Below are 243,793 nucleotides of genomic sequence, written 5' to 3' on the forward strand. Positions count from 1 at the left end.
AACAACCAATTCACAGATATGATTTCACAGAGGTGGGAAGTGCAGATCAACCTGCCACCAGGTTTCCTAAGCAGAGGTAAACAGAAAATAATCTGCAGATGCTGGGCTCAAAGCAACACTCACAACGAAGGGTTCCGGCCCGAAACGTCGACCAATCTTTTCCACAGATGCTGCCCGACCTGCTGAGTTCCTCCAGCATGTTGTGAGTGTTCCTAAGCAGAGGAGTGCCCCAAAGAATGAATGACAGTTAAATGTTAGAACCTCAAAGCCCTCCCCCCAGCTCCCCCCCCCACGCACAAGCAGCAGCAAGGCAATGACTCCCCACCCAACCCCACCAGCAAAAAAGCATCAGAACCCTCCACCGAGCACTCAAGTGTGCAACAAAGCGTCAGTAAAGACACAGACTTGCAGTACCCCAAAAACTACTCGTTCACCCAGTAGTTCGACATACCACAGGCTCTCTCTCTCGCGCTAATAATGGAAAAAGAGTGAGAGGAGGGACATAAACAACTCACTGACTTACGATGTTAAAAGTCTGTTGCATCACGTTTTCCAAGCTCTGTGCCCAGAGGGTAGACACCAGAAGGGTGCAACTCTCCGGAAACACAACCCCCGGCAGCTGACCCGCTGCTTCCGATGTTCCGCGTTCTCCCATGACACTTCAGTCAGGGGCACCAGCCTAGAATCAGCATATCCCCAGAGCCACGAAAATCTGGAACACAGAAGGCACACTCGCCTTCCAGGCTGTGTCCTTTGGATATTGAAAAGTGGCCGTGACAGCAGGTCCCATTCTCGCAAAGAACTGAAATAAGAGTGAAAAGGTCAGGGTTTTCAAAAGAACCTTGAAAAGGGAAAAAAAGAGATATTAAAGATAGAAATAGAGCTGTTTCCGAAAATGCAAGCAAAGGAACCGCCATTTAGCGCCATCTCGACTTCGCTCTGCCTTTCCGTCTTGAATTCAGTTTTGAAAAATATGTAAAGTTGTGTACCCAATCCTTATGTGAGATGGTTTATAAGTAATTTAAGATTCAGAGTAATATAGCTGATCCTCTGAATTGCCTAACAAGCCATTCAGGGCAACTTACAGCTGTCCTTAACCTTTTCATCCACTCTGCACAAATTAAAATCTTAAACTAATGTGTATTCCTTCCAAATAATCCGAAATAAATGGACATTGTGAGTCAGTCTACAATACTTTGAAAGCTTGTGTTAGCCTTCTCCCTTTGCACTGTTGTTGCTTAAATCAGGATTTCTCAGAATGCTGAAGATTGTGGAGAAAAAAGCACAACAGCGTCTCTTTCACCTCAGGCGGTTGAAGAAATTTGGTACGAGTACCCAAATCCTGAGGACTTTCTTCAGGGGCACAATTGATAGCATCATGACTGGCTGCATCACTGCCTGGTATGGGAACTGTACTTCCCTCAATTGCAGGACTCTGCAGAGAGTGGTGCGGACAGTCCAGCGCATCTGTAGATGTGAACTTCCCACTATTCAGGACAGTTGCATATAAAGGGCCCAAAGGATTACTGGGGACTCAAGTCACCCCAGCCACAAATGGTTCCAGCTGCTACCATCCAGGAAATGGTACACATCAGACTGATTAATTCACACTGATACAATTGTATTTCTGTCCTATATTGACTGTTGTACATACTATTCATTACAAATTACTATAAACTACACATTGCACGTTCAGACGAAGACATAATGTAAAGATTTTTATACCTCATGTATATCAAGGATGTAAGAAATAAAGTCAATTCAATTCAATTTAGTTCAGATTGAACAGGACCCGTTTGTTTAGTCTTTGTGAAGGTCTTCTGCACTATGCAGTAAGGACTCCATCTTGTGGTCCAAACAAATGTTCTCCTGAAATGTGTGGTCCTAACGAAGGGTCTCGGCCCGAAACATCGACTGTGCTTCTTCCTATGGATGCTGTCTGGCCTGCTGCGTTCACCAACATTTTGTGTGTGTTGCTTGAATTTCCAGCATCTGCAGATTTCCTTGTGTTTGCGTAAGAAGTTTTAATGTAGCTTTTAAAACAGGGGAATCAATAGCCACCCACTTCAACTCTGCTTCCCACTCCCATTCAGATATGTCCATACATGGCCTCCTCTACCACCATGATGAGGCTAAACTCAGGTTGGAGGAGCAACACCTCATATACCGTCTAGGTAGACTCCAGCCCCTTGGTATGAACATAGAATTCTCCAACTTCCGGTAACTCCCTCCCCCTTCCTTCCTCTATTCCTATGTCACTCTGCCCCCTCCCCCAGCTGCCTATCACCTCCCTCATGGTTCTGCCTCCTTCTACTACCCATTGTGTTTTTCCCTATTCCTTCTTCATCTTTCCTGCCTATCACCTCCCTGCTTCTCCTCCCCCACTCCTTTATCTTTCCCCTTACTGGTTTTTCACCTGCCACCTACCAGCCTTCTCCTTCCCACCCTCCCCCACCTTCTTTATAGGGCCTCTGCCCCTTCCCTCATCAGTCCTGATGAAGAGTTCCGGCCTGAAACGTCGACCGATCTTTTCCACGGATGCTGCCCGACCTGCTGAGTTCCTCCAGCGTGCTGTGAGTGTTGCTTTGACCCCAGCATCTGCAGAGTATTTTGTGTTGATGAGTAGAGGGACCTTAAGGTTCTAGCTCCCTGAAAGTGGCTACACAAGTTGATAGGGTGCTTAAGAAGGCTTTAGGAATGCTTGCCTTTATTAGTTGAAGCATTGAGTTTACAGGTCAGGAAAGTATGTGTCAGCTTTATAAAACTCTAGTGAGGCCACATCTGGAGTATTGCATACAGTTCCGGTTGCCTCATTGTAGGAGGAATGTCGAGGCTTTAGAGTGCAGGAGAGATGTGTGCTAAGACAAGAGATAGGACAAACCTGGGTTGTTTTCTCTGAAAGCTGAGGGGAGATCTGATAGAGATTTATAAGATTATGAGAGGCAGAGATAGAGTAGAGAGACAGTGTCTTTTTCCCAAGGTAGAAATCTCTAATAGCAGAGGGCATGCATTTAAGGTGAAAGGGAATAATTTCAAAGGAAATATGAGGGGCAAGTTTTATTTTATACACAGAGAGTGGTGGGAGCCTGGAATGTGCTGCCTCAGATAGTGGTAGAGGCAGAAACATTCAGGACTTTTAAAAGACATTTAGATAGACACATGAATGTAAGGAAAATGGAAGGGTATGGAAATTGTGTAGGCAGAAGAAATTAGTTTAATTGGATTGGCATAACATTGTGGGATGAAGGGCCTGTTCCTGTACTGTACTGTTCAATGTTCTGTGATCTATTAGCCATTGGTACAGTTCCAGAAGAGTGATTGATACTAATGTTGTTCTCTTGTGCAAGAAGGGTTAGCAAGGACAGGCCAGGAAACAACAGGCCTATGAGCCTGACTCCACTTGTAGGGAAGTTATTGGAGGGAATTCTGAAGGAGAAGATCTACCATCATTTGAATAGCAAGCTTGATCTTGTCCATACTGCACCAACCGCCGCCACTGGGCTATAAACATGCAGGAGCAATGTGTGATTAAGTGCCTTGCTCAAAGACACAACATGCTGCCTCAGCTGAGGCTCGAACTCGTGACCTTCAGATCACTAGTCCGACGCCTTAACCACTTGGCCACGTGCCACAGGAGTAGTCAACATGGCTTTATGTTTGGAAAGTCATGTCTGATGAAACCTTTGGAGTTTTTTGAAGTGGGTTAGATAAAGTGGGGCAATGGATGTTGTCTAAACGGACTTTGGTAAGGCCTATGACAATATCCTGCATGGCAGGCTGATCTGGAAGGTTAGGTTATATGAATTGGCTTGATGATAGGAAGCAGAAGGTGATGTTTGAAGGTCAGATCTCTGACTGGTGACCTATGATTAGTTGGGTGTCCTTGGCATCAATGTTGGGACCACTATTACCCATTATTTATATAAATGATATCAATGTGAATGTATATGGCATGAATAGCAAGTTGCAGTTGATACTATATTAGGGATCTTGTTGATAGTGAAGTAGGTTACAATATGTTATAAAGAAGTCCTGGATCATTTAAGGAGATAGGCTGAGAAATGGGAAATGGATTTCCATTTAGATAAGTGTGAGGTGATGTGTTTTGGACATTCAAACCATATAGGACCTATACAGTGAATTGCAGGGCACTGACAAGTGTTGTAGAACAGATGGACCTGGGAGAACAAGTGCACAGTTCATTGAAAATGGCTACACCAATAGCCAGGGTGATGAAGAAGGCATTTACAATGCTGAATTTCATCAGTCAGGGCACTGAGTTCAGGTGTAGGTACGTTATGTTATAGTTATAAGAGTTGTTGGTATTGTAGGTCTCATTGGAGTGGGGTGAAGGAACCATGGTTGACAAGAGAAGTGTACATCTAGTAAAGAGAAAGAAGGAAGCATACTTAACGTTTAGAAAAATCAGACAGTACTCTTAAGATGTATAAAATAACCAGGAAGGAGATTAGGAGTGGATTTAAGAGAGCTAGGAAGAGGCATGAGAAGACCTTTGTGAGTAGGATTAAGAAAAACCCAGAGATGTTCTTCACATACAGTACGTGAAGAAATGGAGGATGATTAGTATGAGCATAGGAACAAACAGAGATAAAGGAGGAAACATGCCTGAAATAGGGGTAGGAAGGGTGGACCTTAATGAATATTTTGCCTCAGTATTCACCAGGGAGAGGGACTTTGATGAATGTGAGGTCAGTGTGCAACACACTAATATACTGCAGCATGCTGAGGTTAAGAAAGAGGATATGTTCGAGCTTCTGAAAAAAAATTGAAATGGAATGTACTCCAGGTTACTATGGAAAGCGAGAGTAAAGATTGCTGGGGCATTGACGATGATCTTTGCATCCTCCCTGTATGAAGGATTAGTACTAGAGGACTGGAGGGTGGCAAACCTTGTTCTGTTGTTTAAGAAAGATAATAGGGATCATCCTGGGATATATAGACTGGTGTCAATTATGTCAATGGTTGGAAAACAAACAGAGAGGATTCTTAGGAGCTGAATTTATAAGCATTTGGAGAAGCATATTATTATTAGGGATAGTCAGCATGGCTTTGTGAGGGGCAGGTCGTGCCTCACAAGCTGGAATGTCTCTTTCAAGGAAGTGACAACATCTTGCTTGTCAGCAGCTTTGATGACAAAATTGGGATTGGTCCTTAGTGAATGGAATAGGTTAAAGTGGGAAAGGTTTGCAGAAAATTTGAGATGGTCAAAATGTTATTGATGGTTAGCATTGACTGGATATATAGAGGGTTCGACAACAGAGAGAGCACACTGCATTTAATGTTTGCAGTATGTTCTAATCTGCATTTGGGTACTTTAAATACGAACTGAGTGACTGCCTAGCAGTACCCCATAACTGATTCTGCAAATGTAACCCCAAGCTTTCAGTTGCTTGTCACTTTAATTCTTTAATTTAGACCTCTGTCTTTGGGCTTCATTGACCAGCAAGGCCCAATAAATATTCTAGGAACAGCACCTCATCTTCCTACTTTGTAGCCAACAGGTCTCAACACATGATTCGGCAACTTCAGATATCCATGTTTTCCTGTTTATGTCAGAGCTGGCCAGTTCTGATGCCGGGTCATCTACCTGAAATGTTAACAGCTTTTCTCTCTCCAGATGCTACCTGGTTTACTGATCATTTCCAGGATACTCTTCTTCAGGATTTCCATTGCTGATGAGTTCTGCAACTCACAGGCTCAGCATTGTTTTTTCTTTCTCTGCTGTCCTTCTTCATTGCCCATTTGCACTCCCCCACAAAGCTAAACTAGGAATTAACAACACCTACCACCTTCTCAGAGGGCGCAAACGACAAGAGTCTCACATAGACAATATTGGTCTCTGCCCATCACGGAGACTTCCTTTGTTCTCTACACCTGTTCCTCTCTTTGTGATTTATAATATGCTTGTTCTCTCAATTTTCTAATTTTGATGCAGTGTCTTTGATCTGAAAAGTCAATATGGTTTCTCTCTCCATGGATGTTGTCTGACCGGTAATTTCTGTTTTCATTCTGGGAAATATAATGCAGGTGTTCAACATTACAACAGGATTCACAAAGATAACTGCTCCTAGTGGCAATACGATTGATTAACAGGGGATGTAGATTTAAGATGAATTGCAAAAGAAGAGGAGAGATTCATTTTTTAAAAACACAAGCAAGATTTTGCCATCTGGAATGTACCACCTAAAAGGGCAATGGGAGCAGGTTCAGTTAGAATGATTGGCCAGATGTGGATAAACTTCTGAAGTGAAAACAGTCAAAGAAATGTGTGAAGGGAATGGGGTGGGTGCAGGACGGTGGTGGAGGGGAGGGGTGGAAGGAAAGTAATAGGAAATAAAAACAGAATATGCTGGAAATATCCAACAGGTCAGACCACATCCATGGGAAGAGAAACAGCTAATGCTTCGGGTTGAGAACCAACTGGAAACCCTCTCAAAGCATCAGAACAGGTGACATGTATTTGGAAGTCTCATTCTGTGGTGTAAAATTCCGTCCGAGGGAGTTGTAAGCAAAACATGGCAGAGTCCAAACAGAACTTTTGCAAAGTGATATCTCTGCAACCAATCCATGGATGGGTAAACTGCACTTTTATTTTGTGGCAGGTAATCTGGACACAGACTGGCGCAAGAACCGCTGTTAAGAGTTAAATGGGTAGGCAGACAGAAGTGTTGTTAGCAGATAGTGGGCGATTATCTACCAACCTGAGTTGGTAGTTTATTGTCCATTGAGGCATGTTACACTCCTTGGGACTTGACATTCAGTGACTTCAGATAACCTGTCTTTCTTATTCATATTAGATTTGACCAGTTCTGATGCAAGAGGCTGTGGCAGTGGGCGGGGGGGGGGGGTGGGTGGTAGTGAGCTCAGAAACAGCACAGAATGATTTTAGTTTAACTCACAGGTTACTGCCGTTAACCTACAATCATGGCAGGGCCTTCATCCAATGAGTCTTCCACCCATAGAGGGAAAACCACTTAGTACAGACACTTCTAATACTACAACCCACAGAACACAAGGACCTTTTTTTCTCCAGTTCTGCTGAAGGGTGTTGGCCTGAAATGTTGACTGTACTCTTTTCCATAGATGCTGCCTGGCCTGCTGAGTTCCTCCAGCATTTTCCATATGTTGCTTGGATTTTCAGCATCTGCAGATTTTCTCTTGTTTGCATTTGTATGCTCAATATTTTTCTTTCTGTAAGATGATAAAACATAAATTATAAACATTTCTTTGTTACCTCAATGGTAGCTTTGGTAGAAATGGTCACAGCACGGTTCTCGTGGAGATGAAATTGTGTCCAGATCCATCCGCCACAGTGTTGAGTACCAGTACAAGCCGACCAAGTAGGATAGATTCAGAGCAGGTCAATGAGACATTGCAGACAACCATAGCAGTGGAAACAAACAATATTTATAGTTTATAGTGCAAGGTTTTGTTTACCATACTGTCAAGCCAAGGGGTCAGCACTGGTGCACTGAGGAGTGCAGAAGAGCATGCTGGGAGCAGCACCAGGCATGTCTAACAATGGTTAGGTTTCAGCCTAGTGAAGCTGCAATACAAAACTTTGTGTGCTAAGCAACGATAAAGGAATCTGAGTCAGATTTATTATCACTGACATATGACGTGAAATTGGTTGTTTTGCAGCAGCTGTATGGTGCAAACATATAACAATCTCTAAATTACAAAACTAAACAGTGCAAGAGAAAGGAATGATGAGGTAGTGTTCATTGGTTCATGATCTGTTCAGAAATCTGATGGTAGAGGAGAAGAAATCATTCCTAAGTAGTTGAGAAGAGTGCATGTCCTCAATAGTGAGGATCCTTAATGATGGTTGTTGACTTCTTGAGGTAAAACCTTTTGACAATGTCCTCGATGGAGGAGAGAGTACTGCCTGTTGATGTAGCAGACTCAGTCTATAACCTCTGAAACCTCCTGTGCATTGGATGCTCCAAACCAGGCTGTTATGCAACCACTCCATCATACAGCTATAGAAACTTGTAAGAGTCTTTGGTGACTTCATAAACTCCTAACAAGGTAGAGCCACTGGTGTTGAACCCAATGAATTGGACTTGCACTCGTTTCTCAAATACCCTTTATTTACTTGTGCTCAAGGAGAACAGCCCAGCCCTGTCACCAAACTGCTCTGAAGTTTGAACAAAGTGGTGATATTTTTATACAGAAATTCACTACTTGCATATTGATTCAATCGAAATTTTATCCACTTCTGAATCCTGTCATTTGCATATTTAAGTACCAATTATAATGCATATTTCAGGTGTCAGTAATCAATCAAATCTATGTGCTGAAGGCCAATAATACTTGAAAATTAGTAAAATAGCTGTCAAAAATAAGTGTTGCCCTGGAATCCCTTGTTTGCATTTTTATCTTGTCTTGCTATGCTTAGTGACTTTGGTCCCCAGGCTTGAACAGAAAGGCTGTACAAGAAATAGGTTTTCAAGGGCCACGTTCAGCCTGGGTGCCTGCAGTATGTCTGCACACTGTCTCGGTCCGCTTATTGTCTTTACTTTGGCTGTAGTGGATTTTTACACATAGAAAGACGGTATAAAGTGTTTGAGTTCTGTTCTGTTAGCACACCATTTTAACCCTTGTTTTGCTGCAATTTCTGCACTAGTATGCTTCCTTTGTGATTGCATCAATATGTTGGGCCCAGGTTAGATCCACTGAGATACTGGCACCAGGAATTTGAAGCTACTCACCCTTTCCACCACTGATATGTTAATTTGAACTAGTGTGTGTCCTCCCGACTTCCCCTTCCTGAAGTCCACAGTCAGTTCCATGGTCCTAATGATGTGTGAGGTTGTTGTTGTGAAACTACTCAATCTATCTCACCCCTGTTAGCCTCCTCAACACCATCTGAAATGCTATAAACAATAATGGTGTTAACAATGAATTTACAGATGGTGTTTGAGTTGTGTCTAGTCACACAGTTGTGAGTGTAGTGAGAGTAGATCAGTGAGTGGGTTAAGCACACATCCTTGAGGTGCACCTGTGTTGATTATCGGTGAGGAGGAGATGTTATTACCAATCTACAGTGACTGTGGTCTCCCAATAAGGAAGTCAAGGATCCAGTTGCAAAGGGAGGTACAGACACCTAGATTTAGAAGCATGGTTATGAGTACTGAGGGAATTATGGTGGTGAATGCTGAAGTGAAATCAATAAACAGTAGCCTGACGTATGCCTTGTGATTGTCTAGGTGCTCCAAGGCAGAGTGGAGAGCCAGTGAGATTGTGTCCACTGTAGACTAGCTGTGACAGTAGATGAAATGCAGCAGATTCAGGTCCTTGCTCAGGCAGGAGTTAATTCTAGCCATAACCAACCAGTCAAAGCACTTCATTGTGGTAGATATGAGTGTACTGGGCGATAGTCATTGAGACAGCTCACCCTGCTCTTCTTCAGCACTGGTATGATTGCTCTCCCTTTGAAGCAGGTGGGAACCTCAGACCACAGCAGTGAGAGGTTCGAGCTCTCTTTGAATACTCCAGTCAGTTGATCAGCACGGGTTTTCAGTACATGGCCTGGTACACTGTTGAGGCCTGATGCCTTGCTAGGGTTCACCCTCTTGTAGAGTATTCAGACATCAACCACTGAGATGGAGATCACAGGATTACTATATATTCTGGGGTTTTGCAGAGTTGTAGTGTCACTTGAAGCTGTGAATGCTCATGTCGGTGTGTCATTAGGCTCCCTTTCAAAGCTTGCATAAATGGCATTGAGCCCACTCGGAAGTGACGCATCATTTTCACTAATGCTGACTGTTTTCACTTTAAAGGAAGTGGTAGCATACAAACCCTGCCACAACTCTCAAGCATCTGTCTGTGACTCCATTTTAATCTGGAATGATCTCTTTGCACTTTCAGCAGATTTCAGGAAGTCGTACCTCAACTTTTATGTCTGACTCTGGATCACCACTCTTAAATGCCACAGATCTAGCCTTAAGCTGATTAGGAATTTTATGATTAATCCTGGGCTTCTAGCTAGGGAAGATTTAGAATGCTTCCTGGATATGCACTCAACCACACAGTTCTTTGTGAAGTTGTTGACAACTTTGGCACATTCATTCTGGTTTGCTGACGAATCCTTGAACATGTTCCATTTCATTGAATCAAAGCAGTTCTGTATTCTCTCACCTGCTTCCCTTGAGCATCTCTTCCTCAACTTCACCTATTGTATGTTGCTGTGCTCTTCAGGGTCTGCCTGTGTGCAGGAAGAAAAAGCACAGCCCATTAGCTGTAGTGCAGAAAAAGGCCCTTCATCCCATCTGGTCAATACTGGCCAAGATGCCCACCCAAGCTAGTCCCAATTACCTGCACCTGATCTATAACTTCCTGAATGTTTCCGATCAATATATCTTCCCAACTTTCTTAGAAGTTGTTATTGTACCTGCCTCAGCCACTTCCACTGGAGGCTCAGTTCTCATTGATATACACTCTGTGAAAAGGTTGTCCCTCAACTTCCTGTTAAAATTTTTCACTCTCACCTTAAACCTGTTCCCTATAGTTTTTCATTCCCCAGCTCCATGCAGAGCCATTGATGTGCAATGTGCCTTCCTGAAGTCCACAATCATCTCTTTTGTCTCTTCCATGTAGAAACTCAGATTGTTGTCCTCACGTCATGTAACAAGCCTCTCTACCTTCTCTCTGTATGCTGACTCATCGTTATAGTTATGAGGCCAACCCTACTGTATCATCGGCAAACTTGATGATGCAGCTTAACCTGGATCTGGCACTGCAGTCATGAGTCAGCAGTGTGAACAGCAGTGGGCTGAGCACAAGTTATTTCACCTTTGATTGGAGCTGGAGAAACCACTGCGACAGTGCGTGCTGCCATCTTGTGATGTAATCTTGCAAAATTCCAAGATCAATCCCACATAACCCTCCATTTTTCTTTCATCCATGTGCCTATCTAAGTCTCTTAAATGTCCATAATGTATCTGCCTCTATCACCACCCTGGCAGTGCGTTCCACACACCCACCACTCTCTGTATAATAAATACCCCATATACTCTCCTCCAAACACATTAAAATTATGGAAAAAAGTACCATCCACAAACCCGTAAGGAATCTCAAGTTGCAGCTTCTGTGGGTCATTGATGACCTGGGGCTCTGGTTGGCTGGCATTTACAGGATTCCCTGTGAATGCGGGTAGCGTATATCGACCAGACAGGACGCACGGTGGAAACACGCATCAAGGAGCATAGCAGGTCTATCTGTTTGGTTACCCGGAGAGATCAGCAGAATCAGAGCACTGAATTCGCAATGGGCAGAGGATTGACTTCGACAGAACAAAACTACTGTGCCGTGCCAATGGATTTTGGGAACGCCTGGTGAAGGAAGCCATTGAAATAAAACTAGAGGAAAATAATTTTAACAAAGACAAAGGTCTTGCTGTAAGTAAGAACTGGAATTCGATTGTAAACAAGGTGGGAGAGCAGAAACCTGATTGGATGAGGACTAACCAATCAGGAGGGACAGATGACGGGGGTATCAATCCCACTGGAGTAGACATGCCTAGACATCATGCCTGAAGAAGATGGCAGAGCCTGGCATCGAAACATCAGTTATAATCGATATCTGTAGCCGGCTGGAAGCCTGAGATGAGTTTATTCGTCATATACTCTGGGAAAGCACTAGATCCTTTGTCTCTGGCTGTTCATTCTATTAATGCCTACTATCATGTTGTACTCCTCCATCAAGTCACTTCTCATCCTTCATCTCTCCAAAGGAAAAAGCCCAAGCTTGCTGAACCTATTATCACAAAATGTACTCTCCAATCCAGGCAGTATCCTGGTAAATCTCCTCTGCACCCTTTCTAAAGCTTCCACGTCCGTCCTATAAATGAGTCAACCAGAACTGAACACAATAACCTAAGTGTGTTCTAACCAGAGTTTTATGGAGCTGCAACATTGCCTTGTTGCTCTCGAACTCAATCCCCTGAAAATGAAGAGCAACACACCAAATTCCTTCTCAACCACCCCACACTGCAACTTTGAGCGGTGTATGGGCGTGAACCTTAAGATCTCTTGTTTCTCCACACTGTTAAGAATTCTGCCATTGATCTTATATTCTATCTTCACGTTCAACCTTCCAAAGTGAATATATTAGGACAGGTAAGTTCTGGCACTGGACGGGACATACTGAACGTTACTACAGAGACTGACAGAAGAGATTGCTGCATTATGCCAATGATCTTTGTGTCCTCACTGGCCGCAGGAGGATGGCAAATGGCACTGCGAAAAGCATCTGGTTAGTATTCAGCTTAAACAATGACACTTTTGCCAAAATGAAAACTACGTTTTTTTCTTGTATTCAGATTCAACAGCTGGAAAACTTAAAACTTAGTCTCAAGGTAAGACGATGATGAGGCAATTATTTTACTGCCTGCTGAAATGGAATAGTTACACCACCTGTAACATTTAACTTACTTAAATAAATGTCACTGTAGCAAAGTGAATAATTCATGATAGCTCTGTAATTAAATGCTAAACTAATTCAAGAAGAAATTGTGAGTGGGAAATTTTGAAGGTCAACAATATAACATTTATTACTTTAAATATATAATAACAAGTTTCACATATTAACTAAAATAGGGATTTTGAGTAGGGTAAATATAATTAGGATTAGACACTCACTCATTTTGCTACAAGATATTTGTTTTTAGCTGTGGATTCAACTGGAGTATTTAAAATGTTACAGATACTATTTATACATCCAATTCATCTTTTGGCAAGGTCTTCCTACATATCATGAGGTACAAATTCCATAAAGGTGCAAAAAATGAAAGTCTATCAATTTTAAAAGAGAAAAACCGAAATATTAAAACCATAAGACATAAGTGAAAAACTAGACCACTTGAGCCTCCAGGGTAGCAACCTCTGGATTGTTGACTGTGCCACGTGCCAGTGAGGGTAAGAATAGAATGATTTGGCAGGTGAATGCATGGCTGTGGAACTGGTGCAGGGGATAGGGGTTCAGATACATAAAATGTAAAATAGAGACGAGAGTGGATATCGGACTGCTGGAAAACGATGCTGGAGAGGTATTAATGGGGGACAAGGAAAAGGCGGATGAACTGAATAAGTATTTTGCATTAGTCTTCACTATGGGAGACACGAGCAGTATGGTGGAAGATCCAGGTGTCAGGGGTCATGAAGTGTGTGGTTACCATTACTAGGGAGAAGCTTCTTGGGAAACTGAAAGGTCTCAGGGTAGGTAAGTCACCCGGACCAGATGGTGTACACCCCAGGGTTCTGAAGGAGGTGGCTGGATAGATTGCGGAGGCATTAGTAAAGATTTGTCAAGACTCACTAGATTCTGAAATGGTTCCGGAAGACTGGAAAATTGCAAATGTCACTCCACTCTTCAGGAAGGGAAAGAGGTTGGGAAAATGTTGGAATCAATTGTTAAGGATGTGGTTTCAGGGTACTTGGAAGCACATGTTAAAATAAGCTATAGTCAGTATGATTTCCTTAAGGGAAAATCTTGCCTGACACATCTGTTGGAATTCTTTGAAGAAATTACAAGCAGGGTAAACAAAGGAGAATTGGTTGATGTTATGTACTTGGTTTTTCAGAAGGTCTTTGACAAGACTCCGCACATGAGGCTGCTTAACAAGTTACCAGCCCATGGTATTACATTCATTTCAAGAGGACTAGAATATAAAAGCAAGAATGTAATGTTGAGACTTTATAAAGCACTGTTGAGGCCTCACTTGGAGTACTGTGACTAGTTTTGGCCCCCTTTAACTTAGAAAGGATGTGCTGAAACTGGAGAAGGTCAAAGGAGGTTCATGAAAATGATTCCAGGTTTGAATGGCTTGTGATACGAAGAGCGTTTGATGGGTCTGTGGCTGCATTCACTGGAATTCAGAATGAGGGGTGACCTAATTGAAACCTAATGAATGGTGAAAGGCCTTGACAGAGTGAATGTGGAGAGGATGCTTCCTATAGTGGGAGAATCTATGCCCAGAAGATACAGCCTCAGAATAGAGGGGCAGCCTTTTAGAATGGAAATGAGGAGGAATTTCTTTACCCAGAGAATGGTGAATCTGTGGAATTCATTTCCACAGGCAGCTGTGGAGGCCAAGTCTGCATGTATATTTAAGCAAGAGGTTGATAAATTCTTGGTTGGTCAGGGCATGAAGGGGTATGGGGAGAAGGCAGGAGATTGGGACTGAGAGGAAAAATAGATCAGCATGATGAAATGGCAGAGCAGATTCGATGGGTCAAATGGCCTAATTCTGCTCCTACGTTTTATGGTCCATTAAGTCTGCTCCACCAGTACTTTCAAAATTTTGAGAGATTGGAAAATGTTGAGGTTTAAAGGGCCTAAATGTCCTTCAACATAATCTCTGAAAGGTAACAAGTCGGCGCAACAGGCACTTAAGAAGGCAAATGACATATTGGCCTTTATTGTCAAGACCAGAGGCAAGGGTCAGGCCAGCTTTGCTAACTGAGGCTGAGGCTGCAGGCCTTCTCTGGCTGGTCTGAGCTCCGTGCCTGAGGAGTCACTTTCTTTCGAAATGTGATTTGGTTACTTTTATTGTTTGCACAATTTGTTTTTTCTCTCACTCTGCACATTGGGTGTTTGTCGTTTTTTTATTGATTCTTTTGCGTTTCATGTTTTGTGGCTGCCTTAAGCAGATGAATCTCGAGGTTGTACAATGTATATGTACTTTGATAATAAATGTACTTTGAACTTTGACTTTGATTAAGATGTCTTACTATAGCTGCCAGGTCTGTGATCACACATGGTAAAAGTATATATGTAATATGGAGGCTATAGCAAAGGTTCACCAGACAAGTTTTCACTCATAAACCTAAGAACATTATTGAAAGACAGATGGCATGTTTTGAAGGTAATGAAAAGTATTCTGCAATTGGTAAACCAGCCATATCCGAATCTTCAGATTATTGATAAACGGAATACAGTTGACATTGAATTGGAGTGACACCTAAACTACCAAACACTTGATCATAATATGTTCTGGGGCAGAATATTCACTACTTCTGTTACTGACAAAAATAAAATACTGCAGATCTCAGAAATCTCTCTTTCAATATTTTTATTAGTTTCTACATAGAAGAGTACAGAGTACAAGAAAGTACATATAAAAGGTCAAAAAAACCTACCAATTACATTACATCTATTCGTAATAACAATCTCATTACCCTGTATTCATGTAGGTTAGTCAAAGTTATATTGAAATATACTAATTTATTACAAAAACAGAGTCTAACCCCTACCAAGACCAAAGCTGTTTATTAAGGAGAAAAAAGGTAAAGTACTTTCTCGTATAATAAAAGTTAATAATAGCCAGCATCTAAATTTAAACAACGAATTGAGGGTTTTGAAAGTTTTGAAAATAATTCAGAAAGGGTCCTGAATATGTTTGAACGTCTTGACGAGATTCAAAAATTGAACAATGAATCTTCTTTAAATCTAAGCATGACATAATGTTGCATAACCATTGAGCATGAGTAAGGGGAGAAACATTTTTCCATTTAAACAAAAGCGCCCTCCTAGCTATAAGAGAGATAAAGGCCAAAATATGTAAATCAGATGTCTTCAGCTTGATATCTTGTCCTGCAACAATACCGAATAGGGCCGTCAGAGGATTAGGCTTAAAATTGACTTTGAAAAGTAAAGAAAAAGTTTGAAAAACTTCCTTCCAATATTTTTCAAGACATGGACAAGTCCAAAACATATGAATTAATGAAGCTTCTCCATTATTACATCTGTCACAGTAGGGAGATGTATCCGAATAAAGATGAGATAGCTTATCTTTAGTCATAGGAGGAGGAGGAGAAGATGGCGGCGTGACGGCAGCATGCGCAGCCTTTCCGGTGATGAATATCTGTTATCTGTCAAGTAGGGTACCGTGCACAATCCTGATTTCATGGAGACAGACGTGAGAGTACGGAGGAACATCTGGAAAGCTTCTGAAATACCCGCTTTGCTGCCGCTGCTACTGTGTGGTAACTGGAAGCTCCAGAGCAGAAGGCCCTGAAATCCTCAGCTTTGCTTGTTTCAGCGGCCAGGGCGAGGTCGAAGGCGCTCGGCAGAGGATGGCACTCGGGAGGCTGTATTGGAGGGGCTGGTCGGAGGCTCGAAGTTTTCGGACGGATGGACTCAGTGTCGGCTGTGGTCGGCTGCTTCCAAGGCATCAGCAAGTTGACGGTGCCTGGAGGTTTATGGCAGGGAGTTTCTCCCTTTTGCCGCCATTATCAGGGACTCGGGAATCGACGCCTCGGGGACTTTTGAGAATTTTTTTACCGTCCCCATGGTTTGTTTTTCATCAAATTATGGTATTGCTTTGCACTGCTGTAACTATTATGTGGTTGCCAGTGTTAGTCTTTGGTTTGTCCTGTTTTCTGTGATATCACTCCAGAGAAACATTGTATCATTTCTTAATGCATGTATGCATTTCTAAATGACAATAAAGGAGGACTGAGTGTTTTCATAATCTAATCTAATCTAATATGGACTCAGAAACTTGAAAGAACATATAAAATAATCCAGAAACAAAATTCTGTGGGTACTGAAAATCTGAAATGAAAGTACATAATGCTGGAAATACTCTATGCACTTAGCAGCATCAATGCAGAAAGAAACAAAATCAATGCTTCAGGTTTCATCTTTTGTCATAGTTGGTAAAACAGTGATAAAAGAAGTTGCAAAGAAAGCAGTAACGTTGCTGGGGGGCAGGGTTGGGTGTTATCAAGAACAGAAAGAGTATATAGAATAGGTAGAAGACTAGATGTAATTGAATGACAGAGGAATTTGTCACTGCTGGCTGATAGAGGCCATAAGGGCTAGTGAAAGACAAAAGCCATGTATGCTAGAAGTGTAAGTAGGAAGGAAATCTGAATTACTCATTAAAAAAATTGTTATTGAATCCAGAAATCTGCAATGAGTCTATATAGAAGATGAGGTGTTGAAACTCAACAGAATAGGATTTTTTTTCTCAGTGGATTACTTCTTCCTCATAGGTGGCTGAAGCAGTATTTTGATAAGCAAGGCAGTGGAAGGGTTGCACATGTAGGAAGGAATATGTAGTTGAGGTTGCAACCACAACAGCTATGATCTTATTGAATGGTGAATCAGGCTTAAGGGCATGAGTACACCTGCCCAGAGAATTTTGATAAAACAGAAAAATATAGCATTCCAGCTTTATTTCTAGCTATTTACTTTTGCTTCCAGCCCTGGGTTACATCACCAATCTGGGAAACATAAAAGAAGAAAAGAAAGGCCATATGTTGTAGCACATAATGTAATGATTATTATCCTTTAAATTTGCCTGAGAGGAAGCCAAGTAGAGTTTCATTGTACTTATGTACAATGACAATAAAGATAATTCAATTCAATTCAATTCATTCAATTCAATTCAATTCAAAATTTAGTCCTGATCACTTACCTCTTAGAAATATTATTATCTGAAGTGAAGTTGAATTTCAGCTTGCAAAGTCAACCAATTAGAAGTCCCAATTACACAAAACTTTGGTAGTGGAGTTATTAGAACACCTTTCACATGATAAGAACAGAGCTTGTACCAGAGTGGAAGACATTTGTTTTTCTTCCATGAGTTGGCAATGGGCTTTTGATTTGCTGAGGAATGGTAGTTAATTTCATTCTGGGAGCTTTGCTCTCACTGGCTGTGAAGATCAGTCTCTACTGTAATTGGACCAATCACTATATGACAAAAATTGCACATTGGAAAAAGTTTAAAAGTCAACAAAATTGGTCACTGCTCATTGCAGGAGAAACCTAACCAGCACGTACCTCAAAATCCATGTAGTATGTAGCAAGTGGTAAGCTCAGCACAAACAGAATTGTGAACTGGTAAAAAGAATTTGTTAAGTTTAAATAAAGTAATGTTGAAGCTCATCCTCATTTGGAATATTCATTCCACTCATTAAAATCCAAACTTTAGACATGTTGAAGAAGTTATCACAGTCTAAGTATTGGGGCATTGGAGTTTGTAGTTCAATTCCGACATCATCTGTCAGGAGTTTGTGTGAACATGTGGATTTCCTTTGGGTGCTCCGGTTTCCTCCCACATTCCAAAGATGTACCGGTTAGTAGGTTAATTGGTCATTGTAATTTGTCCTGTGATTAGGCGAGGGTTAAATTGTGGGTTGCTGGGCGGTGCGGCTCATTGGGCCAGAAGAGCCTGTCCCACTCTATATGTCTAGATTTTTAAAAATATGAAGAAAATAATTGAATTGCGGAGGTGAGGTGAGACTGACTGCCTTGAGAAATAGCTTTTGACTAAGTATGCTAATAGGATTCAGGGCAAAAATCTCTCCACAGGTTGAAGTGATATCTCACACAAATAAAGAATGGTTGTGGTTGTTGGAAATCAATCACCTCAGTCCCAGGAATTCCTAGTCGTGACCATCTTAACATCATCAACTTTTAGAAGGCAATCTTAAGGATGGGAAATAAATGGTGACCTTGCGAGTGATGTCCAGATTCCATAAATGAATTTTTAACAAAGTGCTGTGGATTTTAATGGTTCAAAAACTTAACATAATGTAGAAATAATATGATGTTTGATGCCTCTTTAACAATGAATAAGCTTTGGGCTCCATATCCATAGGCTGATGTAGAGGAACTTCTGTTCCCTGGTGAAGAATGAGATAGCTTCATGAAGTAATAGTCTACACTTCAATAGCTAGTTGGCTGCACCATGATGATAAGATCTTCATTCACCTAAAACCTGCATGACATTGTCAATGGCCATTTGCACAAACGAGGGGCATGAATAAATCTTCTTCACTTGTCTGGATTAGACAAACCACTGCAAACATTACTATCTCCATCATCAGTGAACAATGAGAATTCAAAGAGCTTCAATGAGAATTTGTAAAGATATCTTTAACATTGATCATCTGAAAGGATGTAAGCATGTAATGAATGTACTGGGAACCCTACCATCTGCAAAGTCCCCTCCAAATTACACAACACCCTGATTCAGTAATACATTGTTGTATTTTCATTATTACTGAGTCAAAACTTGGTAATTCTGTATCTAAGAGGCACAGTAACGTGGTGGTTAGCACAACGCTTTATAGTCCAGGCAACCAGGGTTCAATTCCCACTGCTGCCTATGAGATTTTACATTCTCCCAGTGACTGCGTGAGTTTCCTCTGGGTGCTCCGGTTTCCTCCCACAGTCCAAAGGCAAGTTAATTAGTCATTGTAAATTGTCACATGACTACACTAGCATTAAATCAGGGAATTGCAGGACAGTGTGGCTCGAAGGGCTGGAAAGGGCCCATTCCGCGTTATATCCCATAAATAAATGAAGAGTAGCTCAGGAATACCTCAAATGCATGACTAAATTGCTCAAAGGAGACCGCTCACCAGCGCTTGTTAGAAGCAACTGCAGATGAGTCATAGAATAGGTCCATAGGACCATGAATAAACAAGGCACAATTGTAACAAAAACACAACGTTCTCATTTATAATACCATCAAGAATATTGAAAAAGTGGTGAATGCTCATTGATGCACTATCAATTACTCCAAAAAGACTGGAAGTAGAGTAAATACTGGAAGGCTTTTATTAACAGTAAATGGACCAACGTCCATGCTGCGTATCTGCCCCGGACTGAGGGAGGAGCAGTGACACAATCGCCTTTATTCAGGGGCCTGTGGGAGGAGCCACAAGAGTAGTCAGCAGAGGGGTGTGTCCAGACAGGTAACCCAGTTACAACATATATATATATGGTTTACCACAGCTCACAAAACCTGTGATCCTCCGGTCAGCAAGTCCTGGGTCAGGGGTCCATGTAGGTTGGAGGCACGAGGGCTGGTGACCCCTCCCCCGGTCAGCGAGTTCTGGGGTCAGAGGGCTGTGGGAGTCCGAAGGTGAAGTCCAAAGGTCAAACTCCCATGATTGGTGGGTCCGGGGTTGAGGCCCGAATGTCGAAGTCCCTGATAGGCGATCAAGAGGTAGTTGAAGGCCCAATGTTTGTGAGTCTGTGAGTTCAGGCCAGGGGCTGGAGGTTGGAGACCCTGTGTCTATGAGTCTGAGACCTGGGCTAAGGATTAGAGGCTCGAAGGCAATCTGTCCAGGGCTTGGAGGCTTGAAGGCGATTTACATAGGGCTTGGAGGCCCTAAGTCTGAGTCTGAGAGACCCGGGCCAAGGATTGGAGGCTTGAAGGTGTCCTGCCCGGGAACTGGAGGCTCTATGTCTATGAATCTGAGAGACCCAGGCCAAGGATTGGAGGCTCGAAGGCATTCTGTCCAGGGGTTGAAGGCCCTATGTCTATGAATCTGAGAGACCCAGGCCAAGAACTAGAAGTTTGAAGGTGTCCTTTCTCTGTGTTCATGAGTGGGGAGGTGGGTGGTAGGGTAGGAAAGCAGCTTGTTTCAGCTGTTGTTGTTTTATTTTGTATTGCTGTTATTGGCCTGCTGAACATTATGGGCATGTTATGTTGGCACTAGAATGTATGGCAACTCTTGCTGGGTGCTCTCAGCACATCCTTAGGTGTGTTGGTCGTTAATGCAAATGGCACATTTCACCATATGTTTTGATGTACTTGTGATAAATTAATAAATAAATAATCAAATTAATCAATTGTAAACAAGGGTTCTTTCATCCTGTACGTGTAATTGAACTTATTATAGAAAAAGACATACGACCATGGGAACAGCAGTAAGTTTTCAGTCCCTTGAACCCATTATACTAAATAATAAGATTACGTACCTTAACTGTAAAAACCAGTCAATGCTGGAAACACTCAGCAAGTCAACTATAAAAGCAGAAAAACTGATGACAGGCAGAAATGGCCAGTTTTCATACATAACCTTGGCAACTCAGTATTAGATGAAGGCTGCAATGTGCACCAATGGAAGATGAAGCTTTGTTCCTCGGTCTTTCATTGGATCTCATTGCAATAGTGCAGAAAGTCGCAGATAAAAATGTTACCATGGGAATTGAATAGTGAATTAATGGGGCAGCAGGAAGCTCTGTCATATCTGCTTGTTATCATTTTGGCTCAGGGATTGTTGTCTACTCTGCTTCACAGAGACATAGCTCACCCCCAACACTCCGGACACATATCTGCAGCCCAAGAGATTCATCTTCTACCACATGCACCAGAGAGTGGCATCAGATAAAGGCAGTGATGAACTCATTGATGTGTGTCGCTGTGGTGGTTCTGTCTCAGTCTTGCTTCCCCGACCTGAACTATCTGCTGGTTAAGTGTCATTCATTCTTTCTGTTGAGGGAGTTCTCTGCCATCATCCTGGCTGTAGTGTACATTCCACCATTGGCCAACGTCAGCCTGGCACTGGAGGATTTCAGCACCATGATCAATAGTCTCTAGACAGTGCAACCTGATGCCTTCTGGATGATTGTGGGGGACATTAACCAGGCCATTTCTGACAAACTACAACCAACATGTCACCTTTGGAACCAGAGGTGCCAACATACTTGATCACTGTTACACCACCATCAAGAACACTTACCGTGCCATCCTAAACCTACGATATGGCAATTCCAATTGTCTGGCTGTACCTCTACTCCCGGCAAATGGGCAGAGACTAAAGCCTGTAGCACCAGTTGTGAGGACCATGAAGATACGGTCAAGAAGGTGGAGGAGCATTGATAGGACTGCTTTGAATTGGCGTACTGGACATTTTCCAGGGATTCATCATCAGGTCTTGATGAACATGCTCCAGTCATCAACAACTTTATCAAGACCAGTGTGGATGAGAGTATGCCTTTGAGAATATACTGAACATACCCAAAGCATGGTATGAAACATGAGATTTGTAGTCTGCTGAAGGCTAGATCCGTGGCATTCAAAATTCACAACCTTACAAGAAATCCAGGTTTAACTCACAGAAGGCTATTGTCAGAGCAAAAAGGAAATTCCATGTGAATTTATAGGCACAATTGGATGAACAACAGCTGTAGTAGGGTTTACGTGCTATTACTTCCTACAAGCCAGAACTTAACACCATAAATGGTGGTGAAGCTTAACTCCCCAATGAACTCAACACCTCTTTACACCTTTTATATACACTTTGAAATGGAGAATATCATGACACCTGTGCAAGTCTCCATAGTATCTGGCAACCCTACTATCTCGTCTTAGAAGCTGATTTGAGAACATCCTTTTCCTTCAAGAGGTTGAACCCTCACAAAGCATCAAAGCATCAGGTGAGGGTACCTGGCAAGATACTGAAAATCTGTGCTCACCAACTGGCTGAAGTGTTCAAGGGCATTTTCAACCTTTCACTGCTGAGGGATTTGTCCTGGACCCAGCAATTTGATGCAATTTGATGCAATCACAAAGTTGACGCTTTACAGGCTATATTTCATTAGGAGTTTGAGGAGATTTGGTCTGTTACCAAAGACTCTAGCAAATTTCTACAGAGGTAGCATCAAGACCATTCTGACTGGTGGCAACATCACCAGATGTGGAGACTTCTATGTTCAGAAGCAAAAAAGGCTACAGACTTTGTAGTCTTAGCCAGCACCATTATGAACGGTGGGGACTCAGGAAGTGGCTCCTCAAGATGGTGGCATCCATCACGATGGACCCCAACCATCTGGGGTATGCTTTCTTCTCTTTACTACCATCGGGGAGGAGGTACAGGAGCTGAAGACCCACTCTCAATGTTTTAAGAACAGCATCTTCCCTTCTGCCATCAGATTTCTGAATGGTCCACGAACACTACCTCGGTATTCCTCTTTTGAGGAAAGAAGCAGGGGAGTTGGGCTGAGGAAGGAAAAAAAACAATCAGCCATGACTAAATGGCAGAGCAGACTCGATGAGTCAGATGGCGTAATTCTACCCTTATGTCTTATGGCCTTTTGACCATTTATTTATTGTAAATTATAGTAATATGTATGTCCGGCACTGTGATGCTACCACAAAACAACAAATTTCATGGTGTATATCATTAATAATAAAGCTGAAGCTGATTATGTTTATTCTTTATTTTTTATTTGTGTAGCCTGTCTTGCTGGACATGTTCCACAACTTTATCATTAGGAATGTTTTACAGTAAAAATTTCAAACTGTTACTTATGTTATTTGGTCACGCTGTTTCAGAGATATTCCCTCCACATCTTCTCTGTTATTGAAAACCAACTTGCTTTCTCTCTTTCCGCCAAAGAAATAGTTAGTGTTATTATACATATTACTCTAATTCCAAGGCTCTTGGACCTAAGACACTAATTTTTCCACAGAATTCTGCCTGGCCTGCTGAGTATTTCTAGCATTCTCTGTTTTTATTTCAGATTTCCAGCATCTACAATTTTTTTAATCTCACTGAGATTTATAACAATTAGAGAGGACCTTTGTCCTCTGTTGGCAAGTTCAGCAATTAGAACTTGGTTGTTCGGGGTGATATTAAAAAGCATTTCATCAAAAAGAGTGGCAATTGGCCACACTGTCCCCAAAAAATCAGTTGTGGTTAGGTAAATTGAAAATTTCAAAATTGGCATTGATATGGATATTTATTCACCAAAATAAGAACTGTAGAGTTGGGACATGCAGAGTGATGGAATCATACAGTTGGAAACAGGCCAAGAATACATATGTAACATAAAATAGTCACATGTTAAAGATTCCTATTATTTTGTCATCGAAACACAGTATTGGAAATTCATTGCATTGGGGCCAAGTATTTCAGGCCACCAGGCTGTGAGGTCTACAGCTCTCCTGCTAATTTTAAAATGAAAATAACCATAGCTAAATACATCAAGGTGCATTTGTGAAATATTTATCACTGTAAAATTTCCTGGCACACCACCTCATCACCAGAACTTTCAAACAAGCACCAAGACCACCACACAGTGGCTTTAAGGCAGCTATGGTGGGAATAAAACACTATCATTTGTCTCCTTCTGGGATGTCAGGGTATAAAGGAGAATTCGATGGTCTTTGCTGAGGTCTATCCCACACAGAACTGGTCTCTGTGAGTTGATCACAATGAAAGATGCTCTTTGTTTTGCCTAAAACTTGCATGTTTTCTAGTACTGGGTGAAGTTATCAACCAAATCTGGCACATTGACACATCACACAGAGTCAAACATCAGCTGCCACTCCATGGGAAAAAGAGAAAATTAGGGCCCTCCTGCCCTTGTACTTTGAATGGCTAAAACATAGGTAAATACTTATTGAAATTATCATAATGTGAAAGGAAATTGATGTTATCCTGATAGGTCATAAATCTTGTAATCAATTGGAATCTGTTCTTTAACATGATCGGTGAGATATCAACATCCTGCCGTGAATTTTACGAATTAAAGTATATTTTAGGATATTTTTCATCTAGATTCAACTGAAAATTACAGAAACACACTATAATTTACCAAATATTCGAGACCGTTCGCAAAACGTCGGAAATATTAGTTCTCTGCTGAGCGCAGGTCTATTTCAGTCGTCCTTCACATTTTCTAAAGATAACATTTTGCTTGGTTATGACAGGATTAAACAGACCCATAACACATTTCTACGTCGCAACTTCTTGTTTCTAAGTGGCTACTTTTAATCACAGTTTTGAGTTTTAACTGGTCTGGGAGCATGTTACACAGTTGTTGTGACCTTCCTCAGTCTATTAGCGCGCAGGAATCGATACTACCCGGTGAGGACTGTGGTGGAACACGGCCCCGAGCTTGAATTGTGTGGGCGTCACTCCCACTGTGCTCGGTCATGGCTGCGTATCCGGACGACTCCTTCCCTTATCAGGGTCTTTTACCGAAGAAAGAGACCGGCGCCGCGTCTTTCCTCTCCCGATACCCAGAATACGATGGAAGGGGTATTCTCATTGCTATCTTGGACACGGGAGTGGACCCTGGTGCACAGGGACTCCAGGTAAGGCCGTACCCTGGATTGGAGGCCTTGCGAAGCCTCGGGCTCTCATACTCAGCTGCTCAGAAAGGGACATCTCTCGCATTGAACCTTCCTCAAATGCAGCTACTCTGCCAAAGCCACGTAGCCTTCCATATTTACTCACAAATTGCATATTTTGAACGGACCGATCGTTTATTTCATTCATTTAGTTAAAGCAGCTTTTTACTATTGCATTTTGTCTATTTCAGATAGCATCTGACTATTAATCCATTGTTATTAATTATTGTAGTTTTGAAGTGGCTAACATTGTGATTCAGGCAGCTTTCGTTTTTTTTATTTTACTCTTCTCACTAATGACCGTGGTTGAGTAATTATATTTGCACTGTTAATAATGGACAGCAGCAGGATCCAGATTTAGTTACCTGACTTTGGTTACATGCTATTTTGTAATAACTTTCTGATTTCCCCACCAATTCCATTTACAATTAAAGTTAATTGTCTCAGATAGAAGCAGATTGTAGAAATTTCAATTACTTTGCCTTTTTCAGCAAAATAAAACTGGAAAATAAATTTATTTTTAAAACCCACTTTCAAGTGAAAGTCTACAAAGCTAATGAACGTCATTAACACAGAGATTCTGCAGATGCTGGAAATATTGAGCAACACAAAATGCTGGAGGATCTGAGCAAGCTAGGTAGTATTGATGGAGAGGAATAAACAGTCAATGTTACAGGCCTGGAACCTTCAGCAAGAGTGGAAAGATATGGGGCTGACTTCCCTCCTCCCGTAGTCTCATCTATAACCTGCTAGCTTGTGCTCCTTGCTTCCCCGCTGTCCCCCCCCCCCACCTTCTTTTGCTGGCTTCTGCCCCCTTCCTTTCTGGTTACGATGAAGTTTCTCAGCCCGAAATGTGGGCTGTTTATTCCCTTCTATAGATGCTGCCTGACCCGCTGAGTTCCTCCAGCATATTGTGTGTGTTGCTTACAGTTTCCAGCATCTGCAGAATCTATTGTGTTTATGAAAAATAAATGAATTTCAAGTAAAATCTTTGTGAGCATGTACTGTAAAACAATTTAATGTCTGCATCTGTGCTGACATTCAAGTACTGAACTAGCAGACGACATTTTGGAAAATAAATCTTATTATTTGGTTTACCAACACTTCATCTGGATAAATATAAAAATCGTATTTCCCTTTGTAGATAGGTGAAGAATGTTATGTAAGCAGAAGCAATTTGGAACTCACTGCTTGATCACATTTAAAAATGGTCTAAGAACACTGAGGCTGTCTACAAGAAGGGTCAGAGCCGTCTCTATTTCCTGAGGAGACTGAGGTCCTTTAACATCTGCTGGACGATGCTGAGGATGTTCTATGAGTCTGTGGTGGCCAGTGCTATCACGTTTGCTGTTGTGTGCTGGGGCAGCAGGCTGAGGGTAGCAGACACTAACAGAATCAACAAACTCATTCGTAGGGCCAGTGACGTTGTAGGAATGGAACTGGACTCTCTCACTGTGGTGTCTGAAAAAAGGATGCTGTCTAAGTTGCATGCCATCTTGGTCAATGTCTCCCATCCACTACATAATGTACTGGGTGGGCACAGGAGTACATTCAGCCAGAGACTCATTCCACCGAGATGCAGCACAGAGCGTCATAGGAAGTCATTCCTGCCTGTGGCCATCAAATTTTACAACTCCTCCCTTGGAGGGTCAGACACTCTGAGCCGATGGGCTGGCCCTGGATTTATTTCATAATTTACTGGCATAATTTACATATTACTATTTAACTATTTATGGTTCTATTACTATTATTTATGGTGCAACTGTAACGAAAACCAATTTCCCCTGGGATCAATAAAGTTTGACTACTATGACTACTACTACTAATACCTGGAAATGTATTCAAAGAACAAAAATCGCAGGGATGGAGAGCTGGAAAGCAGAAAACGAAACTTAGATCTTCTGTGACTGACGTAACCACATTAATTTGTTTTTCAGTACATGCTTACTATTTACAATTTTTTTTCACTTTTAACATTAGTTTTATTTTCAAGTGCGATTGTAAGCATTAATTATTCAGTTGTTTTTTTTCAGTTTCCTTTTCTATGAAATTCATATTTAAAAATACTGGATTGCACAGGGAGGTAAATCTGAAGATGGGCAAAATTCTTAACATTTTCAGTGTCACTTTTTAGTTAATGTTTTGCTCTACTTTAGCTTCAGTGATAAGAAATGACCTAGTAAACTTGTTTTCGTATGTTATTTTTGAAATCAAGTTTATGCTCAAATGATAATAACCTGTTCAGAAAAATAGCAGACATCCCACCTCTCCTGGAAGTTCCGGGAGTCTCCTGCATATTAATAGCAGCTCCCTCACACCGGCAAATTATATACAATATCCCGGAAATGAGAGGGAGCGGGAGCAAGAGTGGGAGCAAGAGCGAGCATCATGATTGGTCTCTCTTCGTGCTAAGTAGACCTATCAGTTTTCTCTGTGGGCGGGCTTTACCGTCAACCTCCATCTCTCCATCAGTTCAATTTCGTGCCCTGCACCGCCATGGCAAAGTGTTTCAAAAAAAAGAAAATATCAAACGCACTTCACCCCAGACTACACTAAAGTATACTCCTGCCTAATAGGGGTCAAAAATAATGACAGTGTTGCTCACTGCACTGTTTGCAACAGTGACTTTTTTGTTGCCCATGGTGAGTTAAGACTGTAAAAGACATGTTGTGGTGAGTTTAACAGGTGTCGTTCGTTCATTAGCATAGCTAACGTTATTTAAACTAGCTGGCTAGCTGCCAAGGAGCTACTCTATTGACGTCCTTCATGATGAGGCCCTGTAGACTTGCTTAAAGTTGTAATAGAATTAAAAAAACAACCCTATTATAAGTACATATTTTAATGTCACATTTTCTGCATATACCCAGTTTACAGATTACAGATTGGTTTACAGATTAGACAAAATCACTAAACAAAGTATCACATAAGATAATATAATAAGGATACACCTTAGGCTTTTATTTCTTTTAGGGACCACAACATATTAGGGAGGCTAATTGCAGGGAAGGCTGCTCAAGTATTTCACAGTTCTTTTCAGCAGAGCCACGTCACAGTACAAGGAAAGTTTGCAAAAGAAGTAGAAAAGCTATTTGCATTAGCATTGAGTTTGCCAACAAAATACTCAACAAGGAATATATATATATAAAAGTGTGTGTGTGTAAATAGTTTCAATATGTGTCAAATAAATTGTTGTGTTCCTTCATAATCAAATGTCCCGTATACATGCGCCTTTGGAGGTCGATGGGGGGGGGCGGGGGAGGGATATGGGGTTGCGGGGGGTCGGGGGTGCTCCTTCCCTGAAATAGTGGTGCTATTTCGCTGAAATTAGTTTTTGCAGGGTGGGATGTCTGAGAAAGAGAACTGATTTTTTTGTGTGTGATTTTCTGTTACATGCATTTAAATGGTAGGTGACGTATGCCATAAATTAAAACTGTTTCAAGCACTGAGGATATATAAACCTCATGGTCCTTTTCTGTGCAGGTATCTGTGCTTCTTCTATGCAGCTACAAAATGCTCAATCACTCTTCTTGGTAGCTGTAGTCTTGTGCAGAAAAGGGTCTGAATATCAAAAAATTTACTGAACTACTGGTGGTGTATCTGTTTCTTGGTGGATCTGTATAACCAGGGTCATTGGTACTGAGATTTGAAGTGGAAATGTTTGTGCTTGAAGAGTGAAACATGAGCACTTTATCTGTTGTTTGCTGCATGAGAAGGGAGGGCTTTGATCACTTAGGATTGCAAATTGCATGAGTCCTTGAAGAAGCATTGACATCAGATTTAGGCCCTTCATAACTCTGTATGCCTTAATTAATTCCCTGTATACTTTTCCTGTGCCGCCTTCAGGTGAAATCACATCTTTTCTGTCCTGGTGACCAACAATTTTTTTTACAATAGTCAAGCGTATTCGTCATAGCCTCCCTGCTTTTGAAATCTATTCCTTTAACATACAGTCCAGGTCTCCTCGCTTCTCCACACTTCTCCATATCCTCCTATTCCCTGGTCTTGTTGCACTTTTTATAATGCTATAGTTCACACTTTCTGTGTTAAATTCCACCCGTTCCTTACCTATACGACTGATCACTCCATCTATATCATCTTGCAGTCTAACACTTTCCATGCAATCAACCACATTGCTAATATATGAATCATCCACAAAATTCTTTCACATTTTCTCTACGTTTAAGTCTAAAGCATTAACATCCGGTGCTGATTGAGTGTTGAGTCCTGTGGAATCTACGAGTCACCTGTGGTCACAAAAGCACTTGTCAGCTGTATTAATCTTTGTTTCCTGCCAATGAGTCAACTTTGGATTCAGTGTGATTTCTTCTCATGGATTCTGTGGAATTTTACTTTTTTACCAGCTCACTAAAATCCATGGAAAATGCATGAAATAAATTGTTTTATTAACCTCTCTTGTTACTGTTTCAAAAACAAAAATCACTAGTCCTGATTTTCACTTAATAAATCCAGTTTGACTAATCTGTGCTTTTCTAAACAGAGGTTTATATTGTTATTCATTAGATTTGATTCCTATAATCTGCCCACTGTTGAATTTATGGATCTTAATTCAAAGTTCAAGGTACATTTATTATCAAAGTATGTATGTTATACAGCCTTGAGATTCATCTCCTAACAGGCAGCCACAAAACAAAGAAATGCAAAAGAACCCATTAAAAAAAAGACAACGCCCAATGTTCAGAGAAAAAATAAACATGCAGACAATAAATGCAAGCAAATAGTGTTCTGAACTGAAGTCCACAAAGAGAGTCCTTCCACCACCCCTTAGTTCAGTGTAGAGCGGAGCAGCAAGCCCATCCATACCTCCAGCCCCGACACCTGCCCTTTTCAATCTGGTCCGGCACCTAAATCATCCAGATATCGGGTTCAGTTACTTCTATATGCTCTTGAGCTTGGACCCCACAACCTCGATTCAACCTGGCACTTAAATTGTCATTGGGTTCAGTCACTTCAGCATGGTCTGGATCCCGGACTCCACCAACTCAATTCAACCGGTACCCAACCTTTCCAATTTGGCCTGGCGCTTAAATTGATTACACCTCAGGTCTTTCTCACTCGCAGTGATGGGCTCACTGCCTTGCCTTACTCCTGTTCTGCCACATCAAGTTGCCTCCCAAGTCCAAAGGAAAGTTGTAGGCAATTGTTTGAGATGAGAAGATGGCACAGGAAAAGAGGGATTAGCAAAGTATTTAGTTGTTTTCTTTGTTTCATTTGCCATCAGCCAGAAGTCGTCGAGATTTACCAAACTGGAAGTTTACTTAAATGATTGTATTTTCTCCCTTTTTAAAAGGCAGTACAACATCAGTATTCCTCCAGTACTCTGGGACTGCTCATGTAGCTGCGGAGGATCGAGAAATGATGGTTGATGCCTCTGCAATTTCATTACTCAGTTGTAACAGCCAGGCGTATGTAAAATGGACCTGACAGTCTATCCATATTTTTTCTACGTTTATTCCATCTAATATTTAGTCATCTTCTTTCTCAACTATGATGCCAGCTTTGTATCCTTTTATTCCGAAGACAAAAGCAAAGTGTCCATTGAGAACATTACCCACTTCTTCTGCCACCTAGTTTACCCTTGTGTCCCCTAATAATTCCTGCTCTTTCCTTCATAATATTCTTGTGTTTTTCAAACATATGTCTGTGCTGGTTGTGTAGTGGTATCTGCACGTGGACTTCAGACAAGAGGTCCCAAGTTCGAATCTGGCCAGCTACTTGCATGCTTTTGATCCGTACTGGGTTGAGTGTCGAGCTAGCAACTTGTCTTGTTAAATAGACAAGCTCTAAAGAATGGCAAGGTTGTCATCTGATGTGCCAGACAAGGTGCGGGGAAGAATATTTTTCAAACATATAAATTACCTTGAATTTTTTTATTTCTCATGACCCTCTTTCGATACTGCATCAGAATTTCTGCTGCATCAAGTTCTCAGAGAAATATTTTTTAAGCTAATATTACCCTTAGTAAACCTTGTCATCCCCGAGCTCTTGCTTTTTCTGAACATACTTACTTTGAATTTCTCCTTTTGAAGGTCTTCTAATGCTCTAACAGTAATTTATCTTCAAATCGCTGCTCCCAATCAACTTGTTGCAACAATGCTCTTTAGCCTGGGAAACTGCAACCCCCTCTCTGCAATCTTATTTTTGTACTTTTTCTATCAAATCTAACCGTAGTTTTTAAGAGTTTGCACATTTGATTTTTAATCCTTGTTTGTGCTTTTGGTTAATAATTTCTTGTCAAAGCAACGTAAAACTGATTTCCATTAGAATTCTTTTAGAACTAATAATGGAATTACACTTTTTGACGTGACCTTGTTGCAAAAGCTATTAATATTTTTACAGGTTGATAGCATATTAAACCATTCTTGGTCCCTGAAGCTATTTGTTTCTTCTTTCTAGGAAGTTAGCAAGTGAAGAAATAGATACTGGCATCTAGCTATATTTTGTTGATGTGCATATTTTGTGGTGGTGCTACAGGGGAAGAAATTTTTGGAGCTGTGGCAGCAATTTTTGTGTTTTTCTTAGTTTCGGATAAAGTACCAGAGTACCAAAGAGTGGCTAATGTTTTGCCCTTATTTTAAAAAGTCCTATAAAGCCAATCCATGGTAGCTAGAAGCTGGCAAGCCTCACGTCAATGATAAGCACAATCCATGCTAGATAGAAGCTGGTGAGCCTCATGACAGTTACTGGAAGTGTTTTGGAGAGACCCAATTTACAGGCATTTGGAAAGGAAAGGGCAAATTGGATGCAACATGCCTCGGTGGAATTGTATTGGTGCTGGGTCCCCTACTGTCTGTCATAGAAATGATTTGGATGAAAATGCTGGTGGCATGATTGATCAGTTTACGGATGACACAAATGTTGGTGTGGTGGACGTTCGAGAAAGTTGTCCTATTACAGCAGGATCAAGATCAGCTAGGAATGTGGGTGAAGGAATGGCAAATGAAATTTAACTCAAATCAGTAGAAAGTGAAGCAATTTGGGAGGTTAAATCAGGGCAGGACCTGCGGAGTAAATGATCGGGCCCCAGGGTGCAGAACACACGGACCAAGGGGTACAAGTACATAGTTCCAGATAGTCACAACAAGGTGGTGTTGAAGATGCTTGGCTTGCATGTGTCTCTTGTAAAGAAGCTGGGAGGTGACCTTATAGAGGTTTGTAAAATCAAGCCGGCATTGATCAAGTGATTGGTCATAGTCTCTTTCTAGGATAGAAGAATCTAAAACTTGAAGCTTAAAACTTAAACGTTTAAGGTGTGAGAAGAGAGATTTAAAGGGGAGCTGAGGGGTAGTTTTTCACACAGATGATGGGTATATGGAAGTGGCACAGCCAAGTGCAAATCCAGTGGTTAGACATTTGCCAAATGCAGGCAAGTGGGAGTTGCTGAGGAAGGCATCTTGGTCGCGTGGATGAGTTAGGCCAAAGAGCCTGATTCTACACTGCATTGCTCTTTGACTATGACTCAAATTATAAAGAGCTTGAGCCTTTCAGTCAACTTGCCATTGTGGCATAAGATTGGTGATCAGAATTCAGTTCAAGCAGATTTATGATAAATACGGTAGGAGAGGGCAAACAGACAAAAAGGAAAAAATCTAATAAGGAATCACAATTAGACTAGATGAAATCATAAGACTTGGGACGAATATTAGGCCATTCAGCACATAGTCTGCTCAAGAAAAGTTGTATTTATTCATCAAGCTTTTCTGCAATTTATAAAATTGATTTCAGTAACAGAGCACTGCTCTTTCTCGAGATCTAGACTGTCACCGCTGGCTGCTCATAAAATTTGATATGTATCTGTCAGGACTGAAATAATCACAAGGTTGTGGTATGAACTGATGTGAATTAATTATGCATATGGTTTTGGCATGAATTTTCATATATTGTTCAATTTTGCCCCCTTATGTTTTACTGTTTCTTCTTCAGCGTGGCTAATCCCAATGAAATGAGCTGTGTAATTTTTCAAAGCATGTTAAGCTTAAGTGAGTGGGCCAAGGTCTGGCAGATGGAATACAACATTGGTAAATGCGAGATCGTTCACTTTGGAAGGAAGAATACAAGAGCAGATTATTTAAATGGTGAAAGATTGCAGCATGCTGTTGTACAGAGGGACTTGGGAGTTCTTGTGCATGAATTGCAAAAAGTTGGCTTGCAGGTAGAACAGATTATTAAGAAGGCAAATGGAATGTTGGCCTTCATTGCTAGAGGGATTGAATTCAAGAACAGGGAGGTCATGCTGCAACTATACAGGGTACTGGTGAGGCCGCACCTGGAGTACTGTATGCAGTTCTGGTCTCCATACTTGAGGAAGGATATACTGGCTTTGCAGTGCAGAGGAGGTTCACCAGGTTGATTCCAGAGATGAAGGGGTTTACCTATGAGGAGAGATTGAATTGCCTCGGACTATACTTTCTGGAATTCAGAACAACGAGAGGGGATCTTATAGAAACATACAAAATTTTGAAAGGGATAGATAAAATAGAAGAAGGAAAGTTGTTTCCATTGGTAGGTGAGACTAGAACTAGGGGACATTGCCTCAAGATTCAGGAAAGAAGATTTAGGACGGAGATGAGGAGAAACTGTTTTTCCCAGAGAGTATTAAATATGTGGAATTCACTGTCCAGGGAAGCAGTTGAGGCTTCCTCACTAAATATATTTAAGATACAGTTAGATAGATTTTTACATAGTAGGGGAATTAAGCGTTATGGGGAAAAGGCCGGTAGATGGAGCTGAGTTTACGGACAGATCAGCCATGATCTTATTGAATGGCGGGGCAGGCTCAATGGGCCGGCTGGCCAACTCCTGCTCCTATTTCTTATGTTCTTATGTTTCATTTTGCCTGAAAATAGATACAATAGTCAATAACGTGGCTTTCCTCAGGATTATAATTAGCTGTGGTGTTGGTAAAATGAATGTAAACTTCCTTTGCAGGTCACAAGTGATGGAAAGCCAAAAATAATTGACATTATAGATACTACAGGAAGTGGAGATGTGAACACATCAACCATCGTGGAGCCAAAAGATGGGAAAATTACTGGCTTTTCAGGAAAAACCCTTGAGGTAATTATAGACCATATTTTGAAAAGTTTGTAATTTATGTGCCATTTTTATTTACCATGAAAGTTCTGGACAAAGCTTTAGATTTTGCTGTTATATTTGTAGCATGAATCACATAGTTGGTCAAAACTAAACATAAGGTCATAGAATTTTAACTGTAAAGTGTGGCCAGCAATACAAAAAGGCATTACCTAGTTTAAAGAAAACGTTACTAGGAATTGCCACCATCAGTAAAGTTATCCACATTCTAATACTGATTTAATGACTGTTTGCTAATAACATCCACTATTTTGTCTTTGAGATGGCTTTTATATTTATGTATTTATGGATAGCATCTGTTAGTCTTGCGAGACCATGGATCTGCACCTGGAAAGGCTTGCTTCAGTCTATCCAGGGCACAGGCCAGGGCAAGGTTGTATGGAAGATCGGCAGCTGTCCATGCAGCAAGTCTCCTCTCTCCAGCCACCGATGTTGTCCAAGGGAAGGGCAAGGGCCGAGACAGTTTGGCACCAGTGACGTCGCAGGAGTTGCCAGGGTGAGGTTGAAAGCAACGTCAGACTGCCTTAGGGACTCCAGCTCCGGATTTGTCCTCTGGGTTTAATCCCGAAGCCTTTCCCATAAGTGGGCATGGCCGCAAGGTAGCGGAGGTTTGAAATCAGAGTTTTACCTCTCTTAGATGGACTGCCTTCCCAGACTGATGAGCTCCATCTACCCAAAGCACTGGTTTTAAGGCACCAGGACCCGCCTTCGCCCCTTCTCCTGTCAGTAGAAACAGTTCCGCCGGGCTTGGAGGCCAAGCCACACGAGAAGGCCAGGAGTTGGACCTGGTTGTCAGAGGCTATTTGAGGTGCATGCCGTGAGGAGCACTTTTAGGTAGTGGGAGCTTGTCCCCACTCTCACTGCTCGGCTTGACAACCTTTAGGACCTGTAATATTATAAAAGCATTCAAGTATAACTTTTGTCATTATTTAATGCCAGAATTTAACTGGCATAATTTTCTGTATATTGAGATCTTTCAATTGATTAGATTTTGGTTACCCACAGACTAGAAAGCGTAGTTAAAAATGTTCATTATTTATGATAAATCTCTTTTTCAACTATTCATAAATTCGTTAGGGTTAGCTAACTTGAACATTTATTAAAGCACTCATTTTTAAATTATCTTGTGTTGCAGATTTTCAGCTGCACTGGAAACTTCAATTAAGTAAAACTCAAACAGGTGCTATTGCACTTGACTAGCTGATTATGGACATACCTTTGTGTCTTGTGCTTGTTTCCCTGAGTTTTGCTTGGGTTCAGATGCCCAAAGCCATGGGAACCTTTTTTTCTGCTATTCATATCCTGGTTCCATTGATTATACCCATGCTTTTTTTATAGATCTCAAACTTGTTTAATCATTGTGCTTATCGGTTGTTAAGTATTCTGTACAGTACACTTTAAATAATTCTTTCCAGTGTATATTAATAAGTTTGGTAAATTCCAATGTAGTTGCACAAAAGCTTGCTATGTGCATAATATCAATTCATTTCAAAGAAAGTAATTTATTTGTCTGAAAATTCTTTATAATTTTGAGATTAAAGAATAATAATTCTAGTCAGTACTTGTTTCCTGATTTATCTGCTTATTTTCTTCCTTTTCATAACCAAGCATTTATTAACTGTTATTAAGGAAAGGACAGCAACCAATTTTCACAAAGAATTTTATTACTTTTGGATATGGTACAGATTTTGGCCAGGTTACTGTAGGAGCCCCTGTCATGGAATTCATTCAATGAGTGCTTTGATTTTGTTTTTGCATACACCATGAAGTATTATAACATATTAAATAAATAGCACCTAAAACTGCAATTCTGCATTGGAGTATCAACCTACTGCATACATCTATTCAACTTGATGGAGTGACCCACAGTCTTGTATTTTAGAAATTAGAGATCTTCCTTGTGCTATAAAGGCATCCATTAGTCTTGCGAGACCATGGATCTGCGCCTGGAAAATCTTCACTCTCCAGGGCATAGGGGGCATAGGCCTGAGCAAGGTTGTATGGAAGACCAGCAGTTTTCCCATGCTGCAAGTTTCCCCTCTCCACGACACCAATGTTGTCCAAGGGAAGGGCATTAGGACCCATACAGCTTGGCACCAGTGTCATCGCAGAGCAATGTGTGATTAAGTGCCTTGCTCAAGGACACAACACATTCCCTCGGCTGGGGCTCGAACTCATGACCTTCAGGTCGCTAGTCCAATGCCTTAACCACTTGGCCATGTGCCTTGTGCTATGGGTAGATATAGTACCTGACTTGTTTGTTGGTCATATAGTGTATTATGTAGTGCTATTTAATAGCTTCTGTTTTAGTAGATTAATTTGATTGCAGAATTTTGTTTTAGTGGGAAAAGAATAGAATTTCAATGCCAAAATAAGGGTATGCTTCAAAATAAAGGTAACAAAATTGTATGCTTCGCAATGACTCCAAATTATGTTTAATGAAGCTCTTGGCTTCATTAAGTGTATAAGTAGAATTTCAATTTTGCGCAGTGTACACAGTTTCTGATGCATTCAGTCGACTGCTCTGATGCTTTTTAAGGATCTCTTAATGAGTACACAGTACTATGTTTTAATGATTTTTACAAAATAATGGACAAATCTCAGCTTCATTAAAGTAAAAAATATGTTTTTAAATAATGTGTGCATTACAGATAAGTATCATAATTATAAATTTAAAATCTATTAATTTTGGCTAGATAGAAATTAGGACCAGAGAGAGGGTTGAAAAAATTTTTGGCCAATGTTCAGTTTTAACTATCATTTCATTTCCTGTTTCTGTTATTAGAAAAGGTATTACAAGTACACTTGTATATGTAAGGTTAGATGTGGGGCTGAAATAAACCAGACAGTTTTGGGTGGTGAACAGGACAGGTTAAGACCATCCATGTTCAAGTTAATGCTAGTTTAATTTTCAGAGACATACAATAAGTAAATATTGAAGGCATTATAATATGATTTTTACAAATTAATGGACAAATCTCAGCTTTATTAAAGTAAAAAATAAGTTTTAAACTAATGTATGTGTTATAGATAAGTATCATAATTCAGCCCCTTGGCATGAACATTGAATTCTCCAACTTCCGGTAATTCCCTCCCCCTCCCTTCCCCCATCCCAGTTTCACTCTGCCCCCCCCCCAGCTGCCTGTCACCTCCCTTGTGGTTCCGCCTCCTTCTACTACCCATTGTGGTTTCCCCTATTCCTTCTTCACCTTTCCTGCCTATCCCCTCCCTGCCTCCCTTCCCCCACCCCTTTATCTTTCCCCTTACTGGTTTTTCACCTGGCACCTACCAGCCTTCTCCTTCCCATCCTCCCCCCACCTTCTTTATAGGGCCTCTGCCCCTTCCCTCTTCAGTCCTGATGAAGGGTTCCGGCCCAAAATGTTGACTGATCATTTTCACAGATGCTGCCCGACCTACTGAGTTCCTCCAGTGTGTTGTGTGTGTTGCTTTGACCCCAGCATCTGCAGAGTATTTTGTGATTATAATATCACATCTGTGTTTAGCTGACTATTTGGAAAGGTCTATGCTCTTCGCAGCTCTTTCTCCAGAGATTTAATCTTCAAATCAACTATTTGCTTCCAGGAAGATTCTAAGCACTTTGTCACTTCATTAGGAGCACGTGGAGGCCAAGTACAAACAGCAGAAGGAGAGAGGAATAACCTTGCTAATCTATCCACTTGTTGCAGAGTCCCTCTCCTGGATCTATCACTTTTCTGCTTTACTCACATGAATCTTTCCTATAGTATATCTGGCCTCTTCCAGTCATTCCCGCTTTTCCTATTAAGTTCAATTAGATGAACTTAATATGAGAATAAGAAAGCTATCTCACTGTGCCTAATACCTCAAGATGCAGTAATATTATTCAGTCCATTTATATTTGCATTTTAGCTGCTTGTACTTATTTTCTACTTAATAACTCTTCATTGAGTGATTTCCAAAAAGCAAATTTTAAAAATTGGTGGTAAAATACTTAAGAATTAAATAAAGCACAAAAGAGCCAATACAATTTTTCTAATAAACCTTGCTACTGTGCAAATGATTACACCATTTCCCTACATTGTTTTAACCATATTCAGATTTAGTTCATTGGATTTTAGTGTGTAAAAAGCAATATTAAAGAGAAGAAGATAAGTAGAATCTTTCCTCATTCCTACTAAATATATATCTGATGATTTTAGTGTTGCATATTAAGCAATATTCATCTTCATGCATAATTTTCTTTTTAAAGATTCCTGAAAGTTGGATAAATCCATCAGGAAAATATCATGTTGGTCTCAAAAATGGGTATGATATTTTCCCTAAAGCACTTAGGGAAAGAATACAGGTAAGACTACGGTATGCATTATTAAAAATTGTTTAATATATATTTGATGCATTTTAACAGGTTATTTATTCTTTTTTCATTTAGTGAAAGGTGAAGGGTAATTGAAAAGAATGTACTCTGTACTGTAAACATAGAAAATCTACAGCACAATAAAGGCCCTACGGTCCACAAAGCTGTGCGGAATATGTCCTTACCTTAGAAATTACGTAGGGTTACCCATAGCCCTCTGTTTTTCTGAGCTCCAGGTACCTGTCCAGGAGTCTCTTAAAAGACCCTATCGTCTCCACCTCCACCACCGTCGCCAGCAGCCCATTCCACGCATTCACCACTCTCTGCGTAAAAGAGCTAATCTTTGTGTTTATTTATTATTTTTCTTTTGTACTTGCAGTTTGTTGTGTGCAGTTTTTCATTGTGTTTCTTAGATTTACTGTGTATGCCCACAGGAAAGTTAATCTCAGGATTTTATATGATGACATCAACTTTAATAATAAATTTACTTTGATCTTTGAAAAGGCAAAAGGAAAATAAAAAGTCACTTCAGGAAATGCTGCAGAGTCATCCAAAAATATCTTAAATGGTGAGCACAAACATCAATATGCATCATTACCTCAACCCAATCCAACAAATCACCAAATTGCATTTCTCTTCTTTCCACTTCTCCAATTTCATACTGTAACTCAAACATTTAAACAGCCCACTTAAATGTTTAATATCCTTCTAGAACTATCTATAATGCATTGACACAGCTGTACGGAGGTTATAGTTGGACAAATTTTATCCTGAGATTCCCTGAGACTAAGCTAATAAAATTTGTTTGCTATTTAATATATTTACAATATCGGAATTATCAATTCAGATTATGGATTGAAAATTTCAGAGGAAGTCAAATGAACAACCATCTTATAGAAACCGATTAAGTTTCTGTTAAATCCAATCTGCATGCAGATTAAAGAGTTGAAACCAATTCAACATTATTAATATATTTTAAACAAGGTGACAACTTAGTTATAGAAAGAGAAATAATGCCAAGTATTCAAATTCTAAAGAATGGAAGTAAAATCGAATTAAAATTACCAATATTAACAGTGAATCTGCTCAAGGAATATTGATTGGTATCCTTATAATTAGAGACAAAGGGTGTATTTCAATAAGAATACTCTGCCTGTAATACCAATTCGGATTTGGATATCCAGTCTGTGGACTACCAGCTGCAGAATGCCCAATTTTGTACATGTTTTAATTTTTTAAAATTTGAGATACAGCGTGGAATAGGCCTGTCTGGCCCTTTGAGCTGTGCCACCCAGAACCCCTGGCTTAACCCAAACCTAATCATGAGACAATTTACAATGACCATTAACCCACCCCAACTCGTACATCGTTGGATTGTGGGAGGAAACCCACGTGGTCACAGGGAGAATGTACAACTTCCTTACAGGCAGTGTAGGTTTGGAAATGGAACATTTATTAAGTACTGGGTAAATATTATTCATTCTGTACTTGCCAGTGAACCCAAGTATCAAAGAGATAAGTAGTCAGCTTTTAAGTGTTTTCCTTTTGGTTTGCCATACACATCGTATACCAACATTAACATGTCTAAGACTAACAAACCTGTTCAAAAATGCATTGCCAAAAGCATTAAGGTTCCAAAATGGTTTTTTCTTTTTGGATCCACCACAAAAGCATTTCCTGGAATCACACCTTCCACATCGCCATTCATTACAGCAATGAAACAGTCAGTTGTTGGTTCAGGCCCAATTCTCATTCCAGGGAAGTCTTGTTCCAGAAGGTATCTGATGAAGGTGGTCTAGTTTCATTTATCTAGTATTCATTCATTTAAAATTCTCATGCATATGAAAAAAACTTCCATAAATATTAATCAATTTCATAAATTTTTCTCAAAAATGTAAGTTTAATTGAACCTTGAAGGTTTCTTGTGCTGATCCTATCAGTCTACAGCAGAGCAGTCCACTCTCAGTCCCTTCTTTGCTTTAAAAGTTGGGTTGGTACCACTGTGTTTCAGAAACTGTGTATTTCTCCCATGTATGCACTATCTTGGATAAGAATATCCAAGTTGAGTGTTTTGAGATGTGTGGAAGGTTTTTAAGTTGATTTAAGTTTATACAAGATGGAGTTGTACACTTATTAGCAGCTATATTCTCTTTGAAGATTTGAAATTTAATGTGATAGTACATACATTTTTCATTTGATTTACCTGTACTATATTTTATAGTATTGCTGTTTAATCTTAAAATATAGAATTCCTAAGTAAAATAATGCTACTTAGAAGACCAAGGAGATGACATAGCTTGTCAATTTAGTTAAAGGCTTGCACACAGAATACCAGTATGTGATGTACAGTTATATTTGTTTACTGAACAATGCTCATGCAACATGCGGCAAGCAACCCCATTCCCAATGAATTCTGGATGGCTGAATAAGTACTGTATGCTCATTTTGCTTTGCAGAAGGAAAAACGTGAGAAACTGTGGGATCCAGTTCATCGTGTTTGTTTGGCAGAAGCTTGCAAAAAACTTGATGAGTTTGACAGTGCTCATACAAATTTGTCACAAGTTAGTACTTTTTCAGACTGGATTTATAGTATAATCTCTGAACTATGAGTAATAATTAAATTAAAATTGTTAAATAAAAAGTAATTGTTAAAATGAGCTTCTTAAATTAGAACCCTCATTGTCACTCATGAGAAATAATGCATTAGTATCTGATTTTAGTAAAATACTTAAAAGGAAAGTGACTGTTATCTTAGTAATAAATGACTGTGATCTTTATGCATTATTATTGTAGTTCATGCTATTTCATTCATTTGCAGTATACTTAAGCCATAAAGCTTGTTTTCACAATACCAGTTGTTCTTTCATGCAACAGTACTATATTTGATATTGAATTGACTTTATTACTTATGTCCTTCATATACATGAGGAGTAAAAATTTTTACATTACGTCTCCGTCAAATGTGTAATGAGCAATTTATAGTAATTTATAGTAAATAGTATGTACAACAGAAGAGTCAATATAACAAAGAACTACAAATGTATCAGTATGAATTAATCAGTCTGATGGCCTAGTGGAAGAAGCTGTCCTGGAGCCTGTTGGTCCTGGCTTTAATGCTGTGGTACCGTTTCCCGGATGGTAGTAGCTGGAACAGTTTGAGGTTGAGGTGACTCAGGTCCCCAATGATCCTTCGGGCCCTTTTTACACACCTGTCTCTGTAAAAGTCCTGAATAGTGGGAAGTTCACATCTACAGATGCACTGGGCTGTCCGCACCACTCTCTGCGGAGTCCTGCGATTGAGGGGAAGAAGAGCTCCCATACTAGGCAGTGATGTAGCCAGTCAGGACTAGTTTGTACTGTTATAGTGATCAGTGAGTGGTGTACGTGTGTAGTTATGCACTATATTGGAATGGCAAAGTATGCAGAGCAGGCATATCATGAATAGTTCTGCAATATTAACTTGGCAATGTTGCTTCGTAAATAGAGTTGAACATTCTAGCTAATGCCCTGTGTTAACCTTACACAAACGAACACAAGCTGAGCAGCAGCATGAGTTGTCTCCAGTCCCAACCTGCCCACTTCAGAAAGCAGTTGTGGACAAGTGTGGCTCTGCAGAATTATTTAGTCTTTCCCAACCAGAAGCCCTGGATGAAGCAAGAGATCCTCAATTTACTGAGGGCCAGATCAGTGGCGTTTATGACTGGCGACCAAGAATAATACAAGAGGTGCAAGTCTGACCTCTGGAAAGCTATCCCACGTGTGAAGTGGCAATTCCAGACCAAACTGGGATCACCGATGGCCAACTGTGGCAGGGCTTGAATACTATCATTTCTTACAAATTTAAACCAAGCAACACATGACAAGGTTTCTCTCCCAGATGAGCTCAATGTCTTTTATGCTCGCTTTGACTTCATGAACTTCCACAGTTCCTAATGACCCTGTGATTCCAGTCTCTGAGGCCGACGTGAGAGCATCCTACAGGAGGATGAACCCACAGATAGCATCTTGCACAGGTGGGGTGCTGATCAATTGGCTAGAATGTTCACTGATATCTTTTAACCCCTTGCTTTGGCAGTTTGAGTTGTCCACCTGCTTCAAGCAGGCTTCAGTTACACTGGTGTCCAAGAAGAAAGTTGTAATCTGCCTCAAAGACTATCGTCCAGTAGCACTTACATTTACTGTAATGGAGTGTTTTTAGAGGTTGGTGTTGAAACTTACCAATTCCTGCCTGAGGAGCAACTTGGATCCGCTCCAAATTGCTTACCATCACAGCAATCAACAGCAGATGCCATTTCATTGGCTCTTCACTTAGTATTGGAACATCTAGAGAACAGAGACATCAGGATGCTCTTTATCAACTGCAGCTCCGCATTCGTCCCTTCAAAACTAGTCAGTAAGCTCCAAGACTTGGGACTCAATATGTCCTTGTGCAACTGGATCCTCTCTTTCCTCACTTGAAGACCCCAGTCAGTTTGGATTAGCAACATCTCTTCCACAGTCTCTGTTTGCACAGGTGCACCACCGGGCTATGTGCTTAGCCTCCTGCTCTACTCAATTCATACTTATTACTATGAGGCTAAGCACAGCTCCAATGCCATACTTAAGTTGCTGACAACACCACTGTCCTTGACCAAATTAAACGTGGTGGCGAATCAGCGTTTCGGAGGGAGGTTGAAAATCTGGCTGAATGGTGCCACAACAATAACCTCTCTCTCAATGTCAGTGAAACCAAAGAACTGATTATTGACTACAGGAGGAGGGAGGCTGAGGTCCATGAGCCAGTCCTCATTAGGGGATCAGATGTGGAGGGGGTCAATATCTTAAATTCCTTGGCATTATCATTTCTAAAGGACCTGTTCTTGGTCCAGCATGTAAGTGCAGTGCAAAGAAGGCATTGCAGTGCCTCGCTTAGAAGATTGTGAAGATTCAGCAAGTCATCTAAAACTTTGACAAACTTCTATAGAAGCGCAGTGGAGAGTATACTGCTGGTTACATCACCACCTGGTCTGGAAACACCAATGCCCTTGAATGGAAAAACCTACAAAAACTAGTGGATACTGCCCAGTCCATCACAGGTAAAGTCCTTCCCACCACTGAGCATGTCTATTAGGAGCACTATCGCAGGAAAACAGCATCCATCATCAGGGACCCTCTCACCATCCAGACCATGCTCTCTTTTCTCTGCTGTCATCAGGAAGAAGGTACAGGAGTCTCAGGTGTAGGGTAGTGGTTGGTGGGACGCTATTACAGCTCAGGACATTCTGGAGTTTGGAGTACAGTTCAGGTGCTATTCTGTAAGGAGTCTCTATATGTTCTCCCCATGAAACAGAGAGTTTCCTTCCACAGTCCAAAGACATGCCGGATAGGTTAATTGGTCATTGTAAATTGTCCCATAGTTAGGTTAAGGTTAATTGGGTTGGTAGGGGTTTGCTTGGGCGGTGTAGCTCGAAGGGCCTAGAAGGGCTGACTTCTCGCAGTATCACTAAATTTAAAATCAAAGGGACCCACACCACCAGGTTCAGAAATAGTTTTTACCCCTCAATCATTAGGCTCTGAACCAGGGGGGATAACTTCACTCAACTTCACTCACCCCCGTCACTGAACTGCTCCCATAACCTATGGACTAATTTCAAGGGCTCTTCATCGTATGTTCTTGATATTTATTTATTGCTTATTTTGTTTAATTTTGGTTTCTTTTGTTTTTGTATTTGCCCAGTTTGTTGTCTTTCATCTGTCTTCTGTGCAGTTTTTCATTGATTCTATTGTGTTTCTTTGTGATTACTGTGAATGTCAGCAAGAAAATGAGTGAGTAGTTTTGGGTGACGTGTACTTCGATAACAAATTTTTCTTTGAAATTTGACTTGTGTTTACAAACATTATGACCCATTTAGAGCTTTGTTACTTTAGATTTTCTAGTGGCTGTTGTGACAATTCACTAGTGCTAGAGTTTCTGGAGTTCTTTCAGTTTGTTACAAGACCTTGTTTGCAATATGCTGTTGAACTAGATTTCAAGTTTTTCTATAAACTAGTTGTTTTTTGTAGTGAGTAGATATTTTCCTTCAGAGTGTAGTGGAATGGGAAAATAGCAGGGACAACCAGAGCAGGGAAGCTGGGGGATTGGGATGCAAAAGTGATTATGTCTTAGTAAGGATATCCTCACTGAAATAACCAGATTTCTCAGAGCAGGCTAAGGACCACCAAGTATTTGACAAGATAACTGAGCCAGTCAAATGAATTATGTTACTTCCAAAGTCAAGTTGGTGAAATTACCTACTCACTGTTTAACATCTATTGACTGTTTGAGTGAGATCCAGTGTTGTATTCAGCATTAGGTGAATAAATCCAGCCCTTCTGAAGATTGCATTATTCACTGCATATGTGTCTGCTGTATGACCACACACTACACATCATGTAGGTAATGTCTAGTTAATAATCATGTTACTACCCTCATGCTGAGATTGATGTACAATTTGGTTGCCATGATGAGCCTAAAGGAAGACACTGGATGAGAGTTGCCACTGAGAGCATGGTTCTGAACTGTTTGGAGCAATACTTTCATCTGTAAGAAACAAAAGTTACCGTGGCTTGTGTGTTTGTAACCAGTAAGTCAGGAATTTAATTATTTTGTCATTTATATCACTTGCTTAATAAAATCCAAGTTCATGTGAAGTGTTTTCTAAGCAGTTTAACTGCTCAATTACACTTGTAAGTGTTTGTGAACTGATGTCTGATGGAAACAGTGAGTGCAATAGCCCCATTGTCATTTTTTGTGAAGGCAGAAAAGATGGAACGTGAAGAACTCAACACTCAAGTAGAGATGCTGAACTCTATGGAAAAGAAATACTGTGATCTGGGTCCTTCTTACGATTGCCTGGTATGGCATGATGGTGAGACGTGGAGGTAACTAATGAAGCGACTTGTAAAGCTTTTATAGATATGTGAAAAGAAAAAGATTGGTTAAGACAAATGTAGGTCCCTTACAGTCAGAAACAGGTGAATTGATCATGGGGAATAAGGACATGGCAGACCAATTGAATAACTACTTTGGTTCTGTCTTCACTAAGGAGGACATAAATAATCTTCCGGAAATAGTAGGGGACTGAGGGTCTAGTGAGATGGAGGAACTGAGGGAAATACATGTTAGTAGGGAAGTGGTGTTAGGTAAATTGAAGGGATTGAAGGCAGATAAATCCCCAGGGCCAGATGATCTGCATCCCAGAGTGTTTAAGTAAGTTGTACGAGAAATAGTGGATGCATTAGTGATAATTTTTCAAAACTCTTTAGATTCTGGATTAGTTCCTGAGGATTGGAGGGTGGCTAATATAACCTCGCTTTTTAAAAAAGGAGGGAGAGAGAAAGCGGGGAATTATAGATCAGTAAGCCTGACATCGGTGGTGGGGAAAATGCGAGAGTGATAACAGCACATTTGGAAAGCGGTGAAATCATCAGACGAAGTCAGCATGGATTTGTGAAAGGAAAATCATGTCTGACGAATCTCATAGAATTTTTTGAGGATGTAACTAGTAGAGTGGATAGGGGAGAACCAGTGGATGTGGTATATTTGGATTTTCAAAAGGCTTTTGACAAGGTCTCACACAGGAGATTAGTGTGCAAACTTAAAGCACACGGTATTGGGGGTATGGTATTGATGTGGATAGAGAATTGGTTGGCAGACAGGAAGCAAAGAGTGGGAATAAACGGGACCTTTTCAGAATGGCAGGCAGTGACTAGTGGGGTACCACAAGGCTCAGTGCTGGGACCCCAGTTGTTTACAATATATATTAATGACTTAGACGAGGGAATTAAATGCAGCATCTCCAAGTTTGCGGATGACACGAAGCTGGGCGGCGGGGTTAGCTGTGAGGAGGATGCTAGGAGGATGCTAAGAGGATGCAGGGTGACTTGGATAGGTTAGGTGAGTGGGCAAATTCATGGCAGATGCAATTTAATGTGGATAAATGTGAGGTTATCCACTTTGGTGGCAAGAACAGGAAAACAGATTATTATCTGAATGGTGTCCGATTAGGAAAAGGGGAGGTGCAACGAGACCTGGGTGTCATTATACACCAGTCATTGAAAGTGGGCATGCAGGTACAGCAGGTGGTGAAAAAGGCGAATGGTATGCTGGCATTCATAGCAAGAGGATTCAAGTACAGGAGCAGGGAGGTTCTACTGCAGTTGTACAAGGCCTTGGTGAGACCACACCTAGACTATTGTGTGCAGTTTTGGTCCCCTAATCTGAGGAAAAACATTCTTGCCATAGGGGGAGTACAAAGAAGGTTCACCAGATTGATTCCTGGGATGGCAGGACTTTCATATGATGAAAGACTGGATCGGCTAGGCTTATACTCTCTGGAATTTAGAAGATTGAGGGGGGATCTTATTGAAACGTATAAAATTCTAAAGGGATTGGACAGGCTAGATGTAGGAAGATTGTTCCCGATGTTGGGGAAGTCCAGAACGAGGGGTGACAGTTTGAGGATAAAGGGGAAGCCTTTTAGGACCGAGATTAGGAAAAACTTCTTCACACAGAGAGTGGTGAATCTGTGGAATTCTCTGCCACAGGAAACAGTTGAGGCCAGTTGATTGGCTATAAGAGGGAGTTAGATATGGCCCTTGTGGCTAAAGGGATCAGGGAGTATGGAGAGAAGGCAGGTACAGGGTTCTGTGTTGGATGATCAACCATGATCATACTGAATGGCGGTGCAGGCTCGAAGGGCCGAATGGCTTACTCCTGCACCTATTTTCTATGTTTCTATGTTTCTAATTTAAAAGAATGCATGTATCAGAGATGTATATTATAGTTGTTTTAGACCTTTTCAATTGCTTTTAATTTTCTAGTTAGAATATGTTGATGTTTTAAATGTTTCCATGTGCACTGTAGTATCATGACAAAACAAAGCAATCAGTAGTTTAGATTTACTATTACTTTCAAATGTCTCTCCATGATTTATATTTTTATACAGAGCCTGTGTAGATACAAGTGACTGTGGGAATCTCAGTAGCTGCATTGTATTGAGAAACTACAATGAAGCTCAGGAATATGCATCATTTGGGTTATCTGAGATGCTGAACTACTCGGTCAATATTTATGATGAAGGAAATACTCTCTGTATTGTAACAAGTGGAGGTAAGACTTGATTTTGTGGGCATTTGCACATGTTCTGTTTGGGCAAATGAAGGATTGAAGTAAGGAAAAAGAAACAAACTGGTGTATGGAATTCTTAACTGTGAATTTTTGGCACTGTTGTATCAAACACTCATTCAACCAATAGAGAGAAACAATGGAGCTGTGATAAATCTGTCACGTGGTTTTGAAATTTTACTGCAACTTGAAAAGATCCTAAATTCTAATAAAACAGATTTAGCAGCTAATGGTTTTAAATAAATAAATGGATTTCTCAGTAATTTTGACATATTATTCGTACAGTCATGCCATTGCAGTGTGGAATTTGCTCATTTTCCTGACACGGTAAGCTCTATTACATAAATGCGATTCTATTAGGATTATTTATCAATTTTACATGGTAAAATCACGAGGGTCCTTTCCAGTGTGGTCGATGGTTATTTTCATATCATTCATGACATACATTATCCTTCTGCTTTGCAGTACTTCACATCCATTTGAATGAAATCTTCTCTGCTTTGTTCTGTCACTTAATATGTTTTATACAGCATATCTCAAAGGAGACTTAGTGTTGGATAAAACACAAGAGTCCCTCTGACTTTCAACATCATAGAAGAGGAGCACACAACTACGTTCTTGCTGCTCTACCTGTGCAATAACAAAGAAAGAGAGGGAGATACTAGATAGAAGCCTCACTCTAGTCTCTACCTCTTTTCACCAAAGACTTTTGAGCCAAGGCCTCAGTTCCCTACTCTAGTCCTGTCCACTCCCAACAATGGCTGCTCCACTTAAACCTAACTTGTTTTTATAGCCTTTGCCAATTTCCTCATTATCCAATTTACAATTGAATAGAAAGTCCTGATGGTCTCCACACTTTAGATCTCCCACTATCCACAGCAAGTAACGACTCCTACTCAAACCTGAACAGAAAATCCTGACCGGCTCCATTTTTTAAAATCTTTTGGATGAGGTGGGAAGTCAGAGAGATCTTTAGTGTCCCTGGTCAGTATACCTGCGAGAAGTGCATCTAGCTGCAGCTCCTTACAGACAGTGTTAGGGAACTGGAGCTGGACGGCCTACGGATCATTCAGGATAATGAGAGATTGATAGACAGGAGCTACAGGCAGCCAGACACATCCATATTGCAAGTAGATGGCAGGTAGTTAGATGATTGACAGGAGAGGGAAAGGGAGTAGGAAGATGGTGCAGACTACCCTGTGGTTGTTCCCCTCGATAACAAGTATACCACTTTGGTTACTGTTGAGAGGATGGCTTACCAGGATAAAGCTGCAGCGACCAGGTCTGTAGCACTGAGTCTGTCTCTGTGGCTCAGCAGGAAAGTGGGTGAAGAGAAGAGCAATGGTGATAATGGATTCTATAGTAAGGGAACAGACAGGAGATTCTGTAGATGTGAAAGAGACTCCTGGATGTTACGGTTGCCTCCCAGGTGCCTTGTCAGGGATATCTCAGATCGGGTCCACAACATTCTGAAGGGGAAGGGTGAGCAGCCAGAAGTTGTGGTACATATTGGTATTAATGACGTAGCTAGGAAAAAGGGTGAGGTCCTGAGAAGCGAATAAAGGGAGCTAAGAAGGAAGCTAAAAGGCAGACCTCAATGGTAGTAATCACTGGATTGTTGCTTGTTCCACATGCCAGTTTGGGGGTAGGGTAACAATAAAATGACACTGTAGATGAATGTGTTGCTGATGAATTTGTGCAGGGAGCAGGGTTTCAGATATGTAGATTATTGGGATCTCTTCTGGGGAAAATATGACCTCTACAAAAGGGACAGGTTATACCTGAATTTGAGGAGAACCATTGTCCTTACATGCAGGTTTACCAGAGTTGTTGGGAAGAGTTTAAACTAGGCTGGTGGGGATCAGAACCAGTGTAATAGGTCAGATGTTGGAGCAGTTGGTGGGTGATCGGGGGCTTAGATGTTTCAGAAGGGAAAGGGAAGGAGGTAACTGAAGGTAGGGGACTTGCATTACTAATCAAGGACTAATCACAGTTGCAGAAAGTGAGGATATTGTGGAGGGATTGTTTACTGCATCATGGGTGGAAGTCAGAAACAAATGGGGAGCAATCACTCTTTTGAGAGTGTTCTGTAGGGCCATCCAGTAGCAACAGGGACTGAGGAGAGAGCCGTTAAAAGACTTTGGAAAGGTGCAAAATTAACAGGGTTGTTGTCATAGGTAACTTCAGCTTCCCTAAACGTTAGTGCGAGAAGCTTAGGTGGGGTAGAATTTGTTAGGTGTGTCCAGGAATGATGTCTGACACTATATGGATAGGCTGACTAGAGGAGAGGCCAAGTTGGATCAAGTACTAGATAATGATCCTGTTTAGGAGAGAGATCTCTCGGTGTATGAGTATTTCAGAGGCAGTAACCCCACAACAGCTTTCAGGGTAGCCTTGAACAGGGATAGGAGTGGATGTTATAAGATATACTGAGTCTGCTCTGTCATTTGATTTGGCTGATTTATTAAACCTTTCAACTCCATTCTCCTGCTTTCCTGTAACCTTTGATACTTGTACTCATCAAGAACCTCTGCTTTAAATATAGCCAGTGACTTCATCTCCACAGCTGTCTGCAGCAATGAATTCCACAGATTCACCACCTGCTGGCTAAATGAAGTTCCTCCTCATTTCCTCTCTAAAGTGATATCCTTGTCTTCTGAGGCTGTGACCTCTGGTTGGAGACTCACCAACTATTGGAAATATCCTTTCCATGTCCAAGCTATTGAGGTTTTCAGTATTTGATAATTTTCAATGACATTCTCCCTCATTCTTTTAAATTCTAGAGAGTATAGGCCTAGAGCAATCAAACATTCAGCATACGTTAACCCTTTTAGTCCCAGGATCATTCCCATAAAACTTCTCTGGACCCTCTCCAATGCCAGTACATCCATTCTTAGATCAGAGACCCACATCTGCTCACAATACTCCAAATCTGGTCTGAACCATGTCTTATAAAGCTTCAGCATTACATCTTTGCTTTTATATTCTAGTTCTCTTGAAATGAATGCTAATATTGCATTTACCTTCCTTAATAATGACTCAACCTGCAAGTTAACCTTTAGGTCCCTTTGCACCTTCAATTTCTGAATTTGCTTTCCATTTAGTAAATAGTTTATGCCTTTATTCCTTCTATCAGAGTGCATAACCGTACACTTCCCTACACTGTATTCCATCCATCACTTTTTCTCTGTCCAAGTCATTCTGCAGTTTCCTGCTTCCTCAACACTGCTTGTCCTTCCAGCAATTTTTGTATTGTTACGTACCCCGTAACTGGGTTGCCAAACCAGCAGAAATGGATCACTCAGTTGGAGTCTGGAGTACTAGAACTAAGAAAGTTTTATTAAAGAAACAAGCAACACAGTAATCGAAAGGATAATAAATGCAACAGTTCAGTGATGATAAACACACATGTGCACAGAAGTAAGATAACAGCATCAATCAAGCTCTATCGTTGTCTAGGGGTAAATGACCAATTTCAAAATGACTCAAAGTTCAGTCCAGTTAGTAGTTCAGTTCGCAGTAATCGTTGCCATGGCGATGGACAAGGTGGGGGAAGAGAGACAGAGAGAACAGGAACAACTGATCATTCAGAACGGCTTCACTCACAGACCGGCAGGATGGCTCACAAGCAACTTTTGGGCGGGTCCTTGGTGATGTCACCTGAGGTCACCGACTGTGACCCCTCCTCCAGATGCGGTCGATCCTCTGCAGTGAACCCGGCACCCAGGCAAGGGCGGACACACACCGGGTTCCCGCTGATCGTACCTTTCCACCCTTGTCGTGGTCTGATGCTTCTCACCCACTCGTGAGAGGCGCACCGCTTCCAGGGTCTCGTTACCTCGGGTGGCGTGTGTCCCTGTCTTAGCGAACCTGTCCCTTTTTATCCCCCTGCTGGGGTATCGCCTGTCCATCACTTCAAACAGTTCAGGGTTCAAAGGGGGGAGCCGCTCCAGACAGCTCTCTCTCCCACATCCCTTCATTACACATCTCCAGACGCTGCTCCATTGTTCCTTATCTCTCCTTCCCCTGAGGGCAGGTGGCAGACCAACTGCTGATGCCACTGATGCTAGCCCAGGCCAGCAAACATCTTAATTTTATGTGTATTCTCGTAACACTTCCCCCCTTTAAGGATTTTTACCGGGAGGTAAAAATTACAAACATGACTACATTATCGGATACATACACAATATACATCTTTAACAGTTATTTAGCTAATACAGAGAATTTGAAGCTGTCAACACCTCGACAGAGAGTCATCACATTTTCTGTTCCTTTTACACGTGTTATTAATAATCCCTTAGACCAGGCTCCAACTCAGCAAACTTCATAGAGGCCAAAAACACTGATGAATTGCGACCAACGTAACCTCTCATTTGGTTTTGTCCCGGACCACAATAACAAGGGTCGTCCCATTCCAACTCAATTTTCTCTCGCAAGGGCTTAGTAGGAGGGGGACGGGTATTGACCGCAGAGTTATTGCAAAACTTCCTGCAGTACCCCACCATCTCCAAGAGCCTTCTGAGGGCCCTCTTGTCTGTCGGGGTTGGGAGGTCAGCGATAGCCTGCACTGCAGCTTGCATCACTGCCAGCTGCCCCTGTGTCACCACAATTCCCAGGTAGGTGACCCTCGTGTGGCTGAATTCATTTTTTTCAAGGTTCACTATCAAACTGGCTTCAGACAGCCGTATTAAATTGCCAATACACACCTCTGTGGTCATCAGCCCTTTAGTCACTGAATTACTCGAAAAATATGGATGTTGTTTACTTGGCTGCCCTATTGTAACCACAATCACCCAACGTCCCAGTTCTTTGCATTTCCTCGGGACAATCAAACACATAGGTGCGAGTCGTTTAATTACTCCTTCTAAAGATTCGCTTTGTTCGGGGATTAAGGGAGAGACCTTATCAGTAGACCTGGCCAAAACAATAGCCTTCTCCCATCTGACCGATCCCATCCTAATCTTTTCAAAATGGTTTTTTCCTCTTATCAGGGGGCCCCTAGCTTCATTGATTTCCACGCTAACACCGACTAGGTTTGTTAGCATATCAAAAGCCGGTGACCGTCTCAGTTCGCGTCGGTCATGATCAATAACATTCTTCCCCCTGGGCAGCCGGTAAATCTCTTTCATGATTCCACCAACTGTTTCCTCCAGCACCGCAAAATGTCCACCGGGGGGTACCTCGTGGGCCATGTTAAAAACCTCATCCCCATAACTCTTTTGCACCACCCCCCACTCCTCATCTGCGGATAATGTACTTGATTTCCCTTTCTTCCTTAGCACTTCCTCCTCCGCACAATAGCTTGTCAAGGCTGTGTCAGAGAGAGCGGTCTCGGCAAAACCCATCAGCCCCTCGCCTTGCTCCTGCGTCTGCACAAATTCTTTCCTGGCTACTGCTACGTCCGTCCCAGCTCCCTCACTACCTCTTATCTCACTACACCCTGTCTCATACAAGGTTGGCAGAAATGTTTCAGCCAAATTCACCATCGTGGGCGGGGCCTCCATGCTGGCAGGCTGACCCGTCAATCTCACAACTGGGAACACGATTCCTCCGGCGATGTCATTACCGAGCAAGACTTCCACGTCTTTCATCGGTAATTCGGACCTCACCCCGATCGTGACTAGTCCAGAGACCAGGTTGCTCTGTAAATGTATCTGGTGCAAAGGGACTGACTCTGTCCCTTCCCCAACACCTTTGACCTCTACCTCCCCAGTCTGGGTCTCTGAGCTAAACTCTAATACACTCTTCAGTATTAGTGACTGACACGCTCCCGTGTCTCTCCAGATCCGCACTGGAACTGGTTTTAACCTCTCCTTCACTGACACCAGTCCGGCCGAGATAAACCTCTCGCGCCCTTCCTGGACTTTTTCAGACCTGTCCTTCCCTAGCGGTTCGCTTAACAGCTCAATACAGCCATTCAAAATTTCCGCTTTTCCTTTCCCCGTCTCCTTCCTTGGGGCAAAGCACCTGGACGCAAAGTGTCCGACTTTCCCACAATTAAAACAGACGACCCCAGGAGACTTCCGACCAGACTGCTCCCGGTCTACCTTATCCTTTTCACTAGTCCCCGGCTTACTTTCTGACTTTTCCGGCGGACTCTCCCCGCCGTCCTGACTACCCTTCTGGTAGCCTTTACTCGGGGCAAACTTCATTTTATGCGTCAACGCATACTCATCCGCTAACTTAGCAGTTGCGGCTAACGTGGCTGCCTCTTTCTCATCGAGGTAGGGTCTCATACCCTCAGGGACACAACCTTTAAACTGCTCAATCAGAATCAGCTGCAGCAGTCTGTCATAATCCCCCTCTACCCCCTTCGAGGCGCACCAACGCTCACAATATGTTTGCATCTCGCGAGCAAACTCCAAATACGTGCGGTCCCACCGCTTCCTCGCATTCCGGAACCTCTGCCGGTATGCCTCCGGGACCAACTCATAAATCCTGAGGATGGCCTCCTTCACCACCTCATACTTCTGGGCATCTTCCGCGGATAAAGCGGAGTAAGCTTGTTGGGCCTTCCCTTTCAGTACACTCTGAAGTAAAACAACCCACTTATCCCTCGGCCATTCCTGACTTATAGCCACCTTTTCAAAGTGGCGAAAGTACCGATCCACGTCGGTATCGTCAAAAGGGGGAACCAGCCTTACCTCCTGGGTCACCCGGAACCCTCCACCTTGGTTCGGCACGAGCCCCTGCTCGGCCCTTATCTTTAACTTCTCCAGCTCAAATTCCCTTTCCCTCTGTTTCTCCTCTCTCTCCAACTGTCTTTCTCTCTCTTGCCTTTCTACCTCTTTCTCTCTCTCTTGCCTTTCTACCTCTTTCTCTCTCTCTTGCCTTTCTACCTCTTTCTCTCTCTCTTGCCTTTCTACCTCTTTCTCTCTCTCCTGCCTTTCTAACTCTTTCTCTCTCTCCCGCCTTTCTAACTCTCTCTCCTGCCTTTCTAACTGCTTCTCTTCGTGTTCTAACTGCCGTACCCGGAACTCGTGCTCGAGTCTCAGTTTTTCAAGCTGTACCTGTACCGCGTCTCCAGCAGGTTTTTCAATAGACACCATCCCCAGCTCACCTTGGGGAAACACACCTTTAGATACATAGTGCTCTACAATAGCTCTGTGTATCTCCTCTCTCCTCATTGTCGACTTCACCTTAGCAAGATTCACCCGTTTGGCCACAGCTATCAATTCCGATTTCCTGGCATCCTCTAATGCCTCCAAGGTCGGCGCCTTTATAAATTCCTCAACCTCCATTTCTGCTGTTTGTCTTTTCTTTCTTTCGGGAATTTTAACCCAATCAATTTACTCCGTCCCAAATTTAGCGTTCAAAATCGCGGACGGGAACCCCACTTATGTTACGTACCCCGTAACTGGGTTGCCAAACCAGCAGAAATGGATCACTCAGTTGGAGTCTGGAGTACTAGAACTAAGAAAGTTTTATTAAAGAAACAAGCAACACAGTAATCGAAAGGATAATAAATGCAACAGTTCAGTGATGATAAACACACATGTGCACAGAAGTAAGATAACAGCATCAATCAAGCTCTATCGTTGTCTAGGGGTAAATGACCAATTTCAAAATGACTCAAAGTTCAGTCCAGTTAGTAGTTCAGTTCGCAGTAATCGTTGCCATGGCGATGGACAAGGTGGGGGAAGAGAGACAGAGAGAACAGGAACAACTGATCATTCAGAACGGCTTCACTCACAGACCGGCAGGATGGCTCACAAGCAACTTTTGGGCGGGTCCTTGGTGATGTCACCTGAGGTCACCGACTGTGACCCCTCCTCCAGATGCGGTCGATCCTCTGCAGTGAACCCGGCACCCAGGCAAGGGCGGACACACACCGGGTTCCCGCTGATCGTACCTTTCCACCCTTGTCGTTGTCTGATGCTTCTCACCCACTCGTGAGAGGCGCACCGCTTCCAGGGTCTCGTTACCTCGGGTGGCGTGTGTCCCTGTCTTAGCGAACCTGTCCCTTTTTATCCCCCTGCTGGGGTATCGCCTGTCCATCACTTCAAACAGTTCAGGGTTCAAAGGGGGGAGCCGCTCCAGACAGCTCTCTCTCCCACATCCCTTCATTACACATCTCCAGATGCTGCTCCATTGTTCTTATCTCTCCTTCCCCTGAGGGCAGGTGGCAGACCAACTGCTGATGCCACTGATGCTAGCCCAGGCCAGCAAACATCTTAATTTTATGTGTATTCTCGTAACAGTATCGTCTGCAAACGTGGCCACAAAGCCATCAATTTCGTCATCTAGATCTCTGACATATAATGTGACAACAAGCAGTCCCAACACCCACCCATGTGGAAGACCTCTAGTCATCACCTGCCAACAAGAAAAAACCCACCTTTTCCCACTCTTACTCCTGCCAGTCAGCCAGTCTTCTATCCATGCTAGCATCTCTCCTGTAATACCATAGGCTCTTACCTTGTTTCGCAGCCTAATGTGCTATACTATGTTAAATGCCTTCTGAAATGCAAGTAAACAGCATCCACTGATTCTCCTTTGTCTATCTTCCATGTTATTTATAGTCATAGTCATACTTTATTGATCCCGGGGGAAACTGGTTTTCGTTACAGTTGCACCATAAATAATAGTAATAGAACCATAAGTAGTTAAATAGTAATACATAAATAATGCCAGTAAATTATGAAATAAGTCCAGGACCAGCCTATTGGCTCAGGGTGTCTGACCCTCCAAGGGAGGAGTTGTAAAGTTTGATGGCCACAGGCAGGAATGACTTCCTATGACGCTCTGTGCTACATCTTGGTGGAATGAGTCTCTGGCTGAATGTACTTCTGTGCCCACCCAGTACAATATGTGGTGGATGGGAGACATTATCCAAGATGGCATGCAATATAGACAGCATCCTCTTTTCAGACACCACCGCGAGAGAGTCCAGTTCCATCCCTACAACGTCGCTGGCCTTACGAATGAGTTTGTTGATTCTGTTGGTGTCTGCTACCCTCAGCCTGCTGCCCCAGCACACAACAGCAAGCATGATAGCACTGGCCACCACAGACTCGTAGAACATCTTCAGCATCGTCCAGCAGATGTTAAAGGACCTCAGTCTCCTCAGGATATAGAGACGGCTTTGACCCTTCTTGTAGACAGCCTCAGTGTTCTTTGACCAGTCCAGTTTATTGTCAGTTGGTATCCCCAGGTATTTGTAATCCTCCACCATGTCCACACTGACCCCTTGGATGGAAACAGGGGTCACCGGTACCCTAGCTGTCCTCAGGTCTACCACCAGCTCCTTGGTCTTTTTCACATTAAGCTGCAGATAATTCTGCTCATACCATGTGACAAAGTTTCCTACTGTATTTCCTCAAAGAGTTCCAACAGATTTGTCAAGCAACATTTCCCTTTTAGGAAACCATTCTGATTTTGGCCTTTTTTATCACATGCCTCCAAATACCCTGAAATCTCATCCTTAATCATGGACTCTGAACATCTTGCCAACTACTGAAGTCAGGCTAACTATGCTCTAATTTCCTATCTTTTTTCCTTCCAACCCTTCTTAAAAGAGTGGAATGACATTTTCAATTTCCCGGTCTGCTGGATTAATTTCAGAATCTAATGATTCTTGAAAGCTCACAGCTAATGCCTCCACAATCTTTTCAGCTAACTATTTCAGAATCCTGGTTGGGCAAACAATGATAAAGGATTCTGACCGTCAAGATTGATTCTTTGGTGAAGCATAGTTTGATTAGGGATAGTCAGCATGGCTTTTTGAGGGGTAGGCGTACCTCATGAACCTGATTAGTTTTTTTTTCAAGGTAATGACAAAATGCATTGATAGTGGGAAAGCAGCAAATGTGTATATGGATTTTAGTAAGGCATTTGTTTGAGGTTCCCCATAGAAGACTTATCTAGAAAGTCATGAGGAATGGGATCCAGAGAAACTTGGCTACGTGGAATTGGAATTGGCTTTCCCACAAAAAGCAGAGGATGGTCGTAGATGAAGCATATTCTGCCTGGAGGTATATAAGTAGTGTTCTACAAGGATCTGTTCTGGGATCCCTGCACTTTGTGATGTTTATAAATGATTTAGATGAGGAAGTGGAAGGGTGAATTAGTCAGTTCAAAGGTTCAAAGGTCCAATTTCATGTCAGAGAAATGTACACAATATACATCCTGAAATGCTTTTTCTTCACAAACATCCACGAAAACAGAGAAGTGCCCCAAAGAATGAGCGACAGTTAAACGTAAGAACCCCAAAGTTCTCCCCAGCTCCCCTCCCTCCCGCGTGTAAGTGGCAGCGAGCAACAATCCCCCCTCCCCCCACCGGCAAAAAAAAAGCATCAGCATCGGCACCATCACCGAGCACTCAGGCGTGAGCAAGGCAATAGCAAAGACACAGACTTGCAGTTACCCCAAAGACTTTGTGTTTCATCTGGCATACAACATACCACAGGTTCTCTCTCTCCCTAATAAGGGAGAAGAAGGTGTCTCCATTTTTCCAGCGAGTGGGGAGACATAACAAACAACTCGCTGGTTTACAATGTTACAACTCTGTGACATTTCGTTTTTTGAGCTCTGTGCCTGAAGGTCGCAAAGATCCTGGGTCTTCAGGCCCACAGCAGTAGATTTTCCGACTCCTGAGGTGACACACAGGTCTCCTGCCATGACACCGACCCTCGATCCGCCCGAGCCCCGAGATCTGAGGCTTCCAAATCCGAGCTGGACTCTTAGGCCGAATCCTTGGCGTGCCAAACAACGGCCAGTTCTGAAACCCCAAGATCGGGTTCCATTCCTGCAAAGAACCGAAGTCAGCGTGTAACCCCAGGTCAGGGTCTTGATGCAAAGAACCCTGAAAAGGAAAAATAAAGATATTAAAGATGGAAATAAGAGTTGTTTCTGAAGATGCAAGCAAAGGAGTCACCATTTAGCACCACCTTAACTTTGCTTCGCCTCCCTTTTGCCAGTTTGGAGATAATGTGAAGGTTGGTGTGTTGATGTTATGGTTGTTGCAGATTACAGTGGGCCACTGAGAGAAGAGCTGGGCTAAGAAATGGCAGATGGAGTTCAAACCATAAAAAAAAAGTTATAGAGTCAGCATAGAACAGTTCTTTTGACTCATCTAGTCCATGCCAAACTATTCATCTTGCCTAATCCCATCAACCTGCACTTGGACCATAACCGTCCACACCTCCATCCATGAACTTATCCAATTTTCTCCTAAGTGTTGAAATCACCACTTCCACTGGGAGCTTGTACCACACTCTCACCACCCTCTGGGTAAACAAGTTACCCCTCGTGTCCTCTTTAAACATTTCACCTTTCACCCTTAACCCCTGACTTCTAGATCTAGTAGTACCCAACCTCAGTGAAAAAAGCCTGCTTGCATTTACCCCTTCTATACCCTTCATAATTTTGTATATCTCTATCAAATCTCCCCTCATTCTCCTACACTCTAATCCTAACCTATTCAACCTTTCCTAATAACTCAGGTCCTCCAGTCCTGACAAAACCTTGTAAATTTTCTCTGCACTCTTTCAATGTTATTGATATCTTTCCTGTAGGTATGTGGGTGACTAAAGCTGCATACTTTATGCCAAATTAGGCCTCACGAATGTCTTGTATAGTTCCACATAACATCTTAACTCCTGTACTTTGATTAATGAAGGACCAGTGTGCCAAAAGCTCTCTTTACGAGCCTGTTTGTCTGTACCACCACTGTCAAGGAATTATGAATCTATATTCCCGGATCCCTTATTCCTACTGCACTCCTCAATTCCCTAGTGCTCACTGTGCAAGTCCTACCCTGGTTTGTCCTCCCAAAGTACAACACTTCGCACTTGTCTGCATTAAATTCCATCTGCCATTTTTCCAGCTGGTCCAGATCCTGTTGCAAACTTTGATAGCCTTTCTTGCTGTCTACTGCACCCCTAATCTTGGTGTCAAATGCAAATTTGCTGATCCAGTTAACCACGTTATCATCCAGATCATTGATGTAGATTACAAGCAGCAATGAACCCAGTGCTGAACCCTGCAGCACACCACTAGTCACAGGCCTCCATTCAGAGAGGCAACCATCCACTACCGCTCTCTGGCATCTCCAGTGTAATCCATTTTGCTACCTCATCCTGAATGCCAAGCAACTGAACCATCTTAACCAACCTCCTATGCGGGACCTTATCAAATGTCTTGCTTAGGTCCATGTGGGCAACATCCGCTGCCTTGCCTTCATCAGCTTTCCTGTAACTCCCTCAAAACCCTATAATATTGGTTTGACACGACCTACCACACACAAAACCATGTTGACTATTCCTAATTGGTTCTAATGTATTCCAAATACTTGTATATCTGTTCCCTTGGATTACCTTCCAGTAACTTACCCACTACTTGAAGTGTGTCAGGTTCTTCAGTCTGTAATTTCCTGACTTGTTCTTAGAGCCTTTCTTAAACCACGGAGCGATGTCAAATATCCTCTGGCACCTCACCCGTTGCTAAGGATTTTTAAATATTTCTGCTATAGAGCCTTTCTTAAACAACGGAACAATATCAGATATCCTCTGGCACTTCGTCCGTTACTAATGATTTTTAAATATTTCTGCTAATGCCCCTGCAATTTCTGCACTAGCCTGCCACCTTTTCGGACCTTGGGGGTTTATGCACCCTAGTTTGCCTCGACAGCAAACACCACCTCCTCTGTAATCTATGTATGGTTCATGACTTCAGTGCTGTTTTGCCTCACTTCTGTAGACTTTGTCCATCTCCCAAGTAAATACAGATGCAAAAAAATCCATTTAAGATCTCCCCCATCTTTATTGACTCCGTGAATAGATGAGCACTGTGATCTTTAAGAGAACCAGTTTTGTCCCTTGCTATCTTTTTGTTCTTAACATACCTGTGGAAGCCCTTAGGATTTTCCTTCATCTTATCTTCCAGGGCAATTTCATGCCTTTTAGTCCTCCTGGTTTCCTTCTCAAGTGTTCTCTTGCATTTCTTATACTCATCAAGTGCCTCATAACCAGGACCTCAATATCTCTCAAAAACCAAGGTTCCATTAACATGTTATCTTTGCCTTCTATTCTGAAGGAACATGCAAACTCAGTAGTCTCAAAATCTCATTGTTGAAGGCCTCCCAATTACCGGGTACACCTTTGCCAGAAAAATAACCTGTCCCAATACACACTTACCAGATCCTTTCTGATACCATCAAAATTGGCCCTTCTCAAATCTAGAATCTCATCTCGAGAACTAGACCTATCCTTCTCCATAATTACCTTGAAACTAACGGCATTATAATCACTAAATGCAAAGTGTTCTCTAACACACATTTCTGTCACCTGCCCTGTCTCATTCCCTAATAGGAGATCTAGTATGGCATTCTCCCTTGTTGGGACCTCTATGTAATGATTAAGGGAACTTTCCTGAACACTTTTGACAAACTCAATCCCATCCAGCCCTTTTACAGTATGGAAAATGTATGTGATACCCTTTGGAAGGTTGAGTTTGAAGGCAGTGTCCAGGGCTAATGGCAGGATTCTTAGCAGTGTGGAGGAATGGAGATGATCTTGGGGTCCACGTCCATAGATCCTTCAAAGTTGCTGCAAAAGTTGATAGGGCAGTTAAGAATGCGCATGGTATGTTGACCTTCATTAGTCAGGGGATTGAGTTCAAGAACTGAGGTAATGTTGCAGCTCTATAAAACTCTGGTTTGACCACACTTGTAGTATTGTGTTCAGTTTTGGTTGCCTTGTTATAGTAAGGATGTGGAAGCTTTAGAGAGTGCAGTGGAGACTTGCCAGGATGCTGCATGGACTAAAGAGCATCATAAGGGAAGTTTGAATGAGCTATGGCTTTTCTCTTTGGAGCAAAGGAGGATAAGAGGCAACTGGATCAAGGTGTATAAGATAAGTATGGATAGAGTGGACAGCCATTGCCTGTTTCCCATGGCGGCAATGGCTGATAATGTGAGGATATACTTTTAAGGTGACTGGAGGAAAGTGTAAGGGTGATGTCAGAGGTAGGTTTCTTTTGACAGAAGGAATAGTAAATGAACACTCTGCTGGGTGTGATCACAGAGATAGATGCATTAGGGGCATTTAAGAGACGCTTGGAGATGGTATGAAGGAAGAGTGGAGGGCTATGTGGGAGGGAAGGTTAATTTGATCTGCAGCAAGTTAAAAGGTCGGTTCAATGTCGTGGGCCAAAAGGCCTGTACTGTGTTGTACTGTTCTATTTTCTATATTCTAGCAGCTGCTTCCAAATGCTTACTGAAATCTTATATATTGTGTGTGTTTGTTACCCCTCACAATTACCCTGCATTAAGATAACAGGGTGAAAGTATTGCCTCTTAAATATTCCATTTAGCTTGTGTAATTGATTCAGTGTACCATCGACAGACTGTGGCAGTGAAATCACAGCGGTAACAGTTATCAAAGATCTGCTGCATTTCTATTGCTGGCATTCTTTCTCCACAGGGGCCCATGGGACACATGTAGCTAGCATAGCTGCAGGTTTCTTTCCGGATGATCCTGAACGGAATGGCATAGCACCTGGGGCTCAAATTCTTGCTGTGAAAATTGGTGACACAAGACTTAGCACCATGGAAACAGGCACAGGGTTGATCAGAGCTGTGAGTGTTTTGTTTGTGAATTAATTTTTGTATCAGCAGTAAAGTTATAATGTTTAACATTAATATTTACTTGAATTTTTCCGTTGAATTTTCCCCTATTTTATGTCTGATCTCATATTTTGAAATAGAGGAGATAAAATTTTGATTTGCATATTTTTTAAATCTTTGATTATTGCATGAATTTGAACATTCCATTTCTGTCAAATTAATGACCTTTCAAAAATCTAAGTTGAATAGCCCTAACTGAAAACTCAAGTTACATCACTGCAAGGAATTCCAATCTCAGCTGTTCTAATGCATAGAGAAATAATAAATAGAAAATTATCCAGGGTTATTTTAATGTGCCTCGAAACACCAGTCAGAAAAGTTGATCGTGTATTTCTTTATTTCTGAAACTTGAGATTCATTTCTAAAGCTCTTATCACCATTCAAACAGCTGAAATACTGGCCCTTCTGTCATGCTCAGTGTTCAGATATGAGGAGCACATTGGTTATTTTTGCTACAGTTTGATAGAGTACACAGCTTATGGTACTCAGATTCCAGCTGCAACTGACCTGAAATATGTCACTGAAACAGTACACTGAAATTAAATAATAGAAACCATAGAGAGACGTGTCTTCTCTGAAAATCAGTATTATGCTAAGATATCAGTTTGCATACTCTGGAGTATTTTGGAATTTTTTAATTTTAACACCATTTGTTAAAATGATCAATAATACATTCTGTAGAAATTATGAGGAGTTAATTTGATAGATTATTAGAACATTCATTTGGACTTTTTAATAAGTCTTACAGTGGCAAGAATATGTTAGATTATTCTCGATCCTTTTTGTGAACAAACACAGTAAATAAACCAGCTTTCATGTCTTTTTCACAATGACCAATTTCCATAAGACGAACTAAACTTCTGTTTATCACAGATGATTGAAGCAATAAAATATAAATGTGATCTTGTAAACTACAGCTATGGTGAAGCTACACATTGGCCTAATGCTGGGTGAGTACAACCGATGCTGTTTTTTTTTCAGAACTGTGTGTTCTACATCAATTGACAGAATGACTTGTTAAGTTATTATTGAAACAAATTTGACAGACCAAATTTGAATAGTGGCAAGAGAAATTAAATTGCTATTAATATGATCCCATAAGATATTTTGTCATTTTTGTAAGATAGTCGGGCACCAATGGTGTACCTGGTAGGGCACATAAAACCCATGCCAATTAACTGGCTGGAGTGTTCAAAGATATTTTCAATCTCTCACTGCTGCATTCTGAGGTTTCCACATGCTTTAAAAGGGTATCAATTCAAAAGATGCTGAGATTGGAATTTTAAAAAAATGTCAAGACTTCATTATACCCATGATTGAATCCATACTGGACTTTTTGTGGTGTGTAAGATGGATACAAACCTGATAGAAGGCAGTAACGTATTGAAAGACTGGAAGAGCAATATTACAAATGTTATGAGCCTTACAAAGAACTGGAAGGATAACAGTAATTCTCCTGCATCTGTACATACAGTTCATACACAAGAGCTTCTGAGGAGTTGCCTTTCTAGCAAAGTGACCATTAAAACTTCTGCCCAAATCCTGTACTGTCATTACAAACAGGCCTGAACCAGAATCAGGGCTCAGAACAGGTCCCAAGGCCAGCACTATTCTATATTCCACCTTGTACTCAAGTTGGCCTGTTAACTGGTCAGCAGCACTGTATGTAGTTGATTGCTCTGTTGCGTTGCTCTGCGGGCTTGGATTTGGGTTTGAACTTTGGACTTTTGGTCAAGCAACAACAGCATGCGTCCATCAACCCCTTCTTGTAAGGATTGCCATTCGGCTCATACTATGTACACTTCAATAAAATGGAAAATATATTTCCCACTGTCAGAATGTACAATACAGTGATTTCTTTTAACATGTCAATGTAAAGAATCTGTCAGTTTACAAGCCAGAGAATTAAAATTGTTTTGGTGTCTAATTTTTGAAAATCAACCTGATTCTGATTCTGATCTGACCTGACCTGTACCCAATACATATACTTGGATTGTGTTGGGTTTGTATTGAGTAGCCAGGCTCCATTTTGTATGCAGGCAGTCCCCAGGTTAAGAATGAGATCCGTTCCTAAGTCTGTCTTTAAGTCAAATTTGTAGGTAAGTGGGAACAGGTGCATACGGTTCTTATTTAGTTTCAGTTAGTCAAATGTTTGTCTTAGTATGTAATATATATTTTACCTTTCTATGCAGAGCTTTTCTTTTTCTCGTCATAAATGGCCTTGTAGCAGCTGAGGCCCTCGGTAACTGTACGGTAAACTTTGGTGAACCTCTCTGTATTAGGATCTTGCTCCTCTAACTTTGCCGTCCCTGCTTCAATGAGACGAAAGGCTTCTGCTAACTTTTTCATCAAAAACTTTTGGTTCTAGAGTTTTTAGGTCCCAGTCTTCTCCCTCAAATGCTATCATCACTTTATCCTTTAAAATTGTTCGGATCGTTGACCAACTGTCTCCCAATGCTTTTCAATGACCGATAGCGTTTCACCTCTTTCCGATTGCTTTATTATTTTCAATCATGATCATTTTCCTTTTCTTTGATGCATTACCAGCACTTGCATTGGATTTACACTTTGGAGGCATGGTTACAAGGGTAAATAAGAGAAAAATTTAAGCCAAATACAAAGCTACATACTCAGCACAGTGTTAACGGCAACGTGATCCGACTTAAAATGGCGGACAGCATTCTCCTTCCTCGAGCCGATGAACAGCTGAAGCTGCGCAATGTTTTCATGAGCATCACAAAGTAGTGCGTGCGGTCATTATTACAAACCATTGTACTTAACTCAAATTTGTAATATAATAGGCTTTATGGCAGTCCGTTCGTAAGTACGAGTTGTTCATAAGTCGGTTGTTCGTAACCCTGGGACTGCCTGTACTTCATTGCATATGTCAGGAAGATTTTTTTTTGTAATTAATTTTATTTCCACGTGGCATGCAATCCATTCTTTTTCATGCCTTGGGTCTTTATTCATGGATGCTGAACTGCTAGAGTGCCTGATTTACATTTACCACACATGTGTTTTGGCATACAGATAAATAATGGTCCTCTGTCCTCTCCTATCAGATTCCCCCCTTCTCCAGCCCTATATCTCTTTTGCCAATGAACTTCCCAGCTCTTTACTTTACTTCTCCCCCCCCACCCCTTTTCCTGGTTTCACCTATCACCTTGTGTTTCTTCCTTCCCCCCTGCCTCCCATCTTTTAATTCTGACTCCCCAACTTTTTTTCCTCCAGTCCTGATGAAGGGTCTCTTTTGCATAGATGCTGTCCGGTCTGCTGAGTTCCTCCAGTATTTTGTGTGGGTTGCTTGGATTTACAGCATCTGCAGATTTTCTCTTTTTGGAGATAAATAATGGTGTCTGCTACTTGTTTGGATGAATAATCATTCCTCCATTCTTGTTCAATTGGATTTACTGATCCAAATGATAGGTCAGATGAATCGCAATAGTTTGACCTACAAAAATGTTCGTGAGGGCTCTTCAAAATATGGGCATTTCAGGATGATGGATGAATATGTCTCATATATTTTGTTTGAAATTGAAAATAATGCATAATGTTGTCATAACCAGACTTGAAAGGTTTAATGAGAAAGGTACTAAATTATATAGTGTTGATTGATTGAGTTGGTGTAAAATTAGTTTGTATAGATTCAGGTGAATTCCATAACTTCATTAGATGACTGTAATATATGCAGTTACAAAAAAGTCTAATGTGATTTTTCAACATTTTTAGATGTATTTGTGAAGTAATTAATGAAGCGGTATTGAAACATAATGTGATCTACGTGTCAAGTGCAGGCAATAATGGACCGTGCCTTTCCACTGTAGGATGTCCAGGTGGAACTACTTCCAGTGTCATTGGTAGGAACTAGTTTTATTCAAGTCTCGTGAAACCATTTCTGTTTTACTGATGTTTTCCCCTTGAAGGTGTTGACAGTGGATTGAAGTGATCCAGTACATCTGTCAAGTCCCTGTTAGCATGTTTAATCTTAGATGATGGTTTTAAATCCATTGGATCACAATAAACTTCACTATTAAGCTATATTGTGTTATCAGCCACAGTACAGTTCCTTCAGTTACTTGTACCCTTGTTATACAGAGAAGTTGTAGAGGGTGTATGGAGTATGGGGGATGCCAGCGGTGGGCCATGTTATATCAGGGTGTCAGAGATATTGGTATAATTGTAGTACAGTGGAGTCTTTCTAGCTGAAATCAGCTCACCTGATTCATTCTGAATAGACAAGTGGTCAAACTTTGACTTAAAGAATACAGACTTTGCATGTATTTGAGCTATGGAGTTTTGACCAAAATACTAAATCAATAACAGTCCTTAAGTTTTAGGGAATGTTGGTTAATTTGCCAGTTATTTAGCCTGTGCAGTTTAAAACATTTGCATTATTATAGTATTACAGAATCATCCAGTATTTCCCCTACACCCAGATAGGCAATATAACAAACTACTGGAAGATATCGAAGAGCCATTTTAGGTCTTTTCGAACCTTGGTTAAAGAATATAAATTGATTAAACAGAAAACTTGCTGTTGGACAATTGCTAAAATGTTTGTTATTACCTAATTGTTTAATCAACCTTTATTAAAATTCTATCTTTAGTAAAAATTCATTTCAGTAAATGAATATTCCTGTTCGGCCAGATGTAGTCACTCTGCAAAATGTTGATGCTCTGGTTGTTTTCTTATTACGAAACTGCAATTTTCCATTTTAATAGGCAGAAAACTATAGGAGCCTTGAGATTCTAATTGGAAATTCTATGCAATTGAGTACACTTTGCATGGTACTATGGGAAACAACTGAAAAAAACTCTTAATTTTGTTGCCGTGAATGTCAAGCAGTCAAGGCTCAAAGCTAAATGGACTAAAATATTTGAAAACCAGTTTTGCAAATGCCTGCATTTACACTATTTTAGTTAAAATACCATGTCTTAACTTGCGTAGCTGTATGATGTTCTCACTCTGTATGATAATGTCAACATTCTGATATTAGTGTTTTCTTGCCATTCCTATATAATTCATGACCAAGTGGTTGGATAGTTTATAGTTTACGTTGTGGTTCTAGTTTATTTTAGTTTGCATCCCTTCTTTTTCTTGAGCTTGTGCTTGTGCATCATTCTAGCTGGATATTTAATGTAAAATTGTACCTAACCATTGATGCAGTACTTTGTACCACGTTTGCTGGTCTGCAACATGTAGTCAATTGCAATTTACTTTGCTTCAGTTTGGCTGCTGTTCAAAAATTTCATAAGCAGTTCGGTGGAGAGAATTATGTTGGTTTACTGGTTAACTTTTTCTTGTCCTATTTTACTTTGATGGAAGTTCTGTGATTTGGTCCTAAATATTGCATTTCAATGGCTGGCTTTCAGTTTTGGAATTCTTTGTAGATTATTGTCTGAAATATTTGGAATAATGTCTAGGATAGCCATGTACAAAAAGCTTCAAGACAAGTCACTTAATTTTATAAATGGTAAATATGATGAGAAGTTAGCTGTTGAAGAATATCACACTTTGTTCATGGCTGCTAAACTGTGGCTGAGTTGCACATTTAGTGTTAATGCATGGCTCTACAGTACTAGCAGTCACCGATCAGGGTTTAAGTCCCACCAGTGTATTGTATGGAGTTTGTATGTTCTCCTTGTAACCACGTGGGTGTCCTCCAGGTGCTGCAGTTTCCTCATGTTCTACAGGCGTGTAGTTCGCGTCAATGAGTTATGGGCATGCTATGTTGGAGCTAGAAGTATGACAACAATTGCAGGCTGCCCAAAGCACAATCCTCAAACTGTGTTGGTTCTTGAAGCAAAAACATTTCATTTCACTGAATGTTTCGAAGTACATGTGTGACAAATAATGCTAATCTAATCATTGTGTTATTAGAGCCCAATATATGTCTTGAAAGCTAGATAAGATCCAGGGAATGCTTCCCTCAATCTGTACATGGCACCTGCACTGTTCTACGTTGGTGCTCTGATGCTGAACTCGGTGCCTTCTGCTTTTATGTGAGTGACTTTCAGAAATAATACAGGTTTACAGGTTGTCAGTCTGGCCTTCCCTCAACAACAGTTGTGTATTCTGTGTGTTGCAAATGGGTCCTGGGTTTAATTATTGATATGGTAAAATTGGACCATACATTTGCAAATTATACGTATGTTTTTACACTACCACACAGCAAAATGAATAATGTATATGCAAACTAAAAGGATGTAGAGGAGGAATTAGTTACGCAAATCCTCCGGGAATATTGGTATGATACTTGCTGTAACAAACACTGATGGTAATCGCTAATGCCAGAATGTCAATAAATAATCTACTGTGTTGGTTGTTGATGCAAATGGTGTATTTCACTGTAAGTTTCGATGTGCATATGACAAATAAAGCTAATCTCTTTTATCTTTTATGTAGGAAAACCTAGCATTTATCAGCAGGTAGAACAGTTGCATTTGGAGAACATTGACGTTTAAATGGTCATGAGGGATTTCTGAAGGTTAATCTGGAATTACTTGAACCAACAACAATTACCATTGAGATATGATAGCTTTAATGGGAATCTATCTGTCTTTAGTATGAAAGAGTGACAGTGAATATATGGAAAATGGAGTGACATTCTAGGGGATGTGGAGAACCAAAGTAGTGAAGGTTGGTGAGCAACTGGTACTATTCAGACAACTTTTTTGTGAGCAATTCTCCGACATTGCCTCTACTTCTCTAAGGAGGTCCTTGTGCTGATCTGCAATTTACCACAGTTGCATGGGGTGGGAGGGGTGAGCATTTGCACAGGTTTGCCAGCAGTAGTTAAAGCAGTGACTGTGCAAATTTTTTTCAATATTCTTTCCAGACTGGTTCGAAAGACATCATGATATAAAGAAGATAGCAGATTGGATGTAGGCTTTTTGAGGAGAGGAATAATGCAAGGGTTAATTGAAACCCTCTGCATTGGGGGCACTACATCAGAAGCCAGAGTTGTTTCAGAACACAAAGGATATTACTTGCACATTGTATAGCTCAGCTTTGATCGTTAGCTGATGGTTGCCATATACAGTGGCATGCAAAAGTTTGGGCACCCTGGTCAAATTTTCTGTTACTGTGAATAGCTGAGCGAGTAAAAGATGACCTGATTTCCAAAAGGCATAACGTTAAAGATGACACATTTCTTTAATATTTTAAGTAAGCTTACTTTTTTATTTCCATCTTTTACAGTTTCAAAATAATCAAGAAGGAAAAGGGCCCTTTGGGCACCCTGCATGGTCAGTCTTAGTAACACCCCCTTTGGCAAGTATCACAGCTTGTAAACGCTTTCTGTAGCCAGCTAAGAGTCTTTCAATTCTTGTTTGGGGAATTTTCGCCCATTCTTCCTTGCAAAAGGCTTCTAGATTTGTGAGATTCTTGGGCCTTCTTGCATGCACTGCTCTTTTGAGGTCTATCCACAGATTTTCGATGATGATTAGGTCGGGGGACTGTGAGGGCCATGGCAAAACCTTCAGCTTGCACCTTTTGAGGTAGTCCATTGTGGGTTTTGAGGTAGTGTTTAGGATCATTATCCTGTTGTAGAAGCCATCCTCTTTTCATCTTCAGCTTTTTTACGCACGGTGTGATGTTTGCTTCCAGAATTTGCTGGTATTTAATTGAATTCATTCTTCCCTCTACTAGTAAATGTTCCCCATACCACTGGCTGCAACACAAGCCCAAAGCATGATCGATCCACCCCCACGCTTAACAGTTGGAGAGGTGTTCTTTTCATGAAATTCTGCACCTTTTTTTTCTCCAAGCATTGCTCATTGCGGCCAAAAAGTTCTATTTTAACTTCATCAGTCCACACGACTTGTTTCCAAAATGCATCAGGCTTGTTTAGGTGTTCCTTTGCAAACTTCTGACGCTGAATTTTGTGGTGAGGACGCAGGAAAGGTTTTCTTCTGATGACTCTTCCATGAAGGTCACAGTTGTGCAGGTGTCGCTGCACAGTAGAACAGTGCACCACCACTCCAGAGTCTGCTAAATCTTCCTAAAGGTCTTTTGCAGTCAAACAGGGGTTTTGATTTGCCTTTCTAGCAATCCTATGAGCAGTTCTCTGGGAAAGTTTTCTTGGTCTTCCAGACCTCAACTTGACCTCCACCGTTCTTGTTAACTGCCATTTCTTGAATACATTACGAACTGAGGAAACGGCTACCTGAAAACGCTTTGCTATCTTCTGATAGCCTTCTCCTGCTTTGTGGGCATCATTTATTTTAATTTTCAGAGTGCTAGGCAGCTGCTTAGAGGAGCCCATGGCTGCTGATTGTTGGGACAAGGTTTGAGGAGTCAGGGTATTTATAAAGCTTTGAAATTTGCATCACCTGGCCTTTCCTAACGATGATTCTGAACAAGCCATAGCCCTAACAAACTAATTAAGGTCTGAGACCTTGGTAAAAGTTATCTGAGAGCTCAAATATCTTGGGGTGCCCAAACTTTTGCATGGTGCTCCTTTCCTTTTTATTGCTCTAAAATTGTACAAAACAAAAATACACTAATCTTGCTTAAAATGTTGAATGTTTCATCTTTAACTCTATGACTTTTGGAGATCAGTTCATCTTCTACTCACTTAGCTATTCACAGTAACAGAAATTTTGACCAGGGGTGCCCAAACTTTTGCATGCCGCTGTAATACCTAGGAAGCTGCCTTGGTGCATTTATGATGGGGCAGTCCATTGTACCTGTTCTTTTACAGTTCAAGGTGTAAACCAAAGTGAATATTGAAAGTCAAAGAAACTGGAAATTTGAAATAAAAACTGCAAGTGCTGGAAGCTGTTAACAGGACAGGTAGCATCAGTGAAAGGGAAAAGGAGGTAACATTTCAGGTTAAAGTCTCTTTAACCTGCTGATTGTTCAGGGTAATGCAGAGAGGGAAGTGATACAACAAGTGTCATTTGTGAAATGACTGAAAAAATATTGTGGTCATTATGTGGGCTCAGCCTTTGACCAACCCACGGAGTGCAGAAAGACAAAGAAGTTAATGCAATATCTGGAGCAATTTCTACTGCTTGATTATGGAAAGGTGAAATGCATTTAAAATCACATGGTAATCACCTGGATAGCAAATACAATGGGTTATTTGCATGGCAGGTAACTTCCTGCTCTGGAAACTCTGTAGAAATGACTGTTTCCATTAAGAAAAGCTGTGAAAATCTCCCTTCAATGTGTTAACTCCCTTAGGCACACCGTTGACAATGTCATTGTGGACTTGCTGGTATCTTCGATTTATGAATCTATTTTCTACAATAATGCCATTCTCCACCCATATGAATACAGTGCACCAAGTAATCATAATGCACTTTGTGGATATGCAAAATTTTGCTCAGCTAATATCAAATAATGCTTGTACACCACCCTCATGCATAATGTTTTAACCTGACTTTTGTGTGTCTTTCCCAATTCTAGAATGCTCTTCAGCACCTGTGAACAAGCTTGTCAAAGGCTGTTATTTATTCTGGAGATTGTTTAGGCTGCCTAATTGACTTGACTTCAATCTGTTCCCACTTTTTGTGCATAAAATCAGTTTAGATTAATATGCCAATAAGCAACGATAAGGACTTGAGTACAGTAACAAGCATTAGTGGAATGGCAGTAGTGAGAACACGAATACTATGAGAGAGAACAATCGGTATGTTCTCCACAGAACCACTGCACTACCCTTTGGCAATATCTCCGTAAACCTAGCTTTCTGTTTCAGATGCATTGCTTGAAAGCTGTGACAGTTTAAAATCTACTCCAAGCAACCATGTTCAAAACCACAATGAATCGGAATCAGGTTTCATGTCACCGGCATATGTCGGGAAATTTGTTGTTTTGCAGAAAAATTGACCTAGGTAGAAGTTTTTGACTATGTTGGCTGCTTTCCCGAGGCAGCAGGAAGTGTAGACAGAAACATTGGTGGGCAGTAAGTTTTTTGTGACACACTGGGCTTTGTCTACATCTCTGCTTTTTTTTGTGGTCCTCGGTTAGAGCATTTGTCATGCAAGCTGTGATGCATCCAGTTAGGATTCTTTTTATGGTGCATGATATGAATGGTATTAACTTGATTACTCTTTGTTCTAGTTGGCTTTGATTTCATGGGATGACAGTTTAGAAGTAATTGCACTATAAAATGTTGATACCAGCAATTCAATTTGATTTTGAAATCCACAGGTGTTGGTGCATACGTTTCACCTGACATGATGGTTTCTGAATACTCCTTGCGAGAGAAGCTGCCTGCCAACCAGTACACCTGGTCTTCAAGGGGTCCATGGTAAATACTGTAACTTCTGTGTTGGTCAAGTTGCTGGTTAATTGAGGAAGATTTATAATGATGCATCATGGATTGTGCAATAACATTACTAAACCCTGAAAAGTATATCTGAAAAATTAAATTTTTATATAATTGTGACTATCCAAATCTATAATAACTAAACACTGGTAATTCTTCTCAGAACAGCTAGCCCCAATCAGCATAATTCACCTCAGTATAATAAACCGAAGTCCCTGTGTTACCTGGCATTTCCAACAAGCTCTTTGTTTCAGCATTCTGTCTCTATCTTCTCACCTAAGTTATGATTAATACGTGTAAATCACGCTCTCATAGATAACACCAACATCATTTATCACCTGGAACCAACCCGTTGCAAACATTGCCTTTGTTCTCTGAACCTTCTACTCCCCTCTGCAACATAAACTCTTGTTTGCTTACATACTTAGTTGAGATGAAAGGTGGTTGACGTCGGAGGATGTTCACATATGCTGTCTGAGCTGCTGGGTATTTCCAACATTTTCTGCTTTTATTTCAAGGCAGGCTGGTACTTTCTCCTTTAAAGAATCTTGTACAGCTGAAATGCAGAATTCATAATTGACTTAGAGTTGTGCTCCAAATTTAGGTTAAGAATTTTCAAAATAATAATTGGGTTATTTTTCTGAACAGAATTGAAGGGGAATCAGAAGTAATGGAATATTTCAAAAAGTATCTGAAACAATCTTTGAACCATAAAAGCTTTATGCTTAATGTTATAAAAATTGTATGGTTTTGCTACTTTAAACAACTGGAAGCCTACTCTTTATTTGTAAGAAAAAAACTTGAGGAACATGTGTTAGTACTGCTCTGGAGGTATCAAGTTTCCATTGTGGATAAATGTCACAGTGAATGTTGACTAACTTTTGGTTTTTCATTAGCGCAATGGCTAAAATTGCTACAGTCAGTGTTTGGGTCTGAGATGACATGTACTGTAGATGGAAATTACTGTTCTGTATTTTTTAAATTTCTAAATTACTTGTATTATTAGCACTCAAGTTTAATACTGTTTCATGAATTTTATAGTGTAGATTATTTAATGTTAAAATGTTTTTAAGTTCTGACGGAGCTCTCGGAGTGTGCATCAGTGCACCAGGAGGTGCTATAGCTTCTGTTCCAAACTGGACACTACGTGGAACACAGCTGATGAACGGTACCTCAATGTCTTCTCCAAATGCGTGTGGAGGCATTGCCCTGTTGCTTTCAGGTAACATACTGTATTTTTGTGAATGACTGATTGAAAACTGTGTAACAGAATAATGCTTTGCATGTGCCTATATAAGCCAACCTTCTTATTAAATAGACATGACATGTTATAGCATGTTTGTCAAGGGAATCACTCAGTTCCTGGTTGAATAACTGATTCCTTATTGGCTAGGAGTGATGTTTGCCTGTTGTAATTTTAAAAATAAGTAGTTTAAGTGTGGAAGAATTATCCTTCAAATCTAGTCAGCCTTATTTTGCATGGTCCATTATGTCATGTTGATCCTTAACCCTTATGCTACAGAATGTGTTTGCTATATAAGCTGGCAGTATACTCTGAGAGTTACTGATGCTGTGTGATTCATCCTATTATGAAATATTTAGATAAATGGCTTCCTCTATCACTTATTTCAAAACAGAAAATTGGTGATGTCAGAGCAAGGTTTATACGTCAAGGGTACTAAAAATTTAGAACAAGTCACTGGAGTACTACTAGAATTCATAGGAAACATAATTTGGACCAATAATTTTTTCTGATTATTAGTCTCTCTGTGTGTTCTTATATTTTATGCCACTGAGTAATGTTTGTTCTGGCAGCTACCTAAAAATAAATAAATAAATAAATAAATTGAGGTTAATTTGTGCCTCTTCTCTGCATTACTTCCAGAGGCTGATAGTTTTGTGTGTATTTTGCCAATCAATATTTCTGATTACAGCTTCTTGTGTCCCATGCTATATTGTGCTAAGTATGTAATTTAGTATTTGTACGTATTTTGATTTTAATACAACTTTTGCAGGCCTTAAAGCTAATGGTATTGGCTACAGTATTCATTTCATTCGGCGAGCACTTGAAAACACAGCCATGAAGATTGATGATATTGAAGTATTTGCACAGGGACATGGTGTAATTCAGGTACATTTGTAATCTTCCCTTATTCTTTAAATTTGGTTATGATGTTGGAGTGATTTGAAGAAATCAACTCTTGTTAGTGATGTATTAATTAATGTCTGGATATGGAATCATTGTTAAAATCTAACAATTTATTGTTAGATGCGAGATACTGTGGTTACATCTCTTTGAAAGCATTGTGATATAACACACACATTGCTGAATGGTGTGATGAGGCACATTTTGGCTTTTACCTGTATTGCAATTGGAACTTGTACGTAGTTTTATGAATTAAAATTATTTGCCTTATTCTATACTTTCAAAGAGATGGCTACAGAGATGGTGGACACCTTAGTTGTGGTCCTTCCAAAATTCTCTATTCACTGAAATGTTCTCAGCGCATTGAAAAACATTACAAGTATAACCCAAACAACAGGAATTCTGCAGATGCTGGAAATTCAAGCAACACACGTCAAAGTCCTGACGAAGGGTCTTGGCCTGAAACGACGACTGTACCTCTTCCTAGAGATGCAGCCTGGCCTGCTGCGTTCACCAGCAACTTTGATGTGTGTTACAAGTGTAACCCTCTTACTGGGCTTGTAACAAACTCAGCTCGTTAGCTAACTCCGTCTAGTGGCCACATGACTCTGCATCACATGGGTAACGGGGAGAAGGCCACCTTCAGAAAGCAACACGCATCTAGGGTCGGTATGATTCGGGTTCAACCAAACAGGAAAGTTGGAATGTTCTGATGAGGGAATGAAAATTGTGGTGAATGCTGTGTAAATACTGTCCCATGCAAAGCCATCCTTCACCAGGAAATAACAGATTGTACACTGGCATACAATTACAGTGTAAGTATATTTAGCAATATTCCAACTTAAACAGTTAACAGAAAAAGAAATAAAAGGTCCCTTTACAGTTAAACCAGTCTAAATGTGCACATAAACATTGGAGCTCATTTCTGTAGAATTTGGCTGTATCGCTTTAGTCGCGGCTCTGAACCCTCATTACCAGCCACAGAGCGAACTTCCCTCGAAGAACATCACAATCAAGCTGGCTAACTCAGAAGTATTGGCCCTTCCTCCTTGAAGCCATTCACCCGCACAAAGCATTCCTTGCAATAGAGTTTCCCCTTCGGGTGGGATTCTCCAAGCGTCTTCACTTGTGCTCTCCCCACACCTCCTCACAAAACAAAAACCCAAAACCAGACCCAGGAGAGAGATCAATTGGGTGGGACAAGCGGATAAGGGAGTCGCGTAGAGCAGGAAAGCAGGGGGTGGGGTGGGAAATGGCTTAGTGGTAAAATCCTGGCAGACATTATGGAGAAAAATATGCTGAATATAAAGGCTGATTAAGTGATAGGTTTTCCTTGTCCTTACCTATCCCTGTTATGATGGTGGGAAGATGGGTGAGAGTAGATGTGCCGGAAATGGAGGAGATCTGGTGAAAGCAGCTGAAATGTGGTGTGGAAGAGAAGCACCGTTCTTGCTAAAAGGAAGCTACTGTATCTCAGCTGTTCTAGAATGGAAAGCTTCAGCCTGAGAACAGGTGTGGTAGTTACTGAGAAACTGAAAGAATGGAATAGTGTGTTTGCAAGTCACAGTAAGAAGAGGTATAGTCAAAATAACTGAGAGACAATAGGTTTTTTAAAAAGGTTATCAGTAGACAGTCTGTCGCCAAAGATGGAGACAGATCAAGAACATAGAGAGCTGTCAGTAGTGGACCAAGTAAACTTGAAGACAATGACATTGCCATTCAAGAAAATAGGAAGAAAAAGGCCTCTGTCTGTTAGCTTGATATCATTTGGTAGAAACATACTAGAATCCGTTGTTAAGTGACATCAATATACATGGAAAAGATCCATTCAGGTTGCTCCAAAACTTAACACCAGTGTGAGAGTAATATTTTAGGATCAATAGTGGATTGGTTACTTGGAAAAAATGAGTAGGGATAAATGGATTATTTTCAGTTTAGTGAACTGTAACAAATGGGTATCTCAAGAATCTGTGTTCTCTTTAACTATGGTATGTACTAAGGCCAGCATTTAATGCCCTTTTCCTAACTGTTGTTGGGAAGGTGATGGTTGAGCCATCTTCTTGAATTGCAGCAGTCGTCCTGGTGCGACACTCCATAGTGCTGCTGGGGAGCGAGTTTCAGGATTTAGACCCAGTAGTGGTGTTACTCCTGTGTCTTTAATTGACTTGTTTTGGAGTAGAGTCTGAGTTTTGGATCACAAATTCAGTGTGTTTTGAGGATGGTAAACAATGCAGTCACTGTTTGGTGGTAGAGGAAAGAATGAATGTTGGTTGATGTGGTGCCTATCAAATGGCCTGCTTTTCCCTGAATTCTGTCAGGTGTCTTTAAAGTTGTTGGCACGACACTCGTCCTGGTATGTTCTGCAGTTTTATTATGGTATTCACCAGATACATTTACATGTATTAGGAATTTGCCAAGCTGTGTTGGTCAGAGCATCGCATGCACCAATAAACAAAAGCATTCAACGATTATAAAGAATTATATAAAATATAATGTTAGTGGTTAAAGTACAGATTTGGAATAAAATGTGCATTGTTTATTTTGTGGTGGTACTTGGATTTATTGCCTCTGGTCATCAGTCCAATGACAGTGGTGTCATTCGCAAACTTTATCAGATTAATTGATGGATCTCTGGCGACAGTGATTGGTATAAAGAGAAAATAGGAGAGGGGAGAGAATTTGTGAACCCTATAGAATCTTCTCCTTTTTTGCATAAATATGACCTAAAATGTGATCAGACTTCATGCAAATACTAAAGCTAGATAAAGAGAACCCAATTAAGTAAATAACACAAAAACATTATATTTGTTCATTTATTTATTGAGAAGAATGATCCAATATTACATATATTTGTTGGAAAAAGTATGTTAACCTCTGGGGTAATGTCTTCTATAAAAGCTATTTGGAGTCAGGTGTTCCATCAATGAGATAAGACTAGAGGTGTGGGTTGTTGAGGTGCCCTGCCCTATATACTAAAAAAACAGAGTCAAGTTACTGACAGAGCCTGTTCTTCTCAAGAAAGGTCTGTTAATGTGCACCATGTCTCAATCAGAGGACCTTGGAAGAAGAATTGTAGAGATGCATCAAGCTGGAAAAGGCTACAAAAGCTTTCGTGAAGACCTGGGTGTTCATCAGTCAGCAGTAAGAGAACTTGTCTACAAATGGAAGAAACTCAGTACTATTGCTGCTCTACTAGGAATGGGCATCCTGCAAAGATCACACAAAGGCCACAACGTGCAATGCTGAAGGAGGTGAAAAAGAACCCAAGGGTAGCAACAAAAGACCTGCAGAACTTGAAGTCTCTGATCTGTCCACTGTAAGAAAAACACTGAATGAGAATGGTGTTCATGGAAGGACACCACAGAGGAAACCACTGATCTCCAAAACGAACATTGCTGCACATCTCAAGTGTACAGCAGACCTCCTGGATGTTCTACAATGCTTCTGGGACAAATGTTCTATGGACAGATGAAACAAAAGTTTTAACTTTTTGGCAAGAATGCACAATTGCTGTGTTTGGAGGAAAAAGGGCACTGCACAGCAACATCAAAACCTTATCCCAGTTGTGAAGCATGGTGGAAGGAGCATCATGTTTTGGGGCTGCTTTGCTGCCTCACGGCCTGGACAACTTGCAATCGTTGAGATACCAATTAATTCAAAATTGTATCAAGACATTTTACAGGAGAATATCAGGGTAGCAGTCTGTCAGTTGAAGCTTAATAGAAGTTGGATAATGCAACAAGGCAATGATCTGAAAGACGAGTAAATCAACAACAGAATGGTTTAAAAAAGAGAAAATTTGTGTTTTGGAAAGGTGGTGTCAAAGTCCTGACCTTAATCCTATAGAAATGTTGTAGCAAGCAGTTCATGTAAAGAAGCCCACCAACACCCCAGAGCTGAAGCAGTTTTGTAAGGAAGAATGACCAAAAATTCTTCTAAGCCGATATACAGGGCTGATCAACCGTTACCAGAAACGTTTGGTTGAAGTTATTGCTGTACAAGGGGGTCACACCAGTTACTGAAAGCAAAGGTTCACATATGTTTTCCAACAAATACGTGTAATATTAGATAATTTTTCTCATAAATAAATGAACAAGTATAATGTTTTTGGTGTTTATTTAAAGGGGTTCTCCTTATCTAGCTTTAGGACTTGTGTGAAGATCAGATCACATTTTAGTTCATACTTAAGCAGAAACGGAGAAAATTCTGCAGGGTTCACAAACTTACTAGCACCATTGTACCTGTGATGTACCAGTGCAGAGTGAGCGGGATGTGGCGATCAGATTTCCTCTCGGCGTCCAGCATTCTGGGGAGAACAATCCAAGTTTGTCTAACCTGTCCTTACAGCCTGTATCCTCTAACCAGACAGCATCCTGGTAAACTACATCTGCACCTTTTCCACAATCTCCACATTCTTCTTGTAAGGGGACAACCAGTACCGCACACAAGTTTGCTTGGACTGAAGTTTTATAGAGCTGCAGCACAGCTTCTGTACTCTTATACTCAACACCCCTAAAAATGAAGGCAAGCATTTCACATGCCTTCTTTACCCCTTTATCCGCTTGTGTAGCCATTTTGAGTGAACAGTGGACCAGGACCGCTCTGTACCTCAATGCTATTAAGGGCCCTACCATTAACTATATAATTTTTCCTTTCCTTTAATCTCCCAAAGCGCAGAACCTCTCACTTGCTTGGATTAAACTCCATCTGCCAGTTCTTTGACTATATCTGTAACTGACCTATATTACATTGTTTTCTTCTTGTGTCAATATTGCTAATCCACTCAGCCACATCTTCATCCAAATCATTGATAGATCATTGCACACAAGAGGTCCCAGCACCTGTGGAACATCATTGATCACAGACCTCCAGCCTGAAAAACAGTTGTCTACCCCTACTTTCGGTCTTCTGAATCCACACTTGCAATTCACCTTGGATCCTATGCATCTTTTTCTTCCTACCACAAGAAACCTTGTCAAATGCCTTCCTAAACTCCTTGTAAATACCATCCACCACCTTAACCTCATTAAGTATTGTTGTTACCTCCTCAAAAAAACTCAGACAAGTGTATTGAACATGACCTGCTATGCAGATCATGCCTTTCCTGTGTCTCAGTATTCACTCTAATCATTTCCCTACCACTGACGTGAGGCTCATTGGCCTATCATTACCAGGATTATTTCTATTTCTCTTCTTGAACAAGGGCACAACATTCACTCTTCTCCAATCCTTCAGGACCTTACCTGTTGCAAGTGCGACACAAGCATCTTTGTCAAATCCCCAGCAATCTCCTTGCATGCTGTTTTCAATTTTCAGGGGTATATGCTTTACAGAAGGTCCAGCACTACCTCCTTCAGCATTGCACGTTGTGGTCTTTGTGTGATCTTTGCAGGATGCCCATTCCTAGTAGAGCAACAATGCATGTTAAATTGGTGGGACATTTTAAGATTAAGGTCTTAAAATGTCCCACCAATTTAACATGCATTGTTGTTTTCACTTTCTTTCTATTTCTTCAGTAAACACCAATGCAAAGTACTTATTTAGTACCTCAGCCACTTGTGCTGATTCCAAGAACAAATTCCCTCCCTTATCCTTGAGTAGAACTACCCTCTTAGTTACCTCTTTTTCTCTACATAGAAGTATAAAACACCTTTGGATTATCTTTGACTGTGTTCACCAAGAACATTCCATGGTCTCTTTTTACCTTTCTATTCACTTACTTGAACACATACCTCCTATCTTTGTATTCTTTAAAGGCCCATTCTGATTTTTTTTTTAGATTTATTGTCATTTAGAAATGCATACATGCATTAAGAAATGATGCAATGTTTCTCCGGAGTGATATCACAGAGAACAAGACAAACCAAAGACTAACACTGACAAAACCACATAATTATAACATATAGTTACAGCAGTGCAAAGCAATACCATAATTTGATAAAGAACAGACCATAGGCACAGTAAAAAAAAAAGTTCTCAAAGTCCCGAGTGGATCGACTCCCGAGTCCCTGATAGCAGGCGGCAAAAGGAAGGAACTCCCTGCCATAAACCTCCAGGCACCGTCAACTTGCCAATACCTTAGAAGCAGCCGACCCTGAGTCCATCCGTCCGAAAACTCCGAGCTTCCAAGCAGCCTCTCCAATACAGCCTCCCGAGCGCCTTCGACTTTTCCCCGGCCGCTGAAACACGCAAAGCTGAGGATTTCGGGGCCTTCAGCTCCGGAGATTCTGGTTACCACACAGTAGCAGCGGTAGCAAAGCAGTCATTTCGGAAGTTTTCCAGATGTTCCACTGTGCTTTCACGTCTATCTCCATCAAATCAGAATTGTGCACAGTCCTCTACTTGACAAATAACAGATATTCATCACCAAAGGGGCCGCGCGCGCTACCGTCGCGCTGCCATCTTCTCCCCCCTAAATCTTGTGTATGCCTGTTCTTTTTTCCTGACAAAATTTAAGACCTCTTGGGGCATCCAAGGTTTCATTGCCTTACCTACCTTGTCTTTTCTCCTCACTGGAAAATGCCAAGCCTGAACTCTCATCAACTGGTCTTTAAACAACTCTCACATGTTCAAATGTGGACTTGTCTGACAACATCTGCTCCCAGTTTATGCCCCTTAGCTTGCCTTATCCTGTTGTAATTTGCCCTTCTCAATTTAGTGTCTTCTCGCATAACCATCTTAAAACATGATGAGTTGTGGTGTTGATTCCCGAAGTGTTCACCCACTATCAGGTCTGTCACCTGACCTGGCCTATTTCCCAAAACCGTGTCCAGTATTTTCTCTCTTACTAGACTCTCCACATATTGTTTCAGGATCTGCTCTTCGATGTACTGAAGAAAGCCTGCCCCATCTTGCCCTCTTGTGTTAAAGAAATTCCAAATCAGTACTAGGGAAGTTCAAGTCCCATCATTATGATGACCCTGTTTTTTCTGCACCTTTCCATAGTCTGTCTAGGTATCTGTCCCTCCACCTCTGTATGGCTATAGGGAGGCCAGTAGTATACTTCATCTTTTTAACTAGACATATCCTATTTCTGCTGTGTACATACATCTATTGATGCTTCTGGACACATCTTCAGTGATGTTTCGGGTCTTTCAATATCATGCAACCTCCTCCAGGAGACCCAGCCAGGGCTGGTCAGACCCCAGCTTGTGTCCAGATGGCTAGCTACTTATGACTCCATGGCTCCCCTCTTTTGAGCCACAGCCAACTTGAGGCCTTCTCTGCTGCATCGGTGGTACTGCGGATGGCTCTCCTCTTCCTCTGTCCCTCGATGCCCAAAATGCTGAAGGCTGTAACTAAAGAACGGGCTACGATTCCCCTACAACCAATCTCCACTGAGAGACACCTCGCTCTCCATCCAGCCTGCTGACAGTTGCTGACCAGTCGTGCGTACTTGGAGAGCTTCCTTTCAAAGGCCTCTTCTAAGCTATCTTCCCATGGGACTGTCAGCTCCAGCAGTCTGAGTACTAGCGTAATACTCTCCTTTATCAGTTGTACAACTCCTTTTCACGCCCATCTCTATCATGTCTAATACTATGCAACCCAGGAACTTTGAGCAGCAGGTCTTGTCCCTTACACATCCCGGTATGAGTAACGACAGCAACACTGTAATTCCATTACTGATTTGGGCTCCAAGTTCATCGTTCTTGCCCATAATACTCTGAACACTGAAAAGAACAGATTATAGCCCATCAGACCCATCATGTTTATTAGCTTGGCCCTTACTCTCCTTCCTTTCAATCTTATTGCATGCCATGTTTCTTGTCCTCAACCTTACCACCTGCTGTGGTTCTCATCTCCCTTCCACTCTTGATTAAACTCTTCTACTCCCAGTGAGGATATCAGTTCCCCTCAGTCCAGATCCAAACCATCTTGTTTGTACAGGTCCCATCTACCCTGGAAGACAGCCCAATAATCCAGAATTCTGGAGCTCTGCTTCCTGTACCATTCAATAGTTCAATACACCTATTGATCTACAGTGTCTATCAATTTCTCAGCTCACTTGCTCACGGCACAGGTAGTAGTCCAGGATTATGACCCTGCTTTTTAACTTTCTACCTAACCCCTTAAATCCCGTTGCAGGACCTCATCCCTTCTCCTGACTATGTCATTGATACCTATGTGGACCACGCCCTCTGGCTCACTTCCCTGTCTCAGAATGCCTTGTACTCATTGTGAAACATCTTGACTCTAACACTAGGAAGGCAACACACCATCCTGGAGTCTCAATTGTAACCACAGAAATGCCCTTACTATCCGGTTCCCTGTCAGTATTTCTCTGCCTGACTTCAAATTAAATTTCTGAGTGATTTAAAGTATTGTCTCTTGATCATTAGTTATGCTTTTCGATTACCAGTGAAGAAATGAACAACTACTGTACCCTGTTTTCTAGATCCATTGGACAGAAGTGACTGTTTAATTGATTTACAGGGCTCCAAGTCTCTTGTTCTCAGCCAGAGAGATACAGCATGGAAATAGATCATGCTGGTCATCAACCACCCATTACACAAAATCTATATTCATTCCTTTTCCTTTATTCTCCCTTCATTCACATCAGCTGACTCTGGATTCTATCACTCACCTACACTGCAGGCCCACTTAAGTGGCCAACAAACTTACCAACCTGTATATCTTTGTAATCTTGGAGGAAACCAGAGCACATGATGGAAACCCAGGTGTCACAGGGAGAACGTGCAAACGCCACACAAACAGCACCCGAGGTTTGGATTGAACTCTGGTCTCTGGCAGCAAATCCACAAGCCATGTTCCTGGACCACCTTCATAATACAGAGCGACCCATTTTCAATCACAACGGTTCTTCCGGTGTGCTGCTAAACACTGTGCTTTATATTTTAGTTCCAGAGACCAGGAAGGAACAATGACATGTTTCCAAGACAGGGTTTGTAACTTGGAAACCTGCTGGTGATGGGATTCACAATCTCTGCCCTTCCCAGTGGTAGAGACCACAGGTTTGAGAGGTGATTAGGAGGAGTCTGCATGAAAAGTCATGCTTGACAAACCTTTTGGAGTTTCTTGAAGAGGTAATAAAAAAGATAGATGTGGGTAGTGCAGTGGATGTTCTGTCTTGGACTTCTGCAAGGCATTCAGCAGGGAAGGTGAAGGTCACATGGAATACAAGGAGGATCAGATAGCTGGATTTAAAATTGGCTTTGAAGTAGGAAGCAGAGCTGGTGGTTGGAGAATGGAAGCTAGTGACACCACCAGTGTAGTGCTGCTGAGGTTGCAGCCCTTGTTACTCATCATAATTTGAATGCAAATGCACAAGGCTTGATCATTGAATTTACAGAAGACATGAAATTAGGCCATGTTGATAGTGAAAGAGATTTTCTAGATTGCAAGCGTATCTGGATCAGACCACCCTATGATTTATACTATGAATGGTAGGGCACTGGGGTGTGTAGTGGAACTGCAACTGCATAGTTCATTGAAAGCAGTTTCATAGAAAGATGGGTGGTGAAAAAGAGTTTCACTGGCCTTCATCAGAAAGGGCACTGTGTATAGGAGTTGTGACACTGCGTGGCAGTTTATAAGTCATTGGTTGTACTTGGAATACTAAGTACCATTTTGGTCACCAGGAAAGAGTACAAAGAATATTAATGAGGATGTCCCCAGGACCAGAGAGCCTGAGCTATAGAGAGAGGTTGTCTAGGCTAGGTCCTTAGAGCTAGTAGAAGGAGGGGCAACTTTTTGCAAATGTTTACTGGGATGCATAGCTAAGGTAGATAGTGATAGTCTCATCTCCAGCAAAGGGGAGATCAAAACTAGAGGCATAGATTTCAGATGAGAGGGTAAGGGTTTAAAAGCATCCTGAGAGAAAGCTTTTCATGCAGAAGTTGGTGAATATATGGAATGAGCTGCTAGAAGAAGTGGTTGAGGCAGGGACAATAATATTTAAAGAAGCACTTGGATAGGTACATGGAGGAGCAGTACTTAAGCGGGTATGGGCTGAACACAGGAAATTATGACTATTTGGGTGGGCACCAGGGTTAGCATAGACTGGCTGGGACAAAGAGCTTGTATCTATGCTGTGTTATTCAGTGACAGTTCTGATGCTGCTTCTGGCCCTCAGTGTCTCAGGGATGCCTAATGCAGTTCTTAACCTATCCAATACAGCACAATGATTTGCCACATAATGTAATAGAGGGTATTGTTATTAGTCCTGATCTTCATGAGGAGCCTGCATTTGATCTCTTAGTGATGTGAGGATGAGGTTAAGGAAGTTTTCCTTGCTATTTGTTCTCACACCGCTTCTGACAGGCCTATCTTGCTGAGTGACAGTGAAATTCCCTCACATTCAAGGTGGGAAGAGACTTTGTGGGATCCTAAATCATTTTTAAGAAATCACAGTGTTATTTCCTCCCAGCTGCATTCCACTGGGCTATCATCCCTTTAGTGGTGGAACAAAACATTTTTAGGAACAATGAGAACAGGACCAGCTTATTCAATATAAAGTACACCTAGTTATCAGACAGTAGCAAATTTGGTAGAGATGTTAGTGAGGAAGACTTGTGGATTTGACACTAAATTTCTGACTTTGTCAAGTTTAGTGCTGTGACTGGGGTTGTGTAATCTGTCTGGTTTCATGATCATTAATACATTTCTGGTACCCCATGCCACATTCCAGATTCTGCAGTTGCTGAAGTGGAGTTAATCAGTTTCTTAGTAATACGACCACCTGGCTGTACTTCTACTCCCAGCAGATAGACAGAGACTAAAGCCCACAGCCCCGGTAGTGAGGACCAAGAAAATATGGTCAAGGGAGGCAAAGGAGCATTTGTAGGACTGCTTAGAGACATTATTCTGGACAATATTCAATAATACATCTTCAAATATGAATGAATTGCTGTGGATTTTCAGCTTCTGCAGTACCTCTTGTGTTTATGAATGCGCCATTTGTCACCGACTTCAAGACCTGTGTGGATGATCCAGGACTATACAAGAAGTCCATGTGCGCCCTATGGAAGGCTATTTTAAGAGCAAATAAACAAATCTGATTGATGTTAAAGACAGAATCAAATGTACATCAACTCTGGCAGGGTTACAGGCTATTACTTCCTACAAGGTGAAACCTAACGCTTCAGTCCCAGATGAGCTCAACGCCTTTTATGCATGCTTTAAAAGGAAGAAGGAAACTATACCTGTGTAAATTGCTGCAGCATTTGTGATCTCTGAATCAGAGGCCAATATCAGGACATCTTTCAAGAGGGTGAACGCTCGCGAAGTGTTAGGTCCCAATGGTGTACCTGTGCCAACCAACCGGCGGGTGTGTTCACGGACATCTTCAATCTCTCACTGCTGCAGATGGAGATTCCCACCTGTTTCAAAAGGGTGCCAATCATACCAGTGCCCAAGAAAAGCAGATGAGCTACCTCAATGACTATTACCCAGTTGCACTCACATTTACTGTGATGAACGAGGTGGTGTATGGGAGTGAGATAAATCAGCTGGTTGAGTGGTGTCGCAACAATAACCTTGCAGTCAACATCAGTAGTACCAAGGAACTAATTATGGGCTACAGGAAGAGGAAGTCAAGGGAACATGCACTAGTGCTCATCAGGAGACCAGAGAGAGAAGGGTGAGTACTTTCAATTTCCTGGCTGTCAACATCTCTGAGGATCTGTACTGGGTGGAACATATTGATGCAACTACAAATATGGCACGACAGCAGCTATATTTCATTAAGAGTTCGAGGAGACTTGGTATGTAACTTAAGACACTTGCAAATTTTTACCGATGCACTGTGGAGGGTGTTCTAGCTGGTTACATCACCGTCTGGTATGGAGGAGCCACTACACAGGATTGGAAAAGGCTGCAGAAAGTCGTAAACCGAGCTAGTTCCATCTGGGCACTCACCTCATCAGCATCAACGACAATTCAAAAGATGGTGCCTCAGGAAGGTAGCATTCATCGTTACTGACCCCCATGACCCAGGCTGTGCCTTCTTCAAATTGCTACCATCAGATGCAGGACCCTGAAGCCACACACTCAACTTTTCAGAAACAGCTTCTTCCCCTCCACCATCAGATTTCTAAATGGACATTGAACCGGCTTTCACATGCTCTTTGCCTTTTTATGCTACTTATTTAATTTTTATGTGTTTCTTATGGTAATTCATAGTTATTTAATATTATGTATTGCAATACACAGCTGCCAAAAACGACAAATTTCACAACATATGTCAGTGATACTAAATCTGATTTTGATGTGCTACTTTTATAAGTTTTTGAATTTGACATATGAAATTTATTTCTGCTCTCCTACTAGGTTGATAAAGCATATGATTACCTCATACAAAACTCATCCATGACCAGCAGTAATTTGGGGTTTAATGTTGTTGTCGGCAATCAACGGGGAATTTATCTCCGTGATCCACACCATGTAGCTGCACCTTCAGACCATGCAATATCGATAGAACCCGTCTTCCCTGAACATGCAGGTGAGAGCAGTTTGCTGATCACATGTTATTTCCAGTCAGTGTTTTACAATCATAGAGCATTAAGCTTAATAGTTGAAATTCTGTAAAGCATCAATATTGTGAAACACAACATGAAGTTAGTTCCACTAACTTTAAACTGCCTTACAACCAATGATATACTGTCATTTTTGGAAAGTAAGATAGATCATTGCACGTGGTGTTCTGTCCCCATGTGATTTCTAAATTTTCTTTCATGGTTGTGAAAGTTGAACAATAAAATGTCAGTTAGGACACTGAATGGAATTTCCCTACTCTTTGAGGATACTTTGCATCCAACTGTGAAGACAACAGGTCCTCCAATACAATTGTGATAGTCATTTCTTGACTATCAGTAAACCTATTGATCAATTTTTAAAATTGATTGTAAATTCCTAGCTACCTTTCTTGTCAAGTATTCATGATAATGTTTCTCATTGCTGCTTTAGACTGATATTGGGCAGCTGAAACTGTATATTTGTGTACGTGTTTATTTTTGTAACATACTTTCACATCCACCTTTATCTTTTTGCATTAAGCATTAACTTATTTACAAAGCTTGCCTTGTTATTCAACCAGCTCACAAGCAGTAATTATTTTCCCTATTTTTTGCTTCCTTATAACAAGTGTTTAGCTTTTGACACAGTCTTAAATAATCAACTGTGGTAATGCATTAAACAACCTTACAGATCTCTGACGGATAGCACATTGTCATTCCATGTAATGTTGCTGTTTCACACTTAAGACAAACTGGATTGGTTATGACTTGTGGTGTTATTTGTAACAAGTTTGTATGTTCTCCCTATAGTAACTGATAGCACAATGGTCTTCTTGGCCTCTGCCCTGTCATCATTCAACATATCTATCTCATCCACAAAATATCATTTTTATATTTGTTGAGCATAGTTTTACTTTCCAAAATCGGTGTCTTCTGCGAATCATCTTGTCTTCTAGATAAATGAACCTATTTTCCTTTTCATATATATCAAACTGACTAGTTTGTAATAGATCTGGTTACCTTTGTCTTTTTCGAAGATGAGTGACCATTTTTCAATGCTGGAGTACCTCATTGCTTGACCTCAGTGGTTCAATAAGACAGCTTACCATCTTGTGCATAAGCTACGTAAATAGAGCCTTGAAATATTGTTACAGCTGATTCTTCCTCTTCCTAATTCCCCTGAGTTCTTTTTTGGCTTCTTTATAATCCTCAAGTGTTCTGTTTGATTCTAGTTTCCTAAGCTTTAAATACTTTTCCATTTTCTTTGTGACTAAATTCATCATTTCTCTTGATATCCAAGGTTCTCTGACTATTATCACCCTTGTTTTTCCTTCTGACTGGAACATAGCTGTCCTGTGCTCTGTGCAGTTGGTCTTTAAAAACACTCCACATGTTGGTTGTGGACTTGCCCAATTAACTCTCCCTAGTTCTTGCCTAGTGCTCTGCTACACTCCCACGAGGTCCACACTTATCCTTATCTATAGCTATCTTAAAAGTAAAGGAGTTGTGGTCACTACTTTATAACTGCTCACCCACTGAAAGGTCAGTCAGCTGGCCAAGGTCATTACCCAACACCAGATCCAGTACAGCTCCTCCCTTTCTTGGACTGTCTTCCTGGATGCACCTAACAAATTCTGCTCCATCTCAACCTTTTTTACTGAGAAGGTCCCAGTTAACGTCCCCCCTGCCATTATTTTTACATCTTTCCTTAATCAGCCTGCATATTTGTTCCTCAGTGTCCTGGTGGCTACTGAGGGCGGGGGGAGGGGGTGGTTCTGTAGTACAATCCCACCAGAGTGATTGCATCCTTCCTATTTTTGAGTTATACACGTTTAGATTCAGTGGACCAGTCCTCCATTATGTCTCCTCTGTGTGCAGCTGTGATATTGTCCCTGATTAATAGTGAATTTCCCCCCTCTCTTTTACCTCCCTCTATCTTTTCTAGAACATCAGTACCCTGGAACATTAAGCACCCATTCCTGTCCTTCTCTCAGCCAAGTCTCTCTAATGGCCACAAGATTGTAGATCCATGTACTGATCCATGTTCGTAAGTCTATCACCTTTACCCATAATACTCTTAGCATTAAAATACACACACTTCAAAGTATCTGCTCTATTTTATCTATTACTTTGCTCCTGCCTATTTTTACTGTCCTTGACATCTGCCTTCTTCTCTATCCCTCCATTTTCTGACCTGGTGCTCTGGTTCCCATCTCCTCTGCTAAACTAGTTTAGACCTTGCCGAGTTGTACTAGAAAACCTCCTGGTTGGGATATTGGTTCCCCTCCTGTTCAGGTGCAAACCGTCCCTCTTGTCCAGGTCAACCCCGCTCCAGAAGAGGTTCCAATAAACCTGAAACCCATTCTCCTGCACCAGTTCCTTAGTCATTCATTCGTCTGTTCTGTTTACCTTTTCCTGCACTGACTAACGCGTGGCACCAGAAATAATTTGGAGGTCCTGCTCTTCAGCCTCTTTCCTTACTCCCTATACCTACTGTGCAGGACCTCTTCCCCTTTTCTACCTATGTCATTGGTGCCAGTATGAACCACAACCTCTGGCTGTTCATCCTCCCCCTTGAGAATATTCTGCAGCACTCTGAGACATCCTGGACCATAACACTTGGTGCCTTTCGCAGCCACAGAATCTCTGTTCGTCCCCTTAACTATCGAATCTCCTATCACTATCGCCCTGTCTGATTTTACCCTTCATTGCTGAGCCTCAGAGCTGTCCAAAGTGCCATTGGCCTGGCTACTGCTGTGCTCTGATAGGTGATTCCCTCAACCATCCCCTGCCCCGCCCAAGCTGTATCCAAAGGGGTATACTTGTTACTTGGGGGAGTTGGCTACAGGGGAACCTTGCACTGGCTGCTTAATGCCCTTACCTCCCCCGGTGATACCCACCTAGTATCTGTGTGACCACCTCAGGTAAAGCTTCATCTATGAGGTTTTCAGCCTCCTGGATGGCTCATGATGGTATTTAAAGTTCAAAGTAAATTTATTATCAAACTACGTGTATGTCACCAGATACAATCCTGAGATTCATTTTCTTGCGGGCATAGTCAATAAATTCATAATGGAATAATAACCATAATAGAATCAATGAAAGACCACACCAACTTGGGCTTCAATCAGTGTGCAAAAGACAACAAACTGCAATTTCAAAAAGAAAGAAATAATAATAAATAAGCAATAAATATCAATAACATGAGGAGAAGAAGAGTCCTTAAAAGTGACTCCATAGGTTGTGGCAAGATTTCAATGATGTGGTAAGTGAAGGTATCCCCTTTGGTTTAAGAGGCTGATGGTTGAGGGTGATAACTGTTTCTGAACCTGGTAGTATGAGTCCTGAGGCTCCTGTACCACTTTCCTGATGACAGCAGCGAGAAGGGAGCAAGAGCTGGACAGTGGGGGTCCCTGATGATGGATGCTGCCTTCCTGCAACAATGTTTTGTGCTGATGTGCTGCATGAGCTTTACCCATGGTGGATTGGGCCCTATCCACTACTTTTTATAGGATTTTCCATTCTATACCAGGCTGTAATGCAGCCAGTCAATATATTCTCCACCGCTCATATGTAGAAGTCTGTCAGAATTTTAGATGTCACACCGAATCTACACAAATTCCTATGGAAGTAGAGATGCTACCATGCTCTCTTCGTAATTGCACTTGCATGCTAGGTCCAGGACAGCTCCTCTGAAATAATAACACCGAGGAATTTAAAGTTGCTGACCCTCTCCAGATTGGCTCATGGACCTCTTGTTTCCTCCTCCTGAAGTCAATAATCAGCTCCTCGGTCTTGCTGATACGGAGTAAGAGGTTGTTGTTATAACACCACTCAGCCAAATTTTGAATCTCCTAGATAATTTGTCACCACCTTTGATTTGCCCTACAACAATGGTGGTGTCAGCAAACTTGAATAAGGTATTGGAGCTGTGCGTAACCACGCAGTTATAAGTGTAAAGCAAGTAGAGCAGGGGACTAAGCACACAGCCTTGTGGTGCACCTGTGCCGATGGAAATCATGGAGAAGATGTTGTTGCCAATCTGAACTGACAGGATGCAATTACACAAGGAGGTATTGAGGCCCAAGTATTGAAGCTTATTCATTAGTTTGTGAGGCGACGATGGTATTGTATAACCATCTGTAGTCGATAAAGACGATGGTCCCCAACCTTCGGTCTGCGGCCCGGAGGTTGGAGAGCATCCTGCTCTTTGTGCCACTTTGCGTTTCTTTATAAATGTGCTTTACATATCTATTTTTTTGACAGAAAACTCTGAGCGGATATCTCTGCAACTTCACTTAGCACTAACCTGTAATGCTTCTTGGATTCAATGCCCTAGTCACTTGGAGTTGATGAATCAATGTAGACATATAACTATACGAGTGAATCCCTCTGGCCTTCGACAAGGGGCGCACTTTACTGAGGTATCTTGTGCAAAATAAGTTTCTAATAAATTTACTCATTATATGCTTAAAATATGGTTTATATATGTTCCTTTTGATTTTGCAAAAGGAAAGCAGATTTACCTTAAAGAGAACCTTTATTTCTTGTATCACACACACAAAATGCTGGAGGAACTCAGCATGCCAGGCAGCTTCCATGGAAAAGAGTAAAGAGTTGGCATTTCAGGCAGAGACCTGTCCTGATAAAGGGTCCTGGTCTGAAATGTCAACTATTTACTCTTTTTCATAGATGCTGCCTGGCTTGCTGAGTTCTTCCGGCATTTTGTGTTTGTTATTTGGATTTCCAGCATCTACAAATTTTCTCGTCTGTATTTCTTGTATGTTTTTCATTCAATTATTTTTCATGTAATTGCCATGTTTAAATGATACTGCTGTGTCTTTCTGTCCCTCTTCGCTCACATTCATTTTCAATTCACTTCTTGTTACCAGTGTAATTTCACTTCTAATTGATTGTTTTGATACACCATTTGCTATAAGGGTTATGTCATTGCTTTGAGGATTTTTAAAGTTGTTTCAGTCTCCTGGGTATCTTAGCCATGTCACTTCGTGCTTTTGCCAAATAATTCGTTTTATGGTGTTAGTCCATTTTTACATTTGTACATGGTTTTCAGTATCATGCACACATGCTGTCTGTTGCAGACCATTGTTGGGTCTGTTTTTTTTTAATTTCTGGGGGCCTGGACAATTTAGCAAATAGAGTTTTCTGAAATTATTCAAAAGAATGTATCTCTGGTTGAAGGTTGTCATTATTATTGTCTACATCTAAATTTGTCCAAATTTCATTAGGCTGTATTAGATGAAAACTTCTGATGAAATGGTCTCAGATAGTTTATTATAAATCAAAAGTCTTGAATTTTAAAAATAAAATTCATTTTGCTGTTGTAAGTAATTGATTCATGTGTTATTAATTAATTCCCTTCAGTCAATAATAGTTATCACTGCAATGCATTTAGGAGCCTTGGGGAAAACTATTAACTAATGCAATACAAAGTATATGAAAGTGATAAGTCTTTTCAAGGTCCAATTATTAACCAATTTTGTATTGAGGACCTTCTATTCTGCAAAAATATGGAATATTTAAGTATTTGTCTTGTCCAAATACTACTGTACTTGTTTATTGTAAAACTCAGATTCCCATTTAATGAATTCTTAATCATAATAAAGCCCAACATTTTTCTGAGTCATTAACAGTAAGATTTGTTTTTAGTTAATTCACTGATTTCTGCATATTTTGTTGGAAAATGTTGTGTGTGTGTGTGTGTGTGTGCGCGCGCGCGCGGAGGGGGAGAGACTTGGCGTTATTCTCACTGCCAATTGGAGACTATATTTGTAACATTTTAAGGTACTCTATGTAACACTGCATTTTTTTTTTCACTAGCAAATGTAGTTATTTGTTCATTTCTTGCAGGTCAGTGCATATGATACCACAGCCCCTGATGCTGGGCCTTTGTTTAGAGTTCCAATAACAGTTATCGTGCCCTCACGGTTAGTAAACTTGTTTAATCAATTAATTAATTTTGTTGTTATGGATGTCTTGAATTCATACCCTTCTGATTCAGGCAGAATAATTGTTCTGATCTGTAACTCACTTGGAGACAAAATTAACTGAAAGTTTACAAACGAATTGAAGAACAAATTACAAACTATAAAAATCTTATCCTGTCAACTTTCAGCTATGTAAATATAATACTTGCCTTGAATAGACAAGCTGTTTTAATGACTGTTCCACCAAATCACCAGAATACATATACTGTTGTATTGCAATGTAGTCTTTCATTCAAATTTATATGGTGGGAAGTTAAACAAAATGTAATTCTAAATAAGTCAATGTGTCAGACCTCCAAGGTAGCTATAGGACTCGAGCACACTTATTTTTCGATAGTTAATTTAACCTATTCAATCAAGATTTCATAGTTAACAACAGCTGAAACCCATAAAATATTACTAGGTCCCATTTTCAGAATTTTGCATTATATTTATATAAATTGTTTTACACAAACTACATTTCATTCATCATACTTTTCAAGTAGAAGCCTTATGTATCCTCAGCTGAAATTTGAAAGATTTATAATTGTCATGTGAATCACCTGAACTGCTTACAACTGAAGTAAATACTGTGAAATCTGTAAATGCTGTAAATTTAGGGGCTCTTAAAGATCTTGGTGCAGGTGACCTTATTTTGAAAATAGTCAGCAAAGCTCCCATTTCTCTTTCAGGACACTTTTATAGCCTCTATTGCTTGGTGTTTTAACTCCATGACATCTGACCTGGATCTCATAATAGCTATGAATGCTAACAGATCAACCTTTTTGTTGCATTGTTCTAACGGACTTAGAGCCTTTTTTCTGGTTGCCTGCATTGTGCCAGGAAGTGCCTGTAAGATGGTGGGCTGTCCATTCCTTTCTACACCACTGTTGATTATCAAGTTCTGACTGCTATCTGTCAGTGTTAAAGTTACTTCTGATTAAAGCCTTTTAAAATTGAGTAGTCTATAAATTAATTGCTGTTTTTAGTTGCGTTCACGTGACCTCTCTGCCTGATCTTCCCACCAAATCTTTTATTTTCACTGCCTTTCTCTGAAATGTTCTTGCCCAAATTAATTTACTATAGCTGTTCAATTGCACCTGTGTTAGCTTGCTCCCAAAAGCTTTGCTTGCATCAAGTTGTTTCCTACTCCTTGTTCTGTTCCCTTCATTTGATCTTCAGCACCAACAATAAAAGCCCCACAAATATTTGGGATCAACATAAACAAAATGCTGAAGGATCTCAGCAGTCAGGCAGCAGGTATGGAGAGAAATGAATATCAGTGTTTTGGGCCAAGACCCTTCATCAGTACTGGAAGAGGAGAAGGCTGAAGCCAGAATACATGTGGGGCGGGGGAGGGGTAGGAGCACAAGCTGGTGGATGATGGGTAAATCCAGGCATGTGAGGAAAGGCTGGAGAGTGGGACAGAGGGTAAAACGGGAATGATGTGAAAGCTAGGAGGTGATAGCTGACAGGCAAAAGGCTGAAGGAGGAGGAATCTTATAGGGGACGTTATACCATGGAATAAAGAGAAGGGGGGGGCAGAGAGAGGAAAGTAATGGGCTGTTCATGAAAGGAGAGAGGGGAAAATGAAAGGGCAACAGGGCCCCGGGAAAAAGAAAAAATGGGGCTGAGCAATCAGAAGGGCGTGGGTCGGAGTTAAAAGCAGCAGGAGTCCTGGTCTGGAGACAGGCAGTGCTGAGATATTTTTGTTAATGTCTCACTTCCCTTTCCAGTAATGTCTTCTACCTATACTACCACCAGCCTTGACCTGTTTTCATTCCTTTATAGTGATGCATGCTTTCTCCCTTTTTATTCAGTTCATTTATTCAATCTTAAAGTTTTATTCTTGTAAAATTCTTATAAACTACCCTGCCTCTTCCTGGATTCTTGGTTGCAGATTACATGAAACCTCGGGTTATGATCTTGTGTACACAGATGTTCACTTTAAACCTGGCCAAATCAGACGGCACTTTATTGAAGTACCTTGGGGAGCTACTTGGACTGGTAAGGGCACTTTTGTTTTGAAAAGAGTTCCTTCTCAAAAACCAATGGGTTCTATCGTTTCTGCTTTTAAAGTACTTTCACCAGCTTGTAATTTTGGTGTATGACATGTGCTGACATTTGTATAAATGTAACACACACAAAATGCTGGTGGAACGCAGCAGGCCAGACAGCATCCATAGGAAGAAGCACAGTTGACGTTTCGGGCCAAGACCCTTCGGGAGTCCTGATGAAGGGTCTCGGCCTGAAACATTGACTGTGCTTCTTCCTATGGATGATGTCTGGCCTGCTGCGTTCCACCAGCATTTTATGTGTGTTGCTTGAATTTCCAGCTTCCGCAGATTTCCTCGTGTTTGCGTTTGTATAAATGTTCTTATTTGTTGACTGATGAGAATGGATAAACTTCTCATGTTTGTCAGTATACTCTCATCATTACCTAGGCCAGTTCACCATTATTTTCAGTAAAGTATTCACTAGTAAGACTTCGCAGTGAAAATTGATCTGTGGGCTTGGTGTTTAGTTCATCTTGTTCAACTGACCAGGGTTAGTGACTGAGCCTTAAAGAAGCTGGTATGGAATATTAGTAAAATAAAACTGACTAAAGATATTTTTTTCAATAAGACCATGCTGATTATAAATCTAAGTTGCTTTCACCCTTGGCAGGTAGATAATTAAACGGTTGGGAAGATACCCCAAACTTGTGCAACCCACATCATTTTGTGTGTAAGAATTGTGAAGGGGCAGGTACTGCCATCTTTGTTTAGAAAGCCTAAGAAACATGTACTCAGTGTTTTCAGTGGCACTGTGTCATAATTTTAATCTGCAAAATCAGAAGACCAACAATGCTTTGAAAAAGTGTTCAGCCCCACAACTATTTTCACATTTTACTGTCTCATTTTCTGAATTTAAAATATATTGAAGTAGGGTTATTTTGAGCTAATCTTCGAAACATTGTGCATCATGTCAAATCAAAAGAAAAAATTCCAAAACCTGTCAATAATTTAATAAAAATCAAAAATCACAATTGTGAGGCTAAAAAAGTATTCATCTCCTTTGTAATTACTACACCAACTTTCCTCCGGTGCAGTATACTGTATTACCCAACCAACTCACCCAGTTTGTTATTGTAGAAAATTGGAAGATCACCTATTTTCAATGAAAAATAAGTATCCCCTCTTTCTAAGGTCCAACAGTATGGTAGATTTTCAGCAGACCAAACCAAAATGTAAAAAAAAGAACATTCACAAGAAATCAGGGAAATGATAATAGAGAAGCACAAATCTGAGGAAGGGTGCAGCACTAAACATACTTTGGAGCTCAATACAGTCCATTGTGAAAAAGTGGAAAAACAATATATAAGTGAGGCTACTGTGATGCCAACAGTCATTCTGGTTGTGCTTCTGAAGTCAGTGGCTGCAATTGGTGATGAAGTTCATGGTTCCAAAATCTCTAAGGTCTTGCACAAAAAGGGTATCTATGGAAGAGTGCCAAGGAAGAAGCCTTGGCTATATTTATTTTAAAAAAACATAGCCTTGCCTGTAAAATCTTTGTAAAGCATCACTTAGAATATACTGTAAAGATGTGGAAGAAGGTCTCGCTGTCAGATGAGACTACAGTGGAACTTTTTAATCCCAACACTAAATGGTACGTGTGGCATAATTCTGATACTGAGCGTTAGCCAGGTAACACTATCCCTACTGTAAAGTATGGTGGAGGTAGCATCATTCTGTAGGGATGCGTTTCAGCAGCAGGGACTGGGAATCTGTTCCGGATTGATGGGAAAATGAGTGCTGCTAAATACAACAAGATCCTGGATTAAAAATCTGCTAGCCTCTGCCAGGAAGCATAAACTGGGGAGGAAGTTAGTCTTTCAGAAGGGCAATGACCCAAAGCACACTGCCGGAGCAACCATGGAGTGGCTTCAAATTAAGAAATTTGATGTCCTTGAGTGGCCCAGTCAGAGTCCTGACCTTAACCCGATCAAACATCTTTGGCAAGACCTCAAGATTGCTGTTCAGTGCTGCTCCCCAACTAATCTGGCACATCTTGAGCAATTTTGCAAGGAGAAATGAATTTTGCTCTATCATGTTGTGCAAAGCTAATAGAGACTTATCCAAAAATATTGGCTGTAATATCTGCGAAAGGTGATATAACTAAGTACTGAGCAAAGGGGGATGAGTTGGGAGCTAAGGGCCCAAGAAGAAGAAGAAAGGGAGAATAAATACTTTTGAACTGCTGACATTTCAGATTTGAATTTTTAGTTTTCATGTTTTACAATTTTTACCTTCTTTTTTGGGTTCGACTGTGAAGAAAAAAGCATGTGATTCACAAATAAAAAAACCTCAGTTAAATTGATCAGAATCTCTGATTGTAATATTCATTTATACGAACAAATGGTTGGGGCCAAATACTTTTTCAAGGCACTATATGTGATCTCTCAGGCCAGCCAGCATTGGCATCAGTACAGGAAAGATTCTGAAATTTTCATTGTCTTTTTTTATGCTTCCTCATTACCCACGTCGTTCTATTTCTCCAACCAGATTTGGTAATGACCACAGAGGCCGAGTGGTGTACCTGCAAGATACTGTAGATATGAAAAGAGTCTTTGTCAGTGCTCTCAACGTGCATTGCCACCATTTCAATAAAGAGTGTAGTGCCATAGCTTATTTCTATATTATTTTAATTTCTTCTTACAGAGGTTACTATTTCTTCACTTTCACCTGATGTGTCCTCAAAGTTTGTCCTTCATGCAGTGCAACTGGAAAAACAAAAAGCTTATCGTACTAATGAGTTCTATAAATTCACATCACTCTTAGAGAAAGGATCATGTTGTGAAGCATTTCCAGTTTTGGTGAGCATAAACCTAATGACATAAAAACATTTCAATAATTTTTGCTTTAAACTCTTGAAAATTAATCTTGAAACTTGACCTCTTTTTACTATTGTTAGAATGGTAAAACGCTAGAATTTTGCATTGCCCGTTGGTGGGCCAATCTTGGTGACGTCAATATCAACTATACCATTTCCTTCCATGGAATTCTTTGTACTCCCTCCCAGCTACACATTGTAAGTTCTTATTTTTCATTTTACGGTTGAATATTTCCGATTTCATTAACTGAACCCAATCCCTAGAGCTAAATTTTAATTAAAATTATATACAGTTTGAGGGCAGTTACAAAATTAAGCAATATGATGTATATTTTAATTACTTATAATGAATAATTTAAAACCCCAATTTTGAACCAAGTTCACTAACTTGTATCTTGTGTTATTTGTCTGATATGTATTTCTCTGATGATATAAGATAACCACATTGAAGGTTAAAGTGTTAGTGGGTTCTAATATTCATTTGTGCTTGTTTTTAAGTAAGATATTCAAGACAGTTGAACAATTTTCTTAGAGCAAGTCCATATTAGCCATCATATGTTAACAAATGAAAATGAAAGATTGCAGATGCTGTAAGTGGGAAGTAAAAATGAAACAAATATGCAAATACTTTTGGGTTAGTTTACATCTGTACAAAGTTGCTGTTTGGGATCAATGACTTTTCAACAGAACTGCTCTTATGAAAATTCATAAACCTGAAAATCAACTTTTTTTTCTGCACGGATGTTATTGAGCTGCTGAATATTTCCGGCATTCTCGCTTTTTTAACATTTCTGGTTAAAGGCTCTTCATTAGCTCTTTCATGCATTTCCTCCCAATCTGTTTTTATTCTATTTAGCTTCTGTCATCTTCAGTGTGTTATTGGTAGGATCATCATCTTTTTAAGTGAAGGTGTTCCAAAAGTAAACATTTAACGCTTTTACTGTATCCTCTGCTTACATTATTTTATGATCCCTACATTAACTATTCTTGTACAATTCAAACATTTTTTGTTTTCCGTTGATATTATTGCATATCAACTTTTTAATTTCTGTTTCCTCCCGTGAAAACTTGCTACAAAATTAGACCAAGTTCCATTACCTTGTAGAATACCTGAAGTAACATGCTGTATGTACTTTCTTTTCACAAATGCAACTGTAGTAATACAGGTTATTGGCAAGATTACTGCATATAGTATGATTTTCTTTCTTTATGGTAGAAATTCAGAGATTTACTAGACTAATAACTGGAATGGATAAGCATCTTGTGAAGGACTGGATTTAGGCCTGTAACTGCTAGAGTTTAGAAGAGCAAGAGGGACCTTGTTTGAAGCATACATGATTCTAGGGGTCTTAACGGTGGATATGAGTACACTGCTTTTCTTGTGTGGTAATATAAAACTAAGGGTCACCTTTGCAAAAAAATAGTGTTTCTTTAAGGTGGCAGGGATTTGTTTCTGCAAATCCTAAGTCTTTGGGACTTGGTTTCCTGCACCCTTTAAGAACAAAAGGGGGTGGGGTGGCTCTGTTGGTGAGGAATGAAATTCAGTCACTTGTGAGCGGGGACATAGAATCAGGAGATAGAAACATAGAAACATAGAAAATAGGTGCAGGAGTAGGCCATTCGGCCCTTCGAGCCTGCACCGCCATTTATTATGATCATGGCTGATTATCCAACTCAGAACCCCGCCCCAGCCTTCCCTCCATACCCCCTGATCCCCGTAGCCACAAGGGCCATATCTAACTCCCTCTTAAATATAGCCAATGAACTGGCCTCAACTGTTTCCTGTGGCAGAGAATTCCACAGATTCACCACTCTCTGTGTGAAGAAGTTTTTCCTAATCTCGGTCCTAAAAGGCTTCCCCTTTATCCTCAAACTGTGACCCCTTGTTCTGGACTTCCCCAACATCGGGAACAATCTTCCTGCATCTAGCCTGTCCAATCCCTTTAGGATTTTATACGTTTCAATCAGATCCCCCCCTCAATCTTCTAAATTCCAACGAGTACAAGCCCAGTTCATCCAGTCTTTCTTCATATGAAAGTCCTGCCATCCCAGGAATCAATCTGGTGAACCTTCTTTGTACTCCCTCTATGGCAAGAATGTCTTTCCTCAGATTAGGAGACCAAAACTGCACACAATACTCCAGGTGTGGTCTCACCAAGGCCTTGTACAACTGCAGTAGTACCTCCCTGCTCCTGTACTCGAATCCTCTCGCTATAAATGCCAGCATACCATTGGCCTTTTTCTTTTTTTTTTAATTTTATTTTTATTTGGATAAGGAATTCACAATTATCATGTACTTTTTTCACACATATAACCTTTTCCATTTTTTTATATGTATAAAACTACAATTATTTATACATTCTTAAGTACACATTGAGATGATATAAAAGGAAAATAAACATTTAAATAGATAATTATGTACTGTGGTAAATCTAACCTATTAGGCTAAGTAATGAAATTAGTTGTTAAGAAAAATGGTAATAATAGTTTCCATGCAACCCTTCTGGACCATTTCCACCGGTCCAAAATGTTGCATACAAGCCTATATACCAACCATTGTAGGTGTTTATATCCCAATTTGTTCGTGCTTGTTCCTGCCCGCAGACATAATTATCCAATCCCTCTGTACTTATTTACTTAATTTTTCATTTTTTTTATCCCTTTCCCAAATCTTTCCCTTTACTTGTGTTAATTCTCTATTTTCCAAAAAAAAACAAACATTTAGACTAGGGGTGCTTACGTTAGCAATATTACTGTGTTGATGAGAAGAGCAATATAAATCATTAGGAGAGTCATCTAAGGTCTGCTCACATTGGGGTTATATATTCAATCCATTTATTCCAGATTTGATAAAATGTTTCTTTTTGAGTTCTCAGGGAGTAAGTCAACTTTTCCATTTTAAATATTTCCAAGATAATTTCGTACCAATCTTCTAATGTAGGTGGTATTGGATTTAGCCATTTTCTAGTGATTGATTTCTTACTTGCCGCTAAGAGGGCCTGCAGCAACTTTATATCTTCCTTCTGTTCAAGGAACAATACATGCCCCAAATAGAGCGTCTCAAAGTTCAGAGGTATCTGGGACCTAAGTACCTTAACTAATGTTCTATGAATACCTTCCCAAAATAGACTTAATTTAGGGCAATCCCAGAAAATATGAAAATGATTTGCCTCCTTGGAACCGCACCTTCTCCAACACATCACATTTGTATCTTTATATTTTTCCTGATATGGAGTCTTGAAGTATCTTGTAATGTTTTTCCAACAATGTTCTCTCCAAGTCAAAGAATTAGTCGAGGACCATTGAAAGCTGCAGATTTTCCCCCAAGCCTCCTCTGAAAGTACCAACCCCGCTTCTTTCTCCCACTTCTCTTTAATATACAGTGTATTTACATTTTTAGCATAGGAGAGTGCATTATATAGGCGAGAAACTGATTTACTAGGTATTGAACTGCAAGCCGAATTCAGAATCTTGAAAAATTCTAATTCTACTGTTGATAGGTCTGTATATCTACAACTCTGGTTAACATAGTTTCGTATTTGAAGGTACCTAAAAAAGTCATTATGTTCTAGGCCATGTTTGTCCTGCCGGATTTGGAAACTTTGTAATACTCTTTTATCTATAAATGAGAGGTAGGTTGTAAGACCTTTCTTTATCCATAGCTCAAATCTTTTATCTCCTCTGTTGGGAAGGAATTCGGTATCATATGCACATCATCTAAAGAGTTTTAACATGTTATTAATTCCACATGAATTAACCACCTTCTGCCATACTTTTAATGTAAGATTTATCCAAGCATTATTAAATTTTTCCAACTGGGCCATCAATCCTTTGTCAGCTATTGAGGCCTGAAGAGGAAAACTGTCAACTAATCCAAATTCTATTTCCTTCCATCTAGCCTTATATTCCCTATTACACCAATATAACAGAGGGGTTATCTGTGAGGCATAAAAATAATTTCTCAGGCAAGGAAGAACCATACCTCCTCCTTCCTTCCCTAACTGTAAGGTGTTATATCGAATTCTAGGTTTCCTTCCTTGCCAAATGAAGCCGGAAATCCATTTGTCCCATTCCCTGAATTGATTATCATCCACCTCCACTGGTAAAGTACGGAAAAGATATAATAACCGAGGAAGAATATTCATTTTTATAGTATTTATCCTTGAATTTAAACTTAAAAGGGATTTCCATCTATGCATATCTGCTTTTATCTCCGAGATTAATGGCCCATAATTTACCTGTGACAGTGTTGAAAGATCCTTCGGCAGGGTTATTCCTAAATATTTTAATGATTTAGCTTCCCACTTAAGATCGTATGTATCCTGCAATTTTTTGGATGGTGTATAATTTAGGGACATAACCTGCGTTTTCTTTACATTTATTTTATAACCTGATATTTTCCCAAAGTCATCCAACAGTGTAAACAATCCTATAAATGATTTTTCTGGTTCACTCAGATAGACCAAAACATCATCTGCGAATAACGCCACTTTCTGTTCAATCCCTGCCACCTTGATACCTTTTACGATTTCGCTCTGTCTTATTAGTTGGGCAAGTGGTTCAATATATAGCGCAAAAAGCAGAGGAGAAATTGGGCATCCCTGTCTAGTGCCTCTCTCTAAAATGAAGGAGTCAGAGAGGTCCCCATTTATCTTAATTCGGGCTGTAGGGCTGTCATATAGAGTCTGAATTACTTTAATAAACCTTTCTTGAAAGCCGAATCTTCCTAACACTCTGTATAGGAATGCCCAACTAACCGAATCAAAAGCTTTCTCAGCGTCCAATCCTACTACCATTGTCTCTGTCTCGTTCTTATTAACCTGTTCTAATATGTGCAGAGTTCTCCTTATGTTGTCCTGTGTTTGTCTTTGTTGAATAAATCCAGTCTGGTCTAAATGGATTAGGCCAGGTAAAAGCTTTTCCAATCTGCGCGCTAATGTAGATGTAAATAGTTTGTAATCTAAATTAAGAACACTAATTGGCCGATAATTGCCACATTCTAGTTTATCTTTACCCTCTTTAGGAATAACTGAAATAATCGCTTCTCTCCAGGAAGGTGGAGTTTCTCCTCTCTGCAAGATCCAATTAAAGGTGTTAAGTAGTAATGGGGCTAACTGTGTCTTCAGGGACTTGTACCACTCTGAGGTAAACCCATCAGAACCCGGGGACTTTCCAGCCTTTAACCTAGAGATGGCCACGTTCAGTTCTTTGACAGTTACTGGTTCTAATAAACTTTCATTTTGTAAATCTGTAAGTTTAGGTAGATCTAAAAAATTCAATACACGGTCTATATAGGGCTCATTGGGGGCCTGGGGTTGGGAGTACAGCTCTCGATAATATGTTTCAAAACTCTCTTGAATTTTCCCTATTGTACTCTCCACAAGCTTTGTCTTTGGATTCTTTATTTTATGAATTGTATTGTCTGCTTGTTGTTTTCGTAATTTATATGCTAATAATCTAGCTGATTTACCTCCTACTTCATAATTCTTTTGTTTCAGGTAAAGAAAATTTCTTTGAGTTTCCAACGTATAAATATCATCAATTTCACTTTGCAATTTCCTAATTTCCTGTTTTCGATTTGAATTACTTTTGTTGCTATCTACAACTTGAAGTTGTTTTAATTTTCCTTGAAGGTCTGCTAATTTTCCATTCGCCTTTTTCACCGCCTGCTGTACCTGCATGCCCACTTTCAATGACTGGTGTATAATGACACCCAGGTCTCGTTGCACCTCCCCTTTTCCTAATCAGCCACCATTCAGATAATAATCTGTTTTCCTATTTTTGCCACCAAAGTGGATAACTTCACATTTATCCACATTGAATTGCATCTGCCATGAATTTGCCCACTCACCCAACCTATCCAAGTCACTCTGCATCCTCTTAGCATCCTCCTCACAGCTAACACTGCCACCCAGCTTCGTGTCATCCGCAAACTCGGAGATGCTGCATTTAATTCCCTCATCCAAGTCATTAATATATATTGTAAACAACTGGGGTCCCAGCACTGAGCCTTGCGGTACCCCACTAGTCACCGCCTGCCATTCTGAAAAGGTCCCGTTTATTCCCACTCTTTGCTTCCTGTCTGCTAACCAATTCTCCATCCACATCAATACCTTACCCCCAATACCGTGTGCTTTAAGTTTGCACACTAATCTCCTGTGTGGGACCTTGTCAAAAGCCTTTTGAAAATCCAAATATACCACATCTACTGGTTCTCCCCTATCCACTCTACTCGTTACATCCTCAAAAAATTCTATGAGATTCGTCAGACATGATTTTCCTTTCACAAATCCATGCTGACTTTGTCCGATGATTTCACCGCTTTCCAAATGTGCTGTTATCACATCTTTGATATTTGACTCCAGCAGTTTCCCCACCACCGATGTTAGGCTAACCGGTCTATAATTCCCCGGTTTCTCTCTCCCTCCTTTTTTAAAAAGTGGGGTTACATTAGCCACCCTAATGTAGAGTCAGTATGGATAGGACTGAGAAACTGTAAGGGCAAAAAGACCCTGATGGGAGTTATCTACAGGCCCCCAAACAGTAGCCTGGATATAGGGTGCAAGTTAAATAAGAGTTAAAATTGGCATGTCGCAAAGGTAATTCTACAGTTGTTATGGGGGATTTCAACATTCAGGTACTCTGGGAAAATCAGGTTGGTACTGGACCCCAAGAAAGGGAGTTTGTGGAATGCCTCAGAGATGGATTCTTAGAGCAGCTTGTATTAGAGCCTACCAGGGAGAAGGCAATTCTGGATTTAGTGTTGTGTAATGAACCAGATTTGATAAGGGAACTCGAGGCAAAGGAGCCATTAGGAGGTAGTGACCATAATATGGTAAGTTTTAATCTACAATTTGAGAGGGAGAAGGGAAGATCGGAAGTGTCAGTATTACAGATGAACAAAGGAGACTATGGACCCATGAGGGAGGAGCTGGCCAAAGGGATGACAGTGGAACAACAATGGCAGGTATTTCTAGGAATAATACAGAAGATGCAGGATCAGTTCATTCCAAAGAGGAAGAAAGATTCTAAGGGGAGTAAGGGGCGACTGTGGATGACAAGGGAAGTCAAGGACAGTATAAAAATAAAAGAGAGGAAGTATAACAGAGCAAGGATGAGTGGGAAGCCAGAGAATTGGGAGACTTTTAAGGAGCAACAGAAAATAACTAAAAAGGCAATACGGGGGGAAAAGATAAGGTACGAAGGTAAGCAAGCCAGGAATATAAAGGAGGATAGTAAAAGTTTCTTTAGGTATGTGAAGAGGAAAAAATTAATTAAGACCAAAGTTGGGCCCTTGAAGACAGAAACGGGTGAAATTATTATGGGGAATAAGGAAATGGCAGACAAGCTGAACAGGTACTTTGGATTTGCCTTCACTAGGGAAGACACAAGCAGTCTCCCAGATGTAATAGTGGCCAGAGGACCTAGGGTAACAGAGGAACTGAAGGAAATTCGTATCAGACAGAAAATGGTGTTGGATAAACTGATGGGACTGAAGGTTGATAAATCCCCAGGGCCTGATGGTCTGCATCTCAGGGTACTTAAGGAGGCGGCTCTAGAAATCGTGGATGCATTGGTAATCATTTTCCAATGTTCTATAGATTCAGGATCAGTTCCTGCGGATTGGAGGGTAGCTAATGTTATCCCACTTTTTAAGAAAGGAGGGAGAGAGAAAACAGGCAATTATGGACTAGTTAGTCTGACCTCAGTGGTGGGGAAGATGCTGGAATCAATTATAAAAGATGAAATAGCGGCATATTTGGATAGCAGTGGCAGGATAGGTCCAAGTCAGCATGGATTTACGAAGGGGAAATCATGCTTGACTAATCTTCCGGAAGTTTTTGAGAATGTAACTATGAAAATGGACATGGGAAAGCCAGTGGATGTAGTGTACCTGGACTTTCAGAAAGCCTTTGATGACGTCCCACATAGGAGGTTAGTGTGCAAAATTAGAGCAAATAGTAATGGGGGTAGGGTACTAACATGGATAGAAAATTGGTTGACAGACAGGAAACAAAGAGTAGGGATTAATGGGTCCTTTTCAGAATGGCAGGCAGTGACTAGTGGGGTACCGCAAGGCTTGGTGCTGGGACCGCAGCTATTTACAATATACATTAATGATTTAGATGAAGGGATTAAAAGTAACATTAGCAAATTTGCAGATGACACAAAGCTGGGTGTCAGTGTGAAATGTGAGGAGGATGTTATGAGAATGCAGGGTGACTTGGACAGGTTGGGTGAGTGGGCAGATGCATGGCAGATGCAGTTTAATGTGGATAAATCTGAGGTTATCCACTTTGGTGGCAAGAACAGGAAGGCAGATTACTATCTGAATGGTGTCAAGTTAGGAAAAGGGGAAGTACAACGAGATCTAGGTGTCCTTGTTCATCAGTCACTGAAAGTAAGCATGCAGGTACAGCAGGCAGTGAAGAAAGCTAATGGCATGTTGGCCTTCATAACAAGGGAAGTTGAGTAAAGGAGCAAAGAGGTCCTTCTGCAGTTGTACAGGGCCCTGGTGAGACCACACCTGGAGTATTGTGTACAGTTTTCGTCTCTAAATTTGAGGAAGGACATTCCAGCTACTGAGGGAGTGCAGCCTAGGTTCACAAGGTTAATTCCCGGGATGGTGGGACTGTCATATGTTGAAAGATTGGAGCGATTGGGGTTGTATACACTGGAATTTAGAAGGTTGAGAAGGGATCTGATTGAAACATACAAGATTATTAAGGGATTGGACACGCTAGAGGCAGGAAACATGTTCCCGATGTTGGGGGAGTCCAGATCCAGAGGCTACAGTTTATGAATAAGGGGTAGACAATTTAGAACGGAGTTGAGGAAAAACTTTTTCACCCAAAAAGTTGTGGTTCTGTGGAATGCTCTGCCTCAGAAGGCAGTGGAGGCCAATTCTCTGGATTCTTTCAGAAAGGAGTTAGATAGAGCTCTTAAAAATAGCGGAGTGAAGGGATATGGGGAGAAGTCAGGAAAAGGGTACTGATTGTGGATGATCAGCCATGATCACAGTGAATGGTGGTGCTGGCTCGAAGGGCTGAATGGCCTACTCCTGCACCTATTGTCTACTGAAAGCTTTTGGATAATTTAAGAAGTAGACAGCTCAAGAGGGTGAAAGGTTACCTATAAAGGTGGAAAAATATAGTTGATCTTCCAGTCAGATCAGTCGTGGTCTTACTGAATGATGGAGTAGGCCTGAGGGGCCAAGTTGATCAAAATTCAAATTTCATGTGTATGAAATCTCATGTTTAGTATTAGGTATTGTAGTTAAAAAAAACAAGTAAATCAAAACACATTTCAAAAGAGTTTTCATGAAATGTTTTGATTTCATGTACAGTGGATTCGAGTTAAGAGGGACACATTGAGACAAGGCAATTAAGTGGCTACTCCAATTAGCTGAAGTTTCATGGAAATATTTAAAAACATATAAAAAAGATAAACTACTGTTTAACTGAGCAAAAATTATGTATTTAAATGAAATACAGAACAAATTAAAACACTACTAATACTACTGATGGTTATCTGTCGTATCTGACAATGACGGGAAGCCTGTGTGGGTGAGTTTTTAAAGTGAAAAGGCTGTTACACTGGGGCAGTTCCACACACTCAACCTCAAAAGTATAAGTGGTCATCACAACTGGGGTCTTCCTTGTGCCCTTTGCTCTCTGTGGAGCATTTCAGAACTGCCTTCCTGGCCATTGGATCTCGCTGCAGATCTCATCCACGCTGTCTGCTGGAGCTGATTTCACATGCTAGGACAGGCATGTCCTGTCCCAAAAAATCAAAGAGAGTCCCAGTTGTTTTCTCGATTAGTTTTCGTTCTTTAAGAATTATCCCAATTAGTGGCTGCCCTGATTGACAGAAGGCCCAATTAACTGGAATCCACTGTATTTGATTTAAAAATGTATATTGCAATGATAAAATGCTAGAATTGAAAGAGCGCCTTCATGTAACAGGAGTGATAAATGAGTGTATTAAACTAAAAAAGAGAAATTGTTTAGCACAATAATAAGTAATATTATTATAAATAACCTTTGGCTAATATTATTTTACAAATTCCCCTCCCCAAAGAGTTAAATTCAATTAGCTAAATTTGAATGATTGTTTGGCTGATCCAAAGAAATCTAGTTACTTGAGTTTTAAATGTAAATGTATGTTTCTCTAAATATTTTGACCTAATGTTTGTACAATGTAGAATGCTTCAGATGGAATTACTCGTTTTGATGTAACATCCACAATGAAATATGAAGAAATTGCTCCCTGTATTAGTCTCAAATGTTGGATTCAATCCTTGAGGTAACTAATGACTCTTGTCAGATTATTATTATTCTCTTCTTGACATTGAGGCTGCATATCTTATTGAGGATAATACTTTCTCTTGTTGACTTGCTTCGTATGCGTAATTCTACTTCCTTGGAATACTCTTCTGGGATCACAGATATCTATGGAAATGTTGCTGCAAGTTGATTTACTTTAACTGTGTAATTAATCTTTAATTTCGATAAATTGGTAAAGGTAATAGTTGAAATGGTTAATGTTTCAAAATATGGTGATTAGATTGCTGGAAATTGACAAAGAAATCCTACTGTGACATGTTGCTGCATATGGCTTGATGTTCCATAAGTAATTGTTCACCATAAGGTCATAGGTGATGCTGTCATTTTTGAGTTAAGAGTTATAGTTCTGAGTTCTATAAAACAAACTCAAGCTATTGAGAGTGTTTTGTAGAGTTCAGTGTAATGCTGCATGAGTGAAATCTTTTCAGGAGTGGATGCCAAGCTCAACTTGTCATTCAAATGGCTGAGAAAAGCTTTCAAATCTCTTACTAGCTCTTCCTTCAGTTAGTCCTGACGAAGGGTCTCAGCCCGAAACGTCGACTGTACCTCTTTCAATAGATGCTGCCTGGCCTGCTGCGTTCACCAGCAACTTTGATGTGTGTTGCTTGAATTTCCAGCATCTGCAGAATTCCTCGTGTTTCCGTTTTGCCAACAGATCAGATGAGAGGTAGAGTTCATAAGTCAGGTTTCTTAATGAACTAAACTTTTTTTTTATATAGAATAAAGCTGTCACACTGAAGCAAGTTACCATCTTGCTGTGAAAAACATTTAGAATGAGAGAATCAGGTTTGCATTTTAAATTAACTGAAATAAAGTAACATTTTCTTAAATATTTAAATCTAAAATGTGTTGAAATATAAAACAAGAAAAAGCTATCTTTAATACCTAAGAAATTCCTCCCTGGGGAAGGAGAACAAATACATTTCCACAGTCACTTAGAAGAGATACAATCTCTTTTTCCTTTTGTTTTATTAAATATATAATTCAATTAAAATATTAAAGCACCAATTGCTGATGAATCACTTTTATCATTTGTTTTTAAATTTCAGACCACTTAGTGCAAAAACAAGGCCTTTGGGTCCACGGGATGCATTACCAAACAATCGGCAGTTCTATGAGATTATTTTGACATACAGTTTCCATCAAGTGAGTATTATAAAGTAACTCATAATTTCTTAGCAGTAAATGAGGAAGTCCTGACATACTCATTATTTTGTTGTACTGGACTTATGGAATTGATTGCTTTGTTGTACTGAAAATTATAAGAAAAATTCAGGGAAGCTGAAGCAAAAGACAAAAAAAAAAGCTTTGCATTTGACAAGTTACCATCACAAAAATTACGGGAGCTCTTTTTGAACCTTCTCAAATGTCTCCAACAATTATTCAAATTTTAGAAGAACATCTTGCACAAAGTGATTGCTTCAGTGATAGAGTAACACAGCGCAGAAAGAGACCCTTCAGCTCAATTGGTCCATTCCTACCACAGCATCCTCCCTGCTAGTTCCAGCTGCCTGCATTCAGCCTGTGACCCTCCAAGCCCCTCCCCTCCATTACCTATCCAAATGCCTCTTAAATGTTGGAATTGTACCTGCTTTGACCACTTCCAGGGGCAGCTTATTCCAGGTATTCAGTGCCCAATGTATAGTGAAGTTACCTCTCAGGTTTTTAAATCTTTCCTTTGTCTTGTATCTGTGTACTGTCTGGTTTTGGATTCACCAATCCTATGGAAAAAACTCTGACTGTCAACCTTGGCCATACTCCTCATGATTTTATAGACTTCTATAAGGTCGTCTGCCATGGTCCAACAAATAAAGAGCCAGTGTGGCCATCCTCTCCCTACAATTCAGGCTCTCTAGTCCAAGCGGCATCCTCGTACATCTCTCCTGCACCCTCTCCAGCTTGAAAATGTCTTCCTTATAACAGGGTGACCAAAGTTGTATTCAGTACTCCCAAGTGTGATCGCAACAGTGACTTGTATGACTGTAACATAATGCCCTGACTGATGAGCCCAAGAAATTACTGTGCATCTTTGATTTACATGCCCATACAAGAGAAAATGCCACTAAACCATCTATGTCAGTGTCATCGTCCTGCTTTTTTTTTAACGTTGTTGGAAATTTTTACTTCAAATTTCTTTGTTTTTCTCAGGTGGCTTTGACTAATGTTTGCGTATATTTCCACAGGCTCTTGATATGGTTCCAAAGTATACAGCTGCAAACTGTAATTCTGAATTGACTGTGTAACTTGCGGATATTTCAGATAGTTTGTCACTGTTTCCCCACCTACTATGCATATAAAAAAAAACCTTCATTTGTATTTTTAGCTGGTGATCCTTAAGTAATCAAACAGCAAGTATCTCCAAATGCTAGAATTTTTAAATAAAAACAGAGTGCTGATGATATTTGGTCCTCTCCTGTGAGAGAGACAGTTAATATTTTCATCCGGGTATTATTGAGTATTGGTCAGTTTGTATGTTGGGGTTGGATTAATTCTGAAAGGTCACTGCCATAATTTCACCAAGTAGTATAGTTTAGGAATTCTTAATTTGTATGGTCATCTGTACTATTTTGCATGAAGCATTTATCCACTGAACAATTAGAGGTGAAGTTTTTTCAAAATAATGTCAAGTTATGGGAAAAATATTTTTGAAATTGCTATTAGCACCATTGCCAGTTTGTGTTCCTTATGAGAATGTGATGTTACTACTTACGTCCACAGTCGATCTTAAATCCTCAAATGGAAATAGAAATTCAGATTGTTCTTTTTTTGCAACAGGTTAGCTACAGGAATATTTTACTTGTCTTGAGGCATGGATAGGAAGATGGATCTTTTTCTTGTGGAAGGGATATACAGAACTGAAGGCACAATTTAAGGTGGTGGGGGGGAGAAATTTAATGGAGATATGAAGGGTGAGCTTTTCACACACTGAGTGTTGAATATTGGGAACAAGCTGCCAGAGAAGGCAATGGAAACAGATACATTTTCAATGGTTAAAACTCCTTCGGACAAGTAGATTGGAATTTATAGAGGGATAAGGGCCTAATGCAGTTAAATCAGATTAGCATAGATAGGCATCACAGTTGGCGATAACAAAGTAGGCTGAATGGGCTAGTTTCTCTGCTGTACAGTTCTGTGATGAATAGAACAGCTGTTGATCAGAGAACAATCTAGTCGTAAAGATATGGTGTTTTAAAAGTTCTGTCTTCGGATTCACTTTAATTCTGTAATGTTCTGTGTGCATAATAACTATAGTTAATATGGTAAGCATGCTCTGAATGTTTTGCTATATTTTTTTCAAAGTTTTTCTGCAAGAGATTTATAATTCTCAGAAGGCAATTATATTAATTTTTTTCTGATTATAGACAAAGAATGGTGAAGCAACAATCAGCTGTCCTTTGCTTTGCGAACTACTGTATGAATCTGAATTTGATAGCCAGTTGTGGATGCTATATGATCAAAACAAAAGACTTGTGGGCTCAGGAGATGCTTACCCACACCAGGTAAGTAAAGTACAAATAATAATGAATGATTCTTGCAGAAACCACCTGCTGTCACCATTTTATAATGTTGCTATACTATGAATATCACAGCTTGGTTTTATAACTATATTTTTGATTTCGTATGTGGACGCTTATGCTCATAGGTTTTTGAAACAAGTTATTTTCAAAGTAGGCAGTGTTTCGTTTCAAAGGTTTGTTCTGCTCGTTGTTCTGTATATAAACTGTTAACATTTTAGGCAGTTCTCCCTCCAGTGCTGTTTTCATTGGACTGGATAAGGAAAAGAGTAAAGAAAAATCAAGGAACTAAAGTCTTATTGAATCATTGTTTTATTTTTTTTGTCCATCTGTGCTAAAATGCTAATTTCTTCTAGATAATTATGTTTTAATAAGAACATTCCAGTCTTTTTTTTAACCACTGTCCTATTTTGATTTTCCCCTTTTCGTCCTTATTGAATTCATCAGTTACTTAGAAATTAAATTAGGAAAGTGCTTTTTTCACAGTAAAGATGGCAAAGATCTTTTTTAATTTCAGGTTAGGTTGGCTACTTTCAACTCCATTACATTGCAGATACATTCCCAACTACATGGCTTTCTGTTGGCACTGGAACTGACTGCTAGTTCTCTTTTGCTGTGGACGAATATCCATACTATCATGAAAGCTTCCTAAACACCTCCATGACAAACTATTGCCCTCTGATTCATTTTACTGCAACTTTCCTTTGCTACTAAAACCCTGCCAGATAGAGACGGATTTTAATTCTTCATTTATGGGTGAAGGATGTTGCAGGCAAGATCAATATTTGTTGTCAGTATAAATTGCTCTTGAGAAGGTGACAACAGAACTATGACTGTGGATGATGGAAAGGCTAGATCGTCTCAAGTTGTGGGATTGGCTGCAGAATTGCCTTTTTGTACCTTCATAATATTTCCATGGGTGGTCTCAACTGAGATGACAGCAAACGCTGATGATAATGATCAGGAAGTTGATAATTAGTGGTTAGACTTTCTGTTTTTGGAGATGGTCATTGTCAAGTTCTCAATCAGCTTTTATACTACACACAAATTGAATTTGCTGTTGATGACTTAAAACATTGACCAAGTTCTCTGATGCAAACACCCGAACACTATTGCTCCTGACCTGGAGTGCAGCAGTGCAGAATTACCATTAAGTGTACAAGGAAACTATACTTGCTAGACTAAAGCTGAATTTAATTTCAGCTTTCTTGCATTGTGTTTGTGTATTGTTGAATGTGATCTCCATTTGCTGATCTTTTATCTTGTGCTAACCCAATTCTAAGCTTACCTGTTTACAGGTGTATTAATTATTTATTTGCCCTAATAACTAAAGATTTCACCTTAAGTAGCTGAGCTACTCACTGTGCAACAATTTATCATTCTTCTCCATGTTGCTCCTTCTGCAGCCATGACTGAATGTGTAGTATAACACCCTGTCTTTAATCTTACAGCATTCTCAAAATATTTGATTTGAATGGAGTGACTTGTCACATACACGTATTTTGGGGCCCTCAGAGAATATCTGTCAAATTAAAGACCAAATTATCCACCTTTTAATCACAAGCAACATAATGGGAAGAAACCAATAACATAACAAACAAAAACTAATTATGCTTAGCTTTCTGGATTGCTCTATTAAATTTTGGTAGTTGAAAAATGAATGATCATTTAATTGCAAAATTATGTTCTAGTCACTTCACTGGGCATTTCCACTGTGCATTGAAGTTGCTGATGCTGTTCTGAATGAGTACAGTAACCATCTTCATTCTATAAATATTACCTTTACATTTTATAGTAAATGGAAAAATAACATCAGATTCCTATTTCCAAGGTTAATTAAAATAATTTTGCAGCCTTTACTGTACTCATGTCATTTATTTGGAATATGAGTATTAATTGCTCCTTTACATCTTCAATTGAAGTTGCCTGCCCTAGGATTGGAGGCCTGTCTGAAGGGTTGGGTGAATAGGTGGGAGGGTGGGAAAGGGGCTTGTTTTGTTGCTTTTGCTGTTGCTTATGTTCTACTAAACATTGGAGCATGCTGTGTTAGCGCTGAAATGTGTGGTGACATTTGTGAGTTGCTCCCAGCGCATCTTTGGGTGTGTTGTTTGTTAACAAAGATGACCCATTTAACGGTATGTTTCATTGTACATGTGATAAATAAATCTTACAGAGTATTTTAATTGTTCATTTTTTTGTTTTGAATAACAGTATTCTCTGAAGTTGGAAAAAGGTGACTACACTATACGTCTCCAAGTGCGAAATGAACAACTTAGTGAGCTGGAGCGCCTTAAAGATCTTCCAGTTATTGTATCCCATAGAATCCCCAGTTCTCTTAACTTAGATGTTTATGACAATCACAGCAATGCATTAATAGGCAAAAAAAAAGCCAACAGTGTAATTTTACCACCAAGTTGCTCTCAGCCCTTCTTTGTTACTTCTCTTCCTGATGATAAGTAAGTCATTCTTCTTTTGGTATTTGCATTATAATTATAAATGACAACTTGTGTTCAGTGCTTTTAAAAATTAAAATAAACTCAAGGCATTTCATAAAAGCTTTACTGTACAAAATTTAAAGCTGTGCCATATAAAGAAAGTTTAGGACAGGCAATTGAAGCTTACTTTGAGAAATGTAATAAATGAGAGAGAGATGAAGTTTGAAAGAGTTTTAGGGAGGGAATTCCAAAGTTTAGGAACTTGGTTCCTGAATACACAGTGACCATACATTGAGCATAGAAAATTGGTGTTGTCCAAAGCCAAAATTGGTGCTTAAAAGTAAGGAATTGCAAAGCTGCACAGTGTTTTGAAACAAGAATTATAAAATTATGGCATAACTTGACTAAGCACCATTGTAATTCTTTAAAGCCTGTGACCAGTGGAGTATCTCAGGGATATCATTTGTCATCTTTATTAATAATTTGGATGAGGATGGAGTGGGTATGGTCTGTAAGTTTGTGGATGACACCAAAATTGCTGGTATTCTGGACCGTGCAGACTTGAATTACAGCAAATCTAGGCAAAGTGGGAAAATGTCAGTTTTATATGTTTATTGAGATACAGCACTGCTGCCCAGCAAACCCTAACTTAACCCTAGCCTAATCACAGGACAATTTACAATGACAAATTAACCTGCTAACTGGTATGTCTTTGGACTCTGGGAGGAAACCGGAGTACCCGGAGGAAACTCTCACAGTCACAACGAATACATACAAACTCCTTACAAGGCAGTGGTGCGAATTGCACTCAGTTTGCTGGTACTGTAAAACATTGTGTTAATTACTACACTACAGTGCCACCCCATGGATGGAACTTAATTCAGATAAACATTTAGTCAAGCAGTTTGTGAATTTAGACCAGGACACAGTGAATGGCAGGGCCCTGGATAATGTTATAGATAGACAGACTTGTCTACAAGTGCAAGTACATACTTACTTGAAAGTGGTGACATAGGTTGACATGGTGATGAAGAGGTGTTTGGCATACTTGGTTAGTGAGGATGCTGAATACAAGAGCTGGGACATCAATGTACGAATGGGTTGATGGTTATGTAGTAATGGGCCTCAAGTCATCACAGTGTGCATAAAGGTGAATGACATAATGCACATCCAGAATGTGCACTAGACATTATCTCAGAACACTCATGATCAAATACTGTGTGTCAAATATATTGACAGGATTAGGAGCTGTTAACTACACAGTGAAGCTATAACATTCCTATTTACAGCCGAATGTCCAGGCATTTGTGCTTACAAGAGAATATTGGTGTGCTACTAACATTTTCACCTCCAGCATGAAAGCTCATTCCCACTGTAAGACAAGGTTAGCAAGGAACATGATCAAGAAAATTCCTCCATTGGGGTATAATAAACACAAGAGATGTTGGAAATCCAGAGCAGCACACACAAAGTGCTGGAAGAACTCAGCAGGTCAGGTAACATCTATGGAAATGAATAAACGGTCAACATTTCAGGCTGAAACTCTTCATGAGGTTTGGAAAGGAAAGGGGAAGGTGCCAAAATAAGAACGTGGTGGGGAGGAGGGGAAGGAAGATAAGCTAGAAGCTGATAGGTGAAGCTAGGTGTGTCGGGGAGAGGGATTAATTAAGAAGCTGGGATGTGATAGGTGGAGAAGGCAAAGGACTGGAGAAGAAGGAATCTCATAGGAGAGGAGAGTGGACCATGGGAGAAAGGGAAGAAGGAGGCCACCAGGGGAAGGAGATAGGCAGGAGAGGAGAAGAGGCAAGTGGCCAGAGTGGGAATAGAAGAGGAGGGGAGGGGAGAAAGAAATTACCAGAAGTTAGAGAAATAAGTGTTCATGCCATCAGGTTGGAGGCTAACTAGACAGAACATGAAATGTTGTTCCTCCAACCTGAGAGTGGCCTCATCGTGGCTCATCATTGGGGTATAATCTAGAATGACTGAAATGTGAAATGGTGTTATATTTTTCTGTTTGCTAACACAAATCATGCCTGATTATTTCCAGGATTCCTAAAGGAGCAGGACCTGGTTGTTTCCTCTCAGGAACTTTAACATTGGCAAAGAGTGAACTGGGAAAGAAAGCAGTGAGTATATAGCTCTTCCAAACTGCTTGGAATGGCCTTTCTTAGGTCTGCAGCACTTTTTAAAAATATGATTTTTTTTTCCAAAACTGCGTAATATAATATTTTAGACCCGGCTTCTCGAAGTCTTCTACATTCTGTTCTGCTGCTTACTGGTCTCTGCTTTGCATGCAGCTTGAAACAGTTAAACTCAAGGATTATTTGGTTTTAAGGATGCATTATTAGGAGATAATTTATTACATGTAGGTATAAAGTTGTGAATACAATGTTAAGATTTTTGAAAACTACAGTTTATTAGTCTGTGGTAACATATCTTGCCCTTTGTATAGAAGCAACTTACAAATGAAACACAATATATTAGCAGCATGTCTTAAGTAAAATGCCCTCAAAAGAATAAAGTTGCAGACTTGGCCTGCAGTTACCAGCAGTGAATGATGTGAGTAAAAAAAAAATTAGCTATAAATTATTTAAATAATTTAAAAAATGTCAAAATACAGAATAGTCAGCAAATGTGGTATATTAATGTCTGGAAAATATATATTTCAAGGAGAAATAGTTCTTGATTTTATCTTTTCATTTGCTTCTATACCTACATTTCTGTCCATTTTGTAATTTCATAGCCCAGTTGCATCCAGCATATATTCCGTACTACAGTTTATCAGATTTGAATTTCAACTGTGAATTATCTTAACCATCAAAATAAAAATATTTGACAATTCTGGTTGTGAGGCAACATAAAATGTCATTTTAATGAGAGATTTTGAAATTATTGTACTGATTGGTATACAGATAATTTGATCTGAAGTTAATTCAAACTGTTGGGAATTCTTATAGACTTGAAGTAGATTTTTCCTTTTCAGAAAAGTTTGGGAACTGAACCTCAGTAAGATTAGTGAGGGTGTCCAAATTGTGCAGTGTCTGCATGTTTTCTTACAATTGTTATTCTGACTCCCAGGGGCAGGCTGCATCAAAACGTCAAGGAAAGTTTAAAAAGGTACTGCATTGTCATATATCACTATGTTACTTAATGTGATTCTATTGATATTTTACATTCCGGATGAAGTTTCTGAGGTCGTTTAATGAGATTGGGATTACATTCACGCATACCAAATCTGTTTTTCACATTATTTCCCTGAGTGCAGACATATGAATAGTAGTAAAAATATCTCAGATTTTGCCATCAAGCTGTTGCCTTTATGGGGAAGTAAAACCTAATGTTTGGAAGATATTGCAAAACTAAATTAGGAATTTGTGTGGAATTACTGATTTGATCCAATAATTAATTAGAAATCAGCATTTCCTGAGAAAATAAAGTGAACACTTGTAACTTCACTCTTGTCAGAAGTGCTGGAAGCACACACGAGGCTCTTTGACTGGAAATGCTAACGCTGTTTTACTTCTAACAGATGCTGTCTGACCTGAGTGTTTCCAGCATTTTCTGTTTTTGTATCTGATTTCCAGCAGCTGCAGTTTCTTTATTTTCTTTAGCATAACATCCTATATGTATATATGTGTGTGTATGTATGTGTGTATATATATATTCCTGAATGTTGTTATTAATGGTGTTCTGCATGGTTCTGTAGCTGAGATCAATTGATCTTTCACAAAAGTGTGTGTTTCCTTTCTTAACTGAAAATGATATCATTGCCCACCAATTCTCAATGTTTAATTTTATCTACAGTTCATTTAATGATAAGACTCTACAAGTTATATTGTCAGCAGTGGTTTCAGGGATATAGGGTTCTGCAACTTTCTGGCACTCTTGACATGTTGACTGCTTGAAAGTGTTCTGATAACAAACCGGATTGGCTTTGTAATTTAAAAAAAAGTCATTTTGGATTGCATGATGTTTGTAAACACGGTCTCTTTAAAGGTTTACTTAAAATATACTAAGTTACATATTGTGGAATTCAAAAATTTGTTCATGTAGGATGGAAATACTGATTTACATCAACCACTTTTTCCAGATATAGTTTTTTTTTAACCACTATTGTACTTCTTACATCCGTTCCACTGTGATACTCCACGAAGTCTGAAAGTGTTTGTACAAAGTCTGCTTTTTATTTGGAGCAGATGACATGTTTCTTCAAAATGTTTCACTTAATTGTTAATTTATTTTTTAATTCCGATTCCCAAGCAGTTCATTTTTGGAATAGAATGTGACTTTTTTATTCTATATATAAAAATTAGTATTTAAAATGGGAGTCTTTGCTGATATTATAATTTTCATTTGCAATACAAATCAGATATTAGCATCTTGATCCTATATTGGCACTAAGAAAGGACATAACTCCTTCGCTGTGGATTAAGGGTATGCCTTAATCTACAGTTTGAAATGTATAATTAGACAAAGTTAGAATTTTAAAAAGCTATTGCTATTGCCTACTGTACTGAAGTTATTTTACTTAGCTTCTCGATGCTTGCTCAGTAATAAGACTATAGGGCATAGGAGCAGATTCAGGCCATTCAAGCAAGTTAGTCTGCTCCATCATTTCATCAGGGCTCATTTATTAACCCACTCAACCTATTCTCCTGCCTTCTCCCCATAACCTTTGACACCCTTACTAATCAGAACAAACTAGTAATGATATCATATAGTGTGCTATTAATTCAGAAATTAATTGCACATAAGACCATACAACCCCAAAATAAATTATTAGCATGTTCTAACCTCTGTTATATTAACAACGCAAATGCATCTTTGTGCTAGAAGTCATCTTATTCTTCAGCTCTCCTTGAGATTAAAAATGATTTACTTCTCTTCTGGTTCTGGGAATTCCCAGATTGCTAACCAGGCCGGTGTGGGAACTGTAGACTCTTCCATGGGTGGTGGCTCACTGGGTGAGTGGACTGATAGTTTGAAGTGGTCTGTTCCTTTCTGCACGCTTCTGATATCATAAGATACAGGTGCAGAATTGGGCCATTGAGTCTTCTCCGCCATATTTCATCATGGCTGATCCATTATTCCTCTCAGCCCCAGTCTCCTGACCTGTCCCCATAATTCATGCCTTGACCAGTCAAGAATATATCAACCTCTGCCTTAAATATTTGTGAAAACTTGGCTTCCACAGCTGCCAAGAATTCCACAGATTCACCACTCTCTGACTAAAGAAATTCGTCCTCATCTCCTTTCTAAAAGGACGCCCCTCTATTCTGAGGCTGTGTCTTCTGGTCTTCGACTCTCCCACCGTAGGAAACATCCTCTCCACATCTACACTATCAAGACCTTTCGCCATTCAATAGATTCCAATTAGGTCACCCTCGTTCTTCTGAATTCCAGTGAATACAGGCCCAGAGCCATCAAACACTCTTCATATGACAAGCCATTACATACTGGAATCATTTTTGTGAACCACCTTTGAACTTTTTCCAGTATCAGCATATCCTTTCTAAGATAAGGGGCCTAAAGTCAGGTCTCACCAGTGCTTGATAAAGCCTCAACATTACATCCTTGCTTTTATATTCTAGTCCTATTGAAATGAATACTAACATTACGTTTACTTTCCTCACCATAGACTTAACCTGCAAATTAACCTTTAGGGAATCCTGCACACTAGGACTCCTGTGACTTTTGCACCTCAGAGTTTTGAACTTTCTCTCCATTTTGAAAATAGTCTACCCTGTTATTTCTTCTACAAAGTGCATGACCGTACACTTCCTGACACTGGATTCATGCTAGATTCTTTACTATAACACCATGGGCTCTTAACTTGTTAAGCAGCCTTATGTGTGGCACCTTGTCAAAGGCCTTCTGAAAATCCAAGTACACAACATCAACTGATTCTCCTTCATCTACCCTGCTTGTTATTCTTTCAAAGAATTCCAACAGAGTTGTCAGGCAAGATTTTCCCTTGAGGAAACCATGCTCACTACGGTCTATTTTATCATGTGCCTCCAAGTACCTCAACTGCATCCTTAACAAGCCTTTCCAACATCTTCCCAACCAATGAGGTCAAATTAACTGGCCTATAATTTTGTTTCTTCTCCCTCTTCTTCTTGAAGAGTGAAGTGACATTTGCAATTTTTTACTCTTCCAGAACCATTCCAGAATCTAGTGATTCTTGAAAGATCATTACTAATATAGCCTCCACAATCTCTTTAGCCAACTTTTTCGGAACCCTGGGGTGTACACAATCTGGTTCTGGTGATTTATCTACCTTTGAACTTTTCAGTTTCCCAAGAACTTTCTCCCTAGTAATGGCAACTTCACACTCTTCTGACCCCTGACACACTAGAACTTCCACCATGCTGCTGGTGAAGATGGATGCAAAATACTTATTCAGTTCATCTGCTATTTCCTTGTCCCCCCATTACTACTTCTCCAGCATAGTTTTCCAGTGGTCCAATATCCACACTTGCCTCTCTTTTACACTTTATGTATCTGAAGGAACTTTAAAAAAAATATTATAGGCTAGCTTACTTTCGTATTCCATCCTTTCCTTAATGACTTCTTTAGTTGCCTTCTGTTGGTACTTAAATGCTTTCCAATCCTCTAAACCACTAATTTTTGCTCTAGTAAATGCCCTCATTTTGGCTTTTACGTGGCTTTGAATTTTCTTGTTGGCCACAGTTGTGTCATCTTGCCTTAAGAATATTTTTTCCTCTTCGGAATGTTTTAAGTACCGTGCCTTCCAAATTGCTTCCAGAAATTTCAGTCATTGCTGCTCTGGCGCCTTCCATGCCAGTGTTCTTTTCTAATCAATTTTGGCCAATTCCTCTCTCATGCCTCTGTAATTCCCTTTACTCCGCTGTAATACTGATACATCTGACCTTAGCTTCTATTTCTTAAATTTCAGGATGAATTCCATCATATTATGATCATTTTCTCCTAAGGGTTCTTTTACCTTTAGCTGGCTAATCAATTCTGGTTCATTGCACAACATCCAATCCAGAATAGCCAGTCCCATAGTGGGCTCAACCATGAGCTGCTCTAAAAACACATCTTGTAGGCATTCTAGAATTCCCCCTCTTGGGATCCAGCACCAATCTGATTTTTCCCAGTCTACCTGCATATTGAAGTCACCTATGAATATTGTAACATTGCCCTTTTGGCATGCATTTTCTATCTCCCGTTGTAATCTGTAGGCCATGTCCTTACTACTGTTTGGGGGTCTGTATACAACTCCCAGCAGGGTTTTTCACCCTTCCATTCCTTGGCTCTACTCACAACAATTCAACACCTTCTGACCCTGTGTCACCTCTTTCCAATGCTTTGATTTCTTTTTTTTACCAACTGAACCATGCCACCCCCTCTGCCTACCTGCCTGTCCTTTCGATACAATGTGTACCCTTGGACATTAAGCTTCCAGTTATATTCTTCTAACTTATTCCATATACTGCACACATTGATATATAACACCTTCAGTCCTGTATTCACCCTTTTTGATTTTGTCTGCCTTTTACATTGCAACTCATCCTGTTGACTGCAATTTTACCCTATCATCAGTGTCTAGGACTCTCACTATAAATTACCTTTGTTTGTAAACCATCTACCTCCTCCTCAGCTCTTTCACTCCGGTTCCCATCTCCCTGCCAAATTAGTTTAAATCCTCCTGAAAAACTCTTAACAAACCTGCCTGAAAGGATATTGGACCTTCCAGTTTAAGTGTAAGGTTGTACAGGTTCTACCTTCCTCAGAAGAATCCCGGTGATCCATTAATCTGAACCTCTGCACCAGCTCCTCAGCGATGCATTCACCTGCCAAATCATCCTATTCTTACACTCACTGGCACATAGCACAAGGAGCAGTCCAGAGATTACTACCCTGGTGGTCCTGTTTTTTTTCAGCTTTCTACCTAGCTCCCTAAAACTCCTCACCTTGCCTATGTATATCAATGGTGCCAATATGCACGATTACTGCTCACGCTCGCCCTTGAAAATGCCATGGACCCAGTCTGAGACATTCCTGACCGTGGCACCAGGGAGACAGTATAACAGCCAGGTGTCTCTATCACACCCACAGAACCTAGCCTCTTTTCTTCTGACTATGGAATCCCCTATCAATAGTGCAGCCCTCTTCACCTCTCTGCTCTTCTGAGCCATAGCACCAGACTCAGTGCCAGAGATCCCCTCATTAGTATCCAAATTGTGTACTTATTATTGAGGGGAATGGCCACAGGTGTACTCTGCACTGGCTGTGCATTTCCCTTCCTCCTTCTGACAGTCAGCCAGTTACTTGTCTCCTGCACCTAGGGGTGACGACTTCGCTGTAGGTCCTATCTGTCGCTGCCCCATTCTCAAATATGAGACGAAGGTTATCAAGCTGCAGCTCCAGGTCCTTAATATGTTGTCTCAGAAACTGCAGCTTAGTGCACCTGGTTTATTTGGGATACTGGACATCTCCCAGGCTTGTCATATCCCACACAGTAAAAACACTGCCACTGGGGACTCTCACTGTACTACTGTGCCCGAACAGATGAAGAATGAAGAAATAAAAACACAGAAACTTGCCAGATACTTTATCTTGCCTAAGCCTGATGAGTCAAAGCCATTCTAAAGACTGGCACACTCAAAAGAATGTCCACTCTGCTGGCACTTGCATTATTTTTATTCGCCTTTTCTTATGAATCCGTCTCTGTTGATTGAGTTGGACAGCGACCAGAGATACTGCCGCAAAGCTCTGCCTTTTAAATCTTGATCACGGACCTAATTGAAAAGGTCACTCTTTTTACGCACTCCTTCTCTGGTGATGGGTCGCTGCTCACCTCATGGCCATGAGGATCTCAACCCTCCTGTACTTTGGGTGGTCATGGGCTAAGGATTACCAAGAGGCAGCGAGGTGTTGCATTTTTTTGCAAGAAAGTTTTGAGCACATCCTTTAATCTTTTTATCTGTTTGCCAGTGACACACATCAAAACAGTGTGACGTTTCCTTGTAGGTGTTTGGTATCAAGCTACTAAAAGGAGTATGTGTGATTTGACCTGTCCATTGTTGTAGTCACTGAGTATAGTAACTCGGGCCTGAATGTTGCAGTGGCTTATTTAACCTTCTGGTGAATCTGAAGGAGAGCTTGTTTGTATTTTTCCAGTGCTTTGAGATGCCTGCTATAGTTATTCCTGGTCTCCGAAGCAAACAGGACGGCATGTACTGCTGCGCAGTACCCATGGGTTTTGTGCCTCTCTAAGGTGTTGACTTTCAAATACCTTTTACCTCAATTGACTGAAGGTTGTGTTGATGCATTGAAGTCTTCGGTGAATTTCATCATTGATGTCTGACTCCCTAGATATCGAAGTGGTGGATGTTTTCCAGAGACTTGCCATGAACCTCTAGTATAGTACAGCAGGGGCTCTCGTGTAGTACAGTAGAGGTTCTTTGTCGTATGGATGTTGTGTTGCAGATCCTTCCTCTCTTGCGTTTCAGTGCAAGTGTCAGTGATAGCTTGGGCATGGAGTTTCTAAAGATGCTGGAAACACACAAAATGCTGAAGTAACTCAGCAAGTCAGACAGCATCTGTGGAGGAAAACAAACTGCTGACATTTTGGGCCAAGACTTTCATCTGGACTGGAAAGGAAGAAGGCAAAAGCCAGGCTAAAAAAGTGGGGGAAGGGGATTACCAGCTGGCAGGTGATAAGTGAAACTAGATGAGGGGAAAGCTGGTGGTCTGGGTGGGGGATGAAGTAAGAAATTGGGAGGTGATAGGTAGAAGATGTAAAGAGCTGAAAGGGATCAGAAGCGGTGATGGACAGGTGAGGCGAAAGGAGGCTTAGAGGGTAACCGAAGTGGGAATGGGAAAAGAGAGTGAAGGGGGAGGGTGTAGTAATTACTGAAAGTTAAAATAGTAAACGTTCATGCCATCAGGTTGGAGGCTACCCAGACAGATAATGAGATGTTGCTCCACCAGCTTGAGTTTGGCCTCATCATTGCAGTAGAAGATGATTATTTGGGGCCCTGAATGGTGGTGAGAGAGGAAGGGTAGAGGTAAGTGTAGCCCTTGTCATGCTTGCAGGGATAAGTCAGTGGGGAGGGACAAGTGGACAAGAGAGTCATAGAGAGCATTCCCTCTGGAAAGCAGAGGGTGCAGTAGGGAAAGATGTGTAAAGATAGGATCTTATTGGAGATGGTGGAAGTTACGGAGAATGATGTGTCAGATGTGGAGTCTCATGAGATAAGGACAAGGAGAAACCTATCCCTGTCATTGCAGTGGGAGGGTGGGGCGAGGGCAAATGAGCATGAAATGGAGAAGACGCAGGTGAGGGCAGCGTCAATGGTGGTGGAAGGAAAAACCCATTCTTTGAGAAAGAGAATTTCTCAGATATTCTAGAATAGAAAGCAGATAGATGCAGAGAATAGATGCAGAAAGCTGAGAGTAGATGCAGTGGAAATGGAGAAACTGAGACAAGGGTATAGCTTTTTTATAGGTTACAGGGTGGGAAAAGGTATTGTCAAGATAGCTGTGAGAGTCTGTAGGTTTATAAAAATATATTAGGAGATGGTCTCTCCAGAGACAGAGGAAGAGGGATCAAGAAAGGGGAGAGAGGTGTTAGAGATGGACCCAAGTAAATTTGAGTGCAGGATGGAAGTTGGAGGCAAAGTTGATTAAATTGACGGGCTCATCATGGGTGTAGGAAGCAGCACCAATGCAGTTGTCAATAGGGTTGTGTTGGGTTACCAGTGAAGGCTTGGAACTTAGACTGTACCACGTAGTCAATAAAAATACATAGCAGAGGCCCATGTGGATACACCTTTGATTTAGAGAAAGTGGGAGGGTGCGAAATTGTTGAGGATGAGAACCAGTTCCGCCAGATGGAGGAGGAAGGTGGTGGAGGGGAATTGGTTAGGTTTGTTGTCCAGAAAGAAGTGGAGAGCTTTAAGGTTTTCTGATGGGGGATGGAGGTGTATAGAGACTGGCACGTCAATAGTGAAAATAAGATGAGAGCACGTGAAGTGTCGCTGATGTAGGTAAGGAAGGACTGAACCAAGGGGTACAAAACTGAGTTGAGGTATGTGGACACAAGTTCAGTAGGCAGGAGCAGGCAGAACCAGTTAGGTTTGTGGATCTTGGGTAGGATATAAACATAAGTAGATGCAGGGACCCCTTCTCTTCTTAACTGTTTATCAGCTCCCTCTGGTTCCTTTCCTCTTTCCCTTTCGTCCATGTTCCACTATCCCCTCCTTGGATTCCTTCAGCTCCTTACCTCTTTTATCTATCAACTGCCAGCGTGTACTCTTTCCCTCCCCCCCACGCCCCCCAAACTTCTTATTCAGGCATCTGCCCTCTTTCCAGTCCTGATGAAGGGTCTCAGCTCAAAATCATTAACTGTTTATTCCTCTCCACAGATGCTGCCTGATTTGCTGAGTTCTGCAAAATTTTGCGTGATGATAGTTTTAAGCTTGACCTTACTGAGCCTCCACAAACATAAACATCATCTTTTACCTCAAACCAGCTTGCTGGGATTTAGGTAACCTTGGTTCTGAAGGGTTTCAGCCTGAAAGGTTAACTGCCCTAGGTCTAATTGGATGATGTAGGCTGTTTGGGCCAGAAGGGCCTGCTGCTGTTTTGTATCTCTTAAGTTTTTGTTTAAAAAGTACGACATTGCGCACAGAGAGGTCCCACTGTGCAGAAGGGATGATGAGGCAAAATCACAAGAAACAGTTGTTGGCTGAAGGTGAAATGTAAATAGAGAAGAACTTGAACAATTGCATTTTTTAAATAATGTAATTTACAGCATAAAAGGAGTAAGGTTAAATTTGTGAAGTTAAGCACAAATTAGGTGAAATATTTTGCACTTGGAATTTTTGAGGTTGTGGAATGCAGTCACATCATTGATTGAAGCAGAAGACAGGTCAACATTTTAGACTTAAATATACAAACCCCATTTCCAGAAAAGTTGGGATATTTTCCAAAATGCAATAAAAACAAGAATCTGTGATATGTTAATTCACGTGAACCTTTATTTAACTGACAAAAGTACAAAGAAAAGACTTTCAATGGTTTTACTGACCAACTTAATTGTATTTTGTAAACATACACAAATTTAGAATTTGATGGCTGCAACACACTCAACAAAAGTTGGGACAGAGTTAAAATAAGATTGAAAAGTGCACAGAATATTCAAGTAACACCGGTTTGGAAGACTCCACATTAAGCAGGCTAATTGGTAGCAGGTGAGGTATCATGACTGGGTATAAAAGTGGCGTCCATCAAAGGCTCAGTCTTTGCAAGCAAGGATGGGTCGTGGCTCACCCCTTTGTGCCAAAATTCATGAGAGAATTGTTAGTCAGTTCAAAAGGAACATTTCTCAACGCAACATTGCAGAGAATTTAGGTCTTTCAACACCTACAGTACATAATATTGTGAAAAGATTCAGAGAATTCAGAGACATCACAGTGCGTAAAGGGCAAGGTCGGAAACCACTGTTGAATGCGCGTAATCTTCGAGCCCTCAGGCGGCACTGCCTAAGAAACCGTCATGCTATTGTGACAATTATAGCCACCTGGGCTCGGGAGTACTTCGGAGAACCATTGTCACTCAACACAGTCCGTCGCTGCGTCCAGAAATGCAACTTGAAACTGTATTACGCAAGGAGGAAGCTATACATCAACTCTATGCAGAAACGCCAGCGAGTTCTCTAGGCCCGAGCTCATCTAAGGTGGACCGAAAGACTGTGAAACCGTGTGCTGTGGTCAAATGAGTGTACATTTCAGATAGTTTTTGGAAAAAACGGGCGTCGAGTTCTCCGTGCCAAAGATGAAAATGACCATCCAGATTGATATCAATGAAAGGTGCAAAAGCCAGCATCCGTGATGGTATGGGGGTGCATCAGTGCCCATGGCATGGCTGAGTTGCATGTATGTGAAGGTACCATTGACTCTGAGGCGTATATTAGGATTTTAGAGAGACATATTTTGCCATCAAGGCGACGTCTCTTCCCGGGATCCATGCTTATTTCAACAGGACAATGCCAGACCACATTCTGCACGGGCTACAACAGCATGGCTTTGTAGACACAGAGTGTGTGTGCTTGATTGGCCTGCTGCCAGTCCAGGTCTGTCTCCTACTGAAAATGTATGGTGCATCGTGAAGAGGAGAATCACAGACAACAGAGACCACGGACTGTTGAGCAGCTGAAGTCTTATATCAAGCAAGAATGGACAAAATTTCCAATTGCAAATCTACTACAGTTAGTATCCTCAGTTCCAAAACGATTAAAAAGTGTTATTAAAAGGAAAGGTGATGTAACACAATGGTAAACATGCTTCTGTCCCAACTTTTGTTGAGTGTGTTGCAGCCATCAAATTCTAAATTTGTGTATGTTTACAAAATACAATTAAGTTGGTCAGTAAAACTATTGAAAATCTTTGCTTTGTACTTTTGTCAGATAAATAAAGGTTCACGTGAATTAACATATCACAGATTTTTGTTTTTATTGCATTTTGGAAAATATCCCAACTTTTCTGGAAATAGGGTTTGTACTTTATACTTTATTGTTGCCAAACAATTGATACTAGAACGTACAATCATCACAGTGATATTTGATTCTGCGCTTCCCGCTCCCTGGATTACAAATATTAAATATTAAAAATAGTAAAAATTAGTAAATATTAAAAATTTAAATTATGAATCATAAATAGAAAAATGGAAAGTAAGGTAGTGCAAAAAAGCCCAGAGGTAGGTCCGGATATTTGGAGGGTATGTAAATAGATAAATAATTGATTGAAGATAAATAGAAGGGTGAAGGATACGTGGGATTAGAATTTATGTTTATCTATTAGAAAAACACCATCAGTTAGACGGACCAAATATCTTGCTTCGTTGTATTTTTGTTTAATCTGGAATGTATTTACTTTATTAAAGCATGGCATTTCATAAATTTGTTATTTAGTACTTTAATGAAACAGGCTTCTGGTTGCATGAATAACATCTAGTTATCTCCTCTCTTCCTCTTGTTGCTAGGGCGTGCAGGTAGTGACATGTCATGTTTTTGTTTTGTCTTGTCTTGGTTTTGTCTTGTCTTGGTATTGTCTTTTTATTTGACCCCTCCTACCTTCCTGTGTTCTTGCCGTATATCAGCTCCCACTTCTAAGTATGTCCATCATCACCTTGGACAGCTTATGGTCTGAAATGGCCACCTGGAAGTTCACAGATATGAATATTGACCCAACAATTGTTACTACAGACAGATTATAGGTTGAGTGCTAAATGAATCAGATAATGTAGGAGACATTAATAGCAGAAAAAGTTCCCTGGAGAAGGCTTTTTCAAGTAGGAGTAGAAGTAACTGGTTGTGCTAAATCAGGACATGGAATCATGATTCACGTAAAATCTGGCCAGAACAAAAATTCCTAACCAAGTTGTAAAAACATTCAGGAACAGAGGGATTTTGTTGTACAAGTCCAATGATCCCAGGGTAACACCATAGGTAGATAAGGTGATGATGAAGGAATACGTGATACCACCTCTTATTAAACCTGGTGAGACGGAGCTGTGTACATTCTTGGTTGCCACACTATGCGAATGACATGATTGCTCTAGAATGGTTGGAAAGGTGATTCACCAGAGTAGACCATTTAAATTATGAAGTGAGATTGGATAGGCTGGGTTTGTTTTGATCGCGTGGGAGCCAGATGAGGGATGTTACACAATTATAAGGAGCCTGGTCTGTACAGATGGTAGAAAACTTCTACCCAAAGCCGAGGTACCTAAAATTAGACTAGATAGAGTGAGGGGTCCTGAGGCAATTTCTTTTCACTAAAAGGCTGGTAGAATCTGGAATATATTGCATGAGTGGAGGCAGGTGCTCATACAACATCTTAAAATGTATTAAGCCATACATGTAACTGTTGAAGATTATGGACCTGTGCTGTTAATGCCATATTAGTTTAGTAATGATTACAAATGCATAATGGGCTAAAAGGCCTGTTTCTTGTGCTGTATGACTCTGTAACTACACCATGAAATCTTCAGGCACATTTATAAATTCCTAGTAATAATCATTTGAGAAATATGTGTAATCCATGCCACTGTACAGATGATGTGCACTAGTGCTGTCAAATTTTCATGTAGATATACAGATTCACATTTTCTTAAAACTCCTTTTTTGAAATTTGACATTATTAAACGTTCTTATTTATGGAACTTATATAGTTACTAACAGACGCCAAGGCACCACTGTAACATTAAGTTGATGTTAAAATGTACTTGGCTGGATTAGGCAGTGCCAGATAGCAAGCTTTTTAGGAAAGTAAAATGGATTGTTGGGGCGTTAAGCACATATTGGTCTGGAATTCACAGTCAGCAACTGGTTGACACAAGTGCTCATTTAATGAAAATTTACAATATTACAGGGAAAAAAAGGATCCAATCTGGAGTCTGTGGCAAGTTCGTTGGCTGGGGCTCTGCTCTGGTGATAGTGAATTTGGAAACAGATGGAATAATTATGCAGTGATTACACATTTTCCTAGAAAAATTGGTAATTGGAATCAGAATAAGGTTTAACATCACTGATCTACACTCAGTGCCCATTTTATGAGGCACACCTGTACACCTGCTAATTAATGCAAATATCTAATCAGCCAATTATGTAGCAGCAACTCAGTGCATAAAAGCACGTAGACATGCTCAAGATGTTCCGTTGTTGTTCACACCAATCATCGGAATGGGAAAGAAATGTGATCTAAGGGACTTTGACCACGGAATGAATGTTGGTTTCAGACGTGGTGGTTTGAGTATCACAGAAACTGCTAATCTCTTGTGATTTTCATGCACTACAGTCCCTAGAGTTTACAGAGAATGGTGCGAGGGGAGAAAAGTCCAGTGAGTGGCAGTGCCATGGGTGAAAATGCCTTGTTGATGAGCGAGGTTAGAAGAGAATGGCCAGACTGGATCAACCTGACAGGAAGGCGACAGTAACTCAGATAATCACGCATTACAACAGTGGTGTGCAAAAGAGCATCTGTGAACACACAACCCGTCAAGCCTTGAAGTGGATGGGTCCCAGCAGCGGAAGACCATGGACGTACACTCAGTGGCCACTTTATGAGGCACAGGACGTACCTAATATAATGGCCACTGAGTGAATGTTGTGAAACCTGTTGTTTTCTGGCAGCAGTACAGTACAAGCCATAAAGTTACTACTCGGTTACAGAGCATAAATAAGTAAATACATAGCGTAACGAGGAACAGTGAGTTAGTGTCATGGACTATTCCGAAATCTGTTGGCGGAGGGGAAGAAACTCTCCTAAAAACATTGAGTGCGGATCTTTAGACTCCCATAGCTCCTTTCCAATGGTAGTAATGAAAATAGAATTAGAATCAGAATAAGGTTTATTATCACTATACACTCAGTGACTACTTTATTAGGTATACTTGGTCATTGGTGAGGATCCTTCATGATGGATGCCAGCTTCCTGAGCACTACCTTTTGAGGATGTCCTTCATAATGGAGAAGCTTGTGCCCATGATGGAGCTGGCTGACTCTGCACCTTTTTTCAGTCCTGTGCATTATTGCAGCCTCTATACCAGGCAGTGATGTAACCAGTCAGAATGCTCTCCACTGTGCATCTATTGGAAAATTGCTAGAGTCTTTGGTGACATACCAAATCTCCTCCAACTCCGAATGCAGTATAGCCATTGGGGTGCCTTCTTTGTAATTACATCAGGATAGATCATCTGAGAGATTTGTGCCTAGGAACTTGAAGCTACTTGCCTTTTCTACTGCTAAGTCCTCATTCAGCACTGATTAACATGCTGAGCCAGATTAAATTGGAAAGCAACCTGGTGTTCAGCTCACTCTTCCATTTCAGCCAAGATCCCCCACCTGAGATCATCCTGTCTGCCCATGCTTGACCCATCTTCCTCTCTTCTCACTCTTACCATCAGGTGGGAGATGCAGGAGTCCAGGTTCGGGAGCAGTTGTTACCCTGCAACCATTGGGCTTTTGCACCAACTTCACTTCCTCAGTGCTGAACTGATTCCGCAGCTGTGGCCTCCTTTTCGGGGACTTTGCAGCTCATGTTCTATGTGTTATTTGTTTACTTTCTATTATTTGCACCATTTGTTCTTTTTACGGACATCAGACACTTGTCTGTCTTTGTCACTTGTGGTTTGTCCTGGATTCTATTGTGTTTCTTTGTTTTGTTGGTGCTTGAAAGAAGTTGAATCTCGTGGTTGTATATGGTAAATATATTTTGATAATAAATTTGCTCTGAACTTTGAAGTGGTGCAAGAGCCAGTGAGATTTTGTCCACTGTAAACCTGTTATGGCAGTAGGCAAATTGCAGTGGATTCAGGTTCTCTCTCAGGCAAGAAATCCTTCTTTCAACATCAAACAAGAGAAAATCTGCAGATGCTGGAAATCCAAGCAACACACACAAAATGCTGGAGGAACTCAGCAGGCCAGGCAGCATCTATGGAAAAGAGTACAGTTGATGTTTCAGGCAGCGGCACTTCAGCAGTCCTGATGAAGGGTCCTGGCCCAAACCGTTGACTGTACTCTTTTCCATAGATGTTGCCTGTCCTGCTGAGTTCCCCCAGCAGTTTGTGTGCGTTGCTCCTTTCAACATAATGGCTTTAACCTTACTTCGTATGTTAAAACAATTCTCCTATACTTTTAGACAAATTTATATTCTGTTCATTTCATAAAGAAACCATCTCTTTGCGCAGTTGGGCTTATTCTATTCTGTTCTTTGCATGCAGTTTGGCGATGAATCCTTTCAATATTGACCTTTTAAGCATGTGTACAGTCTCTATCAATTCATTTTGCAGCTTTTCAACTAACGACCAAATTTCTGTGCCCAAATGAAATTTTCATCCACAAGTCACAGACTTATTTTTGCATATTACAGCTTGAGTCTGTGCAGACTAGTTTAATTTGATATATTTATTATATTAACGTTGTGAGACAAAATTCGGGGTTCTCAACCTGACGTCCATGAGCCTGTCAGTTAATGGCAAGAATCCATGACATAAAAAAGATTGGGAACTCCTGGTATTTATTGTTCCAGGTAAAAATCTTATTTCATCTACTTTTCAACACTAAAGTAGTTTAAGGAACCTCAGATATTCAAGACAGAAATAATTCAGTTTGAGCCAGAACATTAAAATTGAACTTCACATGGAAGTTATGTTTGATGGGTGGTGATAGGGGGTTGAGTTACAGCAAAAGATATTGCAGTGATGTTGAAATTTAAGGTGGTGATTATCCTCAGGCACTTGGCAACAATGAAAAAGATCCACAATTAATGTCAGTCACTTGCTTTAAGTTGTTGCAAAGAATGAGCGACTAACAAAATCATCTAGTTTCTTATCAATACATTCTTTAGCACAGAAACAAATCTTCCATTGGAGATCAATGCATCTGGTTATTGATTGGTTGAGACTTAGTTTAAAGATGAATGGTGGATCTTGATTATAGGTATTGAGTTCATTAATTCTCCTCTATTTATTTTATGGATTATTCATAGGGTTTTTCTTATGTCTAGTTTAAATTTTTTTAGTATTACTAGTCCAGAAATGGTGTTTAATGTACTAATTAGCACTTGAGATATTGTCTAATTGTATTGTAGAATGTTAAAACGCAAAAGGCGTCCATTGTCTGTCATGGCTGTGCCACCTATTCAGATTATCCATATTTACACTTGTGCTCTTGGTCTGTTACTCATTGCCGTCAATTTCTTTACAAAATTATAACAATGCATTTTCAGGTTTTTTTCAATACAGTCAGTATGGACAGTATATTGTGGCACTGAGACTCAAACCATATGTGAACAATTTGACACAAAGGGCCTTTTTCATCACTGGCCAACAAGCAAAGTCTTGCCACCTTGTCCCTTGTCCTATGTATGTGGTTACCTCAAGCTTTATATAGTCTGAGTACACAAATTTCAGAAGTTAAGGTTCGATCTGTACCTAGTGTTATGTAAGATAGCTGTACTCGTATGGCTGCTGTGTTGTACTACCTGTCCTTCAATGAACTCTTTATTTAGAAGAACACGTTGATGACAAAGCAGTTCAGCAGTTCTGCATAAAATGTCCAAAGCCCAGCAGACAAAGGAAATGGTATGTCCTCTTGGATGGTTCCTTGAGCAAGCTAACCAAGTTACTTGAAAGAATGATTCATTGCCAAAACTGTTAGACTCATTACTTTCAGTTATTTGAATTTGTTATTAAATCTGCTTCAGTCACCTTTTCAATCAGATGGGATTGCTGGCTACTTTTAACATTGACAGCTATTATAATTTACCAAAGCTGATGTGTTGGGATGATAGAAAACCATTACAAAGCTGCCTTTGGGATGGAACTTGACACAATGCTGCTAGTGATCTTTAAGGTTGTGTAGTGTCTGTTTGGTAGCTTTAGTATTAACTGAATCCAGTTTTTGTTACTTTGAAACAGAAATTTGAAGTTCTGTAAGAGTTTATAACTTTCCAAACAATAGTTATATGATGAGAATGTATTCCTGTGTTTTTATTTCTATTAAACTAAACAAAAGTAATTATTTTTATTTTAATTATTATTGTCAAGGAGGTGATACAGGAGCCTAAAGGCACACTCAACATTTCAGGAACAGGTTCTTGCCCTCTGCCATCAGATTTCTGATTGGATAATGAACCCATGAACACTACCCTTTTCCCTCTTTTTTTTTTTTTGCTTTGCTTTTTTAATATACTGTGTATACTTACTGTAATTTATAGTTTTTATTATTATGTATTACAATGTACTGCTGCTGCAAAACAACAAATTTCACTGTGTGCCAATGATATTAAACCTGACTCTAATTTTGATTCCTTTTCTAATAAGAAGAGAGGCACTCTCTCTTAATGATCATGTTTATTTGTGTAATACCTTCAATACCTACATCATTAAAAGCATCCCAATGTACTTCAGTTAATTACCTTTGTAATAACGCAAGGCCTCCTACTGTGGACTTTCTTGTTCTTCACTCCTGTCTTTCTATCTCTTCCTTTCAGTTATGGGCTTGAAATTCAATTGCCCTTAAAGCCATCACTACTATCGCAATTGCCATCATCCCTCCATTCTGGTGTCACGTTCTTAAGTCCTCTAAATACCATGGCTGATCTACCTTGGATTTCAGTTCCTCTTCTGTGCATAATCCCTATTGTTGTCCATCTCCCTATGCTCCAACAATTTATCTACCTCCACTTTGAATACTTCTAATACTGTAGATGCCACACCTCTCAAGGATAGAGAATTCCACAGATTTGCTACCCTCTCCAAGAAAAAAATTCTACATATCATGGTCTTAAATGTTCTCCCCATTACTTTGAAACTACCTTCCCTCATTTGGGTTGGAAAACTGCCATCAGAGAAATAAAGGGTTGTAGACGCGGAGGAAATAAGAATGTTTATGGATTTAAATATAATCTTAAATTTAGGTCATAACCCAGCAAAGAGACTCCACAAAGGAAAAGATGAATATGGCTACTTCGACTTTTCTTTAAACTGATCCCATCCTCAGTTTCTACTATTTTTCTTTGTGGTGTCTTATCTTGTTTACACTTTAAAAAATGGAAATTTTATTAACTTATCATTTGCTTTTTTTGTTTTGTAGGATATGGTGTCTGTGCAGTATCATCTTATACCATCTCCAAATAAACAGAAGAATGGAAGCAAGGATAAAGAAAAAGATGTAGACAAAGAGAAGGATGTGAAAGATGAGTTCACTGATGCTCTTAGAGACCTGAAGATACAGTGGATGGTCAAGTACGTGTTTGTTCCTCGGAAAGTGTGGGTAGATCAGTAAGAGCTATCTGGAAATTTGCCCATAAATTTTGATGTTGTGAGGCAGCGTCTGTAGAGAGAGTGAAACAGCTAACATTACAATGCTAGTCTGAAATTGTTGAATCCTGTCTCAGTCGCGGAGGCTACAATGTTTTTTTTGGAGCTGAGATGTTGTTCTTCAAACTTCTATTAGTCTTCATTAGAAGAGGGCAAAGACAGATCAGAGTGAAAATGGGATGGGGAATTGAAGTGACAGGCACCCATAAGATCTTTTGAAGTATAAGGAGTCACAGAGTTGGAAAAGTGAACCAGGGACTCTGTTAGGGGAAGACGGATCTGGAATCACATTAAAGGTGGAAATTAGGAAGATTAGTCAATTAAATGTGGAATATGTTTGGAATACTCAAAGGTAGCCTTTATTCAGAAAATTGGACTGGCAATTTAATTTTCCCAACGTGTCTCACATTTTTTTTGAAGCAGTTTTCCATTGGACTGGCTCCTCTATAATTGTGATCAGATCTTCAAGTACTAAACTGCAAATACTTTGGAGTTCTGTAGCTTGATTTTTATAGCAATTATTATTGAGTAGTCTAAGGAGAAAACAAACAAATTGTATATCTTATAAAATTTAAATTCAGTATTTTAAAATACCTGTGAAAGAATGGGTATTTTTTGATAGAAGTATCTATTTAGTACTGTAATGTTAGATGTGGTTGTCATTAGTTCATTTGTTTTTTTTTGTAATTTTTGTTATATTATTGAAATGGACAAAGCAATACATTTATGGCTCTTTGACTAAAGAAGAGAATTTAGAACTAATTTCAATGTTGAGACAACAGACACAAAGTAGACAAATATCACACATAGAAGATGTGTGATAATTTCCTGTCCAAAGGTGTATCACTGTTTCTTTTTATGCCATTTGTCATGAAGCAGTATCTCTTGATGTTACAAGATCTTTTTCTTCTCCATGGATAATCATTTGATGCCATTTTCAATATCAATGACTTTCTTTTTCTTTTTAAATCTTTTTATTGAGTAAGTATACAAAAAAGGTAAGCCATATAAACATTAATACAATGTTAAAGTATAATAAAATTCCAAAAGATAACAATACCAAAAAGAAAATACTACAAACAATGTAATTTAAGCATAAGAAACCAAGATAACATAATAGTATACTAGATTTTATATATATCAATGGAAAAAAAAGAAAAAAAAACCCCAAAAAAAAAACCCACCGTGCAACTAACTAAAAGCAAAGCAAAGCAATGGGCTAACTTGAAACCAAACAGAGTTAAACTTAAAATCACGTCCTCAATCCCGACCTCCATTAAAACAGTGAAGAAAAAACAAGAAGGGTAAATATTACATTAAATGAAAATATCGAATAAAAGGTCCCCAAATCTGTTCAAATTTAAATGAAGAATCATAAAGGTTACTTCTAATTTTCTCCAGATTCAAACATAAAATCGTCTGAGAAAACCAAAAAAAGGTAGTTGGAGCATTAAGTTCTTTCCAATGTTGTAAAATACATCTTTTCGCCATTAAAGTAAGAAATGCAATCATTCTACGGGCTGAAGGGGAAAGATTACTAGAAATTTTAGGTAGTCCAAAGATAGCAGTAATAGGGTGAGGAGAGATATCTATATTTAATACCTTAGAAATAATATTGAAAATATCTCTCCAAAAAGTTTCCAAAGTAGGGCAAGACCAAAACATATGAGTTAAAGAGGCTATCTGCCCCGAACATCTATCACAGAAAGGATTAATATGCGAGTAAAAACGCGCTAACTTATCTTTGGACATATGTGCTCTATGAACCACTTTAAATTGAATTAGGGAATGTTTAGCACAAATAGAGGAAGTATTAACTAATTGTAAAATCTGCCCCCAATCATCCACAGAAATGGTAAGCCCCAATTCCTGTTCCCAATCTACCCTAATCTTATCAAATGGAGCTTTCCTAAGTTTCATAATAATATTATAAATCATAGCCGATGCACCTTTCTGACATGGATTAAGGTTAATTATCGAATCTAAAATATATATAGGAGGAAGCATTGGAAAGGAAGAAAGTATAGTACTTAGGAAATTTCTAACTTGTAAATATCTAAAAAAATGTATTCTTGATAAGTTATATTTATTAGATAATTGTTCAAAAGACATAAGGGAACCATCTAAAAATAAATCCAAAAACCGTAAAATACCCTTAGTCTTCCAAGTTTGAAAAGCGCGATCCGTAAAAGAGGGAGGAAAAAATATGTTACCTAAAATAGGAATCGCTAACCCGAATTGATTAAGATCAAAAAATTTTCTGAATTGAAACCAAATGCGCAAAGCATATTTAACTATCGGGTTAGAGACCTGCTTAAGGCGTTTCGAATCAAAAGGAAGAGAGGAACCTAAAATAGAACCAAGTGTATAACCCTGAACAGATTGTAATTCCAATGCTACCCATTTAGGAATAGATAGTATGTCCCGGTCAAGTAACCAAAATTTCATATGTCGAATATTAATAGCCCAATAATAAAATCTAAAGTTAGGTAATGCTAAACCTCCATCTCTCTTAGCTTTCTGTAAATATATTTTACCCAGTCTCGGATTCTTATTCTGCCAAATAAATGAAGAAATTTTAGAGTCAACTTTATCAAAAAAAGATTTAGGAACGAAAATTGGTAATGCCTGAAACACATATAAAAATTTTGGCAAAAAAAACATCTTAACTGCATTAATACGACCAATCAAAGTTAAATATAAGGGAAACCATTTAGATGAAAGTTGAGTAATATGGTCTATTAATGGTAAAAAGTTAGTCTTAAATAAATCTTTATGTTTACAAGTAATTTTAATCCCAAGATATGAAAAGTAATTATTAATCAATTTAAATGGAAATTTATAATATAAGGGAAGATGTTTATTAATCGGAAAAAGTTCACTCTTACTAAGATTTAATTTATAACCTGAGAAAAGACCAAATTGTGCTAATAACTCTAAAACAGCAGGAATGGATCTCTCAGGATTAGAAATATATAAAAGTAAATCATCAGCATAGAGTGATAATTTATGGGACTTTAATCCCCGAGTTATCCCAGTAATATTTAAAGATTCTCGAATAGCAATTGCAAGAGGTTCTAATGCAATATCAAATAATAGGGGACTAAGAGGACAGCCTTGTCGAGTACCACGAAAGAGAGGAAAAAAAGGTGAGTTTAAGGAGTTAGTACGAACCGAGGCTACAGGGGAGTGATATAACAGTTTAATCCAGGATATAAATTTCAAGCTAAAATTAAACATTTCAAGCACCTTAAATAAATAAGGCCATTCTACTCTATCAAAAGCTTTCTCGGCATCTAAAGAAATAACACACTCAGGAACATTTTGTGAGGGAGTATAAACGATATTTAACAATGTACGAATATTATAAAAAGAGTAACGACCTTTAATAAAACCCGTTTGGTCTTCCGAAATAATAGAAGGAAGTACTTTTTCTAGTCTATTTGCTAATAACTTAGAAAAAACTTTAGAATCAACATTTAATAAAGATATTGGTCTATAAGATGCACATTGAGCAGGGTCTTTATCCTTCTTTAGTATTAAAGAAATTGATGCTCTATTAAAAGATTCCGGAAGTTTACCAAGTTTCAAAGAAGCCTCAAAAACCTTATAGAGCCAAGGAATCAATAAAGAAGCAAAACATTTATAAAATTCAACGGTAAACCCATCAGGGCCAGGAGCTTTCCCCAGATTCATAGAAAAAATAACATTCTTAATCTCATCCATTGTAATGGAAGTATCTAATAAAGAAGACATATCCTGTGAAATCTGAGGGAAGTCTAACTTATCTAAAAAATCATTCATATATTTAGAATCTCGAGGAGACTCTGATTGATATAAAGAAGAATAAAAATCACAAAAGGTTTGATTAATCCCCACATGATCCAATATCAATCGATCATTTTGGTTATAAATCTGATTAATTTGAGATTTAACATAATTAGATTTCAATTGATTAGCCAGCAGCTTGCCAATTTTATCACTGTGAACATAAAAATCACTTCTTGTTTTCTTTAATTGGTTTACAATCGAGGACGAGAGTAGTAAACTGTGTTCCATTTGAAGTTCAGTTCTTTGTTTGTATAGCTCCTCAGAAGGAGCCATAACATATTTCTTATCAATTTCTTTAATCTTGTCCACAATTGCCATCTCCTCCTGCTTCTGTTTCTTCCTCAAAGCAACGGAATACGAAATAATCTGACCCCGAATATAGGCTTTAAAAGTGTCCCAAAGAGTGTTAACCGAAATATCTTCTGTATGGTTAATTGTAAAAAAAAGCTCAATCTGTTCATTCATAAAATTAACAAAGTCCGAGTCCTGAAGCAACAGCGAATTAAAACGCCATTGTCTATTGTTTGGTATATTGGCCATAATTTTAATAGAAAGCTTAAGTGGAGCATGATCCGAAATGGTTATAGAATCATAATCACATTTAATCACTGAAGGAATGAGACGAGAATCAATGAAAAAATAATCAATTCTTGAATAGGAATGATGAACATGTGAAAAGAAGGAAAAATCTTTTTCCTGAGGATGCAGAAAACGCCAAATGTCCGTCGACCCAGAATCAGAAAGGAAAAAATTAATCAAATTTGCAGATTTATTAGGTAAAGTCCGTAAAGGAGCCGAACGGTCCAAAGCTGGAGATAAACAGGTATTAAGATCTCCGCCCCAAATCAATGAAAACTCGTTCAAATTCGGAAACTGATCAAACAATGATTTATAAAATTCCGGACAATCCATATTAGGAGCATAAACATTAACCAAAACTACTTTTTTATTAAATAATAAACCACTAACCAATAAAAATCTACCATTCGGATCAGAGATAATATCCTGTTGTATAAAAGTAACTGAGGAGTCTATAAAAATAGAGACGCCTCGAATCTTAGCATTGGAGTTCGAATGAAATTGTTGTCCCTTCCAGAATTTGAAAAAACGTAGTCTGTCCCCCCTCCGTACATGGGTCTCTTGTAAAAATAAAATTTGTGCTTTAAGTCTCCGGAACACTTTAAAAACTTTTTTCCTTTTAATAGGATGATTAAGACCATTAGTATTCCAGGAGACAAAATTAATAATAGACTCCATAAATCCTAAAGTCAACCCATAACAAGGAGGATTGACAATAGGCGCGACCCACAAACCCGGAGAGGAAACAGAACATACAAAAGATACCGGGGAAAAGGACGCAACCAATACTTCAATAATGTATATAGCCCAAAGAGAAACAAACTAAAACGTGAAGCCCCTCCCACCACCCCCCACCCCAGGACCCCAAGGCGAAATCTAAAGCAGACCCGCCAGAAAGAAGCAAGCGCTAAAACTACCCCCATGACTTCCGGTATACGCTCCCTAAAAAAAAGGTATAAATATGAAAAGGATCAGCTAATTGTAAAACAGTAAAAAAATAAGTAAAAAAAAGTTAGCTCAATTAAAATACACACAGAACAGAACAAAAGCCGGAAAGTATATATTAAAAAAAAACCACAATAAACCTCAAACTCATGAATAGACACAGCAACAAAAAAAATAGGATTATTAACATAAAATGATTATAAAAAGCAAAACAGAATAAAATTTAAAAAAAACTACAAAATTTAAGGCCGCACAGGAAATACGTAAGATGACAAAAGGGAAGTAACCACCCAGAATCCCCTGGGAAAAGAAAGAAATGACGCAGTTAAAAAGAAAGTTTAGCAGCCATATTAAGAAATCGAAAGTAAACTTTTCTGCCCAAATAGGGCACAGAAAAGTTAAAACCAACCAATTCACAGCCTCCGATCAACGGAGAAAATTAAAAAAAAGGCAATTAAGATGTTGAAGATGAAAGTTGATCCAGATAACTCTGGGCATCCGATGGAGAATCAAAAAAACGAAGGGCTCCATCTAACATGCGAATCCTTAGACGTGCAGGGTACAGCAGCGCTGGTCTTAAATCCATCTTATAGAATTCCGACATCACGGATCTGTAACGGACCCGTTGGTCCCAGATTGGTTTACTGAAATCTTCCACGAATCGGAACTTAAGATCCGAAAAATCAATGAAACCTTTAGATCGAGCGAATCGAAACAGTCTCTCCTTGTCTTGAAAGTAATGAAAACGTAAGATAACATGCCTAGGTCTATCTGACCTAGACGAGTATGATGGGATTCTGTGAACACGATCCAGTAGCGGTGGTTGGTCAGGAAATACAGTAGGGAATGCATCTTTTAAAAGTTGGGAGAAATATTTCATAGGGTTGTTAGCTTCCACGGCTTCCCTGACGCCAATCATTCGTAAATTCTGCCGTCGCATTCTAGATTCCAAGTCAGAGTTTTTAAAAGTCAAAAAGTCAAGTTTCTTCTTCATTACATTAATTGTTTCTTCGACTTTCCCCAACTTAAGCTCACTTTGTTGCGCGGATTTTTGAAGACCAGATATAGCCGACTGATGTTCCGCAATACATGTTTGCATCTTATCAATTAAATCGGCAATTTTCTGGAACTTAGTTGAGATTTCCGTATGAATCAGGTCTTTAACAGAGCCCATAATTTCTGTACGAATCATCTCCCTAACAGAGGTTGAAATTTCCCTCTGAATTAACTCCGATATAGCTTTCAAAGTCACCGGTGATTCAGTCGGAGGGAGATCCGTAGCTTTCGGTTTAACCGGAGGTTTACCATCCTTGCCGTCTTTCCTGTTCTTAGACATAGCCGATCTCAGTATCATCCAATTGTCAGAGAATTCAGTTTAATTCAAAGTATTGTAAAAATTGATGCCTTAATAGTTAATTAAAGTATAGCTGACCATAGAGAGAAAAAACTCAGAGGTAATGGAGCGAGTCAAGAACGCGACTTCACTCCATGAGCGCTACCGGAAGTCTGCAATGACTTAATTCAAAGATCAAATTAAATTTTATTATCAAAGTACAGCACATGTATGTGAGTAGGCTCTTTCCACTTAGATTAGGAGAGATAAATATGAGAGGACATGGCTTTAGGGTGAAGTGGGAAAGGTTTAGGGTAGGGGTCGCCAACCCGTCGATCGCGATCGACCGGTCGATCTTTGAGACTTTCCAGGTAGATCCCGAAGAAAAACCAAAAATAAATACACAAATACTGTTGTAATGTGAGCATTATAAAAGTAATTAGGATAATGGTAATATAGCAATATTTTCACTAAAAAGCTGTTTGTAAAGAGGGATTGTTTCCGGGTTGCGGGGGTTTAGTTCCGTTCTTTCTGCCCAGTGCGCATGTGTGTAGTTTCCTCGCCATGCATCACGTTTTCAGCGTAGCCTGCGCTGCATCAAAGTGACCAATCAGAGTAGATAAGAGTACAGACTGTCATCAATATACGGCAGTGTCCCCAACCTCCGGGCCGCAAAGCGCGCAGTGGTGCAGCGGTAGTCGGGATGCGTACAGCACATCATTAACAAAAAAAGCTGAAATAAACAAGCTAATTAATTAGGTGCTGCCTGGCACGTAAATGTCGGCTCAGATCAGAGGTGACGCAATCAGCAATTGCTCGTGATATCCTGATAGCGTGGCGGAGGCTCCACGAAAGAAGGCAAAAAGATACAAATTCCATCCAGAATGGGAAGAGGAATTTCTATTTACCTTGGTGAAAGACAAGTGTGTATGTATGTTGAGCCACCAAACACAAGCACTGACTAAAAGAGGGAATCTGGAGCAGCACCGTAACACCAAACACCAGAAATTTAAAGATACCTACCCCCCAAAGAGTACAATTCGTGCCTGGAAAGTTGAGCTGAAATCGGGGTTGAAGGCCCAGCAATCGTTTTCCACAAAACATACTGCTCAAAATAAGGCTGCTATTGAAGTCACCTTTTGGCTAAACACAGCAGGAAGCTTTTTACAGATGGCGATTTATTCAAGGAAGCAATGGTCATTACCACAGAGACTGTTTTTAATGTCATAGTCGTACTTTATTGATCCCAGGGGGGAATTGGTTTTCGTTACAGTTGCACCATAAATAATAAATAGTAATATGTAAATTATGCCAGTAAATTATGAAATAAGTCGAGGACCATCCTATCAGCACAGCGTGTCTGACCCTCCAAGGAAGGAGTTGTAAAGTTTGATGGCCATAGGCAGGAATGACTTCCTATGATGCTCTGTGCTGCATCTTGGAGGAATGAGTCTCTGGCTGAATGTACTCCTGTGCCCACCCAGTACATTATGTAGTGGATGGGAGACATTGACCAAGATGGCATGCAACTTAGACAGCATCCTCTTTTCAGACACCACCGTCAGAGAGTCCAGTTCCATCCCCACAACATCACTGGCCTTATGAATAAGTTTGTTGATTCTGTTGGTGTCTGCTACCGTCAGCCTGCTGCCCCAGCACGCAACAGCAAACATGATAGCACTGGCCACCGCAGACTCGTAGAACATCGTCCGGCAGATGTTAAAGGACCTCAGTCTCCTCAGGATATAGAGACAGTTCTGACCCTTCTTGTAGACAGCCTCAGTGTTCTTTGACCAGTCCAGTTTATTGTCAGTTCGTATCCCCAGGTATTTGTAATCCTCCACCATGTCCACACTGACCCCCTGGATGGAAACAGGGGTCACCGGTACCTTAGCTCTCCTCAGATCTACCACCAGCTCCTTAATGACTTTAAAAACAAAAACGGCATCACAACCGCAATACATAATACACTGCTTGGCCCTGCAACAGTGACAAGGAGGGTAGAGTCATTGTCGGAGGACGTGGATATTTTTCACTACAGCTTGATGAATCCCTGGATGTAATGCAAACAGCTCAGTATGTTGTATTTGTCAGAATGGCTTTCCAGGATTTTACAACAAAGGAGGACTTCCTCACTCTTTTGCAATTAAAAGGAAAGGAGAGGTGAGGATATTTACAATGAGTTTAAAAAAATATGTCCGTGAAAATGACATCCCCATTCATAAACTGGTGGCAATTACTACAGATGGAGCCGAGCACAGCGCGGTGCGCGCATTAGTTTTATACCACTAAAAGTCAGTGCCTACTTCGGGTCAACTTATCTATGTGAAATTGCATTTTCACAGATGAAACTTATTAAATCTAAGTACAGGAGCTGACTTACTGACAGACACCTCACTAGGGTTGCCAACTTTCTCACTTCCAAATAAGGGACAAGTGTAGCAGTCAAATCCCAGGACATTTGTGTTTACCCCGAGAAAGACTACCATGACCATGAAACCTTGCGCGGGCACCTGTGTGCGCATGCGCGTATGTGCCGATTTTTTTACTCCACGAATTGGCTTTGGCTTAATCGTCATTATTTCTACTTTATATAGGCTGTGTATTTATCATCTCATTCCTGCTTTTACTATATGTTAGTGTTATTTTAGGCTTTATGTGTTATTTGGTATGATTTGGTAGGTTTTTTTTGGGTCTGGGAACACTCAAAATTTTTTTCCATATAAATTAATGGTAATTTCTTCAGCGTAAAGCATTTCGGCATGAAAGGTTTCATAGGAACGCTCTACCTTAACGGGGGGAATACGGAACAGTTGGCAACCCTACACCTCACAGACTGTCTCAGACTGGCTGTCTGTAGTTATGAGCCAAGTTTCAGGGAACTAGCAGAAAGTATTCAGCCTCAGTCATCACACTGCGTACAACAGTCAATTTTTATTTATTTATTTATTTTTCGTGTTGAAATGAAATTAAATAATGAAACTTAGAATTAAAGGTGTGAAGTATTGTAATATTCTTAAAGAAAAACAGCTATGGCCTGTTTGATATGCTAGTTACAGTGTTTTCTTGTTTGAATTAATTTGAAAGTTTGACAAAAGTATTTTGTGTTATTCAAATACAATTCGCCCAAATAAAAGGCCTCAAATTGGAAGTACAATCTGAGCTGTTTTTTCTCTAAACAATTTAGTAGGTAGATCTTGCCTTTCACTGAGGTCGAGGTAGGTGATCTTGGGCTTAAAAAGCTTGGTGACCACTAGTTTAGGGGAACTTCTTCACTCGGAGAGTGGTGGAAGTGTGGAACGAGCTGCCATCTGATGTGGTAAATGCGGGCTCACTCTTAAGTTTTAAGAATAAATTGGATAGATACATGGATGGGAGAGGTCTGGAGGGCTGTGGACTGGGTGCAGGTCAATGGGACTAGTGGAATAAAGTTTCGGCACAAGACTAGAAGGGCCAAATGGCCTGTTTTCTGTGCTGTAGTGTTCTATGGTTCTTTGTTCTATGTATGTCACCATATACAACCCTGAGATTCATTTTCCTTGCCATTTTCATTGCTTTTCAGAGATTGTCCGGAACAGTACTTACTTGGGAATGTTGTTATTGCTATAAGATTGTGAGAAATTATCTCTGTTTCATCAAATGAAGAAGTTTATTTGTTTGCAGATTGGACAGGAATACATTTTATGAAGAATTGAAAGAGTCTTACCCTACCTATCTTCCTCTGCATGTTGCAAGACTACATCAGTTAGACAATGAAAAGGTGAGATGCAGCTGAATGTTTTTTATAGGCACAGATCATAGATTTAATCACAAATTCCAGTGCTACCTATGTAGAATTTGCGCATTCTCCCTTGACTGCATGTGGCTCCCCCCAAATACTCTGGCTTCTTTGAGACCATCAACCACCCGTTTTCACTAGGTCTACATTAATCCCGTTCTCCCTTCATTCTGTCAATTCTCCCCAGATTATACCATTCACTAACACACGTAGGACAACTTGCATTCGCCAGTTAATTTATTAACCTTACACAGATGACGTCTGTGTCCATCTTACATGGGAGGGAATAGGAGGAGCACCTGGAGGAAACCCAATCAGAGATTGTGTAAACTTACATATGCATCACCTAAGGTCAGGATTGAGCCGGCTTCTCTGGTTTTATGAGGTAATGGCTCTACCAGCTGTGCTATTATTGCCACTGATAATACTTCACATTAAAATGATGAACGCTGTACCACATCACCAAGAGATCATGAAGTATGGCCAGACTAGTTCCTGGATGATTTCCTCTGAAAAAAGTGCAGTTAGATATGTTATTGCTTGACGTACTGGACTAAAGTTTAAATAGTTTCAGTATGGTGGTGTGACAGGTGCTGAGGATCTATGTCTTAATTTTAATCACCTGCACAAGCCTGTTGAAAACCCAACCTTTGAGAGCTGAATATGACTGAGAGAGTGAAGAATCTGTGCAGAGCAGGACTAGGTGCTAGAACATGGACATTGTAGAGGAAAAGAATTCCTAAGAGGATGCATTGTGCAGAGCAAATTTAGGGTGCAGTTCAGGAAAGCCAGATGGTTGTGACTGCTTTTTTGAAGTCTGTAGATGAAAACACTCAACTGCTGAACTGATAACTGTGACATCAAAGTAGGGGAATGGTAGCTGCCAAGGTCATAGTGAACCTTTACAGTTTCAGATGCGTGTTTTCCCAGTTACATATTTTGAATTGGTTTATTACTGTCACCTATACTGAGATCCAGTGAAAATTCGCCTTGCATTCTGTTCATACAGATCACTGTGCATTGAGGTACCAGAAAGTAAATCAATAACAGATTGCAAAACAAAGTATAACACTACAGAGAGTTCAGTGCAGGTAGACAATAAAGTGAAAGATCATAACAGGGTAGGTTGTGAGGTTGTGTCCATCTTTCATGACAAGGTTGATGTGCAAAAAAAAATACTGCCCCTCTTGCCCCAACCGAATGCATTAAAAATTCTTGGATTTGTGTTCAAACCTTCCACAAGCCCACTTCATTCATATGCAGCTTCTTACTATTTTTTTTTATGTGTTTCTATGTGCTGTAGCTTTCTGCTGTGACCTTTTATGCTTTCCAGCTGTTCTATTGGTATCAAAGCTTTCAGATGTTCTGGTTCTGAAACTCTTCAAACTTTCCTACTTCCCTCTTAAAGATGATCTCCATGTCAGTCCTTTTAACTGAATTTACTAGTGGTAATCACCACTAACCCATCCATCTTTGTTGAGTTTCTGTTTTCTCTACCTCTTACCTTGTTCTCCATCTGCCATGTAATGAATGATAAGGGATTTCCTTCAGTCATGTGCTACTTGTTTTGGCATCAAATTTGCTATAAGATTCTAACTTTCATTTAGGAACTAATTAAAAGAATGGATGCAATAGTGGAAGCAGCAGACCATGTCATATCTCATATTGATCAGACTACATTAGCGATTCATCTAGCTATGAAGACTGATCCCAGACCTGAAGCAGCTACTGTCAAGAGGTGCGTAGTTAAATACTGTCTCTACTTTCATTGCTTAATGTACAGAAGAAATTAGAAATTAATTATCTGTGCAGCCTCGGTCATTTATTTCCCAGGCCAAATTTTGTATATTTATGATGTGCAATATATCCTTAAATTTTTCTCATAATGTTGTCGGGTTTTAAAACCGTATTTACTGATTTACTGCTACCGATTCATGACTTAAAACTTAAGAATAAATAATTTATGTTCCATTTAAGTTTTACATTCTATTAATGACAATGGGCTTGTAGAAATTAACTTTTGGAATATTTGTTTGACAGAGGTTTCCTGAAAAAATGGATTCAAAGCTATAGTAGTTATTAACTAAATAACCTGACAGCTTTGATATCTGAGTTGTTAAAGGATTTTTTTTTGCTGTACTTGTAAAATTGGGTATTCCAACAAAGAAAAATTCTTATCGCATGATGCTTGAATTAACCTTTTGAGAAATTATTCAAAATGTATGATTTCTTGCTAAGCTGAAATCCTTATGTCACTTTGTTATGGAGGTCATTCTGTTCTTGTGTTTAGTGACATGGAAAGACAGAAATCGTCACTGATCGATGCTTTATGCCGAAAGGGCTGTGCATTGGCTGATATGTTTCTTCAGTTCCATTCACAAGATGGTGCAGCATCAGAAGAAATAGACAGCACAGGAGATGATCCCAAAGGCACCTTCAAAAGCTTGTCTGAAACCTTTTGGGAGATACTTAAATGGACAGATCTTACTGATTCTAAGGTAAATTTATTTTTATTGAATAATATTATGATAGCAAACTGCACTCAGTGGCCACTTTATTAAGGTACACCTGCTCATTAATGCAAATATCTAATGAAATACCTGGCAGCATCTCCATGCAGAAAAGCATGCAGACATGGCCAAGAGGCTCAGTTGTTGTTCAAACCAAACATCAGAATGGGGAAGAAATATGACCTAAGTGACTGTGACTGTGGAATAATTTTTGGTGCCAAACACAGTGGTTTGAGTCTCTCAGAACCTGCTGATCTCCTGAGATTTTCACACACATCAGTCTCCAGAGTTTACAGAGAATGATACAGAAAACATCCAGTGAGTGACAGTTCTATGGGTGAAAACTGCCTTTGCTAATGAGAGAGGTCAGAGGAGAATGGCCAGACTGCATCAAGTTGTCATGACGGTGACAGTAACACAATAACCACGTGTTACAACAGTGGTGTACAGAAGAGCATCTTTGAACACAACACATCAAACCTTGAAGTGAAAGGGCTACAGCAGCAGAAAACTATGAATGTAAAAAAAATAACACTCGGTGACCACTTTATTAATTGCTTCTTGTACCTAATAAAGTGGCCACTGAGTGGAAAGCCTTTCCGGATAAAGTGTTTGATCACTGTCCATTATTTATTCCAAGTGCTTTTACCTGAGAGCGACAAGCTAAAACCTTGGAGATCCCTGTGTAAAACAAATCATGCTATAACTGGTTTACAAATTTAATCCTTTGGTTTTGACAATCCTGCTGGGCTATGCCTTGCTCTTGGTATCACCTTTCAATTCATTTTCTGTACTTGCCTGCAAGTGAATTTTCCTAAGTTTACAAATGTCTTTTCAAATCTTTACAAACAAATTATTCAGTGTTCCTAAGATCCAATGCAAGCTGTCCACCTATTGCTATATGATCTCAGTTCTCATTGGCTGGCGTCATATTCTAGGCCAATGAACTCTGTTTGAAATCTTCAGCCAGAAAGCTACTTTTCAACCCCAGTCTGCCAGTGAGGTTTGAACATACCTGCTTTCTCACTCCCTTGCAGCCCCTCACAGCACCGCCTTACTCCCTCATGCCTTCACGCCTTCACCTCTTCCTCCCTCATCCCACGGCCCCCTCTCACTCTCCTCACCCCACACTAACCCGACCCTTCACCTCCCCTCACATTCATAGATATAAAGTGAGTAGTGCTGGGGGCTAAGCACACAGCCTTGTGGTGCACCTGTGCAAATAGAGAGGAGATGTTGCCAACCTGAGCTGACTGGGGTCTGCAAATGAGAAAGTGCAAGTAGTTTGGCAGTTGGCATAACACTGTTGCAACGCAGGTTCAATCCTGCAGCACTCTGTAAGGAATTTATGCCTTTTGCCCATGACTGCAGGTTTCCTCCTACATTCCAAAGATGTATAGGTTAAAAGATTCAAAGTATATTTATTATCAAAGTATGTATGCAGTATACACCCCTGAGAGCAAAGAATCACCATGGAACCCACTCAGAGAAAACATCAAACACCCAACATGTGGGGGAAAAAAAAGAAGGAATTGCACAAACAGCAAAGACACAAGCGTGTAACACAAAGAATCTTAAACATCAAACCGCAGAGTTCTTGTAACAGTCTAGGAATGTTCAGTTTATTCAGTTCAGTTCAATTTAGGTTTTTGTGGATGGTTGGCTGCAGAGCCAGTCCGATCAAAATCGTGCAAAATAGCAATTTTAAAAAAAGAGTAACCAAAAACCAGAAACACATGTAACATGAACTATAGAGTCCTCTTAAAAAAACATGAGTCCAATACACAAGTTGCACCAATCAAACTTTGCCCAAGACCCAAGACTCTTGCACCTTCCTCTGGCAGCAGCAAGCGAGAGGGAGGGAGACCGGTCAAGTGAGCCAGACAGCACTGAACACTCACTGACCTTCTGCTCTCGTCCTTGTCAATTTCAATCTTGCTCGACAGCGAGTAATAGAGCTGATCGTGGGTTCGTGCTCCGCCATTAGGCTGCACACTCCATTCCCAGCCTCACTCTCAACCACTCCGAATTCCCTCGGAGACAGCAAGAGTGCCGGTTCGCTCAGTTAGCCCAAAAACAAGTTACCAAAAATGTGAATTGCAGGCTTCAATCACACTCAGATAGTAGTAGAAGTACATATAAAAGGAAGAGGAGGGGAAGTAGTAGTTTAGTGAACTGCCTGCAGGTTAATTAGTCATATGGACATAATTGGGCAGTGTAGGCTCATTGGGCCAGAAGGGCCTGTTACCTAACTGCACCCCCAAGTGAATAAATAAATTACTCAGAAGGGATTTAGGAAAGCCGGGGGAGTCCACGAAAAGTCCTTTGTCAAATTAGATTAAAGAGATTCCCAAGTCATTCTATACAAACATCAAGAGCAAGAGGATAATGGGGGGGGAGGGGGTAGAACCACTCGAATTGTCTAATTATGACAGGGCGAATCGGGACAAATACTAGAACTCATAATATTGAGGAACCCCAGCTTCCTAGACTTAATTGAATCCAATCAAAGAAATCCCAGATTGATGTATTTAAGCTGTTTCTTTACGTATATGATCAACCAAATCAGTTATGTCTTCAAACTCCTCAGGTATGCAAGTACAACACAACTCGCCTATAACTGCGAATGTTCCCTCCCTAACTGCTAGGAAAAGATCTAATGCCATTCAACTTTGAAAAACCATCTTGCGCATAGTGACTTCTTCTGAGTGTGTGATTTCTTTATTGACATGCCCAACAGCTGGAGGCATTAACAGTATCAGCAAATTCTTTCAATACCTGCAAGTATACGTTATGAGTCAACTCATTTGGCACATTTGGAGTAGGAAAAATTGGCAAAAATATGACAAATAATGATAGAATTAACATCATAATGTCCAGTAGCTATCAACTCTGTTTGAAGTCTCCTGGCTAGTTAGTCATTTGCTCACTGTAGCCCAGCAGCAAAGGCACTGAGTCAGAGGTTACCAGCACATTAGCCAGTGTTTGTTATCCTTGTTGGATACCACTTTAGCGCACTTGCAGTGACTAATGTGTATGCATTTACTTTTACCTTCTACTTTCACCACTGAGTTAATAAATAACAGCACTTGATAAGGACAGTCCCATTGAGCTCAATGGTTCCTTATGCAGTTTCTTAATCAGGACCCACTCATCAGGAAGCAGTGTGTTACTCCTCCTGTTGGGTCACTTCTCGCAGCAGAATCCTGTTGGGAAGCAGACTGTACAGTATGGGTTAATTTCACACAATACTAAACTGACTGCCAGCCTCTCTGAGATCAAGAGCTCCCAGTAGTGACATCTGTTACTACTTCGAATGGACTTAGTTTAGTTTTCCTGTTTGGGGTTCCTCTGATACTACAGAAGACCATATGAAGAACCATAGGCCATAGTACGTGTTCTTGATAATACTCAAGTCAGTTGTTGTTAGATTCTATTCATTTGTTTAACCTGTCCTGATGACTCTGGATGATGTGGACAATGAAAAGACCATACAATATTCATCAGTCGACATAATTCCTAGCAAGCATTCTCAGTAAAATGTGTATCTTGGTCAGAGTTGAATTGACATAGCAATCCCCATTGAGTAGTGGCTTCCCTTGCTAGAATTGCGTCCACCCATCTTGAAACCTTGTCCATTGTTACCAGTGCGTCTGATATCCTTGACACTTTGGCAAAGTAATGTCGTCCAATTGTATGTATAATGATGGATCGGGTGGGACAGGCATACTTAATTGTAGTAGCTTTTTTGCTGCACCAGGATTTGTTTCCTGGCATATCTTGCATCTTTCAAACATTTGTTGAGCTTGTGCCCTAAACTTTGGATTCCACCACCATTGTGAGAATCCATTAATCATCCTTTGCACTCCAATGTGCTGTGCCAAATACGAAAGCAATGTAGTTGGAGCTATTAGTCTATGGCTTGTGTCATGTCTGCATACTCCATCACTGTTTAACTTCCCACCATTCTCCTTCCAGAACCACTTTTCCTGGTTGCAGCATTGAGCTTACATCTCTTGAATATCTTATATGTTCGTCTGTGATACAATCCAACTTCATTTCCATAACTTCCGTTGCTGGGTTCACTGCATACATTCCCAGTACTCCTTTTAATTCTTTGTCTTTTTTTTTTACTACTTTTACTCCTTCCCATGCTGCCTTTTTCACAACTTCATCCGTGAATGCATTTCCGAGGCTTTCCATTGTAGCCAATTTGGAGTGGCTTTTACATTTTAATACAGCCATTTCTGGCATCCATTCTTGCTCAAGTTGGCCATTTTTGACTGGGGATCCTGCAGTCATAACAAATCCCCTTTGTCTCCATAAGTTTCAAAAAATTATGAGCCACTCCAAATGCATATTGAGAATCAGTGTAGGTATTAGCTCCTTTTCCTTTGCCACCCTACAGGCTTCAGTCAGGCCTTTCAGTTCTGTCTGTTGCACAGAGCTACCAGGAACCATGCTTGCTGATGTCAGCACTTCAGTTTCAGAAATAACAGCCCACCCAGCTATTCAAATTCCTTTCTCAATCATTGAGAAGCCATTGATGTACAGAATCAGATCTGGGTTCAATAGAGTAATAATTTCAGTCCTTGTATATTATTGTGCAGCACAGTCATGGTCATCATAGCCTTGCATGTCCAACAGTAACAGTGCAGCTGGATTGACTACAGTCACTTACTGAATGATGATATTAAGTGACTCAAGAACAGTAGACCATTTGGACCACCAGGTGGCTGTTACTTGAGAGGCCCTATTCATAGTTAGTGAAGTGTACACTTAGTGTTTACACCAAACATTGATCACTGCTAGAAACAACTATGACTGTCATATAAGTTGCCTCCACTGCTCATGGACATGGACCCAATACTAATGTTACATTAACTATTTGGCAGAGTAATAACCAACAGGATACTCTTGGTCTCTATGTTCTTGAGTTAAGACTGCCATCATGTAGCCATGTTTGTTGTTGACATACAGGGTATATGATTTACCCGTATCAGGGATTCCTGTGCAGGTGCAATACACAATGTCACCTTTAAAGTTTGAGACACTTGCAGTCGGTCTTCATTAAGAGCCACTAGGTCATCAGAGTGCTTACTGTCCTTCAGCAGATTGTTTAGTGTTTGAGCAATTTCAGCTTACGAATTGACCCTGTTATAGTTACACTATCCCAGAAATGATTGGAGCTGCTGGACTGCTGTAGGTGGTTTTGCTGACTTAATGGCTTTTGCACGACTCTCAGTGATTTCATATTTACCTTGGGAAATTTTCTGTCCCAAGTAAATTACTACTACTACTTGTTACAATTGTGCCTTGTCTAGATTTGCTTTGTGACCTTTGGAGGATAGATAATCGAGCAAATAAAGCACATCATGTTCATGCTGGTCTGCAGCTTCGGATGCAATCAGGACATCATCCACATATTGTATGGTGTCGAATCAATGGCTGGTAAGTTCCTCAGATGTTGTCTGAAAGCCATGTGATAGACAGTGAGACTGTTGTGGAGCTCTTGTGGTCACCTTGTCGCTGGTATATTGACCATCAACTGCGAAAGTCACGACAGTTGGCATTCAGGCGCCAGTGGTACTGACTAGAATCCATTGGCCATATCAATGACCGTAAACCACTTGTGTGATGTCTTCAGGGCATTGAAAATTGCTGATGGATTGGCCACTAAAGGGGTGAGCTTATCAATACATTGACTAGCAACCCTGTAATCCACTGTCTCCAGGTACCATTTCCTTTCTTAACAGGTCAGACTTGACCCTTTGACAGACTGAGTTTTAACAAGAGTCCCTTGCTCCTCCGGCTGGTTGACAATAGGTAAAATGCCTTTCATAGATGCTCTGCTCAGAGGGTACTGCTTAGTACAAGGTGGCATCTTACCCATAAATTAACAGGATTCATTTCCAGCAGGCCACAGTCTTTCAACCATGTGGGATAATTGGTTAATTCAGGTTTGGCCAACTGCATGAGATTCCACATGAATTTACCCTCCACAAGCTCAAGGACAGAGTTTAAAGTTAACAAGACTTCCATTCCAAGAAGAGGTTGGAAGATATTTCCTACCCAGGATTGTATGTCTCGTAGGTGAGGGCCAAGTTGTCCCTCAACTGGTTTGCTTTTGATTAGTGTAATTCTCTGTCTTCCTGCACCATGTGCACATTTACAGATATTAGTCAATGGTATTTTACACCTTTGGGCAATAGATCTAGCTCAGCTTCTGTGTCCAATAAGAATTCAGCACGTGTGTGTGTGATATATACAGTTGCAAACCCACCCAGCCTTGAGACAGCGGGCAAGGTCATTTGATTCCAAACAATTGTTTTATTGATCATTACAAAATGTCTCTCTGGTGCTTCCCACTCTCTCTCCTCTCCCTACCGTTTTTCCTAACCATGATTCCCCTCTCGCTGCCCCCTTCCCACTTTCAGTCCGTAATAGACACCCATATCAGAATCAGGTTTACCATCCCTCACTGTCATGAAAAATATATTTTTGCAGCACCAGTACTATGCATTACATAAGATTACTAAAGTACTGTATAATCTTAGGCTCCCTAGCTATATTCAGTGCAACCCCCTCCCCCCAGAATTTTTCATGTTTGTTGTTTTACAACATTGAATCACAGTGGATTTAATTTGGCTTTTTTGACATTGATCAGCAGAAAAAAAACTCTTTGGTGTCAAAGTGAAAACAGATCTCTACAAAGTGATCTAAATTAATTACAAATATAAAACACAAAATAACTGATTGTGGAAGTATTCACCCCCATTAATTTGACACACCAAATCATCACTGGTACAGCCAGTTGGTTTTAGAAGTCACAGAATTAGTTAAATGGATATCACCATGTGCAGTCAAGGCGTTTCAATTGATTGTAGTAAAACTACACCTGTATCTGGAAGGTACCTAAGACAACTCTGGAGGAGTTACAAGCTTCAGTGGCTGAGATGGGAAAGACTGCGCATACAACAACTGTTGCCCGGGTGCTTCACCAGTCACAGCTTTATGGGAGAAAGACAAAGAGAAAGCCTCTGTTGAAAAAACACTCAGGTGAAATCTCAGCGGGAGTTTGCCAGAAGGCATGTGGGAGATTCTGAAGTCAGTTGGAAGAGGGTTCTATGGTCTAATGAAACCAAAATTGAGCTTTTTGGCCATCAGTCTAAACACTATGTTTGGCATAAGCCAAACACTGCACATCATCAAAAACACACCATCTCTACCATGAAGCACAGTGGCGGCTGAATCATGTTGTGGGGATGCTTCACTGCAGCAGGCCCTGGAAGGCTTGTGAAGGTAGAGGATAAAATGAATGCAGCAAAATACAGGGAAATTCTGGAGGAAAACCTGATGCAGTCTGCGAGAGAACTGCGACTTGGGAGAAGCTTTGTTTTCCAGCAAGACAGTGACCCCAAGCATAAAGCCAAAGCTACACAGGAAGACTTAAAAACAGCAAAGTTAATGACCTCGAGTGGTCAAGTCAGAGTCCAGACCTCATTCCAATTGAGAGTTTGTGGCTGGACTTGGAAAAAGGCTGTTCACTCACGATCCCTGTACAATCTGACAGAGCTGGAGCTGTTTTGTAAAAAAGAATGGGGGAAAATTGTAGACTGATAGAGACCTATCCACACAGACTCAAGGCTGTACTTGCTGCCAAAGGTGCATCTACTAAAACTGAGTTGAAGGGGTGAATGTTTATGAAATCAATTATTTTATATTTGTAATTAATTTAGCTCATGTTGTAGAGGTCTGCTTTCACTTTGACACAAAAGAGTCTTTTTCTGTTGATCAGTGTTTTTTAAAAAAAGCCAAATTAGATCCACTGCGATTCAATGTTGTAAAACAATAAAACATGAAAACTGCCAAGAGGAGTGAATACTTTTTATAGCACTCTATAGGTGCCTAAGACTTTTGTACAGTATTGCATTGTGTGTGTCTATGCATGTGTATATATAGGTTGAGTACCCCTTATCCAAAAACCTCTGAAATCTGAAAATTTGTTTGAGTGCTGACATGACATCACAAACTGAAAATTCCACAAGGCACTGGGAAGGTCCCCAGGTGATGCGCAGGTCTCTGCATATCACAGACAGTTCTGAGAAGTGACCTCACATATGTAATGAACAGAAGTTACTGAAAAATAGAAAAATGCTGCACAAAGCGAAAATTTAAGATCTGACCTGTGTATTGAAAGAATGGATTCGTCAGTGATGGGGTGAACATATGCTGCTTAAAGGTATGCTGATCATGAAGCAAGCACAGGACTATCATGCGGAAATGAAAAATTGTATGTAATTGTGAATATTCAGCAGGCTGGTTGCAGAACTTCAAGAAAAGGCACAGCATTTTTTTTAAAGATTTGTGGTGATAAAGCATCTGCTGATCACAAAGCATCAGAGAAATTCATTGAGTTTGCCAAGGTAGTTGCTGATGAAAGGCTAACATGCTGAATAAGTATAAGGCAGATATATATCTGTTGTATCTAACACAGCTTGTTGAAATCATGTCATCAAACTAGAATCTCCTGACTTTTGCAAGGTAGGGGATTGAACTTGTTGAGCTTGTTTCTGTTGTCCAGCTTTTTTCCTATGCCAATAACTTCTAGCCTAATGCCCTTTCTTATCATAGAGGTGTGGCTCAGATTACTATGATACACATGCTGAATTCCAGTCCTACTTTTCCTGTAGGTTAGTGGGTATTGACTGTTGACTTGCCTGCAGCAACTGTGGCTGTTGACTAACAAGAAATGGCTGTTGTCCCATGGTCAGTGGCTATTGATCAACAGGTAACTGACCCACCTACAACGATCATATTCAGATGTTGATATCTCATTCTACTTACAGGTGTCCCCTGCTTTTTGAACGTTCGCTTTACGAAATCTCACTGTTACGAAAGACCTACATTAGTTCCCTGTTTTCGCTTTCAGAAGGTGTTTTCACTGTTACGAAAAAAAAGCAGCGCGATAAAAAATCAGCGCGCGATAAAAGGCAGCGCACGCCCCGAGCAGCCGCTCTCCCCCCAGATTCAGAACTGCATTCTAGCTGGCATTGCTTAAACACGTGCCTGTGAGCAGCCGTTCGCGAGATGAGTTCTATGGTATCAGAAAAGCCTAAAAGAGCTCATAAGGGTGTTACACTTAGCGTAAAACTAGACATAATTAAGCGTTTCGATCGTGGTGAACGAAGCAAGGACAAAGTGGGGCTTGTGGAAGCTGATGAAGATGATGTTGAAGAGGTTTTGGCATCCCATGACCAAGAACTGATAGATGAAGAGCTGATGCAATTGGAAGAAGAAAGGATAACAATCGAAACCGAATGCAGTAACAAACCGAACGTGAAGCAACTGCGTGAGATTTTCACTGCAATGATAAAGTACGACTTTAATTTTGAAAGGGTGCGTCGGTTTAGGGGATATTTGCAGGATGATTTGCGAGTTTACAAAGAACTGTATGATAGAAAAATGCGCGAGGCTCAGCAGTCAAGCAAGCCTTCCACATCAGCCACAGCAGACGACAAACCTCGACCTTCGATGTCGAGGCGGGCAGTCATAGGAGAAGATGAGCTGCCTGCTCTAATGGAAACAGCCGACAAGATGACACCCTGGTGTCCCACCACCCCAACACCCAGGCCGCGGACAGATACCAGTTCGTGGAGGAGGCAGCAGTAGCCGGGAGACACACAGCACATCTTTAGGAAAAAAGCCGAAATAAACATGCTAGTTAATTACGTGTCAGGCGGCACCTAATTAATTAGCATGTTTATTTCGCCTTTTTTCTTAAAGATGTGCTGTGTGCCTCTGGGCTACCGCTGCACCCCTGCATGCTTCGCGGCAATATATCAGTCGGCGGCCTGAAGGGTGGGGGCCACTGCACCACCCAAACCTGCGACGACTCAGTCTAACACACCATCATCAGTGTGCTCGGCGCTGAACCAATTCCGGTAAGTGATACTACACTGTACATACATTATTTCTACTTTATATAGGCTGTGTATTTTTACGTGTTATTTGGTATGGTTTGGCAGCTTCATAGCTTAAAGGTTACTGGAGAGTGCTTACACCGTGTTTTTGCCAACAGCGCTTGCGTGAGATTTTCTGCCGACGGCACTTGTGTGAGATTTTCGCTGGGGGAACAGTGCAGTAATGATTGTGGAAAAGTATTTCTACTTTATATAGGCTGTGTATTTATCATATCATTCCTGCTTTTACTATATGTTACTGTTATTTTAGGTTTTATGTGTTATTTGGCATGATTTGGTAGGTTATTTTTGGGTCTGCGAATGCTCACAAAATTTTCCCATATAAATAAATGGTAATTGCTTCTTCGCTTTATGACATTTCGACTTACGAACCGTTTCATAGGAATGCTCTACCTTCGGATGGCGGGGGAAACCTGTGTTTGGTGGCTTGCACTAGCTCACTGTATGAAACACCAACTTCACTCCAATTCTCTTTTTTTTGTCAGCTTCACTGTTTTAGCAACATCCAATTTCAAGGCATCCATAAGTGTTAATTTCAGGGGACCATATGTAGAGTCCTCTATGTTAGCTTCATTTATTGTCAGAACTCCTGATAAATGTAAACATGTTGCCCAGTAGCGCTACTGATATTCAGAAACACCCTCAGAAATATTTTGCTTGCAATCAGCCATCTTCCTCCAATCAGTCTGTATTGGGACCTGGTCTTCCAACCACATCTTAATAGCATTCCAACCACCTTGTATATTTTGTTTATAATCTCTCATATTGTCATCTCTACGATTTAACTGCCTAATTTGCTGAGAAGACAACATCGTAGCCAAAATTTGGATTCCTTCATGGGTGAAGTTTATATATGTTCTTAGTACATTAAAGCTCAGCCCAAGTCTTCAAACTTCCTTTTTTTGGACCATGTATCAATCTTTTCTGGTTCAGGTGGTTAACAGAAAGCCATCTATCTCCTTTCATAGGTTCTATATTCACTCCTGTGTGTCTCATGTCCTTGGTCTTTATTGGAGCAAAAACCGTGACATAGCTGCCAATCCTATTGTTTCATCACTGTCATCCTCACTTAATGCTCTAGAGGCTGCTGTAGAGTGCATTTGTCCATGCTGTAATTTCTCGGAGTTTGGAGGGTGCTGCTGTCTTGGAGGACTGCCCAACGGATGAGCTGTTTCCCAGGGAGAAGCGTCACTGGCAGGATCACTCACTTGAGGTCCCTGCAGGACTTTCTCATACTACTTCAGTTTGCTTCTTAGTCCCGTACAACATACTTCAATTGAATTACACTTACATTGTTTTTCACTCATCCAGTTAATACAAAAATTTGCATTTCGGACTTTTTTCTATCATACTATTTTTGTTGTTTATCACACATTTCACTTTTCTTTCCCAATTGATCAGTTAACTTCTTCGCTCACTCTGCCAAGTCATAATTGTTTTCCAACAGACCACGTGTTTGCTTAAACTCTCAGATATGACTTTCTAACTTGGTGCACTCGCACTTTATTAACTGCTAATGTCCAGGCAGTATTTTCTTTTCCAAAAGACATTCTTTGGATCTTATCACATACCTTCACTATTTTATTTAAGAATTGCATTTCATTAGGCTCAACATTGATGGTGCATATATTTCATCCTAATTGTTTCATTAATCTTATCAAATTGGAATGTTTATTCAGGTAAGAACTCAAGCCCTCAGTCATCTGATCACACACAAGACCATAAGACAAAGGAGCAGAAGTCGGCCATTCGGCCCATCGAGTCTGCTCCGCCATTTTATCATGAGTTGATCCATTCTCCCATTTAGTCCCACTCCTCCGCCTTTTCACCATAACCTTTGATGCCCTGGCTACTCAGATACCTATCAATCTCTGCCTTAAATGCACCCAATGACTTGGCCTCCACTGCTGTCCGTGGCAACAAATTCGATAGATTCACCACCCTCTGGCTAAAAAAATTTCTTCGCATTTCTGTTCTGAATGGGCGCCCTTCAATCCTGAAGTCATGCCCTCTCGTACTAGACTCCCCCATCATGGGAAACAACTTTGCCACATCCACTCTGTCCATGCCTTTCAACATTGGAAATGTTTCTATAAGGTCTCCCCTCATTCTTCTAAACTCCGAGGAACACCGTCCAAGAGCGGACAAATGTTCCTCATATGTTAACCCTCTCATTCCCGGAATCATTCTAGTAAATCTTCTCTGTACCCTCTCCAATGTCAGCACATCCTTTCTTAAATAAGGAGACCAAAACTGCCCACAGTACTCCAAGTGAGGTCTCACCAGTGCCTTATAGAGCTTCAACATCACATCCCTGCTCTTATACTCTATTCCTCTAGAAATGAATGCCAACATTGCATTCGCCTTCTTCACTACCGACTCAACCTGGAGGTTAACCTAAGGGTATCCTGTACAAGGACTCCCAAGTCCCATTGCATCTCAGAACTTTGAATTCTTTCCCCATTTAAATAATAGTCTGCCCATTTATTACTTCTGCCAAAGTGCATAACCATATACTTTCCAACATTGTATTTCATTTGCCACTTCTTTGCCCATTCTTCCAATTTATCCAAGTCTCTCTGCAGACTCTCTGTTTCCTCAGCACTACTGGCCCCTCCACCTATCTTCGTATCGTCAGCAAACTTAGCCACAAAGCCATCTATTCCATAATCCAAATCATTGATGTACAATCTAAAAAGAAGCGGCCCCAACACGGACTCCTGTGGAACACCACTGCTAACCAGCAGCCAACCAGAATAGGATCCCTTTATTGCCACTCTTTGTTTCCTGCCAATCAGCCAACGCTCTATCCACGTATGTAACTTTCCCGTAATTTCATGGGCTCTTATCTTGTTAAGTAGCCTCATGTGTGGCACCTTGTCAAAGGCCTTCTGAAAATCCAAATGTACAACATCCACTACATCTCCCTTGTCTAGCCTACTGGTAATTTCCTCAAAAAATTGTAATAGGTTTGTCAGGCAGGATTTTCCTTTAAGGAATCCATGCTGAGTTTTGCCTATCTTGTCATATGCCTGCAGGTACTCTGTAACCTCATCACTGGAGATTATGTAGCAGATTTCACAATTTTGACCATTGTCTCAATTCAGTCTTGTGTCAGGGGGAAGGAGAGAGACCCACCCCCTTGTGGCAGGGGAAAGAACAAAGGAAGGAGAACAACAAAGTGTCATGAACCAACAGCTGTGGTATTCATTACTGTTGAGAGGAGAAGCATCTTGTAAGAACACAACTCCAGTTATGATAAGGGATGTAATGGGGCAAAAGGGGTTTTTTTTTTAGAAAATTACTATTCTGGTAGCTTTAATAAACTCAACCTGTCCATAATACAGGGATCACCTGAGAGTTCTTCTGTTCTAAATAAGGATATACGTGGTAATTTGTTGTGGATACATCATCCTTTATCTCATTTGTCTCATCCTTTTCTATGATGCACTTTAATAGGTTTTAACTTTTGCATACAAGCATGCATTAGTGAACAAAATGTATGGTCGTGCTCTCAAATTTGCAATGAAACTTCTAGAAGATAAACCAAATAAGGAAAACTGGAAAAATTGTATTCAGGTAAGATGTAATTTATGTAATAAAAATCAAAAAAAACTTAAGATGTTTGAAATCTATAACAAAGCAGAAGCAGACTTATAATTTCAGCATTTCCTCTTCCTCGCTGCCTGACTTGTTGAGTGTTTCGAACTTTTTCTTACAACTTGTTGTTCTGTGGAATTAAAACATTATGTTGCAATGGGACACTAAAGTTTCTTCAACAGAAACAAAATTGAAAGAGCAGAGTAGTTAAAAGTAGAGTGGTGACTTTTCCAGTTATAACTCCACATTTAATTATTTAAGAAGGTTGAAATCCCTCCATTAAATATACTTTAATGGCTCATGTAAACCTCTTGAGATTAAAGAAGAGGCCATGATCTATCAGATTTTTAACGCAGATTTGAATTGCATTAAACTGCGTTAATGAACTATGAATATTTGTTTAATTACCAGTAGTTTAACTATTTACTTGAACTTGGGGATCAAGATTATTCAAGGAATTGTTACTGGTATAATGATGAGCCAATTCAGAATTTTGTGTGGCCATCAAGGTCTTGACACAATTGATCATTCTTTATCTGACAGCTCTGCTCGATTCCAGAATGCACAGAAGCATAACTTCACCACTGCCCCTCCTTGCCCCACCGTGCCCTCCCAATCCCCACACAGGTGCACACAAATGTCCTATATACAGAGTTTCACTATTACTTTCACTGTGGAGAAACAACTGTGTAAATGAGCTGGATTGTGCCTACACCCTTTGTTACCTTCCCCATCCCCTCACCGCACTGCCATTTTTGTGGTTGTATTTACTTTCTGTTTCCCTGTGGTTCCAAATGACTTCAAAGGCCCAAATCTGTAGACAACCTATCAAGTGGAGCAGGCTGTGAGATAAATAAACCTCAGCCTGTGCATCCTAAGGTCCTCTCCCTGAAAATCAGAGATGATTTTAAAAAAAATTAAAACAGTTAAAAAATGTTATTAAAAATATGTAAACTTTTAAAAAGTACATTAACACTGCAGATTTATTAAAATCTAAAAAATATTTAGACAAAAACACACCAATTAACCAATCAATGAGCATATCTTTGGACGTGTGAGGAAACCAAGCATTTGGGAGAAAACCTGCTGTCACAAGAATTGCACGTGTTCCATTTGACCACAGTGGAGGTCAGGAACAAACCAGGACCACTGGAACTGTGAGGTAGCAGCATTACCAGCTGTACCACTGTGCCACCACCAAATCTACTTATAATCTGAACTGATGGAATAAAACCAAGTTCTTGGTGGGAAAGTTATTGGAGTTGGATATCCCAGACATGGGTTTACTTACTAAAAGTGACTCTCTGACAATAACTTAAAGCGGTTGGCTCCCATCTAATATGCTGCTGAGCTCTGTGAATATGGCAATGAGGATACAATGTTGGACTTGACAATCAAATTCAGAATAAGCTAATCCACTTAATTTTTCCAATCAATCGATATCAACCTAACAATCATCATCATTATTATGTGACGTGTTGTATGATGTGGGCTATCATGGTCTTTAATCTGAGTTGTTCTATTAAGCTCTACAAAACTTTTGCCTGTCCATCCCTTGAAGTGTCTCATGAGTGTCCTGCGCTGTTGACCGAAAGTTTTTCTTCCATCAATTTTTCCTGTCACTGCAAGATGTTCAAGCTCCTCTTTCTCAGTACATGTCCCAGAAATCCCTAACAATAGATTCTTAAAAGAATTATTGGAGGAATCTGAGAAAAATTATTTTACATATTAATGTGAAGCCCTTGTCTTGTAAGTGTCTCTCGAGCTGGCTGGAAAAGATATTTGTAAATACACTTTTAATGTTATATTTAGTAATAATAGACAAAGCCATAGAGACATATGCTTGCTGAAAATTCATCACAGTTAATATCCCTGAGTAATTGTAACATTTGACTTTAAAAGTGTGTGTTAATGATTTAGCAATAGTCATTCAAATATGCAGTAACATTTGGTATTTTCTTTCACTTAGGTAATGAAGTTACTTAAATGGAGCCATTGTGCATCATTTGCAGAGAGTTCGCTTCCTGTAATGTTTCCGCCAGACTACGCCCCATTCTAGAATAAATGTTACAGACATCGAATTCAGTGAAGAAAATTAACAAATTTTATACTGTTGTCTTTTTCTAAAAAGGCAGTTATTTTAAGTTTGGACTTTTATACAGTTTGTTTTCATTCATTAATGAATGCAATTATTATATGACATGGCTGTTATTGTTTGCCATGATATCTACTCTATTTAAAAATTGTGTTCAATTTTCTATCAAAGCATGGATAAGTAAGGTTCTATACCGCATGATTTCAGGGTTCCTTAGTTTAGTTGCTACTGTTTTGAAGTACATCTGTATATTTTTATTTATTGAGTATATTTAGGTTTATTGCCTTTGCGTGTTTGGAAAGAGAAACATTTTTTTGCCCAGAAGTGGGCTTAATCTAATTATGATTTATGTATCTTAACTTTTATCTCAGAATTTCAGGAAAATGTTTATTTTTAATATAAATAAACTCATAGGCACTTTGTTTTCACAGCACAATTTTCCAGAAGGAAATTGAGTAATGTTGGAAATTGTGCTTCTTGCAAATTTCCATTTTATCATACCTGAGGAACTGAAAATACACTCATAATATGAAAGAGGCAAGTTCTAGATGCATTATCCTAAATATGTTTACTGAAAGAAATATATTTGACATTTGATTATTTTCTTAAGTAATTTGCCTATACCCGTATTCTTATACCATGAAAACATTTTTGAAAACCTTTAGTGCTTTTCTACTTTGTTTGTCTAATGAAACAAAGTACAGGTGCCTAGAAATTCAGTTGCACAATAGTGTTTTCTGGCAACTTGATGCAATTGAAGATTCATTTTCCTTTCCTGAGTGAAACACAATAATGACCAGACTCTGGTCAATCTGTATCACTCTGGAAATTCAACCTGGCACTTCATAAATGTGTCATCTTTGTATCCTGATGCCCAGCATAACATTATTCCCTTTCTTTTACTCCCACTTCCTTTGGAGCACTGTGGGAGAACTCAGACCACATTGTTGTGAGAGGAACCATTGGGCTAATCCTTGGAAAACCTGGTCTTCCAAATGCATTATTGGACTAGGACTTCTTCGAGTCCCTTATTTTCTTTCATACCCACCCCAAGATAGTGACCAACACTTTCCACACCTTCCCCACCCCCCCAATTAAATTCAGTTCCATATCCGCATTACTCCTAAATGTCCCAGTCCTGCAGTCCACTGAGTCCACTGGTGACATGAAATTCAGAAGCTTGCCTTCACCACTCGCTTAATTCCCAAGCCTGACGATGTAAAGCTTGGCTTGATCTTTGGCAGCTGCCTTTTCCACCCAGTATCCTTTCTGTAACTTTCAGATGAAGGCCCCCAAACTACCTGACTCATGGAACAATCCCTGATTCTTCCCTGCTCCCATCTCCCACTTACCACTGCAAAGGGCTTCAATGCCTCTCCCTTCCCACACTTATAAAGCTCCATTTTCTTTCTCCTCAATGCCTCACCATCAGTGTCTCCACTCATTTCAAATGTTCCTAGCCACAGCAGAAGTTGCACCCAGTCCTTTTAAGTTTGCATTGTGGGAGCCGATGGTCAAAGTGTCATCACCCCCTGTCGCAAACCCTGTCTGATGCACTGTTTTAGGTGCACTAAAACTTTAGGCCAGGTTTTTGATAAGAAATGTCATTCAAATCCTTCTCATTCTGATAACCTAAGTAATAAAATTATAGGTAATATATAAAGAAGACTAATTAATATTTAGAAAATTATGCTAACTAAGCCTAATTCCAATAGGAATGTTTTAGTTATTTTGGGTAGTTTGAAGTTCAACTCTACTAATCTTTGAGAACAGGTTTAAAAAAAAAATTGGTACATTGAAAGGGTTTGCTTGTTCAGCAGTGTAATAACCTAACCAAAAGTTTAACAAAGCAGAACTGTTAACAGTGCCAGTTGCATTGGATAAAATATTGTGGTACATTATAAGTTGAAATTTAAAATCCAATATGCTATCTTCAACTTGAACCTGGATCCCAATTTTTAAAATGCAATATGGGTTTTGATAGTTATAATGAAGGCCTATGAACTGCATCATTTAATGAGGTTAATGCTGATATGTGACCCTACATCATATAAGCAGTTTTAACCCCCCGCAACCCCCACTTCCATCAACATTTTTAGTTATCTAAGAACTGAAATTAACAATTGCTTTTCTTCTACTTCTCTGTGAAAACAAAGTCCACATTTCTTTCAGCATTTATGTGTAATGTTCCCAAGTATAACTCCTGAGAAGTATGACTCTGATTTAAAGACTGTCCAATTGCATACTGAGATTGTGACCCTTGAGCCCTCATCCAGGGCCATTAGCAATTCTTAATATCTCAAGAACTTTAAGTCACTCCTTAATTTTTTTTATTCCAGGCATTCTGTAATTATTCCTCAACTTTTAACTACTCAAACAATATATGGAGCTTCTGTTATGCTATATTTCTTCCAAGTGTAATAGGTCATTGTAAAGAAGAGTTCTGACTTGCACTATTTCTCTTGTAATCTGACAGGAGCTTTGAATACTCGGCTACTTAGGTCCTAAGTGAATGACTATATATTTGCCCACTTTGAAGTCTATTTGTTGTCATCTTGCTTTTATTCTTTAATATTCTATCCACCCTGGTTACAATACTGTCATCACTGGTAGACCTTGAATATGTGGCTTTACATTATCTGAATTTTTTAATGTTATATATTGAATAGTGGGGACCTCAGCATAGGTCCTCTTATCATCACTTCCTAATATGCTAACCAGGTCATTAATTTGTTTTCAGTTGCTTGAGGATCAATTTTAATAATCTCTTATCTGGGAATTCCTCAAATGCTGTCTAAATCTATACAAAAACACATAAGACTATATCTCAGGCCACTAACTAACTTTTGTAAAAGATTGGTTCGATTTGTCTCATGTGACCTTTCTTTTACAAGTCAATGATGACTGTCTCTGATCCACCAAAGTTAAGATGTTCTGTTTCTCCATCCTTAATTACAAGCTCTAGTAACCTCCTGACAACAGATGTTAGGTTAATCGGTCAGTATTGGTGGATGGGTGAGAGGAGGCGGGATTTAATGCCTACTTTGTTCTAGTTAAACAGATATCCATGCGAGTGATCAGGTTGAAAATGCCAGAATCAGTTCAGCTGTTATTGCGATACATGTGGTGTGGCATTTTGATGTTGGGAGACCATGGGAACATGATAACCAGTGCTGTTCCTGTGCTGGTGCCACCAACTTCAGCAATATGTAAGCGTGTACAACTAAAGAGTCCTTTTAATAAAATGCCAAACCATGATACATAAAATGTGGACTTGTGTGACTGAGGTCTGAATCGGAGAATGCTGGCAAAATCTATGTGTGGTGCTTTTTTATGACTTCATGAACAGGGTCTAATTTTAAGAGTGAATAACACCACTTAAAGTTAGTTGGTGTTGCTTAAAGCCAAGTGCTGCTGGAATGTCAGGAACTTTGTGCTCAAACTAACAATGAATGTCAGGCCATGGAACTTGCAGCTAGCTGCAAGTCACAACTGAATGTGAGCAAAATCAGGCATGCTGTTATTCAGATTCAGGTGCGGAACTAGCTGAATGAAAAGAACATCCTACCCACCAGCTTTCCAGTCATGCACACACAACAACTGGAAGGTGAAACCATGGGTTTCATTTCAAGAATTAGTCTCAGTTAGTTATTGAAGATTTCTATGCATGTCATTTACTGCATGTTGTTCAGTCCTCCAAAGCCAATGATTCACTACAAACTTTTTTTTGTCAGGGCATAAACATATCGCAAATTTGCTTCATTATGAGCATCAGAATCAGGTTGAATATCACTGGCATATGTTGTGAAATTTGTTGTTTTACAGCAGTTGCACATTGCAATACATAATAATAAACTATAAATTACAAAAAGAAATATATATATTTGTATACAAGATAAGTAGTGCTAAGTACTACTTTACTATTTATTGAGAGTAGATCTCTCTAGCCTATCCACCATTGAATAAGATCATCAGATCATGGCTGACCTAATCTCAGCCTCTACTCTAGATTTTCAAATTCATCGGATCTATTCAATTCCATTGGAGAGAAAGTACAGTATCTAATCAGAGTATACCATGTCAAGCACTTAAGGATGTTTCAATGAGTTTTTTGATTCTCTTTAGAAAAAAATTTCATTTATCAAAATTTCAATGAATAAAAGCCCAAACTCTACTGTAAGGCTCAAACTCTATTGTAAGAAAACCTTTTCATCTCAGAAATCAACTAGGTAAACCTCTGAACTTCTACCTTCACCACTGTAAGTGTAATACTTAAATATATTAATAAAATAGTATAATTAGATGACAATGGAGATGTAAATATGTTAAGAAAGTATTTCCAAGATGTTTCTTTCCACAGTGTGTTCTATGAAGCTAAGATTAATTTAAAGCCTCATGGTGAAGGTGTCCCAGGTCACTGTTTAAGGAAAGAGATGAATGAGTTCAAAATTGAACTTTAAAGTTAAAGAAGAGCTTGAAAGTAGAGCTTGCTAAAGTGAACTGGTAAATTAGGTTTAGATGCAGTAACAGACACTTAAGGCAATTTTTCAGAATAGATGCATTTGAACAAGAAGAAAAAATTCCATAGAGAAGATCCACCATCTGTGGTTAACTGAAACAAATCTACAGATACTATGGAACATAAGGTTTGCAAAGAAGGTGGCAGGTACAGCCTTCTACATAAAGTTATAGCCTAGAGGCTGGATCTGCACAAGGTGGTCTGCAGCCAGAACAGGACATTAAGTTCACCTTGCACAGTACTGTTGTAATTTTATGTATTGCACTGTCCTCTGCCACACAAAAAAACAAATTTCATGACGTGAGTGATGATAAACCTGATTCTGATATAGGTCTGTATTGTGGACAGAGTGAGAAGGGGGCGGGGACAGGGGAAAGAGGGGAATCATAACACTGTCAAACATTGGAAGAGAATTAGGCCATTCAGCCTATTGAGCCTGCTCTGCCATCTAATCCATTTCTCTCTCAACCCTATTCTCCTGCCTTCTCCCCATCAACTTTCATGCCCTGCCTGTCAAAAATCTATCGACCTCCGCCTGGCCTCCACAACTGTCTGTGGCAATGATTTCCACAGGTACACCATCCTCTGGCTCAAGAAATTCTTCCTCATCTCTGTTCTAAATGGACATCCCTCTACTCTGAGGCTGTGCCCTCTGGTCCTGGACTCCCCCACTAAAGGAAACATCTCTCCACATCCACTCTATCAAGGCCTTTCAATATTCGACAGATTTCAATGAGATTTATCCCGCCCCCCCCCCCCATCATCTAAATTCTTGGGAGTACAGTCTAGGAGCTGACAAATGCTCCTCATGTGATTAGCCTTTCACTCAAAAAATCATTTTCATGAAGCTCCTTTGAACTCTGTCTGATGTCAGCACATCCTTTCTTAGATAAGGGGCACAAAATTGCTCAGAGTTACAGAATACACGTGGACTAAGATGTTAACTGTCCTGTGCTATCACCAGTGGGATCATCAGTTGATCTGCCACCTGTCTTCAGGAGATTTGGCCCGCTTATGCTCAAGACTCCCTCGAGGTGGTGGGCCAGCAGTGCTAAAGCACCACCTCCCACTGGTGAGCTTAAAAACTTGGCATCTGCCTCTATCAGAGTTGTTGGTCGCTTCCATCCAACAGATAGTCTGCTCTTCAGATGTCTATGCAACTACTGAAGGGTTTGCAAAATATGTATACACTGTCTGACTATCTGCCCCTCTGGACATACTTGGTCCATACCCATGCTGATCCTTTCTCTGCTGCCTCAGCTACAGCCCTGCTGGTTGACTTGATCTCTCTTCCAGTGAAGCCAAGGTCACGCAGCCACCTCTGGAGAGTGAATGCAATAAACCCACGGCAGCCTACTTCGAATGGATAGCATGAGACCTTCCACCTTCTGTCTCTGCACTCTGATCTTAATTCTGCATACTTGGTTAACTTGCGCTCATGGGCTTCATCGATGTTGTCTTCCCAGGGGACTGTGAGTTCACCAATAACCACTTCTCCACTGGTGTCAGACCATACGATTATATCTGGACGCAATGTGGTGAAAACTATTTGCTCCAGGAAACTGCCTTTCCCATCCAGGTCAGCCTTGACACACCAATCATTGGCTGAAGAAAGTATGCTTGATCGTGAGCCTGTGCTGTACACCCTTGACTTGGAGCCTTCTTTCACAAATGATTTGCGATGTCCTGTGCAGCATGGGGCATGAGATAAGTTTGAAATTGTGAGAGAATATTCCCAAGTAAAGCCTCACCAGTCCCTTATAAATCCTCAACATTACGTTCTTGTTTTTCTATCCTAGTCCTCTTGCAATGAATGCTAACATTGCATTTGTCTTGCTCACCACTGACTCAACCTGCAAGTTCACCTTTAAGGAATCCTGCACAAGTATTCCTAAGTCCCTTTCACCTCGGATTTTTTAATTTTCTCTGTTTAGAAAACAGCCCACCTTTTTATTCCTTTTACCATAACACATGATCATGCTTCCCGACACTGCATTCAATCTGACAATGCTTTGCCCATTCTCCTAATCTGTCAAGGTCCTTCTGCAGCCTCCCTGCTTCCTCACCACCACCTTCCCCTCCACCTACTTTCATACTGTCTGCAAACTTACCTACAGAGACTTCCTGTACATTCCCAAACCAAAAGCCATGGTGAACCAGGAGGTATGTCAGCTGCTGAAGGCTAGATCTGTGGCATTCAAGTCTGGTGACCCAGGTCTGTACCAGAAAACCAGGTATGATTTGTGGAGGGCTATTTCAAGGGCAAAGAGACAATTTCAAACGAGGTTGGAGGCAACATCGGATGTACGACAACTCTGGCAGGGTCTACAAGACATTATTTCTTACAAAGCGAAACCCAATAGCATGAATGGCAGTGATGCTTCACTACCAGATGAACTCAATGCCTTCTATGCTTGCTTTGAAAGGAAGAATATAATTACAGCTGTGAAGGTATCTGCTGCACCTGATGACCCTGTGATCTCTGTCTCAGAGACTAATGTTAGTCTGTCTTTAAAGAGAGTGAACCTTCACAAGGTGGAAGGTCCCGGTGGAGGACCTGGTAAGGCTCTGAAAACCTATGCCAACCAACTGGCAGGAGTATTCAAGGACATTTTCAACCTCTCACTACTACGAGCGGAATTTCCCACTTGCTTCAAAAAGGCAACAATTATACCAGTGCCTAAGAAGAATAATGTGTGTTGCCTTAATGACTATTGCCCAGTAGCACTCACATCTACAGTGATGAAATGCTTTAAGAGGTTGGTCATGACCAGACTGAACTCCTGCCTCAGCAAGGACCTGGACCCATTGTAATTTGCTTATCGTCACAATATGTCAATGGCAGATGCAATCTCAATGGCTCTTCAAACAGCTTTAGACCATCTGGACAACACAAAAACCTATGTCAGGATGTTGTTCATTGACTATAGCTCAGCATTTAATACCATTGTTCCCACAATCCTGATTGAAAAGTTACAGAACCTGGGCCTCTGTACTTCCCATGGCAATTGGATCCTCAACTTCCTAACCATAAAATCACAATCTGTGCAGATTGATGATAACATCTCCTCCTCGCTGACGATCAACACTGGTACACCTCAGGGGTGTGTGCTTAGCCCACTGCTCTATTCCATCTATAACCATGACTGTGTGGCTAGGGATAGCTCAAATACCATTTATAAATTTGCTGATGATACAACCATTGTTGGTAGAATCTCAGATGGTGATGAGATATGCCAACTAGTGGAGTGGTGTCACAGCAACAATCTGGCGCTCAACATCAGTAAGATGAAAAAGCTGAATGTGGACTTCAGGAAGGGTAAAACGAAGGAACACATACCAATCCTCATAGGGGGATCTGAAGTGGAGAGAGTGAGCTGTTTCAAGTTCCTGGGTGTCAAGATCTCTGAGGATCTAATCTAGTCCCAACATATTGATGCAGTTATAAAGAAGGCAAGACAGTGACTATACTTTAGGAGTTTGAAGAGATTTTTTATATCAACAAATGCACTCAAAAATTTCTATAGATGTACGTTGGAGAGCATTCTGACAGACTGCATCACTGTCTGGTGTGGGGGTGGGGGGGAGGGGGAGCTACTGCACAGGACTAAAACAAGCTGCAGAGGGTTGTAAATTTAATCGGCTCCATCTTGGGTACTAGCCTACAAAGTACCTAGGACATCTTCAAGGAGCGGTGCCTCAGAAAGGCGGCGTCCATTATTAAGGACCTCCAGCACCCAGGGCATGCCCTTTTCTCACTGTTACCATCAGGTAGGAGGTACAGAAGCCTGAAGGCACACACTCAGCAGTTCAGGAACAGCTTCTTCCCCTCTGCTATATAATTCCTTAAATGGCCACTACCCCATGCTGACATCTTTCATGTAAAACCATGGGCTCTTGTTAAGCAGCCTCACATGGCACCTTGTCAAAGACTGTCTGGAAATCCAAGTACACAACATCCACCTAAATGATTGATTAGCTCCCTAATAATCATGGTTGAGAAAAGGGGGAAGGGAGAGGGGTAAGAGTAAGAAGCACCAGAGAGACATTCTGTAATGATTAATAAACAAATTGTTTGGAATCAAATTACCTTGCCTGCTGTCTCAGGGTGGGGTGTGTCTGCATCTGTGTCAACCCCGCCTCTGACAATCCTTCTCCGCCATCTGGTCCACACCCTTGCCATTCCCAAAACCCCTTTACAAACAAACCCACTCTCTCTCTCCCTCCCACCCCTATGTTGACAAATACGGTACTGTGGAAAAGTCTTTAGCACTCCAGCTATGAATATGTGCCTTGGACTTCTGCACACAACTATACACCAGATGGTGAAATTACCTACATGTCCCAATATGGTGTTTTGCGAAGAGGGCTTCAGATGGAGTTAGGTGTGGGAGAGAAGGATGAAGATTGTAACAGGGCTGGGAGATTATAGGCAGAGGCAATGGAGGGGTCAAGATCAGAATCAGGTTTATTACCACCGGCACGCGTCGTGAAATTTATTAACTTAGCAGCAGCAGTTCAATGCCATACATAATCTGGCAGAGAGAGAAAAAAATAATAAATAAATTACAATATGTGTACATTGAATCGTGAAAAGAAACAGAAATAATATATATTGAAAAAGTGAGGTAGTATTCAAGGATTCAATGTCCATTTAGGGATCGGATGGCAGAGGGGAAGAAGCTGTTCCTGAATTGCTGAGTATGTGCCTTTAGGCTTCTGTACCTCCTTCCTGATCATCATCATCATCATCATCATCAGGTGCCATGCCCAGTTTAAGCTTTGACTGCCATGGCCCACACACTTCTGTTTCGGGTCAAGTGGATCAATTCATTGGTATTCATTTCCAGTTCGCTGGCTGCTGTCTCCATCATCATTTCTCTTTGTCTTTGTGTTCCTCTTGCTTTCTTCCCTTCAATCTTTCCCAAAATTACCATGCACTCCTCTTTCTTAATCACATGTCCAATGAAGTTATGTTGCCTTTTCATGATCTCATACATTATTTCTCTTTTTGTGTTTGCTCTGTTCATGACATCCTCGTTAGATATTCGTTTTGTCCATGATATTCTTTGCATCCTCCTCAAAAACCACATCTCTGCTGCTATAATTCGTTTCCTCTTGTTACTAGATATTGTCCAACATTCTGAGCCATATGACATAACTGGATAAACGTAACATTTCAGTACTCTGAGGCGGGTTGTCATGCCTAGTTTAGTATTGGTCAGTATACTCTTCATTCTCGTAAAGGTGTCTTTTGCCATCCCTATTCTTCTTTTGATGTCCATGTCGCACCTGCCATCTGATGTCACCCAGCTTCCTAAGTAGCAAAAGTTCTGTACTTGTTTTATGTCTTCCCCATTTATTCTCAGCCTGCAGATAGGATTCTCTTCTTTTTGGATATCACCATACATTCTGTCTTTTTGCAATTTATAGATAGACCCATTTTTGCACTTTCTTCAACAATTATATCAATTAAGTTTTGTAGTTTTTCCTCTGTACTTGCAATTAACACAGTGTCATCTGCATATCTGAAATTATTGATGTTTTCACCGCCAATTTTGATTCCCAAGATCTCTTATTTTTTGTAATATTGTTTCACTGTACACATTAAAGAAATCAGGGGAGAAAACACACCCTTGTCTAACGCCTGTCTTGATTTTCGTAAACTGACTCACTTCTTCACCTATTCTTACAGCGGCAGTTTGTTCCCAGTACAGATTTCTGATTACTCGGAGGTCTTTCAAATCTAGATCTAGAGTTTTCTGTATATTTAAAATAACTTATTGTGCTTCACTTTATCAAATGCTTTTGTGTAGTCGATAAAACAAACAAATCTTTTTGCACTTGAATAGCTCGTTCTGATAGTATCCTTAACATCAATATTACGTTTCTTGTACCTTTGTCTTTCACAAAACCACATTGTTCTCTACCTATTTCAGCTTGTATCTTTTAGCTCTTGTCATCAAAATTCTTAGAAGTATCTTAGTGATATGACTCATTAAACTAATAGTCCTATGTAGTTCACATTCTATTGCTCCAGGTTTCTCAGGAAGTGTGATAAATACTGAGTTTTCCATCTCTTCTGGTATTATTCCAGTCTCATAAATGTCATTGATTAAATCAGTAACTTTTTCAATTCCATAATCTTCAAGGGTGATAATTTGTTCTATTACTAATTCATCAGGACCTGCTGCCTTTCCTTTCTTCATCTTATTTATTGTATTGCAAACTTCAGATGTTAAAATACTTGGACCTTCAATGTTTTTCTTAATTTCTGTTTTTTTGCCTCAATCATCTTCAAACAATTCCTGAATATACTCAGTCCACCTGTTCATAATCTCATCTTTTCCCATGATAATGGTACCATCCTTTGCTTTCAGACATCCACCTGAAGAACAGAGGAGCTTTTTACCAGTGATATTCTTGATTTGTTGATGTAACCTTTTTGGATCAGTAATAGGGATTCTTTCTATTTGCTCACTTTCCTGGTTTAACCATTCTTCTTTGGCTTTTTGACATAAGCTTTTAACTTTTGTATCTAAGGATTTATATTCTACAGGATTAGCTTTCTTCCGTCTCCTTTCTTCCATTAGATTTTTGATTTCATCTGTCATCCATTTATTCTTTGTGCTTTTTTCTTTTTTAGGAATCACTGACTTTGCTGATTATACCAAGGCATCCTTTAGAGAGTTAAATTTCATTTCTACATGATTGCTATCATCTTCAACAGATTCTATTTCTAGACTTTGAAATCTATCCTTACTTCAATTGTAAATTTTTGTCTTAAGTTTTCTTCTTTAATTAATTGCAAGTAGTCAAAGGATTGTTCAGGTTTTTGCTTCTTTAGTTTTTAAGTTTTACTTTTACATGACGTACCACTGGGTTATAGTCACTATTACGGTCTGCACCTGGATATGTTTTGCATTGAGTCACTGAGTTTCTAAATCTTTGGTTTATAGTAATAAAGTCAATTTGATTTCTAGTGTTATCACCTGGATTTTTCCAGGTCCACAGGTGTCTTGGATGGTTTTTAAAGTAGCTATTCATAATAACTTGATTATTCATCTTGCACCATTCTACCCATTTCTCACCTCTTTCATTTCTTTCCCCTTGTCCAAATTTTCCTATAATATTTCCATCAGGACCTTGTACTACTTGAGCATTTAGATCTCCCATGACAATAACAATTTCTTGAGATTTGCATCCATTCTTTGCTTGTTCAAGCTCTTCATAGAATTTATCTATATCCTCATTTGTTCCATCTGGTGTTGGTGCATATATCTGGATAATTGCTAAATCAAATGGTTGTCCTCTGAATCTAACAAGGAGCACTCTTTCTGATATTGCCCAATGTCCTAAAACACTTTTTACCATGTTTTCATCCATAAGAATTCCTACTCCACTAGTATGGGCATTCCACAAGAATAAATTAGCGTTCTATTTCTATTCTGACATGTTCCAGCACCTATCCAACGAACTTCGCTAATTCTCATGATGTTAATCTTTAGTCTTTCCATTTCATTTATCACATTGTCCAATATTCCTGCTTGATATGGGGTTCTTACATTCCAAGTCGCAATAATTTTCTTTTGTATTACTTGAATTTTATGAGCAGTAGCTTGATGACGGTCGGGGATCCCCTGCTGGCCAGAATCAACCCTACTGAGCGAAGCATCTTCAGAATTGTCCTGAAGATCCTCTCGACTGTTGTTGTGTGATACATTTTGTGAGTTTGACCATAGTTTTCTTAGCAAATAGATTCTAGGAAACCTAGTATAGAAACATAGAAAATAGGTGCAGGAGTAGGCCGTTCGGCCCTTCGAGCCTGCACCGCCATTCAGTATCTAGCAACGGTAGTTTGCTATTGCCTACCGTTGGGCGAACTAAAGAAATCGCCGTTTCTCTTCCCAAATGTTCATCCGCCTATACTATAGCCGTTGACATTTGAGGTCCTAGCTCATCCGCCTTCTCCGTCATAAGTTCAGTTACTGATCCTGCCGGATCTGCTGTTGGCCTTCGCTCGCATTCTGAGCAGGAACCCTTGCAGGTGCTACCGTTCCGGGTCAGAGCGGCCCTGGGAGCAATGAATGACTAAGGGGTAACTCCACTTTCCCCAGAGATCTGAAAGTCCTCAATTAGAGCCTCATCACCGGTTGCAGTTTAGAGTCATACCCAGGACAATACCTGATGGTAACAGTGAGAAAAGGACATGCCCTGGGTGCTGGAGGTCCTTAATAATGGACTCTGCCTTTTTGAGGCACCGCTCCTTGAAGATGCCTTGGGTACTTTGTAGGATAGTACCCAAGATGGAGCTGACTAGATTTACAACCCTCTGCAGCTTCTTTCGGTCCTGTGCAGTAACCCGCGCCCCCCACCGCCCAATACCAGACAGTGATGCAGCCTGTCGGAATGCTCTCCATGTACAGCTATATAAGTTTTTGAGTGTATTTGTTGATGTAACAAATTTCTCCCTGAAGTCCACGATCAGCTTTTTCATCTTACTGATGTTGAGTGCCAGGTTGTTGCTGCAACACCACTCCACTAGTTGGCATATCTCACTCCTATACACCCTCTCGTCACCACCTGAGATTCTACCAACAATAGTTATATCACCAGCAAAATTTATAGATGGTACTTGAGCTATGCCTAGCCACACAGTCATGGGTATAGAGAGAGTTGAGGGGTGGGCTAAGCACACACCCCTAGGTGTAACAGTGTTGATTGTCAGTGAGGAGAAGATGTTATCACCAATCCGCACAGATTGTGGTCTTCTGGTTAGAAAGTCGAGGATCCAATTGCAGATTATGGAATAAGATTTTTTTAAAAGGGAGGAAGAGCATGGAACCAAATATGGGAGGAATGGTGAGCAGTTAAGAACAATGGGAGGAGGGGATAGGGGACACAGATGTCTCACTCCATCTGCCAATCACCCTTCCTCACCTGGATCCACCTATCACTTGCCAGCTCCTACCTCACCTCTCTCCCACGCCTTCGTCTCTTTATGCTGGCTATCACCCCTTCACTCATTCAGTCCAAATGAAAGGTGTCAGCTGTTAATTTCCTTCCACTGATTCTGCCTGACCTGCTATGTTGCTCCAACAGCTAGTTTTTGCTCCAGATTCCAACATCTGCACTCTCTTGGATTTCAAATGCATACACGTCGAGTTCTGGATCATATGTGAATTAGGAGTTCTGTGCAATCTATTCTGAAGTGCTTCAGCTTTTCTTGGAGTGTTCCTTGGGGTCAAGGGTAACCTGTTTCCACCTATGTCTTTGGATTCTACTCTAACTGGGGAAGTCAATATGACCTTAAATGGTACTGAAGGGGGCAGGTGCAGGCGCAAGCTGGTTGTTTGGGATGGTATACAGTCCTTTTGCAAATGGCTTCCATCTGTAAAGGCTGGGTGGATTCTTGGACGTTTGAGCCAGAGATAGTTTTAACATTGTTGTCATATTTCTCACTATTTCTTGATTTCTTTCCACCTATCATCTGTTCTTGGGTTATGACTCCTATTGGACCTCAGCCTCCGTGCAGCTGTTGATGTATTTTTTCAGATAGATAGATACTTTATTGATCCCAAAGTAAATGTCAGTGTCACAGTAGCAATACAAGTGCACAGATATACAAATATTAGAAGAGAAGTAAGAAAGAATAAAAAATAGTTACCTTAAAAATAAGAGGTACAAGATTTACAAGTCAAAGACTACAAGATTTATAAGTTCACACTGATAAAATGGTAGGTCAAGATGTACCATAATATTATACAGTAATGGGTGCACATTCACATCATCCAGATAAGAAGTGATGGTAGTATTGCACGGGGTGTCTGCGATAGCTGGGTGTGGTAAACTGAACTTAAATAGAGCTCTGGTAAGCAAAGGTTAATAACAGTCTAGTAGGAGGGGGATCTTCACTTCCCCAGCTATAGGTTGACTCATTATAGAGCCGAATGGCTGAGGGTAAGAATGACCTCATATAGGGCTCTTTGGAGCAGCGCGGTTGTCTTAGTCTATTACTAAAAGTGCTCCTCTGTTCAGTCATGAGAAACATAGTCCAGTATTGCCAGGATTTTCTGGAGTGTCCTTTGTTCTACCACAACCTCCAGTGTGTCCAGTTTGCCCCCAATAACAGAGCCAGCCTTTCTAATCAGTTGCATCACCCGTGTTGTTGCCTTTGCCCCAGTGCACCACTGCATAGAAGATTGTACTGGCGACAACAGACGGGTAGAACATGTGAAGGAGAGGCCTGCGTACACCAAAGAAACCTCAGTCTCCTCAGAAAGTAGAGGTGACTCTTAACCCTCTTGTACACAGTCTCTGTGTTGGTGCTCTACTCATGTCTGTCGTCCAGGTGCCCCCCCAGGTACTTATAGGTTCTCATCACATCCACGTCCTCACCATCAATAGTAACAGGGAACAGTGTAGCCTTTGTCATCTTAAAGTCCATCACCATCTCCTTTGTCTTGCTGCTGTTGAGCTGCAGATGATTTAGCTTACATCATTCAACAAAGTCCTCCACCAGCACCCTGTATTCATCCTCCTGCCCTCCCTTTATACACCCAACTATTGCTGAGTCATCGGAGAATTTCTGAAGATGACAGGATTCAGTGTTGTATCTAAAGTCCAAGGTATACAGGGTAAACAGGAAGGGAGCCAATACCGTCCCCTGTGGGGCCCCAGTGTTGCTTACAGTCATGCCTGACAAACAGCTCTGAAGCCACACAAACTGCAGCCTGCCAGTTAGGTAGCCCAATATCCAAGATACAATGGAAGTGCCAGCCTGCATTGAATGGAGCTTTTCCCCCAACAATGGGGGGCTGTATGGTATTGAAAGCACTTAAGAAATCAAAAAACATGATTGTCACAGTACTGCCCCGCTTATCCAAATGAGAGTAGGCTGTGTTCGGCAGGCAGATGACAGCATCGTTGACTCCAGTGTGCTCCTTGTAGGCAAACAGCAGGGGATCGAGGGCTGATCTGGCCAGGGGTCAGAAGTGAGCCAGCACCAGCCTCTCTAACGTCTTCATGATGTGTGAGGTCAGGACCACTGGACAGTAGGCTGCTTTAGTCAGTCCAAGAACACCAGACTTTCTAAGTCTATCATGCCATTAAGACATAGAACCTAAGAGCAGAATTAGGCTACTTGGACCATCGAGTCTGCCATCTGATCATAGCTGATTTTCCCTATTCTCCTGCCTTCTTGTCATCTTTGATACTGTTACTAATAAAGAAAACCTATCAATTTATGCTTTAAATATACCCAATGACTTGGCCTCTATGAATGTCTTTGGCAATAAATTCTATGGATTCACCACCCTCTGACTATAGAAATTCCTCCTCCTCTTTGTTCTAAAGGGATGTCATTCTATTCTGAGGCTGTGGCCTTTAGTTGTAGACTCTGCCACTGTTGGAAACATCCTCTCTGCGTCCACTTTATCTGGGCCTTTAAATAGGTTTCATAGAGATGCCCCTCAGTCTTCTAAACTCCAGCAAGTAAAGGCCCAGATCCAAACTCCCCTGATTAGTCCTTAATCCCCCAACTAATGAAGTCCAATACAGTACACCATACGCTTTCTTAAGCACCCTATCAACTTGTGCGGCAACTTTGAGGATGTGGACCCCAAGATTCCTTTCTGTTCTTTCACACTGCTAAGAATCCTGCCATTAATCTTTACACTGCCTCCAATTTTGAACTTCCAAAGTGTATCCCTCCATACTTTACTAGATTGAATTCCATCTGCCACTTCTCAGCCCAGCTCTCTATCCTGTAAGTGCCCTATTCTAACCAACGACAACCTTCTACAATATCACCAACCTTTGTGCCATCTGCAAACTTACAAAGAACCCTTCCATTTTCTCGTCCAAATCATTTATAAAAATCACAGAGAACAGTGTCCCAGAACAGATCCCTACAGCATACCCCTGGGCACTAGCTTCCAGGCAGTATTTGCTCTATCTACTACCACCCACCACCTCCTATGGACAAGCCAATACCTAATGCACAAGCCCACCTGACCTTCTGTATCAGCCTACCATGGACATCTGTTCAAAATTTATGCTCCCAAGTCCTTGCCTAATAACGTCAGAATTCACCCTCCCCCAGGTAAATATGCTATCTAATGCAAGGCTATGGTAAATAGTCAGGGAGTTGTGGTCACTGTCCCTGACTCTCTCTGACAGAGGGATCTGACACCTGACCAGTTTCATTGCCTAGTACCGGATCCAGTATGGCTTCTCCTCTAGTCAGCATGTCTACATATTGGTCAGCAATCCTTCCTGGACACACCTAATAAATTTTGCCCCATCTAAACCTCTTGCACTAAGGAGGTGCCAATCAACATTAAGGAAGTTAAAGTCATCCACGACAATAACCCCATTAGTTTTGTATCTATTCTAAATCTTCCTCCCCCCCATCAATCTGCTCCTCCCTGCTGCTGTTGAGGGGTCTACAGAATACTTGCAATAGAGTGTTTGCTCCCTTCTGGTTTCTGACTTCCACCTACACCGACACACCAGATGATCCCTCCATGGCATCCAACTTTTCTGCAGCGGTGATAATGTCCCTGATCAGCAATACCACTCCCCACCTCTTTTACCTGCCTCACTGCCCCTTTTGAAACACCTAAACGTCAGATCATCCAGCAGCCATTCCTGGCCTTGTGACAGCAAGGTCTCTGTGATGTTCCATAGACTGACCCATGCTCTAAGTTCATCGCCCTTGTTCCTAATTAAAATAGGCACATTTCAACCCATCCAACTGACTGTATTTATGTTCTATCCACTGCCTGTCCATCATCGGTCTCTCTGCACATTGCATCTATACCCCAACTGGTCTATCCTCTGACCTATCAAGTTGATTCACATATCCCTGCTAAACAAGTTTAAACACTCCCCAACAAGAATATTGGTCCTCCTCAAGTTCAGGTGCAGGTCATACCTTTAATCCTTTCCTTAGCTATGTCTGTGTTAGCTGCACCAGCTTAATCGTTTCCCATTTTAGATGGCCATTGGATTTTTTTATTTGTATTCATTTACAGAATGTGGGCGTCGCCAGCTAAGCCAGCATTTACTGCCCATCCCTAGTTGCCCTTGAGAAGGTGGTGATGAGCTGCCTTGTTGAACCGCTGCAGTTCCTGAGATGTAGGTACACCCACAGTGCTGTTAAGGAGGGCAACCATGATTTTGACCCAGTGACAATGAAGGAACGGCGATATGTTTCCAAGTCAGGATGGTGAGTGACCTGGAGGGAGATTTCCAAGTGGTGGTGTTCTCAGGCATCTGTTGTTCTCGTCCTTCGAGATGATTATGGCAATGGGTCTGGAAGGTGCTGCCGTAGGAACTTCGGTGTGTTGTTGCAGTGCATCTTTGGATGTGTAATAACGTGCTGACTTGGAATCAGTGGGATCTATTGGCACAGATTTTTAAGGATGTGCAGTTTGTCATAGCCCCCATTTTATGGAATAGTTCAGGCTGCAGTCCTATCCCCAGCTATGATTAAAATTGACACCTGCATCTAATAAATATTTTAACAAACTTGAACTAATCCAATATCCACAACAAAGGTATTCATTTTAGTAAGTTTTAGTAGGTGAATTTCAATCAACTCACCACATCCTATGTTCCTGTAGCAATTTTTCCAAGTACTGAATGCAAAACTTATCCAGCATTCAAGCTTTACAACTTCATCTGTAGCTGAAGAGCACTTTGAGGACAGTTCTTGCCAATCACACACAACAATATCTTTGAGATGTCATGGTTTTGAAATACGTAGTGGGCAGCAGATTAAAACACTTAAAAGTCATTAAAGCCATTGTTCCAAAATTTGCAAAAAGGTAGAAATAAATGATAAATAGAGAAACACTGTACATAGAAAATAATATTTAATAGAAATGCATGCAAAATAAAAGCTTAGACTTAATTATGCATAAGAATATGAATGACTATATTTTGATAATATAGTAGAAATAGAGCCTTATAATATTGCAGATGGTTTGGTAATGCATAACAATTGTGAAAGAAATATATCTGACCCTAATAGAAATTATTATAGGATGAAATTTGCTTGTACTTTCCCTTAATTACATTATGTAAGTATTAAAGTTTTACTTTAGTAATTAAACATCAATTTTAATTAGCTTCTACAAATTGTGTAAATCTGATCCGAAAATTGGCTATATTTCTAATTAACTTCTTTTCTATTTAAACACATCGGATGTCACCATGCAAGCAATTCATAACCTGGAAATATATCCCAGATAGTTCAGTGTTACAATATAAACTGCTGTACAAGTTAAAGGTAATATCTCAAATAGAACTGAACAAAATGCTGAATTGGTACATTTCAAATTAAGTACATCTTCTAATTCAATGGATTTAATAAACTGCAATCTTTCCATTGTGAATGATTCTGTGAAATTTTGAAAGGAAATTTAAAACTTAATTTCACCAAGCTTCATTATCACACTTTCTTGTCCCTTTAATTATTATCATTTCAGAATTTGCATCATCTGCCAGAACTATTGTATCAAAAGTTAGCTTGAATTTTTCCAAAAAATCATAGTCTGATTTAAATCTAAGTTTGTTTGCCCACAATATTACACTGTCTGGTTGACAGAAGTAATCAAATGTAGCCAGTAGATCATCCAGATAGTCATGATGATAAACAACATCTGCTGCGAGGATGTAATCGTAATGAAATTCAGAGTGAGGGAAGTTTTTATCCATATCTATGTTCCAAGCCAACTCCTTAACCTGAGGTAGATGTCTGCTTCTGTTTCGTGTATTTCTCATAACATTACTTTGTAAATTACCCAATGAACAGGAGAGGTCAGTAGCAGTTACATAGGCACCTGAAAGGAAGGAAAATTGAGACATACTGGTTCACACTTCATTGCCTCTATCAATTTTCATATTATTAGAAATATAGAAAACCTACAACACAATACAGGGCTTTCGGCCCACAAAACTGTGCCGAACATGTCCTTACCTTAGAAATTACGTAGGGTTACCCATAGCCCTCTATTTTTCTGTGCTCCATGTACCTATCCAAAAGTCTCTTAAAAGGCCCTATCATATCCGCCTCCACCACCGTTGCCGGCAGCCCATTCCACGCAGTCACCACTCTCTGAGTAAAAAACTTACCCCTGACGTCTCCTCTGTACCTTCTTCCAAGCACCTTAAAACTGTGCCCTCTCATGCTAGCCATTTCAGCCCTGGGAAAAAGCCTCTGACTATCCACACGATCAATGCCTTTCATCATCTTATACACCTCTATCAGGTCACCTCTCATCCTCCGTAGCTGCAAGGAAAAAAGGCCAAGTTCACTCAATCTATTCTCAGAAGGCATGCTCCCCAATCCAGGCAACATCCTTGTAAATCTCCTCTGCAGCTTCTCTATGGTTTCCACATCCTTCCTATAGTGAGGCGACCAGAACTGAGCACAGTACTCCAAGTGGGGTCTGACCAGGGTCCTATATAGCTGCAATGTTATCTCTTGGCTTCGAAACTCAATCCCATGATTGATGAAGGCCAATGCACTGTATGCTTTCTTAACCCACAGAGTCAACCTGCGCAGCAGCTTTGAGTGTCCTATGGACTCGGACCCCAAGATCCCTCTGATCCTCCACACTGCCAAGAGTCTTACCATTAATACTATGTTCTGCCATCATATTTGACCTCCCAAAATGAACCACCTCACACTTATCTGGGTTGAACTCCATCTGCCACTTCTCAGCCCAGTTTTGCATCCTATTAATGTCCCACTGTAATCTCTGACAGCCCTCCACACTATCCACAACACCTCCAACCTTTGTGTCATCAGCAAATTTACTAACCCATCCCTCCACTTCCTCATCCAGGTCATTTATAAAAATCAAAAAGCGTAGGGGTCCCAGAACAGATCCACGAGGCACACCATTGGTCACCGGCCTCCATGCAGAATATGACCCATTTACAACCACTCTTTGCCTTCTGTGAACAAACCAGTTCTGGATCCACAAAGCAATGTCCCCTTGGATCCCATGCCTCCTTACTTTCTCAATAAGCCTTGCATGGAGTACCTTGTCAAATGCCTTGCTGAAATCCATATACGCTACATCTAATGCTCTACCTTCATCAATGTGTTTAGTCACATTCTCAAAAAATCAGGCTTGTAAGGCACAACCTGCCTTTCACAAAGCCATGCTGACTATTCCTAATCATATTATACCTCTCCAAATGTTCATAAATCCTGCCTCTCAGGATCTTCTCCATCAACTTACCAACCACTCAAATAAGACTCACTGGTCTATAATTTCCTGGGCTATCTCTACGCCCTTTCTTGAATAAGGGAACAACATCTGCAACCCTCTAATCCTCCGGAACCTCTCCCATCCCCATTGATGATGCAAAGATCATTGCCAGAGGCTCAGCAATCTCCTCCCTCGCCTCCCACAATAGCTTGGGGTACATCTCATCTGGTCCCGGTGACTTATCCAACTTGATGCTTTCCAAAAGCTCCAGCACATCCTCTTTCTCAATATCTACATGCTCAAGCTTTTCAGTCCACTGTAAGTCATCCCTACAATTGTCAAAATCCTTTTCCGTAGTGAATACCGAAGCAAAGTACTCATTAAGTACCTCTGCTATCTCTTCCAGTTCCATACACACTTTTCCACTGTCACACTTGATTGGTCCTATTCTCTCACGTCTTATCCTCTTGGCTCTTCACATACTTGTAAAATGCCTTGGGATTTTTCTAATCCTGTCCGCCAAGGTCTTCTCATGACCCCTTCTGGCTCTCCTAATTTCCTTCTTAAGCTCCTTCCTGCTAGCCTTATAATCTTCTAGAGCTCTATCATCAACAAGTGTTCATTAAATATCTCACTAAATTAATAAACTAAATATAATGACATCATAATAAAAGAGAATTGTCTAATTTAATAATCACACATTAAAATTTGCTGGTGATTCCTCTAAAATAAACATTTTCATACTGATACACTACTTCACAGCTTAATATGCTTGGGAGAAATAAAAGCATTTAATATGCCTTTTGCATTGTTAGGGTCAGGTAGGAAATAGAATATTGAAAGTATGAAACACAGTGGCAGCTCATGTCCACATCACTCACTTCTGAGTGTTTCAGTGATGGGAAAAGGTGAAGGACAGTCTGTTCCCAGGATTAGTCTGGGAATTTATGTGCTTTAATGAGGATGGTATCCTCCAACTTAGGCTTGCTTGCAAATGTAATTGTTGGCAGGACTGGTTTCAGCAGCTGAAAGGAACTGAGGACAGCCTGTTGGCAGCAGAAGAGGAGAGTTTTCCTAGCTTCGGCACGCTGCAGCTCAGAGAATGATCGGATTGAATGGGGGGACAGGTACGATGGGCCGAGTGGTCTACTCCTATTTTCTTGTGTTCTTCTATTATCTACTCGCCAGCTTGCTCCACCCCATGCAAAAAATTCTCAGGTCAGGGACTGTACTCTTCAAAAACATTCCACACACACCCCCCTGCCCCTCTCCATCACCTCCTGTGACCTTTCCCCTTTCTTTAGCTCAGGGATTAGAGACCGGGGTTCAAACTTCCCTTCTTCAGAGTCCTCTCCTCTTGGAGAGAAGCCAAACCTATCAGTCAGGCAGACCTGCAAAGCAGGAGTTTGTCAAGTATAAAAGGTGAACAAAGGAGACAAAATTCCATTAACAGTGGGTCTAGCTAGCCTTCTGTGATTTCCATTGGAAAGTTGCCTGCGACTATCACCACCAATCTAACTCAATCTTGCTAGTTTATCTTTATTATGGGTATTATCAGTGTCAATGATAGTACAAATTAATCAGACATGCATTCCGATAAGAACAACAATACCTTTGCAGTGTTGGCACCACTGACAACGTATTACAGTTATTAATCGCCTTTAACATAGTAACACATCCAAAGACTCTAAATAAAGGCACCATTGTATCAATGTTGACACCACACTCCACAAAAAGAAATTGAACAGACTGGGTTGAAGAATTGAGGGTTTATCAGACATCATAAGAAGAGGGAGGTTTTTGAAAGGAATCCTGATATTTAGGAGACAGCTACCGATGCCAAATCATTTAAGATGAGGGATGCATAGGAGGCTGACATAGAGCATTGCCTGGCCAGGAATTGATATAGTGATGTGAACACCAAGGTATGGGTTACGATATTAGGAAACACAGTTTAGGCTGGGCTCAAGTTTCTGGAGGTAGAAAATGAGTGAAAATTCCGAGCAGCATTGAGCTAATCATTTCCAGAATTAAGAAATGTGCAGATGGGAATTGTTAACAGCTATTATTGTAGGGTAATGTAATTGGTGGAAACATATATAATTCACAACTACAGATGTCGATTTGGGGTTCACTTTAAGAGGCTGGTCTGACATGATGATGGAATTACAGAAAGTACTTTCACTGCGCTGTGTGTTCGGTGTTTAGAGTACAATAAATGAGTTGTTACTGTTTTTCTTAAATATAAAATGCCTCACAATATTTTATTCGTGAAAACCTACATTATGTGTGGGTAGCTGATACCTGCATCAACGGCTTCCTGGGTTGTGGAACCAAACTACAGGTTAAAACTTTCTAGTCTGGTACTGTTGAGACCTGATGGTGCTGAGCATCTCTCTCTGAGCAGGACTGTTCTTTTTAAGTACAGTTGCTTTAGACACACCCCAGGTTACATGAGCATTCCGAGAACTAAATAAACTGAAGTGAAAGCACTGTCGGCTGAGACTACAAAAGTTGGTAAGTGGCTACTACAGATCAGTATACATCCTAGTTAATTTTAGTTCTTAGTTAGAATTGGTTAATTAGTGTAGATCTGTGATGCAGATTCAAAACACGCTGCAGCAGGGTTTTGTCAGACTAGAATGCCGGACTAGAGTTTCAACCTGTACTGACTTACTGTGTTCTTTTGCAACAGCAGATACTTTTTGATACCTGATAGTTTGGTTTTAAGTTACATTTCTTGGCACTGTTTGCAGGGTGGATAATAGAAATGTAATTGTCAAACCAAAGTATTTGATCTTAGAAAACTATACTATATTCTTACATGACACAGTTCAATGACTTGTGAAAGCAAGAGTGATTTCTCTCCTTTTCAAAGTCAGTCATTTAGCAGATTGTTTTCATAATATCACTTATGGAAAATCTCCTGAATTTGCTGCTTTTTCACCTCTGAAGAACTCCTCTTTCATCCCTCTCTAGTCTTCCTCTCCTATGTACTGCCTTCCAAAGCAACACTTAGCTTCTGTAAGACGGCCGGCTGTCTCTCTCCCTGTTGTCACTGTGTCATTGCTGTCAGACAATGAGGTGTCATATGAATGAATCATTAAATATCATGGGCACATTAAGAGAAATGCTAAACAAAGCTAATAGAAAGCTGATTGTCATATTGAAGAATCTGAAGCACAAAAGGAAAGAATTTATATTATGGCTCTGTGAAACCCTGATTGGACCACATTTGGAATAGTGACTATTGAAAGGCTTAGATAGAGTCGATGTTGAAAAGGTGTTTCCTACAGTGGGGGAGTCTAGGACCAGAGGGTACAGCCTTAGAATAGAGGGACGTGCATTTAGAAAAGAGATTAAGAGGAATTTCTTTCACCGGAGGGTGGATATCGATGGAATTCATTGCCACAGATGGCTGTGGCAGCCGAGTCATTGGGTATATTTAAAGCGGGGGTTGATAGGTTCTTGATTAGTCAGGGCATCAAAGGTCATGAAGAGAAGGCAGGAGAATGACGTTGAGAGGGATAATAAATCAGCAATGAACAAATAGTGGAGAAGACTCGATGGACTGAATGGCCTAATTCTGCTCCTATGCCCTAATGTGGGGCTTCACATCTTACAAGTTGATGGAGTCCAGCACAGATTTCCCATGTTAACCTTGTCTCCAAGTGTTACAATGTGAATTGCACATAGCTCTAGTCTCTGAGTTTAGGTAAAGGAGTCATTTGAACTATTTGTTTTAAGAAGTTCAGGGGAACTGATAGGGTAGGAAATCCCTGTGCTTGATTCCTTCCTTAGATCTAATGTCTTTCCCTGTGCTTGATTCCTTCCTCGATCTAATGTCTCTCCCTGGGCTTGATTCCTTCCCTAGATGCAATGTCTACCATCTTCCACCTCCTTCACCTTCATTCTCCTCAAGGCTCTGGCCAAACCTTTGCTTCCTCCTGTTTCTTTGACGGGTGTCCATTTTACCTTCATGCATCTAGGAAGTATTTCTACATTAAAGACACTGCATGGATGGAAGTTGTAATCATGGAATGACAGAAGGAAAATAGTTTTAAAATAAAGTGTTGAAGTCTTATTATACTAACCTAGTAAGCAAGCCACAATAGATAACAGTCCTGTTCCAGCTCCTAATTCTAATATATTCTTGTCAGTAAGATCAAATTCCTTCCAGTTGTTTTCTAAAAAGTGGCACAACTCAATTGCCTGTGGGAAGAAACAATTAAAATGTCAGTCAATAGTTATTTTTGTAAGATATCCTGTAGCGTTGTTCACATTAATTCAAATGGAATTACTCCCAAAACAGTGATTAGGATCATATGGTGATAACTGACCTAACTATCCTCAATAGGACATGTTACTGGCAAAGCACAGCAAAAAAAATCTGAGGTTTAGACATGATCAATAGGAGGCATGGTCATTGACTGAATCACTGCTGCAAGCTGTTTCTGTGCAAGAGTCTCCAAAGTTTGATGAAACTCACCTCAACTGGAATCAACAGCTTACCCTCCATTCTTGTCTTGGCAGGAACTGAATATCAGTTTCCATGGCTGAATCTATGTTAGATATCTCTCAGAAACTTTCCATATTTTGATACCTTTTGAAGAGTAACTAACCTTAAACATTATTGCACTGTATGGAATGTATCTGTTTCACATTAGACCCGTCTGCTGAAGATCGGGTGAACATGCTGGCCTGGGGTAGGTTCAACAACCAGGTGCACCATAGTGTTCTCTATTCATACCAGAGCCTTGTTAACTTTTGTCCAGGTACTGGATGTTTGTAGAAGGACTAAAGATGGTAGGTGTAATAATGTAAACGTCAGATAGTACTAATCTAGTGCTACTCCCAAAGTGTGAGGTGATGTGAGGGCCTCTGTCGGTCAGAGTTGACCGTTGATATTGTTGACCATGTTGGTAATGTTGGATACCAAAATTCCAGTTCACTGGTTCATTGGTGAGAGCTGTATTGCCTTATTCGTGGTGAGGACTAGGCCAAGGCCACAGGGTCACCTGCAGCAGTGTCCCAGGAGAGGAGAGCTGAGTTGATGTAAGAGAGAGGAGGGGCCTCTGTGGGGCACGCTGGAACCCGTACTGGGTTGGGACTGGCCCCTCTCATCAGCTCTACCCTTCAGTGTTCGCTTGGTACTACTCTCAGTGTTTGCTCAGAGGAAGAACAATCTACAATCATCTCACTCAAGGGCTTGGGCTATATTGTTATTTTTCTCTTTGTCACTGTAGGTTTTTCTGAAATTGTAACTCTTTGTGCTATATGCTACATGCAGTGTGCTGCTGGTAATGTGTCTGGCACCTTGGTCCCTGAGGAACACTTCTGTTTGGATGTATGGTTGCATGATAATTAAACTTGAAGGAAACAGCAATAACAGCCTCATATACCAAGATATTGTTCACCAACTTTTGCTAGTCATTTAACACAGCCATTCCTCAGAGGCTAGTGGGTAAACTTTCCTTGTTAGGACTCAACACCAATGTTCCCTCTAAGATCTGCCATGTCTGTGTGCACATACCTTTTGTTACTAGTGCACAAAGGAATTTAAACTGCGCACAAAAGGTTGTCACCCTCTACCTCGTTGGCATGTTAAGTATATTTCACGATCGAACACAATCACATTTCCTTTTCAGGTTTCTGATACAGAAGGTGTTGACAACATGGAGTTTGCGATGATTTGTCTGCAAATTTTAGAACTGGCTTATTTATCCTGTTTTTATTGAAGAAATTATGGATTCACTATGTCAAATTCCAACGAAGCAAAGGGCGTGAAGCGCAAAAGAACTGCGAGTTCTTGAACAACCGCCCATGCAAGACCTTGTCAGGTTCCTTACCTGAGTCGATGCCTTCATGAACTTTCCTAGTAGCTGCTTGAAAACCTCTATATGATTGTTTAAACATGACCTACCATGCATGAAGCCATGCTGACTATCCTTAATCAGTCCATGTCTATCCAAATACTTACAGTATATATCTGGTCCCTTAGAATACATTCCAATAACTTTCCCACTGCTAATGTCAGGCACACTGGCCTATAATTTCCTGGGTTTTTTTAGAGCCTTTCTTGAACAACAGAACCACATTAGCTATGCTCCAATCCTCCGATAACTCAGCTGTGGCTAAGGATGGTTTAAGTATCTCGGCTAGGACCCCAGCAATTTTTGCACTTGCCTCCTGCAGTGTCCAAGGGGACATCTTGTCAAGCCCTAGGGATTTATCCACCCTAACTTGCCTCAGGACTGCAAGCACCTTCTCCTCTGGAATCTGTACGGGGTCCATGAATTTGATGCTGCTTTGCCATTATTTGTTGAATTTCAGTCACAGTGCAGCACAACACTCTGTGCAAGCAGGAGTGACTTTGAGTTTGAGCCAAGTAGCTAAGGTCGGAGGAATGGAGACCACAGAAACGGTGCACAGATTAGGAAGGATGTGATTGTACTGGAGAGGGTGTCGATTTTCTCTGGAATGGAGCATTTGGTTAGGAGGAGAGACAGGATATGTTAGGTTGGCTTTCCCTGAAGAGAAGGAGGCTAAGGGGGGCACCAGATAGATGTATACAAAATTCTGATAGGTTAGATAAGGTAGAAAATAAAAAGCTTTTACACATGATGTAAGTGTCTATGACAAATGAGTATAGGTTTCAGGTGACAGGTAGAAAGTGAGGTAACTTTTTGACACAGAAAGTCTTTAGAGTCTGGAAGGTGCTGTCTGAAGGGGTAATGGAGGCCAGAAACCTCACAATATCTCCAAACAAGTATAGAGAAGGCTATGGACCCAATACAGTATATAGGACTAATGTAGGTAGCTACAACAGATAGCATGAATATGATGGACTGAAGGGTCTGTGTCTTTGCTGTACAACTTAATGACCCTATTTACTTTCATCCATTATAATGTGAATCATTTCCATTCCTTCATTATACCTTCTGTCTAGGCCATTTTATGGACCATGGAAATGCGATATGCTTATTTGCTCTGTTTTTGGCTACTTGACATCTCGCAGCCCTGAGGTGAGTCATAGTGGCAAGGGAGTCTGAGTCCTGTGTTGGAAGTACCCCTGTGTCCAGCACCCATCACCAGCTCAGTCAGCCCTTCTATTGAATGTGATTAGTAATATGACTAATGCGAGAACCCCTGAGATAATCCTGCTCCCTCTGAGTGACAAACACAACACTTGGGCTCTAACGTCCCAAGCAAAATTAATCCAGTAATGAAGAGAATAAATTCAGATTGGTAGATAAGCTCATGCAAAGCACAGAAAGTGTGTTTATCGTTGTTTTCTATGTTCTATATTGCAAATAGTTTTACTCCTCCCCCCACCCCCAAGCTCAACATGCCAAACGACTCTATCTTGTATAACGCACCGCAGGCCAGATCACTGCTCCAAAGTGATCTGTCGATTCGTGGATGCTGATGTCATAACCTGCAAACAGATAGAACTCCTTTGGAATAGTACAGTAAGTGGAGGGAATCCAATCCCTATGGGTCGTGTTGAAAATTGTCTTGATGTCCTCGGGGGCTTCTAGTGGAAAGGAAACAGAAATTCAATGTCAATTTTAACTGAAAATAACTGGTGCACTTGCAACTATCATTCACATACAGATTAACAGTACAATGCTTGTATAGTTGCCCTTTGGTGTTCCTGCATATTTTAATTCATAATTAAAAAGAAACTGTTATCACTTTATCAGATATTGTGTGACGAGGTTTGGTATGAACAAATCCTTGGGGAACCGTCTAGAATCTTTGCAATAGATTTGAAAGGTGATCTATCTGAATATTTTTCAACAATTCATAGTTTTCCTTCACTCCATTGCTCCAAGTCCACCCCTGCAATTCTATCAGCCCTGAATTCTTTATTCCCTTCACTTTGGTATTTTATGCACACACCCACTATTGTGGTCTTACCTTGATCCACTTAAACCTCCTTCTCTGGAAGGAAGTTTCCAGTCTCACCTGTCTTCTTCTCTCCGGTGACTTTCTTCTGATTTCATTTCTTTGATTTATTTAAATTTGTTTTTGCATTGTAAACGTGAAGTACAGAAGAAAGTGGTTGTTGTTCAAGATATATTTAATCAAAGTAAAAGTCGGAGCAGTTTTGGGGATTCTGATTCTAAAAAAAATAGCAAGTTCAATTTGCTACACATAATAGATGTAGGTTACATGTAAGGGGCAGAACCAATAGAAATTAAAGTATTTTTCAAAAGAGAAATCTGACAAGCAGCACCAGTAATAATCTACTGATAAAGCTACAATATTCTCTTCTTCAAGATTGGCCAGTTTACAAGTGTATTATTAAACAAGTCAACAAAAAAAACTGGAAAAATATCGACTGCTGATGTAAAGCTCCATATACAATCTGTCTTTGGGTTATGAATACCTAATTTATGGACACCACAATGTACAAAAGAGGTCATATAATACGTGTTAAATTCAGTAGTCTGACACACACGTATATATTTGTCCCTATGAACAACAGAACTAGTTTCTTCTCTCTATTCATTTTTATCCATTGTTCTTTTCATATCAGACTTAAGTGCTTCTGATGCCTTTCATTACAATACTGTGGAGTACAGTTACCATAGAGTGATTTTTGTGTATTTTCCAATTGATGGACAAAATATACTTATGGGCATCTGTAAGAAACGGAACCTGTATGCTACATGGGGCAGCATGTACTTGCAATTTGTTTTGTACCCTTATTTTGAAGAAAAATTAAACCTTTTGAATGTGATATTTTTTCACTCAAAAGGTTATTGTTTCCTCATAGCAAAACTGAATATCAAAAGGTAAGTGACTGATGTAGAAGCATGGAGACATTATTATAAGTAACATAAGAGAGAGAATTGAAGTCACATTTTGGTTGCAGTAATATCTTGCTGTGATTCTTCACATTGGTGACTGAGTCCATTGCTTAGCAAACAGAGAGTACTGGGAAAGGAAGACACTAGAAAGGTACTTGAATATCATTTGTTTTACAAGTTACAAATCTGAAGTAACTGGGTCTGTTATTAATTGTAATTCAGATTTATGTTCCTCTAATAGATATTATCCCTATAGTAATGGCTGATAATAAAGACCATTGCCTTCTCAATCTTAGTGTAAGGAAATGACAGAGAAATATATCTTAGAAAAATAAATTTAAAACTTCCTGACCTCCAGTCTCCCAGATGAACACATCTGCACCAGGTGCACCGAGCTGCACTTCCTGAGAGAACGTATTAAGGAACTGGAGCTGCAGCTCGATGACTTTCGACCTATACAGGACAACGAAGAGGTGATAGACAGTAGTCTAGACAGGTTATCACCCCAAGGTTGCAGGAGACAGGTAACTAGGTGACTGTCAGGAGAAGGGGCCGGGGGGAATACACAGACAATGCAGTGTACACCTGTGGCTGTTCCCCTCAGTAATAAGCATACAACTTTAGATACTATTGAGGGGGACGACCTACCAGGGGAAGCCACAGTCACCAGGTCTCTAGCACTGAGTCTGGTGCTGTGGCTCAAAGAGCAGAGAGATGAAAAGGACCCCAGTGGTGATACGAGATTGCTTTGTCAGAGGAACAGAGACAAAGTTCTGTGGGCACAATAGAGACAACTGGATGGTATGTTGATATGGTCCTGATGCCAGGACCAGAGAAGTCTCGGATCCTGTCCACGGCATTCTCAAGGGTGAGGGTGAGCAGCCAGAAGTCTTGGTGCATATTGGCACCAATGACATAGGTAGACAGGGTGAGGAGGACCTGAAGAGAGATTTTAGGGAGCTAGGTAGAAAGCTGAGAAACAGGACCTCCAGGGTGGTAATCTCTGGATTGTTGCCCGTGCCATGCACCTGTGATGGTAAGAATAGGATGATCTGGCAGGTGATTGAATGGCTGAGGAACTGGTGCAGGGGGGCAGTGATTCAGATTTATGGATCATAAGGATCTCTTCTGGGGAATGTATGACCTGTACAAAAGGGACGGATTACACCTGAACCTGAGGGGAACCAATATTCTTGCAGGCAGGTTGACTAGAGTTGTTCGGGTGGGCTTAAATTAATTTGGCAGGGGAATAGGAACCAGAGTGATGATGCTGAAGATGAGGTAGTTGGTTTACAACAGAGGCAATGTTGAGTGAGATTCCTAGCAAGGAGAGGCTGATGATAGGGCAAAATTGCAGTCAACAGGATGACCTGCAATGAAAAAGTGTACAAAATCAAAAAAAAGTGAATACAGGCCTGAAGGTGTTATATTTGAATGTGCGCAGTATGCGGAATTAGGTTGATGAAATTGTAGCACAGATTGGCATCTATGATGCTGTAGGCATCACTGAATCATGGCTGAAAGAAGATTATAGCTGGGAGCTCAATGTCCAAGGATATACATTATGTCAAAAGGACAGGCATAAAGGCAGAGAGGGTGGTGTGGCTGTGTTCATAAAAAATGAAATTAAATCATTAGAAAGAGGTGATATAAGGTCGGAAGGTACTGGATTATTGTGGATAGAGCAAAGGAACTGCAAGGGTAAGAAAACCCTGATGGGAGTTATATACAGACTCATAAAGCAGTAGTAAGTTTGTGGTCTACATGTTACAACAGGAGATTGAAAATGCATGTCAAAAGGGCAATGTTACAATAATCATGGGGGATTTCAATATGCAGGTAGATTAGGAAACTCAGGTTAGTGTAGGAATCCAGGAGGGGGAGTTTCTATGAGATGGCTTTTTAGAGCAGCTCGTGGTTGAGCCCACTAGGGGATCAGCTATTCTGGATTGGGTGTTGTGCAATGAACCAGAAATAATTAGAGAGCTTAAGGTAAAACAGAGCTAAGGATTTCTCCTTAGGGGAAAGTGATCAAATTCACTCTGAAATTTGAGGAGAAGCTAAAGTCAGATGTATCAGTTTAACAGTAGAGTAAAGGGAATTACAGAGGCATGAGAGAGGAGTTGGACAGAATTGATTGAAAAAGAACCCTGGCAGGGATGACAGCAGAGAAGTATTCTAAAGGCAAGATGACACGGCCATGGATAAAAAGGGAAGTCAAAGCCAACATAAAAGCCAAAGAGAGGACATATAATAGGGCAAAAATTAATGGGAAGTTAGAGGGTTGGGAAGCTTTTAAATACCAACAGAAGGCAAATAAAAAGTCATTAAGAAGGTAAAGATGGAATACTAAAGTAAGCCAGCCAATAATATTAAACAGGATACCAAAAGTTTCTACAGATATATAAAGTGTAAAAGAGGGGTGAGAGTGGATATTGGACTGCTAGAAAATAATGCTGGAAAGGTAGTAACGGGGTCAAGAAAATGGCAGACGAACTGAATAAGTATTTTGCTTCAGTCTTCACTGTGGAAGACACTAGTAGTATGGAGAAAGTTTCAGGTGTCAGGGGTCATGAAGTGTGTGAAGTTACCATTACTAGGAAGAAGGTTCTTGAGAAATTGAAAGGTCTGAAAGAAGATAAGTCACCTGGACCAGATGGTATATGCCCCAGGGTTCTGAAAAAAAGTAGCTGAAGAAATTGTGGAGGCACTAGTAGTGGTCTTTCAAGAATCACTAGATTCTGAAGTGTTTCTGTAAGACTGGAAAATTGCAAATGTCATTCACTCTACTTTTCAAGACCAGAGAGAGGCAGAAGAAAGAAAATGATAGGCCAGTTTGTCTAACCTCAGTGGTCGGGAAGATGTTGGAGTCAACGTTAAGGATGTGGTTTGGGGATACTTGGAGGTACATGATAAAATAGGCTGGAGTCAGCATGGTTTCCTCAAGGGAAAATCTTTCCTGACAAATCTGTTGGAATTCTTTGAAGAAATATCAAGCAGGACAGACAAAGGAGAATAGGTTGATGATGTGTACTTGAATTTTCAGAAGACCCTTGACAAGGTGCCACACATGAGGCTGCTTAGTAGGTTATGAGCTCGTGGTATTACAGGAAAGATTCTAGTACAGATAAAGCAGTGGTTGATTGGCAGGAGGCAAAGAGTGGGAATAAAGGGAGTCTGTCTGGTTGTCTTCTGGTGACTAGTAGTGTTCCACAGGGGTCTGTGTTGGGACCGATTCTTTTTATGTTATTGTCAATGATTTAGATGATGGAATTGATGGCTTTGTTGCAAATTTTGCAGACCATATGAAGATAGGTGGAGGGGTAGGTAGTCTGAGGAAGCAGAGAAGATACAGAAGGACTTAGACAGATTAGAAGAATGAGCAAAGACGTGACAGATGGAGTACAGTGTCAGGAAATGTATGGTCATGCACTTTGGTAGAAGAAGAAAAAAGGTTGATTGTTTTCTAAATGGAGAGAAAATACAAAAAAACTGAGATGTAAAAGGGACTTCGGAGTCCTTGTGTAGGATTCCCTAAAGGTTAATTTGCAGGTTGAGTCTGTGGTGAGGAAGGCAAACACAATGTTAGCACTCATTTTAAGAGGACTAAAATATAAAAGTAAGGATGTAATATTGAGACATTAGCGGGTGATGCCTCACTTAGAGTATTGGGAGCATTTTGGGCCGCTTATCTTAGAAAGGATGTGCTGAAACTGGAGAGGAAAAAGGAGATTCACGAAAATGAGTCCAAGATGATATTCAAAATGATGGTCAATATCTTCAAATTTTTCATAGTTCCCAACCTGTTGAAGTAGTGAAATTCTTTAATTTTCACTCCCAGCCATTTCTGGAATCTCCAAATCCGAATGCTTGAAACCATGGTGAGCAAAACAGTTCTGAATTGCCTTACTGTTTATTTCTCACCAACTGTTAGTGACAAAACTCACTGTTTTTTGAACACAAACACATGCAACAAACACTATTAAAAAACTTCTCACTCCAAACATGGTTTAATGTCTAATGGCCACACAAGCACACATGACTGACACTAGTTAGAAACTATTTGGCACCAGTCTTCTGTCCCAGGTAAGAGGCATAGTGACCCAAATAAACAAAAGAAATGCTGGCTTTTTCCTTGATTAATTTTACGACCCTTTCCAAATTGATACCAAATTTGTGCTTTGAGAGAAAGATGAATATGCAGTAGAGAAAAGCAGATAATCAAATATATAGCTATACCTTGTTGTTCAGTTTCAGATTCTGCTTCTGCTTCCTTTTCTTCATGTTCATCTTCAAATTCATCCTCAATCTCTGCAGAGATATCTGCTGTAGAGGCACACTCCATTGTCGACAGATTACTGCAGAAGTCACAAATTCAATCACTGCAGAATAACAGTACTTCTCAGAGGTCAGTTGAGAGTGTTATGAAAACAATACAGAGTTGCAGAAAAGACACTGTCAGCCTCAACATTGGGAAAACTATATTCAGTGACAGCTCAGCCATCGGATTATATAGTGAAGTTTATTGTACTTCAATGTGGCCACAATGGAATGCAGGTTTATTGTGCCCAAGTAGAAACAGGAATACGTAATATATGTTAATATATGTTAAGTAAAACCTTCCAATTGCTTGATGTTTGAGATGGGCAATGGAATTCAAATAAATGGGTAAATATAGAGACTAACAGCTAAGTAGTATTATTTTAGTCTCATTTTCATTTCATTTCACGTTCTTGTTTTTGTGTTTTTCAATCACTCTGTTCTTTAGTGTATTGCATTATTACTGGACTGTTCCTAGTCAACACTAGCATTGTCTGAGTTTCTGCCAGGCTACAATAATGTTCTACACATTCAAAACAAATTGGATGTCTATCTGGGTTTCATGACACATTACCAGAGATGCTGTATCCACTCCAAAATGCTACTTAATGTATGTCTGTGCACACAGCTTTGAAATAAGTTGCACAAGCACCATGTTGATCAGGGTCTTCAAGCATGAGGATCAGACAGATCATGTCAATATGTCAGGGAGAGTGTGAGCTCTGGGTTTTAAGGGTAGAGTGGTCCAACTTGCTGTTGAACAAGGTGTGAACTGTCTGCCTTTCAGTGTGAGTGACTTCTGTGAAGCCTCCTGTATCTTCTGCTCAGCTACAACTTCAATCTCATTGGCTGCCAAAGCACCTGTAGCCATGAACATTTATGTCTCAGGGTTGCTCCGCGTGGAGGATTTTCAACTATGCAGTTTGCATCCGCAATTGCACAAAGAATATTGTCACTGATCATCAAAAAGCACCAGATAGGTCTGGAAGTCATTTCCAAGCCTTGCAGCTTTCTCATTGAACAGAACCTTTAGCAACAGTCTGAATTTTACTTAGCAGCTGCCACAGGCCAACTGCCACATCTCCAATATTTCACAGTCGCAAGTGGTTTCTCCTCAATCTCTAACCGATGCATGCCCGTTCCCACTCTCTCCTTCATTTCAGATTTCCAGCAGCACTTGCCCTTTAGTCACCTACTCTCCAGTTTCCACCTGGGCCACTCAGCTTCAGACCTCATCACTGCCTTGGCTCAGTCCAAAGCAGTAAAGTCCAGAGGGTGAGGACAATCACCTGCTGACTTCAAGGCAGCATTTAACTGAGTGCAGCAACAAGAATTCTGGTCAAACCGATAGGACAAAGGGACAAGTATTTCAGTGATCGGAGTTATGCCTCAGAAAGGGAGATGGTCGTACTTACTGGTGGATAACCCTGGCACAGGAGGTTATTGCAGAAGATCCTTTAGGTAGTGTCCTAGATGCTACTACCTTCATCAATGATTTTCTTTCTCCCATAAGATCAAAAATGGGTGATTGCTTCACTCCCAGCTTCTCAACAAATGAGCCTGTCCATGCCCACAATCAGCAAGTCCGAGACATCATCAAGCCCAGATCTAATAAGTGCAAGTAATACTTATATAATTGAAGAGGCAGGGTAATAACCAACTCAGATGAGAATCTAATCAGCCATCCTTGACATTCAGGGACGTAACTAATATCATCCCCTATCACCAAGATCCTGGTGTTGACATTGATCAGAAACTCAACTGGACCAGTCACATAAAGACTATGTCAACAAGAGCAGATCAGAGGATAGGTAACCTGTCATGAATGATACGTGTTCTGACACAGCAAAGCCTTTCCATCAGCTATATCCTGTACCTGCTACAAGGCACAATTCAGACATATGATGGAGTTCTCTCAACTTGCTTGGATGAGTGCAGCTCCAGCAAATATCAAGGTTGGCACTATTCACAACAAAGCAGCCATTGCAACTGCAGTGAGCCCAGTCAACCACCAAAAGCAGTCTGAATGCACAGGAACGTGAGGAGCTGGGCAGAGTATTGGACTCGGCCTAATACTTCACGGCTACCTCCTTCCCACTATTGGGAAGCTGCTGCCTCAAGAAGGCAACATAGGGAGATCCCTGCCATCTGGGCCAGGCCATCTTCTCTCTGCTCTCATTAGGCTGTGGTTTCAGAAGCTTGAAGTCCCACATCAGCAGATTGAAGACCATCTCTTCAAGTATTTGGTGTAACAGTGGGAAGTGGAATTGAAATGGCTGGCAACCGGGAGATCCTGGCTACTTCGTCCGATGGAGTGAGGGAGTTCAGTGAAATGATCCCAGGCCTACATCAGGTCTCACCAATGTAAAGAAGGCTACTTTGGAAGCTCCAGATACAACAAAGGACCTCAAAGGATTCACATGTGAAGGATGGCCTCACCTGGAAGGACTCTTTAGAGGTATTGAGGCATCAGGGCAGCTGTACCAGAGTGCAGTTACAGGTATGAGTGCCTGGAGGCATATCAGTGGGTAGGGAAGAGCTGGCAAGGGAGTCATAGACAGAACAGCCCTTGGGGAACGTGGAGAAGAACAGGGAGGGGAAGATATGCCTGGTGGTGGGATCCTGTTGAGATAGTGGAAGTTGTGAAGAGTTATGTGTTGGATGAGGAGGCTTGTGAGGTGGTAGGTGAAGACAAGGGGAACCCTATCTCTGTTTCTTCGGGCGTTGGGGGAAATAGAGTGAGGGTAGACAGGATGTATGTAGCTCTTGGTGCTTGTTGGTGAGATCTGGCAATGAGGCATTCTGACAGATGATTTGGACAGGTTGCTCAAGGAACTACCTCATCATATCCAGTGGCCCTGTCCTACAGCGTCTGCAGTACCTTCCACATTGACCACTATCTGGTGGGCTTTTGATCAAAGGTGTATACAGGACAGGTAGTACGTACAGATAGTTGGTGCCCAGGTGCTTTGGATCTACACCGTCACGTACAAGAATGGTCATTAGGATGAGGGCAGAGTTGCGTACACTTTTGCTTCCATTCTTAGGGGACTTTTGCATCGTGACCCATCAAACTCTCTTCACCTTGGATCCCCAGATAAGCTAGAAGATGCCCTTGGTAATTACTGAGACAGAGGACTGGGGAACTGGCCACAACTGTGCTAAGTATAACAGTCGAGTGCATATTGCACCATTCTTCCTAGTTATTGGCAGAGAACTCCGTTTCCACAAAACCAGTTTTTATTTGACCTTGCCAATTTGCTCCAGTCATATCCTATTATATGCATCAACCCCTCTGAACCAGATCCCCAGCACCTTCAGGTAGTTAGGCCTGATGGTGAAGAGGACTGGATTGGTCAGTCAAATTGCTAAAGAGCATAACCTCAATTTTCCTGCGATTGATCTCTGGACCAGGATGCCAACTCAAACTGGTCACAGATGCTGATCAATCTGCAAACCGTCCTGAGCAGAAGATGGTGACGTTGTCCATGTACAGGGAGGCTTTGCCTTATGTGTCTTAATCACTCATTTTATGCTCTTGTCCGTTTCATGGATTCAAAGTTCAAGTTAAATTTATTATCAAAGTACTTACATATATGTCACCATATACAACCCTGAGATTCATTTTCTTGCAGGCATTCACAGTAAGTACAAGAAACACAATAGAACCAATGAAAGGCTGCACCCAACAGGACAGACAAACAATCAAGGTGCTGAAGACCACAAACTGTGCAAATTCAAAAAGAAATTATAACAACAATAAAGAAATAAGCGATAAATATCAAGAACATAAGATGAAGAGTCCGTAGACTGTGGGAACAGTTCACTGACTGGGTGAGTGAAGTTGAGTGCAGTAATCCCTTCTGGTTCAAGATTCTGGTGGTTGAAGGGTAATAACTGTCCCTGAAGCTGGTGGTGTGACTCCTGAGGCTCCTGTACCTTCTTCCTGGTGGAAGCAGCCAAGGGTTGAATGCAACACATGAGACAGGGGAGAGTTGACAACCAGAACTGATTCCAGATTTGATGGGGAAACCATCTATCTCCCACCCTTGAATTGTAACCCAGGTTAATTAAACCCAAAGAAGTAATGTTAGAAAGCTCCATCTGTGGAGGGATGAAAACGAGGTTTACCAAATTTTAAAAAAAGAACTTGAGAAAAAAAAGCTACGTGAGAACAAGGCGTGGCTGACACAGCGTGAGAAGGCAAGAGGAACAAAGCAAAGTCTTAGAAACTAAAGATGTAAACCATTAAAAGTGGAATTAGTAGTGAGTATCTGTACCCTACTTACTTGAAACCCTCAGGGTGAAACCCCTGGAGGAGAGACGATAGCGATAGAAGACCTATTGAAGCTATGGCTATAACAAGCAGCAGCTGTAACAAGACAATATCGGCAGAAATGAGTGTCCAAGATCTCTACCATGTAACCAGAAAAACAGTTCTGTTATATCACACCAAGGAGTTGGTCAGATTTTTTTTTTGTATAAGCTTGTGAATCGACTTACTGTTGATGATCAACTATTTCATCCGATGAAACAAGAAACAAGTTGACAAGCCACCCAAGATGAAGTACCAGTGCGGGAATAAGACCAGATCTAATTAGTTAGAGGAATTGGAATAATAAAGGTAATTCTAATGAATATCACTGATTCGAACTAAACAGGAATTTGGTTTTTGTTGATACCTGAGATTTGAAACCTAAACAGAATGTTGGAATTTTGATTTGTACTTACTCATGTAAATATTTTGTATATTGCTTTTTTTTAAATAAACAAAATTTACCTCCAGAAGTGTGTGTTTTCTATTCACTGCCTCCTTCCAACATCTAGAACTTCTGATGGCCTACTAGCATCTGGCGTTACATAAAACTTGGCAAGCCAGCCAGGAGGCAGTGTATTAGATAACCAATAACACACTGATTAGTATACAAAACACTAAAAGAATCTTATTGTTCAAACTCACTTGTTCAATTAAGACCTACAGTGAAAGAAAATGGAAGTCAGAGGAAAAGGGTGTCAAAATCCCAAATGCTGTTTTAGTCAGTGGCGTAACAGGAGCAGAAAAAGATGAGGAACTACCAGATTTCTAAAAGAATGTGGCTCAGTTGCCAGAGTTATTCCTCTAATTGACCACAGTGCAGAATTCCCAAAGTCCTTGATTGTAGAGTACAATTTAGGTTCTGCTGTGCAAGATCTCCAGCCCTCGCTACCGGTACACTCAACAGACAAGCGGTGACCAAAAAGTTTCCTACCATGTAGTTACTTTAGCCAGTGCTGACACTCAGAAAGTTAGAAAAGACACCACTCCAGCTTACCTTGGTGAGTTGAAGACCTTAGCGAAGTGCAATGGGAAAGTTTATGATGAAATCCTGAGAGAGATGTTAACCAGATCAGTGAAACCCTTACTCTGGGGAAGCAGTCACTGTTTACACTGCTGAAGATGTACATAATAGGACCAGAACTCTTCAACTCAGAGCTGACTCCTCTGATACTAACCAGCCAGAAACAGCTCTAGCTGCTATGCAGAATAATTCGGTCCCTGTAATACAAACTAATGGACTTTCAGTGAACCCATCCCTCTCTCCCAGAGATCTAAACCCTCCAGATATTCAGAGCGTTGTAGTGGAGCACATTGTGCGCAGTAATGACTTGATGGCTCACGACAATCCACCAGTGAGGCTCCGAACTTTTTCTGGTAGAACCTCTCGTCCACCTAATGAGGCGGATTATGAGGCTTGGCGTGGTGGTGTTGAACTGCTCTTGCAAGACCCAACTGTGTCTGATCTTCATAGAACGCGGAAAATATCCAAAAGTATTCTTCCACCAGCTTCTGACATCATCAGGTCAATAAGCCCTGGAGATTCACCCGCTGGTTACATACACCTCCTAGATTCAGCTTCTTCCACCATGGAAGACAGTGATGAATTATTCACCAAGTTCATGAACACAGTATAGAACACGGGTGAAAAACCATCCATCCACCTACAGCAGCTACAGGTAGCATTGACACTGACCGTAAGGCGAGGCGGGGTTGCCGAAACTGAGGCTAACAAGCATCTCTTAAAGCAGTTTTGTAGGGGATGTTAGAGCTGCAACTGGAACAGAGAAGAACAAAACCACCATCGATTACTGAACTATTGACATTTCTATGTACCGAGGAAGACAAGCATGTTTCCAGAACCACACGCATGAAACAGCATTTAGGAATAGTCACACAACGTGCTATTATACAGTCTCAGGCCGCAGGTGCAAGTAAAGAAAATGCTGTAGCACAGCTAATTTCAATTACTTCTCAGCTGACTGATCCTCACTATGCCTGCCAGTGAGGATCTTACTGAGCTTAAGGGTGTGGACCTTTTGTAAGAAGCGTGTATTTTATGTGTCAAAGTAAATATTATTCATAATAAAACAAAATTTACAATAAACCATGCAGTGCCTTTTCATTCTTTATATTCCTAGTCAATGCTTTCCATAATCTTCTATTCCATTCACACACACCAATAACATTCAGCCCATGGGATGGGATACGACTGGGATAATTAAGGGACTCCTTCACCCAACCTGGCTCCTCCCTCTCCAGTGGGAGAAGAACCCTATGCTGTTTTTCTCCCCCACCGACCCCTTGCGGTGGCTGCACCAAACTTCTGTGTGGCCCTCGGCACATACTCCTGCAGCCTGGAATGCACCAGCCGGCAGCATTCCCCCACAGGCATCTCGATGTGCGGGCAGTCCAGCAACCTTCAGGCAGACCAAAATGAATAACGATGGAATCTCCTGTAGCCTTTACCTACATCCCCGCAGTAGTGTACAAGAAACTGCTATGGCCACCGTGCACCTCTCCTTTAAGTAATGCTGGCTAGTTTTAATTTTTGTTGACCCCTGGAAAAATGGATCCTATGCCGGGATGAAGAGCAAGAGTCGGAGACAGAATTGGCTCCAATCAGTCATTATGCAAATTGCCAAGAAGCAGGAAGTTGATGTGCTGTCAGTGTTAAATCAACAATTACAGGGCGATCACTATCATAACCTCCACAGCCGCTTGAAGGGATTATGATTTGTGATCTATGTAATTCCCTTTTCATTGTATATAAAACTTTATTGCATAGGGCTGGAAACTAGATCAGTGCACAAGAAACTGAATGGAGAGACGATTATTGCTGAATCCAGAACAGCAACTTGACAGTGTAGGTGGAGGATGTGACACTGAACGTGTGCCTTACATCGATATTCACGGAAGGTGGTGGGGAGGGGTGCAATGGGCAGTCAGATGAAGGAGGGCCAAGGTGAAGTGAGAAAAACAGTAAGCAAGGGAAGGAGAAGAGGGAGAGGAAGAGACGGGGTGGGGGTGGTGGTAAAGGAGCATATTAACAGATTTGGCATCTTTGAACGTGAATAAGTCTCTCAGCTCAGATAAAATGCATGCCAGACTCTTAAAAGAAGAGAGAGTGCAAATTTTGCCAAATGCTCACATGGTGCCAAATAACTGGTAGGTTGCTCAGAAAAGGCGATAAATTGATAGCTGTAAGCCTGATGATGCAGGGCAATTGGCAGTCCAGCTCTGTGAGATGTCAGCCAGCATAGATTGCTCGAGAAATACTGTGGCTACAGCTCATTTTTTGAGGGGCTTTCAAAGAGTGCCATGAAGGTAGAGGATATGTTATACAGCATGTTTGCAGTTTTGGTCCCCTAATCTGAGGAAAGACATCTTTGCCATAGAGGGAGTACAAAGAAGGTTCACCAGATTGATTCCTGGGATGGCAGGACTTTCATATGAAGAAAGACTGGATGAACTGGGCTTGTACTCGTTGGAATTTAGAAGATTGAGGGGGGATCTGATTGAAACGTATAAGATCCTAAAGGGATTGGACAGGCTAGATGCAGGAAGATTGTTCCCGATGTTGGGGAAGTCCAGAACGAGGGGTCACAGTTTGAGGATAGAGGGGAAGCCTTTTAGGACCGAGATTAGGAAAAACTTCTTCACACAGAGAGTGGTGAATCTGTGGAATTCTCTGGCACAGCAAACTGTTGAGGCCAGTTCATTGGCTATGTTTAAGAGGGAGTTAGATATGGCCCTTGTGGCTACAGGGGTCAGGGGGTATGGAGGGAAGGCTGGGTTCTGAGTTGGATGATCAGCCATGATCATAATAAATGGCGGTGCAGGCTCGAAGGGCCGAATGGCCTACTCCTGCACCTATTTTCTATGTTTCTATACCTTTGGATTTCTGGAAAGCATTTGACAAAGTTGATTTAGAAAATAACAATCCAAAGGAAATTGAGAGTTGGATTAAAAATTGGCAAAAAAAAAATATTTCCCCAGGCTCTTGCTTGTGTTAATTTAAGAATATGTCACCTTGTAGTCATGTACTGTGTTGCTGGTGCAAAACACTAATGTTCATGGCATTTAAACCCTGTGAATATTTGCCTAAGGTACAGCAGCCTCAGGACTCTCGCCTCCAGGTTCAGGAACAGTTATTACCCCTCAATCATCAGGTTCTTGAACCAGAGGGGATAACTTCATTCAACTTCACTTGCCCCACCACTGAACTGTTCCCACAACTTACGGAACACACACAAAATGCTGGAGGAGCTCACCAGGCCAGGGAGCATCCATGGGAAAGAGTACCACTGACGTTTTGAGTCGAGACCCTTCAGCAGGACACATCTTATGGACTCACTTTTATGGACTCTTATCGCATGTTCTTGATATTTATTGCTTACTTATTAATTATTATTATTGTTCTTATTTCTTATTTCTTTCTTTTTGTACTTGCACCATTTGTTGTCTTTTGCACACTGGTTGTCCACCCTGTTGGTGTAATCTGTCATTGATTCTATTATAGTTATAGGATTTATTGAGTATGCCCATAAGAAAATGAATCCCAGGGTTGTATATGGTGACATATATGTACTTTGATAATAAATTTACTTTGAACCTTGAACTTCAAACCTATGGCAACACACTTGAACTTGGAATTTGAACTTAAACACTCATCAGTGGCTGATGTTAAATACACTACTGCTCATTAATGTACTTTCTTCAAACCAAAAGTGGAGGGAATATTGTCCACTCAACAGATTTTAGATTTTAACCGCAATGAAAAGTTGGAATTTTCTTGTGACATACAAAGCACACAACCGGCCAGAATTTCCTTCCAGTGCTAATTAGGTCTCCCAGTTTCAACATACCCTGAGCCTGCCCTGACCGTGGTGGCTTTGCTCTGTGATATGCCAAGGCTTTCCGTGGTGTAACATTGCCAGACCAGGGCATGCTCCACCCAGGAAAGAGCTGAAAACTTATTGAAGCTGTAATGCCTGGCTTAGCTGGCTGTTAAATTTATCCAACATTTTTAAAAATATGAAAAAAGACTAAAATAAAAGCTATGAATAAGAATTAAAACACTCAATATTCTCAAAATACTTCAACATTTTTAACTAATCTCAATTAATTTAAACAACTATAAATTGTCTGATATGTACCTTGTTCCCTTGCAGCCATTCCTCTTCATTCAAATGATTAGAGTCTAACTTGAGAGGTTTAATGGGCAGGTTCCCCTTGATAGTGCTGGGAAACTGCGGCAACCTCTTGCTCAGAGAATTTTTGCAGAACAGTCAAGACATTGGCACTTATGATTTCCAAAATTAATCACCTCTGGCGCTAATCAGCAGCAAGCGGCCCCAGTGCCAAATACATTCTCCCCGCTGTGAGGGGCACATTAAATCATGAATCCGTGCATGTAAGGCAACAGTGGCTCTACATCTTTCACCCCTCCATGATACACTGTGCAGGAACAATGCTGGTGGGTGGGGAGGGGTAAGAGGTGTGGTTGGATTGGATGGAAGATCAGTGCTCAGAAGGCATAGTCAGAACAAAGGAAAAATGTAAATCCCGGTTCTGCTCCTCTAGAAGTAATGACATGTAGTACATCTAATTTCATAGCCTCCCCGTCATCTCTCCTCTCCACCTTTTATTCGGCTTCCTTATAGCAGCATATTAGTAATATTTCTCAAACATTCTCCAGTTCTGATGGAAATTCGCCAAGCTGAAACATTAACTGATTTTCCCTCCACATGTATTGCCTGGTTTGCTGAATGTTTCCAACATTTTTGTTTTCCAATTCCCAGTAACTGCATTGGTTTTTTGTTCATCCAGTTGTAACAACTTTAATTAGAAGCAAAGTGAGTAAATCTGGCTTCACAGTCCCAGGGCACAGTAGTAAAGTGCAGGAAGTTATTCAGTCCAAGTGATAACAAAGTTGCAGCAGTGTTAAAGAATCTCTCGTCAAAAATCTTAGTTGCTAATAAACCATTAATTTGGTTGAATAATTTATTCAGTTACATTATTTTTAACTATGCAACTAAAAGTGTCACACTGATCAGATTTCTTGGAGCTATTCCCTTATATTAATATAACTTCATTATTTTACTGTATTTTAATACTTTTAGTTGGTTGTTTCTCAGTTATTACTGATTCTTTGGCAATCAATGCAATCAAAATGATCAAGCCTCTTCTTTAATGGATAGTACGCTTTCATGAAGTTGTTTTTACTTCCTTCACAGTTCTTTGTTTCCAATGGCTATCAGTAATGCAGAATTCAAAGTTACTGCACATCTCAGCAAAGCAAGAAAAGGACATATAAACAAAATCAATCTCGTTATAAGTTATACACATTGAATCATTAAATTTGCAAATAACTCATGTAAAAGATACACAGAATAAAATTTGTACCTTTTGTAAAGCAGTTCGAGAACTCTAATGTGTCTCCACTCCTGGAAGTGTCGGGAGTATTTGGAGTTGGATTGCAGTAAATAAAGCCAATGCAGGAGAATACTCCTCCCCTCCATCAAAAGCCAAGTGGTATTATTATTGTCAATTATCCAGCAACATTATCCAGTAACAACAGAATTTATTATCTAACAGCAACAGAATTCAAACACTTACAGCCTTTCTGCTGCTTATGGACAGGTTTGATGTTACACTGATCTCATTTGAGTGAGCTGTGCCAATGGTGTATCAAATCTAAAATGCCGAGGTCTTACGATTACTCCTCAGAGATGATAGGAAGAGAAGAGCACATTTTGGGAAAGGATTGCACACTATGTTCTGCCATTCTGTACACGAGGCAACCAAAAGTCAGTTGAGTCTAGTTTAAATACCAGCAGAATTTATTAAGTTGATGGTGTTTACTGATACAATACAAAAAGTTCTGAAAGTTTGACATGATCATGGCCTTGAAGGGATCACCTTGAAGTTAAAGTAAAAACGTTTCTTCTTATGTTCTCCAGACTATCTACTGTAACTTTGATGGAAGATCCTCATAAATCCCAAGCCAACCACAGGATTCCTCTACTGTAAAGATGAAGCCACACTCAGGTTGGAGGAACAATACCTTATATTCTGTCTGTGTAGCCTCCACCCTGATGTCATGAACATTGACTTCTCAAACTTCCGCTAATGCCCCACCTTCCCTTCATACCCCAACTGTTATTTATTTATCTTTTATTATTATATACTTTTTTTCTCTCTCTCCATTTTCTCCCTCTGTCCCTCTCACTATACCCCTTGCCCATCCTCTGGGCTTCCCCCCTCCCTCTTTCTTTCTCCCTAGGCCTCCCGTCCGTCCCATGATCCTCTCATATCCCTTTTGCCAATCAACTTTCCAGCTTTTAGCTCCATTCCTTCCCCCTCCCGTGTTCTCCTACCACTTTGGATCTCCCCCTCCCCCTCCCACTTTCAAATCTTTTACTATCTCTTCTTTCAGTTAGTCCTGACGAAGGGTCTCAGCCCGAAACATGGACTGTGCTTCTTCCGATAGATGCTGCCTAGCCTGCTGCGTTCACCAGCAATTTTTATGTGTGTTGCTTGAAATTCCAGCATCTGCAGATTTCCTCGTGTTTGCACAGGCCACTTACCTTCTTTCTTTAGAACTTGCAGTGGGAGACTGGGAGGAGGCATATGGTAATTCTACCTCACATCTCTTCAGTTTAATTCTCAATGAGTCAGACTGATCTGAACAATGTACAATGTAAGGTGATATCTGGGAGAAATAATCTCAAAATTTCAGCAGTGAAATTTGTTTAATTATTTATGAATCTTAGGCAGGGAGGGAACTGTTGATATGAGGACTTCTTAGCTGAAAGCAGGAGCAAGTCCTTGACTGGCCTGCTGCATTCACCAGCAACTTTTAAGTGTGTGGCTGGAAATTCCAGTATCTGCAGATTTCCTCGTGTTTGCTAGTCGTTGACTATGTGCAAACAAATAGATACCTGTGTAGGCAGGATTGAACTTTCCTGTGTACCTTTATGGCCAGTGCATTAGTCAATAGGAAATCAATCGATTGTCTTATTGAATTAAAAATTACATGATATTAAGTTTAAAATCTTTATCGGAAGTGCATTTTTAAATATTAAATAAAACAAGGGGTTTGGGGTTAGTGAGCGGAAGTGGCACATGACCTTATTGAATGGTGAAGCAGATACAGGGCAGCAGAGTGGTTCAGATGGTGGAAGAAAAGCCTCACAGCACCATGATAGATTCTGGTTCAAACCTAACCTCAGGAGCTGTCTCTATGGAGTTTGCAGTTCTCTCCATATCCACATGGGTTTCCTTCTGGAGTTCAGCTTTCTTACTATTGTAGGGTAACAGGGTAATTGGCCACCATAACTTGCCCCTGGTGTGGAAGTGAGTTGTAGAATCTGGGGCACGTAGATGCAAAAGTGGGGAGCATAATATAAAATGGGATTATTGTCAACAGGGCAGTATGGAGTCAACAGGGCAAGGGGTCTGCTTCTGTGCTGCAAGACTCAAAGGCACCATGTGGAACAAAGTGCCAATGATCTACTCCTGTATCTCTGCTTTATGTTCTCATATCAAATACATTCCATGGATATAAAGTTCGCACCTGGCTGAAATTTTACAACATGAACTCCTTGAGGTAGGAGCCATTGATCTAATGTGTCTAGTGTGATCTAATGTGACACAATAACATGGGGAGGAAAAGTGTAAAAAAAGCCAGAAAAGTAGAACCAGGGTTTGAAATGCATTTTAATTGGTGTAGGATGTGGAAATTGCAATTTCAATGAATGAAACATATGAAAAATATACCAACTCAAAGAATGACAAGAATTTAAGAGTAATGATTTTTAGGCCTCCAACAGCTGGTGGGAGATAGCAGAACAGACATTTATTTATTTAGAAATACAGTGCGAAACAGACCCTCCAAGCTCAGCAAGCCGCATCGCCCGGCAAACCACCCATTTAACACCAGCCCAATCACATGACAGATTAACCTACTAACCAGTACATCTTTGGACTGTGGGAGGAAACCGGAGCACCCGGAGGAAACCCACGCACTCATTGTACAAATTCCTTACGGACGCAGCAGAATTGAACTCCAAACTCTGGAATGCCATGAACTGTAATAGAGTCATGCTCACCGCTACAGTGGGGCTAGAAAGAGTGTGAACCCTGTAGAATTTTATTTTTGTCGCATAAATATAACCTAAAATGTGATCAGTCTTCAAGTAAGCCCTAAAACTAGATGGAGATCCCAATTAAATAAATAACACTAAAACATTATACTCGTTTATTTATTTATGTCATAAGGTGGGGGGCTGGGAACAGACCCAAGTGCAAGACACAGACACTGAAGTACTAGGGACAGGACTAGGATACAGGGTAACGGCAAGGACATGGACACGAAAGCCGGGAACCTGGAACAGGACTGGACAAGAGATCTAGGAGCCCGGGCTTGGACTCCAAGCCAGAGACTGGACAAGGACCCAGTATCTGGGTCTTGCCTCTGGCTCGGACCCCAGAACTAGGCAAGGACGAGGCTTGGCAGGCAGGCAGGATGAGGCTAGAGTCTTCAGGCTTGAGGCTAGAGACTAGAGGCGAGGCTTGGCAGGAGGCAGGAGGCTGGAGTCTTCAGGCTTGAAGCTAGAGGCTAGAGACTTGGCTTGACTAGAGGCTGGAGTCTCCAGGCTAGCGGTTAGAGGCTAGAGACTTGGCTTGACTAGAGGCTGGAGTCTCCAGGCTAGCGGTTAGAGGCTAGAAACTTGGCTTGGCAAGAGGCTAGAGGCGAGGCGAGGCTGGATGCAGGAGACTCGAGGCTAGAGGCGAGGCGAGGCTGGAGGCAGGAGACTCGAGGCGAGGCGAGGCTGGAGGCAGGAGACTCGAGGCGAGGCGAGGCTGGAGGCAGGAGACTCGAGGCGAGGCGAGGCTGGAGGCAGGAGACTCGAGGCGAGGCGAGGCTGGAGGCAGGAGACTCGAGGCGAGGCGAGGCTGGAGGCAGGAGACTCGAGGCGAGGCGAGGCTGGAGGCAGGAGACTCGAGGCGAGGCGAGGCTGGAGGCAGGAGACTCGAGGCGAGGCGAGGCTGGAGGCAGGAGACTCGAGGCGAGGCGAGGCTGGAGGCAGGAGACTCGAGGCGAGGCGAGGCTGGAGGCAGGAGACTCGAGGCGAGGCGAGGCTGGAGGCAGGAGACTCGAGGCGAGGCTGGAGGCAGGAGACTCGAGGCGAGGCTGGAGGCAGGAGACTCGAGGCGAGGCTTGGCTCTTCCTGGGCCGGGTGCGGATCACCACCCGACAGAGGCAAGGGACAGGAAGGGACAGAACCAACTCCAGGTAACGGCAAGACGGCCTGGCTTACCTGGGCGGAGGCAAGGGACAGGAAGGGAGCTAGGTACAGGGTGGCTCCAGGACAAGACTGCAGGCGAAACGAGGCGAGAGTTACCGGCAAGACAAGGCAAGGCTTCAGGCAAGGCTTCTGGCAAGGCTTCTGGCAAAGCAAGGTGAGACGAGAACTTCAGGCAAGGCGAGAGTTACCGGCAAGACAAGGCAGGGCTTCAGGAGAGGAAACAGAAGGCAGAGGAAGGGATACAAGGAGTAAGGACAAGAACAATCCAGCAACCACACCCTGGTCTCTGGAGGTACTTATGCAGCCAGTCCCAACAAGAATCAGCTGCCTCAATTAGAGTTCAACAAGAAAAGAAACAGGGTAGACAGGAAAACCTGGATCAAGGGTCGAGGACCGGACCGTGAACCGGAATACAGACTTCACGGACTGGACCATGACAATTTATTGAGAAAAATGATCCAATATTATATATATTTGATGGAAAAAGTATGTGAACCTCTGAGGTAATGCCTTCTACAAAAGCTATTTGGAGTCAGGTGCTCCAGTCAATGAGATGAGATTGGAGGTGTGGGTTGTCAAGGTGCTCTGCCCTATAAAAAAGACAAATAAAGTCAGGTTACTGACAGAGCCTGCTCTTCTCAAGAAAGATCTGTTTATGTGCACCATGCCTCGATCAAAACAGCTGTCAGAGGACCTTAGAAGAAGAATAGTAGAGATTCATGAAAGTGGAAAAGGCTACAAAAACATTTCTAAAGTGTTCATCAGTCCACAGTAGGAGAACTTGTCTACAAATGGAGGAAACCCAGTACTGTTGCTGCTCTGCTTGGAATGAGTGTCCTGCAGCGATCACACCAAGAGCACAACGTGCAATGCTGAAGGAGGTGAAAAAGAACCCAAGGGTAGCAGCAAAAGACCTGCAGAAATCTCTAGAACTTGCTGAAGTCTCTATTCATGAGTCCACTATAGGAAAAACACTGAGCATATGTGGTGTTCATGGAAGGACACCACAGAGGAAACCACTGATCTCCAAAGCAAACATTGCTGCACATCTCAAGTTTGCAAAAGCCCACCCAGATGTTCCACAACACACCTGGGACAATGCTCTGTGGACAGATGAAACAGAAGTTGAACATTTTGACAGAAATACACACTGTGACATTTGGAGGAAAAGGGCGCTGCACACCAACACTAAAGCTTCATACTAACTTTGAAGCATAGTGGAAGGAGCATCATGGTTAGGGGCTGTTTTGCTGCCTCAGGTCCTGGACAGCTTGTAATTGTTGAGGGAACAATGAATTCAAAATTGTATCAAGATGTTTTACAGCAAAATATTAGGGTAGCAGTCCATCACCTGGAGCTTAATAGAAATTGGATAATGTATCAGACAATGATCCAAAAGACAAGAGTAAATCAACAACAGAATAGTTAAAAAAGAAGAAAATTCATGTTTTGGAATGGCCGAGTCAAAGTCCTGACCTTAATCCTATAGAAATGTTGTGGAAGAACCTGAAGCCAGCAGTTCATGTAAGGAAGCCTACCTTCATCCCAGAGTTGAAGCAATTTTGTAAGGAGGTGTGGCCTAAAACTCATCCAAGCCGATGTGTAAGATCTATCAACATTTACCGGAAAAGTTTGGGTAAAGTTATTGCTGTAAAAGGGGATCACACCAGTTACTGAAAGCAAAGGTTCACATACTTTTTCCAACAAAACGTGTAATATTGGATAATTTTTCTCAATAAATAAATGAAAAAGTATAATACTTTGTGTGTTATTTATTTAATTGGGTTCTCTTTATCTAGTTTTAGGACGTACATGAAGATCTGATCACATTTTAGGTCATATTTAAGCAGAAATTGAGAAAATTCTACAGGGTTCACAAACTTCCCAGCACCACTGTCACTACCATTCTCCCCAGGCAGAATTTGGAAAGATGTAAAAAACATAGAGTTGTAGTGGGTGACTTTAACTTCCTTAGTATTGACTGCAGACTTCTTGGTGCCAGAGGCTTAGAGGGGCAGATTTTGTTATGTGCATCTTGGAGGGTTTCTTAAACACAGCATGTAGACAGTCAACCAAAGGACCATATTTGACCATGTACTGGGATGTGAGCCCGACCAGGTGATCAGAGTTTCAGCGGGAGAGCATTTTGGGAGCAGTGATCATAACTCTGTAAATTTTCAGGTAGTTATGGATAATGGTCAGACTAAGGGGCAAAGTGCTAAACTGGGAAAATACTAATTGCAACAGCATTAGGCAGAGTAGATTAGAAGTGACTGTTACTGGGTCAGTCCATGTCCATATCTGACAAGTGGGGGTCATTTAAAGGCCAAATGTTCAGAACATGACAAAAACAAGAATATCAAGGTCAAAATGAAAAATGGAATCACCTGTAAGATTTAGAAAGATGAGATCAGACTCCGAGGAATATACAGGAAGCAGGAGAGAGGCAAATAATGTCTTTGGTGAGTAGGATTAAAAAGAATCCCAAAGAGTTTTATATTTACAGTAAAAACAAGACAGTAACTAGGGAGGGGGTAGGACCACTCAAGAAAGAAGTGGGTGAGGTAATTAAGAGATACTTTGCATCAGTGTTCACTAAGGAGTAGCACATGGAGGATAGTGAGACTGGGGAAGGAGATGCTGATGTTGTAGGACATCTTGACATCAAAAACAAAGATATCTTAGGTTATTCAGAGAGGCAAGGAAGGAGGTTGACAGGGCACTGTCAGAGACCTTTGTATCCTATTAGCCACAGGTGAAGTCCCAGAAGAGTGGAGAGTAGCTGATGTTGATCCTTTTCTTCAAGAAAGGCAACCCAGGGGATATCAATGGAAGCAGATACAATAGTGATGTTTAGGAGGCAGCTGGACATATGAACACAAGTGGATTGAAGGGATGTAGACAATGGGATGGCAGATGGGATTAATTTGGATTGGCATCATGTTCGGCAAAGACACCGTGGGCTGAAGAGCCTGTTCTTGTGATGTGCTATGTTCTGTGCTGGAGAGTAAAATTGAACATTTACATTGTTGTTGGAAGAATTTGAAGGACCAGTGCAGAGGAACTTCTGTGGGTCAAAAAGCCTTATCTCAGACTTAATTTCTCTATTATTTGAAATAGATTGTGGTGACAACTGTATAAGATAATGGGGAAAATCTTTGCACTGGAATAGTATACCATCTGTAATAATAAAAATTAAGGGGTATTTGAGAATCACATAACAAGAAATAAAATACATAAATGTAAAAGAAAAGTATGTTGCTTTGAACTTTGATGTTTATTAGTCTGTGACAAGTCCCCAAAGCCCAATGGGATGATTCTGCGGTTAGATCCAATAACTGTCTGCATCCAGTTTGGCAGTGGAATGGGCATACAAACCAAAATTCCTGTTTATAATTGAAGTTTGTCCATTCTCAGTGAGTCTAATTCCTATCTGGGACATTGGAAGCTTCACAAATTATAAGGTAACAATTCAATTTCCTCCATATTTGATGCATTATCTAGGTACTTCATTTGTTGCTAATGTCATTCATTTGTTGCATTTGTTGTTAATAATTGTATCATTTCTTAATGCATGCATTACTAAATGACAATAAAAGAGGACTGCATGTCCTCATAATCTAATCTAATCTAATGTCAAACTGGAATCCAGCAAAGCACAAAATGTGGACATCTTTGCTTTAAGAAAATGCTGTTGCAGTTTACTCCCTTTAAGAAGTATTGAAGCTAATCTGCATATTTTAGACAATGCACATGCTGGATTCACAACTACAGCATTAGGGAAATAGGTCAGTGCTGTTAGAGTGATCTCCCCATACTGCATGGGGATGAGGTCAGGCAGGGTAGCAGTAGAGGGAACACAGGGAGAAAGTTGATTGAGGGTAATGATGTATGGATTCCCTCTTCCCATGGAGTGGGTTGATCATGTCCCAGGATCAGTGACAACAGTGCACCAGAGATCCCGGGATTACTAAAGTCTTGAGTTGTACAGAGCGCAGCTGGCAAGAAATTTTACAAGACAGGGTAGGCACAGAAAACAATATCATGGTGGAAACTCTCACTCCTCTCAGTCTGACATACTGTGAGCTATGGTCGTATGGCTTGTCTTTCTGATCCGATTCTCTGTCAATAAGGACGAGGGGATGCCTACATAGATTTCATCATCAGATGTGTAAAATGTGACCAAAAGGTTGATGCCAGGGTTAGGGTGAATCAAGATAAGAAGTCCAGTTTCTGTGGGCCGGACCTCAACAGGAAATACATTCTAAGCATGTCTAAAATTGTATACAGTGAAATATTTGTACATTAAAAGGGTACAAATTGCTCATTTCTGTTGGAGCTTAAAGGCATTGCAATATGTACTGACAGCTCACTTCAAGAGGTGAGGGTGTCAAAGATGATGGGTTTGGTTTAAAACTAACTAGTTTGGTGGAAGGGGTCTACTACCTATAAACTTACTATCAAGGACTCGACAATTCACATTTTTGATATTACTTTTATTAGCACACGTTGTCTCCTTTTGTGTATTGGTTGTTCGTCAGTCTTTGCTTACGTTAAGTTTTTTAAAAGATTCCATTGTATGTTTTTTCCTGTAAAAGCCTGCAAAAAATTAATCTCAAGGTAATATATGGTAACTTCAATAGTAAATTTATTTTAAGCTTTGAACAGGAGCAGGTAGCGGATGGTTGTTGTTCAGTTTGGAGGCTTATGACCAGCACTGTGCTACATGAATTAGTGCTGGATCCCCTGCTATTTGTCAAAGATGCATGAATGGTTCAGATGAGAATACATGAAGCATGATTAGTACATTTGCAGATGACACCAAAGTTGGTGGTGTGATGGACAATGAAGAAGATTGTCTTGGGTTACAACAGAATCTAGATCAAATGGAAAAATGGGCCAAAGAATGGCAGATGGAGTTTAATTCAGACAAATGAGAAGTGATGCATCTTGGGAATGCAGGATGTACACAGTAAATGACAGAGCCCTGGGGAATGTAGTAGAACAGAGAGACATAGTTTATAGTTCCTTGAAAGTAGAACAAGATGGTGAAGGAAGTGTATGACGAGCACGTCGGTATTGGATGGGGTGTCTTGTTACACCTGACAGAATGTTGCTGAGTCTGCACCTGAAGTATTATGCACAGTTCTGGTCACCATACTATAGGAAGAAGGTGATTAAGCTAGGGAGGGTGCAGGAAAGATACATGAAGATTGGAGAGTTTGAGTAATAAAGAGATACTAGATAGGCTATGACTGTTTTACCTGGTCTGAAGAGGGCTGAGAGGTGGCTTTAAAGAAAATTATAAAATCATGAATGGCTGCAGTCTTCTTCCCAGACGAGGGCAAAGGTTAAAAGTGTGGGGGAAAGATGTAAAGGGAAGCTGAGAACCAAACTTTTCACACACACCATAGTGGAAATGGCTGAGGAGAGGGCACTTCAAAGTTCAAAGTAAATTTTATTATCAAAGTACATACAGTATATGTCACCTTGTACAACCCTGAGATTCATTTCCTTGTGGCCATACTCAGCAAATCTATAGAAAAGTAACTATAACAGGGTCATAGTTAGATCAACCAGAGTGCAGAAGATAACAAACTGGGAAAGAGCAAGTATAAGTAAATAGCAATAAATAATGAGAACATGAGATAATCAGATAAAAAGTCCTCAAAATGAGATCATTGGTTGTAGCAACATTTCAATGATGGGGCAAGTGAGTGTAGTTATCCTTTTTTGTTCAAGATCCTGATGGTTAAGGGGTGGTAACTGTTCTTGAACCTGGTGGTGTGAGTTCTGAGGCTCTTGTATCTTCAAAATGAGGACAACAGTGAAAAGAGAGCTTGGCCTGGGTGGTGGGGATCTCTGATGATGGATGCAACACACAAAATGCTGAAGGAACTCAGCAGGCCAGGCAGCATCTATGGAAAAAAGTAAACTGGTGACGTTTCGGGTTGATGAAGAGTCTCGGCCAAAACATCGACAGTTTACTCTTTTCCATAGATGTTGATTTCCTCCAGCATTTTGTGGATGTTGCTTGGTCTTCCAGCATCTGCAGGTTTTCTCCTATTTCTGATGATGGATGCTGCTTTCCTGTGATAACATTTCATGTAGACGTGCTCGATGGTTGGGAGGCCTTTACCCATGATGTCCTGTCCTTGAGTCCAAGCCTTTCCTTGTACGCACAGGGGTGAGGCAGAGGTGTGCAATAGCACCAGTGCTCTTTAACATCTTCCTTTTGTGTGTTACCAAGCTTCTCCACAACGAGATTGAAGACAGCAGCGATGTGGCAGTAGATGTCAGATTAGATGGCAACCTCTTGGACATTAGGAGGCTCCACGCAACCACCAAACTCCATAGAGAGCAGGTCTTGGAGCTGCAGTATGCAGACGACTGTGCTCTTGTGGCCCATACCCCAGAGGATCTTCAGACTGTGGCAGCAATGGGTCTGACTTTCAATAACACCAAGAGAGATGTGGTTTGCCAATGGAGTACCAGTGTCCTACCCACTCTACCTGCCTTCACTGTTGGTGATGAAAAGCTGTCAGTAGTGTCATCTTTCAAATATCTGGGGAGCATTCTCTCTGAGGATAGCAGCATTGACAACAACATCTAGAGCCGCATTAAACAGGCATCAGCTGCCTTTGGGAGACTTTGGCGTAGAGTCTTTCAGAACAGGAGTCTTTGTCCTTCCACAAAGGTCGCCGTATACCAGGCGTTCTGTGTCATCACCCTCCTTTATAGCTGTGAAGCTTGGGTAACCTACAGCTGTCACATCAAGTCCTTGGAGTGCTTCCACATAAACTGCCTGCAGCGCATCCTGGGAATTACCTGGCGTGAGCGGGTGCCTCACACTGAAATATTTGCAAAGACCAACTGCAGAAGTACTGAGGCCATGATCACCCAGCATCAGCTGCAGTGGCTGGGGCACGTGATAAGGATGCCCTTATGTCAGCTACCCCATAGAGTGTTATACGGTCAGCTACATCATGGTCGACACTCAGCTGGAGGGCTGAAGAAGCGCTATAAGGATCAGATGAAGAATGCTTTAAGGAAATGCAAGATCAGACCCGAGGGCCTGGAGGAGGTTGCTGCTGCTGACCGTACCACTTGGCGACAGCTGTGTAGGGACGGGGTTCGTATTCTGGATGATGTTACTCATCCATTTTGATTGGTTATAGGCAAGGGACTCTCTGCATCTAAACTGCTTTGGTCAAAATCTCTCTGGGTTACACTTGTGAAGGACATGTCTAACCCAGGTTTTCAACACTGCAGACATTTTTGTATAGGGTAGAAAGTTCAAGGCTAGAAACACAAAAGACTAATGTAAATTTAGAAAAGAAGACAAATACGACATGTCATACAGGATCTGGAATTGTCTTCTAAATGTTTACATCAGAACCTTAGTTAATAAGTGTTCTATTCTCTGTATTATTTCCTATTCATTGAAGGAACCAGAGAAACACATTTTTTCTGCATTTTTCTGTCAAGCCTTCCTCCCCTTACATGAAGCCATCTTGATTATTCTAAACAGAACAGAGACCATTGTGCATAAGGGCCTACTGTACAAATCCCTCTAACATTCAGTGGGATGCAATATCAAGAGGGAATGAAAAGGAATGGCTGTTGTTGAATTATTCCCAGGGCCAGAAGACTACTTACTACCCCCAAGGATAATGGATTGTTGTAAAACAGGGAGATACTCTACCAGCTCTGCTGCTGTAGTAACACTATCAAAATAGTTTAAATCCCTTCCTCCTTTCTCATATTCCTGTGGAAATTTCTTGTTCAAATATTTATCCAATTTGCTTTTAAATTCAGTCTGCTTCACTGCTCTTTAGGAAATGTATACTTTGTACACTGTGTCAAAATTGAATCCTTACCTCACCTCTGGTTCTTGTGTCAATCAAACCTATGACTAATGGTGACTGACCTTTCTGCTACATGAAGCACCTTCTCTTTATTTATACTGTTGGAAGTCTTCGATTTCAAAGCTTGTATGTATGAATTTTTTGAACCTTCCCTGCTCTAAGGAGGATACTCCAAATTCTCCAGAATCCCCTTATAGTTGGGGTCCTTCATTGCTGGTCGCCCTTTAGTAAGACTATTCCAAACTCTCTCCATGGTCTTACTATCTTTCCAAAAACAGGATGCCCAGAAGTGTACACACCTTTCAAAGTGAATGATTAAAAAATAAGTAGAATCTCCTTCTGCGTGCTCAATATTCCTCCATTAATAAAATCAACGATTCTGTATGTTTACTCACAGCCTTGTTACCATCAGTGCTTTTGTTAAACACGCATAGACGGCGTTCAACACCTATTTGAAATAATACCATTTGTTTTATATCAGCTTTCTTGAGGCTTCCTACTAAAAGATTACCTGCCTTCTATCAGTCCAGTCCATATCCTGCTGACTTCTTCTCTAAGCCTTTTGAATGTTTACTACAGTTCAGAATATTGTATGGTGTACAAACTTTAACATCGTGACCTTTGTATCGAGCACCAGGCTGTCAACGTTTTTCAAAAGTAACAGTGTTGCAAAAGGCAGCTTTGCTGATTACCGCTGTGAGAAATGATCATCTATTATTGCTCTCTGCATTCTCTGCCTTTGCCAATTTATCTCCATGCTGCCAATAGCCCTTTTAATCCCAATAATGTGCTACATTATTAAATGCTTTTTGCAAGTGTACCAACTGCACTGCACTCAACTCTCAATTACTTTATCAAATTATTCTGCTATTGCAGAATTAAAATTAATCTGCTTCTATTCTATTGCACCTCGTAAATCTCTTCGAACACCATAACTATGCAAAAAACTGAGTAGGCAATGTTGTAAATTTGAAGTGATATGATTTAGCAAAAGAAATATGGAATAGATGGATGAAATTAATAAAGCATGTGACAGCAGATTGGAAGTTTAACAACAGTCTTGGAAACAATTAGTCCTTTATTTCCAAGACTTTATTTCTATATTATAAACTTACATTGGTCTTTGTTCAACCACAACATCTCGAGTACATTTCTCTACACACCCAATTCATACTGGGTAGTCTACAGGAGCGAAGCTTGCTAGATTATCATAAGGATTTACAAAGCTAAGCCATGAGAAAAGTGTTGCTCAGCTGATGCAGAATGATTACAGAGAGCAAGATAAAGCTATTAAACTTCTGAAGGGTTTAAGTTGAAAAGTGAGGATGAGTGAAAAAAGCACTTTGTCCATCATATCTTCATCAGTCCTGCTCTCTGTCTTACTAGCTTTTGATTCCTTTATTCTTAGCTACAAAAGGAGTCAGTTACTGCGGTCATTTAACCTTCCAGCTCATCTTTGATTTGTGGAAGGAGACTGGTCACTGGGAGATCATGCAGACTCCACTCTGACAGCAGTCAGTATCAGATCTGAACCAGGGCCTTCGGTCCCATGAGGCAGCTGCACTAGTGGGCTGCCCAAAAATGAAATGTCTTTATTTATTTGGGGTACCTGGGCATTGCTGGCTTCCCTAACTGGCCATTGTGGAGCCGATGGTGAGCTGCTTTTATGAACTTGTGAAGAAAGTATTCCCCAGTGATGATGAGGAAGGTGCTCCAGGATTTAGATTCAGTAACACTGAAGAACTTAACAACATAGTTCCATATCAGATGCTGTGTCTTGGAGGGGAATGTGCAAGTAGTAGTGTTTGCATACACCTTGCTCTTCTTGATGATAAACTTACAGGTTTTGGAGTAACTCAGGTGAGTCATGGCACTGACTTTTGTAGATAGAACATAATGAAGTTTCTGTGTGCTGAAGATGGAGGGCGTGAATTTGATGGAGTGCCGAGCAAAAAAACAATTTGCCCAGCTTTGTGTCAATCTTCTTAAGATTTGCTGGAACTGCACTCATGGAGAATATTCCAACACCATAAGACCATAAGACATAGGGGCAAAATTAGGCCATTCAGCCCATCAGGTCTTCTCCACCACTCCATCATGGCTGATCCCAGATCCCACTCAACATCATACACCCACCTTCTCGCCATAAACTTTGATGCCCTGACCAATTAGGAAACTATCAATTTTCACTTTAAATATACCCATGGACTTAGGCTCCACAGCTGCCTGTGACGGAGCATTCCACAGATTCACCACTCTCTGGCTAAAAAAAAATCCTCCTTACCTCTGTTCTAAAGGGTCGCCCCTCAATTCTGAGGCTGTGCCCTCCAGTTCTGGATAACCACACCACAGGAAACATCCTCTGCACATCCACCTTATCTAGTCCTTTCAACATTCGGTAGGTTTCAATGAGATTCTTCCGCATTCCAGTGGGTACAAACCCAGAGCTTCTTAACCCTTTCATTCCTAGAATCATCATCGTGAACCTCCTCTGGACCATCTCCAAATATCAACACATCCTTTCTGAGATATGCTGCCCAAAACTGTTGACAATATTCCAAGTGTGACCTGACTAGTGGCTCAGCATTATCACCTTTCTTTTATATTCTATTCCCCTTGAAATAAATCCCAACTTTGCATTTGAATTCTTTACCACAGACTCAACCTGTAAATTAACCTTCTGGGAGCCTTGCATGAGGACTCCTAAGTCCCTTTGCACCTCTGATTTTTGAATTTTCTCCCCATTTAGATAATAGTCTGCCCTATTGTTCCTTTTACCAAAATGCATTATCATACATTTCCAAACATTGTATTCCATCTGCCGCTTTCTGTGCACTCTTCCAATTTGTCTCTGCTTATGCAATCACATTGGTTTCTCAGCACTACCTACCCTTCCATCTACCTTCATATCATCTGCAAACTTTGCCACAAAGCCATCAATTCCATTATCTAAATCATTGACAAACAATGTGAAAAGTAGTGGTTCCAATACTGACCCCTGAGGAACACCACTAGTCACTGGCAGCCAACCAGAAAGGCCCCCTTTGTTCCCACTCACTGCCTCCTGCCTGTCAGCCATTCCTCTATCTATGCCTTTCTCTTGTGTGGCACCTTATCAAATGCCTTCTGAAAATCCATGTAAATGACATCAACTGCCTCTCGTTTGTCTACCCTGTTTGTTACTTCCTTGAAGATTTACTTCCTTAACAGATTTGTTAGGCAAGATTTCCCTTTGCAGAAACCAAGCTGACTTTGACTTCTTTTATCATTAGTCTCCTAATATCCCGAATGGACTCCAGCACTTTCCCAACTATTGAGGTTAGGCTAACTTTCTTTTGCCTTCTTCCCTTCTTAAAGAGTGGAGTGACATTTGCAATTTTCCAGTCCTCCAGAACCATGTCAGAATCAAATGATTATTGAAAGATCCTAACCAACGCATCTGCTATCTCTTCAGCAACCTCTTTCAGAACTCTGGGATGTAGTCCATCTGGTCCAGGTGACTTATCCACCTTAGGACCTTTGAGTCTGCTTAGCACCTTTTCCTTAGTAATAGCAATGGCACTCAGTCCTGCTCCCTGACACTTGGGGACCTCTGGCACACTGTTAGTGTCTTCCACAGTGAAGAGTGATGTAAAGTACTTATTAAATACAAAACCCATTTCTCTGTTCCCAATACCACCTCAGCAGTATCATTTTCCAGTGGTCTAATATCAACTCTCACCTTCTTTTTACTCTTTATATAACTTTAAAAACTTTTGGTATCCTGCTTTATATTATTGGCTAGTTTATCCTCATATTTCATCTTTTCTGTTCTTATGGCTTTTTTAGTTATCTTTTGTTGAATTTTGAAAACATCCCAATCATCCAATTTCCCACACATTATATGCCCTTTCCTTGGTTTTTATGCTGTCCTTAACTTCCCTTGCCAGCTATTGTTGCCTATCCCTGCCATTTGAGAACAACTTCTTCTGTGGGACATATCTATCCCGTGCCTTGTGAAATTTTCCCAGAAACTTTAGTCAGCTCTGCTCTGCCATTATCCCCGCCAGTATTTCCCTCCAATCCACCTGGGCAAAGTCCTTTCTCATGCCTCTGTAATTCCCTTTATTCCATTGCGATACTGATACATCTGACTATGCTGCTCCCTCTCAGATTGCAGTGTGAATTTAATCATATTATATTCACTGTCTCCTAAGGTTCCCTTACCTTAAGCTCCATAATAAAATCTGGATTATTACATAACACCCAATCTAAGATAGCCTTTCCCCGAGTAAGCTAAAGTACAAGCTGCTCTAAAAAGTCATCTTGTAGGCATTCAACAAATTCCTTCTCCTGCCATCTGACACCAACCTGATTTTCCCAAACCCCCTGCACATTGAAGTCCCCCATTACACTTGTTTCATTACCATTATTACACGACCTTTCCAGCCCCCTTTGCAATCCCAACCCCACAGCTTGGCTACTATTTGGAGCCCTATATATGATTCCCATAATGTTTTTTTTTTATCCTTGCAGTTTCTTAACTCCACCTGCAAAGATTCGACATTCTCTGACCCGATGTCATCTCTCTCTAAAGATGTAATTCTATCTCTTACCAATAGAGTCACACTGCCACCTATGCCTTCCTGCCTGTCCTTTTGATACAAAGTATATCTTTTGATATTAAGCTCCCAACCATGACCTTTCAGCCACGACTGAGTGATGCCCACAATGTCATACCGATCAATCACTAATTGTGCCACAATTTCATCCACCTTATTCTGAATGCTACATGCATTTAAGTACAGCATTTTCAGTCCTGCATTCTCCGTCCTCTTCAATTTTATCTCTTTGAGTTACTCAGCCTTTGACCTGCTCTGAGAGCCACAATGATTGTGTGGTTGGTCCAGGTGAGGTCAAAGGATTCATAAGGTCAACACGCAATTTCAAGTGATTCATGATATATTAATATTCTTATGGCCCAAGACAAAAAGGTAAAGTAAAACAATCTCTTTACAAACAATCCACTTACTAAGTAAACAATCCAGCAAAAATAAATATTATGAATATATGGTCTTTATTAATTAAATATGCTTTAAACATTATATTGCATATATGTCTATAATTCAATAGGTAACAACTTTATTTTGGAAATAATTGCGTCATCATTAAATGAAAATGTATGCTGCTGTTGTAACCTTTCTGTAGAAGATGCTGAATCTTCTCTCCAGTAGAAGATACTCAAACCCTGTACTATTCATTCACTCAGGCTGCACATGGCAGGCATGTTTGACTGATTAATTATGAAGCTATTTTTACCAGTGTTGGCGTGTGGCCAAGTGGTTAAGGTGTTCGTCTAGTGATTTGAAGGTTGCTAGTTCGAGCCTTGGCTGAGGCAGGGTGTGAGTCCTTGAGCAAGGCACTTAACCACACGTTGCTCTGCGACAACACTGGTGCCAAGCTGTATGGGTCCTAATACCCTTCCCTTGGACAACATTGGTGGCGTGGAGAGGGGAGACTTGCAGCATGGGCAACTGCCGGTCTTCCATACAACCTTGCCCTGGAAACCTTCCAAGGTGCAAATCCATGGTCTCATGAGACTAACGGATGCCTATATATATATTTTTTTTTACCAATTGATTATCCTATTTAAATATTGATCTCTAGAAAAATTAATTAGGTGTTAACATGCTACAGGAAGACTATTTGCAATTAAAAATTGCAAAAAAATAGTAACGTTTTATTCAGAATTATTTTTCTTCATGTTTGTAAAAGATTATTTTCATAAACAATAGAGACATGAAATTAAGAAAAGGTCTAAAAGGAAATATAGAGTGCAGAGTGGTTAATTTCAGAGGAAATGTTGAGAGTGGTTGACATTTACTTTTTGTATAAACTGGAACAAAGTACATCAGCATTACAGGACTGCTGTTTGCCTGCTTGAGGAATGAATGTTAGTCCAATGCAATATAATAGATACAGACACTTTGCGATTGTGAGCCATTCAAGAGACATATCAGGAGGCATGCTCAGACCCCAAATTAATCTGTAAATGTCAAAAAACTTATCTACAGAGAGATTTTAAATATTAGGCCTGTCGATATATTTTCTCACAGCTACACTTACCCTAGAAGGCTTCTTAGCTGGAAACACTTGGCAACGCTAACTGTACAAACTTTGCTGGAAGCAAATCACGTATCATTTTGTAAGTTTGATTTCAGGGAGTTAAATTTAACCATACACTGTAAGGATAATTATTGCTTTGGAGGTATGAGCAGTTAGATCTCATGTTTCTATTCCAATCCTTGTTTTTTTTCGTGTTGCTTTATACAGTTTTATCTGTAAACTTGGGAGATCATATATAATTACTGTGTCAAATATATGTTGAAATCTTTGCACAAAGGTGTTGTCCTTATCAAGCCTAAATTTCATTGTCCATAAAATTGTGGTGTCATCCTGACATAAATGATCAAAAGTCATTAAAAGTTCATTCAAGTATGGGTGACTGTATACAACATCAGCTGCCAATAAATAATCATAATGACATGTACTTCTGGGGAAGCCTTTCTCCAAATCTATTCCCCATTTCAGTTCTCTGACCTGCGGCAGATATTTGCTTCTTGATTTTGTATTTTGAGATATATTGTATTGTAAGTTGCCCAGTAAATGAGGCAGATCTGTTGCAGTCACATTGGAGCCTGGAAAAATCAGGAATGGACATTTAGCAGGCATGTAAATAGCAAGATCGATAATAAAGAGAAAGGATCTATTGAGTGCAATTCATAAAGTTTGTTATTATCATTATGCATGGAGGCACATTGCTAATATTGAAATTCATCCTGTTTGCTGAGATAGTACATTTGGAATGGAGCTATTTAGCCATCAGCATTCTCAAAGCAATCCTCAGTCACATAGATCTTCTTGGAAATTGTACACCCTATCTATGCTGTAGGCTCTAATGATAACAAACAAAATAGTGGAAGTAAATTTGTGAATTCCTGGTGTGCACTAATGTTACTGAAGCTACCCATTACTTGCATATTTGTTAAGTTTCCTCCATTTACTTAATCAGTATCATTAAATGTTTCTATCTATAAGGGGTACTTTTTAATAAAGGATTTATCAATCAAAACATTAATGCTACTACGTGCTGTACAGCAACTAAATGCAATGAAGCTGGATTTACACTGTATCGTAATATTGTAGGGCAATGTAATTGGTGGAAACGTACATAATTCACAACCACTGACATTGAACTGGGGTTTCACTTTGAGGGGTTGGTCTGACAAGATGATGTGATTACATAAAGTACTCTGTTTGGAGTATAATAATTGAATTGTTATGGATTTGCTTAAACATAAGACACCTGACACAATTTTATTTATGAAAATCTATAATATCACAGCAGTTGTTAAAGACATCTCAACACAATTGTAATGCAGGAGTTTTTTGTTTGAAATAACTTCTTTTTGTTCCCTTCTGTAAAAACAACACACAGAACAATTATTTGAGATGCTCTGCTCTATGTTCTTAACAAACTCTGTCAGGCTGGAGGTGTGTTGTTGAAAATTCCTTTCTCATTTGTATTAATCAAAAAGATGAAAAGATCAGCTTTGTTTGTCACATGTACTTCAAAATATACAGTGAATTGTGTTGTCTGTGTCAACATTCAACCCAGTCTGAGATGTGCTGGAGTAGCCTGCAAGTATCGCCATGCTTCCAATGCCGACATCGCATGCCCACAACTTATTAACCCTGACTCGTTAGTCTTTGGAACGTGGAAGGAAAGCAGAGGACTCAGGGGAAAACCATGTGGTCATGAGGAGAACGTACAAACTCCTTACAAACAGCAGCAGTAATTGAATCCCGATCTTACAGCTGGCACCGTACAGCATTGTGCTAACCGCTACTCTACTGTGTGCTAACTGCTACTCTACCGTGCCACCCTCCCAAACTGTCTTTTGTTTAGTTATGGCTTGTCACTTCCTTTGTATACTCTCTAGAAGTGCCAAGTCCCTTTGCACCTCTGATTGTTGACATTTCTCTCTGTTTAGAACATTCATTCCTTCTACTGAAGTGCATGACCACATACTTCCCTACACTATATTCCATCTGCTACTTCTTTGCCCATTCTCCCATTTCTTCTGCAGACTCCCTGCTTCTTCAAAACTACTTGTCCTTCTTTGTATCATCTACAAACTTGGCACAAAGCCATCAGTTCTGTGATCCTAATCATTTATATATAATATGAAAAGAAGCAGTACCAATACTGACCCCTGCAAAACACCACTAGTCACCAGTAGCCAACCAGAATAGGCCCCCTTTATTCCTACTCTTTGTTTCTTGCCAGTCAGTCAATCATCTATTGATGCTAACATTTTTCCTGCAATGCCATGGGCTCATATCTTCAGCCTCATGTGCGACATCTTGACAAAGGCCTTCTGAAAATCCAAGTAGACTACATCCACTGACTCTCCCTTGTCTATGTTGCCTGCCACAGTATTTCCTCAAATAATTCCAACAGTTTTGTCAGGCAAGATTCCCCCAAGAAAACCTTGCTGACTTTGGAAGATTTTACCATGTGCCTCAAAGTACCCTGAAACCTCAACTTTATTAATGGACTCCAACATTTTCCCAACTACTGAAGTGAGGCTAATAGACACAGGGTGGCCCGGTAGCATAGTAGTTCGCACAACATTTTACAGTACAGATGACCCAGACTCAATTCCCGCCATTGCCTGTAAGGAGTTTGAACGTTCTTCCATTGACCACGTGGGTTTCCTCCGGGTGCTCTGGTTGCTTCCCACAGTCCGAAGACGTAACGGTTGGTAGGGTAATTGGGCATTTTAAATTGGCCCATGATTAGGCTAAGATTAAAGTCAGGGGATTGCTGGGCAACATTGCTTGAAGAGCTGGAAGGGCCTATTCCACGCTGTACCTCGATAAATAATCAATAAATATAATCTCTTCTGCCTCCTTCCCTTCTTAAAGAGTAGAATGCCATTTGCAATTTCCCATTCCTCGGGAACCATTCTAGAATCAAGTGATTTTTGAAAGATCATTACTAATGTCTCCACAATCTCTTCAGTTGCCTCTTTCAGAACCCTGGGGTGTAATCCATCTGGTCCAGGTGACTTATCTACCTTCAGACCTTTCAGCTTCCCAAGCACCTTCTCCTTAGTAATAGCAACTACACTGACTTCTACTCCCTGACTCTCTCAAATTTCTGGCTTACTGCTAGTGTCTTCCACAGTGAAGTCTGGCACAAAATACTTATTAAATCATCAGCAATATCGTTCTCCCCCAGTACTACCTTTCCAGTGTCATTTTCCAGCAGTCCAATATCCTCTCTTATCTTTCTTTTACCCTTTATACTGTGTATCTGAAAAAAACCTTCCAAACTCTAACTGCACTACACAATCATCTATCTTATTCCATATACTTCATGCATTCAAATATAATAACTTCAGTCCTCTATTCATCACCCTTTTCCATTTTGCCCCTATGTTCAACTCATCCTACTCACTGCAATCTTGCCCTGTCATCTGATTGTCCTTCCTCACAGTCTCACTACACAATGCATCTACTTGTACACCACCTGTCCCATCCTCAGCCCTGTTACTCCAGTTCCTTTGCCTCTGACAAGTTAGTTTAAACCCTCCCCACAGCTCCAGAAAACCTGCCCACAAGGAAATTTGTCTCTCTAGGGTTCAGGTGCTGAGGGGAATCTCCATGGGGAAACCCTAACACTGAATACTTACTCCCTTTACTTCTGGTAGTCAGCTGTCTACTATCTGAAGTTTGCACACTGTGGCGACCACCTCACTAAAATTCTTGTCTATGAGGTTTTCAGACTCCCAGATAACCCTGAGTACATCCAGCTCCAGCTCCAGTCCCTTAACCTTGTCACTTAAGCTGGGTGCACTTAGATACCCAAAATCCTATATCTTACAGGAGGAGACTTAACTGCCATCCTGCCTGCATTTCTCAAGCTTAAAGTCTAGTCTGCCCCTGTTCTCCCATTGTCTGCCAACTCCAACACTGTCCACTCCACAATGGCTGCTCTGCTTACACCTCACTTCTTTTTGTTGGCCCCCTGTCGAGTGCTTAAGAGAGCATTATGATTGCAGCCTGCTAAGAAGTTCCGAAAGGCCTCGAGCTCTTTTTAAACCTTGCACCATCTCACTAACAAGCATCTTCTCACAATGATTGCAGCCCACCGATTTTCCATCTTAAGAATTGTATTTTGTAGGATTAAGAAGCCTCCAAATATCCACTATGTTATACAATTGCATGAGACTATTAAGTGTCACACTATTGTTAAGTGAACAAACTTGGGGACATTGTCTATCTAGGAGGGAGTTTAAGATGCAATCAAAGTCTCCAGAGGGGACATCTTTGAAAGGATATGGGGCCCCGTATTGGACTTTCTCACGGGGTGAGGACTGAGGTTTCTTGGTGTGGTGCACCTCTGCTATGTATGTTTACTTTTGCCTTTATATTTTTCTCCCTTTTGCTGCTCAATATTTAATTTGTTTTGTTATGGTTGTGTTTTTTGTGGATGTGCTGTATTTTTTTTTTGTTTTTTTGTTTGCTTGTAATAAATAAATAAATAAGTAAAACTTAATTTAAAAAAAGAACTGTATTTTGAAAAATTGCCTTTACTTACCAAGTATAGAAGCAACAATTGACACCAGTCCCGTTCCTGATCCTATTTCAATTACATTTTTATCAATTATCTCTTGTTGGCAGTGTTCCAGGTAATAGCACAATACCATGGCCTGTGTGATTAATCAAACAAAGCATGTTAGTTTCTTCATTGCAGTTCAGAATCAGAATCAGAATCAGGTTTAATATCACTGACATGTGACGTGAAATTTGTTGTCTTTGCAGCAGCAGTACAATGCAATACATAATAATAGAGATGAAAAGTCGACTGTTTAGTCCTTCCCAAAGATGCTGCTAGACCTGCTGAGTTGCTCCAGCATTTGTATGTGTATCAGAGATGTCCCCCTTCTTCAAAGAATGCGGTTTCCCTTCCTCCACCATTGATGGTACCGTCACCCGCATCTCCTCCATTTCTCGAACATCCACATTCACCCCCATCTTCCTGTCGCCTTAACAGTGATAGCGTTCCTCTTGTCCTTACCTACCACCCCATGAGCTTCCACATCCAACACATCATTCTCTATAACTTCTGCCATCTCCAAAGGGAATAAACACATCTTTACCTCCCTCCCTCTCTCTGCTTTCTGCAGCGACCAGTCCCTCTATGATTCCCTTGTCTATCCACCCCTCCCCACTAATTTCCTCCTGGCACTTAACCCTGTAAGTGGCCAAAATGGTACATCTGCCCATCCACCTCCTTCCTCACCTCCCTTCAGGGCCCCAAACAGTCCTTCCAGGTGAGGCACTACTTCACGTGCGGATCTGCTGGGGTCGTCCATTGTGCCCAGTTCCCCCGATGCTGCCCCCTCTACATTGTTGAGACATTTCGTAAATTGGGGAACCATTTTGTCAAGCAGCTCCACTCCACCTGCCAAAAGCAGAACCTCCCGGTGGCCAAACATTTTAAATCGGATTTCCATTCCCGTTCCGACATGTCAGTCCATGACCTCCTCTTGTAGCACGCTTAGGATGGAAGAGCCATATATTCTGTTTGGGTAGCTTCCAACCTGATGGCATGAATAATGATTTCTCCCCCTCCCCTCTTCTTCTATCCCCCACTCTGGTCTCTTACCTCTTCTCACCTGCCTGTCACCTTGCCCTGGGTCCCCTCCCCCTTCCTTTTCTCCTCAAATTCACTCTCCTTTCCGACCGGATTCCTTCCTCTTGAGCATTCCTCTCCCCTGCCCACCCCCCACCCCCGCACCTGGCTTCACCTGTCACCTTCCTGCAATCATCCTTCCATTCCCACCCCACTCAACCTTTATTTTGGCATCTTCCCCCTTCCTTCCAGCCCCAAAGAAGGATCTCGGCCCATAATGCCGACTGTTTGTTCATTTCCATGAATGCTGCCTGACCTGCTGAGTTCCTCCAGCAGTTTCTCTGCGTTGATTTGTATGTGGTACTCTTTTTCCTGAGGGTAGGAATGTCAAATACAAAAGGGAATGGGCTTAAGGTGAGTGGGGAGAGTTTAAATCAGAAGTTTACTTCACACAGACAGCGATAGGTGCCTGGAACTCACTGAAAGGGAAGTGGTAGAAATAGATATGATAACAACATTAATCCATCATTTAGACAGGCACATGAACAGGGAGGGATGTAGACCATGTGCAAGCAGATGGGATTAGTTTGGAATGGCATCCACTGATTTACTGCCCAAATGGTCTGTTCCTGCGCTGTGTTGTTTGTTCTATGTTTTCTGTTGTGTCTAATGGTCTTCTGTTCACTGCTTTATCAGATGCATAAAATTAATTAAAAGAGCAAGCATTTTTGTATTTCTGGCCACCAGCAATTGGCAAATAATTCAGAGTGATATTGGTATTAAAACTCATAAATATGCCTACCGAAGGCCACACATGTGCACCATAACAGTCAGTGGTCTCTGTAATTTTGATTTCACATCCAGCAAATTGAAAGCTCTCCCAGGACATGCCTTTGAAAAGATTTGGCACGAATCGCCTTTTCATGATTTCTGATGATATATCTTCATCTTTAGGTGTTTCTAAAAATAAAGAAAGATATTAAACTTCACGCAGTAACACTCTAACAGCCATCATCTGAATTGTAAGGGCATTAGGGGCTTTTCAACCATGAAATGCCTGCTATAATTTTATTTTGTTTAATTTTGTTTATTTTATGTTGTCACATTTGCTTCCTGCTATCATTCTCCTGCTTTCCATACAATATCAAGACAAACAATGCAGAAAATAAGATGGCATCCAGAACTGAATAGGAAAGTAACATTTAAATAACAATGCACAAACTGAACTATTAGTGATATAAGATATATATTCAATCATCCAAAGTCATCAATTTTTCTTATTTTATCATCTCCAACGACTGTCTTTGAAGTATAGTGGATTCCAGTTAATTAGGCCAACAGTTACTCAGGGCAGCCACTAGTTTGGGACCACTTTCAAAGGACAGAAACTAATCATGAAAATAGCCAGATTCACTTTGTTAATTTGGGACGCCATGCCGCTTAATTAAGAGAGGAAAAGACTGTTGTCGAATAGCTTTTAACTAGTGTCAGTCACGTGCGCTTGTGTCGCCGTTAGACAGTACATCGTGCTTAGAGCGAAGTTTTTAAATAGCGTCCGTTGTGTGCATTTGTGTTCAAAAAGCAGTGATTTTTTTGTCACTTATAGTTGGCAACAAATAAGCAGCAAGGCAATTCAGAACTGTTTTGCACACTGCAGTTTCAAGCATTCAGACTTTGAATTGCCAGATACAGCTGGGAGTGAAAAATGAAATGATTTCGCTACTTCAACAAGTTCAGAACTATGAAGAATTTGAAGATGTCAACAATCATCTTGAATGTTATTTTTTGTCCCCACTGGACACTCAGCTCTCACCTGTGGCTCAAAGTATTTGTTTGCATGTGATAATGGCCACACCTCGGTACATACTCCGACAGGTGGGCAAACTCAGGTGAGGGTAGCTAGCGAGTCTCATATCCTGGTGAGATAGGGACATGCCTGTCCTAACTTGTGAAATCAGTTCCAGCAGTCTGGGGGGATGAGATCTACAGCAAAATCCAACAGCGAGGAAGGCGGTTCTGTGTAGAGCGAAAGGCATGATGAGGCAGAGAAGAAGTCATGGTCATCCACTGCAACCAAGAAAGACCCTGTCTGTGACAACTACTTGTACCTCTGGACCTTGACTTTTGAGGTTGAGGGAGAAGAACTACCCCAGTGTAATGGCTTTTCCACTTTAAGAACTCTTCTGCATAGGTTTTTTTGCCATTGTAGGATATGATGGACAACATAGGTGGTGTTCTAATATGTTCTGCATTTCTTTTAAAAACATGTATTTTTCAATTTTTTTTAACAATTTCCATGAAATTTTGGCTATTTGGTGCAGCCACTTAATTGGACCTAAATGTACTGGTCCCAATTAACTGGAATCCACTGTATTCCTTCTTCCTGAAAAGTACCTTGAGTTTACATATAGAAAAAAGAATAGTTTCATAGTATAAAATTAGTAATGAATCAACATTCCAGACACAAAACTGTCATGAATGAGTGGATTACCCACTGCAATTATTACCCAGGCTATTCCATAATGACATTTTCAATCAAGAGAACATATGCACGAGAGATCTTGACTAATTACTTTTCACTTTAAACCGACACCTATTGATAATCATACCTTCCTTAATGCTTGCATATTCTGATTTGCTCATTGCAGTGAGTTCCAATTCTCTATGAAAGAAGTGGAAAGTTTAACATCTAATTGAAATTGTCATATAATATTAAATACATAGATGGGTGAGCACGTACATTTCCCAGCACAGGTAGAATTTTCAAAAAGATACATTTTCAAAATGTCACTTTCTGTTAAGAAATGTACAGATTCAGCAGAAAGAACATTGTTGTGTGAAGGGTACATGTTGATATTAATTCCAGTTACTTGCTGCAAGGAATGCCAATTCCATGAATTGTGAACTCCCAGTTATTATTGGACAATTTGCATGGTATTCCAACGAAGGGTTCTAATATTTCACTTTGCTGTGAGGCTACTGCATTACTTCCCTCTTAAGTTCACCGCAGAAATTTAAGTTCAGTGGTTAAGTGATGTGATATTTGTTGAACTAACAGGGCAAGCCATGAATTGTTAACCTTCTGTCAAACCTGGCCTGTCACTGAGGCCTCATTTCCCCATCCAGAGCATGCAATTGCTCCAGCTACAAGCCATCTGAATTCCCATCTGTCTGTTTTCAACCTCCTCCACTGCAAGGGTGAGGTCAAAAGCAAATTATAGGAACAGCACCTTATATTGCACATGGGTAGTCTATAAAACCATGGCATGAATATTTAATTCTCCATTTTCAGATCACTTGCTTCCCCTTTCTCTCTCCTTTGGATCCATCTTGGTCCTCCTGTGCCTCATGTAACCTAATCTCTTTCTTCCCAGCAACCCCCAACCCCACCCCATCACCCAGAGACTCCTCGCGCACAGTTTCCTCTGCCCACCGAACCTCCTTTGTTGATTCTATGCTTCACCTTCCCTCATCGGATTCCATCAAGCTACAGCCCTTTGTTGCCTGCACCTATCACTTCTCAGCCTCTGTTGCTATTTCCGTCACTCCCCCCCCCCACCTGACACCATCTCCCAATCACCACTCCTTGCACTGATTCACTTATTGCCTGCCAGCTCGTACACTAAGCACCCCTCCACCTCCTAACACTGGCTACCTCCTTCCTTTCTTTCAGTCCAGATGAAGGGCCTTGACCCAAAATGTCAACTGGCTAATTGCTCAAGCTGAGTTCCTCCACCAGTTTGTCCTTTCTCCACATTCCAGCATCTGCAGTAGCCTTATGTTTCCAAGTTATCTTTTGTAACCTTTTGAATAAGAAGCTTCTTTTAACACAATAAAGTTACCAATGACCTTTCAAAGGCGGTGAGGTCTTGCTGGTGAATGAATCTGACAGCAGGCAGATTGAGCAGGATAAAATCCATGATAGCCCATGCTCACAGATATACCTTTGTGGTATTGATAGTTACTTTTGGTGCTTGGCAGAGATGAGACATGACTGGTGAGGTTGAAGCATGGTTGGAGGAGAAAGGATGGGCCTCCACCACCGTCACCAGCAGCCCATTCCATGCACTCACCACTCTCTGCGTAAAAAAAATTACCCCTGACATCTCCTCTGTACCTACTTCCAAGCACCTTAAAACCATCCCCTCTCATGTTAGCCACTTCAGCCCTGGGAAAAAAACCTCTGGCTATCCACACGATCAATGCCTCTCAACATCTTATACACCTCTATCAGGTCACCTCTCATCTTCCGTCGCTCCAAGGAGAAGAGGCCAAGTTCACTCAAACTAATCTCATAAGGCATGCTCCCCAGTCCAGGCAACATCCTTGTAAATTTCCTCTGCATCTTTTCTATGGTTTCCACATCCTTCCTGTAGTGAGGTGACCAGAACTGAGCACAGTACTCCAAGTGGGGTCTGACCAGGGTCCTATACAGCTGTGACATTACCTCTCGGTTCCTAAACTCAATCCCATGGTTGATGAAGGCCAATGCACTGTATGCTTTCTTAACCACAGAGTCAACCTGCGCAGCAGCTTTGAGTGTCCTATGGACTCAGACCCCAAGATCCCTCTGATCCTCCACACTGCCAAAAGTCTTGCCATTAATACTATATTCTGCCATCATATTTGACCTACCAAAATGAACCACCTGATGAATTGATCAAAGGGGAATTATTTGACTTTCATGGAATAGGCTAAATGAAGTGCAACTCAGCAGCTACATGGAGGCACTGAGTAAAAATTACCAAAACCAGTTCAGCTGTTGGACTCAAATATTACTTAATATAAAGTCAGGTTTGCTACTACCAAAATGTATGATCTACAGAAGATATTGCCTGGAGACTCAAGAGACCATATATGATAGAACTTGGAGCATTAAAACAAACTGTTGGAAGAACTCTGTGGATTCGGTAGCATCTGTTGGGGGGGGTGAGGGGAAGGAATCATTGATAATTTGGGCCAACACCCTGCGTTAGGAGCAATAATGGAGGGGAAATAGCTGGTATAAAGAGGAGAGGGGAGGAGTGAGACTCATTAGTAAGTCCAAGATGGGAAAGGAAGGTGGGTCGAAGGTTGAAACAGATAAAGGAAAAAAAAGAGTCAGACTGGAGGAGTCCGTAGCTCCCTGAAAAAGGTTGTACAATTTGGAAGGGAGGTAAGGAAGTGTATGGTAATTTTGCCTTCCTTAGTCAAGGCATTGAGTTCAAAACCCAGAAAGTTACGTTGCAGCTTTGTAAAGCTCTAGTTAGGCCGTATATGGAGCATTGCATTCAGTTCTAGTTAACTGATTATAGGAAGGATGTTGAGGCTTTGCAGAGGGTGCAGAAGAAATTTAAAAGGATGCTTGCTACCTGGATTAGAGAGCATGTGCTATGAGGAGAGCTTGGACAAACTTGGGTTGTTTTCTCTGGAGTGTCAGAGCCGGAGAGGAGATCACATAGAGGTTTATTAGGTTATAAGATGCTTAGAGCCTGTAGTCAAGGTCAAAATAGAGGGCAGGCATTTAAGGTGAGGGGGTAAATTCAAACGAGACGTGCAGGCAAATTTTATTTACACATACTGACAGTGCATTCCAGGCTCCTATCAGGGGTAGTGATGGAGGAGGCTGGGTGCAGGGTGGAGATATGTCTCTACCAATGGATGTGTAAAGTGCTCCTTCCCTCCACTTGTCCGCAGGTCACTCTTAGGCAAGGTGTAGCACAGCCTCCCCACCTCTGATCAGGATCATGTCAAACCACAGGAGTAAGTGGTGGATGGTCGTATGAGCAGCTGGTGTATATTACCAGTCCTGGCTATATAACAACTGATGCCAGGCAGACAATCTCGGAAGAATATTGATAATGGCTGGGGTCACCCATCTTGTAAAGACACTGCGCAGATGAAGGCATTGACAGACAACTTCTGTTAGAAAAAAATTGCCGAGAACAATCATGGTCAAAGACCATGATTGTGTTCAAGAAACTTAGAAAGGCACATACATCCAAGATTCACTTTCAATTTCAGAACATTTTCAAGGACTCTTCAGCTCATGAGCTCAATATTTATTGCTTATTTATTTGTTATTATTATATCTTCTTTTTTGTATTTGCACAGTTGTCTTTTGCCCACTGGTTGAATGTCCATGTTGGTGCGGTCATTCTTTGATTCTGTTATGGTTATTATTCTCTTGATCTATTGAGTATGCCCACAAGAAAATGAATCTCAGGGTTGTATTTGGTGACAAATATGTTCTTTGATAATAAATTTACTTTGAACTTTAAATGTGCAGGAATGGACATTGTGTAGGCAGAAGAGATTGGGCATTTGGTTACTAATTCAATTAGTTCTGCACAACATTGTGAGCTGAAGGCCTTGTGCCTAAACTGTTCCACAGGATGCTGTATGTTCAAGGTTGCCCTCTGTTTCTCCAGTTCTCTCTTGAATGCCACAGGGGAACCTGTCGCTGCAGGTAAATGCATTTAGGTTCCAACTGGGGTTAGACTGGGTTAAAAACTGCTCTAAATTCATGTTACGCTTATTTCTCCATCAGATTTATTGACCTCTGGTCCTTGACCCTACCACAATGGGAATAATTTCCCACTAATCCCTTAACCCCCTGTTAGTTTATATTATATACAGTATTTATATCAAAGCTCCGCACACACTTCTTTTCTCCATTGCGGCCTTTCTGAGCTATTTTTGTTACTGTAATGTCTTATCCCAGGCACCATTCTCAAAACTTTTCTGGACTCCTTCTTCACACCCAGAATTCAACACAGTATTACATTTGAGGCTGGACCAGGACTTTACACAGATTCCAAATGAATTCCTTACTTTTACACTCGGTACCTCTGTTGACAAAAATGTGTATGCCTAGTAACTACTTTCGCAATTTGTCCAGACACTTTCAAAGTTCAAGTTCATTTATTATCAAAATACATGTGTCACCATATACCATCCTGATATTCACTTTCTTGTGGGCATTCACAGTAAATAGAAAGAAACACAACAGGATCAATGGAAAACCAATGTGCAAAGTGTAACATGTTGTCAAATACAAATATATAAAACAAAATAGTAATAGGTAAATATTGAGAATGTGAGATGAAGCGTCCTTGGAAGTGAGTCTATAGGTTGTGGGAACATATCAGTGTCAGGGGTAAGTGAACCGCTCTGGAACAAAAGCCTGGTGGTGGTGGAGCAATCACTGTTCCTGAACCTGATAGTGTACGTCCTGAGCTTCCCATATCACCTTCCTGATGACAACAGCAAGAAGAGAGCATGGCCTGGATGGAGGGGGTCCTTGATGATGTTGATGGTGACTTCCAGTTCAAGTTCAGGGTTATTGTCATTAATCATACACACGTATAGTATACAGCTAAGCAAAACATTGGCTCTCCGGGGACAAGGAGCAAACCAAAGTAAAATCACACTTTTGCAGTTAAGCTTGTCATATGGCACCTTGAAGGTTCAAAGGCTCATTTATTATCAACGTATACAACTCAGAAGATCTTCTTCTCCAGATAGTCATGAAACCAAGAAAGAAAAGAATGGAAGCACAGTCATCAACCCCCAAACCCCCTCCCCACACAAAAACAATGAATAAAAATAGAACAGGCACATCAACCTGGCAAATTCCCCCTCCCCACACAAAAACAATGAATAAAAATGGAACAGGCATATCAACTCCAAATCCCCCTCCCCACACAAAAACAATGAATAAAAATAGAACAGGCACATCAACCCCCAAAACCCCCTCCCCACACAAAAACAATGAATAAAAATAGAACAGGCACATCAACCCCCAAAACCCCCTCCCCACACAAAAACAATGAATAAAAATAGAACAGGCACATCAACCCCCAAAACCCCCTCCCCCACACACAAGAAAAATGAGAACTATCAGGTGAACAACACAGAATATTTAAAAAAACTATAAGACTGAAAAAAAACATTCATAGTCCAAGTCCACATCCGAAACACAGAAAACCTGGGTAACATTCTCCAGTCTTGTAGTTTTTTATATTCTGTGTTTTCCACCCAATCTTTCTCATTTTTTCAGGTGCAGGGGAACGGGATTTGGTGGCATTTATCAAACATCTTCTGCAAATTCATGCATAATACATTGACTGCATTACCCTCATGAGCTCTATGTTATTTTATCAATAAGTTCCATCAAAATGGTGAGGCACCATTTGTGCCAAACAATTGTGTGCTGGCTGCCTTCTTTACTCCATTTTTCTCCAGATGATGGGAAATCCTGTCCAGTATCACAGTCCCCATCACTGCAGTTAAATTGCCTTGCTTATAGTTGCTGGGCCTGTCCTTATTCTCCTTGTTGAACATGAAAGTAACATCTATCACTCTCCAGTCCTCGGCACTATCCCATAGGCAAAGAACGTTGAAAGACCATGTCAATGACTCTGTGATTTCCTCCTGTACCTCCCCCAGAATACTCGGATGCATTTCATGTAGTGCTGGTAACATACCTACTTTAAGTTCAGCCAACTTCTCTAATACCTTCATTTTTTCAATGTTTAGTGTATCCAGTGTCACAACTATCTCTGCCTTCGCGATTACTTTAGAAATCCCTTCTTTCCTTCTTGAAGAGAGATCCAAAGTTCTTACTTAGCGCCTTAAAACTACCCTTAGCTGCCATGTGAAAATGTTGATTTGTATTCCTAATGGGCTCCATTCCACCATGTACTAATATTTCTATTCCCATTTATGCTGGTATTTAATCACCTAACTGATTCAAGTCAATATAATGACAGTCTATGTAATCAAAATTATATCATTGATTTAATTCTATCATGTGGTGGTAATGGTTAATGGGTCAAATTTTGATATATTTTATATGTTTCAAAATCTGCATGCACCATAAGTTCAAATCTTAATTTCACTTGAGTGTGTGAACCTCCCAAATGACTCGTCCTCCTACCTTGTCAAGTGGCTCCTGCCCTCCCTGTGGCAGAGCCTGAGGAGCTGAATTCATTTATTACCTCAGAGCTCACAGAACTAGAGTCACCAAGGGACTGCCAGAAAACTATGTTGAGCAACTGGCTCTCTGAGTATTTATCTAGCAAACTTTAATTATGTTTCTGTCAGCGATTTAAGATATTGAAACCGCAACTTGCAATATTTTTTTTATTTCTCCTATAAATATAGCCTACCAGTGATTAAATGTTTAGCAGTTACTTATTTCTCTAGAAAGTTTAACATACAACCCTCTGTCTATGTACAGCACTGAAATGCACATTCTGTGTTAACCCCATACTTTTAGTGTTCTACACATGTTATTAACGTACCTAAAGTATGAGCTCTTCTTGTGTAGCACAAGGATCTTTCCAGTGTCTTCCTCTGAACTTTAAAATACCAGAAGATTCAAAGTTTGCTTCAAAGGCGCAATATTTGCCAACAACTTCAGGGGGTCGAAAACAAACTGCAGCAGCTGTAAACTGACAAGGTCACTCAATCCAAAGTTATGAAATATCCACACTAAAAATGGCAGTGGAAGCGCTTAGAAATGATCAGGTTTCACCTGGGATAACCACAGTTAAACAAGAACTCAAATCAATTCATCGGATTATTCAGTCAGATTTTCAGTTGTTATTCCTTAAATTGTAAAAACTTTATCATAATACATTGCAAGGTTTTGAAATATCCAGTCTGATTTGGGTAATCGGCAATGAAAATAAATCATTTGATGCAGGAGACAGTATAAAGTATGTGGGACAATTTTACAGGGGTACATGATCAGGGACCTGAAACTTTATGTACATAAATCTTTGAAGGTGGCAGGACAAGTGGAAAAGTCTGTTTAAAATGTACATGATATCACTGGCTTTTTTTAGGGATTACAGAGTACAAAAACAAAGGAGTTATGTTAAACCTTTATAAATCACTTATTAAGCTACAGCAGGAGTATAATGTTCAGACCTGGCAGAATGTCATGGTCTTGCAGAGGATGCAGTAAAGATGGTACCACGTTGAGAAGAGTTTTCAATTCAATGTCTAGGGGAGGTGAAAGTTTTCTTTTAGAGAAGACACAGATTTGAAGTGTTTCAAAGGAGGATACGAAGAAATTTAGTTTGTTCTCAAAGAACTTTTTCCCCTCTCCCATTAAGTTGTTAAGCTGAATGGCTTCCATGTTGTGTCATTCTGGGATCCCAAAATGTAGCAAGAATCCTGCTGCACTTTTACAAGTAGAAATGTCACATAAATCAGTTTAATTACCATAGAGTTTGTCAGTTCAACTGGCCAGTGTGCTATTTTCAGCTGGTAACTCAATGAAATTCTTGAAATCCTTGAAATCCTTAAGTATCCAGACACTTTATTTTCCAATATTCCTCTCAGTACTAAATTGAAATTCACATCTACTGATTCATACCTGCCGGGTTAATTTCACAAAAACATAAGAAATAGGAGCAGGAGTAGGCCATTTGGCCCATCGAGCCTGCTCGGCTATTCAATAAGATCATGGCTGATTTGACCATCATTTCTAATTGACTCTGTTGGCTAACTAAAAAAAAGGAAAATACTGGAAAGGGAAACATCAGAATCTGACCTTATTTGTAATTCTGTGTGGGTGGAAGGGTTGGAATTTGAGTAAAAATCCACGTGGGATGAGTTTGCATCCAGAACATTTGCGAAGGAAATAGATGTGGCTGTCAAAATGTGTTTTGTTCAACACCTTATTGAAAGCCAAAAGGGAAAGAGAAACCACTGAGGTTGAACAAGGCAAAGGGAATAGAGGAGGCATTTGTGAGTTGTTCAGGTCTGGTGGCTAATGTGAGCAGATTTTACCTCAATTCAAACAAACGGCGGTGACTAAGAGTCAGGCTGTAGCTTTAGTGGGCTCTTACATTGGTACCAGCACAGTTTCCTCTAACCAACCAACTTTCATCAGTGCAGAACGAGGCACTGAGCATTGAGAGAAACTAGCTTCACATCATGTACAGTAGATATAGGCAGCCTGGCTATATATATGTGTCTAAGTCTTGTGCACAGGACTGTGTGCTCAGCATTCAGCTTAATAGAAACTTATTGGATGGGAGCCACTCAAGTCAAGAGCCTCTCTGCTTGTCAGCTTCTCCTCCTAGGGTATGAGACAAAAGTGTGTGCAGCATAACACTTTGGTCTAGTGATCACAATTCCAGTAGTTTGAAGGTAACTATGGAGAAGGATAGGACTGTTCCTCAAGTTGAGATTCTAAATTGAGGAAAAGCCAATTTGATGGTATCTGAAGGGATGGCAGGTGTGGATTGGGATAGGTTGTTTTCTGGCAGGGGATGTTGGGTAAGTGGGAAGCATTCATTAGTGAAATACTAAGGATACAGAATTTGCATGTTCCTGGTAGAATAAAAGATAAGGCTAAAGGTTTAGGCGACCTTGAGTTCGAGGTATATTAAGGCTTTGGTTAAGAAGGCGGCAGATATCAGATGTAGGTAGTTAGGATCAAATGAGGCACCAGAGGAGTATAAGAAATGCAAGAGAACACTTAGAGAGAAATCAGGAGGACTAGAAGAGTACATGAAGCTGCTCAGCATACAGAGTGAAAGAGACTGCCAAGGGCTTCTATAGCTATATTTAGAGCAAAAGAATAGCAAGAGGCAAAATTAATCCTCTTGAAGATCAGTGTGGTCATCTGTGTATGGAGCTAAAAGAGATAGGATAGATCTTAAATGTATATTCTACATCTATAGTTACTCGGGAGACAGCCATTGTCTATAGAACTGAGGCACAAGATTGGCGAGGTCATGAACGACATCTGGATTTTAGATGAGGTGGTGCTTGCTGTCTTTAAGTAAATTGGGGTGGATAAACCCCCAGGGCCTGATAAAGTGTTCTCTCAGAACTTGTGGGAGGCTAGTGCAGGTATTGTAGGGGCTCTGGCAGCTATATGTAAAATGTCCTTATCCACAGGGAAAGTACTAGGAAGTACTACACAGAGAAAGGACTAGAGGATAGCAAATGTTTTGTTGTTCAAGGAAGGCTAGCGAGGGCAAGAATCGTAGGATCAGGCAGATGAATGCGTGGCTGAGAGA

At 40.6% G+C, this 243,793-nt stretch overlaps 3 protein-coding genes across 11 annotated transcripts; 1 reads left to right on the forward strand and 2 right to left on the reverse strand.

Moving 5' to 3' along the window:
• Positions 1–24,493: 24,493 nt before the first annotated feature.
• On the forward strand, positions 24,494–166,946 carry tpp2 (tripeptidyl peptidase 2). 6 transcript variants are annotated; one of them, XR_010018677.1, is made up of 30 exons: positions 24,494–24,877; positions 33,860–33,988; positions 38,253–38,348; positions 40,814–40,918; positions 45,133–45,257; positions 47,324–47,487; positions 61,926–62,080; positions 63,002–63,078; positions 65,858–65,985; positions 72,291–72,390; positions 73,482–73,630; positions 74,424–74,539; positions 86,843–87,014; positions 91,294–91,451; positions 92,899–92,975; positions 94,915–95,021; positions 97,715–97,869; positions 97,968–98,084; positions 108,091–108,191; positions 109,282–109,378; positions 111,595–111,732; positions 113,959–114,203; positions 116,230–116,308; positions 117,261–117,299; positions 134,815–134,966; positions 145,393–145,489; positions 147,115–147,245; positions 147,798–148,005; positions 153,342–153,468; positions 161,460–161,565. XR_010018677.1 is itself a non-coding variant. In XM_063053767.1 (30 exons), exons 1-30 carry the CDS (start codon positions 24,716–24,718, stop codon positions 163,657–163,659), a joined length of 3,789 nt encoding a protein of 1,262 aa, XP_062909837.1. In that variant the 5' UTR covers positions 24,494–24,715; the 3' UTR covers positions 163,660–166,946. The 6 variants fall into 6 exon arrangements, 5 of the variants coding, with proteins under 5 accessions (XP_062909837.1, XP_062909839.1, XP_062909841.1 ...); XM_063053767.1 differs by lacking the exon at positions 153,342–153,468 and adding an exon at positions 163,570–166,946 and having other exon boundaries at positions 161,460–161,579; XM_063053772.1 differs by lacking the exons at positions 24,494–24,877; positions 153,342–153,468 and adding exons at positions 38,862–38,925; positions 163,570–166,946 and having other exon boundaries at positions 33,975–33,988; positions 161,460–161,579.
• Positions 166,947–182,259: 15,313 nt separating this feature from the next.
• LOC134348992 (protein-lysine methyltransferase METTL21C-like) lies at positions 182,260–208,324 on the reverse strand. The gene is made up of 5 exons (XM_063052814.1): positions 208,306–208,324; positions 197,502–197,620; positions 191,823–191,980; positions 188,538–188,655; positions 182,260–183,063 (listed from the first exon to the last, which is right to left on the reverse strand). The coding sequence occupies exons 2-5, from the start codon at positions 197,605–197,607 to the stop codon at positions 182,657–182,659; spliced, it is 789 nt and encodes a 262-aa protein (XP_062908884.1). The 5' UTR covers positions 197,608–197,620; positions 208,306–208,324; the 3' UTR covers positions 182,260–182,656.
• A 16,817-nt stretch (positions 208,325–225,141) lies between these two features.
• mettl21e (methyltransferase like 21e) lies at positions 225,142–241,193 on the reverse strand. 4 transcript variants are annotated; one of them, XM_063052815.1, is made up of 5 exons: positions 241,055–241,193; positions 234,377–234,429; positions 232,570–232,727; positions 230,730–230,841; positions 225,142–226,758 (listed from the first exon to the last, which is right to left on the reverse strand). In XM_063052815.1, exons 2-5 carry the CDS (start codon positions 234,408–234,410, stop codon positions 226,346–226,348), a joined length of 717 nt encoding a protein of 238 aa, XP_062908885.1. In that variant the 5' UTR covers positions 234,411–234,429; positions 241,055–241,193; the 3' UTR covers positions 225,142–226,345. The 4 variants fall into 4 exon arrangements, with proteins under 4 accessions (XP_062908885.1, XP_062908886.1, XP_062908888.1 ...); XM_063052816.1 differs by lacking the exon at positions 241,055–241,193 and adding an exon at positions 240,688–240,760; XM_063052818.1 differs by lacking the exon at positions 241,055–241,193 and adding an exon at positions 239,885–240,109.
• Positions 241,194–243,793: the final 2,600 nt, after the last annotated feature.

Source organism: Mobula hypostoma, chromosome 7, assembly GCF_963921235.1.
Source record: "Mobula hypostoma chromosome 7, sMobHyp1.1, whole genome shotgun sequence".
In the NCBI taxonomy this organism is placed as follows: Eukaryota; Metazoa; Chordata; class Chondrichthyes; order Myliobatiformes; family Myliobatidae; genus Mobula; species Mobula hypostoma.

What these genes read in the sequence shown, in the direction of transcription:
- tpp2 (XM_063053767.1), top strand. Translation starts at nt 24,716, where the DNA reads ATGGCTGCGTATCCGGACGACTCCTTCCCTTATCAGGGTCTTTTACCG. An exon ending in CTGTATTGTAACAAGTGGAG is followed by an intron (nt 47,488 to 61,925) that starts GTAAGACTTGAT and finishes CTTTCTCCACAG; the next exon opens with GGGCCCATGGGACACATGTA. An exon ending in ACACATTGGCCTAATGCTGG is followed by an intron (nt 63,079 to 65,857) that starts GTGAGTACAACC and finishes CAACATTTTTAG; the next exon opens with ATGTATTTGTGAAGTAATTA.
- LOC134348992 (XM_063052814.1), bottom strand. Translation starts at nt 197,607, where the DNA reads ATGGAGTGTGCCTCTACAGCAGATATCTCTGCAGAGATTGAGGATGAA. An exon ending in ATCTGAAACTGAACAACAAG is followed by an intron (nt 191,981 to 197,501) that starts GTATAGCTATAT and finishes CCTTTCCACTAG; the next exon opens with AAGCCCCCGAGGACATCAAG. An exon ending in TATTGTGGCTTGCTTACTAG is followed by an intron (nt 183,064 to 188,537) that starts GTTAGTATAATA and finishes CCTTCCTTTCAG; the next exon opens with GTGCCTATGTAACTGCTACT.
- mettl21e (XM_063052815.1), bottom strand. Translation starts at nt 234,410, where the DNA reads ATGAGCAAATCAGAATATGCAAGCATTAAGGAAG. An exon ending in ATATGCAAGCATTAAGGAAG is followed by an intron (nt 232,728 to 234,376) that starts GTATGATTATCA and finishes CTTTATTTTTAG; the next exon opens with AAACACCTAAAGATGAAGAT. An exon ending in AATTGTTGCTTCTATACTTG is followed by an intron (nt 226,759 to 230,729) that starts GTAAGTAAAGGC and finishes TGATTTTTCCAG; the next exon opens with GCTCCAATGTGACTGCAACA.